Genomic DNA, 288358 nt, shown 5'->3' on the forward strand with positions numbered 1-288358 from the left:
TCCTAAATGGAAAGTGAAATTAAAATATATACGAAATGCATACGAAAAAAAAAAAACGAGGACTATTTACACGGGACAAGACAAACACACGTCCGACTGCTACGCCTTCAGGATGTTGGATGGATGGATGTTTGCACTCCATCTTCACATTTATATTAATCACAATAACACAAGGAGAAAAAACCTAACACCTTCTGTGCCCATGACTGACAGCTGTGGCTCGTCCAGAGAGCCCCAGAGCCCTGTCACACAACGCATGCCCAGCATGTCTACGTCCATCTGGGGTACAACCCTTCCAACTGCTGTCGCCCCACTCCCACCCGGCAGAAAGACCAAGGGACAAGAGGAGGCAGAGGGTGTGAAGTCAGGCCTGTCAGGGGCAAGAAGGAAAGCATCCAAAGCCAGCTGGTCTGGCTTTGAAGAACAAGAGAGAAGACGTGATAAAAAGAAGAGAGAGAGTCAGATAAAGAGAGGAAACAAGAGATACAGAAAGTGAATCCTTGCAGGAAAAAACCCGAAGACCCTTTACAGCAGGTTCTGTTAAGGTATTTGTGCAACAACTCAAACAGGTGAGACACACAGCGACATAGGCTTGGTGTTACACAAAGTGTGGGGGTGTCATGAGTAGCGTCTCTGTCTTGACTCATGGAAGAGGAGGGTTGTATATGAAGGAGTGTTACCCAGGCAAGGAGCATTCATGTGGTGAGAAATGGCTCATTCTACTGAGATGTCAAAGTATTATGCATTATTATCAAGGTGGTGATGTATAGGAATATAACTATTTCCCAATCGTATCACAGGTGACTGGGTATATGCTGAGGTCTTCAGTGGTATATGGTGAGGTTTTTCAGGGGTATATAGAGAGGGTTTCAGGGGTATATTAGGCTGAGGTTACAGGGTTCCAGAGCTTACAAGTGTTTGTGGAATGGATCTACAGAATCTGCCTCACCCTGGCAGGACTATTTTTGTAGAGGGCCTGGGTTTTGCTTGGACTGAAGTCTAGCTACGAGAGGGATAAATAAACCCACTAAAATCAATGATAGTCGAACCGTAGGAACAATCTAATGAGGGATTTTAACAGTGGAGAGCTTCATTTGAGGAATTCATTATTCAGACACCTGATGTGGTTTGGAGATCTGGGATGTAACTCTGTGTCTGTATACACCCTGTTTCCATCCACAGGTGCTGGTCCTTTCTACTCTAACATTCACAAGCTCTGACACAAATGCCATGTACATTAGTATGAAAAGGGCAATGTATACCTTACTCCCTGATCTTTAATGGGGGTATAGAATAAACTTAGCTAGAATGTGATACCCCAAGGGTAAAACTTTAACTTTCATGAGTAATCATTAATAAATTATGTATAAACTGTTAAAGAATAAGTATTTAATTATTTGTAAGCATGTATAACAAATAATGCATTTATACACATATATGAACATTTCATCCTTGATAATGCTTTATGAAAGTTATGACCCAGGTCATAACAGAGTGTGTAGACAGTGCACCAAAGTTACTATAGTAAACTAAAATGAAAACTAATCATCAAAAAACTATTTAGTAAATTCAAATACAATAATTAACAAAACCGTTTGAAAAACTAAAACTATTCTGGAACTATTATATTTGACTCCAAAATGAACTAAAATAAAATAAAAACATAATGTTTTGATTAGGACAAGGCAGAGCCAACATGAAATATGGCTCAGAAACATACTTAAATACAGGAATAGCATTGTACTCCAAAGTTTCTCATTATCCAAAAAGCTACATTGAGGCGATTGAAATACTGCTATTTTGTTTAATTAAACTGCCTTTGTCATCCTCATGCTAGGTAGCAGCAGCCACAGCAGCCATTTGGAATGCATGTTGCATTGAACAACAAGGGGCTTGTGTCACGCGGGACTAGGTGTGTGAGGAAGAATCAGGCGCAGAGAGCAGAGAGTTCCACAGGGAAAAGTACACTTTAATACGGCACAAAAGCAAGCCCACAACACAGGGCGCGGAAATAAATGGACCACCCAAAACACAGGGTACCAGGTCTAGAACACGAACACACCTAAATAACGCACACACGTAACACAAGAATAATCACGCACAAAACAAGGGCGGGTAAACGTATTTTAAATAAGGAAGCCCATCAAGCACACAAATAGACACAGGTGCAACTAATAAGACAAAACAAACAGACAACGAAAAAGGGATCGGTGGCGGCTAGTAGGCCGGTGACGACGACCGCCGAGCTCCGCCCGAACAGGCAGGGGAGCCAACTTCGGCTGAAGTCGTGACAGTACCCCCCCCTGACGCGCGGCTCCTGCAGCGCGCCGCCACCTGTCTCGAGGGCGACCCGGAGGGCGAGGTGCCGGGCGATCCGGGTGGAGGCGGTGGAAGTCTCTCAGGAGGGAAGGATCCAAAATGTCCCCCACCGGTACCCAGCACCTCTCCTCCGGACCGTACCCCTCCCAGTCCACGAGGTACTGTAGGCCCCTCACCCGGTGTCTAGAGTCCAGAATGCCACGTACTGTGTACGCCGGGGACCCCTCGATGTCCAGAGGGGGCGGAGGGACCTCAGGTACCTAACCTTCCTGAAGGGGACCAGCCACCACCGGCCTGAGGAGAGACACATGAAACGAGGGGTTAATACGATAATACCTAGGAAGTTGTAACCTGTAACACACCTCGTTTATTCTCCTTAGGACTTTAAATGGCCCCACACACTGCGGCCCCAGCTTCCGGCAGGGCAGGCGGAGGGGCAGGTTTCGGGTCGAGAGCCAGACCCGGTCCCCCAGTGCGAACACGGGGGCCTCACTGCGGTGCTGGTCAGCGCTCCTCTTCTGCCGTTCACCCGCCAGTCTCAGCGACTCCTGGACTGCTTTCCAGGTGTCCTTTGAGCGCTGTACCCATGCCTCTACCGCAGGAGCCTCGGTCTGGCTCTGATGCCATGGGGCCAGGACCGGCTGGTAACCCAACACACACTGAAAAGGGGACATGTTCGTTGAGGAGTGGCGGAGGGAGTTCTGAGCGAGCTCAGCCCAAGGAACATACCTCGCCCACTCACCTGGCCGGTCCCGGCAATATGACCCCAGAAACCTGCCCACATCCTGGTTTACGCGCTCCACCTGCCCATTACTCTCGGGGTGGAAACCCGAGGTCAAGCTGACCGAGACCCCCAGTCTCTCCATAAACGCCCTCCAAACTCTGGACGTGAATTGGGGGCCCCGATCAGAAACGATGTCCTCAGGCACCCCATAGTGCCGGAAGACATGGGTAAACAGGGCCTCCGCAGTCTGCAGGGCCGTAGGGAGATCGGGCAATGGGATGAGACGGCAGGACTTAGAAAACCGATCCACAACGACCAGGATCGTAGTACTTCCCTGGGACGGGGGAAGGTCGGTAAGAAAGTCCACCAATAAGTGTTGTCCACGGCCGCTGTGGAACGGGGAGGGGCTGTAACTTCCCTCTAGGCAAGTGTCGAGGAGCCTTGCTCTGAGCGCACACCGAGCAGGAGGAGACATAAAATCTCACGTCCTTAGCCAACGTGGGCCACCAGTATCTCCCCCTAAGACTCCGCACTGTCCTCTCAATGCCAGGATGACCCGAGGAGGGTAGAGTATGAGCCCAACGGATTAGTTTGTCACGGACCCCCCTCGGCACGTACTGAGCCCCTGCTGGGCACTGAGGGGGGGGCGGCTCTAACCGTGATGCCCTCTCTATCTCCGCGTCCACCTCCCATACTACCGGTGCCACGAGACATGAAGGTGGAATGATGGGGGTCGGCTCAACAGACCGCTCCTCGGTATCATAGAGGCGGGACAGCGCATCGGCTTTGGTGTTTTGGGAGCCTGGCAGATACGAGATGGTGAAACGAAACCGGGTAAAAAACATGGCCCATCTAGCCTGACGCGGATTTAGTCTCCTCGCTGCCCGGATATACTCGAGATTACGATGGTCAGTCCTGATGAGAAAAGGGTGCTTAGCCCCCTCAAGCCAATGTCTCCACACCTTCAGAGCCTTGAAGAGCCTACAGCTAACAACTCCCGGTCCACCACGTCATAGTTTCGCTCCGCCGGACCGAGCTTCCTCGAAAAGAAGGCACAAGGGCGGAGCTTTGGTGGCACGCCCGAGCGCTGGGAAAGCACGGCCCCGACACCAGCCTCGGACGCGTCCACCTCCACCATGAACGCTAAAGAGGGGTCCGGATGCGCCAACACGGGCGAATTGGTGAACAGCTCCTTCAGACGACTGAAAGCTCTGCCCGCCTCTGCTGACCAACGCAAGCGCACCGGTCCTCCCTTCAGCAGTGAGGTAATGGGAGCAGCCACCTGACCAAAACCCCGGATAAACCTCCGGTAGTAATTGGCAAACCCTAAAAAAAACGCTGCACCTCTTTCACCGTGGTCGGAGTCGGCCAATTACGCACGGCTGTAACGCGGTCACACTCCATCACCACCCCGGAGGTGGAAATACGATAACCCAGGAAGGAAACGGCCTGTTTGAAGAACTCACATTTCTCGGCCTTGCAATACAGGTCATGCTCCAGCAGTCGCCCAAGTACCTTACGCACCAGAGACACGTGCGCCGCGCGTGTGGCAGAATAGATCAAGATGTCATCGATGTACACTACCACTCCCTGCCCGAGCAGGTCTTGGAGAATCTTGTCTACGAAGGATTGGAAGACGGCTGGAGCATTCTTCAACCCATATGGCATGACGCGGTACTCATAATGGCCAGATGTAGTACTAAATGCGGTTTTCCACTCATCTCCTCCCCGGATACGCACCAGATTATACGCACTCCTCAGGTCCAGTTTTGTGAAGAAGCGCGCCCCATGAAATGATTCCATCGCCGTAGCGATGAGAGGTAGTGTAACGGTTTTCTTCCGTTGGTGAAGGAGAGGACCAAAATGCAGCGCGGCTAGTGTTCAACATGTTTAATAAACAAAAAGACGATAACGTGAACACTATACAAAATACAAAATAACAAACGTGAAAACCGAGACAGTCCTATCTGGTGCAGAACACAAAGACAGAAGACAACCACCCACAAACCCCAACACAAAACAAGCCACCTAAATATGATTCCCAATCAGAGACAACACAAAACACCTGCCTCTGATTGAGAACCATATTAGGCCAAACATAGAAACAGACAAACTAGACACACAACATAGAATGCCCACCCAGCTCACGTCCTGACCAACACTAAAACAAGTAAAACACACAAGAACTATGGTCAGAACGTGACAGGTAGTGGGTAACTAAACCCCACTGTGATAGAATTTAGACCTTGATAATCAATGAACGGACGCAGACCTCCCTCCTTCTTCTTCACAAAAAAGAAGCTCGAGGAGACGGGTGATGCGGAGGGCCGAATGTACCCCTGTCCCAGAGATTCAGCAACATATGTCTCCATAGCTACTGTCTCCTCCTGGGACAATGGGTACACGTGACTCCTAGGAAGTGCAGCGTTCTCCAGGAGGTCTATCGCGCAGTCCCCTCGACGATGGGGTGGTAATTGGGTCGCCTTCTTTTTACTGAAGGCGATAGTCAAATCGGCATATTCAGAGGGAATGCGCACGGTGGAAACCTGGTCTGGACTCTCCACCGTAGTCGCACCAACGGCAACTCCTATACACCTGCCTGAACACTCCTCTGACCACCCTCTAAGAGCCCCCTGTCGCCAGGAAATCACCGGGTTGTGCTGAGCTAGCCAGGGAATTCCCAACACCACTGGAAACGCAGGTGAATCGATAAGGAACAGACTAATCCGCACCTTATGTCCCCCCTGCGTTACCATGTCCAGTGGCACTGTGGCCTCCCTGACCACTCCTGACCCTAATGGTCGGCTATCTAAGGAGTGCACGGGGAAAGGTAGGTCTAACGACACCAGGGGAATCCCTAGCCTTAACGCGAGCCCACGATCCATGAAGTTCCCAGCTGCGCCTGAATCGACTAGCGCCTTATGCTGTAGAGAGGGTGAAAACCCAGGAAAAGAGGTTAACACAAACATATGACCGACAGGAAGCTCTGGGTGAGTCTGGTGCTGACTCACCTGGGGTGACTGAGTAGTGCTCCGCCTGCCCTCCCAACTCCCAGACGAGTTCCTCCAGCACCGGTCGGCCGTGTGTCCTCGCCGACCACAACTGGTGCAGGAGGAAACTCCTCCTCCGGTCCTCCTCGATGCAGCCCCCCCCTAACTCCATGGGGATGGGAGCAGGAGGGCCTGGAGGTGGAAACGACAGGGCCTGTTCCGAACGCCCGCGGGCAGCCAGCAGGCTGTCAAGACGAATGGACATGTCTATAAGTTCATCCAACGTGAGGGTGGTGTCCCGACACGCCAGCTCCCTGCGGACGTCCTCCCTGAGGCTACATCGGTAATGGTCTATCAAAGCCCTGTCGTTCCACCCTGCTCCTGCGGCCAAGGTCCTGAACTCCAGGGCAAAGTCCTGCGCACTCCTCGTCTCCTGTCGCAGGTGGAACAGCCGTTCACCCGCCGCACGACCCTCTGGTGGGTGATCGAACACAGCTCGGAATCGGCGGGTGAACTCGGGGTAGTGATCCCTCGCCAAGTCTGGGCCATTCCACACTGCGTTTGCCCATTCCAGGGCTCGTCCCGTCAGACAGGAGACGAGGACGCTCACGCTCTCCTCCCCTGAGGGAGTAGACAGGACGATCGCCAGGTATAGTTCTAGTTGGAGGAGGAACCCCTGACACCCAGCCGCCGTCCCATCATACTCCCTAGGGAGCGCCAGCCGCAGAGCCCCGGAACCGGATGCTGTAGTAGGGGTAGGAGGTGCTGGTGGAGGGGGTGCTGGAGATGAGGTGGGAAGGCCACTCCTCTCCCATCGGTCCATCCTCTCTGTCATCAAATCCATCGCCGATCCTATACGGTGGAGAATGCTGGTGTGATGGAGGACACTTTCCTCCATCGACGGGAGAGGAGGTGCGGCTGCTCCTGCTGATTCCATTTGGTGCGAGATTCTGTCACGCGGGACTAGGTGTGTGAGGAAGAATCAGGGGCAGAGAGCAGAGAGTTCCACAGGGAAAAGTTCACTTTAATACGGCACAAAAGCAAGCCCACAACACAGGGTACCAGGTCTAGAACACGAACACACCTAAATAACGCACACACGTAACACAAGAATAATCCCGCACAAAACAAGGGCGGGTAAACGTACTTTAAATAAGGAAGCCCATCAAGCACACAAATAGACACAGGTGCAACTAATAAGACAAAACAAACAGACAACGAAAAAGGGATCGTGGCGGCTAGTAGGCTGGTGACGACGACCGCCGAGCACCGCCCGAACAGGCAGGGGAGCCAACTTCGGCTGAAGTCGTGACAGCCTGATTGGCTGACTATTCTTTGTTGTTCAATGCAACATACAGTGGGGCAAAAAAGTATTTAGTCAGCCACCAATTGTGCAAGTTCTCCCACTTAAAAAGATGAGAGAGGCCTGTAATTTTCATCATAGGTACACTTCAACTATGACAGACAAAATGAGAAAAAAAATCCAGAAAATCACAAAAGTATTTGGTCACCTACAAACAAGCAAGATTTCTGGCTCTCACAGACCTGTAACTTCTTCTTTAAGAGGCTCCTCTGTCTTCCACTCGTTACCTGTATTAATGGCATCTGTTTGAACTTGTTATCAGTATAAAATACACCTGTCCACAACCTCAAACAGTCACACTCCAAACTCCACTATGGCCAAGACCAAAGAGCTGTCAAAGGACACCAGAAACAAAATTGTAGACCTGCACCAGGCTGGGAAGACTGAATCTGCAATAGGTAAGCAGCTTGGTTTGAAGAAATCAACTGTGGGAGCAATTATTAGGAAATGGAAGACATACAAGACCACTGATAATCTCCCTCGATCTGGGGCTCCACGCAAGATCTCACCCCGTGGGGTCAAAATGATCACAAGAACGGTGAGCAAAAATCCCAGAACCACACGGGGGGACCTAGTGAATGATCTGCAGAGAGCTGGGACCAAAGTAACAAAGCCTACCATCAGTAACACACTACGCCGCCAGGGACTCAAATCCTGCAGTGCCAGACGTGTCCCCCTGCTTAAGCCAGTACATGTCCAGGCCCGTCTGAAGTTTGCTAGAGAGCATTTGGATGATCCAGAAGAAGATTGGGAGAATGTCATATGGTCAGATGAAACCAAAATATAACTTTTTGGTAAAAACTCAACTCGTCGTGTTTGGAGGACAAAGAATGCTGAGTTGCATCCAAAGAACACCATACCTACTGTGAAGCATGGGGGTGGAAACATCATGCTTTGGGGCTGTTTTTCTGCAAAGGGACCAGGACGACTGATCCGTGTAAAGGAAAGAATGAATGGGGCCATGTATCGTGAGATTTTGAGTGAAAACCTCCTTCCATCAGCAAGGGCATTGAAGATGAAACGTGGCTGGGTCTTTCAGCATGACAATGATCCCAAACACACCGCCCGGGCAACGAAGGAGTGGCTTCGTAAGAAGCATTTCAAGGTCCTGGAGTGGCCTAGCCAGTCTCCAGATCTCAACCCCATAGAAAATCTTTGGAGGGAGTTGAAAGTCTGTGTTGCCCAGCAACAGCCCCAAAACATCACTGCTCTAGAGGAGATCTGCATGGAGGAATGGGCCAAAATACCAGCAACAGTGTGTGAAAACCTTGTGAAGACTTACAGAAAATGTTTGACCTCTGTTATTGCCAACAAAGGGTATATAACAAAGTATTGAGATAAACTTTTGTTATTGACCAAATACTTATTTTCCACCATAATTTGCTAATAAATTCATTAAAAATCCTACAGTGTGATTTTCTGGATTTTTTCCCCCTCATTTTGTCTGTCATAGTTGAAGTGTACCTATGATGAAAATTACAGGCCTCTCATCTTTTTAAGTGGGAGAACTTGCACAATTGGTGGCTGACTAAATACTTTTTTGCCCCATTGTACATTCCAAAATGTAGCTTTTTGGATAATGGGTACATTTATAGTATTCCTGGATTGAGGTACGTTTTATGACTGGCGGCTCTGCTGTGTCCTAATCAAAACAGAAGCCATGTCCTACCTTATAGGGTAAGGTGTACTTAGAACAATTGGGGCGGCAGGTAGCCTAGTGGATAGAGCTTTGGGCAGTCGTTCTGCCCCTGAACAAGGCAGTTAACCCACTGTTCCTAGGCCATCATTGTAAATAAGAATTTGTTCTTAACTTACTTGCCTAGTTAAATAAAGGTTAAATAAAATAAAGAAGATATAAAAATGAGCGTATGGTTGGAATCTAGTCTGGCTAACAGTTAACCATACTTGAACAATGTGGCTATAGCTAATAGTGATGGGGGGTAAAAATGTATACAGTTAAATATTGCAAGATTATTTTGGACTATATTATATTGATACTTTAAATCCCAAGTATCGATTTGTAGGTAGCATTAGCTAGTGCTAGTCGGCTGTACCTGCGCCAAATCTCTGGTATTTTTCATTCTATAGCTTGTTCTCCATTTTCTTTTTAAATAGTGAGCCAACATGTTTTCAGTACTTATATTTCCATGACTGATCAAAACTAATGTTCTCATGCTCTCTCTTGTCTCTGCAGCAGATATATAGTGAGTAATATGTCTGGAACATCAAATTGGAATAAAATTACAGTATCAAATCGCAATACATATAGAATTGTGAAAATCGCAATACATATCACCTCGAGACCTAAGTATTGTGATAATATCGTATCGTGAGGTCCCTGGCAATTCCCAGCCCTAATATCTAACTTAATTCTTACATGCACTACAGTTAAAAAGCATTTGATTGGTGTAAAAATGGGCGAGGGAGTTTCCTTTTAACATATTTTTTTTGCACCAGTCTCGCATGATTCCTTTTAAATCCAAGTCATATTGAGATTGACATTATAATGTAAATCGAACCTTTGACCTGACCCATCACCTTATGTATTATAATTTAAAAAACTATACAACACAAATGGCTCCTAGCCTCCCACGCAACACTAAAACTGAAACTAAATATTGTTATACAACTAGGTCTAAAACTAAATAAACACTAACAAATCAGGTATGAAAACTAACTGAAACTAAACTGAATTTCAAATTAAACGAATATAAATAAAAATGAATATGAAAACACAACTATATGAACCTTCCCGTGCTTACTGTGCACATTGATGGATATATGGTGCAAGATCATTTACTTGTTTCTAGATGCTTCCAAAACCCATTCTAGTAAGGTGCCTATGCAAAATATTATTTAAAAAATAAATAAATTGAAACTAGAATTCTTTCACATGCACATGTTCCTTTAAATCCCGGTAAAAACAATCTGAGATCAGGATCTGCACCACACCTCTTCCTCAGATCCTGCACTTACACGTGACTTTGTCACATTCGAGTTATACAGGTCCCACCTCCCTTCTGTAATTGGTTCTGACCAGCCGCTGAGGATTTCTATTGGATCAGAAACACGTCCTTTCAAAATTAATCGTCCTATGCTGCTGTTGTCTTTTAGAGATATGACGTCAATCGTATCTAAGTGGTGTGAGGTGGCTGGGGCCAACAATCATAATTAACACCAGAAAAAAAAACTTGTCGCTGAGATTTCATACTGTAGTTTCAATTAATTTGACTGTAGTTTCTGCCACAAGTAAACTCTGTCAATCACTTACAATGTAAGATCATTTGTTGCGTTACACTACCCACGTGTCAACCACTTGACTGTAGCTGCCTACCTAAGTGAGGATCAGTAACAAACGTAGCCGAGTTTGAACATTTAAAGGAGTGTTATTTTGACACTAAGATTTCAAAGAATGAAATTATAATGCTAATATCATTGAACATGTATTACAAACCACAGATATCCCGCTCGGGAAGTGTCCTTTCCACATACTTTTTCACTTTTTAGAGTCAGCTTTTGGAAATCCAGATGATATAGGTGGCCTACAATGTAGGCTAAGCTACAAACCTACGTTTTTTGTAGTGACGATGAGACGAGTGGGAGGAGGTTGATTTCTACCTCGTCTGGTATTAGTCAGATAAGGGGAGGAGTCTCTCACTGACAAGAGACTGGCTCTTCTGAGTTTGTCTGCTCACTAAAATAGCAGTTCGTGTGTAAATGTGACTGAAATTACGTGTATGTCTATTGGAGCCTCTGATATAGAGTGTCTATATACAACGAGGAACTTGGGAGACAAGGTGAGTAGCAAAAATAGCAACAATATTGCACAGAGGGGCACTAGTGAGAGAGAGAGAGAAAGCGCAAGAGGAAGACGTAGAGTGAATGTGGGATCGAAAAGCCATCCCATACTGTAGCCTACATGTAGCGCTATGTGATTATGCCATGCCAGTTTCTGTGTCTATATTCTGGATGAATATAGTATGAACTATTGTTTATTAGTATGCCTAATAATAGGCGACACTTATTTTAGATATACATTGATTTTACCCTAGATGCCCGTGCGTCTTTGCTCTTATAGCTCCAATAAGTAAACAGTTATGCTTTATCTTATTTGGTAGCCTACAGTAATTCGATCAACTTTATCGTAGTCTGTCAATTTCAGGATATTTCTTAGAATAATAGATTATATCAATCGTCTTGAATTACCTAGCTATGACTTTACTATAACTTGTTTACTGATTATGTTTGTGAGCGCGCAATATCGTAGAGTTAACAGTGTCGTGGACTTCTCAGACAACGGGAGGAATGCGTTTGCTTGCAATTTTACTTGGTTTTGTATTACCTACGTTTAAATATATATATTTTTTACGTTCACATCAATGCCATCATATCACAATAGATTAGGGTTAGGGTCAGATAATTTTTCGGCTTTTTACTTTGGTTGCTCTGAAATCCTTTATAATTGTCTGTGTAGACACTAGGCTAATTAATATAGCCGTCTATGGGCACTATAGCTGTATGAACAACTAAAACTTGACTTCATCCATTCCATTGCATACCACTGTAAAATCGAATGCATTTTCTTAGTTGTGGACTAGAATATTTCCTTATTTTAATAGGTTCACAATAATAAGTTAGTACCCTAAACATGTGATTACTTTGTTATAAACAAATAATAGTAGTATTTACAGTGTCAGTTTATTGGTAAAGATACTTTGCATTGTTAGTCCTGAAATCAAAATTTTGCTGGTCAGCTGGTGGTGGTCATTTGTCCATTTAGAACTAGGCTACTCCAACTTCTATTGTTGCTTTGCTTTTATCACTGCTATTTGCTTGAGTTAGAGCAAGCAATGGAGCAATGTATGTTTGCCACCAATAAGATGTGACGTATGTCTATTTTTGAAGCAATTTTGTTTTCTTATAGTAGGCCTATGTCTTGATCTCAGTTATAAGGGACTATTTTGATGATTTATTATATTTATAGTTTGAATCTGATGTTTTTTTTAGCCTGGGGCATATCTCCAGTAAGGATTCATCCCACAGTCAGGAACTCCATCAAACTCAGTAAAGGATTAATACAGCAATGCTTCAATCTTTTGAATGGAAGAGTCATTGCACCTGTTTTGTATGGTTTTATTTCTAATTACAAGCCTGATGAGAGGCAGTCTGGTCATAGTGAATAGTTAGGAGAATGACCTCAACACCAGGCTTTTTCTGCACTAATGCCTGGATGGATTGAACAGATTTACAGCTACAATATTATGAAGGAGCCATGGGGGTATTGACTGTATTGATTTGTTGTGATCATTTATCTGCTATTTAAAATTAACATACATCATTAAATGAAGGTTCAACATTATAACAAATTACACTTTTCTGATTCAGCATATTTGTTTTGGAAGTCCACAAGCCATATTGTACGTGTCAGTGTAAAGAGTTATGTACAATCACTCAAGAGCTCGTAAACTCACACAAGATGGTAAAATAATAAACCTCAGGACCTTAGTTTGTTGTAGATGATTTACTGGCACAGTGAACTTCAGTATGAGGACAAAAGTTTATGGCATCTCCATTTGATTTGACCCCATTGTATATAATTCCAGACAGATAACAGTAGAGAGTGTTTGGTTGACTGATAAATGTCTAACGTTCCCCCCGGTTTCCCCAACCATGAGGTATTCCTAGCTTGTTGATAATGAAAATATCATCGTTTTTTAAGGGACGGCAGTCTTGGCAGCAATATAAAGGTATATCTGTGTGTATTTTTATTGAGTGTCTGTTTTGGTCCCATCTGGATTCATTTTTCCCCCAGCCGATTACTGCCCTAGCTTATAGAAAGGTGTTTTGCTGCAGTACAGTTAACTTCTTTAAGAACATATAGTAAAATTGGTCATATGGCACTCATAGTATGATAGTATCCTGATCTGTAATATACATCCTTGTCTGTAATATATTTATGTGTGGCCTTATTAACAAAAGAGCAATGCAATGTTTTGTTTGTTTCTCTAGTGTTATGTCAGGGTGCAGTAGATACAGTTATTCATTTAATATTGTCTTTCTCAGTACCATATTACATAATGTGTGTGTGTTTGTGTGTTCAGGCCTAAATGTCTCTCTGTAAATTGATAGATGTGTAAATACAGTATTTGTTGTGAGTGGAGAAAGTTGACCCAGGTAAAAGGGAGAAGTTCTGAGGTGGTGATTGGTGTGAGGAGTGGGGGTCTGGAGTGTCTCCCACCTCGCTTCTCTTCATAGCACCAGAATATCACAGCTTGGATTCAGCTCCTTCCAGGAGACACACAGGAGAAACGTTGAGTGTGTGGGCAAGTCGGATATGCAATTAACGCTGGTTGTCAGAAAGAGAATGCTGGCGTTTACACCATGCCTCTGAATTAATGAGCGAAACACTTTCTCAACTCTCCTCTCCCCCTCCCAGGACATTTTTCCCAAGGAGGAAAACGCAGCAGGAAGCTTAACGCAAGCGAGGGAAGCATTGAAGGGAAAGGAAGAGACAGACAGGAGCTGGATATTCCCATAAAGAGGATATCACTGCTTTGATAGTTGGGTAAGCCACTTGTTCTTAAAAATCTTGGTATTGTTGTTGTTTACCTGTTTATTTACTCTCCTGTTTTTTTAAGAGTCACTTAACTTACTTAATTGTATATGCCATGGATCTCCATAGGGTTGGATGATGTCAACTTTTGTCCTATGGTGATTAGGTACTCATAAAACATTGTGATATAAGATGGCATCGCCCCCTATTGGCCAACCCCCAAAATTGTTTTTGTGAAAAAAACTCTGTTAAAACAACTGTTGGGCTATAGCCAGAAATCGCATGCTACAACTTGACAAAAGATACGTTTGGTGAAAGCCTGGACAAAAGCCTAAGTGGAGCAAAATCTTTGATAATATTTCGGGTGGAGCTTCAGTATGGCCAGGTCAGTGTGTGTGTGTGTGTGTGTGGCATGCACATGATGGAGTGACAGTCAACTGATGAGGAATGGGCTGTTTTACCATAGTGAGTTAGGTTATAAATCATGGGCTTGATAGAAGCAAAGCGTACCGTCTTCAGAACTATAATTGTTTGTTATATTTCTCATAAAGCTGTGATTGAGAATAGCATATGCCTAGGCCTATAGATTCCATCTTTCATTCTTGTAATTTTTGATAGCGGCACATTATAGACAACTCCTTCTTAAGCTATTTGAATATTTAGGAAATAGGTTACTGTTCATAACTTCATAGCTATTTGAATATTTAGGAAATAACTTGTCTTGAAGCTTTTATGATAGACCTAGTAGGAGGATAGGTTATAGGCTATTTGGTTTTCAACCTCACATGGGGGGATTTTTCCTGGCACGCACAGAAAATGTATTTCTTAATCAGCTTAAACTTGATTGAACTTGTCATTTTATTTTTCTGTAGGCTATTTATATTGTTTGTTCTCTCTCATTATTAGTCCCCTAGCTAAGTTACGTTTTTAGAGAATTTAAATAATATTTTGCTCTCTCCGACTCCATTCTTTACTGCACGGTGCAAGTCAAGTTCAAATAGGCTAAACCATCGTCTGTCACATCACGATGTCGTCAACATCGACGATGGCTGTCAGTCATTGTTGATAGATGATGCTGTTGTAATATCGCCCAACCCTAGATCTCCAGTAATGTTTTATGCTTTCTTTGGTCCTTTTGGTTATTCTCTTTATCTGAAGTGGGAAACATCATTAAGACCATCTGGTTTCATGAGAGTGTCAGCTGTACATGGATTTTGTAGTGTTCACCATGTTACACCATTGTACTGTGGCACAGCACTTCCCCTACAGTACACTTGAGAGCTGAACTAGTGTCAACTGCAGCTGACTCATCAGGCACAGTTTTATAGCAAATTACATTGCCTTTTTTGAGAGTTCTACAAGGCTACTTGTTTTGAGAGAACCAGTAGCTAACACAATTAACCTTTACACTTCTTTAGATAGATACAATAACAAAGAAGAGAAGCAAAGAAGACAGGTTGTGTATCACACAACCTCCCCACAATCAACAAGTATCAGCAAAGGTCATGATATTACATTTTTTCATCAAAGTACTGAATGTGTTTATACATTGAGGTGTAAATTAGTAGTTGTTTCACTGTTACTCTCTCTTTATTCACTAGTGTGACTGCGACCCTATGTAGGAAGTCCTCTCTTATTCTCAGAGTTAGGTGTGAAGGTACTTTGGCAATTATGTTCAAGATATTTGTCAGAGCAACAACAGGAAAAACACTATGCTTCTTCTCTATGTCCACTTTGCTTAATTTTTTTGTTACAAAGCCCTCTGCACATGCTCTCAGCAACATGATTCATTGTTTAATGGAGCTCCATCATCAAACTGGAGATTCCAGCATTCTCCCGTGAGACCTGGAGGCAGGATGCAGAATTTTGAGCCCAGCAGATAATGACAATTGTGTACGCTCTAGACTATTTATTCTAAAGGAACGCTTCCTGAGTACTTTAATAAATAAAATGGGTATAAATGTAGTTATTCTATTCCAGAAAGGGCGAACCATGAATATGGATGTTCTTTCTTGTGTTTATACACTGCATTAAATCAACTCTGACTTCCCCTTCTATCGTGTGTGGCTACTGCAATGGCTGTGTAACACAGAGGAATGCACAGTGTCCTAGCAGTGTCACCCAACCCCACAATCCAACCCAACAGAGAGCTGAGTTCCAAACCCAGAACCCCCTGGCTGCCTCCTGTCTGACCACCAGGTCACAGAGCCTCACCTTTGATGCTAAATGGGTTAGTTACCCCAGGATACCAGCCAGTTTGACAAACACACAAAATCATCATTTAAAATGTGTATCAAAATATTAGCTCCTTGTTCGTTTTTTCTCTCTCCTCCAGTCTCACAAAACTGAGTCTGTGTTATTGTGCAAATACGTTGTGGAGTGTGCCAAATCAAACCGTCTATCATGTTGTGAGGCTGCACAGTTGGAACTTTATTAGGCACGCCCTTAATGTGCTGTGATGATGACTTCCAAACCATTAGCCTGTGGATCAGGGACCAGCCCTGGCACAGGCTAATATACCACATATACACTTTATAAATACGGCTTAATATCCTACATGGCGGTGCGGTTTCAAAGTTAATATAATAAAAATATTTTGAAATCATATTCAAAAACGTATTATGCAGTTCTTAATTATTATTATTTTTTAAAGAAAAGCCACACTCAAATATATAATTAGACATGATTTTAAATCTGAAATTAAGAAAGATTTATACTAATAACGTACAGGGGTGCGGCCGATTGTCACTGTATACTTGGAAAAGCAAATGTAAAAAGCACCAATTTTTCCTATAGACCTATTTATAATTCTCATCACATCTGCCTGCTATGTAGTATGTCAACAAAGCAACTCTGTTGACAATTAGCCCCCTATCATTCTGACCTAAATATCAATATCCTAAACTACAGTGGCTTATAAACATCTGATAGCCTGAAAACTGTTTCTAACAAAAGCATGAGTGAACCACTCACTAATGCACTGTTGTCTAAGGGAGCACCTAACAGTGACCTTTCAACTGCCCTGCCCTTGGCTGTGACCTCTGGTAGTAAGCCACCCCATACGGCCCACTCAGCACATGTGCTGCTGAGCAGGGCAGAGCGGCTTAAAGATAGACAGCTTCTTCCTGTCTTCTTTGCCTTTCCCCTTCGAGCCCTCAGTCAGACAGAGTTGTCCTTACCCCCTCAGCTCTCTCTGGTCATACTGAAGAATCAGCCGAACCAAAGCGGCAGCCTCAATCTGCAGTTAATCCTCTTTCACTACTATCATCCCTGTCTCTCTCTCCCCTCCACTGTTTAAGTGGCCCACACAGGGTTAAGACTGCAAGTCAACTTTGAATGTAAAAATGTTTTACTTGTTGAAGTAAACAGTCTTGAGGAAGTTCATAGTGTAAGTTGAGTTATCAATGGTTTATGATAACCTTTCCTTTTTAAATCTATAATTCATCACAAGGATATTTTTTAAAGTTTCATAAGGACATTATGAACCATTTGTTACCAGGTATTATATGATCACAGCTGTCTTTCTATATGGCATTGATTTGGGCTATTGCCATTTGAATGTCTCCTGTAGGCTGGTTCAAAGCATTGACAGTAAAGCCTAGCTCTGATAAGAGCTCTTATATTTGCTTAATTTAGTCCTTTTCCATCAGATTTCCCTTTAAAAGGCTCAGCAGTAACAGAAAATAATGTATTCTACGAATCCAAATTGACACAGGTAGGGTTGTGGAAAAGGAATATTACTGGAAACTTTCTAGGTTTAACACTAAACTACCAGAATTTCAGTAGCTTTCAAGTTTTGGGGGGAATTTTATAAAATTACATCTAGTGGCCTTTTTGGATACTTCAGATTATCACAGATGTACCTCTGTGTGGCCTGATCACATAATACACAATAACATTGTATTTAAAAATGTTATGACAAAGCTGTAAAACATTATCCTAAATATAAACCATAAATTTAAACCATTTGGGTTTAATATGAGGGTTTCAACATGAAATTGTATTCAGTGCATGTGACAAATAAAATTGGATTTGATTTGAAATATCCTTTTACAAAGTGTTGTGTTGAAATGGTCTATGGGCGATTCCATGCCAGCATGTCCCGGAAATATCTTTGGTAATTCAGATTGTTCTGGCAATTCTCAAACAGAAACTTAATTAGGAGGAAGGATGTTTGATTTGCTTTCTAAATATGTATCACAAACAATTTTTTAGAAAATTAATGTTTAAAGTGGCCATTTTAGGCCCATTTTAGACCTACCGTGCCTTCAGAAAGTATTCACACCCAGGGACTTTTTTCATATTTTGTTGTGTTACAGCTGGAATTTAGAATTGTCACTGGCCTACACACAATACCCCATAATGTTTTTCAGAAATGTTACAAATTAATAAAAGTGAAAAGCTGAAATGTTTTAACTATTCAACCTCTTTCTTATGGCAAGCCTAAATAAATTCAGGAGTAAAAATTTGATTAACAATTCACAGAATAAGTTTCATGGACTCACTCTGTGTCACGTTCTGACCTTAGTTCCTTTTTTATGTCTTTATTTTAGTTGGTCAGGGCGTGAGTTGGGGTGGGCATTCTATGTTGTTTTTCTATGTTTTGTTCTGTTGTTATATTTCTATGTGTTTGGCCTAGTATGGTTCTCAATCAGAGGCAGGTGTCAGTCGTTGTCTCTGATTTGGGAGCCATATTTAGGTAGCCTGTTTTCTATTGTGTTTGGTGGGTGGTTGTTTCCTGTGTTAGTGTTTGCACCATATGGGACTGTTTTGGTTGTTTGTTTGTACTTTTGTTATTTTGTTCAGTGTTCTGTTGATTTATTAAATATCTCATTATGGACACTTACCACGCTGCACATTGGTCCGATCCTTGCTACTCCTCCTCAGACGAAGAGGAAATCTGTTATACTCTGTGTGCATTAATTGTATTTGACATCATTTTTAATGACTACCTCATCTCTGTTCCCCACATATACAATTATCTGTAAGGTCCCTCAGTCGAGCATTACATTTCAAACACATGTTCAACCACAACGACCAGGGAGGTTTTCCAATGCCTCGCAAAGAAGGGCACCTATTGGTAGATGGGTAAAAAATAAAATAAAAAGCAGACATTGAATATCCCTTTGAGCATGGTGAAGTTATTAATTACACTTTGGATGGTGTATCAATACACCCAGTCACTACAAAGATACAGGCGACCTTCCTAACTCAGTTGCCGCATCGGAAGGAAATCACTCAGAGATTTCAGCATGAGGCCAATGGTGACTTTAAAACAGTTAAATAGTTTAATGGCTGTGATAGGAGAAAATTGAGGATGGATCAGCAAAATTGTAGTTACTCCACAATACTAACCTAATTGACAGAACAAAAAGAAGTAAGCCTGTACAGAATAAAAATCATTCCAAAACATTAATCCTGTTTGCAACATTCATCCTGTTTGCAACAAGGCACAAAATTAATACTCCAAAACATGTGGCAAAGCAATTCACATTTTGTCCTGAATAGAAAGTGTTATGTTTGGGGAAAATCCAATACAACACATTACTGAGTATATTACTGAGTCCTACTCTCCATATTTTCAAGCATAGTCGTGGCTGCATCATGTTATGGATATGCTTGTTATCGTTAAGGACTGGGGAGTTTTTTAGGATAAAAAATAAACAGAATGGAGCTAAGCACCAGACTTTCCACCAGACACTGGGAGATGAATTCACCTTTCAGCAGGACAATAACCTAAAACATAAGGCCAAATCTACACTGGAGTTGCTTACCAAGAAGACAGGGAATGTTCTTAAGTGACCGAGTTACGTCAAGGGTTGTGAATACTTTCTGAAGGCATGGTACATGTAAGATTCTATGGCTGCGTTTAGAGGTAAGTCTAGGTTCTGAAAAAAATTCACATTGATTTATTCAACATTGAAAATAGTAAAATCAATATCTCAAAAGTACCCTTTTAGATGTCCGTATCCTGCACGGTTCACGTATCATATGCTGCATTTAGACAGGCAGCCCAATTCTGATATTTTTTTCACTAATTGCTTAAAAAAGATCTGATGTGAATAGATCTGACGTGATTAGTCAAAAGACCAATTAGTGGACAAAAATATCTGAATTTGTCTCCCTGTCTAAACGCGTATGATACGTGAACCGTGCAGGATACGGACATCTAAAAGGGTACTTTTGAGACATTGATATTACTATTTTCAATGTTGAATAAATCAATGTGAATTTTTCTCAGAACCTAGACTTACCTCATATTTTAGAGGACACTATAACGAGTATAATGACACCAAGATGTTGTCTGTATCATGTACGGTTCACAGATCAAAGGTTCTGACAAGAGGCATGTATAGGTCTCAAAATACAAATGTAAAAAACATGTCAAACATCCTTCCTTCCAATGAAGTTTCTATGTGAGAATTGACAGAAAAATATATATTTGGGCCATGCTGTCGTGGAATCGCCCCTAAGTGAAATTGACTAGAGCAGTTTTCATGTTGAGTCATGTTGGATCAACAGTGCACTCCAATCTTTAGATGTCTTTCTTTCTGAGTGCATTTCTGACAGGCTCTCTACAGATACAAATAAAGCAGTGCCACTATGGCATTTGAAGTGGTACACATCATTAAAACAAACAGAGGGCTAAACTGACACATTGTCATAACAAATGTGATGCAATTGTATTGCATGTGAACTTTAAGGTGTACTGCTATGTTACTTAATTGGAGTAGGACAAGAACAATACTTTTAGTTTGATATATTCACCTCTACCAAGTCAAGTTAAGTGACTTGAGTTATACTGAGGACTGACAAAAGATATAAACTGAGAAAAAATAAGTAGTAGATGCATGCTAGCTGCAGTGTGGCTTCTGAGGTTAGCGTGTTAAAGCTTCTGCTATGTGGTGGAGCAGAGGTGATGGCAACAAACAAAGTCACCATGCACCTGATGGACCTCTGGTCTCTCATTCTACAATATTAGTGTCACTATTGATACGTTAGCAAAACCACAAACATGTTGTGCATCATAAAAACAAGAGCCTTATGTATATAGTCAAGGAAGTCCATCCTGTGGTTGATTTGTTTGTTCTTTGTTTGCATGATACTATAGGTGTTAGAAATGGATCTCATTTTGTTGTTGAAGATTTGTTGCATCGTAATAGCAGATTTTTTAAAAAGCGGTAGCCTAACAGTTATCACTGAAATACATACAGTATCATAGATCAGAATTGTTTTAGGAATTTTCCCATTAATTTAAGGAAAACATCACTTTGCTGAGTTGCAGTTTGACTGAATTTCAATGAGACTTTGAAAAAACATTAAGGAATACATTATAATCTAATTTGTCAGATCAAAAGATTTCTTGTGGCCGCTAATATGCTCCCCTGTATCACATTTAAGACACATCCACTTAATCTTAACATAAAAAGTTTGGAGTCCCGATGGAGGACCTGAGTTGTCTTGCAGGGTCTATAGGTGTCACGCCCTGGCTATAGAGAGGTTTTTATTCTCTATTTTGGTTAGGCCAGTGTGTGACTAGGGTGTGCAGTCTATGTTCTTTTTTTAATGTTGTTGGTTTTCTATGTGTTTGGCCTGGTGTGGTTCCCAGTTAGAGGCAGCTGTCTATCGTTGTCTCTGATTGGGAGCCATACTTGGGTAGCCTGTTTTCCCATTTTGTGTTGTGGGTGATTAATTTCTGTTTAGTGTGTTGCACCTGACGGAGCTGTTTCGGTTGTCACTTTGTTGTTTTTGCTTTTTTAGTGTTCAGTTTCTATTAAACATGACGAACACTTACCACGCTGCGTTTTGGTCTTCACCTTCTTCCGACGACAGCCGTTACAATAGGGTTGCACATTTTGGGGAATATTCAGAAGTGGAAACTTTCCATGGGAATTAACGAGAATATATGCAAACTAATATTAATACCATTTAAATGTAGATGTTTTTTGCATTGGATATATTTACCATATCATATGGAAACAGAAACAGAAACCTTTTACCATATCATAAGTAGACATAATTGGGGCGGTAGGTAGCCTAGTGGTTAGAGCGTTGGACTTGTAACCGAAAGGCTGCAAGATCGAATCCCCGGGCTGACAAGGTAAAAATCTGCCGTTCTGCCCCTGAACAAGGCCCACTGTTCCTAGGCCGTCATTGAAAATAAGAAATTGTTCTTAACTGACTTGCCTAGTTAAATAAAGGTTAAAAAAATTCTAATGATTAAATCCTTCCAGTAGAAATAAAAAAAACGATTTAGTTACGAATTTAACTTTAATTAAATGAGTTGACTCTTTACATGGGATGATTTCACTGAACAACAAAACAAAGGGAATATTGAATGATATTGCATCTCCCAAAATGTGTAAAATGATTTAGTCTAGAAACTAAAGCTTTGGTTGTCTTCCTCTCAGGCTTCCATGTCTTCTCCCTGGACCTCCTCAATGTCCACCTCTTGAACATCAGACTCTGAGGCCTCATCTTCACTGTCACTTTCCAACATTGTTGAGGATGGCTCGTTGTCAGGCTCAAAAAGCCAAAAATTTCCTTGGATGGCCACCAATTTTTCAACCCTTGTTGGTCAGCCTGTTGCGTGCTTTGGTGTGTGTGTTTCCAAACAACGACCAGTTGCGCTCTGAGGCGCCTGATTTTGGTGGGATTTGGAGGATGATGGAGGCAACAGGGGAAAGAGCCTCAGATCCACAAAGTCCCTTCCACCAGGTGGCTGATGAGATATGTTGGCACGACTGCCATATTGCATCTCCATCCCATAGCCCTTGCTTGGAAGTGTACTTCGCCAGACTGCCAAGCACTGTAGTGAGACACTGAGACACTGTAGTGATGACACCATGAGCCTTGTTGATCTCTGCACTAGACAGGATGCTCTTGCCAGCATGCTTGGGGTCCAACATGTACGCAGCGGCGTGTATGGGCTTCAGGCAGAAGTCTTCACGCTTTTTGATGCATTTCAAAACTGCAGTTTCCTCTGCTTGGAGCAACAGTGAAGTGGGCAGGGCAGTACGAATGTCTTCTCTTACATCTGCAAGCAGAGTCTGAAAATCAGACAGGATGGCATCGTTTCGCTCAATCCGTGCAATGGCTACTGCTATAGGTTTCAGGAGTTTCAGGCTGCTTACCACTCTCTCCCAAAATACATAATCCTGGAGGATCCACTTGATGGGGCTGTCCATATCGGCAGACTGTGATATGGCCATTTCTTGGAGAGACTCCTTCCTGTCTAACATGATGACAACACCACCCCAACGAGTGTTGCTGGGCAGCTTCAATGTGGTGCTCTTATTCTTCTCACTTTGGTGAGGTAGATTGCTGCTATATCTTGATGACCCTTCGCATACCTAACCATTTCCTTGGCTCTCTTGTAGAGTGTATCCATTGTTTTCAGTGCCATGATGTCCTTGAGGAGCAGATTGAATGCATGAGCAGCACAGCCAATGGGTGTGATGTGAGGGTAGAACTCCTCCACTTTAGACCAAGCAGCCTTCATGTTCGCAGCATTGTCTGTCACCAGTGCAAATACCTTCTGTGGTCCAAGGTCATTGATGCCTGCCATCAGCTCATTTACAATGTAGAGACCAGTGTGTATGTTGTCCCTTGTGTCTGTGCTCTTGTAGAATACTGGTTGAGGGGTGGAGATGATGTAGTTAATTATTCCTTGACCACGAACATTCGACCACCCATCAGAGATGATTGCAATACAGTCTGCTTCCTCTATGATTTGCTTGACCTTCACTTGAGCTCTGTTAATCTCTGCATCCAGCAAATGAGTAGATAAAGCATGTCTGGTTGGAGGGGTGTATGCTGGGCGAAGAACATTCAGAAATCTCTTCCGAATACACATTGCCTGTGAGCATCAGAGGTGTACCAGTTGCATACACAGCTCGAGCAAGACATTCATCAGCATTTCTCTGACTATGTTCCTCCATTGAGTCAAAAAAACTTCTGATTCCAGGAGGACCATGAGCTGTTGCTATCGATAAGGTGTCTGATTCATCATTTTCACCTTGAATAGAAGTAGAGGGACTTTTGTCAGAGGTTGCTTGTTGTGAGCACTGAGGGAACTTTATGCACTTGGCCAGATGATTCTGTATCTTTGTTGCATTCTTCACATATGATTTGGCACAGTATTTGCAAATGTACACTGGTTTTCCTTCTACATTAGTTGCAGTGGCATTTTCCTGTAAAGATGAGAGAAAAAGAAAAAAAAATACAATTCCATGAACAGATAAATAGTTAAGCAGTTGGATTAAACAATTCCTTTGTAAGATAAATGTTTAAAAATGAAACATGTATGGAAATGAAGGTGAATTAACACTTCTCAGTTAGCAGGCTCAAGCAAGCTAAAACCCACATGGTAGCAAAAGCTAACTAGCAGAAATTGTTAACAAGTTACAAATTATTTCAACACACTTTGCTGTAGGCTACTATTTACTAGTTATGTATGTCATATAAAATATATTCACCCAACCCAGTATTGTAATCAAAACTTTAAAAAGCATGTAGTCCTTGGATCAGACAGTGTAGTAGTGTGGGCTCAATTGCATCTCATTAGTGTGCAAGATCTTGAGAATCAGCTGTACATGTGATGGAAGAGTGCACTGCACATGTGATGGAAGAATGCACTGTGCATGCAGAAGGTTGCAATTCCATTGAATTGGGGACAGTTTAACCAAAATATGCCAGGAGACCTCACTGTTATAATCAAACTTTTTTGATGAATTTAAGCAAAATTCCCGAAATACCCAGGCTTAACATCCCATGGAAAGTTTCCGGAAAAATTCCAGAGCTGTCATCAAGGCTAAGTAAGGGTGGCTACTTTGAAGATACTGAAATATAAAATATATTTGATTTGTTTAACACTTTTTGGTTACTACATGATTTCATAAATGTTATTTCATAATTTGATGTATTCGCTGTTATTCTACAATGTAGAAAATAGTAGAAATAAAGAACAACTATGGAATGATTAGGTGTGTCCAAACTTTTGACTGGTACTATACATACAAAAATATAGAACTGAATCCGATTAAGTGTGTCCTGAATAATAAACAGATTTGCAGGTGTATGGCTTGTATTTAGTCCCTAGTGTGACCCCATGCAGTCAGTAAGTACAGTTGCTGGTGGTGGGAAGAGTCAGGCCTCCTGCAGCTGGAGGGAGAGCGGCATTGTGGGCTGGAGGAAGAGTCAGGGGCCTGACTGTATCCCTGTTTTTCTGCCTGTCTCTGAAGCCGTCTGAACCTGGACAGCTGGAAGCATGTCATAATTCCCATTATCCTCCAGCACACGCCATGTTTATTGTCAGTGAAGGAAGTGACCTAACACCCTCTTCTGGTTTGAAAGCTGGTCGGGTCCACCTCTTTGAACTATAGTTCAAAGTCCCACCATCTCTCTGCTATGAGGGTCGTAGCAGTAGTTTTGTTTCAGTAGTTTTGTTTTCAAACTGAGCATTTTAAGTAATTAGGGACACTATGGGTAGGGGGTTTAAGTCCACTAGGTTGTTTTGTATTCAGCAAAACATGTAGAGTTGTGTAGGAGTGTGTGTGACGCTTACGAACTTGATCTTGATTTCAGAATGTCTTTACTCACCTTTGCTTTGACACTGTAAAATTATATCAGAAGTAGGTGCAGCCCAAAAACATTCTCCCCATCAATTTCCCCTATTATGCTCCTACACCAGTGTAAGAAAGGAGACTTGACCCTTGCCATATGAGGAGAAGTGGAAGGCGGGGCAGGGACGTGTCACTAATACTGGGCTGGGCATGACATCATTCCTTGGCCTTTACAGCCCTGGCAGCATCCAACCAGGGAAAACATTACACCACTCCTGTAGTAAAACATGTAGTCTCACAATAACAACTTAGTGCTGGGAGCGGTAATACATTACAGGTTATCACCTGGAATGGAAAAACATTTGTAGATGTCTGAAATGTTTGAGTTTGAAAGTGAGCTGTTTTGATATGGTGATTTATATTAGGGCACTCTTTGTCTTTCTTCATCCCCCCAAAATATATTTCATCCCTTTCCAGGCTGCAGTAGTTGTACCCTACTCTCCATCTCCAGAGCCCAGCTCTCTGAAGCCTCTGTGTGAGAGTGTGTTGAGGCTGCCAACTGTCTGTGCCCTCCCTCCCTCCTCTTCTCCTTCTCTTTACCAGTCCAGTCTCTCTCTGCCTGGGAGCAGACTGTGTGGCTTGCGTGAGCTGCTGATCCAGGTGAAATGGTAGACAAAACCCACTGGTCTATCAGCTGTTCTCTGGCTGTACTCGGCCAGTGTCACACTCAATGCTCCCCAGCTTGTTCCTAGTCCCCTCCCTCCCCTCGGCCCCCCTGTCACTGACCCAGCTGCCAACAGTGTTCAGACCATGTATGGGGGAGAGGCATCCTTCACCAGCAACTGGGCCACAGGCTATCACAGAACAGTTAGGCTGAAAAGATTCCTGGAGAGGCAGGCAGCAGGGCCAGTGAGTTTATCTCACTGTGTGTTGCGTGTGCGTGCGTGCGTATGTGTGTGTGTGTGGTTATGTATGGATGTGAGGGTATGTTTGTTTGATGACCTATCAAACTGTTTGATGACCTATCAAAGTGGTGATCACAATGTGTCTGTCCTATTGACTTTAAAAGGAATGGGTTTGATTTGGTATAATATCGAGTCAGAGGACATTTAGGGAATTCCAAAAGGCTGAGTTGTGCGTCTACAAAACATGTAAATTGTGTTAAAGATGGATTGTATCAGCTCTACTTTCTCCATCCATACACAATTCCTGTTGTTCCCCAGCACCGGTATGTTATGGAGGTACTGAATCATTATGCAAACTAAGTCAATTCTTCCTGGAAATATTCATAATATTGTTTATTTGATGTCGAGCCCTTTGCTTAAACAATACATTCTTGCATAATTTACAATACTTTTATTCTTGATCGTGAGACAGATTAGTTGGAGGAAAGTTTTCATGTTTTGTTCAGATTCAGTGTTCTGAGCAACAAACAACAAGTATAGAGAAAATACTTTAATCTGACTCATTTTCTGTCCTTTGTGTCCTGTAAGAACGTAGAGTTTCCAAGGATATGCCCCCATTCAAACCCGATTGCATAAACACCAGTCATGCACCAGGCAGACAATGTTTATATAAGAGCATATTTTTATTTCAAAGTGAAAATTGTTACTCAGCTTTGACTTGGTATTGAAGTAAAATTACCTTGCATCCCATGAACGTTCTCCCTGGTGCCTACATGATGTGGTTGTGTTTAATGTTATCTCTACTGTACATCTTTCCTCTTCTCCCTGTCGGTTTTAACAAGGACCCATTTACAATAAACGGAAGAGGTTTTATCATGCCAAAAACACTAAACAACAAATTGAAATCAGCAGACATAAAAATGAATTGTTGAAAATTAGGGCTTACGTTGTAATGGAAACAAATGGTTTCACCTTGCCAAAGTGACATGGATTTATTGGCTATATGTTGAAATCAGTCTATTAAACCAATTACAATTATGTTGCTTAGCATTAGAAAATCTTCCAACTGTTGTACTTTTACCTCAAGGGATTAGTGTTACATTAAGTCAGTTCAACAATCATCCATGTAGGCCTAGGTTTGTGTGGAGTCATATTTGTATTTTTTTTTATCTAATCAATGTTGAACCTTTCACAGTTATTCTTATGAGTCATAACCGTCCATGCTGCTTGGGTTGCATAAACATTTTATGTAATGGAACACTGAGCAACAGAGGGATGGAGAGCACAAGAAAAATGGGAAGAGAAAATCTAATTCCAAGCCATTTTTAAACTTCCATTAAAAGAAGCACCAGTGCTCTGTTGGTCAGGACAGGAAGAAACACACTACCAGCCAACAGAAACTAGACAGGATGTGTACAACACAATATGGTAAACTCAGAGCTGTTTAATTTGTTTGTATAGTTAAATCTGCCCGCTGTTGATCAAACAACATATTTGAAGGAGAATGAAATATCTAAACTGAATCGGAATGTCTCATCTGGATATTCAGTGAATTTAGAGAGGGGATGAGAGTGAGGAACTGTAGTGCTACCGATACACATTAATGCATGACGTCCCTAACATCCTTACACAGCGTATTCCCCCAGGAGGAAGATCTTGATTCATCTGTGCTGTTTACCATTTCAGTGTTGTGTTCTATGGAACATCAAAAGGCTGCCATGCCACTTAGCACAGCTTGCAGGGGGCCTGGGGGGTAGGGGGCTGTCGCACCCCTCTGCGTTGGCGGGATTATCTCTCCCTGGTGAGAAGTCCCTGTGATGATGGACAACCGTGCAAATGGACACATACCACCACATCACACAGACAACAGGTTAGGATTTAGAATGCGTGAATCTGGGTGTGGGTGCATGCATGTTTACAGAAGACTCTGAAAGTGGGCTTTTCCTGATATCCCTGAAAAGTTGAGGTTATGATTGATGAAGAAAATCTACAGCACTGTACAGAAAAACAGAGGAATGTGTAGTCTGTGAATTTCTTTTAGACCTGTGTCATCTGTGACTCTGATTTAGAAAAGGAGAACTTGGTGCGTTGTGACACTTGAAGTGCTCATACAGAGAGAATGTCAGATTCTGACGCCAACTCCTGACAGGAAATCCACTGGTAAAATTGGTGTACTGTCATAAGAGATGTTGGTGATAAAATGTTTTTGGAGAGAGATTTTTGGCTCTGAGACATTAAGTGGCTGTTACTGTTTATTTTTTAATTTAACTAGGCAAGTCAGTTAAGAACAAATTCTTATTTTACAATGACGGCCTACCCCGGCCAAACCAGACGACACTGGGCCAATTATGCACCACCCTTTGGGACTCCCAATCACAACCAGTTGTGATACACCCCAGGATCAAACCAGGGTCTGTAGTGATGCCTCTAGCACTGAAACTCTACGAGATGCAGTGCCTTAGACCGCTGCGCCACTCGGGAGCCCTAACATTTTATGTGAGTAGTTAATTTGATGTAAGTAGTTAGACACTTTAGTCAGTAAAAGTTTTGCAGTAGAATATTACATTTTGGTTGATTAGAAGTGATTACTGACTATCACATAACAAGGTATTAAGGATGATGGAACAATATTACATTTGGGGCTTCATCCAAGAACAGCAACATATTCAAGTGAATATACTTGCATATTGTTTGGGTTTAGCCTGTGGTTTGTTGACTATTGATGGAAAATTGCCAATGCCAGTATAATTTAGGATAGCATTAATGTACATCATGCATTTCTCAATTGCCAAAACCAGATCTTTTTAATCAAGAATAATCAAAGCTTGCATCCGTTTCTTCATGCTTAAACTTGTACAACAATTAGCATAACGAGATGAACCTTGAGAAGGAGAGTGGCCTCTGCACATGAAATGGATATACCCGTTAGGAGAGGGTCATCTGTTTATCCTTGAGAAACTGAGAATCCATTCATCGGCTAGGCTCGAAAACCTGATTGACACAAATGGATCATTGGGAATAGAATTGTCCCAGCAGTAATTATGTTACAACGCTGCGACTACTGCACACAACCAGAGTGCCGGGGCTGGGGGTGGGGAGAACTCTTCCTCAAATCCATCTCAAGGTTTTATCCCTGTTTCCTCTCTATTTCATTTAAGTTCACACAGAAACACATACTCACACACACAAACTCCAGCACAACAACATCTGTTTAGACTGTGAAGTTACAAAGTCTGAACTTCACTGCACTGTCAGTAGAAGTTACCTGAACAGTTCAGTGTAGCTGGCTCTGTCTGCTAGAGTGTACATGTTGGCAGTGATTACAGTACGCGGTATCTCCAGCTTGTTGCAGTTGTCTTACTGGCCTCAGATTCTTCTCACTACGCCTTCAAGCCAGAGGAAAATGTCTATTGGTTTTGTTCTTCCTGCTGGTTCCATCATACAGGTTTGTAGGACTCAATATGGTGATAAATGAGAAACAAATGCCATATTAAAGTCACTTCAATGGAATTCTCTCATGGACCCCAAGGCATTTTGTCAAAGTCACCTTGCATAGTCCTCTCATCCCCTGACATTACTGTGTGACTGAGAGTGAGGGTGTCTGTCTGCTAGCGCTCAGTTTCACTGTCAGCATCTGATGTCCTTTATGTTTCTGAATATGTAGCCTATTATCCAAACCTTACCACACCTTTGAAACCTGCTCAATTCAGCTGATTTCAGCATGCAATAGAGGAATACATTAAAAAGTAACAATAGGATACCTGTAGTGATTGGCAAGGGTGTATGTTCTGTTATTGTGCTCTCTCCTAAAGAGCTGAGTTTTTTGCATTTGTCTCCCAGGTTATTGATGGATGATGTATGATGTGGGGGTCTGAAGCTATTTTCCCCAAGAGAATATTCAGTTGATCCAGTGGGGTTTTCCTGATGATGTCATTGTGGAGGTGATACGTATCTTTGTCTCTGCGTGCCGCTGTCTGTAGCTCCATCGTCCCAGCCAGAGTTAGGTGCTAGCAGGATGGATCATGGTTTGAACTTGCGTTGATCCAATGAGGGATTACAGCTGGGTCAGTGGAGAGTTGGATTGAGGTAGCAGTCATCATTTGGAGAGATTAACCACTCGCAGCCAGGCCTGCTTTGGTTTGACTCCTCAACACAAACACTCAGAGCAAGATTCATGACGAAAAACGCTAACCTTTGCATCATTGTCCCCTACAAGTCACACACTCATACATGTCAATGGATTTCTTTTTTTATCAACTTGATCAAGGTAGGTCTAAAATGCATGCTAAAATAGTTAGGAAAGTGGAGAAGCATTGCCATGCCCCAGTAGCCATAAGCTCAATAAACCATTATTGTTTACTATGCAAGCTGTGCAGAACATGCTCTGGAATGTTTGTGAGTCACTGTCCAACCCTGGTTGAACTCTGACTTGAATTACCAATGTACAGTATGTCAGGGCTGGATCTACTAACATCATAACAAGCCCTACTTGAGTATAACTATTCATTGAAATAAACAAAGGAAAATACTTTCTATTGCCTGTTGGTATCTCAAGGTCATCTAAAAAAAACACATTCACCATTCATTCCGTCAGTGACATAAAGCCATTACTCAATGTAACATTTTCATTATGAGTTCTCACATAGCTTTTAGTGGTTCAACGTATCACAGCTATTTCTAAGGGTGTGGGTTTAAACTCATTGTTCACACAATGGTTCCTAGAAGTTATCATTTGGTGAGATTTGCAAGTCAAATGTTTTTTTCTTCACAACTAAAATAACAGTACATTGCAAACCTCTTCAGAGTATAGCCTTCACTCGTCTTTCCCATTCATGCTTTTAAAAAATCTAAATCTTAAGCCAAGCAATTCATTTTAAACTTACTGACCATATAGAAAATATCTACATATTTCAGTTCACCCCATAGGTTTATGTTTTGTGGAAATTACATTTCTTTATAACAGTGTCATGGTCCTCATATAGTTATTGTTTTAGCTTCTCAGTACTGTTTTTCAAGTCATTGTCTAGGAAGACAATGTCACCCCAATAAATGTTTTACAAATAAAGTTAACAGGCTGTAGAAAGTCCAATACGAGCACATATTTAAAGCATTTTATTTAACTCACAAGGCAAGCAGCTCTCCCTCTTTTTCTCAAAGCCTATTTCCCACTAATTTTTGTTCACACAGCCCTTTGGTAGATCTTATTAATATCTCATTAGTTGCCTTGGAAACAGAGGTGAGGGAATGTACAGAGTGAGAGAGCGAAAGAGAGAGATAAGAGGGAGATCGAGAGGGTGAGAGATGGGGGAGTGAGAGAAAGGGAGATAGATGAGAAGGAGACAGGGAGAGGGAAAAAGAAGGAGAAGGAGAGAGAGGAATGGAGAAAGTGGTTTGTGAAGGATCAGCCTTGTGTCAGATTAGCATCAGGAGACATTAACACTAGTGATGCTGCTTCTGGGTCCACAATCCTCCGTCTCCCTGCTGGAGTGGGAGATAAGCGTGCAATCACAAAGGGAAGTGTAGGAGCGGGAAAGAGAGGCTGGTTCGCCTCCACTCGCCCCCAGGCCAACAGCCCCATTTACAGGTACAGCACAGCCTGATGATAGGAAGAACAAAGAGTTGGGGTGTTCATTTCTTAATGCACTTATGTCAGGGTCTCATTGAAATTAAGCAGCAGAACCGTGAGGGTTTTCTTTGCTCTATGTCCCACTCTGTTTAATGCCTTGCAAACTGGAACTGAGCCATTTCCTTACACTTTCAAGTTTTGGAGTTGAATTTAATATTTATACTGTTTTACATGGCTGTTTTCTTGTTATGTATGAACTTGCATAACTCATCATTATGTAACTCAGGTTATGTTTCAAATCATTATCAGTATTGGCCAAAACAAGGAAAGGCCTATCGTCTAACTGAATAGAAAGTGGTTGTGTACTTGGTGTGGCAGCATGTGCCTGTCCAGCCTGTCTAATGGCCATGTACTGTAAACATAATAAAAACACGGAGAGAATCAACAGGAGATGGAGTAGTGTTGTTGTTTAGTCTCAGACTTACAGTCAGGAAGGTAACAAGCAGAGGGATCAGAGAGGAAGGGTGTCCCCAAGGCACACTCCTTCTCTTTTTTCTCTCCCTCCATTTTTCCCTCCCTCCCCTGCAGTGGGCATTTAGAGGGATCCTGAAAAACAGGAAGTAGAGAGGCAGGAGGTTGAGTCTTGTCTGCTCACGCCGTGGCCTGGCCCTGTGGTAGGATAGTCAAATGAGGTCATCACACACAGGAAGCACAACTGTCATGGCTATGCTCAGGACTTTGACTGATGTCCATCACAGTCAGAGGAATAAGGGAAATAGGGAAGGCTTTCCTCATATTAAACACTCAGACAGACAGCACAGTACACGTTTGAAAGTACAGAGTCTTAAGCAAGGAAGAGCTGAACATTCAAACCATTAGATGTTTTTCTTGGCTTTAAGTTTTTATAGATCATTGTAACCACATCATGCTCTGGATGTAGTTTTAGACTCTTGTGTTGTAGTTGATAACAGCATAATAACATGGTCAATAACAGGGTCCATAATAGCTCCTGTTCTCATCATTTTTATGAAATAAACCATGTAGGATGTCATATTTTGTGTTTGTCAGCATTGCAAGATGTATTGTAAGGTTAAGTAATGCTAGGCATACGTGCAGAGCTTATTCAGACTTACTGACTGAAAGCGAAAGAGTGAGCGAGGCGGATGTGCTGTGTTCAGTAATTACAGAGGTAGTGGACTATGTTTTATTGAGTGTGAAAGGGCCGACCCCGTCACCAACCCTGCCCGTGTTCCAGAGGCCTGTCTCACGGGAGGGAGGAGGGGACAGAGAGATGGAGAGTGGCTGCTACTGGGCTTGCCTCTCTGGGCCTGTCTCTCACACAAACAGTAACACACAACAAAAGTGGTCAAACATCACTCTGACTTAGATGAATACCAAGGATCTACAGGGGCTTTTTAAGCTAAACAATGCACAACATCGTTCCACTATTTTAACAGCTTCACTACACTCAGATGGTAGTCGTGAGTGAGGCTTGGTTTCATCTGGACATTCTGTGGGACATGTAGCTGGTATTGATTTTGATGTCAGCCTGATGTGGTCTCCGTAGAGACATTTTCACTGTACATTGATCTCTGTGGTGTAAATGTTTGGTAAGCAACCTTTCAGAATTGCTGGAGCGGTTTAAAGACAAAGTGGTGCAGGTGTACATTATCGAGGTCTTCTAAAGAGTACATGGTGAGATGTATATGTTTACATTCTTAAGCAAGGTTAAATGGACAGAATCATCCTATCAAACATCATTAGCATTGAGTAATGCTTTAAAGGGAGAGTTCAGTTTACCTCACCTTATGGATCAAATTGTTGTATTGGCCTGGAGTGCAAGGTTATAATAGTTGTATGTTTTTATATTCATTCTTTTTTCTTCTTCTTAGTTTTTCGATTTTTATTTGAAATTCTGTTTAGTTTCAGTTCATTTTCAGACCTGATTTGCTAGTTTTATTTAATTGTAGTTAGGATTGCAACGCTACCAGTAATTTACCAAAGTTACTGGAACCTTCAGTAATTTTGGTAATTAACAGAAAATCTAAGGCAATCTATTATAACTTTGGTAATTTATACTTGAATAAAAAAAGTATTCATAAATAAAATTCATTTTTTTTATATCTGTGTCCATATTGTCAATGAGTTTCTAGTAGATAGACCATATGGTTCAAGAGAAAATAGCCTATTTCATTTAAAAAAAGCATCTAATCAACAATGGCATTATGTTCAATTATATACTGGATGGTTTGAGGACTGAATGCTGATTGGCTGAAAGCCGTGGTATATCGTATGCCACGTGTATGACAAAAAAAGTATTTTTACTGTTTTTAATTACTTTAGTAACCAGTTTGTAATAGCATTAAGGCCCGAAGGGGTGTGGTATAGACAATATACTATGGCTAATGGCTGTACAACTGTGTTGCGTGATTGTGTTAGCTGTGTAGTTGGCTAGCTAGCCAGGGGGAAAGACAGCCTCCATTGCAACCATTTTTGTTTAGCATAGCAACCTGCAAAGTTCTTGAACTATCAACAAGTGCTTTGGTAGTTTTGCTTTACATGGCAGTCAATACGAATAGAACTAAAGACCAGAGAACACCTAAAATTACACTAAGCAACCAGTGTTAGTGAATGTAGCATCACGTTTTGTTGAAAAATGTATGGTTTGGGAAAGAATCTTACTTTTTAATGTTGGTAACCCGTTGTATAAAAGCAAAAATACATGCGAGTACATGTGTTATGACATTTTTGTCATGGCTGTGGTGGTCTACGCCATGCCCACGTTACAGCCATGTAATAAAACATTATTGCTTAAATTAACTTTGCAACTCTTCCAACTATTTACTTTTTTCACACACTACCACCAGTTTGACGACAAAACATTGACAAAATAAATACAAGTATTTAAAAATTGATGGAAAGGATATTTCATGCTGAAACCCTCATATCAAATCAAAATGTATTTGTCACATGCGCCGAATACAACAAGTGTAGACCTTACCGTGAAATGTTACTTGCAAGCCCTTAACCAACAGTGCAGTTCAAGAAGAAGAAAATATTTACCAAATAAAGTAAAGTAAAAAATTATGAAAACACATAACAATAACGAGGCTATATACAGGTGGTACCAGTACCGAGTCAGTGTGCGGGGGTACAGGTTAGTTGAAGTAATTTGTACATACTCATCTTCACATCACTCCAGTGTTAATTGCTATATTGTAATTACTTCACCACTATGGCTTATTTATTGCCTTACCTCCTTAATTTGCACACTGCATACAGATTTTCTATTGTGTTATTGACTGTACGTTTGTTTATCCATGTGTAACTTGTTTTTGTCACACTGCTGTGATAATCAGTATCACAGCAGTGATACACAGCAGTCACTGCTGTGACACCTGTGATAATCTGAAGTACCCAAAAGAGACACTAGATGTCTTGTGATAGATTACATAAAATCCTTGAACGATACCAAAGTTCTGGTAGTTTACTGGTAAACTTAAGTGCACAAATATTTATATTTAATTTTTTTCTATTTAGTTTTAGTGTTCGGGACAGAAAGGATGCGTGGGAGGCTAGGAGCCATTTGTGTTGTATAGTTTTTTAAATTATAATACATAAGGTGATGGGTCAGGTCAAAGGTTAGGTTTAAACTATAAAGTCACTGTCACGAACCGGCTCGAAGTCCATAACAAAAAGGGACACAATGTGGAGATTAGGAATAACAAAAATATAAATAACTGATGTAACGTAAATACAATTAACAATGGTGTGTGTAGTCAGTAATCAATAGTGTGAGTGAGTGGTTGCGTGCATAAATGTGATAATGAGGGGTGTTGAAAGGTGCCAATGCAAGCAAACACGCAAAACGGTCACAAAAACGCCACAACCAAAATCTAACAGTGCGTCTGCATGTACAAAGTCTCCTCAATGAATGGGGAAGAGGTGTATTTATCCCGGGACACACCCGGGCCCAGGTGTCCCATGTCGCTGACGACCCTCTCGGCTCCGCCCACCGGCATCCTAATAAGGAAAACAAGAGCAAAGAGAAAGAATACGGCAGACAGGGTGGGAGGGTCGTCACATTTCCAAGATGGCGTATCAGTCAGACGTCTTTGTCTCTGTCTTGTCTCGTCCCATGTATATATCTTTTATATATTTTTCTTCGCATTCTTTTTAATATTTTTCCTAAAGCTCAACTTCAAAATACTCTCCTGCAACCCGACTCACCCAATGTGGTGTGGATCTGTTTATTTAAATTTTTTCTAAAGTATTTCTATTTACCTCCGAACTGGAATACCTCAACTGAAGCTATCTAGCTAACTAGCTACCAGCTATCAATCAGCTAACCACTGCTAGCGGTCATCAGCTAACGTTTAGCTCAGAAAGCGCCAGTTCGTACAACGCGTTTCAAACCAGAGCATACCGGACCTATTTTTCTCTCCATATCCCCGGATTCCTACCGCAAACTCTGAACCTTTTCATCTGGATCATGGCAGCTAGCTAACCGCAACCCGGGTTGACTACTCCTGGCTAACGCTTCCGTCCCGGAGCAAGCACCAACTAGCCTGGAGCTAGCCCATGCTAGACCCATCTCCCGACTAGGGCTCTTGTGCTACTCCTGAAGCCTACTCCTCGGCTACAATATCCGGACCCATTCTACTGCCAGTACGGGGCACAGAACCCGCCAATCTTTCACGACTGGAATACCGACGTAATCTGCCCGAGGATCCCAACAGGCCCCTCAAGCGCGACGTCCCCTGAAGGCCCATTCTGCTAACCGTGGCCTGCTAGCTATCTATAGCATATTGGACTGTTGGACCCTCATATTGGACCCTCTGCTACTTGGAACCCTACTAATTCCACGACTGGTCTATCGATGTCACCACAAGAGGAGGCAAAAACAGACTTTCCCCCATCGCGACGTCCCTCTAAGGCCCTTATGCTAGCTTGCTAGCCCCGGCCTGCTAACTGCTAGCTTGCTAGCCCCGGCCTGCTAACTGTCTGAATCACCGTGTACCCAGCCAGCCCAACCACTCACTGGACCCATACGATCACTTGGCTACGCATGACTCTCCCTAATATCAATATGCCTTGTCCATTACTGTCCTGGTTAGTGATTACTGTCTTATTTCACTGTAGAGCTTCTAGCCATGCTCAATATGCCTTAACCAACCGTGTTTTATTAATTTTTTAAATAATTTTTTTTCTTTCTTCCCTTAACCAACCGTGTTGTACCACCTCCCACATATGCGATGACATCACCTGGTTTAAACGTCTCTAGTGACTATATCTCTCTCATCATTACTCAATGCCTAGGCTTACCTCCAATGTACTCTCTTCCCACCATACCTTTGTCTGTACATTATGCCTGGAATCTATGCTATCGTGCCCAGAAACCTGCTCCCTTTACTCTCTGTTCCGAACGTGCTAGACGGCCAGTTCTTATAGCCTTTAGCCGTACCCTTATCCTACTTCTCCTCTGTTCCTCTGGTGATGTAGAAGTTAATCCAGGACCTGCAATGCCTAGCTCCACTCCAACTCCCCAGGTGCTCTCATTTGTTGACTTCTGTAATCGTAAAAGCCTTGGTTTCATGCATGTTAACATTAGAAGCCTACTCCCTAAGTTTGCTTTATTCACTGCTTTAGCACATTCTGCCAACCCGGATGTCTTAGCCGTGTCTCAATCCTGGCTTAGGAAAACCACCAAAAACACTGACATTTCCATCCCCAACTATAACATTTTCTGCCAAGATAGAACTGCCAAAGGGGGCGGTGTTGCAATCTACTGCAGAGATAGCCTGCAGAGGTCTGTCTTACTATCCAGGTCTGTACCAAAACAATTCGAGCTTATACTTCTAAAAATTCACCTTTCCAAAAACAAGTCTCTCACCGTTGCCGCTTGCTATAGACCACCCTCTGCCCCCAGCTGTGCTCTGGACACCATATGCGAATTGATTGCCCCCCATCTATCTTCTGAGCTCGTGCTGCTAGGTGACCTAAACTGGGACATGCTTAACACCCCGGCCATCCTACAATCTAAGCTTGATGCCCTCAATCTCACACAAATTATCAATGAACCTACCAGGTACCACCCCAAATCCGTAAACACGGGCACCCTCATAGATATCATCCTAACTAACTCGCCCTCCAAATACACCTCTGCTGTTTTCAACCAAGATCTCAGTGATCACTGCCTCATTGCCGGCATCCGTAATGGGTCTGCGGTCAAACGACCACCCCTCATCACTGTCAAACGCTCCCTAAAACACTTCAGCGAAGAGGCCTTTCTAATCGACCAGGCCGGGGTTTCCTGGAATGACATTGACCTCATCCCGTCAGTAGAGGATGCCTGGTTATTCTTTAAAAGTGCCTTCCTCACCATCTTAAATAAGCATGCTCCATTCAAAAAATGTAGAACTAGGAATAGACATAGCCCTTGGTTCACTCCAGACCTGTCTGCCCTTGACCAGCACAAAAACATCCTGTGGCGTTCTGCATTAGCATCGAATAGCCCCCGAGATATGCAACTTTTCAGGGAAGTTAGGAACCAATATACACAGGCAGTTAGGAAAGCAAAGGCTAGCTTTTTCAAACAGAAATTTGCATCCTGTAGTACAAACTCAAAAAAGTTCTGGGACACTGTAATGTCCATGGACAATAAGAGCACCTCCTCCCAGCTGCCCACTGCACTGAGGCTAGGAAACACTGTCACTACCGATAAATCCACAATAATTGAGAATTTTAATAAGCATTTTTCTACGGCTGGCCATGCTTTCCACCTGGCTACCCCTACCCCGGTCAACAGCCCTGCGCTCCCCACAGTAACTCGCCCAAACCTCCCCCACTTCTCCTTCACCCAAATCCAGATAGCTGATGTTCTGAAAGAGCTGCAAAATCTGGACCCCTAAAATACACCCGGGCTAGACAATCTGGACCCTCTCTTTCTAAAACTATCTGCCGAAATTATTGCAACCCCTATTACTAGCCTGTTCAACCTCTCTTTCGTATCGTCTGAGATTCCCATAGATTGGAAAGCTGCCGCGGTCATCCCCTTCTTCAAAGGGGGAGACACTCTAGACCCTGCTACAGATCTATATCTATTCTACCCTGCCTTTCTAAGGTCTTTGAAAGCCAAGTTAACAAACAGATCACCGACCATTTCGAATCTAACCGTACCTTCTCCGCTATGCAATCTGGTTTCAGAGCTGGTCATGGGTGCACCTCAGCCACGCTCAAGGTCCTAAACGATATCATAACCGCCATCAATAAGAGACATTACTGTGCAGCCGTATTCATCGACCTGGCTAAGGCTTTCGACTCTGCCAATCACAACATTCTTATTGGCAGACTCAACAGCCTTGGTTTCTCAAATGATTGCCTCTCTTGGTTCACCAACTACTTCGCCGATAGAGTTCAGTATGTCAAATCGGAGGGCCTGTTGTCCGGACCTCTGGCAGTCTCTATGGGGGTGCTACAGGGTTCAATTCTCGGGCCGACTCTCTTCTCTGTATACATCAATGATGTCGCTCTCGCTGCTGGTGATTCTCTGATCCACCTCTACGCAGACGACACCATTCTGTATACCTCTGGCCCTTCTTTGGACACTGTGTTACCTAACCTCCAGATGAGCTTCAATGCCATACAACTCTCTTTCTGTGGCCTCCAACTGCTCTTAAATGCAAGTAAAACTAAATGCATGCTCTTCAACCGATCACTACCTGCACCTGCCCGCCCGTCCAGCATCACTAGGGTTCTGACTTAGAATATGTGGACAACTACAAATACCCAAGGTGACTGGTTAGACTGTAAACTCTCCTTCCAGACTCACATTAAACATCTCCAATCCAAAATTAAATCTAGAATCGTCTTCCTATTTCACAACAAAGCATCCTCCACTCATGCTGCCAAACATAAAACTGACCATCCTACTGATCCTTGACTTCGGAGATGTCATTTACAAAATAGCCTCCAACACTCTACTCAACAAACGGGATACAGTCTATCACAGTGCCATTAGTTTTGTCACCAAAGCCCCATATACTACCCTCCACTGCGACCTGTATGCTCTCGTTGGCTGGCCCTCGCTTCATACTCGTCGCCAAACCCACTGGTTCCAGGTTATCTACAAGTCTCTGCTAGGTAAAGCTCTGCCTTATCTCAGCTCACTGGTCACCATAGCAGCACCCACCCGTAGCACGCGCTCCAGCAGGTATATCTCACTGGTCACCCCCAAAGCCAATTCATCCTTTGGCCACCTATCCTTCCAGCTCTCTGCTGCCAATGACTGGAACGAAGCGTCCCACCGGCCAACATCCAATGAAAATGCAGAGCGCCAAATTCAAATAAATTACTATAAAAGTGTAACTTTCATGAAATCACACATGCAATACACCAAATTAAAGCTACACTTGTTGTGAATCCAGCCAACATGTCAGATTTCAAAAAGGCTTTACGGCGAAAGCAAACGATGCTATTATCTGAGGACAGCACCCCAGTAAACAAACACAGACAATCCTATTTCAACCCTCCAGGCGTGACACAAAACGCAGAAATAAAGATATAATTCATGCCTTACCTTTGACGAGCTTCTTCTGTTGGCACTTTAATATTTCCCATAAACATCACAAATGGTCCTTTTGTTCGATTAATTCCGTCGATATATATCCAAACTGTCCATTTATTTGGCGCGTTTGATCCAGAAAAACACCGGTTTCAACTTGCGCAACGTGACTACAAAATATCTCATAAGTTACCTGTAAGCTTTGTCCAAACATTTCAAACTACTTTTGTAATACAACTTTATGTATTTTTAACGTAAATATCATTACAATTGAAGAACTTATTTGTGTTCAATACCGGAGGAAAACAAAGTGTAGCTAGCTTTCAGGTCACGCGCCTGGAAAAAAAGAGTACACTTCCCTCGAGCCTCATTCTGAACAGTGGTACTTCTTCATTTCTCAAAGGAAGAACGTGAACCAATTTCTAAAGACGGTTGACAGCCAGTGGAAGTGATAGGAACTGCAAGAAGGTCCCTTAGAAATCTAGATTCCCAACGTAAACCCATTGAAAAGAGAGTGACCTCAAAAATAAAATTCTGATTGGTTTGTCCTCGGGGTTCTGCCTGCCAAATAAGTTCTGTTATACTCACAGACATGATTCAAACAGTTTTAGACACTTCAGAGTGTTTTCTGTGTAAATCTACTAATAATATGCATATCTTAGCTTCTGGGCCTGAGTAGCAGGCAGTTTACTTTGGACACGCTTTTCATCCGGACGTGAAAATACTGCCACCTATCCAAGAGAAGTTAGGCACCAGTTGTCAGAGCAGCTCACAGATCACTGCACCTGTACATAGCTCATCTGTAAATAGCCCATCCAATCTACCTCATCCCCATACTGTATTTATTTATTTATCTTGCTCTTTTGCACCCCAGTATCTCAACTTGCACATTCAGTATCTTCTGCACATCCTACCGTTCCAGTGTTTAATTGCTATATTGTAATTAATTTGCCACCATAGCCAATTTTTTTGCCTTACCTCTCTTATCCTACCTCATTTGCATATGCTGTATATAGATTTTTCTACTGTATTATTGATTGTATGTTTGTTTATTCCATGTGTAACTCTGTGTTGTTGTATGTGTCGAACTGCTTTGCTTTATCTTGGCCAGGTCGCAGTTGCAAATGAGAACTTGTTCTCAACTAGCCTACCTGGTTAAATAAAGGTGAAATAAAAAATAAAATAAATAAAACATCACTCAATGTGATTTTGATTTGAAAGGAATAATGCTGAGACTGGTGAAAACAAAATATGTTGTTAAGAAACTCTCTCGCCCATGTTTACAACCAATCCAATGCTTTTTAACTGTAGTTAATTAAGTTACAGTAGAAGTCGGAAGTTTACATACACCTTAGCCAAATACATTTAAACTCAGTTTTTCACAACTCCTGACATTTAATCCTAGTAAAAATTCCCTGTCTTGGGTCAGTTAGGATTACCACTTTATTTTAAGAATGTGAAATATCAGAATAGTAGAGAAGAGAGAATGATTTATTTCAGCTTTTATTTCTTTCATCACATTCCCAGTGGGTCAGAAGTTTACATACACTCAATTAGTATTTGGTAGCATTGCCTTTAAATTGTTTAACTTGGGTCAAATGTTTCGGGTAGCCTTCCACAAGCTTCCCACAATAAGTTGGGTGAATTTTGGCCCATTCCTCCTGACAGAGCTGGTGTAACTGAGTCAGGTTTGTAGTCCTCCTTGCTCCCACATGCTTTTTCAGTTCTGCCCACACATTTTCTATATGATTGAGGTCAGGGATTTGTGATGGTCACTCCAATACCTTGACTTTGTTGTCCTTAAGCCATTTTGACACAACTTTGGAAGTATTCTTGTGGTCATTGTCCATTTGGAAGACCCATTTGCGACCCAGCTTTAACTTCCTGACTGATGTCTTGAGATGTTGCTTCAAAATATTTTCCTCCCTCATGATTCCATCTATTTTGTGAAGTGCACCAGTCCCTTCTGCAGCAAAGCACCCCCACAACATGATACTGCCACCCCCGTGCTTCACGGTTGGGATGATGTTTGGGATGATGGCTTTTTATGGCGGTTTTGGAGCAGTGGCTTCTTCCTTGCTGAGCGGCCTTTCAGATTATGTCGATATAGGACTCGTTTTACTGTGGATATAGATACTTTTGTACCTGTTTCCTCCAGTATCTTCACAAGGTCCTTTGCTGTTGTTCTCGGATTGATTTGCACTTTCCACACCAAAGTACGTTCATCTCTAGGAGATAGAATGTGTCTCCTTCCTGAGCGGTATGACGGCTGTGTGGTTCCATGGTGTTTATACTTGCGTACTATTGTTTGTACAGATGAACGCCGTACCTTCAGGCATTTGGAAATTGCTCCCAAGGATGAACCAGACTTGTGGAGGTCTACAATTTTTTTTATGGGGTCTTGGCTGATTTCTTTTGATTTTCCCATGATGTCAAGCAAAGAGGACCTGAGTTTGAAGGTAGGCCTTGAAATACATCCATAGGTATGCCTCTAATTGACTCAAATTATGTAAATTAGCCTATCAGAAGCTTCTAAAGCCATGACATAATTTTCTGGAATTTTCCAAGCTGTTTAAAGGCACAGTCAACTTTGTGTATGTAAACTTCTGACCCACTGGAATTGTGATACAGTGAATTATAAGGTAAATAATCTGTCTGTAAACAATTGTTGGAAAAAGGACTTGTGTCATTCACAAAGTAGATGTCCTAATCGACTTGCCAAAACTATAGTTTGTTAACAAGAAATTTGTTGGGTTGAAAAACGAGTTTTAATGACTCCAACCTAAGTGTAATTAAACTTCCGACTTCAACTGTAGATAGTAGGGCTGGGAATTGCCAGAGACCTTAGGTGCCAAGATGATATGTATTGCGATTCTCACAATTCTATGTATATTGCGATTCGAGACTGCAATTTTATTCCGATTTGATGTTCCAAACATATTTCTCACTATACAGTATGTCTTCTGCAGAGAGACAAAAGAGAACATGAGAAAATGAGTTTTGATCAGTGATGGAAATTAAAGTGCTGAAAACATGGTGGCTCAATATTTAAAAAGAGGATGGAGAACAAGATTTAGGATGGAAAATGCAGAAGTTTTGGTGCAGGTACAGCCGACTAGCGCTAGCCAATGGTGTAGTGGTGCCTGGAGAAGTGGGTATACTCTAATTTTCCAATTTTTTCCCCAAATGGCCCCCTTGGCAAAGGAAAGGCACCCTGTGTGAAAAAGTATATGAGAAACAGTGACATACACTTCGAATTAACTAAAATGATGAATCCCGTATTGGTCTTTCACAGTCAGGCCACCCCAAGCTGTTCTGTGCAGTAGGCTCATTCTGTAGTAGGCCTACTATTGAAACAGATAAACTGAGTCATAAATTTCATATTTTCCCACATTTTTCAGGTTTCACACTTTCTTTCTTTTTTTTACAGAAAAACAACAAAATTATGTATGTATGTTCTAAGTCCATAACAATGCTTAAACCTGTCACGATCGTCTTTAGGTGAAAGAGAGGACCAAGGCGCAGCGTGATATAAATACATCCTCACTTTATTTGAAGATGAAACGAACACTAACACAAACTAGACAAAACAACAACCGTGACGCTACAAAACGAAAGTGCAGACACACGCTACTAACGTCAAACATAGACAATTACCCACAACCTACCTAATGCCTATGGCTGCCTAAATATGGCTCTCAATCAGAGACAACTAATGACAGCTGTCTCTAATTGAGAACCAATCCAGGCAACCATAGACATACATAAACACCTACACTGAACACAACCCCATGAAATCTAAAAAAAAAACCTATACAATACAAACACCCTATACGAGACAAAAACACACAAACATCCCCCATGTCACACCCTGACCTAAAATAAGAAAGGAAACAAAGATAACTAAGGCCAGGGCGTGACAAAACCACATTTGAGGGTAGTTACTATTTTATTCCAGTGTGCTGGCACATAGTACTATTGTTGATTAGCAGTGTTTCTTTAGCTCAAAATATCATTATTATTTAACATTTAACTGAGAAGGTTTTTGGGAAAGTCTTTCCATCTACCAGAAGATGGTTAGGCCTATCATTAGCATTGCTATATTTTTCCTGTTCCTTAAAACTTCTCTAGGATAGGGGGCAGCATTTTCACGTTTGGATGAAAAGCATACCCAAATTCAACTGCCAGCTACTCATCCCCAGAAGATAAGATATGCATATTGTTAGTGGATATGGATGGAAAACACTCTGAAGTTTGTAAAACTGTTTGAATCATGTCTGTGAGTATAACAGAACTTATTTGGCAGGCGAAACCCCGAGGACAAACCATTCAGATTTTTCTTTTTGGAGTTCACTCTCTTTTCAATGGATTTTCATTGGGAATACAGATTTCTAATTGACCTTCTTGCAGTTCCTACCGCTTCCACTGGATGTCAACAGTCTTTAGAAATTGGTTGATGGTTTTTCCTTTGTGTAATGAAGAAGTACGGCCATTTTGAATCATGGTCACTTGTTGTGTCCTGTTTGTTAGAGGCGCATGACCAGAAGGCTAGCTACAGTTTGTTTTAATCCTGTATTGAACACAGATCATCCCGTCTTCAATTTTATCGATTATTTACATTAAAAAATACCTAAAGTTGTATTACAAAAGTAGTTTGAAATGTTTTGGCAAAGTTTACACGTAACTTTAGAAATATTTTGTAGTCACGTTTCACAAGTTGGAACCGGTGTTTTTCTGGATCAAACGCGCCAAATAAATGGACATTTTGGATATATATCGACGGAATTAATCGAACAAAAGGACCATTTGTGATGTTTATGGGACATATTGGAGTGCCAACAACAGAAGCTCGTCAAAGGTACGGCATTAATTATATTTTTATTTCTGCGTTTTGTGTCGCGCCTGGAGGGTTGAAATATGCTTCTCTCTCTGTTTACTATGGTACTATCCTCAGATAATAGCATCGTTTGCTTTCGCCGAAAAGCTTATTTGAATTCTTACATGTTGGCTGGATTCACAACCAGTGTAGCTTTAATTTGGTATCTTTCATGTGTGATTTAATGAAAGTTTGATTTTATAGTAATTTATTTGAATATGGCGCTCTGCATTTTCTCTGGCTTTTGGCCAAGTGAGACATTAGCGTCCCGCCTAAACTCAGATTTTTGGATATAAATATGAACTTTACCGAACAAAACATACATGTATTGTGTAACATGAAGTCCTATGAGTGTCATCTGATGAAGGATGTCATCTCATCAAAGGATAGTGATACATTTTATCTCTATTTCTGCTTTTTGTTACTCCTCTCTTTGGCTGGAAAAATGGCTGTGTTTTTCTGTGGCTATGTACTGACCTAACATAATCGTTTGGTGTGCTTTCGCCGTAAATACTTTTTGAAATCAGACATGTTGGCTGGATTCACAACAAGTGTAGCTTTAATTTGGTGTCTTTCATGTGTGATTTCATGAAGGTTTGATTTTTATAGTAATTTATTTGAATTTGGCCCTCTGCATTTTTACTGGCTTTTGGCCAAGTGGGACGTTAGCGTCCCACATATCCCAGAGAAGTTAACCACCTGGCTATCTGCTGCCCCAAAAGAGAAACCAGATGGGAGACAGACAATCAACACCTTTACTGTTTAAATGTACTGTTTTAAACCTTTTCACATAACTGCCTACACAATAACATTCAAAGTAAAAATTAAGTTAAACTTCATCCATAACGAAACTAAAAGAAATGCTTTTGGGTTGGTTAACTGCTTGATGGATGTGAAGTGAACTTGTTCACAGGTGTAAGAGTTAGGTAGGTAGAGAGCAGAGTTATAGTCTTGGCTGTGAGACCTGTCCTAATCTTGTTGGGTGACAGAGCAGAGCAGGGCAGGGCCGGGGCAGCAGAGGGGATGAAAGTAGTGTAGTGGAGGTATGCGGCCTATCAATTAATAGAGCTGATGGAACAGATCGGAAAGTTTGGCTTAAAATGTTGATAAACTGTCATTTTTTCACATTTTAGGCACAGCAATGCAATGTACACACGGCAGTAGGCCTACGCGTGAATGGTCCAAAATGCAATTTGCAGGAAAACACTGTTCTAAAATGTGCACCGCACATGCAAGTGGTTTCATGGACAGAGATGGAAATATCCGTTAGAAAGAGGGGGGACTTAAAGATGCAACTATCATGGGTTGCCAATTTGATTAGGATAATGTCTTTGGCTGCTAGACAATGAAAGAAAGAAATTATAAAAATAATTGCCTCCACGTTTCTACGGTGGGATTTTGTCTATATGCTATTTTGAAGCAATGTAAGACATGCCTCATAATGAGGTAAAACATTCAGGTTTCAGACAATTAGAGCGTTGGGCCAGTAACCGAAAGGTTGCTGGATCGAATCCCTGAGCTATCAATGTACAAATCTCTTGTTCTGCACTTGACCAAGGCAGTTAATCCACTGTTCCCCGGTAGGCCATCATTGTAAATAAGAATTTATTGTAAATAAGAATTTAAAAAAAGTATGCCTGAACATTCACCAGTTATTATGTGTAAATTTTACATTGGGATTCACAACACCTTTTATTAGGATAAAATTGGTCTGCATTTTTGTAATGGCAAACAACTTGTACTGTGTTAATTATTACTCTCATTCAAGTAAAATGATGCAAGTAAATCTAGGTTTACAGATAGAATAAGGAAATATATTTCTTCAGAGTGGCTGTACCAAGCGGAGTGCAGCACACCTGGTGTCTGAGGGGCCTCAGCTTGTCATCTCATATTTATGTAACAGAAATGTCATGACACAAGGCATTACACCACAAGAACCTGCACTGTCCTGCACTGCTATGACAGATCCTCTCACAGTTTAGAGACGTGGTGGAATGTGTGTGTTTTACTAGCAATAGATTCAGGCCTACTGTACAATTGTAGAATACAGTGTCAAGACAAGCAAGATAACTTATTTTCAAAGTAAGAGACAGACAGACAAACACACTCATATAGACACACCAGTAGAAAGTGTCAGTATGAGTATTTGGAAACGGTGAATGAAAAAGTACACTGTCGTTCTCACTGGTGTGTTGTGATGTGGTTTAGGGAAATTCTTAATGGGTTTTTACGTGGTTAGTTTCCTTACTGTGGACAGCCATGCGTGGGTTGTTGGCTAGGTGAACTCATGTTGAGTTTGCCTAACAGTGGAGGTTAGATTCAGACAGCCAGACACTATAATGCCAGTGTCACAAATCCCCAAATTACTGTATGCCACTGGAACTGGCCATTTCTGGTCCCATGATGTTAGTCAGCTCTCAAGTGTAACCACACAGTAGTCTGTAATGCTAACTGTATCTCTGGACGTGGGCTGAATACTCTAACGTTAACTTCATTCAGAGGTTCAGCTCTATGGTGAAATGTAGTTGTATATGCATTTTTTTGTGTCAGTGATGAATGCTCCTCCAGGGAGAGGTATATACTGTGCCTTCGGAAAGTATTCAGACCCATTCAAATTTTCCACATTTTGTTAGGTTATAGTCTTATTCCAAAATGTATTAAATCGTTTTTTTCCCCTCATCAATCTACACACAACAGCCCATAATGACAAAGCAAAAACATTTTTTCTAATTTATTACAGCATCGATTCTTCTTGGGTACGACGCTACAAGCTTGGCACACATGTATTTGGGGAGTTTCTCCCATTCTTCTCTGCAGATCCTCTCAAGCTCTGTCAGGTTGGATAGAGAGTGTTGCTGCACAGCTATTTTCAGGTCTCTACAGAGATGTTCGATCGGGTTCAAGTCCAGGCTCTTGGCTGGGCCACTCAAGGACATTCAGAGACTTGTCCCGAAGCCACTCCTGCATTGTCTTGGCTGTGTGCTTAGGGTCGTTGTCCTGTTGGAAGGTGAACCTTCGCCCCAGTCTGATGTCCTGAGCGCTCTGGAGCAGGTTTTCATCAAGGATCTTTCTGTACTTTGCTCCGTTCATCTTTGCCTCGATCCTGACTAGTCTTCCAGTCCCTGCTGCTGAAAAACATCCCAACAAAATGATGCTGCCACCACCATGCTTCACCGTAGGGATGGTGCCAGGTTTCCTCCAGACGTGACTCTTGGCATTCAGGCTAAAAAGTTCAATCTTGGTTTCATCAGGTCTGAGAAGGTTTGGTGCTAAAGAGTTAAATCCTGGTTTTTCTCATGGTCTGAGAATCTTTGTGCCTTTTGGCTTCTGTCTGGCCACTCTACCATAAAGGCCTGATTGATGGAATGCTGCTGAGATGGTTGTCGTTCTGGAAGGTTCTCCCATCTCCACAGAGGAACTCTAGAGTTTTGTCAGACTGACCATCGGGTTTTGGTCACCTCCCTGACCAAAGCCCTTCTCCTCCAATAGCTCATTTGGCAGGGCAGCCAGCTCTAGGAAGAGTCTTGGTGGTTCCAAAAAACGTACATTTAAGAATGATGGAGGCCACTGTGTTCTTGGGGACCTTCAATGCTGCAGAAATACTTTGGTACCCTTCCACAGATCTGTGCCTCGAGACAATCCTGTTTCGGAGCTCTACGGACAATTCCTTTGACCTCATGGCTTGGTTTTTGCACTAACAAGCACTGTCAACTGTGGGGCCATATATAGACAGGTGTGTGCCTTTCCAAATCATGTCCAATCAATTGAATCTACCACAGGTGGACTCCAATCAAGTTGTAGAAACATCTCAAGGATGATCAATTGAAACAGGATGCACCTGAGCAAAATGTTGAGTCCCCAAGCAACGGGTCTGAATACTTATGTAAATGTGATATCCGTTTATTTTATTTTATACATTTGCCAACATTTGTAAAAACCTGTGTCATTGTGAGTATTGTGTGTAGATTGCTGAGTTTAAAGGCACTGTATTTCCCTTAGAGCAGAGGAGCAGCGTTCATAAGGCCTGCTGAAGTCTGAACCAGTCGCCAGGTTGGCAGGTTACAGAGCACCTCACGTGGAAACCACCTCATCCACCTCAGAGGATTTAAACCTGAGGATGTCAACCTGAGACGAGGTGCACTCTTAATCATCTTAAGAGCAAAGCTGGGAGCAGCCTGGGTCAGATAAGGAAGAGTGAAGCTCTGTCATCAAGGCATCTTATAGAGACTTTCTACTGACTCCAGGTAGAGAGAGAGAGAGAGAGAGAGAGAGAGAGAGAGAGAGAGAGAGAGAGAGAGAGAGAGAGAGAGAGAGAGAGAGAGAGAGAGAGAGAGAGAGAGAGAGAGAGAGAGAGAGAGAGAGAGAGAGAGAGAGAGAGAGAGAGAGAGAGAGAGAGATTAGTTAAAGCTCTGTGATTCTGTCATCCTGTTACTGGTTATTAGGCTTTAAGATCGAAGAAAGATAAACCCAGTAGAAATGTACTTGGTTGGGAGTCATCACCAGCAGCTCTAAATGGCATGGTTCACTTCAATAACAGCTCAATGCAGTAGTTTCTCACTTCAAATGGAAAACATAATTTCACAATTAAGTTAAAAATGCTTTTGAAAGTCTTTTCATTGGTTCTGAATCAGGCCTATTCAACACTAAGGACATAGCAATTGCGTTTCGCATTTTCTAAACAGTTTCCACCTTAAAGTCTGAAGTATTCTGCAAGTGGCTCCAGCTGCTGTGGAAGTGCATGTGGGGAGATACGGAGACATCATGTTCTCCGGTCGTTCTCAGATCCTCTCTGTATGTGTCAGGGAATGGAATACAGAGTCCTTGGCTGCTTTGATGTGTCTGAGAAGAGATCACTCAGTGTTATGTTGCATATGAGTGCTACAGGCGTCACTAAAGACCCTGGTTCGATCCTGGCCTGTATCACAACCGGCCGTGATCAGGAGTCCCATAGGACGGCGCACAATTGGCCCAGCGTTGTCTGGGGTAGGCCGTCATTGTAAAAATAAGAATTTGTTCTGTACTGACTTGCCTGGTTAAATAAAACAAATATGTTGTTCTTTCCTCTTTCTATCTCTCTCTCTCTTTCTCTCCTGCAGATTGTGGTGTGGTCACAAGAAGGAGAGAGTAAAACCGAGTAGAGTGTTGTACAATGTGCTAGGAGTGAAGGAAAGAAGACGAGCTCTGTTGTTTTTCTGATATTCTTGAGGTGTCAGAGAGACCGAACAGGACGTAGAGATGGGACGGAAGAAGATACAGATCACGAGGATCATGGATGAGAGGAACAGGCAGGTCAGTGTCATCCCCCTACCCTCCACTCAACATAAAGAAGCCTCTCTCTCTCTCTTGCCACACACAGGCTAATGGCGGTAGGCTACTGTTGCCCTGTATGGAGTTGAAAACAGGAGTTAACTTCTCAACACTTAACCACCTGTTTTGAAATCTTGACAGGGACTCAGAGTGCCCACTGACTACACAGGACCAGGCATGTGCACAGATAGGGCTATACCATTGCAGAGCACATGCCCCTTTGCAATACCACTCACCAAGTGCCCTTTTGGGTGGGAGTATACCATTTTTTTGTAAACAGTTTTTGTTGTTGTTGTTCTGAACCCACTGCCCGCAAGTCGTTGTGACATTGTGAAGTTCGCCACGAAATGCATCAGTGATTCGTATTTCCAGAAACTTTCTGAAACGGCACGTATGTCTACACTTTGTGTAGCCGTTAGCGATGAAGCAAATTATAACAATCTTCTGGTAGAGATGGAAAGGCTTTCCCAAAAACCTTTTCAATTAAAATGTTAACTACAATGTAGCCTATGCCTACCTGACAGAATGATATTATGATCATTTAAATCAATCCAGTGGCCATTTGTTTTGCAAACTCTGAAATCACATGAGTCTACAGAAACACCACTAACCAAACAACGGTCTCTTCCTGGTTCGCATTAAAGGGTAACTACACACAAAACATTAAATGTTTCATTTTTCCCAGACCTCAAAAGTGGTCTCCTGTTGTGGTGTAAACATTTTTTGGGACTTAGAACATTCAATTTGGTTTTTGTGAACGGAACTGGGAAAAATGGAAAACGGAATTGATTTATTATGCTAATTTGATTTTCGCGGGGGCGCGGACATCGACCTTAAAGGGTTAACATGCTTTTTTTAATGACATCTCTGTACCCAGCACATACAATTATCTGTAAGGTCCCTCAGTCGAGCAGTGAATTTCAAACACAGATTCAACCACAAATGCCAGGGAGGTATTCCAATGCCTCGCAAAGATATGCCTCCTTCCGTGGCCTCCAACTGCTCTTAAACGCTAGTAAAACTAAATGCATGCTCTTCAATCGATTGCTGCCCGCACCCGCCTGCCTAGCATCACTACTCTGGACGGTTCTGACTTAGAATATGTGGACAACTATAAATACCTAGGTGTCTGGCTAGACTGTAAACTCTCCTTCCAGACTCATATTAAGCATCTACAATCCAAAATTACATCTAGAATTGGCTTCCTATTTCGCAAACAAAGCCTCCTTCACTCATGCTGCCAAACATACCCTCGTAAAACTGACAATCCTGCCGATCCTTGACTTCGGCGATGTCATTTACAAAATAGCCTTGCAACACTCTACTCAGCAAATTGGATGCAGTCTATCACAGTGCATCAGTTTTGTCACCAAAGCCCCATATACTACCCACCACTGCGACCTGTATGCTCTCATCGGCTGGCCCTCGCTACATATTCGTCGCCAAACCCACTGGCTCCAGGTCATCTATAAGTCTTTCCTAGGTAAAGTTCCGCCTTATCTCAGCTCACTGGTCACCATAACAACAACACCCGTAGCACGTGCTCCAGCAGGTATATTTCACTGGTCATCCCCAAAGTCAATCCTCGTTTGGCCGCCTTTCCTTCCAGTTCTCTGCTGCCAATGACTGGAACGAATTGCAAAAATCACTGAAGTTGGAAACTTATCTCCCTCACTAACTTCAAGCATCGGCTGTCAGAGCAGCTTACCGATCGCTGCAGCTGTACACAGCCCATCTGTAAATAGCCCATCCAACCAACTACCTACCTCATCCCCATATTTGTTTTTGTTTTTTTCTGCTCTTTTGCACATCAGTATCTCTTTTTGCACATCCTCATCTGCACATCTATCGCTCCAGTGTTAATTGCTTAAAATTGTAACTACCTCGCCACTGTGGCCTATTTATTGCCTTACCTCCTTACTTCATTTGCACACACTGTATACAGATTTTATGCTGTGTTATTGACTGTACGTTTGTTTATCCCATGTGTAACTCTGTGTTGTTGTTTTTGTCGCATTGCTTTGCTTTATCTTGGCCAGGTCGCAGTTGTAAATGAGAACTTGTTCTCAACTGGCCTACCTGGTTAAATAAAGGTGATTATTATTTATTTATTTTAAAGAAGAGCACCTATAGGTAGATGGGTCAAAAAACAAAAACATTGACATTGAATATCACTTTGAGTATGGTGAATTTATTAGTTACACTTGGATGATGTATCAATACACCCAGTCACTACAAAGATACAGGCTTCCTTCCTAATTCAGTTGCCGGAAAGGAAGGAAACCGCTCATGGATTTCACCATTAGGCCAATGGCAACTTTAAAGAGTTGCAGAGTTTATAGCTGTGATAGAAAACAGGATTGATCAACAAATTGTAGTTACTCCACAATACTAACCTAATTGACAGAGTAAAAAGAAGGACGCCTGTACAGAATAAAAATATTCCAAAACATTCATCCTGTTTGCAACAAGGCAGTGAAGTAATACTGAAAAAGAATTTGTCAAAGCAATTCACATCTTATGTCAAGTGTAATTGAAGTGTTGTGGTTTCAGGTTCACCTGGCACATCTAAAGCCTTTTATTTTGGTGTGTTGCTATAGGCCACCAAATGCTAACAGTCTGTGTCTAAATAATATGGGTGAAATGCTTGATAGTGTATGTGAAGTAAACAGAGAGGTCTACTCATCAAACTGTCTGCTCAAGAGGAAGCTTTTCACTGTAACCAGTGCCTGTAATCTGGTGCAGGTTATTAATCAACCTACCAGGGTGTTTACAAACACTACAGGAACAAGATCATCCACATGTATTGATCACATTTTTACTTATACTGCAGAACTTTGTTCTTAAGCTGTATCCGTACCCATTGGATGCAGTGATCACAATAAAGTGTCTGTATCCAGGAAAGCCAAAGTTTCAAAAGCTGGGCCTTAAACATTGAATAAGAGATCATACAACATATTTTGCTGTGACTCTTATGTGGAAACTGTTTTAAATTATTTGTTGGTCTGATGTGATTAATGAGGAGCATCCAGATGCTGCACTTGTTGAATTCATGAAATTGCTTCTTCCAATTATTGATAAACATGGACCTGTTAAGAAACGTACTGTTAGAACTGTTAAGGCTCAATGGATTGATGAGGACTTGCAGAACTGTATGGCTGAAAGAGATGGGGCAAAAGGAGTGGCTAATAAGTTTGGCTGTACATCTGACTGTCTGACTTACTGCAAATTGAGTAATCATGTGACAAAACTCAACAAAAAGAAGAACAAACTGTATTATGAAGCCAAGATCAATGATATAAAGAATGATGGGGTTAAAACATTGCAGCACTTTAAATTAAATGATGGGCAGAAAGACTAATTCAACTCCTTCTTTCATCGAATTAGATGGCTTATTCATCACAAAACCATTTGATGTTGCCAATTATTTAATGATTACTTTATTGGCAAAGTGGGAAAACTTACGCAGGAAATGCCAACAACAAACAGTGAGCCATCGTACTCAGGTATAAAAAACTAATAATGAAAGAAAGGCATTGCAAGTTTGAATTTTGTAAAGTTAGTGTGGGAGAGGTGGCAAAATTATTGTTATCGATCAATAATGACAAACCTCCTGGCATTGACATCTTAGATGGAAAGCTACTGCGGATGATATCTGACTCTATAGCCACTCCTATCTGTCATATCTTTAATCTGAGCCTAGAGGAACGTTTTTGTCCTCAGGCCTGGAGGGAAACCAAAGTTATTCCGCTACCGAAGAGTGGTATGTGGCCTTTACGGGTTCTAACAGCAGACCTATCAGCTTGCTGCCAGCTCTTAGCAAACTGTTGGAAAAAAATGTGTTTGACCAAATACATTGCTACTTCTCTGTAAACAAATTAACAACATACTTTCAGCATGCTTATAGAGAAGGGCACTCAACATGTACTGAACAATGACTGATGATTGGTTGAAAGAAATTGATATAAGAAGATTGTGGCAGCTGTACTGTTAGATTTCAGTGCAGCCTTTGATATTATTGACCATAACCAGTTGTTGAGCAAATTTCTGTGTCATGGCTTTTCAACCACTGCCATATTGTGGATTCAGAGCTATCTATCTAATAGAACTCAGAAGGCTTTCTTTAATGGAAGCTTCTCTAATGTCAAACATGTAAAGTGTGGTGTACCGCAGGACAGCTCTCTAGGCCCTGTACTCTTTTCTATTTTTCCTTCCTTTCACTCTGTCAATTAGGTTAGTATTGTGGAGTAACTACAATGTTGTTGATCCATCCTCAGTTTTCTCCTATCACAACCAATAAAATCTCTAACTGTTTTAAAGTCACCTTTGGCACAGTGGCGGCACTGTGCCATGAGGGAGGAAGAATTAAAAAAATTATGAGCATGGCCTTATTTCTATTACCGGATGTTGGATGACTGACATTCATATTCCATTCACCCAGTTCAATGTAGCATCGATAGGTTTAGGCTACTACATTATATTTTTATTTTTACAAATTTTCCCCATACCCATCTTGAGGTTGCTACAACCAAACCTATGGATGAAAGTTTACACTGTAGGTGCACACAGGTCGAGAGAAAAATATGAGGTGACAGACAGTGACCGATGGATAGACTGTGACACATTCAGTACTGCCTTGCACACTCTTGCCTGCATCTAGCTTATCTAGGGTGTAATCATTAGTTCAACAGTTGCAAACGAGAGTTTCTATTGGACAAATTCTGGTGTTTTTATCCCCATTTTGTTTTCTTCCATTTAATAAAAGTTTTTCAACAGAATCTTCGGACAGGAATACACCCCTGATCGCGCCTAAACATAGTTCACTTTCATAGCTGCCACGTTGTATTCCTTGTAGCCTCTATGCACTCTCCTCCTCTCACATTTTACATTTGTTTGTAGACTTCAATGCACAACACATCAGCTGTATGTGACCAGGCAAAAAAAACATTCCAATGCAAACCATGTCATAACCCCCTCACACATCCTACATCGTTGTCCCGATAGCTAACATAGTATCCCTCTGTTGAGTAGGCTAAACAAGCCATCTGCATTTGCTAGCTAAGTAAGTGAAACTGAAAGTGAAAAAATGACAATCTCTCTCTTGCTTCACCTTTATTTTTGAAGAAATTAATTTGTTGAACTGTTCAACTATTGTCTTTCTCTCTCTATGAGTCAACTACTCACCACCTTTTATGCACTGCAGTGCTAGCTAGCTGTAGCTTATGCTTTCAGTACTTTTCTTTTGGGGTGTTGCTACAGGCCACCAAGTGCGAACAGTCAGTATCTAAATAATATGTGTGAAATGCTTGATAGTGTATGTAATGTAAACAGAGAGAGAAAATTGATAATTAGAAGATTGTGGGAGCTGTACTGTTAGATTTCAGTGCAGTCTTTAATATTATTGACCATAACCTGCTGTTGGAAAAACGGTTTGTGTTATGGCTTTTCAACCTCTGCCATATCGTGGATTCAGAGCTATATATCTAATAAAACTCAAATGGTTTTCTTTAATGGAAGCTTCTCTAATGTCAAACAAGTAAAGTGTGGTGTACCGCAGAGCAGCTCTCTAGGTCCTGTACTCTTTTCTATTTTTACCAATGACCTGCCACTAGCATTAAAGAAAGCATGTGAGTCCATGTATGCTGATGATTCAGCCGTATACGCATCAGCAGCCACAGCTAATGAGGTCACTGAAACCCTTAATTGCAGTCTGTTTTGGATTGGGTGGGCAGTAATACACAGGTCCTGAAACTCTCTAAAACTCAGAGCATTGTATTTGGTACAAATCATTCCCTAAGTTCTAGTCCTTAGCTGAATCTGGTAATGAATGGTGTGGCTATTGAACAAGTTCAGGAGACTAAATTACTTGGCGTTACCTTAGATTGTAAACTGTCATGGTCATAATGTTCGTAATGGCTGCTCAGTGAAACAACCGGTCCTGATTTTGTCATAGATGCTTGCTAAAAAACTTTAATGAGCAAGCCTTCCTTCATGACCTGGCCTCTGTAAATTGGTACAGAATCAGTTTGATCCCCTCTGTTGACGACGCTTGGACCTTCTTTTTTTATATTTTCAGTGATATTGTTAACAAACACACCCCATAAAGAAAATTTGTATTAAAAACAGGTTCAGCCCCTGGTTCAACCGTGAAAGAATTTGGCGAAAGGCTCGGCACACGCATACTCAGGCTGACTGGCTCTCGTTCAGGCAAATTAGAAATAAGTGTAATCGGGCTATCTGGACGGCCATAGTTAGATACTTTAAGGAACAGTTCTCTCTCTGTGGGTCTAACCCCAAGAAGTTCTGGAAAAATGACCTGGAGAATAAACCCTCCTCCTCACAGCTGCCCATGTTCCTTAAAGTTGATGATGTGGTTGTTACTGACAAGAAGCATATGGCTGAGCTTTTTAAATCACCAATTCATTAATCCAGCCGCAGTGTCAGATTTCAAAAAGGCTTTACTGCGAAAGCAAACCATGCTATTATCTGAGGACAGCACCCCATCAAACAAAGACAGAAAATCATAATTCAACCCGCCAGGCGCGACACGAAACTCAGAAATAAAGATATAATTCATGCCTTACCTTTGACGAGCTTCTTCTGTTGGCACTCCAATATGTCCCATAAACATCACAAATGGTCCTTTTGTTCAATTAATTCCATCGTTATATATCCAAAATGTTCATTTATTTGGCGCGTTTGATCCAGAAAAACACTGGTTCCAACTCGCACAACATGACTACAAAATATCTCATAAGTTACCTGTAATCTTTGTCCAAACATTTCAAACAACTTTCCTAATATAACTTTAGGTATTTTTTAACGTAAATAATTGATCAAATTTAAGACGGGATAAACTGCGTTCAATACCGGAGGAAAACAAAGTGGAGCGTGCTTTTCAGGTCACGCGCCTCTATCAAACAGTACACTTCACTCGACCCTCGTTCTGGACAGCCCTACTTCTTCATTACACAAAGGAAAAACATCAAGCAATTTCTAAAGATTGTTGACATCCAGTGAAAGCGATAGGAACTGCAAGCAACTGCCTTAGAATTCTAGAATTCCAATGAAAAGTCATTGAAAAGAGAGTGACCTCAATTTTTTTTCCCCTGGATGGTTTGTCCTCGCTGTTTCGCCTGCCAAATAAGTTCTGTTATACTTACAGACATCATTCAAACAGTTTTATAAACTTCAGATTGTTTTCTATCCACATCTATTAATACTATGCATATCCTAGCTTCTGGGCCTGAGTAGCAGGCAGTTTACTTTGGGCACGCTTTTCATCGGGACGTGAGAATACCGCCCCCTAGCCTTAAGAAGTTTTAAGTCAGGATTCCTATTTGACTCAGCCTTGTCTCCTTGCCCATCCAACATTTCTTCATCTCCCACCCCTTCTAATGCGACTAGCCCCGATGCTCCTCCCTCTTTTTCCCCTGCCCCGCTACAAAGTTTCTCCCTGTAGGGGGTCACTGAGTCCGAGGTGCTAAAGGAGGTCCTTAAACTTGACGCCAAAAAACATCTGGGTTAGATGGTTTAGACCCTTTCTTCTTTAAGGTTTCTGTCCCTATCGCCGCTAAGCCTATCTCTGACCTTTTTAACCTGCCTCTCCTCTCTGGGGAGGTTCCCACTGCTTGGAAGGCAGCCACGGTTCATCCTTTATTTAAAGGGGGAGATCAAGCTGATCCTAACTGTTATAGGCCTGTTTCTATTTTGCCCTGTTATCAAAAATGTTGGAAAAACTTGTCAATAATCAACTGACTGGCTTTCTTGATGTCTATAGTATTCTCTCTGGTATGCAATCTGGTTTCCACGCAGGTTATGGATGTGTCACTGCAACCTTAAAGGTCCTCAATGATGTCGTCGTTGTCCTTGATTCTAAGCAATGTTGTGCTGCTATTTTTATTGACTTGGCCAAAGCTATTGATACGGTAGATCATTCCATTATTGTGGGCCGGCTAAGGAGTATTGGTGTCTCTGCGGGGTCTTTGGCCTGGTTTGCTAACTACCTCTCTCAAAGAGTGCAGTGTATAAAGTCAGAACATCTGCTGTCTCAGCCACTGCCTGTCACCAAGGGTGTACCCGAAGGCTCGATCCTATGCCCCACGCTCTTCTCAATTTACATCAACAACATAGCTCAGGCAGTAGGAAGCTCTCTCACCCATTTAAATGCAGATGATACAGTCTTATACTCAGCTGGCCCCTCCCCGGATTTTGTGTTACACAAAGCTTTTTTAGTGTCCAACAAGCTTTCTCTGCCCTTAACCTTGCTCTGAACACCTCCAAAACAAAGGTAATGTGGTTTGGTAAGAAGAATGCCCCTCTCCCCGCAGGTGTGATTACTACCTCTGAGGGTTTAGAGCTTGAGGTAGTCACCTCATACAAGTATTTGGGAGTATGGCTAGACATACTCTGTTCTTCTCTCAGCACATATCAAAGTTAAATCTAGACTTGGTTTCCTCTATAGTAATTGCTCTTCTTCCATCCCAGCTGCCAAAATAACCCTTATTCAGATGACCATTCTACCCATGCTAGATTACGAAGATGTAATTTATAGATCGGCACGTAAGGGTGCTAGATGTTCTTTGCCATTCGGCCATCAGATTTGCCACCGATGCTCCTTATAGGACACATCACTGCACTCTATACTCTTCTGTAAACTGGTCATCTCTGTATACCCGTCGCAAGACCCACTGGTTGATGCTTATTTATAAAACCCTCTTAGGCCTCACTCCGCACTATCTGAGATATCTACTGCAGCCCTCATCCTCCACATACAATACCCATTCTGCCAGTCACACTCTATTAAAGGTCCCCAAAGCACACATCCCTGGGTCGCTCGTCTTTTCAGTTCGCTGCAGCTAGCGACTGGAACGATCTGCAACGAACACTCAAACTGGACAGTTTTATCTCAATCTCTTCATTCAAAGACTCTACCTTCTTGCCCTTTGTGCTGTTGTCTGTGCCCAGTAACGTTTGTACTACACTGTTTGAGCCAAGGACTACATGCTTTTTAAAGTTTTGATTACAATACTGGGTGGGGTGAATATATTTTAGATGACATACATGATTTTTTGTTAACTAGTAAATAGTAGCCTACAGCAAAGTGTGTTGAAATAATTTATAACTTGTTAACAATTTCTGCTAGTTAGGTTTTGCTACCATGTGGGTTTTAGCTTGCTTGAGCCTGCTAACTGAGGAGGCTCCATACATGTTTCATTTTAAAACATTTATCTTACAAAGGAGTTGTTTAATCTAACTGCTTAATAACTTCTTGGTGCTACGGATCCCGTTACCGGGATCATTTTCCGAAACAACCACTGAATTGCAGAGCGCCAAATTCAAAAATAATCCTAAAAATATTTATAATCATGGAATCACAAGTGAAATATACCAAAACACAGCTTAGGTTGTTGTTAATCCACCTATCGTGTCAGATTTTGAAAATATGCTTTACAGCGAAAGCAATCCAAGCGTTTGTGAGTGTATCAGTCAATGCTAGAACAGTTAGCCTTATATTAGCTTGGTCACGAAAGTCAGAAAAGCAATAAGATTAATCGCTTACCTTTGATAATCTTCGGATGTTTGCACTCACGAGACTCCCAGTTACACAATAAATGTTATTTTTGTTCGATAAATATTAGTTTTATAACAAAAAAAACGCCATTTGGGTTGCGCGTTATGGTCAGAAAACCAAAGCATCGTTCCGTTCCTGAAAGTCAGACAAATTCCAAAAAGTATCCGTAATGTTCGTAGAAACATGTCAAACGTTTTTTATAATCAATCCTCAGGTTGTTTTTAACATACATAATCAATAATATTTCAACCGGACGATAACCTACTCAATAAAAGAGAGAAAGAAAATGTCGAGCTACCCCTCTCGCACGCAGGAACTAATCAAAGGACACCTGACTCGTTTTGAAAAATCTCGCTCATTTTTCAAAATAAAAGCCTGAAACTATGTCTAAAGCCTGGTCACAGCCTGAGGAAGCCATTGGAAAAGGAATCTGGTTGATACGCCTTTAAATGGAGGAGGGGCAGGCAACAGAACAGGGATAAAAAAAAGTAAAAAAGCACTTCCGGGTTGGATTTCCTCAGCTTTTCGCCTGCAGAATCAGTTTTGTTATACTCACAGACAATATTTTGACAGTTTTGGAAACTTTGGAGTGTTTTCTATCCTAATCTGTAAATTATATGCATATTCTACGACCTGGGCCTGAGAAATAGTCCGTTTACGTTGGGAACGTTATAAAAAAAATAAAAAAAATCTGGCCCCTAGCGTCAAGAAGTTAACTCTTTATCTTTACATGGAATTTTATTTTTATTTTTTTAATCTTTACAGGAAAATGGCACGGGCAGTATCTGATGTGTGGAGACATTTTACTGCAGCAGTGTACATTTGCAAATACTGTGTCAAATCATATGTGAAGAATTCAACAAAGATGCAGAATTATCTAGCCAAGTGCATAAAGTTCCCTCAGTGCTCACAACAAGCAACCTCTGACAAAAGTCCCTCTACTTCTATTCAGGGTGAAAATGATAAATCAGACACCTTATCGATAGCAACAGCTCATGGTCCTCCTGGAATCAGACGTTTTTTTGACTCAATGGAGGAACGTAGTCAGAGAAATGCTGATGAATGTCTTGCTCGAGCTGCGTGTGCAACTGGTTCACTTCTGATGCTCACAGGCAATGTGTATTGTAAGAGATTTCTGAATGGTGTTTGCCAGCATTCACCCCTCCAACCAGACATGCTTTATCTACTCATTTGCTGGGTGCAGAAATTAACAGATTTCAAGTGAAGGTCAAGCAAATCATAGAGAAAGCATTGTATTGCAATCATCTCTGATGTGTGGTCGAATGTTCGTGGTCAAGGAATAATTAACTACATCATCTCCACCCCTCAACCGGTATTCTACAAGAGCACAGACACAAAGGACAACAGACACACTGGTCTCTACATTGGAGATAAGCTGAAGGTAGTCATCAATGACCTTGGACCACAGAAGGTATTTGCACTGGTGACAGACAATGCTGCAAACATGAAGGCTGCTTGGTCTAAAGTGGAGGAGTTCTACCCTCACATCACACCCATTGGCTGTGCTGTTCATGCATTGAATCTGCTCCTCAAGGACATCATGGCACTGAAAACAATGCATACACTCTACAAGAGAGCCAAGGAAATGGTTAGGTATGTGAAGGGTCATCAAGTTACAGCAGCAATCTACCACACCAAGCAAAGTGAGAAGAATAAGAGCACCACATTGAAGCTGCCCAGCAACACCCATTGGGGTGGTGTTGTCATCATGTTTGACAGTCTCCTGGAGGGGAAGGAGTCTCTCCAAGAAATGGCCATATCACAGTCTGCCGATATGGACATCCCCATCAAGTGGATCCTCCTGGATGATGTATTTTGGGAGAGAGTGGTAAGCAGCCTGAAACTCCCAAAACCTATAGCAGTAGCCATTGCACGGATTGAGGGAGACAATGCCATCATGTCTGTTGTTCGGACACTGCTTGCAGATGTAAGAGATGAAATCTGTACTGCCCTGCCCTGCCCTGCCCACTTCACTCAACAGGCTGACCAATACAAGGGTTGAAAGATTGGTGGTTTCCGGGCAAATTTGAGGCTCTTTGAGCCTGACAACAAGCCATCCTCAACAAGTTTGGAAAGTGACAGTGAAGATGAGTTCTCGGAGTCTGATGTTCAAGAGGTGGACATTTAGGAGGTCCAGGGAGAAGACATGAAAGCCTGAGAGGAAGACAACCAAAGCTTTAGTTTCTAGACTATCATTTTACAGATGTATGTTATAAACGTTTTTGGGAGATGCGATGGATCATTGGGGATTATTCAATATTCCATTTGTTTTGTTGTTCAGTGTAATCATCACATGTGAAGAGTCAACTCATTTAATTAAAGTTAAATTCGTAACTATTTTTATTTATTTTTTCTATTGGAAGGATTTAATCATTTGCAATTATGTCTACTCAAGATAAGATCAAATGTTTATGTTTCTTTCTCCGTATGATATAGTAAATATATCCAATGCAAAAAACATCTATATTTAAATGGTATTAATATTAATTTGCATATATTTCCATTAATTCCCATATATTTCCGTTAATTCCCACAGAAAGTTTCCACCTCTGAATATTCCCCAAAATGTGCAACCCTAGCTGCTGCCATGTTGTGTTGCTACCATGTTGTTGTCATGTTGTGTTGCTACCGTGCTGTGTTGTCATGTGTTGCTGTCATGCTATGTTGTTGTCTTAGGTCTCTCTTTATGTAGTGTTGTGTTGTCTCTCTTGTCATGATGTGTGTTTTGTCCTATATTTGTTATTTCATTTATTTGTATTTTTAATCCCAGCCCCCGTCCCCGCAGGAGGCCTTTCGCCTTTTGGTAGGCCGTCATTGTAAATAAGAATTTGTTCTTAACTGTCTTGCCCAGTTAAATTTAAGGTTAAATTAAAGGGAAAAACAATACATATATATTCAATGGTTGTAAAGATGGGGAGAGGTCTAAAGGGATGCTCTGCTTTTTGACAACACAAGTTCTGCAGGCTCTAGTTTGGTCTAATCTTGATTATTGTCCAGTCGTGTGGTCCAGTGCTGCAAGGAAAGACCTAGTTAAGCTGCAGCTGGTCCAGAACAGCGCGGCACGTCTCGCTCTTCATTGTAATCAGAGTGCTGATATAAATACTGTGCAAGCCAGTCTCTCTTGGCTAAGAGTTGAGGAGAGACTGACTGCATCACTTCTTTTTTTATAAGAAACATGAATGTGTTGAAATCACAAATTGTTTGCATAGTTAACTTTCACACAGCTCTGACACACACTTACCCCACTAGACATGCCACCAGGGGTCTTTTCACAGTACCCAAATCCAGAACAAATTCAAGAAAGCGTACAGTATTATAAAGAACCATTATTGCATGGAACTCCGTTCCATCTCATATTGCTCAAATAAGCAGCAAACCTGGTTTCAAAAAACAGATAAAGCAACACTTCACGCCACAACGCCTCTCCCCTATTTGACCTAGATAGTTTGTGTGTGCATTGATATATAGACTACGTGTGCCTTTAAAAAAAATGTATGTAGTTCTGTCCTTGAGCTGTTCTTGTCTATTCATTTTCTGTATTATGTCATGTTTTGTGTGGACCCCAGGAAGAGTAGCTGCTGCTTTTGCAACAGCTAATGGAGATCCTAATAAAATACCAAATACATCAATCATCAACGTCAATGATCAGCTGATAGCCCACTCTTATTTCCCAATGTCAATCATATCTTAGGAGGCACTGTAAATTAATAGCTTGCTTACAATTTGTGTTTTGTTGCAGAAATAAATAAAAAATTCGCTAAAGAGGCAATTGGTATGTTATGAATTCCTAGATATTGATTATGAAAGGGGGATGTGCACCCTTTTTTCATTTCGAGCACCTGCCCCCTGAAAGGTCTGTGCACGGCCCTGCACAGGACTGTATGTTTTCATGTTAGCAACCATTTCTATTTGAGGTAGCAATGTTCTCTGGTATTCAAGTGTGCTTCAAGTATTTTCAATCCAACAGATGTAATTTATTGTTTGTAATACATTACCATTATCCAGTACTGTAAGATAAAGTGTATCTATCCAGTGTAGGGGTTAGCTGTAAAATGATATACCTTCAATGTTGAGAAAAGATGGGATGAGCTGGCATGAAATATGTTTATATTCCATATAAAGATAGATTTTCTAGGTATAAACTGGTGTTATGAAACAAAGTAATGTAATCATGTAATTTAAACTGAGTTTATAAATTAAGCCTAATCTCAACAGCATTTATTATCAGAAAAGATTAGATGCAGAAATAATGCAAAACATATCTAAACCATTATATTGACTGTCAACTGAAATACTGTTCACAAGAGAGGCCATTTCTATATTGGGTAGTGTTTTGGATAGGTTACCTGTTTTATGGAACTGCAGCTCGGCTGCTGTCACTGACAATATGAATGTCCCCAAAGTCCCAGCCGGATAAACAGGCACCATGGCATTTTTTGTCAGTGCAGTCATATTTACAGACACGATTCCCCCGCCACCCTGCAATTTCAGCCAGAGAAGTTGATGAGGCAGCAGCAGTATAGCAGGCTGCAGCAGGGGCTTCTTGGCGTGGGAGTGAACCCAGAGCACTGAGCAGTGAGTGAGCAGGGCGAAGTGGGGTGACTGCGGCCTCTCCACACTGGAGGACTTGTCCCTTGGCCTGACAGGGCCCCTCGCTGTGCTCCGCGCGGCTCCATACGGTTGCAGCTACTTGGTAGTAATTAGGAGCAGCCACTGCACCACAGCACCCTGTCATTAGCAGGGTGGGTCAGTCAGCCGGACACACAGCACCCTTCTGTCCCTCGACTCTATCTGCCATGGCTCTGGTACTGGCCAGCCACAGAGTAGAGAGGCCTGCCCTGGAATTCAGTCTGTCTGCCTGCTCACGCTAAATATAAACCCTAAATAGCACAACACATCCCAGTCCTGTCTACTCAACCACTGTCTCAGAGGCCTACTGTATAGCCGTGGAGAACAGGGATCCCTAGAGTTTGCATTACACTTTTGATAAAGTATGGAGAAGTGGTCTTTTGATCCCGATCCAATAGGATATATCCTTTTTTGGGGGTAAGATATATATATATATATATATATATTTAACAATACAAAACATACATGTACAAATGACAGCATACTGTCGCACATCAATGACATCAGACCTACCCAGACCCACCTGCTCACACCCTCTCTCCAGCGCCCGCATCACTCTCCGCCACTTGGCCTCAAACTGCACCATTTTGTTTCTCTCCGTTGCCCACGCACTTTCAACATTTAGGTAATAAAGCATTTGACCTTTCCATTATGTTAACAAGGGACGATTGGTTTATTTCCAGTTTTTAAGTATACGTTTTTACAAGATGATTGACAAGAAAAGTACCGTCCAACCCATCGGGTATCTCACTGCACCCTCATATGCCATGTCTTGAAATATGTAGACAGACGGATTAAAAGTACCCTACTGTTCAAAAGTTTGGGGTCACTTAGAAGTGTCCTTGTTTTTTAAAGAAAGCACATTTTTTGGTCCATTAAAATAACATCGAATTGATCAGAAATACAGTGTAAACATTGTTAATGTTGTAAATGACTATTATAGCTGGAAAATGTTGATTTTTAATGGAATGTCTACATAGGCGTACAGGGGCCCATTGGTCAGTCCAAACTGCTTTTTAATTCTGTCATCGAAATAAATGTATTTCCTATTACCAAGTCATTTACGCTTTCTATGTTTTTAGTTTTCCATTTGGACCAATTTATCGGGGAATTCTGAAAAGCTATCTAAGGATTGTTCCATAGGGTTGTGTTTTTAGAATTGGATATTGGTTCTTGTAGAATACGTTTAATTTTCTTCCAAATATACTTTTATGACCGAGTATAGTTTTTCAAAGAATGTCTTCGGTGGTGTAATTGGTATTACTGAGAATAAATATAAAAATAGGATGTATCCTATTCGCACCCTCTCAAAATATCATTTGCACTCTCTAGCAGGTGAAACAACTTTCATGCCATGCGCACAGAAAGTTAATTGGGGTTTTGCTCACCCTCCTGAGGGTGATAACATGAGACCTCGTGACCCTGCCCCTCAGCTGCTCTGCTCGAGCTCCACCATGTCTCTGACAGTTACTGTGTGGGATGCAGCTCAGTCAAGTGAGATACCAAAATCTACACAATGGGCCAATTATCAGCATAACACCTGCTTCTGGGTGGGATCTAAATAGCAATCCAGGGGTGAACAGACTCATGCCAGAGCATTAGTATCTGCACCATCTGCACTGACCTGTGACATCAGCATAAAAGGAAAAGGAAGGAAGCAAGAACGTACATTCAAGAACGTTGTTTCTGATTGCTGAATTGACAAGCTGGGAACCCTCTGAAAACTTGCGTCTTGTAGAGTAAAGTGTAGAAGGGAAATACACTTACAGTACTGTATTGTTTTACAGAAAAGTACAGGCGCGGAGACACACACTGCTTAGTCATTTATGTGTGTGTTGTCTTTCCATACGATTCTGAAATGTCACACTTCATCTCCCATAATGGTTATCAGTAGTGCCCAGGCGCTACCATTACTGTGGTTTCGCTGGCTCAGCAACAGAGACTCTTCTATGAGAATAGGGCACACTGTGAATACACTGGGAGTGCTGCTAAAATGAAGCTTCACCATGGTAATGTGATGTGTGTGTATCTTCTCTCCATGGACCTTGAAACACACAGTGGCCTGTCCCTGGGGTGTGCTCCTAACCAAGGGGAAACGACCATTAGCATACGAGCTCATTGTCGGAAGACAATTAGAATCGTTATCCGTGTGGCTTCACTGCCAGCAATCCGTATTCATAGCGTTAAAGTGAACGAATGCCTTAAGTAGGCTAATTAAATAGCGTGGTAATACAGGACGCTGCGCGGGGGGGGGGGTCGTCTTCTCATATCATCACTGGAAGTGCTCTGGAACGGCTGTTGACCTTTCACGATTTATGGCAGCGAGTGTGGCATGGGCTGGGAGGTCTGTAATTGCACTATCTATCAAAACAAATGGATTAGACTCAAGAGCCCATGCAGAAATGAGCTCAGGCAGAGCACGTAAAGTGTGTCATTTCTAGGATGTTTCTTTGATTACCTTTGCAGTGACTCGCCTATGAATTCTCTAAAATGTAATAAAAGCCAACGTTTTAGCCAAATCACTTTTTTATGAATAGATGTATATTTCATAACCATAGCATTATTTTATGATGCTCACCCTAGATCCCCTTGGTTCTACTGTTCTCTTCATCCTCTAGGTGTATGAAAGATGGAGGCTGAGGTCCTGTCATGAGTACAGTACGCTGGTACAGAGAGCCCACCCCGTTCTAGACACCAGTCCCTGAGTGTGGCCCTTAGTGCAGGCAAAGGGAGGGAGAGAGAAGCTTCAGCTCAGCCAGCCTCACAGAGCAGAGCAGCCTGCCTGACATGCTAATTGAAAACCTGTGTAAGGGATGAATGCTATAATGGAGCTGGACAACAGGATCACTGTGGATAGATCCATCCTCAGCTCAGCACCACCCTACAATTACAACTCCTAATGATAACACTCACCTGTCTCATTTAGACAGTCTGGCTGGATAATTGAAGAGTAGGGGAATGTTCTGAGATGAATCCCTGAGGGCGAATCTGGCTCAAGTACGCTCACATGGCCTGATGAGAAGTGCCTTGCAAACAGAGAAGCTCTCTGTTGTGGCTTGACTGTGTTGTGACGGTCCTTGCCTCATGAATAGTACAACATAACAACGTGAGAGCCCATGGAAGAGCCGAGAAGGAGTTTTTAGCAGCAGCATGTGTGGGGTCTCCCTCCCAGTGAAAGGTACAGATTGGCCTTGTTTGGTAGTGGAGTGGAGTGAGGCTGGCTGTGGCTGGCCTAGAGAGCTCTGCGTAGCTAGCTCCTCATGTCTAACGACGTCCTCTGGATGCCATTAAGCAGGCTCACCGGGGGTAATTGCCCAAGTCATTAAAAGTTTGATGATTTTCCTGCTGGGTGGAGGGTTGCCTGCCCTTGCTGTGGCTCACTTTGGATTTGGCTTTGGCACGTCACATGCTCGTGGGCACAGTGCTGCTCTCTCCTTCTCTCTCTCTCTCTCTCTCGCTCTCTCCCCATCTCTCCCTCTCTCACCGGGGAAGCATCGGAGCACATCTCTATTTTTCATCCCTTTCTCTCCCCGCTCTGAAACTCTGAAAGCTCTCAGGCCAACTCCGTTCTTTTTTGAACAGGTAAAATCCGTGGTGATAGAGAATGGAGAGAGAGACAACAGGGAAAACGGGGGATGCTAGATGGAGTGTACTGCCTATGACACATGTTTGAAAAGTAGAATCTTTAACTGCCTTACAAATGAGAGGGTAGCAGCTGTATGTGAAACAGATACTATTATGTTTTGTTTTCCCATATTTAAGTATTAGCAAGAGGTTAGTGAGGGAAGTTTAGTGGTCTGCTCCTGTTGTCAGGTTAAAAAGCAGAGACAATGTGCCCATCAGGAGCAGAAAAACTGGAATGACTGTAGTGATTCAAATGACGTCCAATACTGAACAATAATTACATCATTTTTCTAGTAGCAGTCCTCTCACCAGCTCAGACGAGTTGAATAGTGAAATTGTTCAACTAAACTCTATACATACACTATCAATGTAGACCTAGCAGAAGAGCTTGAGCGGTGGGCTCATTTCATGAAGTTTAATGGGAAGAATCTTACAGTTAGGTTTCAAGGTCAAGCGCAGCTGGCTGGCCAGACCTCTGGGTGCTACAGTGATCCATTGGAATGGGGGACTTGTGGATGTCCGTTCCCCTCGTCAGAGCTGATCCAGCCAGACAGGACATGAAGGAAGGCCCTGTGCCTAGTACTGTACTCTAGTGCTGCACAGCCAGGGGGCCCGGGTCACTCTCTCAGCTGGTGCCAGGGCGCACAGATGGACAGTGATAGATTACTGTTGATAGTTAGAATAGTAGAATACGCAAAGTACAATTTCGAAATTTGGTTGTGCATCAGCACCCACTATGCTGTTTACTTTCTTTGTCTACGTCATGTCAATGAGTCTACCTTTAACATGTCATAAGTCATGGCACAATGTGTAGAATTGCAGGAAATTAACTTTTAAACTTAAATTCTTCTCTCCGCCGTTAAGACAGGGGCCAGTAAAATGTTTTGCCCGCGAGGTGGGGGGGCCCCCAACAAAATCTTGATTAGGCCCCCAGAAGGCTAGGGCCGGCCCTGGCTACTGGTATAATGCATTGTTAAGAGAGTTAAGTAATTTCACTGCACAAATAGATTGATTGCACAAATCAGTTGAATGAATGTGTGGGTATGGACATAGACCCGTGAGCAACTGCGGCCCCTCATGATGAGTTCAGATTTATTGTGGCTCCACCTCCATCAAAGTTGCCCATCCCTAGTCTACATGCCTGTACTTTAGCATATTGGATTTCCTGTTATCAACCTATTGCCTGATCTCCCGTATGACATTACTAGCCTTTTCCCTGCCTGTACTGATGCCTTTTTGGACCCCTGTGTAAGACTGCCCCTGCCCCTGCCCCTGGACCCATCTACCTGCCTCCTCCTGTGGTCCTTTACAATAAACACCTGCTGCGCACCGCGCTTGAAACCAGCTCTCTGTTTCCCATCGTGTTCATTACACATGAGAGACAGTTTCATCATTGAAATTCTTCCGTATTGACTGACCTTCATGTCTTAAAGTAATGATGGACTGTCGTTTCTCTTTGCTTATTTGACCTGTTCTCGTCATAATATGGACATGTTTTTTAACCAAATAGGTCTATCTTCTGTATACCCCCCTACCTTGTCACAACACAACTGATTGGCTCAAATGCATTAAGAAGGAAAGAAATTCCCCAAATAATTTTTTAACAAGGCACACCTGTTAATTGAAATGTCTTCCAGCTGACTACATTATGAAGCTGGTTGAATTAATGCCAAGAGTGCGCAAAACTGTCAAGGCAATTATTATTTTTGGGGGGTGGCTACTTTGAAGATTCTCAAATATAACATATATTTTGATTTGTTTAACACTTTTTTGGTTACTACATGATTCCATATGTGTTATTTCATAGTTTTGATGTTTTCACTATTATTCTACAATGTAGAAAATAATAAAAATAAAGAAAAACCCTTGAATGAGTAGGTGTGTCCATAGAATTTTGGAACAGCAATGCCTGAGACGTGCACTTCATAGGATGAGTGGTGGAGTCATGAAGGAAAAGTAGTTGGAGAAAGTTTTCTATGAGAGCAGAATTAGCACCCCCAGCTCGTCACTAGCAATGAGAGAGAATCTGAAAAGGTCAAGGTTTTCATCCAGGCTCATAGTCAGGTGAAAAATCCTAATATAATTACTGTCTGTCTGGTAGGCATTGTGTGGGTTATTATAATAACCTTATCAAAGGCTGCAAAAATATGGAGAAATAGATGCATTTTAAGTTCAGAGTTTAGAATAGTTTAGTCATTTTCTGTTTCCATATTTGCAGTTGAATGTTTGGTAGAGAGTAATAGTAACACACTAGTAACTTGTGGTACTCAAAAGAAGTTTGTTTCACATGATTTACAGTGGATAGCACTTTTGCTGTCACCGTGAATTGCATGAATTAGACAGTGCATTAACTGAACATAATCATTACACCACCGAAATCCTTGAGGAACCCATAGAATGGTGTCTGTGTGTGGGGGTTTCTTTGCGAGCCATAGGAAAACACTACCTATAGACTAGCCCACGTGAACTCAAAGGTGCTTGTGGTTTTCCACTGAGAGGGGTGTCAACCCAAAGGCCCACGCCTTAGCAAGGTCTCAACTCTGCGGTGTAGGCTACTGACAGTCATGACACAAGCAGCTTGTTCTCGCTGCATCTAAGATATTAGTCGATGATCAAAATGTCGCTCATTGTACATTAGTATGAAGCACAGTATGTGGGCATGTTGTTTGACATGGTCTGTATTTTATTCTCTGATAAGAGAATACAGTACAGAAACCATTTCTGACATCCTACAGTATCTCCAGTCAGTGAAAGGATACAGACAGTATACTAGAATAGGGAACACTCCTCTTTAAGAGCAGCTGGCTCTGCTGGGGCGATGCGGGCTGATCCAGGTCTCTGTGCTCCTCTGGGTGAAATGAAGCAGGAGCCTGGGTCAGCACAGCGCTGTGGCCCTGCTACTCCACTCAGCACACTGAGGGCCAGCCCAGCCAGGTGGAACAAAGTTCACCAGTTCAGTTCACTCACCCAGGGTTAGCTGCCTGCTTCCTGCTAAAAGGTGACTTCTCCCTCCCTCCGTGGCTTAGCTTAGCAGACACACTCATCTGCTAAAAGGCTGTCAATTTGTTAATTATTTTCCCACATGACAGTCAGTGCTTTCCAGACGGTTAAACAAACAAACAAGTAAACAAGCAAGCAGCTCTGAGGAGGAGAGTGAGTCAAGGGAGGTCAATGTCAGGTGGTTTGACTTGTCATATGCCGGCCCATTAACCTGCACCAGGAGCTACTGTAGCCTACTGTACTATACATTGTTATAGTCAGGTCTGATGAGAACAGAATGAGGACTGGTCCTCTGTGGACCAAGGATACAGAGATGGCACATACCCTTGTCTGCCCTCATGAAGCGTATTGCCTCCACAGCACAAATAAACACTATGACATGCACAAAAGCAATGGACAGAGAAACTGCTCTCCAGCAGGACTCGTATATATCCATATGTCAAAGGTCATTAACTTAACATGTTCTAAAACTTGCAACTCGTGCATTTAAACTGTGTCATTTTAGGAAATGTTATTCTGGTGTTTGGTTTTGTCACCATGTCCAAACCTGACATGTGGAAAGGGCCTGTGTAATTACCTGTAGTGTGGAACATTTGAAATTCATTTTTCACAGTTGAAGTGACCCCACTGGCTCAGTTGAGACAGAGAAGCTATACAACTCATAGGATTATGTTGCATTATGCCATTTTAAATGAGGGTAGGCACAAGCTGTGACCAATTAAATTTGAACAAAGCTAGCTCATCTGCCTAGCTCCTCTTAGTAGGTCAGTGAAATTGGTGGAAGTGAATACAGACACATTCACTCTGCTTTGGCCTAAAGCACAGCTTTCACTGGCATATCCATAGAATAGCTCTCACTGTACTGTAACTGAATGCACTTTACATGGTGCACACACTGTGAGGATGATAAGCTTGCATAAATGCTATCGAGGAGGTGTTTCACATAAACAACATTACAGAACCGCTTGTACAGTCTCAAAGTACACTGCCTGTAAAATATACCAATGGAAGAACATCTGCATTCCTTGTTTCCCTGTTTGTCTGGATGAGGTTTTACAATAATAGAGGGTCATAGCATACATTACTGCATAGGCAATAAAGCAGTGCTACATAATGACGTGTGTATCGGGTACAGGCAACCACAGATACAGAGCTGAAGAGGTGCAGGACAGAAAGTCTGCAGAGAGGGTTAGGTTTCAGCACCCCTGGAGTGATGCATGACCTACAGTCCCGTCTGTGGGATCGTGTTACAGGCAGAGTGATGCAGGGGCAGGGAGGGACCGCTGTCCATACCGTACATGGAGTCAGGAGCTAATGTAATGTATGGATTCCTGTTCCCAACATCCTAATTCAGCTTACCTAGCCACTACATGACTTTACACTGCCTGACCTCTGGCCTGCTAACCAATCACACCAGCCTCATATCCTCACTGTAGTTTTCCTAAAGGGATACACTTATGACTTGTGTATTATGAGAGATGGAGATAGGAAAGTGTCTTATTATTAGTTCTGAAACTGTGCTGCTGCAGACTGACCCCTATCCAACCAGTAAGAACACCCCCAGGCTGCTGCTCAACATCATTTCCAATTCTGTTTAATCACCCTCTTTTATACATGCATACTAAATATGTGTGGATGTATCTATGCATATTTTCTGAATTTGAATAGTAATTTTTTTATCTGATTTTGTTCTGTGTGTAACTGATGATGATGGTCACTGTCTCCTCAGGTTACCTTCACGAAGAGGAAGTTTGGGCTAATGAAGAAGGCCTATGAGCTCAGCGTTCTATGTGACTGTGAGATAGCCCTGATCATATTCAACAGCTCAAACAAACTCTTTCAGTATGCAAGCACAGATATGGACAAGGTCCTGCTCAAATACACTGAGTACAACGAGCCCCACGAGAGCAGAACCAACTCCGACATTGTCGAGGTGAGTTGGCTTTACATTTTCACTGTATCAGGGCAGGAAACCATGCATATGCTTATACAGGGAAAAAATACAATGTTTGGGCATTGGAGACTGAAGGGCTTGTAACAGTTTCCTTCTAGCTACCAGACAGATAGGGCAGGGGACATCTGCAGCCTATGATAAGTTGAGCTTCAGTTCAGTCCAGCAACCGACAATAAAAATCTACCGCTGCACAGGCCTTCACTCAGTAGCTGTCCAAACAGCATGGAAACTCTGTTTCCCCCAGATACTGACTGTACTGTCTATACCTGCATGGATGAATCCCAGAATCATTATACCACTGTTTAAGACAAAAAGCCTATACTTTACTCAGATGTTAGGTTTAATTACATAGCATTATGTAATGAACATACTTTCGAGATTCCTATTGGCTCTGAGAGTGTTGGAGAGAATTCCAGCAGCACTTGGTCTCCCTGGCAGCTAGTATCCCTCTACATGCCCAAACACTCACAGAAGAAGAAGAAGCCACTTGTTATGCCAGCCTATCAAATTTGTCGGCCAAGAGCATCACTGCAAAGAAAATGGGGGAGATTGTGGATCCATCGGGATCCAAATCCCTCCCACTGACGCACTTATCGTTTTTCAACCTATTCAGAATCTGTTTTCTGAAGCTAGTGTCTTCACTCTTGACTAAATGAAAAACAAACACATTTATGCCCAGTTTAAAATTCATGATAATAACAATAAAAGTGCTTTATTTGTTTTGCAAGCCAATATTTAAAGTAGACACAGACTAGGTCTTGTGTTTCAAGTTTGACTGATGTGTTTTCATTAAACAGGACAGACATTGCCCTGGTTTCTGCACTGCTAGCTGCATCGTAATACACTTGTGTTTTCACTGGCAGACTTCACTCAAACATACCTTATTATTAATCTGTCCAACAGAGAGACTTCATGAGTTTAAAGAGCATGATGAATACACAAATTCCAAGAATCCCACATTTTTTAAAATAAATTTCACTTAAAGAAATTAGTAAAATTGCATAAAAGGAGTCAGCTGTGCCGGGTATATTTTGTTCATGTTACTGCTGCTATTGAATTACCTGCTTGGCAGAGCTGCAAAACAGTGCTCTGGCATCCAGCAGTCTCAGTCCTCTATCAGAGGTCCTATGCTCTCTCCCTCTGAGCTGAGATGGGTCTCACCTGCATTAAAAATAAATGGACACACTCCACCCTTATGTAACAGTGACACCATGTTTGTTTTCTGTTGTGACTTGGGAGTCCTTGTATTTATCAAGTACAAAAACTGTTTCTCATAGATGGAATCATTCATTGATTCATTGTTTGCTATTTGTTCCTTGTTTCCTTTTTGTAGAGATACCCATAGAGATTCTACAGTATGGTAGTGTATGTGTCTATTGCTACAGTATTGTATATTATTGATGTACGTGTCAGCTGTATCTTGTAATTGGCATGTACTATACTCAGTACGGCACACAGTGTCATCTCTAGGGAGCACTGCCAATGGTCCATCACTAACTCAAGTGTAGTACATGCTGGTGGGGATCTGTTCATTTCCCACGTAGCCCCTCTAGCCATCTGCAAGGATACTGCCCTGCTCTTGCTGCACGAACGAAAGGCGAGAACAATGCAGCGTTGTCCCTGCTCACTCGGCCAGCATCTGTGCAGATATGTGCAAATCCCTCTAGCCCTGCTGGCTATGTGGCCAAGGTTCAGAAGTGAAGAAGCAGAGCAGAAGTAACCAGGCCTGTCCAGGCTCCACTTTTGAACATTTCCACACAAGCCACCATTCACTGGTCCAAAAAGTGCATGCGGCACAAGAGCAAACGTCAGAGCCGTTAGACTGAGCTCAGTGTCTGCTGTGGGCTTATCAGATATAGCCCAGGCTGTTGGCTGCATCTTGTTGTGGAGTGTTCTTATAGAGAAAGCCAGACGGCCTCTTCAATAATAGACAAAGGATGTCCTTTTATTCTCACAGAGCACAGAGATTGCCGATAGATGTCTGCACTTTTAAGCATGATCTTTATCATTAGAACACGGACTACCCTTTCGAAAAGACAAAAACAGAAATTGTATTTGTGCCATGATATGAATGTCTATCTGGTTGGCTGGCTGCTGCTTTCCTATCGGTGTAGTCAGTGTCATTGGGATATAGGATGACTGCACTCCTAATGAGCCACCTCTCTCTCTCTCCCTCTCTCTCTCTGTGTTGATGTGTCTCACATGGAGACACTTACCCTGACACTTATCTAAATGTATAAATTGCATTAAACTGATAATTGCCACACAAACAGTTACCTGCTCATCTGCCTTGCTTGAGAGACCAAGCAAATCCTTTCTGAGTTTTCATTGGGCAGCATACGGTCCAATTCCATGTGCGAAGCCAAATCAAAGGTCACATTCCTGCTCAGTAGTACCATCTATAGATAAAGGCTGGGCCTTGCAGTGTGGGAGAGCATTTGCCATGTTTCCCACAGATGGATGTATGCCTGGGGCACCGTTTGATAGCCCAGCGGAGAGCTATGGACTTTGTCTTAAACTTGGCTCTGCTGTCGATACCAGAACAGCAGGCTCAGAGCGCTGTGCTTGAGCGTGAATGTGTGTCTGTGCATGTGTGTATGCGTGCGTGAATCAAATCAAACTTTATTTGTCACATGCGCCGAATAGAAGTGTAGACCTTACCGTGAAATGTTACTTGCAAGCCCTTAACCAACAGTGCAGTTCAAGAAGAGTTAAGAAACTATTTACCAAATAAACTAAAGTAAAAAATAAAAAATAATAAAAAGTTAGACAATCACATAACAATAACGAGGCCATATACAGGGGCTACCGGTACCAAGTCAGTGTGCGGGGGTGCAGGTTAGAGGTAATTTATACATGTAGGTAGGGGTGAAGTGACTATGCATAGATAATAAACAGCAAGAAGCAGCAGTATACAAAACAAATGGAGGGGGGGTCAATGTAAATAGTCCGGTGGCCATTTGATTAATTGTTCAGCAGTCTTATGGCTTGGGGGTAGGAGCTGTTAAGAAGCCTTGACTTGGTCCTAGACTTGGCGCTCCGGTAGCGCTTGCCGTGCGGTAGTAGAGAAAACAGTCTATGACTTGGTTGACTGGAGTCTCTGACAATTTTATGGGCTTTCCTCTGACACTGGATTGCAGGAAGCTTGGCCCCAGTGATGTACTGGGCCGTACACACTACCCCCTTACGGTCAGATGCCGAGCAGTTGCCATATCAGGCGGTGATGCAATTGGTCAGGATGCTCATAAATGGTGCAGCTGTAGAACTTTTTGAGCATCTCGGGACCATGCCAAATCTTTTCAGTCTCCTGTGGGGGAAAAAGGTTTTGTCGTGCCCTATTCACGACTGTCTTGGTGTGTTTGGACCATGACAGATCGTTGGTGATGTGGACACCAAGGAACTTGAAACTCTCGAGCCGCTCCACTACAGCCCTAGTGATGTTAATGGGGGCCGGTTCGGCCCGCCTTTTCCTGTAGTCCACGATCAGCTCCTTTGTCTTGCTCACATTGAGGGAGAGGTTGTTGTCCTGGCACCACACTGCCAGTTCTCTGACCTCCTCCCTATAGGCCGTCTCATCGTTGATGGTGATCAGGCCTACCCACGCAATCATGGGTGAACAGGGAGAACAGGAGGGGACTAAGTACACACCGCTGAGGGGCCCGAGTGTTGAGGATCAGCGTGGCGGATGTGTTGTTGCCTACCCTTACCACCTGTGGGCGGCCGGTCAGGAGGTCCAGGATCCAGTTGCAGAGGGGGGTGTTTAGTCCCAGGGTCCTTAGCTTAGTGATGAGCATCGTGGGCACTATGGTGTTGAACGCTGAGCTGTTAGTCAATGAACAGCATTCTCACATAGGTGTTCTTTTTGTCCAGTTGGGAAAGTGCAGTGTGGAGTGCGAATGAGATTGCGTCATCTGTGGATCTGTTGGTGGGGTATGTAAATTGGAGTGGGTCTAGGGTATCTGGGAGGATGCTGTTGATGTGAGCCAGCCTTTCAAAGCACTTCATGGCAACCAACGAAAATCCCTCCAGCTCTATATTGTCCGTGTCGTCGTTCAGCCACGACTCGGTGAAACATAGGATATTTCAGTTCTTATTTTTTTTAAATGTTACATTTACATTTTATCCCATTTTCTCCCCAATTTTCGTGGTATCCAATCGCTAGTAATTACTATCTTGTCTCATCGCTACAACTGCCGTATGGGCTCGGGAGAGACGAAGGTCGAAAGCCATGCGTCCTCCGAAGCACAACCCAACCAAGCCGCACTGCTTCTTAACACAGCGCGCCTCCAACCCGGAAGCCAGCCGCACCAATGTGTCGGAGGAAACACCGTGTACCTGGCCCCCTTGGTTAGCGCGCACTGCGCCCGGCCCGCCACAGGAGTCGCTGGAGCGCGATGAGACAAGGATATCCCTAGCGGCCAAACCCTCCCTAACCCGGACGACGCTATGCCAATTGTGCGTCGCCCCACGGACCTCCCGGTCGTGGCCGGCTGCGACAGAGCCTGGGCGCGAACCCAGAGACTCTGGTGGCGCAGCTAGCACTGCGATGCAGTGCCCTAGACCACTGCGCCACCCGGGAGGCCCCGGATATTTCAGTTCTTAATGTCCCGTTGGTAGGATGATCGTAATCGTAGGTCATACATTTTATTTTTCAATGATTGCATGTTAGCAAGTAGAATAGATGGCAATGGGAGTTTACTCGCTCGCCTACGGATTCCCAAAATACAGCCCGATCTGCGTCATCTTTTCCTCCGTCTTTTCTTCACCCAAATGACGGGGATCTGGGCCTGTTCCCGGGAGAGCAGTATATCTTTCTCGTCGGACTCGTTAAAGGAAAGAACTTCTTCCAGTCCGTGGTGAGTAATCCCAATTCTGATGTCCAGAAGTTATTTTCGGTCATAAGACACGGTAGCAGCAACATTATGTACAAAATAAGTTAAAAAATAAGTTACAAACAAAAAAAACGAACAAAATAGCACAATTGGTTATGGGCATGTAAAACGTCAGCCATCCTCTTCGGCGCCATCTTAATATGTATGTGTGGGTGTGTGTGTGGTGGTCTGAACTCCAGCAACACTCCGGACGACAGGTGAACTATTGCATGAAATCTCCCTTTGTGGATCACGTCCACTTCTCCGTTTGATTAGAAGTGTCCCCGCTTCAATCTGATCCCATCTGCGTCTCGCCTTTTAAAGACCCGGCCTACAGAGCAGCCTTTTATTTACTGAGTAGCTATGCTGGATAGATTGATTCACCGTTTCCTTTCCTCAGAGGTTAGGTCAAGCTTGTCTGGGTCTGTAAGGGCTTTATAGCAAATATCTTGCCAGAGCAAACTTCATTTGATGCAATGTCGTTTTCCTGTGCTGAGTGAACATGGGAACAAGTAGAGAATACAATTTAGCTCATTTTATTTTCTTTACAAACAATTTGCAGTGGGCAACCTGTGAACCTTTTATCTGACTGATGTACAGAATATACATCAAACCTTTTATCTGACTGATGTACAGAGGATACATCAAATGCAGGTCAACTTGAGCAAGATCACTGCGATAAAGAAACAGCTAGACTCCAGCTTGCACACTGTATGTCAGACTACCCTGTATAGGTAGACCATTGCTGTTCGTGTTGGGTGCTGTGGCAAAAGTCCTACAGTATAGTAGCTGTTGTTGCTTCTCTTATTGAATTTCATTTGTACCATAAATGAAAATGCTGCTGTAGGTAATTAAAATAATCAAATCATCCCTTCTCCTCTTCCTTCCCAACGGGAGATAATGAAATCTTCCTTTAGCTGTTCTATAACCTTCTACCGTTATTCTGAGTACAGACAGCTCACTGTCTAGCTGAGAATCCTTAAAATCAGATATCAACTTCACAGGAACGATTTGGCTTCCATCTGTGCTTTTCTTTAAAACATTTCAACACAATTACTGTTTGCAGCTATGCTTGGATTAATCAAGTTTGCATTTAAATGAAATTGACATGGACTGAACACATTTAAAGTAATCTCATAAAATAGGGGATGTGGATATAATTGAATGGGATTATACAGCTGTAATAGTTTAAACACGAGTGGTAGGCTACACTTTAGTCCATTGGTATTTATTAGGATCCCCATTAGTCCATGATGGGAATAATGGCTTTAATCAAATTTGGAGCTGCAGTTTTACTCAAATACCATGCCTGGGCTTGTAAAGAGCTGGACTACAATGGATATAAAAAGTTGACATTTTGCTTCTTCTTTTTTTGGTTTTTCTCATGCCCATCTTCTGGAGTAAACAAAGCTAGAGCAGTCATACGCAAATTCACGTTTATCTCCGACATTAAAGAGGCCGTATTTGTTAAATGTGGTTTTGGAAATAGAGCAATGTTCCTCATTGTTGAGTGTTCTATAGATAAAGAGCTCATTCAGTGAACGAAAATTAGCGTAAATAATACTTGCATCATCTCCATAGATTTATCAGTATTGTTACTTTCAATGATCATCTATTATTATGAATGGCACTCACTATTCAGAATGATAATCCAATAAGATATGTAAATCCTGACCATTTCATAATGTCAGGTCTATTGGGTCTGCTTTTCTCTCTTTACTCCACTACTTTCCATTTGAATCATTCCACTCTTTCACCACAAAGCTTGCTTATAGTAACCGCATTGGCAGTGGATCATGAAATAAATGCCTCTGACATATAGAAACGACCGTATTTTCTTTTTAGAAAAGAGTGAGTGTATCCAGGATTTGCGACAGGAGGTGTTTATGTTGTCAATCAAAGCCAGTACAGTGATTAAGACTCATCTCTGTCTTAATGAATGCAAATTGGCACATCTGCTATGGTGGGCTAACTGTCCAGACTGTTCAATTAGCCTGATTGATCAATTATCTTCCTCCCGGTGCTTCTGCGGAGGACGTGACAGGGAAGAAAATTGTCAGCACAGAAAGATCGACAGGAGGAGAGGGAAAGGAAGCCCTCTGTTCGAAACCCTTCACTCTACCGATCAAAATACGGATGCTTTATTTGATTAGGCAAAAATGATGATGGAATTTCTTTCATTTTATTATAGTGGAGCATTCAATTTAATGATGTACTCCTCAAATAGATGTTGAATTGTGGAATTGAAAATCATGGAAATGTTCTGAGTACATTTCTGTATAATGATATTAGATTTAAAAAGAGGAAGAATCAAAAGACTTCTGTCTTGAGCACTTTGCCACTCATAAGAGGTGGACCAGAGATCAGAGGATGGTTATCACCACGTAATAGATGCATTATATTACACATAAGTGGACTTGATAGGTTAATGGATGTCACTTTCAATCAAGATGAAGGGGTCATGATGTGTAATTACTTAAGTGAGTAATGAGTCAAATTTCAGGTCAGGTTGACACCGTGCGACAAAACAATTAGCAATCTCATTTACATGTTTATTGCTGGTGTTTTCTCCAATTTTCAATTGCTTGAGGAACAGCAGGAGGATATTTTTTGTCATATTTAAGTTGCTCAATCTGAGTCTTGGCACATTACCTGATGAATTCCTTTCATTTGGACCAATGAATCATGTTTCTCAGGCAGTGGACACCAGATCTCTTGCAACAACGTGACATGCTGTGTATTTATGCACAACACAACTGCACTTCAGTGGCCCACATAATGCAGTAATTATATGATGGAAACCATTGTCCTTTAATTTTAGTGTCTTACTCCAGTTTGAAGTGACCCCACCAAGGCTTCCCACTAGTTCATACTCGTATAAACAACTCTTCCTCAAGTATAGGAATTAATCATCGAAATGATTTGCCTTCTAGTGTGTTATCTTCCTGGAATATTATGAACATAGTCATGTTGGCTTAGTGAGTAAGCAGATTTAATAAACATCATAGCCCAGTGGTGAAGGCTCCCTCTGTGGAGTATCAGACACAGATTCAGGCCTGAGTGCTGTGTATCTCTAATTGTGACATTCCAAGATAATGGGGACAGTCACATGAGGCTCTGGCTGGCACAGAGAGAAGCTTTCACCACTGAATCCTCTCAAACATACCACTCCTCTAGAGGGGCTCTCTGGAACAGATAGAATGTAGTGCATACTATGAAGTCTGCTGTAAACATGCACCTTACAGTATTTGTCTCAGTAAAACAAGAAAACTGTGATAAAATTACAAGCTTCAGTCTCAAATTGAATACTTAGTTTAAATTTCAAAGACATTTTGTGCGAGTTGTGAACAGTCAGCAATCACCATACTGTATGATAATGTGACAAAGTGTTGTATCGTAGGAGAACATGGAGCTGCCGTGTGCTGAGGAGATTCTTCTGCCTTAAAGTTACTGGCATCACACATGGATTATGGCACTTACCTCACGCTCCAGTGATGTTACTGACTCTCCCAATCCTGGATGATTAACCAAGTTTGAAAGATTAATCTAAAAGGGGTCAGGGGCCTAATTTATGTTTGATATGCACAGATGACAACACAAATGAAAATATTACATTTTAATTGGCAAGTGCTTAACTTAGCGACTTGACTTTGGGTTGGCCAGAAGCCAGAATCCCTCTGATCCACTAAAGCCTAGTTTGACATTTGAGATGGCTGAAGGGTACACATGGTTAGCTGCACTGGCTCGCCTGCGTAAGGTCGCTCTGAGGGAGAATCTAAACGCCCACTTCCCCTGATTAAAGCATGTTTTTGCTATACTTATTCTTATACCACTAAAAAAAACTCTCTTTAACAGAGTAGCCATACAATGTCCACACTATACATCAGGGTTACATACCACTGCCTGCAAAGTGATATAATCTGGCAAGATTTCAAAACCCATTGGGCATTTCAAAACCCATTGGGCAATACTCTCTTCCTCAATTTAAATCTATCTATCTAACAAAGTCATTTACACAGTCTCAGCAGCCTTTTTATCTTTATAGTGCCATGATTTAATTGTATATTTACCCATAAATTGTACTTTAACATATTTCGGGATTAGTTTGCATCATGGTCTCATTTAATTTCCCTGATCATTGGCACCACTTGGTATTTTATTCATCTGTTTTCTTCAGCAGTACCTTCTCATTCTTACTGCTATGTCGCTATAGCTCTCTCTGAGCACCCACAATATTAGAAATAGATCAAGCTAAGACTAATGTCAGTTCTATTGACATATAATTATTGAATTAAAGTAGATTTAGGGCATTTATGATTTATGAACTGCTGATCCCAATGTTAATATTCCAGCAGAAAACCAAAGGTGTACCTTTTGGTCTCTCAAGCTTTATTAAAATGACATTCATTTGCTTTTCCCTTCTTTTTCATAACCTATGAAACATCAAATAGTTTCTACCTATGCCTGGTTTGTATGTTTATTCCAATAGAGGTGGTTTGGTTTAGTGGAGTACTATTCATGGTGAGATAGTGTATTGTAACTAATGCTCAGCTGAGTATCTGATAAGGTGTATTGGCACATTATCTTTGAAGCCGTCTCTGTATTGATATATTTGTTGCAACCGGATTCTCTATGGAATTGGTCTGTAATGAGTAGGATATGAATAGAAGTGTCCATTTATCCATGCATTCATACTATAAAGACTGAGGCTGTCAGTGTCTGGGAATGTGCTCTTCATTTGTCACTGGAAATGGAACTGCACTGAGTGCAAGGGTCAGTCCTGAACATGTTTGCTTGGGCTTATCTGTAATCATGTAATACAGAAAACAACTTTTGATTTTGTTCTAGTGCTCATATTAAAGTCATGGATTTGTTTTGAAAAACAAAGCAAATGGCTAGTTTCCTATTACTGTGCTGTGTGTATCCAGTTCAGTGCAGGTGTTGCTGTGGATTCTAGAAAGGTCAGTTAAATTAACCTGTACTGTCAGTCAGCACTGTCAAAACAAACACATTATTCTGAGCAGGCCAATGAGGCCATGGATATATCTGTGGGAAAGTGTAGTGATGAGCCACCTAAAAATAATCAAGGAATCACTAATGTATACATTGAAAGCAGAAAAATAAGTGTTTTTATTTAGTCATTGAGAGCAGGGTCTCATTTCTATGGTGCCCTGGGGACCTGCAGGTTACAATAAAAAAAAACGACCATTTCAACACCATAATAAATGTTTACATTTAATCAAAACAAATACAATTCTCATTTAACAAATTCAACATTAGACTTCTACACTGGCCTAGCAATAATAGCTCTAACCTCGTAGCTGATGATTATGTCGTGAGTGTTACTAGTGGCATATGTCTGTACATTCTGTCAAGTGTATAAAAGACAAGATAAAACACTGATCTACTTTTGTTGATTGTGGTTTTAGGAAATATGCTTGACACTGCAATTCTCTTCCACCCGAGGCATTTCATCTGCTTCCACGTGTGAATAGGGAGGAATACTGATATGTTGAGTCTGATTTCTAGTAACACACACTGTACTTTATTACTACATGATGAAAAAATGTCACACATACACACATAAAAACAAGTCAAGTTGTTAGTCAGGCTTTGTTGAACAAATGTTTCCGTCATTCTCAGAAGAGAAGCTAAAATCCACTTTTCACATGTTTTGATATTGCTGGATACACTTTTCAGAATTGTCTTTGTAGTTCTAGATGACAGAACGTACCTTTTCCCATGTACTGAGGTGCAGTACGTATTCTGGTTGAAAGCCATAATTTGCCATGCTGAGTGTAGGAGTACTAATGGTATTGTAGCCAGTCTCCTGCTGGGTTTCAAAGTTTATAGGACAAGGACTCCCTTTCCTCTGGGCTTTTCACTAGAAAAAAGGTCACCACTCTCTTTGGAGTTTTTTGCCTTCTATGAAAGCAACACTTGTGATCATTTTTATGCAAGTCTTTCATAGAACATCCTATTTCACACCACATTTATGAAACAAGCCGTGAATGGACTATAATTGTCTCTTTTTCCTCATGTTCACTATGGCTTGGTTGCTGTGGAAACCCATGTTAATGTTTCAGAAAAACAGGACACGGACAGTGAACAAATAAATCTTCCTCAGTTTATCACAACCAGAAGAGTCCCATTAAAGTGTGTGCATGTGTGTTAGCCCTTTGCCCCTGTTCTTCAACAAAGCCCCTGCACTCTTCACTGCGATGGTTGTTACCAGGTTACAGTCAAGAGTTTTTTGTTTTCAAGCTTCATTGACGTCAGAGTTTCTTTTCATCCTTCACTCTCAAGTGTGATATGTATTTTTCATTTCAAAACTAGGTCTTCTTGGAGAGGCTGAAAATAAAAGGAGAGAGAACAACAAAAGACCCCCAGCCATTGCAGTCCCCTGTAAACATTACTCTCCAATGACACTAATGAGCCATGCTCTAATCTCAAGTGCTGGAGCACTGCACTGGCGGCTTTGTACAAAAAACACTAGCACTCATTCAGAAAGGAAACGAGAGATGACACGAGTACATGTTTTTTAAACTGAATGACAAATTACACTAGCATTCTGGCTCTTTTTTTGTGAAATATATATTTCCCTCCGCTGTTCATCTGAGTAGAATTTGTATTATGTTGCTTCTTTCTCATGTACAGTGTCCTTATGTTAGAAAAAGGCTCCATATGAATGAAATGTATTACTAGTGTTTCAGTGGTTTATGTTCTTAGGTGTCTACAGATGTGGGATATTCCCACTGATGGTTTTTGCTGTTAATTAGTTAACACAAACACTCTTGTGTTAGATTAGAACTGGTTGGTGACGGTGTAGTTCTCTTCTGGTTTCTTGCTGAACCCGGTCTTGAGATGAGAGAGACAGATCCTAACCTGTCCGTAGGTCACCTGTCTCCTGGCAGGGGGACAGACCCTACTGGGCTGGATTACCTGGCTCATCATGGCCTGAGTCTGAGCAGCAGCATGAGTAGCAGCATCCCACACAACCAACACTATACTTAAATACACCAAAATATGACAGGGTTATTATTCTAAACATTCATGTGTGTTTCCCAAATAATGAGCTATCTGGGGCATTTCTTAACCTATTAGAACCCTTTAACTTTGTGCTACACGCCACAGTGACCTACGCACAGCAAAAGCCATCCTTTTGATCTCGTGCTGTCCTATGGTTTGATAACTTGGAAACTATTGATGTGTGTGTTTCTGACCATCTCAGTATTGTTTTAAAAATGCTTTCTCCTCCTCTTAAAAACGTCTGTCCCCACTCTCTGGCATCATTAACTCCACAACTGCTAGTACATTTACAGATGCTTTTAAATGCTCTACTACTGATCATGTTCTTTGTCATCACACTCATGATTTGCCGAACATTTTCAATGACATGTGTCAGGCTGCTTTAGACTCAGTGGCACCAGTTAAAACCAAGAATAAACTGTATGCCAGTCTCACCTTGGTTAAAGTGAATTTAGAAAGCCTTAACGTAAATGGAAGGCCTGCAAACTTCAAGTATTCTATGAGATAATGAAACGTCTCCAACACTCAAATACATGGTTTAATGTTATTCAATAACACCAGGAATGAAGACCTTTACAGTAATATAATTATTTGCTTTCTAAAGCATCTCATTGTTCTGGCAAATGTTTTCATATCTCGACTATGAATTACATGTTGCTGACATCATCCCATAAACACTTGAATGATTTCAACATTGCCATGATATATGATTCCTCACTGTTTTACTTGATTCAAATGTCTTAAGTGATGTATTCTTTAGTTTCTAGAGGCATGCCACTGATTAACTGGCACAGGCCTACCATGGCTTATGGTAAAACTCTTTGTAAAAGAAGGCCTAACTTGTAATAAAAAGTAATGCATTACATGTCGCTCAGCAGCAACATGCAACACCATGTTCATTTCATAGCCACTTTATTATGCGTTTATGTTCATGTAGGAAGAGCTACACATGTCAGTCAGAATACATCAGAATACATAAAATAGGTCAGACATGAGCTGCCCTAATTTGGTTTGAACTACACTACATTACCAAAAGTATGTGGACACCTGCTCGTCAAACGTCTCATTCTAAAATCATGGGCATTAATATGGAGTTGTTCCCCACTTTGCTGCTCTAACAGCCTACACTCTTTTGGGAAGGCTTTCCACTAGATGTTGGAACGTTGCTGCGGGGACTTGCTTTCATTCAGCCACAAGAGCATTAGTGAGGTCGGGCACTGATGTTGGGCGATTAGGCCTGGCTCGCAGTCGGCATTCCAATTCATCCCAAAGGTCTTCGATGGGGTTGAGGTCAGGGGTTCTGCAGGTCAGTCAAGTTCTTCCACACCGATCTCGACAAACCATTTCTATATGCACCTTGCTTTGTGCACGGGGGCATTGTCATGTGGAAACAGGAAAAGGCCTTCCCCAAACTGATGCCAAAAACTTGGAAGCACAGAATTGTCTAGAATGTCATTGTATGCTGTAGTGTTAAGATTTCCCTTCACTGGAACTAAGGGGCCTAGCCCAAACCATAAAAAACAGCCCCAGACCATTATTCCTCCTCCACCAAACTTTACAGTTGGCACAATGCATTTGGGCAGGTAGCATTCTCCTGGCATCCGCCAAACCCAGATTTGTGCGTCAGACTGCCAGATGGTGAAACGTGATTCATCACTCAAGAGAACGCGTTTCCACTGCTCCAGAGTCCAATGGCGGCGAGCTTTACACCACTCCAACCGATACTTGGCATTGCGCCCGGTGATCTTAGGCCTGTGTGCAGCTGCTAAGCCATGGAAACCCATTTCATGAAGCTCCCAACGAACAGTTCTTCTGCTTGTGTTGCTTCCAGAGGCAGTTTGGAACTCAGTAGTGAGTGTTACAACAGACAATTTTTATGGTTTATGGTTCAGCACTCGGTGGTCCCGTTCTGTGAGCTTGTGTGACCTACCACTTCACAGCTGAGCCGTTGTTTCTCCGAATCCACTAATTTGAAGGGGTGTCCACATTATTTTGTATATAAACTCAGCAAAAAAAGAAACGTCCCTTTTTCAGGACCCTGTCTTTCAAAGATAATTCATAAAAAATCTAAATAACTTCAGAGATCTTAAATGTAAAGGGTTTAAACACTGTTTCCCATGCTTGTTCATTGAACCATAAACAATTAATGAACATGCACCTGTGGAACGGTTGTTAAGACACTAACAGCTTACAGACGGTAGGCAATTAAGGTCACAGTTATGAAAACTTAGAGGCCTTTCTACTGACTCTGAAAGACAGGAGAAGAAAGAAAGAAAGAAAGATGCCCAGGATCCCTGCTCATCTGCGTGAACGTGCCTTAGGCATGCTGCAAGGAGACATGAGGACTGCAGATGTGGCCAGGGCAATAAATTGCAATGTCTGTACTGTGAGACGCCTAAGACAGCGCTACAGGGAGACAGGACGGACAGCTGATAGCCCTCGCAATGGCAGACCACGTGTAACAACATCAGCACAGGATCGGTACATCCGAACATCACACCTGCGGGACAGGTACAGGGTGGCAACAACAACTTCCAAAGTTACACCAGGAATGTACAATCCCTCCATCAGTGCTCAGACTGTCCGCAATAGGCTGAGAGAGGATGGACTGAGGGCTTGTAGGCCTGTTGTAAGGCAGGTCCTCACCAGACGTCACCGGCAACAACGCCGCCTATGGGCACAAACCCACCGTCGCTGGACCAGACAGGACTGGAAAAAAGTGCTCTTTTACTGACAAGTGGCAGTTTTGTTTCACCAGGGGTGATGGTCGGATTCGCGTTTATTGTCGAAGGAATGAGCGTTACACCGAGGCCTGTACTCTGGAGCGGGATCGATTTGGAGGTGGAGGGTCCGTCATGGTCTGGGGCAGTGTGTCACAGCATCATCGGACTGAGCTTGTTGTCATTGCAGGCAATCTCAATGCTGTGCGTTACAGGGAAGACATCCTCCTCCCTCATGTGGTACCCTTCCTGCAGGCTCATCCTGACATGACCCTCCAGCATGACAATGCCACCAGTCATACTGCTCGTTCCGTGTGTGATTTCCTGCAAGACAGGAATGTCCGTGTTCTGCCATGGCCAGCGAAGAGCCCGGATCTCAATCCCATTGAGCGCGTCTGGGACCTGTTGGATCAGAGGGCTAGCGCCATTCCCCCCAGAAATGTCCGGTAACTTGCAGGTGCCTCGGTGGAAGAGTGGGGTAACATCTCACAGCAAGAACTGGTAAATCTGGTGCAGTCCATGAAAAGAAGAGCAACTGCAGTACTTAATGCAGCTGGTGGCCACACCAGATACTGACTGTTACTTTTGATTTTGACCCCCCCTCTGTAACAGAAATGTGACCCTTATTTCACATAGAACGGCTTCTGTATGTTAGCTCCGTTGGGCAACAATCAGCTTGCCCTCCTCCCCGTCTCACCATGGGCAGTGTGAGACCTCCCTCCTCTACCCAGGGGTGAGGACAAAGCAGAGCACAGCCAGTTGGGAGGAGAAGGAGGGGGGTTAGCTGGCATCATGCCACCCTCCCCTGCCTTGCCTGACTGAGTGAGTGAGGAGGTGGGTGGGAAGGGAGGGAGGGAGGGGTGCTGTGGCTCAGATTGATGAGGCCAGGTCTGTGGTCTGGGTATAGAGTGTTGCAGAACATACTTCCTGCTGGCATATCCTGCCCTCTCCCTCCGCTGTGCGCCCCAGCCCTCCACACCTGCCCCAGCTCTCTACACCCGCCTTTTTGGAACTCCTAATTGTCCTTATGAATATTTTAAAGGCGAGCAAGTATGGGAGTTGAGGGCGGGGGTTTGGTTTCAAGGGCTCTGACAGCTAATGATCCACTCTGTGGGCGCAGGGAGAGGGAGACAGGGAGAGAGAGAGAGGTTGAGAATTAGAGAGCGGGGGAGGGAGGTGGGAGCGGGGAAAAAGATGTTAAGTGAACTTCTTGTAATAGTTTGTTTTGTGAATGGTTGTTTATACCTTTTTATCTTTAATGTAATTTCTTCTCATCTAAAATATATCCACATGGCGCTCTATAGCTGTCTAGAGCTAGTTGGATGTAATGGAACGTGTTCGTCTCATTTGTTCCCAATCTTTTAAAGATGTAGATAATGATGACATTGAGATGCCTTTATCCTCAATTTGGACTTCAATTCCCAGTTGACTAAATTGTCTGAAAATATCCAAGCCACTGATTGAAAGTGTGTTCTCTTTGACTGTGGCAACTAATATCTTTGCCACGTCCGTTATTCAAGAAAGTCTCTGAGCAGCTGCCTGTTTCTCGGAGGGAATGGTATTGCTCTCTGCTGTGCAATTTATTCTTACTCAATAATATAGCGGCTATATTTATCAAAGTGACAATCTAGCCAGTCAACCACAATAATTTTCTGCTCTAATGTAAATTGAGCTGACCTGAGACAGAGGCTTTCTCCTTCCTGTCTGTCCTTTAGGGACACGCAGACCACAGCTCAGTCAGGATTACTCTACTTTTATATGTTTGCATGTCTTACTCTGTTTGGTGTATCAGCTCAGAGCTAACCGTGGTCTCACCATTGTCCTGTTTTTGGAGAGGATTGGATCAGACTTTAGGATATATTGTTTTCCAAACAGCTGCAGTCCGGTCATAATAACCTAACAAAACACAGTCTGTCCTGTACAACTGAGAAGGAGCACCTCCTGCTGTATTTCCTGTCAGACAATGGGCTGAAGGAGAGGAAGGACATGCATGGGGTCATATCCTGATATCAGTTAGATCATTGATGATGTGGAATGGTCATGAGATTAAACCAGATATGTCTGGGAATCAAAACCAATTTCCTTATCTAGCCCTCCCTACTCCCATACTCCCAGACCAGTAATATGACCATTACCAGTGTGTAGAGAGGAGAAGCTGTTAGGGCCCTCTGTAATGGCATACAGTACATACAGCCACTAGCTGGAGACTTCACGAGAACAACCAACATACCCTTTTCCCCCTCAAGTGAAATCTACATCACCAAAGGAAAAATGGCAACATACTCACAGTGAAAGACTTGTCTCTTAAGATGTTATATAAAAGCAAAAATATTTGTGAGCAGATAAAAGCCTTGCTATCAGCCGCCTCCCCATGCTGATTTTCAACTGTGTTCACACTCAAAGAGGCCCTTTGATAACCACATTAGATGGAACGGGCCGGACACAATGGTGATGTCATGAGGATTAGCACGCTACCTTGCTTAGTGCGGCAACGGGCACAACAGCGAATTCACAACACTGCAGGGGGAGCAAGGTGGGGACACAGTTGAAATGAGGTGAGGAACACTACAGAAGCAAAAAATAGTTAAAATATACATTATTTATATAGACTATAATCAAATTATAATGGCTCTTAAAGCATTATTTTGGTGTGTGTTCTATATAGCTACCACTGGAAGACACTGACAGTTCAGCCACAACCTGCCTTCTCCCCACATTTGAGAAGTTTGGCTTTTTTAACGACATTTACTGTCTACTTCCAAACTCCCTTTTATTCACATTCAGTACATGAATAAGTGAAATGTAAAAAGCTCTTGACACAAGCGGGGGGCATTGGAGTGTAATGGTGTTCCATCTAAGGCAGACTGTGCAGAAATTGCTTAGGCCCATTTCAGTGAAAGTGCTTCACAAGGAGCAGGTATGGTAGGTGGCTTACGCAACAGCTTTGGCTCCACTTTATCTTTAACTCATTAAATAAAGTTTTCTTAAAAGTTCAATGTAAATGGGGCTATGATATAAACTCTGCGGTTGTGGTTAAATCATCCAATCCCCCCAAAAAAGTTGAGTCTTTTGAGTGTAACAGTCATGTTTATTTTCTGTGACATAAATATAGATCTAAATGGAACACTATATTTGGCTAAGATGGCGTCGACAGCGGGCACCTTGCTTCGTCTCGAGCAAGATGGCGCCGACAGAGAAGGTCGCCTCGCTTCTAGTCCTTTGGAAACTTTGGAGTATTTAGTTTTTTATGTATTATTTCTTACATCATATGTACACTACCGTTCAAAAGTTTGGGGTCACTTAAAAATGTCCTTGTTTTTGAAAGAAAAGCAAATTTCTTTGTGCATTAAAATAACATCAAATTGATCAGAAATCAGTGTAGACATTCTTAACGTTGTAAATTACTATTTTAGCTGGAAACGGCTGATTTTTTATGGAATATCTAAATAGGCGTACAGAGGCCAATTATAAGCAAACATCACTCCTGTGTTCAAATGGCACGTTGTGTTAGCTAATCCAAGTTTATCATTTTAAAAAGGGTATTTGATCATTAGAAAACCTTTTTGCAATTATGTTAGCACAGCTGAAAACTGTTGTCCTGATTAAAGAAGCAATACAACTGGCCTTCTTTAGACTATTAGTTTCTGGAGCATCAGCATTTGTGGGTTTGATTACCGACTCAAAATGACCAGAAACAAATAACTTCCTTCTGAAACTCCTCAGTCTATTCTTGTTCTGAGAAATGAAGGCTATTCCATGAGAGAAATTGCCAAAAAACTGAAGATCTCGTACAACGCTGGGTACTACAATGCCTTCACAGAACAGCACAAACTGGCCCTAACCAGAATAGAAAGAGGAGTGGGAGGCCCCAGTGCACAACTGAGCAAGAGGACAAGTACATCAGAGTGTCTAGTTTGAGAAACAGATGCCTCACATGTCCTCCAATGGCAGCCTCATTAAATAGTAACCGCAAAACACCAGTCTCAACGTCAACAGTGAAGAGGCGACTCTGGAATGCTGGCCTTCTAGGCAGAGTTCCTCTGTCCAGTGTCTGTGTTCTTTTGCCCATCTTAATCTTTTATTTTTATTGGCCAGTCTGAGATATGGCTTTTTCTTTGCAACTCTGCCTAGAAGGCCAGCATCCCGGAGTTGCATCTTCACGTAAAACTAGACACTCTAATGTACTTGTCCTCTTGCTCAGGCCTTATACCCTCGACACGGGTATAAGGCCCTCTCCCATCCTCCTTTCGGCAAATCCGACTATGACTCCATCTTGCTTCTCCACGCCTACAAATAAAGACTCAAGAGGGAAGTTCCGGTGGTCAAGGAAGGCAACAATACCTACTCGACACTGATTCTCAACATGGGGGCCCCACAAGGGTGCGTCCTCAGTCCCCTCCTGTATTCCCTGTATACCCGAGACTGCGTGGCCTCAAAATTAGCAAAACAAAGGAGCTGATTGTGGACTTCAGGAGGACCCAGGCTCGACACGTCCCCATCCTCATCAATGGGGACGCCGTGGAGACGGTCAATAACAATTCCCATGCGTACACATCTCAGAGGAGCTGAAATGGTCTAACCACACGGACACCGTGGTGAAAGCACGATAGCGACTCTTCAACCTCAGGATACTGAAGAAATTTGGCCTGTCCTCGAGGGCCTTCACAGTGTTCTACAGGAGCACCAACGAGAGCATACTGTCGGGCTGCATCACAACTCCACCGCCGCGGACAGACGGGCGCTTCAGAGGGTGATACGTGCAGCTGCCCCTGTGCACATTGCAGGACACCTACAGGACACCTACAATACCAGGTGTTGCAGGAAGGCCAAGAAGATCATCCAGGACCCCAGCCACTCAAGCCATGCCCTGTTCTCCCCGCTTCAATCACTCAGGCAGTACAGGAGCATCATGGCAACCCCCCCCCTACCCACAACAGTCACTTACCTTACCTGACATAGAGATAGAATTGATAGCTCCATTCTAACATAATATGAAAACAATTATTTTCTATATAACGTACAATTGACACACTGCTTCAATAGCTCATACTCTTGCGTTTGTAAGTTTAATCTAAATGAACAACAGGTGCTCTGGAGGAGATGAGTGATACTGTAGATGTTATCATCAGTGTGGGGTTGGGCATACAGCACTATGAGTGAAGAGACACATTTCAAGGCCTCTCTCACTTTCGGAATATCAGAAAAAAGCCTGTTCTTTTAACATTACACTCACACACTCACTATGATGCCCCGCTGGTTTGACGTCAGACACCCAGATTTTAATATTTGGTGTATAGAGCCAAATTTCTAGCAATCCAGGTCTGGATGGCTGTGAGAGAATATCTGCTGGCCTGGTTCCCACTGCTCTTTATGAGCCTCCATGGCCCTTGTGAACAGATTACACAAGTTCAATCATCACTACTCTCCATCTGCAGCCCCGTATACAGACAGACTCACCACCCACCCTCCATTATAAATGTTGTTGTTGAAAAGCCCTATAAGTTCTACTGTATTCACACCCCTCCAGCTTTGCTGTCTTAAAGGACTTTTGGTATTTCTTTCATTAGTCCACTATTGATACAGTCCCTAAATGTTTTTCATGTCAGCAATCAAGTTTTCAAGATATTGAACTTTCAAAATACATAAAATGTCACAGTATGATATGACCTTTGAAAGTGAATTTCTGAACTATAGAAGGAATAGGAATAGAAAGGAAGAAATGGAATAGAACGAACACAGCTTTAATTTTGAATTCTGTTTACCATAATTCAGCGTTGGTTGGTTTTGTTTTGTTTATCTCACAAGAGTGTTTTTATGTAAACGTTTGTATGTATTACTGAACCAATAGTATAGAGTAAAAACCTTGGGTTGAGTGATGTCTGATGGCCTTCAGGGTTCCATGTGGTACCTTCTAAGGCCATGTCAGTGTGAGGCTGTGTGTGATTGGCCGGGCCGGGGAGCCAGGGCCTGACAGGTGTTTGGGAGAGAGACACCTGTTTGGCCATGTGCTGATTTAGTGATCCATTTACTGGGAGCTGCGGGCAGCGTCTGTGGGACACCAGAAACATGCCAAGTCATTTAAGGAGGAATTACTGCCGTGCTGTCCCAGACCTTCACTCCTTAACGTGCTCAGCTAGGAGTACCTCGGAGAGGAAATCTGTCACTCTTCACTCTTTCTTAGGCATGAATACATTATATGCTGTCATAATGTTTAATTTCAATTCATCTTAGATCACAGAGATCAATATTAACTTATGAATTAAATTACCTAGATATGAGCACTTGCTGTTGGGCTTTGTGTTGTTTAGTCTCAGTGCAATATGTTCCATGGTTTGTTCTGAATGCTGAGTGTCCCTGGCACTGGATGTTTCCACTCTGGCCCCTCCCTGAGTGGCTAGCAGGGCACGGGGCCAGGGGCAGAGGGTGCGGCTGGATGGAAGTGCTGCCTGCGGATCTGCCCATCTCACATAGCCATGGCCGGCCAGCCCAACCCAGCTATTCCCATAATGAGCAGGTTTGGACTTTAATTTGCAGGTCCTGATCAGATCTGTGGCAGTCTGGCGGAGAAAGTGCATAGTTTCCCTGGTAAACATAGCCTTAACAGGAGCCTAACTGAAGAGCAGCCTCAGTAAACAGGAAATGAACCAGGAAGGCGTTTTCTTCGAATGAGAAGAATGCCCCGGCTCTGTAACACACCAAACACTAGTGGATCTAAATGCACATTTACACATGTTGTGTATCATTCATCTCTCTCTCCCCAGTGACATTATCAGACAGATATGACTGATATGATTTAGGTGCTTTTCAGAGTTCCCCTGCTTCAGATTTGAGCTCATACACTGTTTCATCAAGTGTTTAAGCTAGAGTAGAGTGTATAGTTTGTATTTGTATTATTAAGGCAGCAGCTACTCTTACTGGGGTCCAAACACATTAAGGCACTTACATCAGACATAAAACAAAAGGTAAAACAGTACATCATATAACATTATTTCACCACTACATATCTACAATACAAAATGTATAGTACCACCATACAACAATATTACGTGTGTGCTAGTGTGTGTGCTTATGCGTGTGTCTATACCTGTGTGTGTGCCTCTTCACAGTCCCTGCTGTTCCGTAAGGTGTATTTTAATATTTTTATTCTTCTAATTCTACTGCTTGCATCATTTACCTGATGTGGAATAGAGTTCCATGTAGCCATGGCTCTATGTAGCAGTGTGCGCCCCCCATAGTCTGTTCTGGAGTTGGGGATTGTGAAGAGACCTCTGGTGGCATGTCTTGTGGGGTATGCATGGCTGTGTGCAAGTAGTTTAAACAGACAGCTCGGTGCATTCAGCTTGTCAACACTTCTTACAAAAACAAGTCAATCTCTCCTCCACTTTGGGCCATGAGAGATTGACATGCATATTATTAATGTTAGCTCTCCATGTACATTTAAGGGCCAGCCGTGCTGCCCTGTTCTGAGAACGACTGAACAGTGAACGACTGAACAGTGGTCCAGGTGGGACAAAACTAAGGCATTTGTTGATAGTGTTGTTAAGAAGGCAGAGCAGCGCTTTATTGTGGACAGACTCCTCCCCATCTTAGCTACTGTTGTATGTTTTGACCATGACAGTTTACAATCCAGGGTTACTCCAAGCAGTTTAGTCACCTCAACTTGCTCAATTTCCACAGTATTTATTACAAGATTTAGTTGAGGTTGAGGGTTTAGTGAATGGTTTGTCCCAAATACAATGCTTTTAGTTTTTTAAATATTTAGGTCTAACTTATTGTTTGCCACCCAGTCTGAAACTAACTGCAGCTCTTTGTTAAGTGTTGCAGTCATTTTAATTCGCTGTAGTAGCTGACGTGTATAGTGTTGTGTCATCCGCATACATACAGTAGATACACTGGCTTTACTAAAAAAAAAAAAAAAAGTAAGGGGCCTAGATAGCTGCCCTGGGGATTTCCTGATTCTACCTACCTTGGAGAGGCTTCCATTAAAGAACACCCTCTGTGTTATGTTAGACAGGTAACTCTTTATCCACAATATAGCATGGGGTGTAAAGCCATAACACATACGTTTTTCCAGCAGCAGACTATGATCAATAATGTCAAAAGCCTCACTGAAAAGCCTCACTGAAGTCAACAAAACAGCCCCCACAATCTTTTGATCACCATTTTCTCTCAGCCAATCATCAGTCATTTGTGTAAGTGATGTGCTTGTTGAATGTCCTTTCCTATAAGTGCGCTGAAAGTCTGTTGTCAATTTGTTTACTGTAAAATAGCATTGTATCTGGTCAAACACAATTTTATCCAAAAGTTTATTAAGGGTTGGAAACAGGCTGATTGGTCGGCTATTCGAGCCAGTAAAGGGGGGTTTACTATTCTTGGGTAGCGGAATGACTTTTGCTTCCCTCTAGGCCTGAGGGCACACACTTTCTATTAGGCTTAGATTGAAGATATGGCAAATAGGAGTGGCAATATCGTCTGCTATTATCCTCAGTAATTTTCCATACAAGTTGTCAGAGCCTGGTGGCTTGTCATTGTTGATAGACAACAATTATTTTCACCTCTTCCACACTCACTTTATGGAATTCAAATTTACAATGCTTGTCTTTCATAATTTGGTCAGTTATACTTTCATGTGAAGTGTCAGTGTTTGTTGATGGCATGTCATGCCTAAGTTTGCTAATCTTGAAAATGAAAAAATCATGAACTTCTTACGGCTGAAATCCCGTTAACGGGATCGATATGACAACAGCCAGTGAAAGTGCAGGGCGCCAATCTCATAATTAAAATTCCTCAAACATACAAGTATTATACACCATTTTAAAGATAAACTTGTTGTTAATCCCACCACAGTGTCCGATTTCAAAAAGACTTTACGACGAAAGCATACCATGCGATTATGTTAGGTCAGCACCTAGTCACAGAAAAACACAGCCATTTTTCCAGCCAAAGAGAGGAGTCACAAAAAGCAAAAATAGAGAGAAAATGTATCACTAACCTTTGATGATCTTCATCAGATGACACTCATAGGACTTCATGTTACACAATACATGTATGTTTTGTTCGATAAAGTTCATATTTATATCCAAAAATCTCAGTTTACATTGGTGTGTTATGTTCAGTAATGTTTTGCTTCCAAAACATCCAGTGATTTTGCAGAGCGCCACATCAATTTACAGACATACTCATAATAAACATTGAAAAAAGATACAAGTGTTATGCATGGAATTATAGATAAACTTCTCCTTAATGCAACCGCTGTGTCAGATTTCAAAAAAGCTTTACGGAAAAAGCACACCATGCAATAATCTACAGCGCTCAGTGCAGCGCTCAGAGACCAAAACAAGCCATACCCGCCATGTTGTGGAGTCAACAGAAGTCAGAAATAGCGTTATAAATATTCACTTACCTTTGATGATCTTCATCAGAATGCACTCCCAGGAATCCCAGTTCCACAATAAATTTTTGTTTTGTTCGATAAAGTCCATCATTTATGTCCAAATACCTCCTTTTTGTTCACGCGTTTAGTTCACAAATCCAAATTCACGAGGCGCAGGCCAGACGAAAAGTCAAAGTTCCATTACAGTTCGTAGAAACATGTCAAACGATGTATAGAATCAATCTTTAGGATGTTTTTATCATAAATCTTCAATAATATTCCAACCGGACTATTCCTTTGTCTTTAGAAATGAAAAAGAACGCAGCTACCTCTCATGGGCGCGCGCCTAACTGAGCTCTTGGCCTTCTGCCAGACCCCTTAGTCAAACAGCTTATTCTCTCCCCCTTCACAGTAGAAACCTGAAACAAGGTTCTAAAGACGGTTGACATCTAGTGGACGCCGTAGGAAGTGCAATATGACCCCATAGACACTGTATATTGGATAGGCAAAGACTTGAAAACCTACAAACCTCAGATTTCCCACTTCCTGGTTGGATTTTTTCTCAGGTTTTGCCTGCCATATAAGTTCTGTTATACTCACAGACATCATTCAAACAGTTTTAGAAACTTGAGAGTGTCTTCTATCCAAATATACTAATACTATGCATATCTTAGCTTCTAGGCCTGAGTAGCAGGCAGTTTACTCTGGGCACCTTATTCATCCATGCTACTCAATACTGCCCCCAGCCATAAGAAGTTAAAGTAGTTGGCAATATCAGTGTTTTATTTTATTTATGAGCCATCTGATTCAATGAATGATGGAGCTGAGTTTGCCATTTTCCCCAAAATGTCATTGAAGGTGTTCCAAAGCTCGCTGTTGATATCACGTACATTATCAAGCTTTTCACGCATATTATTCAGATACTGATTGTTAACACTTGGTGGTCTATAGCAGGTTCCCACAAGGCTTTAGGTGAGGCAGATGAACCTTTAGCCATATTACTTCAACAGTATTTAACATGAGATCCTCTCTAAGCTTTACAGTAATGTGGTTCTGAATATAGACCCGCATCATGTTATAACCATGTATTGCTACCACTGTATCATCAAAGGTATTATATAAGTGAGTTTCAGATATAGTCCGAATATGAATGTCATCTGTTACTAGCAAGTTATTGATTTCATGAACCTTGTTTCTTAGCCTACATATTTTAATATGGGCTATTTTTAGCAATTTTATGGGATGCTTAATTGTTTTTATTGCTTTACTGGGAAGCTTATCAGATGTAGACATGCTTATGTTATTTATGTTTGATCAGGGTGAGCTTCACACAGTGGACTTCCTACTAGGGCACACCACCTCAGTGCTAACAGTATAACTCTGGTTCATAGGCACATGATTACTGCATACAATAGCTGTAGTTTGATTCAGTACTGGTACATTTGTAAAAGTTAGAGTAAACTGTGCCTTGGTAGACACGTACATTGTATAGTAGGAAATCATTGAAAACCAGTAAAGTTTCATATTTCAATCCTAGGAAATCCGACAGTAATGTGTCATACCCGGCTTGTCAGCATGCTGGGATCTGGGTCCTTCCACCAAATCGGCACCTTTTAAGAAGTGTAACTTGGTCATAAAAAACTTTAGATTTCACAAAATGTTAACATTCTGTCATAAATAGCACATGTTCAACTTCATAGAAAAAACATGTTTTCCCATCTCAAATTACTATAGTAAGTGTCTATTAAGTGCCAAATAAAGTAACAGGGTTGACCATATTAGGGTTGAAGATTTCATCTTAAATGCCTTTATTCATATAAAAAAATCACATTTATTGAATTCATCATGTGGTTTATATTAAAGGGCACTTAATTTAATATAACAGGCTTTAAAAATGCAATATTCAATATTGGTGCACAATACTTAAAATATAAAAGTGTTCTCAAAAGGCACTATTTTCGTGGAACGACCCAGTTACTGTAAGCAGGGCTGGGTAAGACATGTTGTTAGATAGAGATCAGCTCAAACACCACTGTACTGTCAGAGAGCTGTCAGCAGATGCCAGCTGCTGCTGCAACGCCCATGAACACCCACACACACACCAGCGTTACCTCCTGCACCTCTAGGATAATGGAGATGGAGGCAGAGACGAAGGGCTCATTAGTGCCTTTGAGTCCTACTCCTCTCCCTCACACAGTGACCCCTCCATCCAGAGGAGTCAGTGACTGCTGTAGACATCCGGCTCAGAGGCAGCCCAGAGACAGGGTAGGTCACCGCTCTGGGCCTGCACCAGCCTGATAGGGGAACCTGAACAGCACATATATAAATCAAACTTGATGTTCTCTGACTGGCTTGATATCACATGCTGTCACGTGCTGTCATGGGTTCTCGTTACCACCATCATTCACAGTTTTAACAAAGCGGAGAGAACCGCTCCTTTGATAGAAAGTTATAACAAGCACAACACAGTTTTCACTCTTTTTATTTAGTTAATTTGATAGTGTGCAGTCCTGTTAAGAGGTAAATTAAAGCTCATTGGACGTCTATATCACACCATACTGTGTGCTCTTTACTCTTTACTCTTATAATCACTCCATTTCATGCTCTAATAAGCGTATTTGACCACATACAGTATAGTAATCCATTTTATTTCCTACATTACTTAACATTGATAAAATCCCATGAGTGGCAGCCATGCTGTATTAAAGTCTGCAATGTTTTAAACTGCTGCTCTGTGGGATCCTCTTATACCGGGGTGTCTTCCAGCCGGGTGGCTTATGATAACTGAAAGATAATGAAATATGCATTGAAACACACACATGCAGCAAGAGAGGGGGAAGATAGAGAGAGAAGGGGGGTTGGGTAGAGGTTGAGAGGCGTAAGAGAGAGAGTGCAGGGAGAGGAGTGCAGAGAAATATTTAGTTTATTCTGTGATGGTCTCTAAAGGATGAAAGGATAAGGTTTGACATTTCAATTTGCCTATCATTGTTAACCATTGCATAGGAAGACAGTATTCATCCCATTCCCTGCTCATACCAGCACACTGGCAAGCCCAAAAATAACAAATGAATTCAAATATGTTTGGATTATTTATAAATGTACATTTGAAGTCAGGTGTATTATAATTGATGTATTACAAGTCATTTAATATCTGTCATATGTATTCAATTAATTAGTGTCTTGACTTGAATGATGCCTTTTATTTATGTTAGTATTTTTGATCATGTTTTGTTATGGGAACAGGTTTGTAGAGGTGTATTATAATCTACCTAGACAGAGAGTGATGTGGTAGTAGACTGAGTATCCTGCAGTATATATTGTATGTGTGAATTGTGCAATTTTATTTCAGAAATTAAGAAACAAAGGCCATAATGACCTGTGTGCCAGTCCTGATCCAGATGACTGTTTTGGGCACAGCCCCCTCATGGACGACCGTTTCGGCAAACTAAGCGAAGAGAGTGATTTAATGTACAAGCGCTGTGGTGTAAGTACTTTTTTCCCTCTCCTGCCATTTTGTGTTGATTCCTGTTTTTATGTTGATGTTCACTACAGGCGCTAAACAAGAAAGAACACAGAGGCTGTGATAGCCCGGACCCTGATGCCTCATATGTCCTCACCCCTCACACAGAAGAAAAGTATAAAAAAATTAATGAGGAGTTTGATAATATGATGAGAAATCATAAAATCGTAAGTAAATGCAATGATTTTGCTGCTTGGCTTTGTGGCACAAAGGATTTTGACCATCTTTTGGTTTTACTTTTTCTTCTTTTTTTAATTATCCCCCCTGCAACCTCTGTCAACTACTATAAGCAAACATGGACTATTCAAGCATAACCTTTTTTCTGTTCATTGGAAGTGTATTTGTTTATTTTGTTGATTTGTTCTGCAACTTATATTTTGGCACACCCTGATAAGATCACATTGTTATGACAGGTTGAACCTTTTTAAAGCTCTATTAGGAAGATCATATTGAAAACTATAAGAAAAGGAAAGTGCATTTTTGTTATTGTGGAGAAGCTTCTTTATTATAAAAGACACATTTCCCCCTGAAAAAAAAGGGCACGATTCCTCCACTGGCTTAAATATTGACTGGTTCTGTAGCTTTGGTGATTTATGTGTTTTTTCCCAAAACCCAATTTTCACCCCCAAGCAGATCGAGAAATTGAATCTCTTTCAGTGCCTGGATCATTTGGCGAGGGGGAGGATAATTTTTTATTCGTTTTTTTATCTTCCCCCCCTTTGCTCATTGTATGATCTCTCCTGGTTTCTCATCTTGGTGGGTCCTCCATTCACGTGGGCAATTCAATAAATATTCGCCAAATCACAACATCAGTGGACTATCACTGTTTATTTTCCACTCTTTCATCAAGCTACTATCAGACTGGAGGTTACCAAAGTACCCTGGAATTACACAGAGCTTTACCTTAAGACAATAGTGATCTTATTGCGGGTGGCAATCATAGAATCCTGCATAAAGTATAGTGCTTCAACTGTTTTCTCTCTAATTCTGACATGGAGAGCACCATTGTTTGCAATTAACACACTAATAATATCACTAACTGACTGCCTCACTGGACTATGCTGTGAATGGAGTGGTCTCACTGTCACCAGTTACTCTCACAAACTATTTGGATTGTCAGCACTGCACTGCACTGACATGGAGTTTTGATCCAAAATGCAAGTCGGAAGTTTACATACACCTTAGCCAAATACATTTAAACTCAGTTTTTCACAATTCCTGACATGTAATCCTCGTAAAAATTCTCTGTTTTAGGTCAGTTAGGATCACCACTTTATTTTAAGAATGTGAAATGTCAGAATAATAGTAGAGAGAATGATTTATTTCAGCTTTTATTTATTTCATCACATTCCCAGTGGGTCAGAAGTTTACATACACTTAATTAGTATTTGGTAGCATTACCTTTAAATTGTTTAACTTGAGTCAAACGTTTCGGGTAGCCTTCCACAAGCTTCCCACAATAAGTTGGGTGAATTCCTCCTGACAGAACTGGTGTAACTGAGTCAGGTTTGATTACATTGTGTATCCTTGCTCGCATACACTTTTTCAGTTCTGCCCATAACTTTTCTATAGGATTGAGGTCAGGGCTTTGTGATGGCCACTCCAATACCTTGACTTTGTTGTCCTTAAGCCATTTTACCACAACTTTGGAAGTATGCTTGGAGTCATTGTCCATTTGGAAGACTCATTTGCGACCAAGCTTTAACTTCCTGACTGATGCCTTGAGATGTTTCTTCAATAGCTCCACATCATTTTTCTTCCTCATGATGCCATCTATTTTGTGAAGTCCACCAGTCCCTCCTGCAGCAAAGCACCCCCACAACATGATGCTGCCATCCCCGTGCTTCGCGCTTGGGATAGTGTTCTTCGGCTTGCAAGCATCCCCCTATTTCCTCCAAACATAACAATGGTCTTTATGGCCATTATGGCCATTTTTGTTTCATCAGACCAGAGGAAATTTCTCGAAAAAGTATGATCTTTGTGCCCATGTGCAGTTGCAAACCGGTCTGGCTTTTTTTATGGCGGTTTTGGAGCAGTGGCTTCTTCCTTGCTGAGCGGCCTTTCAGGTTATGTCGATATAGGATTAGTTTTACTGTGGATATAGATACTTTTGTACCTGTTTCCTCCAGCATCTTCACAAGGTCCTTTGCTGTTGTTCAGTGATTGATTTGCACTTTTCGCACCAAAGTACGCTCATCTCTAGGAGACAGAATGCTTCTCCTTCCTGAGCGGTATGATGGCTGCGTGGTCCCATGGTGTTTATACTTGCGTACTATTGCTTGTACAGATGAACGTGGTACCGTCAGGCGTTTGGAAATTGCTCCCAAGGATGAACCAGACTTGTGAAGGTCAACAATTTTTTGGCTGATTTCTTTTGATTTTCCCATGATGTCAAGCAATGAGGCACTGAGTTTGAAGGTAGGCCTTTAAATAAATCCACAGATACACCTCCAATTGACTCAAATTATGTCAATTAGCCTATCAGAAGCTTCTAAAGCCATTTCTGGAATTTTCCAAGCTGTTTAAAGGCACAGTCAACGTAGTGTATGTAAACTTCTGACCCACTGGAATTGTGATACGGTGAATTATAAGTTAAATAATCTGTCTGTAAACAATTGTTGGAAAAATTACTTGTGTCATGCACAAAGTAGACGTCCTAACCAACTTGTGAAAACTATATCCGGAGTGGTTGAAAAACGAGTTTTAATGACTCCAACCTAAGTGTATGTAAACTTCCGACTTCAACTGTATATTTTGGGAAATAACACAATTAGACTACCTACAATAAAAGAAGAAACGTTGATGATCTGCAGTGCTGACTATTACAATGCAAGTCTGAACACCTGGTACAAGACACTTGCTATTGTGCATGTTTTGATCTGTAATGTTTTTTAAATAGCAAAATTATTGTTTTGTGCATTTACAGAAATATAGTTGTCATCTGTACATTTTATACATTAGTATTTATAAATTATACAGGCTCATGACAGCATCCAATCAACCTAGATTTGGAACATTGCCATCAGTTAATATGACTGCTCTGTTAACCATACCAATGTGATTGATGTGGCACCATCACAGATGCCATCTCTGCCGTCTCCTTCCCCGTGTGACCCTCAGCCCAGCGCCAGGTCTTTGATTCTCTTCATGTCTCTGTGTTTCCCTCCTGTAGCCCACAGCGCTGCCCCAGCAGAACTTCCCCATGCATGTGGCAGTGCCAGTCTCCAACCAGAATACTATGTCCTACAACCCAGGAGGATCCATGAGCAGCCAGGCCCTGGCTCAGGCCGCAGCCTCTCTGAGTGACAGCGGGATGCTCTCCCCCCCTCAGGCCTCCTTACACAGGAGCGGGGGTCAGCAGAGGCCCCCCACTCAAGGCAATGCGGGTCAGTACCACTACACCTCACTGTTGTTTTCACTACACCTGACAATAGTACGTACATGGTAGTAACTATGAACTAGACTTCTCCTATGAAAGTCACATATGAACACATTTATTTTAGGTTATATAAAGAACAGCTATGCATGATTTAATGAAAAGCAGCAAACAGACACAACATTGTTTCACATTTTTTAATAAACAGAAACAGGCAATAGGCTATATAGCTGGCTTCACAGTTTCCCCACCAAATAGGCCTACAAGGAAACTCGACATATATCGATGATGTTGAGTATGCGAGGTGGTCTGTGGGCTACTTATTACCTTCCACAAAAGGTTTTGCTTGACAAAAAGATGAGTAAGAATTCTACATTCCATGTATTCTGGAGCATGAGTCCAGCTTCTTTGGAAGGATTGAGTGCTGTATCCAGGCTGATCCCTGGCTCCCAGCTGAAGGATGCAGATGGTTAATCATATAATTTCATGCATCTTATTAGCTGGCATGCTGGGAAGGACAGACCTGGCATGGGCCCCAGCCCAGCCGGAAAAGTATGTCCTCAGGAGGTACTGATTAGTTCACTGTTGCTCTGCCCGACAGGCCCTCAGCTCAACCGGCTGCATACATTTTCCTACGACATGGTCAAAGGCCTCTCTTGTCAGTTTCAATTGGTCATTCCATGCTTCTTGGCACACTTCATTGCATGCGAGGGGACTGTATTTGTTGTCTGTATGTGAGTATTGGGAACATTAAAGCTGCAATATGTAACTTTTTGGCTGACCTGACCAAATTCCCATAGAAATGTTAAGTTATAGATCTGTCATTCTCATTGAAAGCAAGTCTAAGACGTGGTATATCTTTTCTATATGCGCTATTTCTATTCTTCCATTCTTAAGTTTAGTTTTTGTGTCTTTTACTTTCGGTTTTGTACTCCAGCTTCATTTCGCTGAAAATACAATATTTTTTGTTATTTAAAAAAATTATCTTAGCAGTTTAGATGGTAAAATGATTCTCTACACTATACATTGCTTGTTTTGCCACAAACTGAAATTAGTCAAACTATTAGAATTTTAGCAACCAGGAAATAGTGGAGCGTTTTCGACCGGCTCAAATCAGTCTTATGTAGCAAAATCTGAAATTGTGTGTTTTATATTGGGTAAAAGTAGAGACTCAAAATGGTATATCATACACTACAGTCGTGGCCAGAAGTTTTGAGAATGACACAAATATTAATTTTCACAAGGTCTGCTGCCTCAGTTTGTATGATGGCAATTTGCATATACTCCAGAATGTTATGAAGAGTGATCAGATGAATTGCAATTTATTGCAGTGACTCTTTGCCATGCAAATAAACTGAATCTCCCAAAAACATTTCCACTCCATTTCAACCCTGCCACAAAAGGACCAGCTGACATCATGTCAGTGATTCTCTCGTTAACACAGGTGTGAGTGTTGACGAGGACACGGCTGGAGATCACTCTGTCATGCTGATTGAGTTCGAATAACAGACTGGAAGCTTCAAAAGGAGGGTGTTGCTTGGAATCATTGTTCTTCCTCTGTCAACCATGTTTACCTGCAAGGAAACACGTGCCGTCATCATTGCTTTGCACAAAAAGGTATTCACAGGCAAGGATATTGCTGCCAGTAAGATTATACCTAAATCAACCATTTATCGAATCATCAAGATCTTCAACGAGAGTGGTTCAATTGTTGTGAAGAAGGCTTCAGGGCGCCCAAGAAAGGCCAGCAAGCGCCAGGACAGCCTCCTAAAGTTGATTCAGCTGCGGGATCGGGGCACCACCAGTACAGAGCTTGCTCAGGAATGGTAGCAGGCAGGTGTGAGTGCATCTGCACGCACAGTGAGGCAAATACTTTTGGAGGATGGCCTGGTGTCAAGAAGGGCAGCAAAGAAGCCACTTCTCTCCAGGAAAAACATCAGGGACAGACTGATATTCTGCAAAAGGTACAGGGATTGTACTGCTGAGGACTGGGGTAAAGTCATTTTCTCTGATGAATCCCCTTTCCGATTGTTTGGGGCATCCGGAAAAAAGCTTGTCCGGAGAAGACAAGGTGAGCGCTACCATCAGTCCTGTGTCATGCAAACAGTAAAGCATCCTGAGACCATTCATGTGTGGGGTTGCTTCTCAGCCAAGTGAGTGGGCTCACTCACAATTTTGCCTAAGAACACAGCCATGAATAAAGAATGGTACCAACACATCCTCCGAGAGCAACTTCTCCCAACCATCCAGGAACAGTTTGGTGACGAACAATGCCTTTTCTAGCATGATGGAGCACCTTGCCATAAGGCAAAAGTGATAACTAAGTGGCTTGGAGAACAAGACATCGATATTTTGGGTCCATGGCCAGGAAACTCCCCAGGCCTTAATCACATTGAGAACTTGTGGTCAATCCTCAAGAGGTGGGTTGACAAACAAAAACCCACAAATTCTGACAAACTCCAAGCATTGATTATTTAAGAATGGGCTGCAATCAGTCAGGACGTGGCCCTGAAGTTAATTGACAGCATGCCAGGGCGGATTGCAGAGGTCTTGAAAAAGAAGGGTCAACACTGCAAATATTGACTCTTTGCATCAACTTCATCTAATTGTCAATAAAAGCCGTTGACACTTATGAAATGCTTGTAATTATACTTCAGTATTCCAAAGTAACATCTGACAAAAATATCTAAAGACACTGAAGCAGCAAACTTTGTGGAAATTAATATTTGTGGCATTCTCAAAACTTTTGGCCACGACTGTACAGTTGAGGAACAATGGGAAAGTCATTCTGCTTTGAAAGTTGATAAACTTGTAAACTCACTTTTGAGAAAATGGCCTTTGAATGATTTGGTACTATTTAACCATGGCAATGTGACTGGGAATATGGCAGAATACAAACAGAGTAGTCATTCCCTCCGCAAGGCAATCAAACAGGCAAAACATCAGTATAGAGGCAAAGTGGAGTCGTAATTCAACGGCTCAGACACGAGACATATGTGGCAGGGTCTACAGACAATCACGGACTACAAAAGGAAAACCAGCCAAGTCGCGGACACCAATGTCTTGCATCCGGACAGGCTAAACACGTTATTTGCCCGCTTTGAGGATAACAAAGTGGCACCGACGCAGCCAGCTACCAAGGACTGTGGGCTCTCCTTCTCCGTGGCTGGCCCAGACGGCATCCCTAGCCGCGTCCTCAGAGCAAGTGCAGACCAGCTGACTGGTGTGTTTACAGACATATTCCCTATCCCAGTCTGCTGTCCCCACTTACTTCCAGATGGCCACCATTGTTCCTGTACTCAAGAATGCAAAAGAAACTGAACTAAATGACTATCGCCCCGTAGCACTCACTTCTGTCATCATGAAGTACTTTGAGAGACTAGTCAAGGATCATATCACCTCCACCTTACCTGTCACACTAGACCCACTTCAATTTGCTTACCGCCCCAATAGTTCCACAGACGATGCAATCGCCATCATACTACACACTGGCCTATGCCATCTGCACAAGAGGGAAACCTATGTAAGAATGCTGTTCTTTGACTATAGCTCAGCATTCAACAACATAGTACCCTCCAAGCTCATCATTAAGCTCGCGGCCCTGGGTCTGAACCCCGCCCTGTGCATTTGGGTCCTGGACTTCCTAACGGGCCGCTCCCAGGTGGTGATGGTAGGAAACATCATCTCCACTTTGCTGATCCTCAACACTGGGGCCCCACAAGGGTGAGTGCTCAGCCCCCTCCTGTACTCCCTGTTCATCCATGACTGCGTGACAATGCACGACACAACAGTATTAGGCTGGATTACCAACAATAACGAGACAACCTACAGGGAGGAGGTGAGGGCTCTGGGAGTGTGGTGTCAGGAAAATAACTGCTCACTCAACGTCAACAAAACAAATGAGATGATCGTGGACTTCAGGAAACAGCAGAGGGAGCACCCCCCTATCGACGGGACAGCAGTGAAGAAGGTGGAAAGATTTTAAGTTCCTCGGCGTACATATCACTGACAAACTGAAATGGTCCACCCAGACAGTGTGGTGACGAAGGCGCAACAGCTCCTCTTCAACCTCAGGAGGCTGAAGAAATTTGGCGTGTCACCTAAAACCCTCACAAACTTTTACAGAAGTACAGTTGAGAGCATCCTGTATCATCGCCTGCTACGGCAACTGCACCGCCCACAACCGCAGGGCTCTCCAGAGAGTGGTGCGGTCTGCACAACGCTTCACGGGGGGCAAACTACTTGCCCTCCAGGACACCTACAGCATCCGATGTCACAGGAAGGCCAACAAGATAATCAAAACCAACCACCCAAGCCACTGCCTATTCACCCTGCTGTCATCCAGAAGGCGAGGTCAGTGCAGATGCATCAAATTTGGGACCGATAGACTGAAAAACAGCTTCTATCTCAAGGCCATCAGACTGTTAAATAGCCATCACTAGCACAGAGAGGCTGCTGCCTACATACACAGACTTGAAATCATTGGTCACTTTAATAAATGGAACACTAGTCTCTTACATTTTTTCTTTTTTATTTATTTCAACTTTATTTAACCAGGTAGGCTAGTTGAGAACAAGTTCTCATTTACAACTGCGACCCGACCAAGATAAAGCAAAGCAGTTCGACACATACAACAACACAGAGTTACACATGGAATAAACAAACATACAGTCAATAATACAGTAGAAAAGGTCTATATACAGTGTGTGCAAATGAGGTAGGATAAGGGAGCAAGGGCAATAAACAGGCCATGGTGGCGAAGTAATTACAATATAGCAATTAAACACTGGAATGGTAGATGTGCAGAAGATGAATGTGCAAGTAGAAATACTGGGGTGCAAAAGAGCAAGATAAATAAATACCTACAGTATGGGGATGAGGTAGTTGGATGGGCTATTTACAGATGGGCTATGTACAGGTGCAGTGATCTGTGAGCTGCTCTGACAGCTGCTGCTTAAAGCTAGTGAGGGAGATAGGAGTCTCCAGCTTCAGTGATTTTTGCAGTTCGTTCCAGTCATTGGCAGCAGAGAACTGGAAGGAAAGGCGGCCAAAGGAAGAATTGGCTTTGGGGGTGACCAGTGAGATATACCTGCTGGAGCGCGTGCTACGGGTGGGTGCTGCTATGGTGACCAGTGAGCCGAGATAAGGTGGGGCTTTACCTAGCAGAGACTTGTAGATGACCTGGAGCCAGTGGGTTTGGCGACGAGTATGAAGCGAGGGCCAGCCAACGAGAGCATACAGGTCGCAGTGGAGGGTAGTATATGGGGCTTTGGTGACAAAACTAATGGCACTGTGATAGACTGCATCCAGTTTGTTGAGTAGAGTGTTGGAGGCTATTTTGTAAATGACATCGCCGAAGTCGAGGATCAGTAGGATGGTCAGTTTTACGAGGGTTTGTTTGGCAGCATGAGGGGAGGATGCTTTGTTACGAAATAGGAAGCCGATTCTTGATGTAATTTTGGATTGGAGATGCTTAATGTGAGTCTGTAAGGAGAGTTTACAGTCTAACCAGACACCTAGGTATTTGTAGTTGTCCACATATTCTAAGTCAGAACCGTCCAGAGTAGTGATGCTGGATGGGCGGGCAGGTGCGGGCAGCGATCGGTTGAAGAGCATGCATTTAGTTTTACTTGCATTTAAGAGCAGTTGGAGGCCACGGAAGGAGAGTTGTATGGCATTGAAGCTCATCTGGAGGTTAGTGTCTAAAGAAGGTACAGTGTCTAAAGAGGTACAGTGTCTAAAGAAGGGCCAGAGGTATACAGAATGGTGTCGTCTGCGTAGAGGTGGATCAGAGAATCACCAGCAGCAAAAGCGACATCATTGATGTATACAGAGAAAAGAGTCGGCCCGAGAATTGAACCCTGTGACACCCACATAGAGACTGCCAGAGGTCCGGACAACAGGCCCTCCGATTTGACACACTGAACTCTATCAGAGAAGTAGTTGGTGAACCAGGCGAAGCAGTCATTTGAGAAACCAAGGCTGTTGAGTCTGCCGATAAGAATGTTGTGATTGGCAGAGTCGAAAGCCTTAGCCAGGTCGATGAATACGGCTGCACATTAATGTCTCTTATCGATGGCGGTTTTGATATCATTTAGGACCTTGAGCGTGGCTGAGGTGCACCCATGACCAGCTCTGAAACCAGATTGCATAGCGGAGAAGGTACGGTGGGATTCGAAATGGTCGGTGACCTGTTTGTTAACTTGGCTTTCGAAAACCTTAGAAAGGCAGGGTAGGATAGATATCGGTCTGTAGCAGTTTGGGTCTAGAGTGTCTCCCTCTTTGAAGAGGGGGATGACCGCGGCAGCTTTCCAATCTATGGGAATCTCAGACAATACGAAAGAGAGGTTGAACAGGCTAGTAATAGGGGTTGCAAAAATTTCGGCAGATAATTTTAGAAAGAGAGGGTCCAGATTGTCTAGCCTGGCTGATTTGTAATAATAATGTTACTTTAATAGTACATATCTTGCATTACTCATCTCATATGGATATACTGTGCTCTATACTATCTACTGTATTTAGTCTATGCCGCTCTGACATTGCTCATCCATATATTCTTAATTCCATTCCTTTACTTAGATTTGTGTGTATTAGGTATTTGTTGTGAAATTGTGAGATACTACTTGTTACTGTAGATATTGCTGCACTGTCGGAACTGGAAGCACAAGCCTTTTGAAACACCCACAATAACATCTGCTAAACACGTGTATGTGACCAATAAAATGTGTATTTGATTTGATTTGATTTTTACTATTGGAGAGCCCTTTTTTGTCTACACCCATCGTTCACACCCTCTTAAGCTTTATCCCCACCCATCTCTTTAACGAGATGTACTAACAACAGCCGTCAAGCACCCAAGCTAACTTGCTGTCTACTTCCAGACACAAATGAGGGAACAGCTCACTGAACATTACTCGCCCTAGCAGAGCTGGTTAGGCTGTTATGTTATCCAGAGCGTTGGTGACTGTAACTGTGCTGCTGGCAATAATTTAATTATCCTTTTTTGCCGATATTCAACAGGTTTTGAGGGTTCGGACATTCATCAGCTATTCTGCTCTCTGACACACTCAGACGAGAGTGCTCTGAAATCTGAGTAGATGACCAGACTGAATTTACGAACTCACCCGAAGTGGTTACTTGCATAGTGGAGTCTTTTGTTAAGACATGTAGCTAGCTAGCTAGGTAAACAGTGAACCATAATCCCAACTCATGACATTACTACCCTGCATGAATCTGCAGGCACCAAACTGAACCAAACAGGTTCAATGTTAGCTAGCTAACATTAGGATATAGCTAGTCAAGCAAATGGCTCTGAGATATGAATAATTAGATCATACACGTAACGTTAGCTAGCGAGCCAGCCAGCTAATGTTAGCTAGCTAGCTAACAGTACACTTTAACTTTAAATGAAACTACTTTCTGTCAAAATTAGAAACGTGTAATATCTGAAAATGTAGCTAGCTAGACTATCTTACCCATATACATCATTCATGGATGGATCTCCTGTCGGATGCCATGGTTGCCCTTAATTTGAAGATGTAATCCGGAGACAGGTGTTTTCTCCATCTCCTTAGCTATCATACTCAAATTCAACTGATTTCAAAACACTTATGCAGTTTTACTACATGATACATTTTTAAAAAGGTGCGTTAGACAGAATTACCTAGACATACTGACCAGCTCAAATAGACAGAAGCGTGCTATATGGCAGACCAATCCAAACTCATCTCTCGGCATGTCCAGCCCACTCATTATCTCAGCCAATCATAGCTAGCGGGAAGGTTGTGTCTTTTCTGTGGCTAAACCAACTAGGCTCGTAATTTAAAAATGTAATTCGTATTTAAAGATTGGCATACAAGTTTGTTATTAACGCACATGAAAGTTCACATGTACGAGAAGGCATTTCTGTCCAAAAACATATTTTGATTATAATTTTTTTTTAAAGTTCACATTCAAATGGCTCTCCTGTGAAGTAGTGATCCGGGACATACGGCTAGTTTCCTGAAAGAGTTCACATATGCAGGTTCGAGTGATGGGACACTGTCCTTACTGTATAGCAAGACAACCAAGCAGAATGTCAGCATGTTCTTTTCTATCCTCAACACCCTGACAGTGTTCAGTATGTTATTCAGACTGCAGCTAGACATGTTGGAGTAATGATGCATCCAAGGCTCCAAGACCATAGGGACAGGTCTTTATTTTGCAATTTTTTCCAAAGAAGAGGAATAGATGGTTGAGTACAGTAACCGAGGAAAATGGCGACAGCTGTTAATGTCTGGCCCGCCGCTATAGTAACACACAATCAAACCACCAAGGACACCAGGAAGGTCACACATCCAACTGTTCCTTCTGGATAGTAACAGAACATGACTGTCTCTTGTTCTCAATGGACTGCTCACTTTGTGTTGCTCCAAACATGTTTTGTTAAGGGTTTAGAGATGACAACAGTCACTATATTTTCTTAGGGGCTATTCCTTCATTAGGAACTTGTCTGTGCCTGAAAGAGTTAACATACTAAAGGGTAGTGTTGAGGCGGCTGATTCTCTTTACAACCTTTCCTTTAAAACTGACACCTCCATACCACCATCCCTCCTCCAGTTTCCTTCCTCCTATTGACAGGTGCATCTGTTTTTCCCAGTAAGTAACAAGGCAGCCCTTATATGGCTGGAGAGAGCCTGCAAGATGCCAAGGCCAGCAGAACCCTGGAGCTATTCCGGCCATGACATCCCTCTAAGTCTTTTGTACACAATGACCGGACAGCCTGTCATGGCTGCTATGTGCTCTGTGAGAGGCAGAGGCAGGTGGACATTAACCACTTTCCTTGCCAGGCAGACCACTGTGTCTCATATGATACAATATTAGGGAAAGTGAAAGTGAATACCTAGTCAGAAACACAAGCACCTGCGATACAATCTGTAAATCTGTGTACGCGACCAATAAACTTTGTTTTTTATATTGCTTTATATATATATACAGTGCATTCGGAAAGTATTCAGACCCCTTGACTTTTACCACATTTTGTTACGTTACGGCCTTATTCTAAAATGTATTCAATAATTTTTTCCCTCAACAATCTACATACAATACCCCATAATGACAAAGCAAAAACACGTTTTTAGAAATGTTTGCAAATGTATTAAAAATAAAAACGGAAATATCACATTTACATAAGTATTCAGAACCTTTACTCAGTACTTTGTTGAAGCACCTTTGGCAGTGATTACAGCCTCGAGTCTTCTTGGGTATGACGCTACAAGCTTGACACACCTGTATTTAGGGAGTTTTTTCCATTCTTCTTCTCAGGTTGGATGGGGAGCGTCACTGCAGAGCTATTTTTACGTCTCTCCAGTGATGTTAGATTGGGTTCAGGTCCGGGCTCTAGCTGGGCCACTCAAGGACATTCAGAGACTTGTCCCGAAGCCACTCCTGCGTTGTCTTGGCTGTGTGCTTAGGGTCGTTGTCCTGTTGGAAAGTGAACCTTCGCCCCAGTCTGAGGTCCTGAGCGCTCTGGAGCATCTCTCTGTACTTTGCTCCGTTCATCTTTCCCTCGAGCCTGACTAGTCTCCCAGTCCCTGCCGCTGAAAAACATCCCAACAGTATGATGCTGCCACCACCATGCTTCACTGTAGGAATGGTGCCAGGCTTCCTCCAGACGTGACGCTTGCCATTCAGGCAAAAGAGTTCAATCTTGGTTTCATCAGAGCAGAGAATCTTGTTTCTCATGGTCTGAGAGTCCTTTAGGTGCCTTTTGGCAAACTCCAAGTGGGCTGTCATGTGCCTTTTACTGAGGAGTGGCTTCTGTCTGGCCACTCTACCATAAAGGCCTGATTAGTGGTGCTGCAGAGATGGTTGTCCTTCTAGAAGGTTCTCCCATCTCCACAGAGAAACTCTGGAGCTCTGTCAGAGTGACCATCGGGTTCTTGGTCACCTCCCTGACCAAGGCCCTTCTCCCCCAATTGCTCAGTTTGGCCGGGCGGGCCAGCTCTAGGAAGAGTCTTGGTGGTTCCAAACTTCTTCCATTTAAGAATGATGGAGGCCACTGTGTTCTTTGGGAACTTCAATGCTGAGAAAAAATGTTGGTACCCTTTGCTAGATCTGTGCCTCAACACAATCCTGTTTCGGAGCTTTACGGACAATTTCTTTGACCTCATGGCTTGGTTTTTGCTCTGACATGCACGGTCAACTGTGGGACCTTATTTATACACAGGTGTGTCCCTTTCCAAAAAATGTCCAATGAATTTAATATAGCACAGGTGGACTCCAATCAAGTTGTAGAAACATCTCAAGGATGATCAATGGAAACAGGATGCACCTGAGCTCAATGTTGAGTCTCATAGCAAAGGGCCTGTTTTTGCTTTGTCATTATGGGGTATTGTGTGTAGATTAATGAGGAAATTGTTTTATTTAATCAATTTTAGAATATGGCTGTCACGTAACAAAATATGGAAAAAGACAAGGGATCTGAATACATTCCAAATGCACTGAATACTAGAGACAGACCACTTGACTTTTTCCACATTTTGTTACTCTGAAATTGATTTTAAAAAACAATTTCCTCATCAATATACACACAATAGCCCATAATGACTAAGCAAAAACATGTTTTTAGAAATGTTTTTGAAATACCTTATTTACAAAAGTATTCAGACCCTTTGCTATGAGACTCAAAAAAAAAAAATATTTTATATTTCACTTTTGTAATGGCTGTCAAAGTCGTTCTCCTCCTCAGACGAGGAGGAGCATGGATCGGACCAAGATGCGGATTGATAATTGTACATGTTTAATGTAAATAACAAGAAAACACTACAAACTACAAAACAACAAACGTGACATACCTCAAAACAGTCCTGTGTGGTCCAAACACTGACACAGGAAACAAACACCCACAAAAGCCTACTGCCTATGGCTACCTTAAATATGGCTCCCAATCAGAGACAAATGAATGACAGCTGTCTCTGATTGAGACCCAATCTAGGCAGCCATAGACATAACTAGACAACCTAACAAACACTATCCCATACACATACAACACCCATAGACTAACCAAACACACACAACATACAATGCCCACCCCAACTCACGCCCTGACCAACTAAACATAATCAAAATAACATAAAAATAGGTCAGGAACGTGACATAACCCCCCCCTCAAGGTGCGTACTCCGAACGCACCACCAAAAGTCTAGGGGAGGGTCTGGGTGGGCATCTGTCCACGGTGGTGGCTCCGGCTCTGGACGCTGTCCCCACACCACCATAGTCACTCCCCGCTTCCGTATCCCTCACCCAATGACCACCCTCCAACTAAACCCACCTAACTGAAGGGGCAGCATCGGGATAAGGGGCAGCACCGGGATAAGGGGCAGCACCGGGATGAGGGACGGCAGCTCCGGGCTGAGGGACGGCAGCTCCGGGCTGAGGGACGGCAGCTCCGGGCTGAGGGACGGCAGCTCCGGGCTGAGGGACGGCAGCTCCGGACTGGCTGGCGGATCCTGGCTGGCTGGCGGATCCTGGCTGGCTGACGGCTCTGGCTGGTCATGGCTGGCTGACGGCTCTGGCTGGTCATGGCTGGCTGACGGCTCTGGCTGGTCATGGCTGGCTGACGGCTCTGGCTGGTCAGATCTGGCGGAAGGCTCTGGCTGATCCGGTCTGGCGGAAGGCTCTGGCTGATCCGGTCTGGCGGAAGGCTCTGGCTGATCCGGTCTGGCGGAAGGCTCTGGCTGATCCGGTCTGGCGGAAGGCTCTGGCTGATCCGGTCTGGCGGAAGGCTCTGGCTGATCCGGTCTGGCGGAAGGCTCTGGCTGATCCTGTCTGGCGGACGGCTCTAGCGGCTCCTGTCTGGCGGACGGCTCTAGCGGCTCCTGTCTGGCGGACGGCTCTGTAGGCTCATGGCAGACGGGCGGCTTTGCAGGCTCATGGCAGACGGGCGGCTTTGCAGGCTCATGGCAGACGGACAGTTCAGACGGCGTTGGGCAGACGGGCAGTTCAGGCGCCGCTGGGCAGACGGGCAGTTCAGGCGCCGCTGGGCAGACGGGCAGTTCAGGCGCCGCTGGGCAGACGGGCAGTTCAGGCGCCGCTGGGCAGACGGGCAGTTCAGGCGCCGCTGGGCAGACGGCAGACTCTGGCCGGCTGAGACGCACTGTAGGCCTGGTGCGTGGTACCGGAACTGGAGGTACCGGGCTAAGGACACGCACCTTCAGGCTAGTGCGGGGAACAACAACAGGGCACACTGGACTCTCGTGGCGCACTCTAGGCCTGGTGCGTGGTACCGGAACTGGAGGTACCGGGCTGAGGGCACGCACCTTAGGGCGAGTGCGGGGAGAAGGAACAGTGCGTACCGGGCTCTGGAGACGCACAGGAGGCTTGGTGCGTGGTGCCGGAACTGGAGGCACTGGGCTGGAGACACGCACCATAGGGAGAGTGCGTGGAGGAGGAACAGGGCTCTGGAGATGCACTGGAAGCCTGGTGCGTGGTGTAGGCACTGATGGTACTGAGCTGGGGTGGGAAGGTGGCGCCGGATATACCGGACCGTGAAGGAGGACACGTGCTCTTGAGCACCGAGCCTCCCCAACCTTACCAGGTTGAATGGTCCCCGTAGCCCTGCCAGTGCGGCGAGGTGGAATAGCCCGCACTGGGCTATGCAGGCGAACCGGGGACACCACCTGTAAGGCTGGTGCCATGTACGCCGGCCCGAGGAGACGTACTGGAGGCCAGATACGTTGGGCCGGCTTCATGGCATCCGGCTCGATGCCCAACCTAGCCCTCCCAGTGCGGCAAGGTGGAATAGCCCGCACTGGGCTAAGCACGCGTACTGGGGACACCGTGCGCTTTACCGCATAACACGGTGTCTGACCAGTACGACGCCCTCTCACTCCACGGCAAGCCCGGGGAGTTGGCTCAGGTATCCTACCCGGCTTCGCCACACTCCCCTTTAGCCTCCCCCCAAGAAATTTTTGGGTGAGCCTCTCGGGCTTCCAGCCTCTCATACGTGCTGCCTCCTCATACCAGCGCTCCTGGGCTGTGGCTGCCTCCTTCTCCTCCCGAGAGCGGCGATTCTCTCCCACCTTAGCCCAGGGTCCTTCTCCATTGAAAATTTGCTCCCAACTCCATTCCTCCTCTCTCCATTGCTTTAGTTCTTGCCCTCCTTCCTCAATCCGCTTGGTCCTGTTGTGGTGGGTGTTTCTGTAATGGCTCTCAAAGTCGTTCTCCTCCTCAGACGAGGAGGAGCATGGATCGGACCAAGATGCGGATTGATAATTGTACATGTTTAATGTAAATAACAAGAAAACACTACAAACTACAAAACAACAAACGTGACATACCTCAAAACAGTCCTGTGTGGTCCAAACACTGACACAGGAAACAAACACCCACAAAAGCCTACTGCCTATGGCTACCTTAAATATGGCTCCCAATCAGAGACAAATGAATGACAGCTGTCTCTGATTGAGACCCAATCTAGGCAGCCATAGACATAACTAGACAACCTAACAAACACTATCCCATACACATACAACACCCATAGACTAACCAAACACACACAACATACAATGCCCACCCCAACTCACGCCCTGACCAACTAAACATAATCAAAATAACATAAAAATAGGTCAGGAACGTGACATAACCCCCCCCTCAAGGTGCGTACTCCGAACGCACCACCAAAAGTCTAGGGGAGGGTCTGGGTGGGCATCTGTCCACGGTGGTGGCTCCGGCTCTGGACGCTGTCCCCACACCACCATAGTCACTCCCCGCTTCCGTATCCCCCACCCAATGACCACCCTCCAACTAAACCCACCTAACTGAAGGGGCAGCATCGGGATAAGGGGCAGCACCGGGATAAGGGGCAGCACCGGGATGAGGGACGGCAGCTCCGGGCTGAGGGACGGCAGCTCCGGGCTGAGGGACGGCAGCTCCGGGCTGAGGGACGGCAGCTCCGGACTGGCTGGCGGATCCTGGCTGGCTGGCGGATCCTGGCTGGCTGACGGCTCTGGCTGGTCATGGCTGGCTGACGGCTCTGGCTGGTCATGGCTGGCTGACGGCTCTGGCTGGTCATGGCTGGCTGACGGCTCTGGCTGGTCAGATCTGGCGGAAGGCTCTGGCTGATCCGGTCTGGCAGAAGGCTCTGGCTGATCCGGTCTGGCGGAAGGCTCTGGCTGATCCGGTCTGGCGGAAGGCTCTGGCTGATCCGGTCTGGCGGAAGGCTCTGGCTGATCCGGTCTGGCGGAAGGCTCTGGCTGATCCGGTCTGGCGGAAGGCTCTGGCTGATCCGGTCTGGCGGAAGGCTCTGGCTGATCCTGTCTGGCGGACGGCTCTAGCGGCTCCTGTCTGGCGGACGGCTCTAGCGGCTCCTGTCTGGCGGACGGCTCTGTAGGCTCATGGCAGACGGGCGGCTTTGCAGGCTCATGGCAGACGGGCGGCTTTGCAGGCTCATGGCAGACGGACAGTTCAGACGGCGTTGGGCAGACGGGCAGTTCAGGCGCCGCTGGGCAGACGGGCAGTTCAGGCGCCGCTGGGCAGACGGGCAGTTCAGGCGCCGCTGGGCAGACGGGCAGTTCAGGCGCTGCTGGGCAGACGGGCAGTTCAGGCGCCGCTGGGCAGACGGCAGACTCTGGCCGGCTGAGACGCACTGTAGGCCTGGTGCGTGGTACCGGAACTGGAGGTACCGGGCTAAGGACACGCACCTTCAGGCTAGTGCGGGGAACAACAACAGGGCACACTGGACTCTCGTGGCGCACTCTAGGCCTGGTGCGTGGTACCGGAACTGGAGGTACCGGGCTGAGGGCACGCACCTTAGGGCGAGTGCGGGGAGAAGGAACAGGGCGTACCGGGCTCTGGAGACGCACAGGAGGCTTGGTGCGTGGTGCCGGAACTGGAGGCACTGGGCTGGAGACACGCACCATAGGGAGAGTGCGTGGAGGAGGAACAGGGCTCTGGAGATGCACTGGAAGCCTGGTGCGTGGTGTAGGCACTGATGGTACTGAGCTGGGGTGGGAAGGTGGCGCCGGATATACCGGACCGTGAAGGAGGACACGTGCTCTTGAGCACCGAGCCTCCCCAATCTTACCATGTTGAATGGTCCCCGTAGCCCTGCCAGTGCGGTGAGGTGGAATAGCCCGCACTGGGCTATGCAGGCGAACCGGGGACACCACCTGTAAGGCTGGTGCCATGTACGCCGGCCCGAGGAGACGTACTGGAGGCCAGATACGTTGGGCCGGCTTCATGGCATCCGGCTCGATGCCCAACCTAGCCCTCCCAGTGCGGCAAGGTGGAATAGCCCGCACTGGGCTAAGCACGCGTACTGGGGACACCGTGCGCTTTACCGCATAACACGGTGTCTGACCAGTACGACGCCCTCTCACTCCACGGCAAGCCCGGGGAGTTGGCTCAGGTATCCTACCCGGCTTCGCCACACTCCCCTTTAGCCTCCCCCCAAGAAATTTTTGGGTGAGCCTCTCGGGCTTCCAGCCTCTCATACGTGCTGCCTCCTCATACCAGCGCTCCTGGGCTGTGGCTGCCTCCTTCTCCTCCCGAGAGCGGCGATTCTCTCCCACCTTAGCCCAGGGTCCTTCTCCATTGAAAATTTGCTCCCAACTCCATTCCTCCTCTCTCCATTGCTTTAGTTCTTGCCCTCCTTCCTCAATCCGCTTGGTCCTGTTGTGGTGGGTGTTTCTGTAATGGCTGTCAAAGTCGTTCTCCTCCTCAGACGAGGAGGAGCATGGATCGGACCAAGATGCGGATTGATAATTGTACATGTTTAATGTAAATAACAAGAAAACACTACAAACTACAAAACAACAAACGTGACATACCTCAAAACAGTCCTGTGTGGTCCAAACACTGACACAGGAAACAAACACCCACAAAAGCCTACTGCCTATGGCTACCTTAAATATGGCTCCCAATCAGAGACAAATGAATGACAGCTGTCTCTGATTGAGACCCAATCTAGGCAGCCATAGACATAACTAGACAACCTAACAAACACTATCCCATACACATACAACACCCATAGACTAACCAAACACACACAACATACAATGCCCACCCCAACTCACGCCCTGACCAACTAAACATAATCAAAATAACATAAAAATAGGTCAGGAACGTGACATAACCCCCCCCTCAAGGTGCGTACTCCGAACGCACCACCAAAAGTCTAGGGGAGGGTCTGGGTGGGCATCTGTCCACGGTGGTGGCTCCGGCTCTGGACGCTGTCCCCACACCACCATAGTCACTCCCCGCTTCCGTATCCCTCACCCAATGACCACCCTCCAACTAAACCCACCTAACTGAAGGGGCAGCATCGGGATAAGGGGCAGCACCGGGATAAGGGGCAGCACCGGGATGAGGGACGGCAGCTCCGGGCTGAGGGACGGCAGCTCCGGGCTGAGGGACGGCAGCTCCGGGCTGAGGGACGGCAGCTCCGGACTGGCTGGCGGATCCTGGCTGGCTGGCGGATCCTGGCTGGCTGACGGCTCTGGCTGGTCATGGCTGGCTGACGGCTCTGGCTGGTCATGGCTGGCTGACGGCTCTGGCTGGTCATGGCTGGCTGACGGCTCTGGCTGGTCAGATCTGGCGGAAGGCTCTGGCTGATCCGGTCTGGCAGAAGGCTCTGGCTGATCCGGTCTGGCGGAAGGCTCTGGCTGATCCGGTCTGGCGGAAGGCTCTGGCTGATCCGGTCTGGCGGAAGGCTCTGGCTGATCCGGTCTGGCGGAAGGCTCTGGCTGATCCGGTCTGGCGGAAGGCTCTGGCTGATCCTGTCTGGCGGACGGCTCTAGCGGCTCCTGTCTGGCGGACGGCTCTAGCGGCTCCTGTCTGGCGGACGGCTCTGTAGGCTCATGGCAGACGGGCGGCTTTGCAGGCTCATGGCAGACGGGCGGCTTTGCAGGCTCATGGCAGACGGACAGTTCAGACGGCGTTGGGCAGACGGGCAGTTCAGGCGCCGCTGGGCAGACGGGCAGTTCAGGCGCCGCTGGGCAGACGGGCAGTTCAGGCGCCGCTGGGCAGACGGGCAGTTCAGGCGCCGCTGGGCAGACGGGCAGTTCAGGCGCCGCTGGGCAGACGGCAGACTCTGGCCGGCTGAGACGCACTGTAGGCCTGGTGCGTGGTACCGGAACTGGAGGTACCGGGCTAAGGACACGCACCTTCAGGCTAGTGCGGGGAACAACAACAGGGCACACTGGACTCTCGTGGCGCACTCTAGGCCTGGTGCGTGGTACCGGAACTGGAGGTACCGGGCTGAGGGCACGCACCTTAGGGCGAGTGCGGGGAGAAGGAACAGGGCGTACCGGGCTCTGGAGACGCACAGGAGGCTTGGTGCGTGGTGCCGGAACTGGAGGCACTGGGCTGGAGACACACACCATAGGGAGAGTGCGTGGAGGAGGAACAGGGCTCTGGAGATGCACTGGAAGCCTGGTGCGTGGTGTAGGCACTGATGGTACTGAGCTGGGGTGGGAAGGTGGCGCCGGATATACCGGACCGTGAAGGAGGACACGTGCTCTTGAGCACCGAGCCTCCCCAACCTTACCAGGTTGAATGGTCCCCGTAGCCCTGCCAGTGCGGCGAGGTGGAATAGCTGCACTGGGCTATGCAGGCGAACCGGGGACACCACCTGTAAGGCTGGTGCCATGTACGCCGGCCCGAGGAGACGTACTGGAGGCCAGATACGTTGGGCCGGCTTCATGGCATCCGGCTCGATGCCCAACCTAGCCCTCCCAGTGCGGCAAGGTGGAATAGCCCGCACTGGGCTAAGCACGCGTACTGGGGACACCGTGCGCTTTACCGCATAACACGGTGTCTGACCAGTACGACGCCCTCTCACTCCACGGCAAGCCCGGGGAGTTGGCTCAGGTATCCTACCCGGCTTCGCCACACTCCCCTTTAGCCTCCCCCCAAGAAATTTTTGGGTGAGCCTCTCGGGCTTCCAGCCTCTCATACGTGCTGCCTCCTCATACCAGCGCTCCTGGGCTGTGGCTGCCTCCTTCTCCTCCCGAGAGCGGCGATTCTCTCCCACCTTAGCCCAGGGTCCTTCTCCATTGAAAATTTGCTCCCAACTCCATTCCTCCTCTCTCCATTGCTTTAGTTCTTGCCCTCCTTCCTCAATCCGCTTGGTCCTGTTGTGGTGGGTGTTTCTGTAATGGCTGTCAAAGTCGTTCTCCTCCTCAGACGAGGAGGAGCATGGATCGGACCAAGATGCGGATTGATAATTGTACATGTTTAATGTAAATAACAAGAAAACACTACAAACTACAAAACAACAAACGTGACATACCTCAAAACAGTCCTGTGTGGTCCAAACACTGACACAGGAAACAAACACCCACAAAAGCCTACTGCCTATGGCTACCTTAAATATGGCTCCCAATCAGAGACAAATGAATGACAGCTGTCTCTGATTGAGACCCAATCTAGGCAGCCATAGACATAACTAGACAACCTAACAAACACTATCCCATACACATACAACACCCATAGACTAACCAAACACACACAACATACAATGCCCACCCCAACTCACGCCCTGACCAACTAAACATAATCAAAATAACATAAAAATAGGTCAGGAACGTGACAACTTTAATTTAACCAGGTAGGCCAGTCGAGAACAAGTTCTCATGTACAACTGCGACCTGGCCAAGATAAAGCAACACATTGCAACAAAAAACAACAACACAGAGTTACACGTGGGATAAACAAAAGTACAGTCAATAACAATAGAAAAATCTATATACAGTGTGTGCAAATGGAGTAAGGAGGTAAGGCAATAAATAGGCCATTGTAGCGAAGTAATTACAATTTAGCAAATTAACACTGGAGTGATAGATGTGCAGATGGTGATGTGCAAGTAGAAATACTGGAGTGCAAAAGAGCAAAAAAAAAGTAAATAAAAACAATATGGGGATGAGGTATGTAGTTTGATGGGATATTTACAGATGGGCTGTGTACAGCTGCAGCAATCGGTAAGCTGCTCAGATAGCCGATGCTTAAAGTTAGTGAGGGAAATATTAATCTCCAACTTCAGCAATTTCTGCAATTCGTTCCAGTCATTGGCAGCAGAGAACGATAAGGAAAGGCGGCCGAAGGAGGAATTGGCTTTGGCGGTGACCAGTGAAATATACCTGCTGGAGCGCGTGCTGTGGGTGGGTGTTGTTAAGGTGACCAGTGAGCTGAGATAAGGCGGAGCTTTACCTAGCAAGGACTTATAGATGACCTGGAGCCAGTGGGTCTGGCAACGAATATGTAGCGAGGGCCAGCCGACGAGTGCATACAGGTCGCAGTGGTGGGTGGTACATGGGGCTTTGGTGACAAAACGGATTGCACTGTGATAGAATGCATTCAGTTTGCTGAGTAGAGTGTTGGAGGCTATTTTGTAAATGACATCGCCGAAGTTGAGGATTGGTAGGATAGTCAGTTTTACAAGGGTATGTTTGGCAGCGTGAGTGAAGGAGGCTTTGTTGCGAAATAGGAAGCCGATTCTAGATTTCATTTTGGATTGTAGATGCTTAATATGAGTCTGGAAGGAGAGTTTACAGTCTAGCCAGACACCTAGGTATTTGTAGTTGTCCACATATTCTAAGTCAGAACCGTCCAGAGTAGTGATGCTAGAAGAGCATGCATTTAGTTTTACTAGCATTTAAGAGCAGTTGGAGGCCACGGAAAGAGTGTTGTATGGCATTGAAGCTCATTTGGAGGTTTGTTAACACAGTGTCCAAAGAAGGGCCAGATGTATCCAGAATGGTGTTGTCTTAGTAGAGGTGTATCAAGGAATCACCCGCAGCAAGAGCGCCATCGTTGATATATACAGAGAAAAGAGTGGGCCCGAGTATTGAACCCTGTGGTTCCTCCATAGAGACTGCCAGAGGTCCTGAAAACAGGCCCTCCGATTTGAGACACTGAACTCTATCTGAGAAGTAGTTGGTGAACCAGGCGAGGCAGTCATTTGAGAAACCAAGGCTGTTGAGTCTGTAAGAATACGGTGATTGACAGAGTCGAAAGCCTTGGCCAGGTCGATGAAGACGGCTGCACAGTACTGTCTTTTATCGATGGCGGTTATGATATCGTTTAGTACCTTGAGCGTGGCTGAGGTGCACCCATGACCAGCTCGGAAACCGGATTGCACAGCAGAGAAGGTACGGTGGTTTTCGAAATGGTCAGTGATCTGTTTGTTAACTTGGCTTTCGAAGCCTTTGGAAAGGCAGGGCAGGATGGATATAGGTCTGTAACAGTTTGGGTCTAGAGTATCATCTGCTTTGAAGAGGGGGATGACCACGGCAGCTTTCCAATCTTTAGGAGTCTCGGACGATATGAAAGAGAGGTTGAACAGACTAGTAATCGGGTTTGCAACAATGACGGCGGATAATTTTAGAAAGAGAGGGTCCAGATTGTCTAGCCCAGCTGTACGGGTCCAGGTTTTGCAGCTCTTTCAGAAAATCTGCTATATGGATTTGGGTGAAGGAGAAGCTGGGGAGGCTTGGGCAAGTAGCTGTGGGGGGTGCGGAGCTGTTGGCCGGGGTTGGGATAGCCAGGCCAGCCGCAGAGAAATGCTTATTGAAATTCTCGATTATCGTGGATTTATCAGTGGTGACAGTTATTCCTAGCCTCAGTGCAGTGGGCAGCTGGGAGGAGGAGCTCTTATTCTCCATGGACTTTACAGTGTCCCATCTTTTTGGAGTTAGAGCTACAGGATGCAATTGAGTTTCTTGTGCCTTGAATTCTAAATAAATCACAGACTGTCACCAGCAAAGCACCCCCACAACATCACACCTCCTCCATGGTTCTCGGTGGGAACCACACATGCGGTGATCATCCCCTGAACAAGGCAGTTAACCCACTGTTCCTAGGCCATCATTGAAAATAAGTTTTGTTCTTAACTGACTTGTCTAGTTAAATAAAGGTAAAATAAAAAATGTAAAAATCTTGCATCACTTGAGGTGTCACTGCAGACCTGGGTTCGATCCCAGGCAGGCGACGCACAATTGTCCAGGTTAGGGAAGGGTTTGGCCGGCCGGGATTTCCTTGTCCCATCACTCTCTTGCGACTTCTTGTGGCTGGTTGCCAGCTGGACGGTGTTTCCTCCGACACATTGGTGCGGCTGGCTTCTGGGTTAAGCTAGTAGCAGTGCGGCCTGGCAGGGTCGTGTTTCGGAGGACGCATGGCTTTCGATCTTTGCCTCTCCCGAGTCCGAAGTGAAGTTGGGACAAGACTGTAAACTACCAATTGAATATCACGAAATTGTGGAGAAAAAGGGGTAAAAAAACAAAAATGTAAGCCCTTTATCTACTTTGCCAGATGATCTTGTGGATACCATTTTTATGTCTCTCTGTGGAGTTTGAAGGAAGTTTCTTATTATCATTAGCGGAATTGCTAACTAGCGTTAGCGCAATGACTGGAAGTCTATGGTAACCAACGCTAGTTAGCGTCAGCTTGCGAAACTACCTCTAACTTCCTTCCAACAGGATGCAGAGACATACAAATGGTATCCATGAATTCATCTGACTCTGGGGAAGTAGATAGAGGGGTTAATTGCCAAAATCCCGAAGTATCCCTTTAAAGCTATAGATCTTAAATGTAATTCTGTCCTGAATCGTGACAGAAGCCTAGACATGCTGGGTATAAGTTTGAGTCAGAGGTTGGTGAGGTGATTGAATACTCTGAGTCAGTGCTGTGTGAAATGTTTGGTCTGTCTGTATTTGGTCTTTGGCAGTGCTCGGAGCCCTGACCCTGTGCTGGGTAAGCGTTAAGGTTGTGGGGTTGTATGTACCAAACTGGGTGGAACAGCAGAGACAGACTGCTTGGGAGAGAAACCTCTCTCTTCAATGCTGCTGTCAGATGGCCATTTCTTACATAGCTCAGATTTTTCACAAGCTGCAGCTATTGGGAGAAGAGAGGCCTTTTGGACAAAGCAGACGGAATGCTCCTGTCTTGTACTGGTTGCTCTCTTTTCTCCCTCGGTGGTGTGGCTTGATATCTCTACTAAGAAGAGCTTACAAGCATGGAGAATGTCCTGGGAAATGCTCAGGATCAATGATTAAGCCTCGGGAATGGTGGCCCTGATCCGAACACTAATCCTACCTGTCATGCCAGCTCTTGTCCTTGGAAAGAAACCTCTCTTAATATTGACATGCACAGACAAAGTGCAAAATAATCATTTTGTCCATGGACATGACATCTCATTGCACCTTAGCATTTCTCTCTTCCACATTGTGGAAGCATAAGTACTGCAGCTGGAAAGCTGTAGCTTTTTGGAGCCGTTGTCATAGTTTCCTTTCTGCAGCAGTGTGAAGGAAATACATTAGAGGTCTTTGTCATTTGATTGGAATTGAGTATGTATTGATTCAGAATGAACATGAGCCTGTTTTCAATCCGAGAACATAATAATATTAAAAGAAAAACATGAAAGTGTGTTTCTGTTAATGCACCACATCTTACGTTAAGCCACAATGGGATTTTCTATTTTCATACATTCATTTCACCCTTAGAACATTACAGGCAGTGCTAAATGTACACAGTGTTTAACTTGGGTAAATGATGCTCGGCAGAGAGGGTAATCGAGCACATGAGGAGCACAAAAGCCAGTGTTTAAATAAGGGGGAAAAAGGGCTCCAATATTCCTCCTGGAGAGGTCTCGCAGTGGCTCAGTCCCAGTGCTCTGCAGACATGAATCATGATAGATAAGGAGATTGGACTGAGATTATGTTTGAGCCCCGGGGGGGGCTCCATAAAGTAGCCTGGGTCTTGGTGACCATGACAAAAGGCGAGTCAGGGTCTGAATATTCACTCACAAAGTACAGTATTTTGGTTTTGCAGGCAAATTGTTCTAGCTATTTTTAAATATATATTAAGTACATATTTTCATAGAGAGGTTTTTGATAGAAATTAATTTAAAATTGTTCTGTCTGGAATGAGCCATCTGTATTGGCTCTCGTTCAAATACCTAGACCTTGGCTCACAAGAATATGAACTTCTCATGCTTTGCTCAAACATATATGATATGGATGTAATTAAAGCAACTGTGATATATACAGTTGAAGTCGGAAGTTTACATACACTTGGTTTTTCAACCACTCCACAAATTTCTTGTTAACAAACTATAGTTTTGGCAAGTCGGTTAGGACATCTACTTTGTGCATGACACAATTCATTTTTCCAACAATTGTTTACAGACAGATTATTTAACTTATAATTCACTGTATCACAATTCCAGTGGGTCAGAAGTTTACACACACTAAGTTGACTGTGCCTTTAAACAGCTTGGAAAATTCCAGAAAATTATGTCATGGCTTTAGAAGTTTCTGAAAGGCTAATTGATATCATTTGAGTCAAATGGTGTGGATGTATTTCAAGGCCTACCTTCAAACTCAGTGCCTCTTTGCTTGACATCATGGGAAAATCAAAAGAAATCAGCCAGGACCTCAAAAATTGTAGACCACCACAAGTCTGGTTCATCCTTGAGAGCAATTTCCAAACACCTGAAAACTCAGTGCCTCTTTGCTTGACATCATGGGAAAATCAAAAGAAATCAGCCAGGACCTCAAAAATTGTAGACCACCACAAGTCTGGTTCATCCTTGAGAGCAATTTCCAAACACAAACAATAGTACGCAAGTATAAACACCATGGGACCACGCAGCCGTCATACCGCTCAGGAAGGAAACACATTCTGTCTCCTAGAGATGAATGTACTTTGGTGCCAAAAAGTGCAAATCAATCCCAGAACAACAGCAAAGGACATTGTGAAGATGCTGGAGGAAACAGGTACAAAGGTATCTATATCCACAGTAAAACGAGTACTATATCGACATAACCTGAAAGGCCGCTCAGCAAGGAAGAAGCCACTGCTCCAAAACCGCCATAGAAAAGCCAGACTACGGTTTGCAACTGCACATGGAGACAAAGATTTGAAAAAATGTCCTCTGGTCTGATGAAACAAAAATATAACTGTTTGGTCATAATGACCATCGATATGTTTGGAGGGAAAAGGGGGAGGCTTGCAAGCCGAAGAACACCATCCCAACCGTGAAGAACGGGGGTGGCAGCATCATGTTGTGGGGGTGCTTTGCTGCAGGAGTGACTGGTGCACTTCACAAAATAGATGGCATCATGAGGAAGACAAATGATGTGGATATATTGAAGCAATATCTCAAGACATCAGTCAGGAAGTTAAAGCTTGGTCGCAAATGGGTCTTCCAAATGGACAATGACCACAAGCATACTTCCAAAGTTGTGGTAAAATGGCTTAAGGACAACAAAGTCAAGGTATTGGAATGGCCATCACAAAGCCCTGACCTCAATCCTATAGAAAATTTGAAGGCAGAACTGAAAAAGTGTGTGCCAGCAAGGAGGCCTACAAACCTGACTCAGTTACACCAGCTCGTCAGGAGGAATGGGCCAAAATTCACCCAACTTATTGTGGGAAGCTTGTGGAAGGCTACCCGAAACGTTTGAGCCAAGTTAAACAATTTAAAGGCAATGCTACCAAATACTAATTGAGTGTATGTAAACTTCTGACCCACTGGGAATGTGATGAAATAAATAAAAGCTGAAATAAATCATTCTCTCTACTATTATTCTGACATTTCACATTCTTAAAATAAAGTGGTGATCCTAACTGATCTAAGACAAGGGAATTTTACTAGGATTAAATGTCAGGAATTGTGAAAAACTGAGTTTAAATGTATTTGGCTAAGGTGTATGTAAACTTCGGACTTCAACTGTATACACTACCGGTCAAAAGTTTTAGAACACCTACTCATTCAAGGGTTTTTCTTTATTTTTGCTATTTTCTACATTGTAGAATAATAGTGAAGGCATCAAAACTATGAAATAACACATATGGAATTATGTAGTAGCCAAAAACAAATCAAAATATTTTTTATATTTGACATTCTTCAAATTGCCACCTTTTGCCTTGATGACAGCTTTGCACACTCTTGACATTCTCTCAACCAGCTTCACCTGGAATACTTTTCCAACAGTCTTGAAGGAGTTCCGTCATATGCTGAGCACTTGTTGGCTGCTTTGCGGCCCGACTCATCCCAAACCATCTCAATTTGATTGAGGTTTGGGGGTTATGGAGGCCAGGTCATCTGATGTGGAACGCCATCACTCTCATTCTTGGTAAAATAGCCCTTACACAGCCTGGAGGTGTGTTGGGTCATTGTTCTGTTGAATAACAAATGATAGTCCCACTAAGCCCAAACCAGGTGGGATGGCGTATTGCTGCAGAATGCTGTGATAGCCATGCTGGTTAAGTGTGCCTTGAATTCTAAATAAATCACTGACAGTGTCACGAGCAAAGCACCCCCACACCACACCATAACCTCCTCCTCCATGCTTCATGGTGGGATATACACATGCGGAGATCATCCGTTCACCCACACTGCATCTCAAAAAAACACGGCAGTTGGAACCAAAAATCTCCAATTTGAACTCCAGACCAAAGGACACATTTCCACTAGTCTAATGTCCATTGCTCGTGTTTCTTGGCCCAAGTAAGTCTCTTCTTCTTATTGGTGTCTGAACAGTTGATGTTCAACTGAACAGTTGATGTTGATATGTGTCTGTTACTTGAACTCTGTGAAGCATTTATTTGGGCTGCAATTTCTGAGGCTCTAATGAATTTATCCTCTGCAGCAGAGGTAACTCTGGATCATTCCTGTGGCGGTCCTTATGACTGTACAGTTTTATCATAGCGCTTGATGGTTTTTGCGACTGCACTTGAAGAAACCTTCTTGAAATTTCCCGTATTGACTGACCTTCATGTCTTAAAGTAATGATGTACTGTCGTTTCTCTTTGATTATTTGAGCTGTTCTTGCCATAATATGGACTTGGTCTTTTACCAAATAGGGCTATGTTCTGTATACCCCCCTACCTTGTTACAACAAAACTGATTGGCTCAAATGCATTAAGAAGGAAAGAAATTCCACAAATTAACTTTTAAGAAGTCATACCTGTTAGTTGAATTGCATTCCAGGTGACTACCTCATGAAGCTGGCCGAGAGAATGCCAAGAGAGTGCAAAGCTGTCATCAAGGCAAAGGGGGGCTATTTAAGATTACCACTTCCAATGTGTATGTTTTTTCCTTTAAAAAGCATTCTAAACTGTATTTGTTTTATGTTAAGGGGACCTCCAAGTGAAATATGGATTGGCGTTCTTGGAACAACTACCGAGTGAGTGACTGTACTGTAATCTGTCACATACTGTGGCCCTGCTCTCTGTTTCCTGAGTCAAATCAATACCAGAGCACCCGCTAAAGAGTTTTTGTCCAGGCTCATTAATTATAATTTGCTCTCCTTTCCACTTAATCTATTAGAGGCTCTTGATTCACACCCATTAATCTTTTCTCATTAATGTGTATTCTCTTCCCTCACTGAGACTCATGTTCCTCTGGTGTTTGCTTAATGACAGTCAGGTCTGGTCAGATCTGCCTCACTTGCTCTACGGTTCATTCTAGTGAAAGCACAAGTTTATTTTGTCTTACGTTCAAATGAAAGCTAAATGTTTGAGTGGTACAGACAACCTCTTATGTAACTTTGCTCCCACAGTGGGCGGTGTTAATTACTTACAACAAAAAGTATATTTATTTACCCAAACAGAAACTAAACATAATTGTACATGTCCTGGGGTCATTCACTGAGGATTTGATGGCAGAAGAACCATTCTGGTTCAGAAAACAAATCCACAAATATGTTTCTGCCAAAAGGCTTGGCTCCACTCTTGTGATCATTTTCTCATTTTAAAATTAACTGTGAGGTAAAAATAGTTGTTTCTGTCTTGTAACAGTGCCCCATTTAGAAACCATTTAAAGGTCTAAAAGGGATGCTGGCACTAATTACATTTAAGTATTTTCTTCATCGGCAATTTTTAGGCATGGTCATCTGTACCAATGTACACTACAGTTATTCTGCATGCTGCTTTTGTGCACAACTGGCTTTAGTCCATGTCAAATTAGCTTCAAGGAGCATGTTTCTCGTCCGTTAGGCCCTAGTTACTGCCTACACATCCACGTTTACGATGATGTCATAGCCTCTGATCATTATCAGAGAGCTGTGTTGCTGCACCTTTTACAGTCATATCAAGCAAGATAGGACCCTCCCCCTCCCAAACTCCAGCCCAGATATTGCCTCACTCGATTTGCCCGCCCACTCCCACAATGGTTTCTGAGTAGAGCCGAGAAGAGAAGAAACCTCTGTGTGGAAATCCACAACCAGAGTTTGCCTTTCAGAAAATAATTTATCTTTCTTAGAAATAAAGAATTCTGATTTGCACTGACTTATCAAATTTCCGATAGTGAAGATACTTTCTTTGCAATGGTTGTTGACCCAGATGGTACTCGTCCTCCAATGAACCTATGCTTATGTTAACGTATTGGATGTTTTGCCATAAGCAATAGCAGTGTCTGCTATTTTTAGGGTTTGGGTCATTTACATGGCTAATTATATGCGTGCACCTTGGATTTTGCAGCAGTCACTTCCAGTATAAGATGAAAGCGAGTGCTGGGAGCTATAGTAGTTTGCATTGCGTATGCTGTTGATTCAGCTGTGAGATACCATTGTATGTTTCATAACTGTTTATTTGGCCATGTATTGTGGTGTTTCTTATCTGTAGCTAGAGAGGTGATTGTTCCATTATTTCACAGAGCGAGGTCCTGCTTATTCTGCAGCTGGCTTGTGTTTCACTGGGCTCAATACAACACAATGGAGTACTCAGTTACTTGTTGAAGTGTGTCACTGATCTGTTGATGAAATAATAGATAGCATAGATTCTTTCATCCCTCTGTTTCAAATATATATGTTTACTATCTGTAATCTTAAAAAAAAAAGCTGAATAATGGATCAAAACAAGTTAGAAACTGCTATTGAATGTGCTTATACTCTCACGTTGATACCATAGCATTTCATTGATTTCATTGCATATATACCTCACATCAGTTCCATTCCATATATGCATGGTGTGACATGCATTGTAATGGTCCTTCTCCTGATCAGCTCTGAGATGGTGTCATTGCCCTGTGCTTTCTTTCACTTTGTTTTAGAGCTGCTGCCACAGGAAATGACTCTGGGTGGGGGGTAAACCAGCCTTATGACTCATTCTTATGACTCAAACCAGCCTTATGACTCGTTCACACAAATGTATATAGTACCACGAATACAGTACTATGAGTACATCGTTTTGTGTAGCCAGACATAGTATTCCCATATTGTCACTTTAAAAAAAGTAACAATCTTTTAGCAAAGTGTTTTACCCAACTGTAATGGCTTGCTATTCCCACCTTCAACAGCAGTCACAGTACATTTGTTAAGTGAATTGCTCCTCATCCCAGGATACAAGGAGTTGACTTTGATATCGTCACTCACAGCAAGAATGAAAGGCTCATCAATTCTGAAATGGACATTTTATTTTGGTAAATGTGCAGGATAATTATCAGAGTCTATTAAAACTTCCCAGAGGGTTGGGAACACTTAACGTTGCGTGCCGTGGCAAGCTATGCAGCTTTAAATGGTTGGAGATTTGGCAGATGCCTGTTGTTGTGGTGGCTCACAGTCCCGTGATGGCGTTTGTCTCTGTGTGTCTCCAGGGAGTGGCTTTGTCAACTCCAGGGGCTCTCCGGGACTCCTGGGCACACCCAGCGGGAACGGCCTGGGGAAAGTCATGCCCACCAAGTCTCCACCGCCCCCTGGAGTGAACATGGGGATGGGAAATCGCAAGCCAGACCTGAGAGTGGTGATCCCCCCGTCCAGCAAAGGCATGATGCCCCCACTGGTGAGTAGCCTACAGTCCCCACTCCTCACTGCACATGAGCAGACTGTAGGAACACTATGTATCTCTCAGTCTTAGGGCTGGCTCAGATTCTGGCTTAGAAGCATTCTCCTTTCCCCTCACATGTGTGCATCAGAGGGAGTTTTATTTTCCCTACACAGGATCGTGACGGTATCATTGTGGTATAGCGTGCCATGCTGGTAATGTTTTGGCGCAGGAGACAATGTCCTGAGGATATCAGTGCTGTCTGAGGACCCCTTTCTTCCTGGTGGGACTGGTTTACGTGCAGCTTAGATTCACTTCCATCAACAGCAATCAGCAAGTGGCATTCGTTCTCATGCTGCATTTTTATTTGATTACCTACAGGAGCAAGATTCTGGACAGTGCCAAGAACACAAACAGCACTATAGCTAGTTGGTCTATATTTCTGACGCCCAGTCACTCAATTATTCATATTGAAATGATAGGCCCTCTCTAATTATTATAATGAAGGTGCAGAGCACCGGAGGCTGCACTAGACTGTCTCATCAATCTAAATGAGAAGAAAGAGAAAGAGGAAAAAAAGTGTTCAGAAATTGGCCAGTAATAGACTCTTTCCAACCTGCATGTTGCTGGAGCTCTCAGCAACGGGAGTTCCTCCAAGACACAGAGGCGTTGTTTGGATCAGGGGTGCCCGTGGCGTGGGCACCCTGATCCATCCACCAGCCTGGAGCAGGGGATCAACATGTGTATGGTACTGTTACCATGCCAGCATCTGGAAGTGGTAGAGCTCCATACGTCACAAAGACAAAGCATTATTTTAGATCTAACTGGTAGAATGGTTCAGACAGAGAGAATTTAGAAGTCCTGAATGTGCCAGTAGTATTGAGACGAAAGGGAGGGCCTGCTCTGCTCTGTCAGTGTAAACGCAACATTCCAGATAGGTTAAGGCTTTGGGGGCTGGCAGGTCTGCAGACAGCCTGTCATTAGGCCATAATGGTATTAAATTAATCACATCTCAGTGTGACAGAGTGGGGATGAAGGCTTAATCAGGGGCCCAGTGTGAGCCAGATAATATCTTGTCGCCCTTGTCGTGTCTTCCTGATGCTATTGATTGAGTGTGGTATTAAGACAGTCCTGGCCAGGGCACAGGGAAGTTGGAAGAGGGGCTTCCAGTTAGTTTCTTGTGTAGCAGAACAGTAGGCCTCAGATACAGAGAGACCCCAGTAATCCCTAGGTGAAACAAAAATGCACAATATGCAGGCTTAGTAGTACTGTATCAATATTACATTGACTGGTACCTCGTTGACTACTTTACATGAGCTACAATGATGTTGTTACTTTACAGTTTTTCATTGAGTTGACCTAACTAGTCAATTTTAGTTTCTTGAACACAGTTTATTTGAAAGTGGAGAGCCTTCCAAATGAGTCACGTTTGAGCCTCAGGATTGATGAAGTAATTAGATTGACATAGTTATGTATTGATGCATGAGAGGTTAAGAACTTATTCAATGTGAGGTTAAGTCCAAGTCAAAGTGTGTTTGCTGACTTAAACTCTTCCCCTTAGAGTTTATCCATTTTGGTTTTACATCATTAACCTTCTGAGTAGCGAATAGTGGTGGATCCAAAATCATAGGTCAAACTCTGAAATGGTCACAAACACAATGCTAAAGTGTTATAACATGGTCATTTAGCAGACTCTTCTATCCAAAGTATTTCAGGGAAGTTCATGAGTCCACAAAGAAATTGATTGACATTGCATTTGACAAAGAGGGTTTCGCAAGGTAACATGAATAGCAGAGGACAGAGTGAATTTGTAAGTCTAGAGGTCAGGCACGTCTAGATGACTTTTAGTTGTGGAATACAATCAGGCAATTAGGACTTTGGATTTCAAAAGGGTGACTGTGGAAGCCATCCTGACCTTCTCTTGTAACCCTGCCTCTTCTTCTCTTCTGTTGAGAGCAGTCAGAGGAAGAGGAAATGGATTTGGTGAGTTTTAAGAAATGGCTGAATGAGCACGCTTTAAATCGTAACAACAACAGAAAGAGGCATATAGATCAGTAATACGTGGTCAGGAGTGACAGCTGTACTTGAACTGTAGATTTGAATAACTTGAACTGGGTTTATTGAATTTATTTGATTTGATTGAATGCATTTTATTTTTATAAAGACTAAATTGAGAAATGAACAGCAGCATCAGTGTGTCACTGCATGTTTTAGGCCTGACCTGTTAAAGATGCCTCAACCTGTCTAATGTGCTGTGCACCGCCACTCCCATGTGTTGTTCAGGGAATGCCAGACATCCTGCTGGGGTTTGTGTGTGTGTGTTTGTTTGTTTGCGAGTGAGCACACGATGCACATGTTCACAAGAACTATCAGACAGGTCCTACATCAATCTTGTGTCTGGTTACTTCAAGATAGTAGTTTGGACAGACATCAAATATTATTTAGTCAAAACGAAAGGTTTCGTAATGTCACAAAAATTCCAAAGTAACTTCCCAAGAAGAGATTTCAGATCTTGGATTTATTTTCCTAATGGGGAGCGGCAGATTACTTCATTGTGGATTAAGTCTCTGAAGAAGTTTGTTTTTGATGATGTCACCTCGTTGGAGAGAATAGGAGCTGCGGATATTTATCATACTGTCATGATGCAATATTGCCTCAAATGTAACCCTCAGCTGCACAATATTACAAGTAACCATATCATATCATAAGGATATGCCTTATGTGTTTGCTACACTGATTGAGTAAAGGTGTCTCTTGATGTAATTCCCACCCAGATCCCAAACATGCTGCTCCTGCTAAATGTCATTTTGCCTCTATCAGGTGCTAACAAATACAGTGCATTCAGAAAGTATTCAGACCCTTGACTTTTTCTACATGTTGTTATGTTACAGCCTTATTCTACATTTTATGAAATAGTTTTTTTTCTTAATAACTGTACACACAATACCCTATAATGACAAAGCAAAAATAGGTTTTTAGGAATGTTTGCAAATGTATAAAACATGTAAAACAGAAATATCACATTTACATAAGTATTCAGACCCTTTAGTCAGTACTTTGTTGAAGCACCTTTGACAGTGATTACAGCCTCGAGTCTTCTTGGGTATGACGCTGCAAGCTTGGCACAGCTGTATTTGGGGAGTTTCTCCCATTCTTCTCTACAGATCCTCTCAAGCTCAGTCAGGTTGGATGGGGAGCATCGCTGCACAGCTATTTTCAGGTCTCTCCAGAGATGTTTGATCGGGTTCAAGTCTGGGCTCTGGCTGGGACACTCAAGGACATTCAGAGACTTGTCCAGAAGTCACTGTGTTGTCTTGGCTGTGTGCCTAGGGTTGTTGTCCTGTTGGAAGGTGAACCTTTGCCCCAGTCTGAGGTCCTGAGCGCTCTGGAGCAGGTTTTCATCAAGGATCTCGCTGTACTTTGCTCCATTAATCTATCCCTCAATCCTGATTAGTCTCCCAGTCCCTGCCTCTGAAAAACATCCCCACAGTATGATGCTACAACCACCATGCTTTACCGTATGGATGGTACCAGGTTTCCTCCAGACATGACGCTTGTCATTCAGGCCAAAGAGTTCAATCTTGGTTTCATCAGAGCAGAGAATCTTGTCCTTTAGGTGCCTTTTGGCAAACTCCAAGGGGGTTGTCATGTGCCTTTTACTGAGGAGTGGCTTCTGTCTGGCAACTATATGATGGAGGCCACTGTGTTCTTGGGGACCTTCATTACTATAGACATTTTTTGGTACCCTTCCCCAGATCTGTGTCTCGACACAATCCTGTCTCAGAGCTCTACGGACAATTCCTTCGACCTCATCGCTAGGTTTTTGCTCTGACATGCACTGTTACCTGTGGGACCTTATGTAGACAGGTGTGTGCCTTTCCAAATCATGTCCAATCAATTTAATATTGTACAGGTGGACTCCAATCAAGTTGTTGAAACATCTCACGGATGAACAATGGAAACAGGATGCACCTGAGCTCAATTTTGAGTCTCATAGCAAAGGTTCTTAAAAAAAAATATATACATTTGCAAAAATGTCAAAAACCTGTTTTCGCTTTGTCATTATGGGGTAGTGTGTGTAGATTGATTAAACATTTTTATTCAATCCATTTAAGAATATGGCTGTAACGTAACAAAATGTGGAAAAAGGGAAGTCGTCTGAATACTTTCCGAATGCACTGTATGTCTCACTTTTAGATCAGAACAAACAAGTGAGGCATTCAAAGTTGATAGAGGTACATAATGGACAGAATGTTATATCCTCAGAAGATTTGAATAAAGCATGCATAGATCTATAAATTGTGGGAAATGAGTTCAGTGTGAGTGTGTGGGCCTGGTGAGTGTAGTAGGCTGCCTCAGAGCTTGTGTGGTCCTGTTGCTGCTGCATGAAGGCACTGCGTTGTGTGTGACTGTGCTTGGGACAGCATGCCAGCCACTGCAGCCAGGATTGCGGTTTTAAAGGAGTTAGTAGTAGCTACTGTATATTATCCAAATGTAGGACCCGTCTCTTTTTGTATTAGGCTTAAGAAATCTGCCATCTGTAAACAACTTGAGTGCTGAAGAGCATTTGCCTTAGCTTGTAAGGAAAATTGAATATGAAAAAGGTTGCATATCAGCACCAATCCCACTATTGTATATGGTAAAACGATATCATATTTCACAACTATATTCCCTTATCCATAATCCCTACATTGAATATCTGTTAAGAGATTCATCCACAAACAACAGCCCTCTTCTCAATATTGGACAAAAACATGCAATGTCTTTCCTTAATGGGATTGAGTTTTATGCTTATTGCGCATATTGTCAAGCCGTTGTCATATAACAAGCCTCAATATGTTATCTGGATTGTAGCTACATGTGACATGAAGCTACAATGCCACCTCTTGGTGAAAAGTAGTATCACAACACATTTGTTCATTGTCACAATAATAATGGTCTTTATCAAGTTACTACTTAAAAACATATCAAATGTAATCTATAACAACTGACATTTTGTATAATTTGGGTTCACTACAGTAAGTCCTATAGGGCCACACTGTTGCTTTGTTCATTACATCTGTGTTTTCCTGGTTCTGTTTGCAGAACACCCAAAGGCTAAGCAGCTCCCAGACACTGGCCACCCCAGTAGTGTCTGTCACCACCCCCAGCCTGCCCCCTCAAGGCCTGGTCTACTCAGGCATGCCCAGCGCTTACAACACTGGTGAGTCTACCCCTCTGTCCCCTGCCACGGCTGCCTCAGCCCTGCCTGCCTGGCTGTTACTGATTGGCCTGGTCTCCTGTGGTGAGAGGTGTTGCTGCAGTAGCAGTTGGAGGGGGATTGTGTGTAACTCACTGTTCTCTGGTGCTGTTGTTGTTGCAGAGTACTCCCTGAGCAGTGCAGAGATCTCCTCCCTACAGGGCTTCGGCTCTCCAGGGCTCTCTCTGGGCTCCATGTCGGCATGGCAACAACATCAACTGGGCCAGGCAGCTCTCAGCTCTTTGGTGTGAGTAACACACTAGCAAACACACGCACATACACATTAAGAAACCCACACACGAACACACATTATATACACATTCAAAGTACATAGCTTGTACTCCTTCAAATATCCCTTTTCCAACCACCACTCCAAGAACCTGATCTATGTCACTTTCCAAATGGCCACTGAGCCCGTGCTGTTTCTCTCACAGGGGTGGTGGTCAACTACCTCAGGGCTCCAACCTCTCTATCAACACCAGCCAAAACATCAATATCAAGTCAGAACCCATCTCCCCTCCACGGGAGCGCGTCACCCCCTCTGGCTTCCACCAGCAGCAGCAACAGCAGCGGCATCAGCAGCAGCAGCAGCAGCACCAGCAGCAGCAGCAGCAGCAGCAGCAGCAGGCGTCCAGCCGGCAGGACCTGGGCCGCTCACCAGTGGACAGCCTCAGCTCCTCCTGCAGCTCATACGATGGCAGCGACCGCGAGGACCACCGGCCAGACTTCCACTCCTCCTCCATGGGGCTGGGCAGACCCCCAACCGGCACCGACGACAACAGGGCGAGCCCTTCTGTCAAGCGCATGCGCATGGACACCTGGGTGACATAGAGCCACCTGGTCAAGCCTCCATTCACCAGCTAGTCAGAGGGAGGGAGGGAGGGGGTAGACTTGGGGGAGAGATGGATGGGGTAGGAAAGGTCCTTATAGTTATCATTATAATATTATTATTTAACTCCATTTCATTTTGTAAGAAGGAGAATGGCAAATACAATTAAAGGACATATCTAAATGAAATACGTCTCACATGAATAAGAAGAGTATTCAAGTAGTTGGACTGATTTATGTACACAAACAGACGTTATCAGGTACTGGGTGCAATCAGATTATGTTTGCAGGAGTCCGATGTTCAAAGAAAAAGAAAATGAAACAATCTAGTTTATTGTAGTCACTGGTCTAGTCTGGCACTTACTTGTAGTTGCTGTTTTTGCTGTTGTGGTTGCAAGTTGCAAACAATCAAAAGAAATTCAGAGTGTTGCCTACTGGCTGAGGGCCCCTGCTTGTGGCGTCCACTGTTAGAGCTCAAGTTTCACAACATGATGGTGTAACCGCATACACCTTTAAGCTCATACAATGTTGACTCAATTTGTCTCTTCTATTAAGTTATTAAATCAAATCGATGTGAAATCTAATTTTAAAACAAAATCGACCTCAGAGACACTACAACATAGTTGTTTTTAATTTGAAAGAGGTAGAATTTCTCTCGTGGGGTTTGAGACAGGAAAAACTATCATGTATGGGAAGGACATGGCTCAGAGTCATGTGATTAGTTCTAAAAGAGAGGAAAAGTATATTGCAATAATAACATATTCATTTTATAATCTGATATGGGAAATTAAGATAATGGGAAATCGTCCAGTTGAACTGGTAGCATAGTAATAGTAAGAAATATTCTCATTGCTCCAACAATTCATTGGTAATGTAAGCCAAAGCTGTACTGTATGTTTATTTCTGTTATTTTGTAGCTATGTTTTCCTAGCAATTTTCTCAAAAACAATTGTTTTTCTTAGCTATGTTTTTACTGTGCTCTGTTACAACCAATATGAAGACATGCAAGCCAGATCTTGAATCAATATCTAAAGCCATGAACAGTTGCTGTTCTGTTTGTAAAATTCTAAATTTGAGCCAAATGTTTTCTTTTGTTATGTAAATAGCAACTTTAATATTTATCACCTTGGTGTAGCTAAGTACGTATGTATTGTACCATCACCAGATTCAAGAAAAAGGTATATTTTTGTGGATTACTGCCATGTTTACCCAGCGAGATCCTTATTAAGTAGAGTATTCACTGGTTAATATTTACTATTTTGTTAATTATACTGTGCTTTCTTAAAAATTTTGTTATTACCGTTTTAAATCAGTGGATTTATTTCCAGAGTCGTTTTTTGGGTCATTTTCCCTTTAATAGTGGTGAATGTCTGTCCCTAGGAAATTGTAATAACAGTGCTGTGAGGTTAAAGTTCCTGTATACCGTATGTTGTGAAGGAAAATCGCAATGCGAAGGATAACATGGTTCCTTCTATTGTGTTAACTATTTACCTGCAGCTGCTGGATACTCTGCCAACTTTCAAACCCAAGGTCCCATCTCAGCATTGAAAAACCGCCCATTGTGATTGTGCTTAGCTCAATCGAAAGACATGCCATTTCATGAACCATGCCAATAAACCTATTTATGGTTAATTAAATTGTCCATTGATAGATCACACTGGTGAATTTTTTCACACTGAGTAAACTAAGTTACAAACGTTGTAAATATCATAGCCTAAATGTACATCTCAGTCATGATTATGTATAAAATGTATCCATTTTATAAATTGGCACAGTAAAATATCCTTTGTAAATGCCCCATCACTAGTAGGAAATGAATAATCCAGAAATCATGATGACATAAACAGGGTGTGGTACTGGTGAGGGGAAACAGCCATTTGCTGTTTCACTGTTGTATGTTTGCCTGTGTGAGCATATCAGACCATGCAGAGGCATTTAGGTCATTGTCTGTTACAGGTGGCCCTGGTTTCATTAGAACCAATCCTCACAGTGGCAAAGTGGCAGAGAATTCAGCAGCTTAAACATAGTAGAGACAATGCAACTGAATTGACTTGATCTCACACTGCCGGATTGCACACATTTGTATGAGAATTGTGTTGTACAAAAGGAGTCTCTCTTTATATTTGCTATATTTTCCCTTGTGTGTTTCTTCTCCATGCCTACCTCCACCCCTTTCATCTGATCCATAGCAGTTGGCTATAAGCCAATAGTGATATATGTAGTTTACAACTCATACTCTGTCCAGATGGGACCCCAACAAAATGTGACTTAAAGGGTCCAGTCTACTATTAGATGTTATTGCAAGTCCCATATAGTCACCCTCAGTACTAGAATGAAGATTTGCGGATATGATGAAGTAGGAACTATGTGCTTAGGGCCGACAGGGCCTGAGCAGATGAAAATATGACTGTTAACCTTTAGTCCTTAAGTGCCACTGTGTGAGGGAGCTTGATAGGCAGTTGCACATCAATTTGAAATCATGTAAACCTTTTTGAACACACATTGTTTTCCTCAGTCTCGATCAATTCAGAAATATTTAGAAACACAACATAACTTATTAATATCAAATTTAACATTTCAGGTTACAGAATAGCAATAATACCATTACACTCTTCTTAAAAGGCAGTAGCAGTCTTTTTTTATAACTTCATCACACAATTACATGCACACTTTAGCACTTGATAGGATATCAGGGAATTTTTCTAGGTTCACTCTTTATATGCACGGTTAGAAAATAGCCTTATCCCAAAGAATTACTCATGTTATACATCAAGAAAAGCCTCACAAAGCTCCAAACGTGCACTCCTACAGCTAAAGAAGCTGACATACATTACAGTACATAGACTGGATAATCTTGCCCACCCTGCACTCCCCTGAAATCAGATTCACACAAGGAATGTATTGAGAATGTAAAGGGATAGACTTGCTCTTTTGGTCCATGTGCTGTGTAAAAACATGCACAACTATTGAATGTGAAAGAACAGGATTTAAGGAGACAACAGAACTTTGTTTGAAGTACTTTCTTCACTTTGCTTTGCAAGAGTAAGCCTACACTGCTTTGCTTTATGGCTTTTACAAAACAGAACTATGTGTTTGGTAATTGTTGTAGTTAATAGTTCACTTAAAGAAGCTGTTTGCGGTTTGGATGCTCAAACCGTTTGGCGGCACAAGCTGGACTTTGTTGCCATGAATGAAACAAACTGTTTCAAAATCAAGAGAGAATTTTAAGTTCATCTGCATTTTATTTCCCTTGAATGTGTTGTTTTATCTTCATTATACAATAAATATTCTAGTGAACTTTTTATTGAATGACTAAGATACCAAGCTAGAGATTGTTGTACACATTTGTATTCTACATTCACTAAAAGTAAAACTATTGGCTTTTACTGTGTATTTTAGGTTCTCTCACTCATCCTGTATGAAATGAAGTGAACAACTCCCTTACCTAGATTTTGTCCACCTGTGAAGTCCCAAACAATAGAGACTGTCAGCTTTATTAAACACCTAAATGTATGCTTGAACACTAACTCTATGTGCCTTCATATGGGAGTGATGGAGAGGAAAGTGTCCTAATTATTTACATGCATCATTTTATGTTCACAAAAGGTCAGCACAAGTTGGCTCTCATAATACAGAAGTGCAGGAAGTGCGTTTTCAAACCGAATAGTTCACAATGTCATTGATCTTTTTGGAAAACCTTCATGCAGACACTACAGGCTATTATACATTGAGTATACAACACCTTAAAAACACCTGCTCTTTCCATGACATAGACTGACCAGGTGACAGCTATGATTCCTTATTGATGTCACTTGTTAAATCCACTTCAAGGGGAGGAGACGGGTTAAAGAAGGATTTGAGACAATTGAGAAATGGATTGTGCGTGTTTGCCATTCAGAGGGTGAATGGGCAAGACAAAATATTTAAGTGCCTTTGAACTGGGTAGGGTAGCAGGTGCCAGGCGTACTGGTTTGTGACAAGAACTGCAAACATTGTAGTCAACATGGGCCAGCATCCCTGTGGAACGCTCAACACCTTGTACAGTCCATGCCCCGACAAATTGAGGCTGTTCTGAGGGCAAAGGTGGGGGTTCAACTCAATATTAAGAAAGGTGTTCCTAATGTTTCGTATACTCACTGTACACACAGGCAGGAATGTTGAACTACAGTTGTGCAGTACCAATGCTTACTGGCAGGTGAATGTGAAAAATATTCTGGAACTCCTGCATAGCCTGACCATAATCGATACATTTATTAGCCATCATATGCTAACTTTAATACTACCAGTAAAATAGGAGGACCCTACTGTCAGGGTGTGTGAAGCATAAATAGTCAGATGGAATCAGGTGCAACATGCTGTTGTATATTTACAGGTTTTGGGCTAGAAGGTAAGCTGGATCCACAAGTATTTACAAGACATTGATGAACTCTGTCCTACGTAGACTTTCAAAATAACAAAGAATAATCGAAATAGCCAATAACTGAAACGATGACTGGCTTCTGCAGAGTGCCTCCAAACTAGGCAGATCGCCTATAACTGAACAGGTAGGCTATTTCATCAATAATATGTAATCCTATAATCAATATTTCTCTAAAGCCAATATACCAAATAGCCAATACATTTCACAATATCAGGATATACCCTGTAAAATCACAAGCATTCAATGGATAAAGATATTAGGAAAACACCCCACAACATAGCTCAAAGGCCGGCAGATGGCGATATTGAGTCGTTTCATCTTACCATACAAAGTTAATGTTAGTAACTGGCTATAGACTCATATCCCCCGTGAACTGGTTTGCAAATTCAGCATTCTCCATTCAGGCTGCAAAGGCGTCGATGTCCTCCTTAATTCGATTTAATGGCGAGAAGGCAGAAGAAAACTTGGAAAATATGCATACATTTTTATGAAACACCATTTTCCACCACAGAGTACGAGTGTATAGGCAGCTGCATAAATTCCTTTTCTACGATAAGATGAAATGACTCAATATCACCATCTGCCAGCCTTTGGGCTAGAAAGTGAGTTGGCAGCAGGTCGGTGATACAATGCAGTGGTGTAAAGTTAAGTAAAAATACTTTAAAGTACTACTTAAGTATTTTTGGGGGGTATCTGTACTTTACTATTTATATTTTTGACAACTTTTACTTCACTACATTCCTATAGAAAATATTGTACTTTTTACTCCATACATTTTCCCTGACAACCAAAAGTAATTGTTACATTTTGAATGCTTAGCAAGACCGGAAAATTGTGAAATTCACGCACTTATCAAGAGAACACATGGTCATCCCTACTGCTTATGGTCTGGCGGATACACCAAACACAAATGCATATTTTGTAAATAATGTCTGAGTGTTGGAGTGTGCCCCTGGCTATCCGTACATTTTGTAAATGAGAAAATTATGCCGTCTGCTTTGCTTAATATATGGATTTTTACTTTTGATACTTAAGTATATTTTAGCAATTACATTTACTTTTAATAGTTAAGTATATTTAAAACCAAATACTTTTAGACTTTTTCTCAAGTAGTATTTTACTGGGTGACTTTCACTTTTACTTGAGTAACTTTCTATTAAGGTATCTATAAGTATGACAATTGGGTACTTTTTCCACCACTGATTAATAAAATAAATGTATTCACATGCCATTGTGTAATAACTGTGGGACATATCAACAGGAATATGTGCTTGTAATCGTTGGAAATATGAAACATTTTCAATCTTAAAAAACTACACACACTATATCAGGGGTACGCAACCCTGTCCTGGAGTGCCGCAGGTACTGCAGGATTTTGTTCAAACTAGGCACAACACCGGACCGACTGAGCTAATTGATTAGTTCAGTTATTGCCTAAATTCAACACACCTGGTCTTCCAGGTTGGTTAAATCAAAAACATGAAGCGCCTGCAGCACTTCAGGACCAGGGTTACCTACCCCTGCACTAAATATACTAAAGTAAAGTATGTGGACACCCCTTCAAAGTAATGGATTCAGCTATTTGTGTTGTTGACAGGTGTATAACATCAAGCACACCGCCATGCAATCTCCATAGACAAACATTGGTAGTAGAATGGCATTATTGAAGAGCTCAGCAACTTTCAACGTGGCACCGTCATAGGATGCCACCTTTTCAACAAGTCAGTTCATCAAATTTCTGCCCTGCTACTTCTGCCCTGGTCAACTGTAAGTGATGTTATTGTGAAGTGGAAACGTCTAGGAGCAATAACAGCTCAGCCGCGAAGTGGTAGGCCTCACAAGCTCACAGAACAGGACCGCCGAGTGCTGAAGTGCGTAAAAATCGTCTGTCCTCGGTTGCAACACTCACTACCAAGTTCCAAACTGCTTCTGGAAGCAACATCAGCTGTCCGTCGGGAGAACTGTCCGTCGGGAGCTTCATGAAATGGGGTTCCATGGCCGAGCAGCCACACACAAGCCTAAGGTCCCAATGCGCAGTGCCAAGCGTCGACTGGAATGGTGTAAAGATTGCCACCATTGGACTCTGGAGCAAAAAAACAATAAGCCCTAAGACCTAAGTAAAGGGCTTTCCAGACAAGAAGTGGCAGCAGAGTTTCCCATTCATTCTCAATTAAGATAGGCGGAGGCGGAATTCTACCCAGACGGAGAGGTCAGCGGTGCTCAGTCAGTGGACTGCCATCAGACAATAATATGGTGTAAATAAGGATGTCCTTTGTGAAGGTACTTAGAAATACATGCTCTTGCTTCCAGACAGGTTTGACGAATGGTGGAGAGCAACCACAGGGTCAAACAGGCCACACCAGTCCCAGGTTTCCATATAGCGATAAGAGTGTTTTAATGATGCATATTTCCCATGCATTGAAGATGATGCACTTAGCGACCGTTCTTGCTATGTTACGTTGGAGCATATGTCTATACGCCCCATTATCTGTGTATTAGAGATGTCGACGTAGATTATTTGTAGTTTTTTTATGGAATCTTTATTTAACTAGGCAAGTCAGTTAAGAACACATTCTTAATTACAATGACGGCCTACCAAAAGGCAAAAGGCCTCCTGCGGGGACGGGGGCTTGGATTAAAAATAGAATAAAAAATATATATAAATATAGGACAAAACACACATCACGACGAGAGACAACACTACATAAAGAGAGACCTAAGACAACATAACAAGGCAGCAACACAACATAACAACAACATGGTAGCAACACATAATGGTAGCGGCACAAAACATAGTACAAACATTATTGGGCACAGACAACAGCAAGAAGATAGAGACAACAATACATCACTGAAGTAACTGGCTATAGACTCCAGAACACTGAACTCTAGTGCTCCACTAGTGCATGTTTTTGGGGTTCAGTGTTCTGGGCCACCTGTGCATGGTACTGGAAGAGGTCCAGTGTGCATGTGTAAAGTAACCAGGCAGGATTTTGGACTGTTTGAGATAGAGGGCAACAGGCCACCTGCAACAGGGGCTTGCCCACTCTGGGCCCCAAGTCCTCGCTTTTAACTGGTTGCCAAGCTGGGGCTTCTTTCATGTGTGCCTGAGCTCTAAGACATTGGCAAATATTGAACAAGGCTTGGTCCAGACTCAAATGCATCGGTTGTCACAGAGTCACCACTGTTATGCAGAGAAGATCAGTGTGTGAGCATCGCTAGGCCTGTTATATTAACATCCGTGTGTGGACAAAGCTATTGTTGATTCTCAGCAAACATAAATGCTCACTTTTGATGAGCTTAGGCTTTACCATGTTGCACTGTAAACAAATGGAGATGAATGAAAGAAACAGAGCCTGGATATGTTTTCTACAGACAAGTGATGCAGTGATTGGATGTTAGTGCTGGAGATCAGTAGTACTAGATCACAGCCATAGCCAGCATTCTTTACTCAGACTCCATGACTCAGAATCCATCTGTATCATATTGTTTGCCCAATAATAATATGTACATCAAAGCATTCCTGTGTATGTACTTTCCTTTTAATTTCTGTGGCTACAGAATGTACAAATGTTAGACATACTGTACAGTAACTCATCTTTTGGGTCCATTAGTGACCTGCTGTTCCTTTGTTTTGAAGCACTTCCATAACTTGAGGATTTCCGTGTCCACACTGTAGGCCTGTTTGTTTGCTCAACAAATGATCTCTATTTATTTAAAGTGGCGAATGATCGTCATTGTGCCTTTACTTTACCTTTGTAAATGGTCTGTGAAGAATAGTAACGACTAGCCCAACAATTTACTCTTAAGGAGTGTAGGCGAGCCTACCGTTACGTCTTAAGATTGTTACGTTCCCCAATAAGAAACCCAAAATATCACTCCTCAACAGCAAAAGGTAACTAACAAATGAGCCACTGACAACCAGAAGGAAACAGGTGGGTTTATAAAATGTGTTCCGAAAGGCATCCATGGGGGTTCCTCCTGACTGGGTGCTGGCAAAGCAACCTCGAGTAGGATCTTAAACACCATGGACGCCCACTCGCTTTATCAGACAAACTAAAGGAAAAGAAAACCCACAACAGGTAAGGGAGTGCAAATAAAACAGGTGAGACAAGATAAAAGGCTTGGTTTCACAACTTAGAGAGAGTGCTAAACAGCAGTCGTTCAACAGCTCTCATGCCAACTAGAGCATTGGGTCTGCAGCTCTTAAATATCACCTGTTGTAACGATCGTTGTTGGAAGGATGGTCGGACCAAGATGCAGCGTGGGGTAGGTTAATCATTTTTATTTATGATAACCGGCACAAAACAAGAAAGAGTAACAAACTAAACGTACAGCTTTGTAGGGCGAAAAAGCAACAATACAAAATCAAGATCCCACAACCACAGTGGGGAAAAGGCTGCCTAAATATGATCCCCACTCAGAGACAACGATGGACAGCTGCCTCTGATTGGGAACCATACCAGGCCAACATAGAAATACAAAAACTAGAGTACCCACCCTAGTCACACCCTGACCTAACCAAAATAGAGAATAAAAAGTCTCTCTAAGGTCAGGGCGTGAAAGTACTACCCCCCCCCCCCCCCCCAAAGGTGCGGACTCCAGCCGCAAAATCTGACTCTATGGGGGAGGGTCCGGGTGGGCATCTAGCCTCGGTTGCGGCTCCGGTTCGGGACGTAGACCCCGCTCCGCTCCCGCTTCCGTGGAACTGGACCGTGGATCGTCGCCGGAGGCTCCGGACCGTGGATCGTCGCCGAAGGCTCTGGACCGTGGATCATCGCCGGAGGAACCGTACCGTGGATCGTCGCCGGAGACTCCGGACCGTGGATCGTCGCCGGAGACTCCGGAACGTGGATCGTCGCCAAAGGCTCCGGACCGTGGATCATCACCGGAGGAACCGTACCGTGGATCGTCGCCGGGGAATCCGGACCGTAGATTGTCGCCGGAGGCTCCGGACCGTGGATCATCGCCAGAGGAACCGGACCGTGGATCATCGCCGGGGACTCCGGACCGTAGATCGTCGCCGGAGGCTCCGGACTGGGAACCCTCGCTGAAGGCTAGGGACTGGGAACCCTCGCAGGAGGCTCCATACTAGGAACCCTCGCAGGAGGCTCTGGACTGGGAACCCTCACTGGAGGCTCTGGACTGGGAACCCTCGCAGGAGGCTCCGGACCATGGATCATCACTGGAGGCTCCGGGCCATGGATCATCACTGGAGGCTCCGGGCCATGGATCATCACTGGAGGAACCATACCAGGCCAACATAGAAATACAAAAACTAGAGTACCCACCCTAGTCACACCCTGACCTAACCAAAATAGAGAATAAAAAGGCTCTCTAAGGTGAGGGTCTGACACCTGTGCCAGCACCGGTGAAACTAACAACTGACTAACGAGGGGCCAGGTGCAACACATCCTGACCAACGAAAATGACTCCAGTCAGTGCAAGTCCACACCCAAATATAACCAACCTCGAAATTGAAAACCAAAGCCTGTAACAATGTTATTATGTTATTTTATTATGTTATTTTCAGAGGTAGACTTGCTCTGGCAGCCAAAGCAGCCATCAAACGTGATTCGATTATCAATTGCAATATGGTTCTAGAAACATAAAGCCCTTTACTTTCATATCACTTCAAAATCATTTCACAAATGCAAAACATGCACTTCCTGTACACTAGTGGATGCTCCTCAGAGGAGGAAGAGATGACCATCCTAGTCAGTGAATTTAAGAAGAAAAATAAATAGTGAAACATTAAAAAACTTTTTATGAAACTATACTAAATCTATTCACGTCACCAAAAAAACAGATTAAAACACACTGTTTTGCAATAAAGGTCTATAGTAGCTCAACAGCACTCTCTAGGTTAGCTCCATGGTGTAGCCAAAGGACAGCTATTTTCTGTCCTCTGGGTACATAAACTTCAATACAGTACCTAGGAGGCTCATGGTTCTCACTCCCTTCTATAGACTTACACAGTAATTGAGACGACTTCCGAAGGACGTCCTCCAACCCATCAGAGCTCTTGCAGCATAAACTGACATGTTGTCCATCCAATCAAAGGATCAGACAATGAATCTAGTATAATTATAAGTATAAGCTACCGCTAGCTAGCACTGCAGTGCATAAAGTGTTTTGAGTAGTTAACTCAAAGAGAGAAACACAATAGTTGAACAGTTTTGAACAAATACATTTCTTACATTTTTTGGGAGAAGCAGCAGAGATAGCTAGCTATATTTTGTTGTATTCTTTTCTTCTTCGTTTACCTTTCACTTGCTAGTGCAGCTAATTTAGTCTACTCAATAACCGGACACAAACAGAGATTAATGCTATTTTGTGTGCTCGAACAGCCGAAAGAACCCTCACCGAAGTCCAAAACTAACAAATTATTCTGAACTGTTTTGGCTCGGAAGAATGCGGATGCTTTTAGCAGTACAATCTTCACTAGCATACAGATTATGGCTAAAGAACTAGTGGAGGAATGTACATAAGCACATACCTTAAAGGTTATAGAAATCATACCTTGTGGTAAATAAGAACTCATGTGTAAGCAGTTACAACAAATTACAAATCTCTATATATATACAAATTGCTGGACATGAGGCCGCCACGTGCAAATCAATTGGCTAGCAAAAATACCAAGTCGGTGTGTTAAAGTAAAAAACGACATAACACAATATGCATTATGATAAGGTACACACACAATAGTTGAACAGTTTTGAACAAATACATTTCTTAAATTTTTTGGGAGAAGCAGCAGAGATAGCTAGCTATATTTTGTTGTATTTTTTTCTTCTTCGTTTACCTTTCACTTGCTAGTGCAGCTAATTTAGTCTACTTTGTTGCATGAACACAAACGTGTACAAAGTTATTGTAAGTAAGGAAATAACAAAGGCAATGTTGGCACCAGGGTAAAATTCCCTGCTGCTTTCAACAAGTTAGGGCAGGTTCTGCCGCAGAATATGCACATTTCTGCATATGCAGAAACAGGTGAGTGACGTAGCACCCAAAATGGCAGGGAATATTGTACGCTAACCCTAACCCTATAAAGATGTGTAATAATTTAACCTTTTGTTTTTTGAAAACGATGCCTCCCTGGTATGAAAGATACATTCCTTATGTTTCCAAAACCGTACCACAGGAACACACAATGTGTGTTCAGATCGACTGTCGGAGCTCTTAACAAAAATTCCCCGGTAAGAAGATACCTTCATCAATATGCGCTAAAGGTAGTTTGCATCTATGAATGGGGTAAGTAAAGACATACAAGCTAGTTCACCACTTAAACCTGCTGTTGGTGGACAGGAAGCATTACCTTGTGATGAAACTCACCTGGTTGGGCCATGAACATTAAAAGGGTGGAACTGGTGTGGCCTGTTTGGCGTTGTTGTTTCTCTCCACCAATCGTCAAACCTGTCTTGAAGCAAGAGCATGTATTTATAAGTTCCTTCACAAGTGACTTCCTCATTTTCACCATACTGTTGTCTGATGACTGTCAACTCACTAGCTCTCTGGAAGATTCAAACAACATACTTGGAACATATTTATATTTCCTTTCTGTAAGGTCGTGAAGCAGCGGTGTACTGTCTAAACAGGTATGTGGATGTTTTTTCATATTTAATTATGTAATATGATGATAATTTGTTAAAGGCCCAATGCAGCCGGTTTTATATAAATATCAAATTATTTCTGAGTAACAAGTACATTTCTGTACATTTTAACATTAAAATTGTAAAAAGAAACAAAAGCAAAAAAGTATTTATCAAGCCAGAATTTTGCTAGGAGTGATCTGAGTGGGGAGGGGAAACCTGAAAACTAGCTGTTATTGGCAGAGAGGTTTGGAACTCGCTTTGTTATTGGTCTATTAACTTATTTACCGCCTGGTGATGTCACCAGGCAAGCCGAAAGTCCACCCATGCAAAACCTGCTGATTAGAAGGTCCTGTGTAGATTGTATTTTCAACCAGCAACTATCAGGAAAAGAAACTGATGAAATTGTTTCACACTTTTACAGTGTTGTTTCATGAACAGTTGTACAATAGGATACAAAAAAATGAATTTTGACTGCACTGGGCCTTTAACAATCTCTATAGGATACGCTATGAACGGCACTTCTTTGATGAGAACCCAGAAATGTGCGTACACACTAAGCTAACATATGGAATTGTCTTAAGATGGTCATACCATGATTCTATTTGATTTTGCATTTTAGGACCCCTTTAGGTTAAAAATATATATATTTCAAAATTATTTGATAAAATATAGCATTTGGTCTTTACAACTATAGACCATAGAAACACATTCAATAACACATTCATAAATGTCAAAAAAGACAGTTAGAAAATTAATCACAAGGAATAATGTTTTGAAGTGTCTGTCCTATATCTAGGACATATAATAAAGCCCAGGAAATATATATATATTTACACATATTTAACCCCTTATTTTTGTTGGCACAAACTATCTCCATACTTCCATTAATTTGTATGGGTTACCTTCAGACGACTCCCGTGACACTTGTGGGGGGCGTAAAGCAAAACGGAGAACACCATCGTGAGAGTGAGAGTCTCCCCTTTTCACAGTGTAGCCCAGACCATTCGGACAATACATATGTTTTCGTGAGAAAACGGAGTTTCCGGATGTCTCATGGTCTGACAAACATCGCTGTAGCTCAGCCATCTTCCACCACAGATGCGGAAGGCTGACAGGCGGATGCGGCGGATTGAGAGACAGTCCATACAAAAAATATCTCTAGCTTAAACTGATGGATTTTGATGGCGATTTTTGTTATTATATTACTTAGATTGACCAACGGGTGGGTCAATATACTGTCAAGGATGAACCAATAATGCTGTAATTTTATCTTGTCTTTGCAGTCTCTGTGTGAAAGGGTGTAGCCTGTCTTCTGCATCACTCAGCATGGGCCCCAAGAAGAAAACTGTCTGGGAGAACCTGCGTGAGAAGACCAAGACCCAGTTTAACAACATAAAGAAGAAGACAACCCCGGGGAAGCTGGAGAAGAAAAAGCCCAAGCCCCTGCATTATAGACGCAGTATGTCAGTGCCGGACCTGAGGTTTGTTCAGGAAGCTGAATCCTCTGCAGTAGAAAGTGCATTCTCCACAGCCTCGGACGCCATCTTATTTGGCAGCTCCTCAGGTTCAAGTGATAACGCCTCTTTTATCTCAGTCCCTCTATTCATGGACAGGCTGACTGCAACTGATGCAGGCCCCTCAGGTAGAAAGACTGTGTATGATTTGGCTTTCAAAGATAACATGAATGTGTCTGTTTCTAGAATGAGTGCACCTGTGGAGACACAAACTCTCTATGATGAATCAGAAGAGGAGGACATGGCAACCTTTATGGGCAGAATCCACATGCCATCAGACAAATGGAACACACCTGCAGAGAGATCAACTTCTTCTGCTTCTTCTACTTCAGCAGAAAGAGTAAAAACACCAGCGGACAGAGGGAACCCACCCATACCTACCCCGAGATCAAATGCTCCAAATATACATGTGTGCACAACAAGATTGACTTCATCAGTGGAGGAAATTAATGTTTCTACAGAAAGATTGCTCATCTCTGAAGACAGAGTGGCCGCTAGGGACCGAGTGAGTACATCTGCTGAAAGATTTGCTTCTTCTGTCTCTGACCAAACAAACCTAGTTACAGAGAGACTGTCTGCTTCCAGGGAGGGAGGGAAACAACCAGCAGAAGTGAAATGGTCTGTTCCTCCAAATCCACAGGACAGATTGAACATCCCTCCAGATAGATGGTCTCTGCCAGTGAACAGGGCGGACAGGATGGGCACCCCGGACAGGATGTGCACCCCTGCTGACAGTGTGGACGGTTCTGCGTGTGGAACCCCATTAGAGAAAGAACCCTACACGTTCTGGCCCACTGACTCTGAGGACCTGGATATGCCAGAGCCCCCCGTATCCACAGACATCAGAGACATCTTCTGCAGGGAGCTTCAGGAAGGCATTGAGGTCAGATGACACACTAATATTGAACTTTATCATACCCTCCACAGATATAGTTATAGGCCTAGTGCATACAGTGTAAAGTCAAAATACGGGCTAAAAGACAGTTTTCACACACGTTTAGATATAAAATAAATGTATCTATGTCACAGTAAACTTTAGTGACCATAAGACAGTATGTTTGACGTAGTGTATTTTCACTGTGGTCTCATTAGCATGAACATTTGCAAGCTCTCTTTTCACATTCAAATGATGTGGACTGGTTCTTCACACTCTTGAGCTGTTATGCCTGCTCTCTGCCTCAAGGTTTTCTATGATCAGTCTCTAGATCCATTACAATAGAATTGCTTAAAGTCATGGATTGTGCTTAAGATAATGCTTCAGTGGTTCTTTGTCAGAAATGTAACCTTTATTTAACTAGGCAAGTCAGTTAAGAACAAATTCTTATTTACAATGACGGCCTACCCAGGACAAACCCGGACGACGCTGGGCAAAATTGTGTGCCGCACTATGGGACTCCCAATCACGGTTGGATGTGATACAGCCTGGATTCGAACCAGGGACTGTAGTAACACCTCTAGCACTGAGATGCAGTGCCTTAGACCGCTGTGCCGCTTGGGAGCCCGATATGATGTCAAATAGAAGCAAACATTTTTTCAAAGCTTTTGTGTAGACCTGAAGTCACTTCCAAGGTGTTATCTGTGGATCTGTCTAATTGATGTTTGCTATGCATGGCCGGAAACTTGCTGATCTAACTAGTTGCAGTCACAATTATAGTAAGTTCAACATTGGTCAAGAATGACGACCGAACATTATAACACGTAACTTTGTTCCATACTTTGTAGATGTCTTTTTGATATGCTTTCTTTCTTGTCTTTTTGATATGCTTTCTCCCGTAGTTACCCAACGAGCACAATGACTTCTATGCCCAGCCCTTGCAGGATCAAGCCGGCAACAATGTGAGTACTGGACTTGGACATCCAGACCTTGTTAATGATAATGGACAACACTAAGGCTGTAGACTATAGAGCATCATATTAATGTGATTCCTTTCATTGACAGGCTATGGCAGCAGGAAGCCTACCTGGTCCTATTCAGAAGTACCTCCTCACTGTCAACCTGAAGGAGGGCAGGAACCTGGTCATCAGAGACCGCAACGGTAAGTGGAAGGAAAGTAACTGGAACTTCTGGAGGTCTACATATGGATGAATGTAATCTCTGAGGCATGCTGGGTATATTGATATATACAGTTCAAGTCAGAAGTTTACATACACCTTAGCCAAATACATTTAAACTCCGTTTTTCACAATCCCTGACATTTAATCCTAGTAAACATTTTCTGTCTTAGGTCAGTTAGGATAACCAATTTGTTTTAAGAATAATAGAAGAGAGAATAATTTATTTCAGCTTTTATTTCTTTCATCACATTCCCAGTAGGTCAGAAGTTTACACACGATCAACTAGTATTTGGTAGCGTTGCCTTTAAATTGTTTAACTTGGGTCAAACGTTTCGTTTAGCCTTCCACAAGCTTCCCACAATAAGTTGGGTGAATTTTGGCCCAGTCCTCCTGACAGAGTTGCTGTAACTGAGTCAGGTTTGTAGGCCTCCTTGCTCGCAAAGCTTTTTCAGTTCAGCCCACAAATTTTCTATAGGATTGAGGTCAGGGCTTTGTGATGGCCACTCCAATACCTTGACTTTGTTGTCCTTAAGCCATTTTGCCACAACTTTGGAAGTATACTTGGGGTCATTGTCCATTTGGAAGACCCATTTGCGACCAAGCTCTAACTTCCTGACGGATGTCTTGAGATGTTGCTTCGATATAGCCACAACATTTTCCATCCTCATGATGCCATCTATTTTGTGAAGTACACCAGTCACTCCTGCAGCAAGGCACCCCCTCAACATGATGCTACAACCCCCGTGCTTCACGGTTGAGATGGTGTTCTTCGGCTTGCAAGACTCCCCCTTTTTCCTCCAAACATAACGATGGTCTTTATGGCCATTATGGCCATTTTTGCTTCATCAGACCAGAGGACATTTCTCCAAAAAGTATGATCTTTGTTCCCATGTGCAGTTGCAAACTGTAGTCTGGCTTTTTTATGGCGGTTTTGCAGCAGTGGCTTCTTCCTTGCTGAGCGGCCTTTCAGATTATGTCGATATAGGACTCGTTTTACTGTGGATATAGATACCTTTGTACCTGTTTCCTCCAGCATCTTCACAAGGTCCTTTGCTGTTGTTCTGGGATTGATTTGCACTTGTCATACTAAAGTACGCTCATCTCTAGGAGACAGAACGCGTCTCCTTCCTGAGCGGTATGATGGCTGCGTGGTCCCCTGGTGTTTATACTTGCGTACTATTATTTGTACAGATGAACGTGGCACCTTCAGGCATTTGGAAATTGCTCCCAATGATGAACCAGACATTGTGGAGGTTTACAATTTTTTGGGGTTTTGGCTGATTTCTTTTGATTTTCCCATGATGTCAAGCAAAGAGGCACTGGGTTTAAAGGTAGGCCTTGAAATATATCCACAGGTACACCTCCAATTGACTCAAATGATTGCAATTAGCCTATCAGAAGCTTCTACAGCCATGACATCATTTTCTGGAATTTTCCGAGCTGTTTAAAGGCACAGTCAATTTAGTGTACGGTATGTAAACTTCTGATCGACTGGAATTGTGATACAGTGAAATAATCTGTCTAAACAATGGTTGGAAAAATGACTTGTGTCATGCACAAAGTAGATGTCCTAACCAACTTGCAAAAACTACAGTTTGTTAACAAGACATTTGTGGAGTCGTTGAAAAACAAGTTTTAATGACTCCAACATAAGTGTATGTAAACTTCCGACTTCAACTGTACATACTTACAATTTGAGGAGGAGGATATTATGCTGAGTCAGATGATGACAAAGCAGTTAATCATATTTACTTTGCTGATCTTAAAAAACTATTGTGGAAGCACATACTGTACAAAGGGCACCTACCTGTGTCGAATGTATTTTTGACAGTGATTACTGCATGCTGTTCTTGTTCATCGTTATTTTCACCTGCGTAAAGACATATGTTCATTCACATTAGCTTCCCTAAACAGTATGTTTTCACTGTTTTAGACAAACTGAAGCAGAGCAATTGAGATTATACACTACCGTTCAAAAGTTTGGGGTCACTTAGAAATGTCCTTGTTTTTGATAGAAAAGCATATTTTTGACCATTTAAAAGAACATCAGATTGACCTGAAATACAGTGTAGACATTGTTAATGTTGTAAATGAATATTATAGCTGGAAATGACAGATTTTCTTATGGAATATCTACATAGTGTAACGATTGTCGTCGGGAGAAGGAGAGGAGAACCAAAGTGCAGCGTGGTACGTATCCATAACTTTTAATCAAGATGAATACACAAACCAAAACGACCAACGAACAGTTCTGACAGGAGCAACAAACACTAACCAGAAAATAACCACCCACAAACACAAGTGGGAAAACAGGCTACCTAAGTATGGCTCTCAATCAGAGACAACAATAGACAGCTGCCTCTGATTGAGAACCATACCAGGCCAAACACATAGAAACAGAAAACCTAGACCTACAACATAGAATACCCACCCACATCACACCCTGACCAAACTAAAAATAGAAACATACAAAGCAATCTACGGTCAGGGCGTGACACATAGGCATACAGAGGACTTGTGAGCCATCTGTTTCTCAAACTAGACACTCTAATGTACTTGTCCTCTTGCTCAGTTGTGCACCGGGGTCTCCCACTCCTCTTTCTATTCTGGTTAGAGCCAGTTTGCGCTGTTCTGTGAAGGGAGTTGTACACAGCATTGTACGAGATCTTCAGTTTCTTGGCAATTTCACGCATGGAATACCCTTAATTTCTCATAACAAGAATAGACTGATGAGTTTCAGAAGAAAGTCTTTGCTTCTGGCCATTTTGAGCCTGTAATCGAACCCACAAATGCTGATGCTCCAGATACTCAACTAGTTTAAAAAGGCCAGTTTTATTGCTTCTTTAATCAAGCACAACAGTTTTCAGCTGTGCTAACAAAATTGCAAACGTTTTTTTTAATCAATGGGCCTCTGTACGCCTATGTAGATATTCCATTAGAAATCAGTCGTTTCCAGCTACAATATTCATTTACAACATTAATAATGTCTACACTTTATTTCTGATCAATTTTATGTTATTTTAATGGACCAAAAATGTGCTTCTCTTTAAAAAAATAAAATAATTCGAAGTGACCCCTAACTTTTGAACGGTAGTGTATATTTGGTGAAACTGTCCCTCAAATAGTTTGCTTTACTATGCTAATTTCCAATAGAAACTGTGTTCCACTTTCACTCAACACTAATCCCGCCCTGACTTTCAGGGTGTGTCTCATACACACAGAAGTCACACAGAGGGAAATGTTGTGGTCTACAGTATGTGTAGGCCTAATGACAATGCTTTTGATCAATGCTACTGTTTACAAGTGAAGGTCCCTGTTAAATGTTGTCGGTGAAGAGCAGGGAGACACCAGAAATGCATGCAGTCAGACCAGATTTGGTCTCTGTTGCCAAAACACACCTGGGAGCCTTTCCTTATGGAAGCACACACTGCTCCACTACATATTAGTAGTTACACTAGAGGTTACATGGGTCTGGTATCTTAGATATGTTTCTGTCACTTTGGAAAAGATGGATCATCTTCATATAATGCAGAAGTTTATTTTGCCAGCCAAGCTCCACCACAGTATTCCTAGTGGTGTGCTGAATAGATTGCGAAGCACTGTGGCGGTTTCTATGTAAGCAAACATGTGTGGAGAAACAAATTATGTGGTGTGGTTTTAATAACCAATGCAAATTTTAGAGGCCTAGTTGTTAAGTCAGTTGGAGAGTGCATGCAATGTTTTGCAGCTGCCTGCAAACTATTTTCCTGCCACAAATGACAAACTGCCACCTGCTGGAGATTCCCTAAAATACATCCTAAGAAGTTCTGCACTTTTTGTGTGTTCTGAACCCGTGAAAGGAAATCCCTGATCTTACATCATTATAGTTTGAAATGTTTGTTTACTTTGTCATACTTATGAGTTCAGTCTGTATAGGACAGTAGATGTTGACTTGTTGGAATGTCATTATATAGCATTCTGTCATATTCTACACAGATTAGATCAGGGATGGGCAACTGTTTTTGGAACTCAGTCAGGGTCTCAATGTACTTTTGAGAGTTAGAATAGTAGAATACACAAGGTGCAATTTAGAAACTTGGTTGTGCATCAGCAGTTTTTCTCTTGTTTTATCAGTCACTGACAGTCACTCAATTAGCCATGTCAGCTAACAATTTTTAGACTTGTAAATTAGTCTAGTCAGCTATCTAAACTTATAGTAATTATGTCCGAATCCCGACCGTTCATGCATGGCACGTGCCCAGGGGCCCTGACCTCCAAGGGGCCTCCATTGATTTTGTTAGTCACTCTCACTCAGATATCACATTAACATGGCATAAGTCATGGCAAAATGTGTAGAATTGCAGGAAATGTACTTTAAAACTGCAAACATTTCTCTGCACCCCATGGCAAAATGGATTGAATTGCAGGAAATTAACTGGCTAAATAGATATCTGTCCCATGGCAAAATTTGTGGAATTGCATGAAATGTGTTATACAATTGCTCAATTCTCTCTGCCCCATGGCAAAAATTTGTAAAATTGCAGGTAATTAACTTTAAAACCAACTTTTCTCTCTGCCGCCAAGACAGGGGCCAGTACAATGTTTTGCCCGCAAGGTGGGGGAGCCCCCCAACCAAATCTCGCTTAATGGCCCTACACACCTACACGACAGAGCGTAGTTTTCACACGTAGTTCTAAATACTTTTGTTTGGCTCAAATTGTGGAACGGAACATATACGACGCTCCGTCGCTCTGTTTGCGTGAAGTGTGTAGCGGCCTTTAGTGCCCCCAAAAGACTAGGGCCGGATCCATCAAAGTTGCCCATCCCTGAATTATACTCAACGACTGTGGAATACAAACTGACTGTTTGGGGTCTGGATCCAAAAAAGGATTGATTGTTAGACATAACATTTTCTGAATATGAATGATCTAATCTCACCTCCAAAATATAACTCAAATGCATACCTCCATTTTTTTTATTTCCTCAGTCATCTGTCAATTGTCATTGTGGACTTGTAGGGATGCAAAGGGGTTTTGTTTGGGGAAGCAGCAACCTCAAGTGTCAATAGACTGAATTGCTGTTTGAAAGTAACTTGTGGCCTTCATTCATTTCTCCTCTGCTATTGAAAACCAAACATCACTGCAACATTTTGTTTGTTTGATTTTATGAACAGTTTAGATCTCCAATCTTAAGTTTCACCTCATCGCCTGACTGACCATCGCTGCGATATGTAGGCTTTTTATTTTCTCCGTTTCAAATCAAATGTTATTTGTCAAACACATCAATTTTATTTTTTAAACTAGGCCAGTCAGTTAAGAACAATTTCTTATTTTCAACAACAGCACAGGAACGAACAGTGGGTTAACAGCCCCTCAGGGGCAGAATGACAGAGTTTTACCTTGTCAGCTCAGGAATTTGATCTTGCAACCTTTTGGTTACTAGTCCAACACTCTAACCGCTAGGCTACCTGCTGCCCCAATACAACAGGTGTTACTGTAGACCTTACTGTGAAATGCTTACTTACAAGCCCTTAATCAACAATGCAGTTTTAAGAATAATAAGAGTTTAGAAAAATATTTACTAAATAAACTAAAGTAAAAAATTAAAGAGCAACAATAAAATAACAATAACGAGACTATATACAGGCGGTACCGGTACGGAGTCAATGTGCGGGAGTACAGTTTCGTCGAGGTAGTTGAGGTAATATGTACAGTACCAGTCAACATTTTGGACACACCTAATCAGTCAAAGGTGTGTCTTAACGTTTTATTATTATCTACATTGTAGAATAATAGTGAAGACATCACAATATGAAATTGCACATATGGAATCATGTTGTAACCAGAAAAGTGTTAAACAAATCAAAATATATTTTGTATTTTAGATTCTTCAAAGTAGCCACCCTTTGCCTTGATGACAGCTTTGCACACTCTTGGCATTCTCTCAACCAGCTTCATGAGGAATGCTTTTCCAACAGTATTGAAAGAGTTCCCACATATGCTGAGCACTTGTTGGCTGCTTTTCCTTCACTCTGCGGTCCAACTCATTCCAAACCATCTCAATTGGGTTGAGGTCGGGTGATTGTGGAGGCTAGGTCATCTGATGCAGCACTCCATCATTCTCCTTCTTCTGTGGATCTGTTGGGGCGGTATGCAAATTGTAGTGGGATGATGGTGTTGATGTGAGCCATGACCAGCCTTTCAAAGCACTTCATGGCTACAGACGTGAGTGCTATGGGTCGGTAGTCATTTAGGCAGTTTCTTGGGCACAGGGACTATGGTGGGCTGCTTGAAATATTTAGGTATTACAGACTCGGCCAGGGACAGGTTGAAAATGTCATTGAAGACACTTGCCAGTGGGTCAGCGCATGCTTGGAGTACATGTCCTGGTAATCCGTCTGGCCCTTCAGCCTTGTGAATGTTAACCTGTTTCAAGGTCTTAATCACATTGACTACGGCTAGCATGGTCACACAGTCATCTGGAACAGCTGGTGCTCTCATGCATGCTTCAGTGTTGCTTGCCTCGAAGCACGCATAGAAGTAATTTAGCTTGTTTGGTAGGCTTGTCACTGGACAGCTCGCGGCTGGGCCTCGCGAGCATCGGAGCCGGTGTAGTAGGATTCAATCTTAGTCCTGTATTTAAGCTTTGCCTGTTTGATGGTTCGTTTGAAGGCATTGCGGGATTTCTTATAAGTGTCCAGGTTAGAGTCCCACTCCTTGAAAGCGGCAGCTCTACCCTTTAGCTCAGTGCAGATGTTGCCTGTAGTCCATGGCTTCTGGTTGGGGTATGTACGTACGGTTACTGTGGGGATAACGTCATCGATACACTTATTGTTGAAGCCAGTAACTGATGTGGCATACTCCTGAATGCCATCGGATGAGTCCTGGAACATATTCCAGTCTCTGCTAGCAAAACAGTCCTGTAGCTTAGCATCTGCATTATCTGACCACTTCCGTATTAAGCGAGGCACTGGTCCTTGCTGCTTTAGTTTTTTCTTGTAAGCAGGAATCAGGAGGATAGAATGATGTAGCCCTCCGCTTGTGCTGAGGTTTCCTGTGTAACTGTGGCCATGGCTTCCCTGGCCTTGTTGTCTCGAGCTACAGCTCCCTGCTAGTTGAGACCTTACTTTTCCTGACAGGATGTCACCATGATGATGATGCAATCCCCACACGCCCGCTGCCTCTCCACCGTTTTCCCAACAATCAACATGGTGCCAGAGACCCACCAACACCATCCACTGTCATTACATATTCTAAAAGGACCCTTGCCACCAGCCCCCACTTACATGTTTTTGTTCTCCCTTTTTTTCACCGTTAATTTCCATCGTCACCGTTCTCAGTCATGCCAGAGCTTTTCTTCTCACTGGCTGCCACATTCTCCTCCTGTCAAGTTGCCTGGAGGTTTCCCTGTCACAGACTGGCAGGGTGGAGCTGCTGTGGGTCCTGCCTGCCTTTGGGAGATGTTCATTTGGAGTGGGGAGCTGACAGGCCTGACAGCCCATCCCCGCAGGGCTTTGTCATGTGATTCAAGCCTCCCTGCAGGCTCTCTCAAGCACCCCTTTATTCCTCCATACAAATGAAGGCATGGGACTGGCTTTCATTTTTCAGCCAATCTGCATGCAATGGCTGAAACAAAGACACCCCGTCCCCCCCACCCCACCCCACCACCAGGCAGACTTTCTTAACAGGCTTGGGAGATTAACACCGGTTGCTCCTGGTTTCTGGACTTTATTTGCTGGTTCTCTCATGCTGGCGAGAGTTTCTACTCTTTCACAATTAAACAGCTACATCCCTCTGTTTTCTGAAATAAATGTGGGGTGCACCTCCTCCCTGCATATCTCAGTTTCTCACACAACCGCTCTTTGATTTATCTAGCTGGGGGGAGGGTGCGGATCTGTCTTGTCATATATATAAAAAAATATATATGTGATATATTTTTTTTATGCCATTTTTGTAAATTATGATACACACCCCTTAGCAAGTATGAATTTGTGTCATGATTGATTTTGTTGATAATGTTGTTATCTTATAATGGTTTTTATCTGCTATTATCTGAACATTCCATTTTCCTTAATTTTCTCTAGGTACAAGTGATCCTTATGTCAAGTTCAAACTGGAAGGAAAGACGTTTTACAAAAGCAAAGTTGTGTATAAGAACCTGAATCCAAAATGGAGTGAGTCCTTCTCTTTCCCCCTGCAGGATTGGGAGCAGGTTGTCGACGTGAGGGTGAGTATCCCATTAATCTGTTGTTTTGACTTACGTTGTCTAAGTAACACCTACACATGCACGACAATGTACTTATATTGTCTTAAAAGTGTCATAGCTATGGCCTGCATAGGATACACAACTGGCATACAATAAGAGTTAATTGTGCCAAAGCCTGATTGACATACAAAAACCATATTTTATACTGAGTATGGTGTTTCTAATTGCTGTAGGTCTATGATAAGGACCGTACCACTGATGAATTCATGGGTTCCAGCACAATTGTGATCAAAAACCTTGAATTAGACAAGTGAGTAATACACACACTACTAATCACTCAGCCTGTATATCATCTAGTAAACTGCAGAACTTCTTGTGTAGGCTCAATCTGGTAAATTATTGTATGTGTCTGTATCTCTCTCTGTCCAGGACCAGTGAGATGGTGCTAAGTCTGGAGGACCCCAGCAGTCTGGAGGATGACATGGGCGTAATCGTCATTGACACATGCCTAACTTTCAGAGGTTCTACGATCAAAAGACCAGTAAGCCTCATTTGATTGGAGTCTCTAAATAATGTTGCATCTCAGATTTTCAATCTCGATATTTTCAAGTTCGTCCATAAATGTTTATATCCATTACAGAAACGGCACCAGAAAAATATAAGAAGATTTAGGGTAGGACATTGAATTTTCTACTTTCTACTTGCATATTTTTGTTGTGTAATTGTAATTCTAGAAAGTGTTCAATGCCAATATCTGGCAATGTGTCTATTGCTAGAATAGATATTCACAATACTAGTTATACTAACAGTATACTCCTCATTACTCGTCAGATGAGAAATCCAAATATGGCTGATATTGTGCCTAATTTCCAGCAGCAGGGGGCAGTATATCACTGCATTATAAACGATGATCATGACAAAGAATGAAGTCAAGTCCTAGGATTTTTGTTTTTGTGCATGCGTTTTCAATCTTTATTGTGTGAAATAATGTATTTCTTAGTTAATGGGGTTAACTTCCTTGTCACATTGCCAACGACAAGTTTTGTTTTTGGAATTGTATTGTGTGAACAATGTCAGACTAAACCAAACATTAGAATGATCTAAACATTTTAACTTCATATTTACATGTTAAATAAGCACATTTAGGAGTAGAGCCTCTTTGGGATTTAATATACAGCTCTATCTCTTTTGAAGCATTGCGATTTAGGCTGAAATTGGAGGCAGTTAAAGTGTTTTGTTTTTTAGACTGACGCTTCTCTCATTACGGTGATTGTGGGTTTATTCTCACACCTATTCACTCGCTACGTCTGCCACAGTTTTATCTCCTGATAGGCCAGTAGACAATCTCCATTTGATGTTAAATAGATAAGAAATAAAACACATTTCATATACACATTGTATGCTCTGCAGATGGACAAATGAACAGACAAAGAGACAAAAATGTGTGATCCGACTCTCCCGATGTTCCTCTGCTCAAATTATGGTACAAATGTAGACTTCTGCAGAGGCAGACGGCAGTGCCAAGATTTGTCTGTAGCAGTATGACTATGTTAATTTTGTGACACGATTGAATTAATATTTTTGATAAATACAATATAAAATCCTGTTCCATTTAACACCTATCCTGGTGTCTGGGACTGAGCACTAAGCTCTTAGTCATTCTGCATCTCCCAGTGCTACTCCTCACTCCTGTTCACTCTCAGTACAACTACCACAGAGACAGTGAATAGAAAATGCCACAGTAAAACTCTGTCTCTGTGCGTTGTGTGATAGTGTTTCTGTCTGGAGGGGACTGTGTGGGAGAGCGGGGGCTCTGCTGTTTGAGGCACGTTGCCAGTGTGAGATGCCGAAGATTCGTGACGCTGATAATTCCCAGGCATAGTGGGCAATAACCCAGATGTTAGGATGTAATATCACAGCTGTGGATGGACAGAGCCGAGTTACCAGCCAAATGGACGTAGGTCTGAGCCCATCCTGCTCGTCCCCATGCTGTCCTAGCATATGGAAGCAATCGCAGACCCTTTAAGGACCAGGAATAGGGATAGACTCTCTTTAGGGGCCACTTACAGTTAAGTGGAATTGTTTTGTTGGCCGCTGAGATAGAAATGTGTCCAAGATAAACACTTGGCGGGCACTGCTTCATGTCGCTCCTCCACTCCGCTGTGTTCCCCCTCTTTAAAGAGGAGATGAGGGATATTTATAGGGCCGAGCAACACTATGCCGTGGTATTCCATGTTAATACAGATCCCTGAGACATACAGGCTTTGATCCCCAGTGGCCTGGGCACTGGGTGACGGTGTGGGCAGGGACCCCGGAGAGGAGGGAAGGGACAGGGTGGCAGGGGGGCCATATCTGGGGCTGGGCTGGGCCGTTTGAAGCCGTGCCGGCCAGGGCAGCAGAGGGAGACAGAGTATCAAAGAGGTCGGAGCAGATTACAGTCCTGCTCTTTAATTACAGTCAGCCCCACACATCCCCTCTCTCTCTGCTGTTTGTTTTGAAAGAGATGGCCTATCACTGCACAGGCTCAAGGGAACTTTGAACACATAGATGCGTATCAAGGCCTGTTTCTCCCACTCTGTAGAGCCTCAGATCTATCTCTTTTTAAGCATTGTGATTTAGGCTGAAATTGGAGGCAGTTAAATTGTTTTGTTTTTTAGACTGACGCCGCTCTCATTATGGTGATTGTGGGTTTATTCTCACGCCTATTCAGTCGCAACATCTGCCACAGTTTAATCTCCCGATAGGCCAGTAGACAATCTCCTTTTGATGTTAAATAGATCCTCCCCGTCTTCCCCTGTGGCCCGGAAGGACGGTTAGATTTGGGAAAGGCTGTCCTTGATGTCTCTGTGTTCTGACATCCTGGACATCTTGTTCCTCTCATCCCCTTCTAGCTGATTTTAGAGATTTGATTGGATAATTGAGATTTAGTGAAGAATAGCCCAATGTGTACAATGCTGTATATGTCATTGCCAGGCTTTATGTACATCCATGCATAATTTGCTGATGAGAGGGCTGTGTGGTTGGTTTGCATCATTACTCACTGCGGCCGGCTGTCTCCTGTGCAGTATGCCAAGTGTCCTGCCTCCCCACACTCTGTCTCTAGGTCTGTGATGAGTGGGACTGTCACAGCCAGGGACATCTGGCGGCTCTGCTCACTGACACCCCCCTCTCTCCAGGAACCTCTCCTCTCCCCACTGACGTGGCTCTGCTACATTCACTGGAGAAAGGCTAATGTGCTCAAACAGATAGAGGCTGTAGCCCATGCAGTCCATGCAGATGAGGTGCCAGACTTGAGGCGCCGGTGAATAGTGGGGTAGCCACTCAGAGGGTTTTGTCATGGAGGGTGTCCTAATGCAGCTGTGTGTCCATGTTTGTGTCTCCCAGGGAGGCCAGAACCATAAGGGGTACCAGTCCCAGCCCCAGGATAAGGACCAGACCCAGGGTTCAGCTGAGGCCACCAATATGAGCCAGCTGTGGGGTGGCGTGTTTGGTATCACCCTGTTAGAGGGACAGGACATGCCTGAATACGGCCAGGGGGACGTCTATGTGCGTTACAGACTGGGAGAGCAGAAGTACAAGAGCAAGGTGAGCTTATTTCTCAATCTATTAGTCCTTTTGCCTCCTCCCTTCCTTTTGTCTCTTCCCTTCCCATTTGCACATGCTCTCCACCCTCCTTTCTGCTGCTAATTTCTTCTCTCTCCCCTTTCTCTCCTTCTCACCCTCACTTTCTTTCTCTCTCCCTATCTTTCTCTGTCCCTCCCTTTCTCTGTCCCTCCCTTTCTCTCAGCAGGTGTGTGTCAGTGTTTTTCCTCCACCTTGGTTCACTGGAGCATGGCAGAGCAGCTCATTAGACTGGGCATCTCTCTGCACCATGCTCTCCTTCAGGTGGAGGGCTTCACTATGCTTCACTTGATTTGCATACCCAGCAGGCCCTGCTCGTCTACCTCTACTTGTTGGCCTCCCTCCTGATGATTCTGCAGCGCGCCAGTCTTGTGTTCTCATGTAATTTCTTTGTAAACCTCTCTGGTTTTGTTTCGGCTTGTTTGTTTGTTGAACAAAGCTAATTCTAACTGGATGCTGTCAGTAGTTACAATCCTAGAGAGGAGGCTGAGGAGCGCTCACACAAAAACCCCTTCTCTCCTTCCCTCTCCTCTCCCCCACCCCGTCCTGGTCGCACTGAATGAAAACTAAATCCACCTGTCATGTAATGTCTGCTCACTGTTTAAACCTGACACCGCTTTGCATCAGGCCGTGTGTGTTCCAGTGCCCACCCACACTACAGTACTGTATCAGCACTATGCTCTATCGCTCTCTCCCTCAGAACCTGTGCGTTCAGGCCAACCCTCGGTGGAGGGAGAAGTTTGACTTCAACAAGTATGAGAACTGGCTGGAGCCACTGAAGGTGGAGGTGTTTGTTAAGAGAGGCAGGAAGAGTAAGGAATCCTGGGGAATGTTAGTATGGCCTTGATTGTCTGATTGTTTGTTATCTTGACTGTTCTTTTAAATGGACATTGTTCAGCCGTGATATTGAAGGCTGATACCGTCTTGTGTGCAGGTTTGAGGTGGACCTGTCCAAGCTGCCAGTAAACACACAGCAGCTCTACACACAAGCCCTGGACCCAGGCAAAGGCAGGCTGATATTACTGGCCACCTTCAATCCCTGCAGTGAGGTCTCCATATCAGACATTAACAAACCTCCCCTGGAACAGCCAGACGAGAGGGACCAAATACTGGAGAAATATGTTAGTATCTTTAGGGAAATATTACTACTTATTCATGTCACTGTTGACATTTTACATGCTTGAATTAGTAAGTACAAGCAGACAAGTAAATACATTTCAAAAGCTATCTATACTAACTTGTGGAATACTAACTTGCGTTTATACATTTAACTAAGACTGATGGTATCATTTTACCTTTGCAGAGTTTGAAGAACTCTCACAAAAGTGTGAGGGAGGTTGGCTTCCTTCAAGTCAAGGTTTTCAATGCAACAGATCTCACATCAACTGATCTCAATGGTGATATATCACTCCACTTTTAACCATTCCCCTTTGAACTGGTGACTTTCTATGGCTGAGTCCATCTACAATTGCACACACAGTGTAACACAGCTTTGTTCTTTCTTTGCAGGGAAAAGTGATCCATTCTGTGTACTGGAGCTGGGGAACAGCAGGCTACAGACTCACACCATCTACAAAACACTCAGCCCTGAGTGGAACAAAGTCTTTACATTGTACATGCGTTTTTCCTTGGTCTTATAGTGTACTTTGTAAACATTAATGCAAATGAATGTATTCATTCAGATCTGGACTAACTAGTTATCTGTTGACAGCCCAATAAAGGACATCCATGATGTGTTGGAGCTGAAGGTCTTTGATGAAGATGGAGATAAAGCCCCAGACTTTTTGGGCAGAGTTGCCATTCCACTACTCTCTGTAAGTTGGGGATCCTTTGATTCATAATAGTTTATTCATTGACATTGACAAGTTGTAAAACATATCATGGGTCAGAGAGGAAGGAGCATCTTCACTAAATACTAATGTGGTGCAATTGATTGACATGCATTTTCTAACGCTGCAGGTTCAGAATGGACAGCAGGTCACCCGGGGGTTGAAGAATGAGAACTTGAGGGGTCCAGCCAAAGGTACCATCTCACTGGTGATGGAGGTCCACTATAACCCAGTAAGAACTCACTGGCTGATTCTAGCCAAGCTCATGCTCTTTGACAATTGACCCAATCATTTAACTTACTGATTCTATAATGATTTCTCCCATTGCATTGAGTTTCCTTTTCATTGGATATGTCTTTGACAATTTGTAATATCTTTCTCAGGTTAGAGCCGGCATCAAAACCTTCAAACCAAAAGAGGAGAAATTCACGGAGGACAATCAAAAATTCTCCAAAAAGGTTTGCCTTCGCAATGAATGTTAGGCATATAGAATGTAAAATTAATGATTTATACACATAGATACAGGTAGATACAGTTTGTTGGATGAAGGAGTACTGGAACATGCTGCTTAAATCACAGAAACAAAGCTTCCATAGGCAAGCAGCATATTAGCTTTGATTGGTCATAGTCTAACTATTTGGCTCAAGACAACAAACCCGAAAAGCCACACAGCAGCAAATAAGGCCTTGAATAATCCTGATTTTGAATCATACACATGAAGCTTTTATCAAATCATGCTAGCTGCCATTTTGTTTGGATTATTTCCCATTAGGTCCTTGCCCAGAATATCTACAGAGTTCGAAAAATCACCATGGCAGTGCTGCATACGTTACAGTACATTAAAAGCTGTTTTCAGTGGGAGAGCACACAGCGGAGTATAATAGCCTTCCTGGTAAGTCATTGCCCCATGTTAATGAACTAGTTCCAAGCCTTGGGCTCTGCAATTGGTGTATCCTATTTCACTGCAGCACTATTTCAACACCTTTCTTCTGTTCATCTGCGGTAGATGAGAGACCAGTACAATATGTTCAGGTATAGGCCTACTTAGATTCTTGTTACTGTTTCTCAGTCACATGCTCCCAAGAATTGACACGGCTAGTCTTTATCTCCATTCTGAATTTGAAAGTAAAGTACAAGCTGTGCTATATCCTTTAATTCAAACCCCACTTGGCTTCCTTCAGTGTTCTTCTGGCACTAGGGCTTTATGTGAAGGCCTTGGGTCTGGCTGTTTGGTCATCTGACTTCTTAGCTAAGCTCTCTCCTCCTGGGGACGGTGTCCTCTGTGTGGAGGAGTAGTGACAGTTGGCCTGGGAGATTTGAACCTTGTTTAAATGTCTCTGTCTAGCTGTTTTAATGAGGCATTGTGATCTAATACCCTAAACTGAAATAATCTTCATTTCACCCTGTGAATCTCTCAACTTAAAGCACATGTAATGTCATCATGAATAAGAGCATCCTCGTGCCATAAAGCCCTGGCAGCATCAAGTCAGGGTGAGGAAGCGGTCACAGACAGGGTGTGTGAAGATTCCTTTCTTCACAGCCTTCATTCCTCTCTATGTTCTGTTTCGGGGGCGACGTGTATTTCATACCTGGTGTATTCTATAAGCTCTGCTCACTGATCCTCAAGTGGATATCCCCTCAGGCAATGGCCAGTCTCACGGTATCAGTACAGGTATGGACACAGACAGACAAGGAGACAGACTGGCAGACTGGCAGACTGGCAGATAGACAGAGACTGGGAGGGAGAAAGGCAGGTAGTCAGCAATGCGGGCAGGCAGGAGGGTAGGCGGGCTGACGGGTGACAGGTCAGCGGGATAGGGCCATCTCCTGGCCCCCACCTATAATTAGATGCTCTGCAGGCCACCAGAGTGTGTGGTGGCACACTCTAATCTTTCATTTCCACTTCCACTACACCTGCTGTTCAAGACCAGCCCACAAATAAGAGATCTGAGAAGGGAAAAACAAGGCTTACTCTCTGGCATACTGTGACCAAAAAGATGTACTTTTTTGTTGTTGCGTATTTGTACCTAAAGATTAACAGTTTGAAATGTTTTGTTGAATTTGTGTAAGAGCTGAGTGCTTCTCTTGCAGGGATGAAATGGTGTGTAGTTTTAAAATGTGTTATCTTGATTGTGAGTAAGATGGACAGTTTGTGGACAGCACAGCTGTACCCATGCAGTTCTATTTAGAGACAGACACACTGCAATAGAGCAGTCTGGCTGTCTGCAGTCCACTGAGCCCTATGCTTTCCTCTGGAAAATGCTTTCCTCTTTCCTCTGGAAAGCATAGCGCTTGTGTTAAAGGTGTCTGCCAAGACTTGCCTGAGGAGAGAGTGAATCAGCCTGCTGATAAATATGCAGTGTTTATCACCCACTCACCAGCAGAAAGGAGTTAGACTGGAGAAAAGTTCTGATTTCTAATCAGGCATCGCATCCTCAACACCTCACTACATGAAGAGCAGCAACAATCAAAACCTGAATATGGCCTTTGGAGCGACAGTCAAAGAGAACTATTGAGTATCAACACAAACAGACAAAAGCCTTGCCATGTGAGACAAGTGTGCAGCCAAGGGGCCTTTACAGCCATTGCAAGCCCAGTGGCGTACCATTACACACGCCATTGCCCTGGCCCTCTGTGGGGTCAGCCACAGCACAGCTACACGAGGACCACTCCTCCTCCCAATTTGCAATTAAGTTTGTGTTTGGAGCTGTCTGAAGCAGCATGCCACCGTGTGCCTTAATGAAACGAGCTACCTCTCCTATATTTATATCTTTAGGCCCTGCTAATAGGTAACTGATTCAGACACTGACAGATGGCCTCCGCTTGCCTCTAAGATGTGCATAATTAGAGGATTGTCTTCTCTTTTCTACAGCAGCACTCTGCCTCTGCTGCTTCTCAGAATATGCTGCTAGGAACGGCTGCAGTGTTGGCTCAGCCTTTAATATACATTACAATACATTATTTATCAGCCTTTAATATACATTACAATACATTATTTATCAGCCAGACAGACCATTGCTGCCGTTTTACACCACATGCATCCTGTAATGCATTACCGCTGATGTGGTTTCATCTCTGGACTGTGGGATCCTCCGCTAGTGCCTTACCAGAAAGCCTTAGCCGCCAAGCCGCTGTAAGTCCCATAGGCTAATGCTCTGACCTGCTCAAAACATGCAGTCAATTCAGGGAATGTGGATCTTCGTGTGTGCATTATGAAATACCTTTTGGTATATGTGAAGTATTTTTTGTTTGTATGAGAGATTTGTCTCACAAAAGGAACAGCGCAATCTAGTCTCCCATGAGCTGTATTGGCAATGTTTCGACCCTTAGGTCTGCATCAGGTCTGATCCATGTTAACAGAGGGAATTATGGAGAATATAATTTAAAACAAAAACGTCTCAGTCACATAACTTTTCCCTTCAATTGGCCAGCAGCATATCACCCTGCATCTCACTGCTGGCTTGCCTCTGAAGCTAAGCAGCGTTGGTCCCTGGATGGGAGACCAGATTCTGCTGGAAGGGGTGTTGAAGGGCCAATAGGAGGCACACTTTCCTCTTATCCCCACCCCAAAAAAAAGAAATACCCCAGGGCAGTGATAGGGTGCCGTCTTTCGGATGGGACGTTAAATGGGTGTCCTGACTCTCTGTGGTCGCTAAAGATCCCATGGCACTTATCATAAGAGTAGGGGTGTTAACCCCGGTGTCCTGGCTAAATTCCCAATCTGTCACTCATACCATGATGTCCACCTAATCATCCCCAGCTTCCAATTAGCTCATTCATCCCCTCTCCACTGTAACTATTCCCCAGGTTGTTGCTATAAATTAGAGTGTGTTCTCAGTCACTTACCTGGTATAATAATGGTTAAATAAAAATTCCCTCATGTTTGGCAATCAGAAAAGTGAGTATTCTGAGTAGACTATTTAAACTGTTTTAAAATCAAGATGGCTCATCTTATAATTATAATGCGAAGAGGAAGCCTGTTAAGAATGCAAACTTCTGCAGCACTGTCATTGTTTGCAGGGCTTGAGGTTACTGATTCTGATTGCGTAATCTCCTTTGTAAGTGGAGTCTATACTATTTGAAGTTATACCTTGGATTTTCCACCCATAGGTTTCAGTTTCAAAATAGCAACTTTCTAATTAGGTAATGTTCAAATAATATTTTGCAAGCATTTAAAAAAACTTCTGGCAAAGCCTCATAAACGTCTTCATCGGTAAACAGAAATACAAAGAACAAATTTGGATTTCTTTCAGCGCTTGTTTATGCTACAGTAATGAGCCTAGGATGTGCCTTTTTCTAAAGTTTGTCAATGACCTGTTCCCTTCTTCTGGGAGAGAGAGAGAGTGTGACAGCTAAAATCTTCATCAAATAACTCCATTTTGAATGTGCTCCTCCCCAATACTGAGCTAGATGAATGTGCCATACATCAGCAGCAACTGCAGAGAGAGGGGTCACCCAGAGTTCTTTCCTGTAGATATTTCCAGTGCCTGTAGATGGAGGTATAGCACTGCTGAACTATGTAGTGGAGAGCCTGATGGGAGATAACTCTTCTCCCAGCTAGAATTCTTCATGGGAAAAACTGTAAAAGTGAAAGCCTCCATTCTGTGGATCTGCTGGACCAACAGAACAGAAGTTTCTCAAACATACTATGTATTAGCATGTATTAGCCAGACATATTAATCTGTTTCAGAGGTTTAGAGTTGAGAACAATTTAGATTTAGATGAAATGGATGGAGGTCCTCAAAAAAATAAAAGGGATTATTTACACATGAAAGCTGATTTTGAGCTTTTCTGTCATTAGAGCGCTTTAAGTATTTAAGTATAATTAATATTTTAACATATTAGGTGGTCTCGTCTGTTAGGAATTCTGATTAGAAAGAAACCTGTATACCTTATGTGAGTATTTGAACAGCTTTCTTTTTGACACTGCCAGGTAGCAACTGGTTTAGACATCATTTGACAGCCTGTGAAATGCTGATTGCCTCACATCACAGACTGTAAAGATGGCTGTTGATGAATGTTTGATGCGGTGCAGCTGAAAAACTGTTGGCAACTGCCACGGCTGCTTTTTTTGGCTGATAGAATCCTCATCTCCCAGATGAGAGCAGGATAGGGTCAGATCTGGATCCAGAGGTCCCAAGGGACCACCTGTGAGGTGTCGCGCACCACGCCCGCTTGCCCCCCAGCCGGGCCCATTACCCAGAATACCAGGACGGCCAGGATCAAAGCCATAGTCAGTGCTGTCATAATTATTCTATTTAACACCGTCCCCAAAAATGGCATGTTTGGTGAGCACTGATCTGTCCCTTTTTGGTTTACTGCGATGCAGTAATGCAGTATGTATGACCAGAAGAGTGTGATAGGAGTGTAAAGTCAAATTGTATACATGCCTGTGAAACCTCTCGTTCCTTTCTCTGCATCTGTTTTCTTTCTGTTGAAACAGTTGGAGGACTGTGTGTGGCTCGGCTGGCCTTAAAAGACTGGGTTCTTGCGTCTCGGGGGTTACACTCTTAAACTCTATGGCTGTGGGAGTTCTCACAGAGTTTGCAGTGGGAATATGGCAGGGAGGGAGAGGGAGACAGCCCTTCATGGTGATGTGTGCATGATTTTGAAAATAGTCTAAGATGTATTAATTATTAAAGAATGGGATATCAGTATCCACAATTATTGAGAGCCGCCTTCCTATTTTAAATAGTCGGTACTGCTATTGAGGTGCCACATTGGATGGCAGTGTGTCAGTTGACAGCTCTAGAGGCTAGCTGGTAACCGTAACCTTGAGACACGTCCTCTTATTATACAGAGAGCCTTTCTCTGGCAGACAGTTGTCCTCTCTCAATTAGAACGTTAAATAACATATTTTCTGCAAAATAATACACTTGTTATTTTCAAATTTATTTTAATAATTAATTGTCTTGTATTGTATAATATATTCATTTTCATTACAAATATAAAGCAGTATGAAATGATAATTTCAGAGGATGAACAAGATGATGTTGCTATGAATAACACTGCAGCCCTCTGTGTTGGTGCATCCGCCATGGTGCTTTGTCTGTCCCTCCGTAGCGCTTTAATATTGTGCTTATTTTGGCCCCAGATGAAGTGTGCTCTGTGTTTAACCCTGTGGTGTGTGCCGTATCGTAATGACTGCCTCTAACATGCTCACCGCCTCCCCAGTCACAGAGGACACCTCTCCCTAGAGCCTGTGACCTGACCGTGTCTGTGTGTGGCTGTAACGGGGCAGACCTCGGCCCGTGTGCGCTAACATGTCTGTGAGCCGAGCTGACAGGGAGGGAAGGGAGCGAGAGTAAACGCTACTCCCTCCCTCCCCACCTCCTCGGGGGAAAAGGCTCTCATGAAGGATCTGTCACCCAGGAGGTCGTTCAGTGTTAACGCTCCCGACACAGATTAAACACTTGTGGCCAGTGCTGGAGCTTGGGGTTGGAGTGGTCACTACTGACAGGCACCACGGGGCCCCTACTGACCGCCCTGGTACAACCCTGGTCCAGCCCCGCTCCACCCTGACTCCAGACCTGCTTCAGCATTGGCATGTGTCAGACAGGCAGGGAGACAACGGCCAGCACCGGTCTTGCAAAGAAATGCTAATGCCCTGCCTAGCGCTGCTGATCTTCTCTTGTCTTCCCTTCCCTTTGATAAGGAGCCCGCTATCGCTATACTGTACTAGTACTGGCATCCTTACTAGCAGCCACTGAATTTACTTAACATTCCTTGAGTTGTAAGCTTTCAATTTCCTTATTTATGAATCATTATTGAATTAAACTCAATTAGATTCATAACTGGATGTGAAATTAATTTCCAGATTCATTGTTCGAATTAAATTAAATTGATGGAGTTTACATTGAAATGTATTGCCTTGTTTCATGGCATACTTAAAAGCCATTGCAGTAAGTAAAACTCAGATTCATATTGTTTTATTTTTTAGATATGGCTTGGATTATCAGAAACTTGTCTATACCAATGGTTTATTTGTGTGTACTGTGCATACATTCTTTAGTGGTCCGAGCTGCTACAGATGATACATTCATTCTCAAGAGGGATATGAGATTTCCCCTCTCTCTCTTTCTCTCTCTCTCTCGCTCTCCCTAGTCAATATGACTTGAGCTGAGCGTATGTGAAATATTTATTTAGCGTTAGCTCTGAGCACCATGGCTGCCCACACCATCTCTACCTGCCCTGCAGAGAAATCTCATCTGTGCTTCCTCTCTGCCTCCGACACCCCCTGAAAGCCTGTCCCCTTATTGGCCCGAGCTCACCACAAATTACATGTCTAATTTCTCTGCGTTTACAGATGCTTTAAAGCCTGCCGCCGACTAGCGTCTCCAACATCAGCCCTCAGCTAGACTCTCTGTTCCAGCCTGGCTGAAAAAAAGGCCTGCGTGAGCCGAGCATCCACTGGTGCCTTTGATTCATTATTAATCTCTTTTTTTTGTATTTTAATTTGAGGAAGCAATGCAGATTACTCCCACTGCCCTTGATTTCACCCAGAAAATGTACATCTATATCAGAGTGGCGATTATGCAAGGTTTTTACCCCTCTTTACATTACACACACACACACACACACACACACACACACACACACACACACACACACACACACACACACACACACACACACACACACACACACACACACACACACACACACACACACACACACACACACACACACACACACACACACACACACACACACACACAGGAAGAGAGAGACAGATACCCCTGGAGCCTGTAGTCAGCCTTGTTAAACTTATTCAGCTACGTTCATGTAATCTGGCATCCATCCACAGCCCCACTGACTGACCCCCATAATGCTAGTTGGCTCTATCCTCTCTCTGCTCTGTTTTTCTCTTAGTTTACAGTAGCTTTCCAAGCTCAACCAAAGATAGACACAGAAGAGATAAGAATTGCCCCTTTTTATAGATTTCCTATAGTTACAGTATTAGAGCTGCTTAGTATTGTATTTGTAATTACGGTGTCCTCTTTAATGCAAGCTTAATGTCAGGGTAATAATGAGTGATACACTATTGGTAATAATTGCTATAATTGTAGGATTAAATACATTCAATGATATGATTCTCCATAACATCACATTTCATTAGTTTGGCACATACAGTATATGTTTACATGGAGCTGTGTATATGTGCAGGATTTGGCAGCCCTCCTGTCTAGTGTTTAGTCAGTCAGTCAGTCGTCTGGTTGGTAGAGTGGGCCCTCTCTCTCCCATTAATCAATTTGCAGGATGGTAGAAACTCTTGGAGAAGGCGTCTTCGACCTTTTGTTCCTACTGCGGTCCCCTCTCCCCCTCCTGGGAGAGTGTGGGTGGTGTGAGCTGCCATGCTTGCTCAGCTTTAAGAGTTATTTTATTCACACTTTTAATCGCTGAGTGCTTTATTATTAGGTGCTGGATTGTGCTGGCCAGGGGATCTGCATGAGAAGACGCAGAATGCATTTACTGAAATCATATTAATGGCACTATAAAACAAATCTGTCAGCCTGTTGTTAACCCCGCTGGCAGAGTGGCGCTGCCCAGGGTCGGTCCTTCTCCAGGCGCTTACAGGTGGCTAAGGAGAGTACATCTCCATCACCTAATCCACTGCGCGCTAATATTTTTTATTCATTCATTGTTAGACACCCCATGCATAATCATGTAGGCATTTTTCAGTAAAATGGTGTTTGTCAAGGGAGGTTTCCTACATTAAAGACACTCCTCCCAGACACACATACTAACACTTGTTCAATTACAAGTCGTTCATTATCCAATTCTGCTGTGTGTAAATGTACCGTTCAGGTAGATCATTCATTATTAGCTCCCCTGCTTTCTGTTTGTTGCTTTCTGTCCTTTTAGTGAAATAAATGACTGCTTTACTGCCAATGTAACATATCAGTGTTGTAGTGTTTTGGACTTTAAGGTTCCCGTTGTCATGTGTAATTTGTAGTGGGATAAAAAAAACTACGATAGGACTGAAATGAAATGGAGCCCAACTTTGAGGCCCATTAAAAGGTGGATTATTTTCAATATAAATGTACACTTAAGCCTGACAGGTTGCACTTTGTCCACCCCGTCCTTTAATCACTCACGCTCGGCACTAATAAAACATAAACCACTTAGCGAGGAATTAGTTCTGTCTCCATTTCACAGAAGCCTCAGAGAATGTGAGGAGACGGGGGAAAAGATATACCTTTGCCTCTGCTCATTAATGAGAAATATCTGATGGTGAAGAAGCAGCTCTGTGAGCCTGAGTGAAGGAATTCCAGCGGCTTTCCCAGATGTTCACAGTTACATTTTTATTCGTGTTTTTTTTTAAAGCATGTAAATTCTCTAAACACGAACTGACACACCGCGAGGGAGGAATTGTGGAGATATTTCTGACAGTTTTGGTTTATACCCTCATTTAGGTGCTCAGTTTAGACACAAGGCATTGTATTTCTCTAGCCTTTTATCTTGTCCACCAAGCCAGAGCGTGGTGAGCAGAAATTTGCATTAGTGGGCGATTATGAATACCTGTGACAGATTCTCTCTACTGACTCCCTGGGAGGAAATGAATTGGCTCCCATTGTTGACTTGCACAGGAAGACAGAGACCAGGCAATTAGACTTTAGTGGTTAATGTAGCAGCTTTTGCAGGGAGGGCAAGGGGGTTCAACATTCCTGCTGGGCTCATGTCAGTTTCCAGGCATTTCTTTTTGCGGGAATACTCTCAATATGACAAGCTACCTGTCCAGTAGCCTGCTGAATTCCTCTGGGGTGAAAATTGTGTTGGTTTAGAATAGCCTCATGGGAATAGAGGTGACAACATATGACGTAGGTTATTCATAAATAGAAGCAGACATGCTGAAGCTACTTCCGCACATCATGCAAATTCATAGTTTACCTTTAGGTTTTCCCACCAGCGTTAGTTGTGGATGCGTAATTCAAATAATTTGTTATGGAGAAATTGCAGTAACATATTGTTCATATTGTGTCCTAACATCTTGGTCATCCCACAGTGTTGTTCCTACACTTCTCATTACCCAGATATTATTGAACGATAGTAAACCTATGTGATGGGGAAGCCTAGGGCTGGGAGAGACCAGTGTTTGGAGCATTACTCATGGTTCACATTTCCCTGGAGGCAGTTTGAATCCATTGAACCCAGGCCTGGCGTGGAAGTAGGTAGACTGCCCCAGAGCCAGTAGGGCTGGAAACAGGCTGATATGACAGGACCAGTCTGCTGTTTACAGGGCTCAAATGGAGGCCTGAAGGCCCAAGCGGTTCACATCCTGTCTAAGGTCTAAGTCAAACATATTGTTTCTACTGTAACAAGCCCCCAGCAGTCCACACTCAAATGGCACAGCATGCTATTGTAGAGAGCTAGTGTAGTGTTCTGAGAAACCATCCCACTCCTCATTCCATTGGGTGTTGTAGGTTACTAGGTTTGTTTTCTTCTAGCCTTATTGTTAAGTTCCTCCTCTCATGAAAACAAAGTTGAAGAAAGAGGGGAGTTTTTGTACCTTTCAAAGAGTAAATCATATTTTATGATATGGAAGGGAGAACTTATATCCATTACAAAAGAAAATGGCCTCCTCAGAAACGGGTAAAATGTATGTCTAGGCAGAGTGTTACACAGTAATAGATATAAAATAATACTAACTTTGAGGACTTCATTTCTTCATTGTCAACTTGCTGGTGTGCTCCTCCTCACACAGTGGATCATTTCAGCTAGAGCCAAACTCATTAGGCTGTCACTAAATGGGTTTAAATGCAGCCGTCCAATTAGTGCTCTGCTGTGAAGTGCAGTGGGTGTTGTGTGCTGTGCTTACCACCGCTTCTTTACAGAATTATGAGGGATTACTCATTCAGTGTGATCCATCTTATTTCTACCAGGGGTCTTGGCTTTTCTCACTATCATCACTGTGGAGGGGTAAACGTTGCAAATGCTTCTCCAGTTGCCATATGTTCCTAGTCACAGTCAGTCAGACAGCCCAAATTCTTCCCAGTCTAAGAGGGTTTGATATGCTGTATAAAATACAGGATTCCATGCATACCCTTGTCAGACTTTCCCTTCTGCATAAAGGCACACTGCCAGCACTGTTATTGCTGTAAATAAATGGGATTTTGGAATATAAAAAATTATCCCCAAATGCCTCTCTTACCTCCCAGCCACTAAGAGGGGAAACTGATGCTGTGTAGTGTAGTGGCGTAGCTTTGCATTCTGCTGTGCTCTTCATGGGGCTTGGGCGGTAGGTAAACCCATTATGTTTATTTGGAGAGGTGCATGCTGGGATGTGTGGGGTGAACAGGACATTGTGTCTGGGCTTGGGTTCTAGCCCATGTTGTATGACGGCGATGCCACCCTTCGTGCTGTATCCGTGCTGTTTGTGAGTCTCACACCCCACTTTCTCCCACACTATGCCTCTCCCCGACCTCCCCCTGTCCTTCCAGACCTTCATGGTGATGGTGTGGACCTGGGAGCTCTTCATGATGCCCATCTTCCTGCTGCTGCTTATCGGCTGGAACTACTTCCAGGTCACCCCGGGGAGGTTCAGCAACAATCAGGATCTGGTGAGTGTCTCCTCCTACTGTACTGTACTCTATACAGCTCTGGTCTATCCTACACACGTCATAGCAGCTCTTCATGTCCCCCTCGCCCACTCACTGGTCAGAAGCATACAGAGCAGAGCAGCCTCTCGCTGTCAGGACATAGATTGGCACTCCCACTAGAATTTGGCTGTGTCGAACTGCCCACAATGCTCTATAATAGTGAATGAAGAGTATGCCGTTAACATAATTTTTTTCTAAATATTAGCAAAATGCATTTTTCATTTATTTACTTTGTTGAGGCATATACAGTATTATTTGAGCATACAACATTGCATTGATGCTGTGTTGATACTGTTCTAGACACAGGGTATTGATTACATTCTCAAGATGGTAGGGCTATCTCCTCTGTATCAAAGTTGAGGTTATGGAAATCAAGTCTCCCCTAGCCATGTCTGTAAAGGTTAATGCTGTTTCCACTTCTCAATGTCCCCCAATTTCACTGTGTTGTAAGCTATCTTGATGGCCAGGGCCCTGGCCTGCAAACATCCCTAACACCAACCCACTGATTGTGTTTGTGGCTGCTGGCAAAGATGCAGTCCCTGGGCAATGTTAAAGCCCGGGTTCACCCTCATATCAAGCGTGGAGCCTCTTTCACCTCTCTGTGACCCTGTGCCCAACAGTAACACAGCCTTGTTCACAGGCAATGACACAGTGTGCACCATGTAGGCGTCAGGGATGAGTTGACGTAAAGTAAACTAGGCAACGGCATCCAAATTAAATGTTTGTTTTTTCCTCTTTCTGTTTTTCTGTTGTGAAGAAATGAGATTGCTTTGCTGTGACAGTGCTCTTGTGAGGAAGGCCCTCTTTCACCTCTCCTTTTGTGTGAGGTCACCCCTGTGATGCAGTCTCTATGAAACAGGCCTCTCCCAATAGAAGTATATGTACTAGAGCAGAATTTCATTACTAGGTGTTTGTTCAAAATGCTCCAGTGCCCGCGTGTGTCCCTGTCCATTTGAAAACACACTCTACCTCTCTCCATTCTCTTGTAGACGAACATGAACATGACCGATGATGAGGAGGAAGATGAGAAGGTATTATTCTGTATGCCAGTTATACAAGTTTAAGTTGTGACTTTTGCATAGTTCCACTGGAAATGGTCTCGCAGAAACTAACATTTAATGCATTCAAAATTAGGGCAGAATGTAGGAAACAGTAATGCCATGTGAACATACACGTCTCTTTCAGCACTTACTACATTCTATTCCATTGGGTATTCAGTATCACTACAAATGTGCTTTGCCGCAGTATCCCAGTCCTTTGAAATTCAAAATCTACGTTAAACTGCATCATTAATTGAAGTTTGTCTGCCATTGGGGATATTAGTAGCGAGTGAAGATGTATTCACTTTTCTAAATGGGATGGTTACTATGAGATTTACCTTTTCCCTACCCTAACAAATTAGACTAAGCGCAACGGTACAGCAGTATACATATTTACAGACATCTGTACAGTATGTACTTATCTATTCTATAAAGATTATCACTCACTTAAACAATTGGACCTCTGTATTCATAATTATGTCATATTTCTAATTGTTAATCTGAATGTGATTTTTATCTCTTGACACCCAATACCAAAACAATTATTTTAATGCACGCCAACACCAAAAGGAGAAGACAAAATAGTCATGGTCTTTATTCCTTATTCCTCCTATCTAGACATTTCCTTTCATTTTAGTCAGGAGAGCGAAGAGTTAATGGGATGTGCATTATTGCTTTATGGTGGGGAAGTGTGGATCTGCTGCAAAGCCTCCAAGCAATGATCCCTCTGCAGTACGTCTAGACCCAGGAATCATACCCATAATATGCTCAATATATTCTGTTGTGATGACCAGGGGCTACCTTCATATGGAGAGGAATACCCTCCGCTAAAAAACAGGCCCGTCCTCCAAATCCTGTCTGAAAGCAAAGGCTAATTCATGGATGAAACTCTCATGATATGTGTGGATACACATAACGCAGCGTACGCTTAGCTGCACTGCATTTGTAATAAGAGCTTAGAAGAGACAATCCTGCGGCCAAATATATATAGCAATGATATGACAATTGTGTGTTTGTATGAATAGTGAATGAGGATGTGCCGCTTTTATGGTGTTCCTTTTAATAACGCCACTACTGAAATAGGGTCATTAGAAGCAGGTCTTTATCATCTCAATGATTTGACCGTTTTTGGTTTCCTTTCACCTTAGTTTTTTTCTTTAAGAGTAAAAAAGAAATATGATTTTCAAAAAGCAGGGAGGAGATTTTTCAAAATACATTTCAAAATAAATACTTCCTGTTCCTTGAAGTCCTCTCTGAAAGGTTTAACATGAGCCAGCTAAGTCCATTCACACTCTCTTCTTTAATTTACTAATGAAGCAGTTGCCTGTGTTTGTTTTAAGGTGTCAGATTTAATTTAAAGTGGATTATTTCTGTCGTATTATGGTTTTGCTGTCACTTAAATGTGATATCATGCAGGCAGATCAAGCAGTGTAGCTTTACACTTCATATCAAAGTCTTTCAAACTATTTGGGGTTAAAGAGTGGTCAGTGTTAAAAATGTGATGACTTCAAAGGCACTACTTTTTTCCCTAGTCCTTTTGAGAAGATGTGAATGAAGGCTATCCCCTCTGAGAAGGTTACCATTAACACTCAAATATGTGTTTCCCCTGTTTTCCCCTGGAGGAAGGAAATATGTAAACCTCCGCTAGAGCACTAGGAATGTGAAGGCATGACGTTAAGGAGAGACGAAAGGCCCGGCTACGTTACAGCAGGATAATACACAACAGATCTCTCTCTCTCTCTGTCAGGTTTTGGCCAGGACTGTTCAGGTTTTGTTCACTAGATGTCCCCCTTGCACCTTTTTTGTACCTTTTGTTTTTCTTGCCCTAATTATTGTTTGCACCTGTAAGTCATTCCCTTGTTAGTACTTAAACCCTGTGTGTTCCTCAGTTCCTTGCTCAGTGTTTGTATGTTAGCACCCAGCCCCAGCCTTTGTGATCATTTTTCTCTTGTTGGATTTTCCAGAGGTTCTCTGGTTTTGTTCTCGTGTATTTTTGGATTGGTCTTTTGAGGTTTGTTTTTTCCCTTGCTGTTTTTACCACTTTGTGGATTTTCTTTGTATTTTGGAAGATATCTATTTTTTATTAAACCACCATCTCTAGTACTGCTGTGTCTGCCTCATCTTCTGGGTTCTGCCCATTATTAGTGACTGTTTCTCGCACCGGGTCCTGACAGAAACACTGAGCCATTAATATGAACCCAGAGGCAGCCAGTACCCAGGACTTTTTTCCCATGCTGTCCCACCACGAGGGGACTGTCCAACGTCACGAAGCTGCTCTGGTTCAGCAAGAGGCCTTACTGGCTGGACATTCTCAACTTCTGTCGGAGATGATGACTTCCATAAAGCAGATTTCTGATCAACTTTCTCCTGCAACCGCTTCTGCTCCAGTTCATCAGATTCAAGTGCCCGTGGCAGTTAAACCCCTGGCTGAACCTCGTCTGCCGCCTCCCCAACGGTTCTCAGGTGATCCGAGTGTTTGTAAGGGGTTTTTCACCCAATGTTCTCTCTCCTTCGAGCTGCAACCCTCGTCGTTTCCCACCGACCGGTCCAAGATAGCATATATCATCACCCTGCTGTCGGAAAAAGCCCTAGCCTGGGCTACTGCTGTGTGGGATGCCCAAAGTCCCTGCTGTGCCAGCTACTCTACCTTTGCTGAAGAATTCAAGCGAGTGTTTCAAGGTCCTACCAGCGGTCCTGACTCAGCCAAACAGCTCCTGACTCTCCGCCAAGGTCGGCGCAGCGTGATGGACTATGCCATCCAGTTCCACACGGTGGCAGCAGCGAGTGGCTGGAACGACGAGGCGCTCACAGTGTGCTTTTTGAAGGGTCTTTCCGACACCATCCAAGATGAACTGGCCACTCGGGAACCACCAGACAACCTCGAGTCCCTGATCAAGTTGGCTTCACGCATAGACCAGCGTCTGAGAGAGAGAGACCTCAACCGTAGATCTCTCACCCTAGCTCCTATCGGTTCCAGCTCCGAGTCTCCGCCCTTATCCTCGCTGACTCCACCGGAACCCATGCAGGTTGGACGCATCTCCCAGGCTGAGAGAGACCGCCGGATGAGGGAGCGATGCTGTCTATATTGCGGCAAACCGGGCCATTTCCTCTCCACGTGTCCCGGGCTCTAGGGAAAACGCACTCTCCCGTGCAGGCCTGGGAGGACTGTAACGGGAAACATAACCTCCTCCCATCCATCCAACTCCCGCCTGCTCATTCCAGTTACCCTTTCCTGGGACAACCACGAGCTTCCCCTTCAAGCCTTGGTAGACTCTGGAGCCGCAGGTAACTTCATGGATGGTGTCTGGGCGAAGGAGAATGGCGTTCCCTCTGAACCTCTAAGTGACCCCATAAGGGTTACTACGTTGGATGGAAGCCCTTTGGGATCTGGACTTGTCACTCGTGTCACTACCCCCTTGCGACTTTCAGTTTCCCAACACCAGGAAGTGATGAACTTTCATCTGACCTCGTGTTCCGAATTCCCTCTCGTCCTTGGATACCCCTGGCTTCACAGCCATAACATTTACATTTACATTTAAGTCATTTAGCAGACGCTCTTATCCAGAGCGACTTACAAATTGGTGCATTCACCTTATGATATCCAGTGGAACAACCACTTTACAATAGTGCATCTAACTCTTTTAAGGGGGGGGGGTTAGAAGGATTACTTTATCCTATCCTAGGTATTCCTTAAAGAGGTGGGGTTTCAGGTGTCTCCGGAAGGTGGTGATTGACTCGCTGACCTGGCGTCGTGAGGGAGTTTGTTCCACCATTGGGGTGCCAGAGCAGCGAACAGTTTTGACTGGGCTGAGCGGGAACTGTACTTCCTCAGAGGTAGGGAGGCGAGCAGGCCAGAGGTGGATGAACGCAGTGCCCTTGTTTGGGTGTAGGGCCTGATCAGAGCCTGAAGGTACGGAGGTGCCGTTCCCCTCACAGCTCCGTAGGCAAGCACCATGGTCTTGTAGCGGATAACCCTCACATCGACTGGTCTGTGGGCACTATCAAGCAGTGGGGTCCTACGTGCCAAGCCACTTGTATCTTCCCAAGTTCCCCGAGTTCCCCTCCCGAGTCTCTAGAATCCATCGACCTGTCCCGAGTTCCCGAGTGTTACCATGACCTCAAACTGGTATTTAGCAAACAGAGGGCCACCAAACTACCACCCCATAGACCTTACGATTGCCCCATCGACCTGTTTCCGGGCACCTGCCCCCCCAGGGGTCGGATCTTTTCCCTATCTCCTCCCGAACGAGCTGCTATGGATACCTACATCAAGGACGCTCTGGCAGCAGGCCTCATGCGTCCATCCACCTCGCCGGCGGGAGCAGGGTTTTTCTTTGTGGCCAAAAAAGACGGGGGATTACGTCCTTGCATCGACTACCGGGGACTTAATGCCATAACCGTCCGTAACCGCTACCCGCTACCCCTTATGGCCACAGCCTTTGAGCTGCTCCAGGAAGCAGTTGTCTTCACTAATCTTGACCTGCGGAACGCATACCATCTTGTGCGGATCAAACCCGGTGACGAGTGGAAGACCGCTTTCAACACGCCTACTGGTCACTACGAATACTTGGTGATGCCCTTCGGCCTGACCAACGCTCCGGCTGTGTTCCAAGCGCTCATAAACGATGTGCTTAGGGATATGCTTAACATCTTCGTGTTTGTTTACTTGGATGACATCCTCATCTTTTCGAGCTCCCTTCAAGAACACACTAAGCATGTCAGACAAGTACTCAAACGCCTCCTTGACAGCCATTTGTACGTTAAGCCGGAAAAATGTGAATTCCATTCCTCCCGAGTACAATTCCTGGGATTTGTAGTGGAACCCGGTCGAGTCCAGATGGACCCCAAGAAGGTAGGGGCGGTAGCGGATTGGCCCACCCCCAAGTCCGTTAAGGAAGTTCAGCGTTTCCTGGGCTTCACCAACTTTTACCGCAAGTTCATCAAGAACTTCAGCTCGGTGGCAGCCCCTCTCTCAGCTGTAACCAAGGGTGGCAACACAAGGTTTCTGTGGGGAAGAGAAGCTGAGACGGCCTTCCAAGGACTCAAGCAGCGCATCCTCTCTGCTCCCATTCTGACACTACCAACGGCGGATGAACCTTTTGTGGTGGAGGTAGACGCATCAGAGGTTGGGGTTGGAGCTGTCCTGTCTCAGAGGGGTGAAGACAAGAAGCTTCATCCTTGCGCCTTTTTCTCTCACCGGCTTACCCCGGCCGAGAGGAATTACGATGTGGGGGATCGTGAACTCCTAGCGGTTAAGATGGCATTGAAGGAATGGAGACACTGGCTCGAGGGGGCTTCTCAACCGTTTCAAGTGCTTACGGACCACAAAAATCTGGAGTATATCCAGCAGGCGAAGCGGTTGAACTCCAGACAAGCTCGATGGTCTCTTTTCTTCAGCCGATTTCAGTTTATCCTCACCTATAGACCCGGGTCGAAGAATCTCAAACCGGACGCCTTGTCACGAATCTACTCTCCTGCCATTCGAGAAGATACTGACATGACTGTCCTTCCGGCCGCTAAGATCGTGGCTCCGATCTCGTGGCAAGTGGAGGATACCGTGAAACAAGCCCAAGCCATCGAACCGGGCCCTGGAGGAGGTCCTGCCAATCGGTTGTTTGTTCCCAAGGCAGCAAGGTCCCAAGTCCTTCTGTGGGGGCACTCCTCTCGCCTCACCTGTCACCCGGGCGTAGGTCGCACCTCGGAGTTCATTCAGCGTAAGTTCTGGTGGCCCACCATAAAAGAAGACGTTGCCACTTTCGTCAAGGCCTGTTCCGTGTGCTGCCAGGGCAAATCTTCTCAACCCGCACTCAAGGACTCCTTCACCCTCTATCTATTCCCCACCGACCCTGGTCCCATATCTCATTGGACTTTATTACTGGCCTTCCTCCGTCCCATGGTAATACTACTATCCTAGTCATCATCGACAGGTTTTCTAAGGCGGCCAGGTTCGTTCCCTTGACTAAGTTACCTTCTGCCAAGGAAACGGCTGAGTTGGTGATTAACCATGTGTTCCGAGTCTTCGGCATTCCGCAAGATATGGTTTCCGACAGAGGTCCCCAGTTCGCCTCAAGGTTTTGGAAGGCCTTCTGCCAACTCATAGGGGCCACTGCCAGTCTATCTTCAGGGTACCATCCGGAGTCCAATGGCCAAACCGAGAGGATGAATCAAGAGCTGGAAACCACCCTCAGATGTATGGTCTCCAACAACCCGTCCACATGGTCGTCCTTCATGGTTTGGGCCGAGTACGCGCACAACACCTTGTGCTCCTCCTCCACTGGTATGTCCCCGCACGAGTGTCAGTTTGGCTATGCTCCTCCATTGTTCCCGGACCAGGAGGCAGAAGTCAGTGTGCCTTCAGCCTCGAGGTTCATCAGACGCTGTCGGCTTACGTGGAAGAAGGCCCGTCTTAATCTTCTGCGTTCCTCACAGAGGTACCAACAACAAGCCAACAGACGTCGCCGTCCCGGGCCTACCCTGCGCCTCAGCCAGAGAGTATGGCTCTCAACCAAGAATTTACCGCTACGGGTGGAGTCTCGCAAACTGTCCCAGAAATTCATCGGTCCCTTTAAGGTTGCCAGAAGAGTGAACCCCGTTACTTTTCGCCTGCACTTACCCAGATCCCTTAAAATTAATCCCACGTTTCACATTTCTTTATTAAAACCTGTTGTTTTTTCTCCCCTTATCCCGGCAGGCAGACCTCCCCCTCCGCCCCGTATCATCGGAGGCCAGTCGGCTTATACCGTCCATCGGATACTGGATTCCCGCCGGGTGCAGCGGTCCTGGCAGTATCTGGTGGACTGGGAAGGCTACGGTCCCGAGGAGCGCTCCTGGGTTCCTGCCAAGGACATACTGGACCCTGACCTCATTCGTCAGTTCAGGGTCCTCCACCCTGAGAAGGCTGGTAGGAACGTCAGGAGCCGTTCCTAGGGGGGGGATTCTGTCAGGTTTTGGCCAGGACTGTTCAGGTTTTGTTCACTAGATGTCCCCCTTGCACCTTTTTTGTACCTTTTGTTTTTCTTGCCCTAATTATTGTTTGCACCTGTAAGTCATTCCCTTGTTAGTATTTAAACCCTGTGTGTTCCTCAGTTCCTTGCTCAGTGTTTATATGTTAGCACCCAGCCCCAGCCTTTGTGATCATTTTTCTCTTGTTGGATTTTCCAGAGGTTCTCTGGTTTTGTTCTCGTGTATTTTTGGATTGGTCTTTTGAGGTTTGTTTTTTCCCTTGCTGTTTTTACCACTTTGTGGATTTTCTTTGTATTTTGGAAGATATCTATTTTTTATTAAACCACCATCTCTAGTACTGCTGTGTCTGCCTCATCTTCTGGGTTCTGCCCATTATTAGTGACTGTTTCTCGCACCGGGTCCTGACACTCTCTGTGAACAAATCTGTCCTCAGGGAAAGAGACAGCTTACAAATTATGTGTGGCCAAAGTGACTTCCTTTTAGCCTTAGGTATCAATTGTGCAGATAGACAATATTTAATCATAACATAAAAAATACAAAGCAAAACAAGCCCATAGATCTCCATCATAATGAACAGAGAAGATAAAACAGGTCTCCTATGGCCTTTGGCTGGTATGGCTGGTCTGGGGGAGGGAGAGGGGGAGCGTTGTTCCTCAAGCACTGTCCAGGGGAGCAGGGGGTTGGATTCGGGGGGTTGAGGAGGTGGCAGATTGAGCTGGAGGGGTGCTTTCGCTTACCCCCTCAGACCGTAGTCACCACTGGGTCACCTTCAGCACACCGGCCAGACCGACTGCAGACTGTGATCAGTTATGTGCATTATGGTAGGTATGTACCCTCTAAAACGTACTGCTTCTGGGAGCTGCTCACACGTTTGTTTGTGTATCCATTTGTTTGTTAGCTTGTTTTAACACCATACCAGAACCCATGCCAAAATCACAGGTGTTTTTCATTAAGATGTGCATTTTCGCGCCTTTGTGGAATAAGTCACTAGAAAATATTCAGTCAAGCTTTGAATGAATATTCAAATTTCATGCCATTTATTCAAATTAAAGCAATGTTAAATGAGCTTTCTTAAGCGTTTGATTATGCCCAACATGCCTGTGAAACCACATTTGCTATTTACCTTTGTGCAGGAGATCAAATCTGTTCCCATTACGGCGCCTTAAAAGGTAGCGTTTACCATTTTGTCTGAAATGAGAATATGATTTGACACATGTTTTCTAATCAGTACACATTTACGATTTATGTGGTCCACCCCCCTCAGTATACCCATCCCTTTCCAAGCTGTTTTATTTTTTTGTTTGCCAGGAGCACAGAACAGTTTTGTAAGGGGCTAAAAAGGGAAATGAACAAAGATAAATAATATCATCAAATGAGTGATGTAGTAAAGGACTTCCAATTTTCATCACTATGGAGATGGAGTACTTCAAGGGTCTTAAGGAAGATGAATGGTGATAATCAGGAGAGCTTGTTGATGCGTACTTTATAGTACATATCTTTGGACTTTTTTTTATTCAAATGAAAGCTTAATAATGTTATCTTTGGATAATCTTTGTCTACATTTACCTTGTGCACACAGGCCTATCTGTTACAGTTAAATAAGAGTTCATATCTCTTATCAGGTTTGAATCCTAATTCATGTTTACGGGGCCTTAAACAAGTTTAGATAGAGATATGAAAGGGAATCTGAGCCTAACTGATGAGGCTCCATATCCAGTGAGCTCTAATTTCCCTGTGCGCAGCTCTCTCAGTCCATCAGGAGCACACAGACATGGATCTTAATGGCTTTTAGCAGGCAAAAATCTGCTTTGAATGAGAGCTCAGGAGAAAGAGCTCAATTAACATCTAATGTGAAGTAAAGGATCTGCATTCACATTAGACTGAGGTTGGAGGTTTTCTTTATGCCTTGCTGCAGACAGTGCCGTGCCTCTTCTATAGGATGATAGGCTACAGTACTATCCCTCCGTCTCTATTGTATGACACTATGGGATAATAATCTCTTCACGGATCTCTCAGAGAAAGCATATTTGAGATATTTCCAGCGGCCTGGTTGGGGAGGCTCTCTACAGGGGTGGGAATTACTCTCTTCCTGTGTTTGTTGTGGAGGAGACTTGGGACTGACAGTGGGGAGTCTATCTGTGCTGGGCTGGCGGACAGCGTGTTTTCCCAGGGGCTGCCTCATGAGACTCTGATAAAGGCATTCTGTCTGGACGCTGTCACTGAGCCCAGGCTGGGGCTGGAACTGCCTTCTAACACAAACATATAGACATCCTCAAGCCTCCTGTTAGACTCCATCAGATATCTTCCTCCCCCTCTCTCTCGCGCTTCTCTGTCATCATTTCTGTCATTATTTCCTCCTTTTGATGTCTTCTCAGCTCTCTTTAGCTCACATTACTGGTGTTATCATCTGCAGCCTCTCCTCTCCCTCTGGAAAGCTTCACAGTGCTGCTTCTTCTCTGCCGTTACCAGCACTCATCTGATCATGTCTATTTCAACTGAAGAATATCCATTTTTTTCCCCACACTGAAATTGGCAGACACCTTACCATGTCCATCTGGTCTATATAGGATGTCTGTATCATATCACAGCTTTTGCGCCATGATATTAATTTAGCAATACAAAATGAACAATATAACACTATTAACACTACCTTGGTGATGAAAGTGGACATAGCCGAAGCCGATTCACATGAAATGTGAGTCTTATATGAGTGAAAATATATCCAATGATTACAACCCTGTGATCTGGGATGGCTGAGCCACTCCTCTCTCACACACAGAGGTGTGAGGACAGAGCGCCAAACAGAGTATAGAGGTGGGTGGGATAGAACTGGCAAAACAAGTCTAAACCCGCCCCCTGGATTGGTTGCACCATGTAGCCTCTTTCTACTCTTCCTGTCTGGGTCATCTGGGATGCTGCCTGATTGCTGATGGCCATTTTATGTCCGTCTCATCCTCCAGTTAATCTGTGATTTAGATGTAGAGCACTTCCATTGTTTGTGGCGGACAAAAGCAGAAATCATGACAGCTTTCCAACGTTGAATCTGCCTCATTTTCACAAGCATAGTCTGAAGAGACATTATAGGCCATTCAATAGATGAATTACTCATGATAGTACGGCAGAGATGAACTGGGCTTTGTTTGCTTCCTCAAACAATTGACATTCAGTACAGTAGATCTCATCAGTGCCTGTGTACTTTTAGGAATCTGGGAAAAAGGGACTGATGGAGAAAATCCATATGGTCCAAGAGATTATCATCACTGTCCAAAACATTTTGGATGAAATCGCATGCATCGGGGAAAGAGTCAAGAAGTAAGTGTGACATTTTATGTTTACAGTATACTGGTGAGTTCAATGTTCTCTTTAGCAGTGGGTGTATAATGCTTTGGCTAGCAACTACATTATTGATTGTGCAGTATCTTGTAACATCCTAGTCATAATGATATTCTGACTTTATTTGATGTAATATTTCATCCACAGCACATTCAACTGGTCTGTGCCCTTCCTGTCCTGCCTGGCCTGCTTGGTTCTCTTTGTGGCAACAGCAGCATTATACTACATCCCACTGCGCTACATTATCTTCATATGGGGTAAGTCAAATATACACCATTATTTTTATTATAAATACTGTCATTTGTAATGAATAGCTCCCCTTCGGCAAAACGTTGTTGAAATAAGACAATTACAGTAAATAGCGCTTACACCCATTATATAACAGTCATTTGAACACTCACACCTCTTGAATGCCCAGAGCTCAGGCTGCTAGCTCCAGAGGCCCATTGTGCTCAGAGCTCTGCTCAGTGTGAGATGTAAGCAGGCCAGTCTAAGGCTAGGCCCAGGGTCTGTGAGAAAACAAAGCCGAGCAGCGAGGCAGGGAGAACATCATGCTGTATATAAAACAGGATGTCCTTGGGCAGTGTAGGCTACTGGTGTAAACCCTCATTATCAGCTCCAGTCCTACAGAGATAGACAGTTGCCTCAGCGGTCAGAGGGAAACAGACACTTCTCCTCCAGCTGTTAGCCAACAACAAACTCTACTTCTACACTGCCTCCAACACAATCGATACCAAAATCATATCAAACAACAGCACTGATACACTCTCCTGACTCCACAGTTAACCCCCATGTATGGTTGCAAGGCAAGCCTTTCATGTAGTCTGCACACATTTAGGTCCTTAGGTTCTTTGTGTACACATCGAGGTAAGCGCTATAGCTAGCAGTGAGTATATGGTCCCATTGTGGTCTGTTTTCTTTCCAGAACTACTGTGGAATGGAACCAAATGGGGAGAAATAACAGTATTGAGCAAAGAATAAACTTATTTGATTGAGTGATATGGAAAGGTAGTTGGGAGTGGGGTGGTGATAGGGGGAGGGGAGGTTGGTGGTAATCTCTGCTCTGGGCTATTGTACTGAATGTGTACTCAGAGGACCTGAGTCGCCTTTGGATACAGACTAAAGTGTATGTTCTGCAGTCAACTATCAGGCTCTGTTCAAAAGCTGTCAGGGATGTGTGTGTGTCTGCCTGCATTATGGCATCCTCTGTACGGTTGTGCTGACAACTTCTACGTTTGGGATGATACATATCCATTGCACTGTCCATACAACCCTTCCACCTTATTGATGTACTGATTCAATTTAGTTCCTGGGGATCAATTCAAATAGCATCACAGGGTGCAATTTCATACAGTGGTGAACATAGCCGTGGGAAGTAGGGGTGCTGAGGGTGCTGCATCAGGGGGAAAAAATAAAATCATACAAAAATAATTACAAATATACAGTATTTTTTTTTCTCACAAAAGTAGTGCACTGGGCCTTTACTAGTATTAGCGGACCGATATAGACGTCTGTTTCTTTGCTTTGGCGAGAAAGGTAGTTGCATAATTAAGAACAGTATCTTGCAAGATTCAATAATTGGAATTGTAAGAGTAGTTGCCCTGTCATGTACATCGAAACGTGCAAAGTTATGGGCAAAGACACAAAACATCCATATCAAATTAAATATTTGTCTTGATCAAATAACATGGAAAACAACCACTTTTTGTATTATTTTACCATCCTTACAAACCACTTAAAGCAAATGTACATTACTGTGTTGTACATAGGCTGGTCCTCTAGGTTTGTACCTGCAGACTTTCCATCAGCCTGAAGAAAAACAATGCACAATACTGTAATTGAGTACATTGATACATCAAGTGGTTTGTGATGATGTGGCTCAGTCGGCAGAGCATGGAGCTTACAATGCTAGGGTTGTCGGTTTGATTCCCACAGTGCTAAAAGGTATGAAAATGTATGCATTCACTACTGGAAGTTGTTCTGGAAGAGCGTCTACTAAAATGGAAAAGGAATGAATAGACCATTTCAGTTTTCACATAGAAATACATTGTAAGTTCCATTTACAAAGTATTTCAAGGAACTGGAAAACATATCAAGTATTTTTATATTTCACAAATATTATCAGATTAATTGTTTTGTACAGATAATTATCACACTCAAGTTACAAATGCTGGTAAACACTCAAATACATTTAGTAGAAAATGTTTCACAAAGGCTTTACTAATGTAGTCCTGTATTAGTGGACAGATATAAATGTAGCTATGGAGGTGAAAGAGCTAGCGATGGGGTCGCAATATTTTTTTATCCTTATAAAAATATGCAGGTCTGGATGACACCTTTATTTATTAATGTGTTCTTGTTTTCACAGGCGTTAACAAATTTACCAAGAAGCTGCGCAATCCGCATGCCATTGACAATAATGAAATACTGGATTTCATCAAGAGGGTGCCTTCTGATGTTCAAAAGGTAAGGGTCCAATTTTCCATACAGACAGAGGGAGGGAATTCCCTGAAGATATCTGCATTATTTGCTCTAACAGAATTCCCAAGTGTTGGGGAAATATATCCTCTGGCTTTGTTTGATTATTAATGGACTCACGCCTTTAAAGCACCCATGGCCCAATTATTTCTGGCAGTGGTTTGATGCAGTCGCCCCGGTGCCTGGATGTGTTCTACTCTGATCTGTCCTCTGCCATATCGCTCCAGCCTCGTTCCTGATTAGCAGTTTTGTCTCTCTGTGATAAAAGTGCTGTGGCATCCGGGCCTATGATTGGCCAGGGGATGGTGGAGGGCCCCTGATGGCTGTAGTTGTGTGTGGCTGGTGTGCCCAGCTCTGAGTCAGTTGAGACACTCTGACGTGGCCCCTGTCACATCAGGGTGGGGGAGTCAATGAATGTAGTCGTGAGCCCCTGCCGTCCTGCTGGCTGCCATATGTGATCATATATTAGCCATGGCTGATATGTCATTTGTGGTTACATCACAGGGCTGATAGTAAATAGCTGCCAGGGCAGGGTGCTGTACTTTAAGTGGAGCTGGGTGTTCATCCTGTTCACTCTCTGTTCTGTTGTCTGACTGAGAGAGAGGCTGGGTGTGGGCAGGAAATAGAGCAGCACTGCTCCTTCCTCTCCCAGGTACTTTACAGACAGTATTCAGCCAGGATATGTGACTGTCTGGATCTGGAAAGACACTCTGAACCCCAGTCTCTTTCTCTGCTGTCCCCTTGATGTCCCTCTAAGAGTTATTGCCAAATATTCAGTGATGTTGTTGGAGAGAAGCCTATGTGATTTTTCAGCTGAGCAAGTTGGCAAAACAACATGAATACATTTAGTTTCACAATCTTTTATATGTCTCACATCTTTTATATGTCTCACATCTTTTATATGTCTCACATCTTTTATATGTCTCACATCTTTTATATGTCTCACATCTTTTATATGTCTCACATCTTTTATATGTCTCACATCTTTTATATGTCTCACATCTTTTATATGTCGCACATCTTTTATATGTCTCACATCTTTTATATGTCTCACATCTTTTATATGTCTCACATCTTTTATATGTCTCACATCTTTTATATGTCGCACATCTTTTATATGTCTCACATCTTTTATATGTCTCACATCTTTTATATGTCTCACATCTTTTATATGTCTCACATCTTTTATATGTCTCACATCTTTTATATGTCTCACATCTTTTATATGTCTCACATCTTTTATATGTCTCACATCTTTTATATGTCTCACATCTTTTATATGTCGCACATCTTTTATATGTCTCACATCTTTTATATGTCTCACATCTTTTATATGTCTCACATCTTTTATATGTCTCACATCTTTTATATGTCTCACATCTTTTATATGTCTCACATCTTTTATATGTCTCACATCTTTTATATGTCTCACATCTTTTATATGTCTCACATCTTTTATATGTCTCACATCTTTTATATGTCTCACATCTTTTATATGTCTCACATCTTTTATATGTCTCACATCTTTTATATGTGACACATTTGTTCAAGTTTTGAAAATGACCATGGGGACAATACTTTTTAGTTTATGGTTCAGCTATGTCCTGGATGATGTCTACAAATCATTCATGATGACTCACCACTACATAAACCTCTGTGAACAATAACGTTGCTGAATAATACCAACACAATAACCATAACAATACACCACAGATTGCTGTTGTTACCTTACAACTTCAGCCCTTAGAAAGGCCTAGGTATGGACACAGTCGAGCCATATTACAAAGGCTGGAAATGGACTCCTTTCTCACAGCAAAATGACTTGGCAATTAGAGCCTGTGCAAATCTACAAAGCCCCCCTCAAACCGGGACTGAAATAAGACGCATCTGTCAGTTCTGAGAACAGTTTCATGTTCTGATGCAGACGGCAGTCACTTTGTTCCCTCATTCATTCCATCTCCCATTCTAATAATCAGGGTTTGGTAATTAGTATGGGGTCTCTACCTTGATTCAACAGAATCATGTTATTGCTGTAGCAAAAAACAAATGCTTTTGAAAGCAAATGTTCTTAAAACTTCATCTTGTTGAGTTTCTAAATCTTTTTCAAACTAATGTTTCACATAGTTTTTCTTTTATTTCATGTTTTTTGGCCTGTTACTTTCACTACACACATTACAAAAATTACACAATGACACCAGATATTTTAGATACTTATGTTATTTAAACCATTGGCCATAGTAAGTTCCAATTTGGAAGTTTAATTCTAGATTTTCCACCTTAATTCCCGTTACAAATATTTTTGGACGTATAGGAATCTGTGTTAAAGAATGATTTCCAAAACATTGAAATGACACAATCGTTGATGTTGAGCCTCATAATTCTACAGTGCAAACATACTGTAGCTGAAAGGAAAAAGGGGTTTAAGTTCAAATGCCAAAGTGGCAGGTCTCTTTTTTCGTATTAAATCTGTCATCTTTGAGTTCCCATTGAAGCATGTCAAAGTCGACATCCCATCGATGCTAGTTGCTACTTTAGTCAAGAAACCTGGCTGAGGCTATTCTTTGCTACGTATAAAGTTTTCTCAGACAGGACACAATTTGCACGAGTGATTATGCAGTTTACTCCCTCACTGGCAGGTTGTCTCAAAAGTTGATGACAGCTTCTAATATTGCGATTGTGGCAGAGGAGGGGGGCGTACACTGGTACGGAACCCTTGACTTCTCAAATCCTTCCTCTCTGTGATTAATCCCCTCTGCTCCTGTGTTTATAAAATGATTCATTACAGGCGAGCCCGCCTCGCTTTCCCCTGCACCAGCTTTCCTCGGGGGAGCCATTACCGTGCGCTCTACTGAGCTCAGATTACCTGTCTCCAACCAAACTCCTGTTTGTTTTTACAGGTGCAGTACAGCGAGCTGAGAGCGCCCAGTGTCCAGAGCCCACCACGAAGGAGAAGGTAAACCCCTTGGACGTGCTGGATGAAAGGACCAGGCTCCTTCTGAGAATGGCACAGCCCAGTCTGCTACGATGACAACGCTCCGGTGCCAGCAGAACCTGCGACCCCTTATCCCCCTGCTCCCCCCTCTCCCGTGCCCCGTGCTGCGGGGGTGCCATCAGCCGCTCTCCCGCTTGTGTGTCTGCCACCCCCCTGACAGGGGCTGTGCACTGCACCGGGCTAGGAGGGCAGCACATGGAGCTGTCAATCACAGAGTCAGAGACGCAGTCCGCCCACTCCAGCCCAGCTTGCATCCATTCATGCATTTTATAAAAAGAATGAGAGGTAGAGTTTGGTTTAACTCAAACCACTGCTGTTTTACTTTTATGGATTTGAGTAGTAACACCTTGATCTGACTTGACAGGCTCATTCCATCAAGGCTGTGTAAAATATTCTGCAGTCAAACTCTTTTCATTATGTAATCCAATATTTGTGCTGGATGTGTGTGCAACATAAGTTAAACATTCCCCTTTTGCTACTATTTCTGTCAAGTCTATGCATACAATTTGATGTTTACGTTGGATTTATTCAACATATGCACCACACGAAACACACTGCAACTGCCTCTGCAACGCAATGCTGCAAGTCAAACACAGCGTTCCATTGGAAATTAATGTACTTCTGGCATACAAAATGCACCTTCGGTCAGATCAAGGCGTTCAACTGAACTGCTGCAATGCTTTGACTCATTTACATTTTAATTTCATATAAGGGCAAATGGGTAAATCCAATACTGTAACTGTGCTAAATCCAGTTATTACTTTGTAGTCACATTTATTTATTATTATATATTTTTTTTTATTAACCCCCCTCTTCGGAGGACACATCTTGTTTGTTTTTTTTACAGCGTTTCTGCTACATATGATCAAATCAAATCAAACTGTATTTGTCACATGCGCCGAATACAACAAGTGTAGACCTTACTGTGAAATAATTACTTACAAGCCCTTAACCAACAGTGCAGTTCAAGAAGAGTTAAGAAAATATTTACCAAATAAGCTAAAGTAAAAAATAATAAAAAGTAACACAATAAAATAACAATATCGAGGCTATATACAGGGGGTACCGGTACCTGGTCAATGTGCGGGGGTACAGGTTAGTCAAGGTAATTTATACATATAGGTAGGGGTGAAGTGACTATGCATAGATAATAGCAGCCGTGTACAAAACAAATGGAGTACCAGTCTTTATTTTTACTATTTTCTACATTGTAGAATAGTAGTAAAGACATCAAAATTATAATATCACACATATGGAATCATGTAGTAACCAAAACAGTGTTAAAAAAATCAAAATATATTGTACATTCTTCAAAGTAGGCATCCTTTGCCTTGATGACAGCTTTGCACACTCTTGGCATTCTCTCAACCAGCTTTACCTGGAATGCTTTTCCAACAGTCTTGAAGGAGTTCCCACATATGCTGAGCACTTGTTGGCTGCTTTTCCTTCACTCTGCGGTCCAACTCATCCCAAACCATCTAATTTTGGTTGAGGTCGGGTGATTGTGGAGGCAGGGTGATCTGAGGCAGCACTCTATCACTCTCCTTCCTGGACAAATAGCCCCTACACAGCCTGGTGGTGTGTTGGGGGATTGTCCTGTTGAAAAACAAATGATAGTCCCACTAAGCCCAAACCAGATGGGATGTGCCTTGAATTCTAAATAAATCGGTGTCACCAGCAAAGCACCCCCACCACATAACACCTCCTCCTCCGTGCTTTACAGTGGGAAATACACATGCGGAGATCATCCGTTCACTCACACTGCGTCTCACAATGGCACAGCGTTTGGAACCAAAAATCTCAAATTTTGACTCCAGACCAAAGCACACATTTCCACTGGTCTAATGTCCATTGCTCGTGTTTCTTGGCCCAAGCAAGTCTCTTCTTATTATTGGTGTCCTTTAGTAGTGGTTTCTTTGCAGCAATTTGACCATGAAGGCCTGATTCACACAGTCTCCTCTGAACATTTGATGTTGAGATGTGTCTGTTACTTGAACTCTGTGAAGCATTTATTTGGGCTGCAATTTCTGAGGCTGGTAACTCTAATGAACTTATCCTCTGCAGCAGAGTTAATTCTGGGTCTTCCATTCCTGTGGCGGTCCTCATGAGAGTCAGTTTCATCATAGTGCTTGATGCTTTCTGCAACTGCACTTGAACAAACTTTCTAAATTCTTAAAATTTTCTGTATTGACTGACCTTCATGTCTTAAAATAATGATGCACTGTCATTTCTCTTTACTTATTTGAGCTGTTCTTGCCATAATATGGACTTGGTATCTTCTGTATACCCCCCTACCTTGTCACAACACAACTGATTGGCTCAAACGCATTAAGAAGGAAATAAATTCCACAAATTAACTTTAAAGAAGGCACACCTGTTAATTGAATTGCTTTTCAGGTGACTATCTCATGAAGCTGGTTAAGAGAATGCCAAGAGTGTGCAAAGCTGTCATCAAGGCAAAGGGTGGCTATTTGAAGAATCTCAAATATAAAATATATTTGGATTTGTGTAACACTGTTTAATTTTCTACATGTTTCCATATGTGTTATTTCATAGCTTTGATGTCTTCACTATTATTCTACAATTTAGAAAATAGTAAAAATAAAGAAAAACTAAAACCTTTGACCGGTAGTGTATATCATTATTTTAATTCAAATGTCAATTCACTGTACAATCATTTGTATAAATGACCAGAATATTTTTTATAATGAAGAATACATTTTCGGAATCGAGCCAAAGGAAAGTTTGATACATGTAACTTTGAGTTTCCAGTCTACTGTGCAACTTCTCAGGTTTCCTGTTTTGGTATGTTCTTCTTTGTATATCCTCAAATCCATTTTGTTATGAATTGTAAAATATAGAAACAATCCCATCTCAGACTGGAGTTGTTGCAGACTGATTTTGTCCCTAACTACACTGTACTGGGGATGGATTAGGCCACTTCTATCCCTGTATACACAGTAAACACATCTGATTGCACAACACACCCATTGGATCAGAGCTCATGCATTGGCCACCACTGTGCCTTGGTTACTGAGCTCACATCAAAGCACTGTACGTCGGTCCAGTGCGGTGGCTAATGCAACGCTTTGTTGCCTTCTCACAATAACAGGGTCCACATGAGAGAGAGCTCATCTCTCACAGAGAGTACTCCCCATCCTCAGCACTTAGTGCTTCACATTTCCATTAAAATCACCTCCACTGCCTAATGGTGGCTACACAGACACACACGCACACACACAACTCCATGATAGTCTTTCTCTCCATGATGGAGTTCTTGGAAGAGTAACATATGGTTTCTTTTCCATCAGACATAATCCTCAATCAGAGGGTATTTTACGGTTTGCTTCCAGGCATCTTCAAGTTATTCACAATGATTAGCCTCAAGCACTGATGTGATGTTACTTAGAGATGATTATTGGTGTGTTTGGAAGATTGTTTTAGATCTTATATGTATTAGATTTGAGTGTGATGATTTTCAAACAGTTTTATCCTTGATGGGCCTACATTAACTGGCTCTTTCATTGCCTTTGAGAAATTACTATCTCTTTTCAATGGGAAATAAATGATTCTCATGACATTTATAGACTAAGAACATATTGCTTGATGGATCAAATCCATGTGGAATACTTTTTTCGCACATATAACAGTGGAACTTTAATCATATAACATGTTATCAGAGTTCTTAGAGATTGGCCTTTTTTATCATTGGCTCTCCAAACAGTAGGCCATTCAAATAACTTCTTGTTAAGTTGGTGTGTTTTCTCAGTTAAATAAATAAATAAATAAATAAGTAAGCAACACTTAAAAATAGCCCTAGTTTAAGAAGAGTTTGGGCTACGGTGAGCCCTGGACCTCAGCACTGGGAATTTGTTCCTACTGATTGGTGTGCTGAGCATCCCAGTCGGGCTGCGGGCGCTCCCCCTCCTCTGCAGTAGCAAGCTGGTGAAAGAGCATCCATCTGTGCTTTGTGAAGAGTTTGATTGGCTCAGGGGGACCCGGTGGAGCCCCGGGCTATCTCTTTTGACAGCCTGATAGAGACATCACTGGGCTCTCCCAGGAGCTGCCACCAGGGGTCCATTTCAAAGTGAGGGGGAGTCGAGGTGACCCTGAGCTTCTGACGAGCTAAATCCCACACACAAGCTGAAGCCCTGCTGCATTCTGGGCTCCACTGGGGGCGGGTGGGGCTGGCATGGAGAATGAGGAGGGGTGGGGTTCCCACAGACCACTAAGGAGACCCAATGAGGTGTCCCTGAGAGGTGAAACCAATTAAGCTTCGCTCCCAGGGTACTGTTAATCATCATATTTTAACACTCCAAAAACGCCACACCAGAACGTCTGTATCTCACACATACAGTTAGATGTGTTCTGCAGTATCTTTCATCCTACAGACTCTTGTTTGGATTCAATGCAGAACTTCTGAAAATACAAAACAGAACTTTCCAAAGAGAAATACTGCAATTGCTTACTGATGATAAATTTTTTCTGAAAGAAAGGACCAAATTACTATAAAAGGTGACATTTTGTCTTGACGTTAAAACCACTTCATGTACCATAATGTATGACATGAGCATTGTTGGCCAATATTGATGAATTGAGCCTGGCTCTGGGGACTTCTGGGAACTAAGAGGTTGGAGCGTTCATCAGTAAAGATATTATCGAGGCAAATTACATCATTGGCATTGAGAGGTCATGGTGAATAGGCTGTCTGCTTCGCAGATGTCAAGTCAATAGCTGAGCTTTTGGGCTTGGACACTCTGTGTAATTTTGAGTCATTCGAAGTCAACAAAATAAAGAGAATAAATAGAGAGGATTAGAACTGCCATTGCATTCTCACAGACCATACTTTCTCTCTCCTTTTTATAGAGGTAATCATATTTAATAAATTATTTATACATTTATTTCCTCCAGGGAAAAGCCCATATCTCATCAGAGGAAGCCACCATGCAATCTGGTCCCTGAATGCATTAGAAACTCCCTGGATATTTTACAAGCTCGCTAATGAACATTTGAGCCAGTTAACATTGCCTGGATCATATTTTTTCCACTAGTTGTTGTTGTTGTTGTGCACTGCGTGGCAGTGATGTCTTCATCAGCCTGTCAAAAAAAGTGCCTGCAGCTGTGGTAGATCCCTCCCCAGAGCCTGTCACACTCCTTGTTTCCATGGTAGTCCTTCAGGCAGCACCACAGGCAGGCTGTGCGCAAGGACCCCTACAACCTGTTTTTTCAGCAGTCGCTTCTGTGATGTGTAGCTCCGAAGCGGGCGTCTAACTAGCAAGCGCAAGCGCAAACACATAGAACACTGATCCCTTCTGTCCTTCACAGGTGTACCACCCTGCCTTTCAGAGGATGCCAGCAAGGGCTTCATTTTAATACTCCACTACACTCCGCACCTCTTTTTACTCATTGTTATATGAGGGATTTCATGATGGTTCTCTGACCTCCCATCATGGAGACACTGTATTACCACAGTGCAGCAGAGTAACAGAGGCACTACGCTTGGTTATACTTAAAGGTGTCAAATCTATTTGGTTCTAGTCATTTGTTCTAGTTGTACCATTTGAAAAACGGGCCAAAGAGATTAGCACTAAGGCCCTGAGTCTGGGCTGCCATGAATTAAAACGCCAGAGGTCAGGGCCTATCCTAAGAGGACCTTGACACCAATAAAGTGGCAGGCTTTCCTGGAATCAACTCAGTAACGAGATCCAAATGAAGGCCAGATTGTGTTGCTACAGTCCCAGATTGTTCAGCCTCCATAAGCATGTGCCTGAGGAGACTGCATGGAGAGCTTTTAAAAAGACGTCCAGGGCTTTATTCAGGTACCAGTTTGCATTGTAGGAGTCGGTTTATCCTCAAAGTCAACTAGAAAAAAGCCAATCAAACAGTTTTTATACTGTCAGTGTCACTCTTTATTCAAGAACCAGCTCTGATGACAGGGATACTAGAAAGTGCAAGAACAGGGACTGATATGGTCTCTAGGATTAGGGTTGAAAATATGACTATGTTAACAACAAAGAGAAACATGACTGTTAATGGTGGCTGTTTCCAAAAGTCACAGTTTGCTAATAATTTATACCGTGGTCCACTGTACTCTGTGGTGTAAAGACATTTCAAAAGCCATAATTCTTTGTAACATATCAAGAATAGATGGTAGCCTTTAACATATTAAATGAAATCATTGGCCTTTAAAAGCATCTCTCCGGGAGCAGCCTGCATTAATAAATTCAACTGATACTGCTTTAATATTATTCAGAGTGCATTAAAATGAAGCGAACAGCTGGGTTCATGGCCGGTCTCTGGAGCATTGCCTGGGTCGTGAGTGGTGGTTGAATGCAAAGCATGTCTGATGCAGTGCGGCGGCCCTGTGCGCTGGATGCAGGGCCACAAGGTCTCTGTGTTACAGGTGCAGTCCTGACAGGCGCTGCTCTTGGATCAGGGGGTCCTGGGTACTGACATGGGCCTCAGGGCAGCGACCGTTCTGCCTATCTCGGAACAATGTCACACGTGAACAGAAACCAGGGCCTTGCAGCCAATCAGGACAGCCTTGCTGTTATTACTGTGCTACTGGTACTGAGAGAATAAAGTGTTGACAAAAACTATTTCAAAATACTGTCTGTACTTTAATTAAGCTAGCTAGGGCAATGTCATTCAGAGGCATTTGCACTGGTTTCAACCTTACTTTCTTATTCTTCAAAATACCTATCCCAAGACTCCCTGAAAAACAGTGGCAAATGTTACTGTGTTTATCCTGGTAAAATAAAAAAAATAAAAAATGAAGCTAAACAACCTTGACAAAGAAGCTTTAACATATTTGTAGGAAAAACACAGGGCTGACTTTAAAAAAAAGAAAAGCAACAGATCTGTAAAGCCTTTGTTAACTTCTTGTGTTACCTCGGTGCTCTGTACTTAGTGTGAGCGTCAGGCAACAATACACAGAATAATCTAACTGCATATTTTATTTTAATTAACAGTGATATAACACATTGTGACTCTAAGCCTCCTGAGGAAAGAGCACAATATTTGGTTTGATGAATCTGCTAAAGCCACCGATAGTCTCGCCCGTTGCTAACCCCAGGGGAATCCGTATCATTATAGATAAGGACAGATCTCCTTTTTGTCTCACTGAAAGAGAGGGAGGGAAAAACACATTTCCACAGTGGCTGGCACATGTGTGACTGCAAAAATGTTCAATATTAATAGCCTTTCATCAAGGACACAATTAGGACACCTCTATTTGACACATTCTATAGCATCAGAATGAATATGTATATGCAGTCCCTAGGAAGGAGACATAGCATAATTACAAAGTGAAATCACAGTGGACAAACCTAGTAAAATGAAGAAGCCCACAACATGACAATCAGGAGCTGATATATTTTGATCTGCTGTGAATTTAAAAGAACCAAGAGACTAAAAGTATATTATAAGCTCTATTCATAATTCACAGCCTAGGACAAGTTGTATATTTACACAAATTAGCATACATTTATACAGCTACACATTTGAAATATCAACAGCCACACAATCACACACTATACAAACATAACATGGCCATACTACTTTCATCTTATAGAGAAACCAACGGTATTGCAGGAACTACCTCTCGTATATCTTCAATCAATGTTTTTATTCAAAGCTACTTGTGTTTTTTCATTCCTCTCCTTCTTCCCCAGCACAATGCATATTGCATTTGGCCATGTATATTTTCAATAGGTGTCACGACTTCCGCCGGCTCCTCTTCTTGTTCGGGTGGCGTTCGGCGATCGATGTCACCGGCTTTCTAGCCATCGCCGCTCCATTTTTCATATTTCCATTTGTCTTGTCTTGTTTTCATACACCTGGTTTTCATTTCCCCAATCAATCTACTTGTATTTAACCCTCTGTTTCCCATCATGTTTTGTGTGTAATTGTCTTCATGTCAAGTGATGTTCGTTAAGCGCTTTACTTAATTGTTCCGTTTTTTGAGCGTGTTTGTTTTGTTGTGCTCCCGGTTTGGAACTATAATAAAGTGCGCTTTATTTAATATTACTCTGCTCTCCTGCACCTGACTTCACCTTCATTCACATCTTGACAATAGGTTTATCCTCTTGCTTATTAATTTGATGCTTGAATTAAAGTGGGAAATCCTAATAAACATAGCTTTATAGATGATGTATCACTCTTCTAAATCTGATCAACAGTGGTCCTTTTAAGTTTCTGAAATGACTGCAGTTAGGCTACACATGACTGTGAAGGTTCTGTGGCAAAACCCTTTGTTGCTGAGTTTTAACTGTGAGTGAAGTAATGTTTAAGCCTGGACAGTGTGTGTTTGTTTGGCTGGGCAGTTGAGTGAAGAGAATAACCCCATGGAGTTCACCTCCAACACAGCAGCAGCCTTCTCCTCAGTAGTAGTGTCAGAGTGACACCAGACCAGTGTGCCAGGCAGCAGCAGATACCATCAGGCCCACTAACCAGGCCTGCTAATTACTGTCTCCTAACAGGTCCTCCAGTGCTGAGGCAATGTATGCTCTCATTTCAGATTAAAAAATAAATGCATATGGAAAAAAGGATCAATTACAGGAAGGGACAGAAAAAAATCCATCCTCTAGCAGAGTAATTAGACGTAGACTTTCATTGGAAGCGCTTGCTCTCTGATGAAGGTTTAAAGAGTCCAGTGGCAGAGACACTAAAACTGTGTTTTATTTACGACGCTGCCGTGTCACCCACCGGGGCCCAATTAGGCTGTGACTGATGCCTCTGAAAGCTCCTTGCTGCTCCTCTTTGACAGGAAATGAAAGCTCCAATTGCTCACGTCCTTCCACTGACCCGCAGGCTCCAGACTCTGGCTTCAACCTGTTTCACTGCAGTCTAGGCTGATGGGGAGCAATGACTTCAACACGCCGCCACGAGAACAGCGTTTAGTTCCTCTGTGTCAACAGAACAGCGCGTCGTGATGATGAACGTTTAAGGAATACAATTCTTCAAGGCAAGTTCATAAGACACAAATTGTCTTGTAGGCTTAACCTGGACTCAGGGGTAGATGTAACATATTAAATGTAAATCTGTCTCCCTCCATATAGTATGATACAGTATGTTACGTTTCATATGGTATATTTTAGTTTGTGGATGTCCATCATCCATTTCATATTCCGTCTCTCACAGTTGAAGTGTACCTATGATAAAAAATGACAGACCTCTACATGCTTTGTAAGTAGGAAAACCTGCAAAATCGTCAGTGTATCAAATACTTGTTCTCCCCACTGTATGTTATGAATTGCAATTCATACAATATGTTACGAATTTGCAGTAAGTATGATATGTTACGAATTCCAATTTCTTGTGCCTAAAGTTAGCTAGGTGGCAAATGTTAACTAGGCTAGGGGTTAAGGTTAGGATTAGGAGTTAGGGTTAGAGGTTAATGTTAGGGTTAGAGGTTAATGTTAGGGGAAAGGTTATCTAACATGCTAAGTAGTTGCAAAGTAGATAAAAAGTAGCAAGTAGTGGCAAAGTTTCAAATTAGCTAAAAGTCCATGATGTGATTAGGGGAACCACATGTCCCGGATTGTGCAGATCAGTCACGCATTTTAGCCCTTTGTCACACATTTTATCAAAAAAATTTAAAACCACTAATTTGCAAAAAAAGTTGATTTGTCCCTTGTTTCAGTCAGACATTCCAACCTGTCTCTTTTGCAGTAAAGTTATGCTTTTGACAATATATACAGTATATCATAAGGATGTGGTACTGATGATGTTAAACACGTTTCTAATCGTTCTTGAGATCTGATATTCTGCTCAACGGAAGATGCGAGGTAAGCCAATGTCATATCATCAACCAATCACTTTTATCAAATCCTTTCGGTCAAAATTCCAGCTAAACTTGGAGAAGACAGCTAACTAAAGCGTGCGTCTGACAAAGAGCTAAAAAAGTAAGTAAATAGCTGTATTAGAGTGAAAATATATAAGGTGATTTTGTTAAACTTGTGAGGCTCTCCATGCTCATTAGTTGCTCATTCAACATATTTTCTGCTACTTTACTCAATGCAGTTTTCAATGTCTCCCTTCAATGTCTCCTTGAGACCAACCAGAAATGTTTCCATGGCCAAATATTCCCAAATGTTCATAAAACAGCCACACATTTTTTCTCTCCTTTCTGCTTTACCAAATTTTGCATGGGGCAAAAGAGTAGGCTTCAATTAGCTAGTTCGGTGCAGCGGGCATTCTGTGCAGCAGGACGAGGATTTTTGCGACAATACCCAAATTGTCCTGCATTTGGGTATTGGAAATGTGGTCACCCTATATGTGATTCTAACACGCAACCTTTGGGTTGCTAGACGTGTGTGTTTTATATGCCCACCCATTCACCCTGACTAACTATCCTCCTTCGTTTTTGCCTTAAGTAAGCTTCTGTCTTATGTAACCATACCAAACGTAACATATACAAATTTGAGTGTCACAGTTTTACATTTACTATGCTACGTCTTTGAGGCTAGGCTGGTAGGCTATACATTTACTATCATGCATGGCTACCTCCTGTACTGTTTCTTAGATTGAGATGTTAAACAACATCTACTGTACAGTGCTGCAGCATAATGAATGAGCGGGTCTCTTACCTACATGAGGGAGCTGTGTGGCTGTTCCACAAGAAAAGGTCCTGATTGCCATGTTGGATTGCATTCTTATATCAGCTTCAGACAGTTTGTCAGAGTAATTTTCTTAATTAACTGTGATGTGCTCTGATTAAACTGATATTTACCAATTTACATCCTTTTAGGCCGTGTTGAGCTTTGAATTGCCTTTCATTGTAACGGCTTTCTTCTGTGGACGAAGGAGAGCACCAAAGCGCAGCGTGGTTAGTGTTCATCATGTTTAATAAAGACAATAAACGTGAACACTACAAAATACAAAACAACAAATGTGAAAAACCGAAACAGTTCTGTCTGGTGCAGACACACGAAGACAGAAGACAACCACCCACAAAACCCAACACAAAACAGGATACCTAAATATGGTTCCCAATCAGAGACAATGACTAACACCTGCTTCTGATTGAGAACCATCAGGCCAAACATAGAAACGGGAAAACTAGACACACAACATAGAATCACTCAGCTCACGTCCTGACCAACACTAAAACAAAGAAAACACAAAATAACTATGGTCAGAACGTGGTCTGGGTGGGCATCTGTCCGCGGTGGCGGCACTGGCGCAGGACGTGGACCCCACTCCACCATAGTCTTTGTCCGCTTTAGTGTCCTCCTAGGAACGGAGACGCACAGCCTCCTGTGCGTCTCCAGAGCCCTGTACGCACTGATCCTTCTCCCCGCACTCGTCCTGAGGTGCGTGCCCTCAGCCCGGTACCACCAGTTCCGGTACCACGCACCAGTCCTATAGTGCGCCTTGAGAACTCAGTGTGCCCTGTCCCTGCTCCCCGCACTAGCCTTGAGGTGCGTGTCTCCAGTCCGGTACCACCAGTTCCGGTACCACGCACCAAGCCTCATGTGCGTCTCCAGAGCCCTGTACGCACTGTTCCTTCTCCCCGTACTCGCCCTGTTGTGCGTGCCCTCAGCCCGGTACCACCAGTGCCGGTACCACACATCAGGCCTATAGTACGCCTTGAGAGTCCAGTGTGCCCTGTTGTTGTTCCCCGCACTAGCCTGAGGGTGCGTGTCCTTAGCCCGGTACCTCCAGTTCCGACACCATGCACCAGGCCTACAGTGCGTCTCAGCCGGCCAGAGTCTGCCGTCTGCCCAACGGCGCCTGAACTGCCCGTCTGCCCAACGGCGCCTGAACTGCCCGTCTGCCAAGCGGCGCCTGAACTGCCCGTCTGCCAAGCGGCGCCTGAACTGCCCGTCTGCCAAACGGCGCCTGAACTGCCCGTCTGCCCAACGCCGTCTGAACTGTCCGTCTGCCAAGCGCCGCATGAACTGCCCGTCTGTATTGAGCCTTCAAAGCCGCCCGTCTGCCATGAGCCTGCAAAGCCGCCCGTCTGCCATGAGCCTACAGAGCCGTCCGCCAGACAGGAGCCGCTAGAGCCTTCCGCCAGACAGGAGCCGCTAGAGCCTTCCGCCAGACAGGAGCAGCCAGAGCCTTCCGCCAGACAGGAGCAGCCAGAGCCTTCCGCCAGACAGGATCAGCCAGAGCCTTCCGCCAGACCGGATCAGCCAGAGCCTTCCGCCAGACCGGATCAGCCAGAGCCTTCCGCCAGACCGGATCAGCCAGAGCCTTCCGCCAGACCGGATCAGCCAGAGCCTTCCGCCAGACCGGATCAGCCAGAGCCTTCCGCCAGACCGGATCAGCCAGAGCCTTCCGCCAGACCGGATCAGCCAGAGCCTTCCGCCAGAACGGATCAGCCAGAGCCTTCCGCCAGCCATGACCAGCCAGAGCCGTCAGCGAGCCATGACCAGCCAGAGCCGTCAGCGAGCCATGACCAGCCAGAGCCGTCAGCGAGCCATGACCAGCCAGAGCCGTCAGCGAGCCATGACCAGCCAGAGCCGTCAGCGAGCCATGACCAGCCAGAGCCGCCAACCAGACAGGATCTGCCAGAGCCGCCAACCAGACAGGATCTGCCAGAGCCGCCAACCAGACAGGATCTGCCAGAGCCGCCAGCCAGCCATGAGCGTCCAGAGCCGTCAGCCAGCCATGAGCAGCCAGATCCGTCAGCCAGCCATGAGCAGCCAGATCCGTCAGCCAGCCATGAGCAGCCAGATCCGTCAGCCAGCCATGAGCCGTCCGGCCAGGATCCGCCAGAGCCGTCCAGCCAGGATCCGCCAGAGCCGTCATCCAGCCAGGATCCGTCCCTCAGTCCGGAGCTGCCGTCCCTCAGTCCGGAGCTGCCCCTTATCCTGGTGCTGCCCCTTATCCTGGTGCTGCCCCTTATCCTGGTGCTGCCCCTTATCCTGGTGCTGCCCCTTAGTCTGGTGCTGCCCCTTAGTCCGGTGCTGCCCCTTAGTCCGGTGCTGCCCCTTAGTCCGGTGCTGCCCCTTAGTCCGGTGCTGCCCCTTAGTCCGGTGCTGCCCCTTAATCCAGTGGGGTTAATGTGGAGGGTGGCCATTTGGAGGAGGCTACGAAAGCGGGTAGTGACTATGGTGGGGTGGGGACCACGACCAGTGCCGGAGCCGCCGCCGTGGACGGACGCCCACCCAGACCCTCCCCGAGACTTTGTGCTGGTGCGCCCGGAGTTCGCACCTTAAGGGGGGGGTTATGTCACGCCCTGGCCTTAGTATTCTTTGTTTTCTTAATTATTTTGGTTAGGTCAGAGTGTGACATGGGGAATGTATGTGGTTTTTGTAGTGTCTAGGGTGGTTGTAAGGTTTAGGGGGTTTATTAGAGTAGTTGGGTTTATGTTTAGTATAGTAGTCTAGCTGTGTCTATGGTTGAGTGTAGGTATCTAGGAAAGTCTATGGTTGCCTGAATTGGGTCTCAATTAGAGACAGCTGGTTATTGTTGTCTCTGATTGGGAGCCATATTTAAGGCAACCATAGGCTTTAGCTGGTTGTGGGGAATTGTCTATGTTGAACGTTTGTAGCATGTGTGTGTGTGTGTGTGTGTGTGTGTGTGTGTGTGTGTGTGTGTGTGTGTGTGTGTGTGTGTGTGTGTGTGTGTGTGTGTGTGTGGTGTGTGTGTGTGTGTGTGTGTGTGTGTGTGTGTGTGTGTGTGTGTGTGTGTGTGTGTGTGTGTGTGTGTGTGTGTGTGTGTGTGTGTACTACGTTTATAGCTTCACGGTCGTTTGTTGTTTTTGTATAGTTTGTAATAGTGTTTCGTTTCATGTTCATCTTCGTAGAAAAAATAAAAGAAGATGGCTTATTTTCCACATGCTGCGTTTTGGTCCGTCTTTCCTCCACACGATCGTGACAGACTGGCTACGCAGACGCTCATTGACGTGCACGAGCAGTGTGGGTGAAATTATTGAATAATATGTATGTGTACATTTATTTTTATTTATTATGTTAGCCTCATGGTGAAATCCCTGAGTGGTTTTCTTCCTCTCCAGCAACTGAGTTGTAGTGGTTGGGTGTATTGATTCACCATCCAAAGTGTAATTAATAACTTCACCATGCTCAAACGGATATGTCGGCTTTTAATTTTTTGTTGTTGTTGCAGTCTACCAATTGGAAAACCTCCCTGGTTTTTGTGGTTGAATCTGTGATTGAAAATCACTGCTCGACTGAGGGACCTTACAGATAATTGTATGTGTGGTGTACAGAGATGAGGTAGTCATTCACAAATCACGTTTAATACTGTTTGGCCTAGTATGGTTCTCAATCAGTCGATCGTTGTCTCTGATTGAGAATCATACTTAGGTAGCCTGTTTTCCCACTATGGGTTGTGGGTAGTTATTTTCCATTTCAGTGTTTGCACCATACGGGACTGTGTCGGTTTTCATTTATTCTCTTGTTCTTTTTTTGTATTCATTCTCGATTAAACGATATTATGGATACGTACCACACTGCATTTTGGTCCTCCTCTCCTTCCACCAACGAAAGCCGTTACAGCCAGGGGGGAAGTGCGGGAGCAGGCATGACAATAACGAAGGGGTTGAATACTTATTGACTCAAGACTTTTCAGCTTTAAATGTTTTATTAATTTGTAAAAATTTCCACTTTGACATTATGGGGTATTGTGTTTAGGCCAGTGACAAAACATATTCAATTTAAAAAAAGAAATTTACTCAGGCTGTAACACAACAAAATGTGGATAAAGTAAAGGGGTGTGAATACTTTCTGAAAGCACTGTAGACTAATTAATAACTTCACTACCAGTCTTTCACACATGCCACTGTGCACTATAACAATACATTATACGTTTATGTAATTCTTGAATTACCATACACAAAGTATATGTCATTTACTAGTTTCAATAGACATACAACCCCTAGAAAACCCCTGAATGCCTATGGATCTTTAAGCATGCAGCAGGAGAGAACCAATTAGCAACTATCTCTTTTATATTCCTCCCTATCTGCAGTAAGTGAGTGTGAGCGTGAGAGGGAGAGGTATGGGGGGAGGAGTTTGAGCAGCACAGACAGACAGAGAGAGAAAACAAAGCCATCATCTCCCAGTGCTTGCCCTCCTCTCCCCTCTCCTCTGTAGCTCCAATTACTGCCTCCTCTCCCTAGCATCAGTATGCAGCAGGGCTGCTCCTCTCCACCACTCGCCCCAGGCCATTGAATATGTTACCTCAGCTATGGGGCTAGGGGCTCAGGGGCACCGCACCCCCTAACCCCTTGGATAATTTGGGATTCCTGCTCCTGCCTTGGAGAGACGAAAACAAATATAACACCCAAATAAATAAAGAAATAATGCTGCCTCTCAAATATCCAGAGATCTACTGATTTATTGATTTGGTCATTCTTTTGTTTATTGTTCTTTGTAAATAATTACAGAGCTGCGACCAACCGGCCCTCCATCATCATCCAATGAGTGTGGGTAACTGGGGTATAGTACACAGCAAAAGTTATGTGAACCCAGTTTGTGTTTTGTTGAATTTTGTTGTGTGGACACCAATAATACATGTTGATATGGTGGCTATGGGGGAAAATATGCATAATGCTTCATAATTCAATATAATTCAATATTCAACAATATTATATTTTCATATTTTCCGTAATGAACTATTTAAGCAAAAAGGCCCAAGGGGGTGTGGTATATTGACAATATACCATGGCTAAGGGCTGTTCTTAAGCATGACGCAACGGGGAGTGCCTGGATATAGCCCTTAGCCATGTTATATTGGCAATATGCCACAAACCCCAGAGTTGCCTTATTGCTATTATAAACTGGTTACCAACATAATTAGAGCAGTGAAAATACATGTTTTGTCATACCTGTGGTATATGATCTGATATTGTAAACCACTGCTTTCGGCCAATCAACATTCAGGGCTTGAACCACCCAGTTTATAAATATCCTTATGGACTGATGAGGATGCATAGATACTAAACTGGTCCAATACTATTGCACCAACCATTACTAGATAAGTATAATTATTATGTCCTGTTAAACCACAAGGGTGTACAATGTACTCGAGGCAAGCCTAAAAAGCTGTTCAAGCTGTTGGATTTGGAAAGCCATAGTCAATCAATTAACAATATACAGTAAAAATACGCTTAGCAAAAATTTTAATCTTTAATTTACAATCTGTGGATACTATGAGATCAGAAAGGTTCAGAATTCATGTAAAACATCACAGCACAGTTGAAAAATATGTGGGACATGGAAATCAAGAGAGGGTGGTCTGAGGAGATAGGTGAGATGGGCTAAGAGTATCTGAGGAGGTGATTAAAGCTCATGATCTGTAATAGTTAGGAACGAAAACACTAAATATCATGTATATCAGATACTGTATGTCTGAGTACCATTTAATGTATATCGAACTGTATTTCTGACATGTAATACAGTGTATAAAAGTACCATGTATTTAAAGTGTATATGTAACAAAATAGCTGTAAAAAAAAAAAACGAAATGTAAAACAAAGTTACCTTTGTCCTTCATAAAGGACGGGTGGTGGGTGGGCCAATAATACAAACAATTATTATTATTAAAAAAATTCAGATTTCGGTTCCATCTCTGTGTCTTTGGGCTAGGTTTCAGGTATAGCTGTGAAGACCATACAGTTCTTATTAAAGAACTTAAGGTGAACCCGTCGTCCGGGTTAGGGGAGGGTTTGGCTGGCTGTGATGTCCTTCGTGCTCGAGCGAGTCCTTGTAGCGGCCAGGCGCATGTGGTGTTTCCTCCGACACATTGGTGCGGCTGACTTCCGGGTTAAGTGAGCAGTGTGTCAAGAATCAGTGCGGCTTGTCGGGGTCGTGTTTCGGAGGACGCATGGCTCTCGACCTTCGCCTCTCCTGAGTCCGTACGGGAGTTGCAGTGATGTGAAAAGACTAACTACCAAATGGATATCACGAAATTGGGGAGAAAAAAGGGTTAAAAAGTGCCCCAAAAAATAAATAAATAATATAACAAAGGCATATTTGTGTTTCAATTCTGTGATAATAGTCCTGAAGCTACTGCATAACTACCTTGTCTAACTATGTAGTACAAAAATATATATATATAGCATTCTAGTAAAGTGGATGGGGAATATAATAGTGTACAACAACAATGAAACCATCTTTTTTGTGACCTATATCCCATCGAAAATCTTGAATAACAAAGCTGTGTTCCAGTTCCACACTGTATTCTGTAAAAGTGTGTTATAGCACTGTCTCCGCCTTTCATCTCTGAGTTACTCCTACACTGTGATCCTCACACTGTCTTCTTTGTCCACAGCTGCTCATCCCACTCGCCGGTGAGAGCAGATGCAGGCTCACTTACTGGGTAACCTCACCACTGAATTGTTTTGAAGATGTGATAACAATAGTGGGGGATTCGATGAAATGGGATAGAAATGGTAGCGTGAAAAAGAGACCTTCCACTTCACTGTGCTGCTCGGGTTACCGACTGAGCAGGGGCTCCGAGAGCTCCCAGTCAGATACAGCTCACATTGCAACCAAACCATTTTATTCCTCCAATAGTGACATTAATGCCTCTTTAATATGCTTCTGTTTTCCCCCCAAAAAAACACTTTGAGTAATTGATTACTACATTACTTAATGTAGCGATGAATCAATTCTCCAAAATGTCAGTCCCTGCTATGGTAGCAGGGGGAAAGAAGCCATGTGAGACATTGAATGTGATGGAGCCATAGGGGGAATTAGGAGACGATTAGGAGACGCTGTTGTTACTCTTGGCTTCTCCCAGGATTTTGTCACTGGATGTATCTCCCTGTTAATAGTTGACAGTGGGCGGTCAGGGGATGTTAAATCAGCTGGCCAAGGGGTTTTATATTGTGATATCTTTAAATAATGTGTTCACAAATTAGAGGATGAGGTAATGTGAGCTGAGGTAATCCACTTACTATGATTAAATGGGACACTGCTTTTCCACCACAGTGCACTGGTCAAATTCTAGTTCAACATTCACCACAGCCATTGTTTTCTTCAACGTGATATAGCACATCTGATGCAGTACCTCCAAATGAGAAATACTGAACAAGATCTAGTGCAACTACTGAGTAGTATGTTAAATTGAAACTATCCTCTGCGTAGATATCCTATGGCAATGTTAGACTAACGACATTCCATTCAGTTAAGCAGCGGTGCGTATGACACAGCAGTAGAAGAGGCACCTGCTCCTCAAAGACCAGCTATAATCACTCTCATCTGCCCCCACTGACACACTAACCTGGTGTTACTTAGGAAAGGAGATCTGCCTCCGAGATCCTCAAACACTTTTTCATGGCCCAACGTATTACCTTCCTAATTCAGGCCAGATGTGACGTTCCTGGTCCGCCACCCTGTTTTTCCCTCTCTTCTCCATCTCATTCCCACCTGCTAGCTGACCCGGAGACCCAGCGCTCCAGACTTTCATTTGGTCTGCCTCTCCTGAAGTAAAGTTCTTTGGCTCACTGCAATCCTTCTTTCTCTGGCATGCCACTGCCTGGAGGGTCTGCTCTCCAGTGAAGTGCATGTAGAAAAGCACTGGCATCTTCCCTCTGTCACAGCCCCCATCTCCTTTGTTTCATCCATCAACGTCTTAATCCGAATCCCCATGTCCATGACCCTGAGTGACCAACCTCCCATGTAGATGGCTGAGAACCAGGGCTTCTAATATACAGGCTACATACAGGCTCATACAGGAACCTTTCTTTACCAGCCACTCACAGCCATACTGAACCTTATGCAGACAACCTTCATGGATACTGTACTCATACTTAACCTTGGATAAACATAATGTAATCATATGTGTTTTAATGTATTGTAAGGATTGCTTTATCAATGCAAACTATTGCTGTTGCGCAATCTTGGACTGAATAGAACCCTTTTGTCTTGAGAACACATTGGATTTAAATGAAAAACCAAAGGAATGTCATTGTTGGATGATGAACACCGTTGGCTAGTGCTGAGCGGCTGAAAGATCTGAGATTTAATTGGATTGGTTGGCCATCCCATCCCATGCTGACGGACATGTCCGTATCCCAGAAGCGCCCAGCGTCTGTCTCCTCTGAATAGACCCCAGTTAATAATCTGTCTACCCTAAACACTTTACTGTTAATTGTGTTTCTTTTTTTCTAGGGATAATTAAGACAGCGCCTTTGCGCTTCGCTTTGGAACGCAGATTCCACCAGGACTGAGGCAGGTGCCTCTTACTAAGAGACACTTACTGAGAAGAGCTGTCAATCAAACCTAAACAGCTCTCAATTTCCTTCAGCTCTCTGAAGCTCTATTCCCTTTAGTGAGTTCATTCCAAACACAATTTTAAAGAGTCAGGGATTAGGCAGGTAGCAAGCAGAGGGAATCAGAGGGAATCATTGCTCCCCAGCCTAGAGTCTAGTCTACCCTGCCTCACTCCATCCGTAGGCTACTGGGATGGTGGACAGCTTTCCCTCACAGATGATAAGTGCTCGTGCATAAGGGACTTGCAATCATATTATCATCATGAAACTTATCACAGTTATTATGGCTACAGACATATTTCATTAGGCATTTAGAGGTAACTGACTGGACTTTTACATAGGCTTTCAAAAACTTGCATGCTTTGTCTCTGCATCATTGTGAGGCCAATTTTTGTTTCATTCCCATTGCATACATTCCTTACATCCATCCCTGTTTGCCAGTCCTTTGTATAAATGATGGTCAAAGGGATGCATTTGATGCACGTCTTTCTGAAAAGAAATCTAAAGGCCTATATCTCTGTCTGTGTTCTCTCATATTCCTTATTCATGCAGAACGTTAGCAGGGAGAGAATGAAGCATGCTAATGGAACAATACAGAGTCTTTGAGGAACATAGAAGGAGACGCCTATTGTTAGTCTTATACCTGACCTGGAGGGCATTGTCAAGCAGCGCAGAAACAGGCCGACATAAAGAAGCGTATAGTAAAATAACACAATCAAAGACTATCCACAGTGCGTGGTAATGGTGCCCATTCTATGTGTTCAGACTGTGTCCTGATCTGGGAGACAGGCCACAGAGAGGCGCCAGCAGCTATTCACGCAGGAGTTGCCACAGCAGAGCGGGAAAGCAGGTCACAGAGTCACGGCTACTAAGAGCAGCCGTGCTATAGAGTACCACTGACAGGCTGGGCCAAGGCTGGGGCAGCAGCTGGGTGGGTGGCTGAGTGAGGAGCAGAATTTGCATGTATTTTGCCTGCTCTCAAAAATAGAGAGAGGATTAATACTACTTGTCTGGATGAGAGAAAAGATAATACATCGCTCTGAGGTAAAATGTATTAGCTATTGTACAGTTGGTTGAAGGAAGAATGGTGTTTATACTATAATACTATATTCAATCACACTTGGTGCTGCACTATTTTGTAGTCATTGAAGGTTAAAATATTATATTTTGAGCATTGCAACAACAAAAATGGATCAGTTAAGTTTCTAATCTTTATATTTGAAATATGTGCTGTCACGTTTTGTAAGTGTGTAAAATGCATTGAAAGACAGAGTGAATCTGAGCTTCTCCCAGCAGCCTCGCTGCTCGTCGCACACAGACAGGAAATGGACAGGCACTTTGGGGGAATTCAATTCACTTGTCGTCCACTGTGAAAAAGATTGAATCAATAAGACATTTGAGGTGATTTAATGGTGTTAACATACCCACAGCACGGCACAATGACTTAAGCAAAACCGGCTTCATGGATTATTGAGTTCAGTGTAAAATCAGTCACTTCTCTTAAGTCTCTCAGTCCATTTCACTGAGAGCAATAGATGGCATTAACTGTACATTTGAAGGTGATATTTTCTGTGAACAGTCTGGTGATGGATTCTGAAACAGATAACATTATAACCACTGCTATACAATTCACTGTCATTTTTCAGATGTGCTTTGAGAATTGTGAAAGTAGGGTAGCTAAAGGCTAGTTTTCATAATTCTCAGAATCCTGGCAAGGGAAATGTGTTGTGCCACTGCTCTACAAACACGAGCAAAAAGGCTTAAAGAACAAATTATACAGCTAATAATAATAATATTTCATTATACTTTTCACATGGACTATCCTCTAAATGAGTGGGTGTACAGCATGCTGTGGTATGTTAGTACAGTGATACTGTCTGTCTGTCTGTCTGTCTGTCTGTCTGTCTGTCTGTCTGTCTGTCTGTCTGTCTGTCTGTCTGTCTGTCTGTCTGTCTGTCTGTCTGTCTGTCTGTCTGTCTGTCTGTCTGTCTGTCTGTCTGTCTGTCTGTCTGTCTGTCTGTCTGTCTGTCTGTCTGTCTGTCTGTCTGTCTGTCTGTCTGTCTGTCTGTCTGTCTGTCTGTCTGTCTATCACTGCTGTCTTAAACAGCTGAATAAAGTTTGAGAGTTGACCACTAAAGTCTTGCTACAGCTCACCAGCTGAGATGTGAGATGCATACAGTAGGTGGTGAGTCCAAGACTTCCTCACAACCACTGCATGAACCGTGGGAGGATCGGGGATCTGGAAACACACGTTTGCCTTTCTTCACTAACTACAATAACATCCTCTTCTTATTGCCTCATGCACATGTCCTCTCTCTGTGTGCATTATGACCCTGATGAGCTGACCACATCCTTGGAACACTTCACAAGATAAATAATTGAACTCTCAATAGCCCTTGATGGACAAAAATTGCTCCTCCAGCTGCCTCTTCTTCTCCTTTGTTCTCAGGAGGAGCAAACAACAAATGTGGCTTCACAAAACCTCACACTAAGAAAACACATTTCACTCTCATATCATAGCAGATAAGGAGGTGAAGTTGCATTATCCCCTGTTCTGATGATTAGTGTTATTACAGGTGTATGTTGTACAAATAGTGATGAAGGAAGCATCAAAAGAAGTATGTGATCTTAAAAAGAATGTTTTATCTTACCAGCTGACTGATGAAACTGGCATCAGGTATCTGTCACTACCTAACCTCCTCAGTAATCTGAAAGTAGACAGACAGACAAAGGTTTGTGGTTATGAGGAGTATTGTGGTTTGAGCTGTAGGTGGCAGTGTGCTACCACAAAAACCAATAGCAGCATACTCAGCAGTGCTGAGGATCCAGCTCTAGGCAGAAGCAGGTCTGAGACTGCTCTCCGTATTTAATTAGACAGAAACCGATACTTACATGTTCATTTCTCAGCTGCCTCCCATCCAGTCTGATCGGGGAAAACGCTTTATGGTCCTATTGTAAGTTTAACTGCAACCACAAAAAAATAACCACACTTTCATTGCAAAAAGCAAAGAGTTAAGACCTTGTTTCACACCTCCTACGAGTAATCATTATAGCAGGTAGCTCTGTCAAAATCATAGTAGAGCTGTGAAAATCCTGAATTGAGAGTACTGAGGCAATTACATTGAACAAAGAAACCAGTTGGAAAAATGCCTCAGGTAAATCTTTGTCTTATGCCCATGTCTCAAAGCCATGAATCTGAAATAATATAGCACCATATCCAACTTTTAGTCACCTGCTGTTACAAATACTATATGGCTGTGAATGTCCTAAACATAGGACAATGATGTGAAGAATAGATTGAATGATACTGAAGTTGGCTAGATCTTGGGTAACCCTTTTGCCCCAAGAAAGCCATACGGCTTAAGGCTGATGCAGGACTATGCAGGAGGTAGCAGTAGGATTGAGAAAAAAAGGCAATGGTTCCTCTATGACATGAAGCATGTGGGCTGAGAAATGCAGTGAGGAAGATGAGAGGAAGCAGGATCTGATGGTGTGAGAGAGAGGGGGAAATAGAGAGGAGTTGGACGTCAAACGGGGGTCTGAAGATTGGCTTACCACTAACCCATGTATCCTTATTAAAGGCATACTAAGGCGATTGCATGTAAAGCACTGTTAATGAACCCAGATGTTGGGCGTGTATATAGCAGTGCCTGCCTTTAGACAGGTGTTCCATACATACTGTAGTCCATTTGGCAGAGTGCCAGAGCGAGGGGCTAAGGCAGAGTTACTAACAGTAGGATAGGGCCTTTATTATGTTATGACGGAGGGAGGAGACCATCAGACAGGATAGAGATATGGGCTTTCCTTTCCAGATTAATTAAAGGAAGGATCAATTAACAGTGATGAAAACCACAGCGGCATACTGACTAGCTGATAGTCCAATCAAGCCTTGAAATGCAGAGCAGTTGGCATGTTTTATCTCTCCCAACTTAATTGCAATTTTCCAGAGAGAATGACGTGATCAAAATGACAGGGTGTAATTAGCATCATATGAATAAAGTATTTACACCGTCTTGCACCAAACAGTTGCATTTGTTCATCTGTGGTTTCTGGATGAAGTGTGTCCAGCTCCTCTCCATATACATACAGGAGAAAAGATTGTGCCGTGCAAACAGAGGCTCTTCATTTTGCAATTTATTCACCTCTTCCTCTCTCTTTATGCTCACCTTTATCATGGAGATTCTGAACAGAGCTGTGCTATTAAGAAGAACAGCATTAGCTTTTGCTCTCAGTCGCAAAACGTCTTGGCAGAGGACAATTTGTCCCTCTCTACCCAATCATACCAGTTGCATTTGGTTATACAATATGGAGAATACATTTAGATTCAGAATCCTCACTACTGAAATTATGACCTTGCAATGGTCAAAAAGATTAAACAGATTTTAACTGGACTGGTTAAACGTGTGTGGGAGGAAAGATTAATAAACGTTGCTATCTAAGTATAAAAAAGGAACTGCTCACTTATGATATGATTTACAATAAATTGCTCTCTAGTAATGTTTATTTATTTTATAAACCTAAAGAATAACAAATAGCGAAGATGGGCTTTGCAAAGTAACCATGACCTTCGACCCCAGCAAACTAAGGTTGTGTTCTAGTTCCTTAGAGACCATGGCCCCCATTCTGTGGTACATCAAATCAAATCAAATTTGAGCTAGCTACATCCACGGTAACATTTGATCAACGTAGGCACTGTCTGACCCTGCTCTCCAAATGATCATAATTATATTACCTCACAACCAAGCTTCACTGTACTGATAGAACTAGTAGGCTAATGCAGAATCTACGGATCCCTCTCACATTGGTGGTCTTTAGAATGTAGCTATTTGCTTGTTTTCTTATAATTAATTCAGTTATTATAACAATATTAGCTAAGATTAAACACACACACATTGCTCATTACCTTGGGAACACAGCCCACCAAAAGCTAATTTCCTGTTGAGGAAGACTGAGTAACCCCGATTGACCTCTAGATATTCCCATTACCATGGCCTAACGTTGAAGAGGAGAGCAGACTTATTGAGCTAGCTACCTCAGCCTCAGCTGGAGCTGCAGCCATAACAGCCAACCACTGATTCATGAGCCAAACATACCTCCTCTTTTAATTATTAAGGAATTTATTTCCCTAACAAATCATGTAAATCAACAAGGTTATGGGAAACATTTAGACATTAAAATGTATATCAAGTGTGATTCAAAGTAATGGTGCCTTCTGCTTAGTGGGAAGATTCTTTGACAGATGGAGGAAAACAAGTTTAGGTCAAAATCCTTTTTTGTGCATTTGAACAGGATATTTTGAAGTCAGTTCCTTTTTGGATGAGTACTATCATCTGGGGCTTTGTCACCAACCTGTTTTTATAAACTTTGGATACAGTAAAGGTTTTCAAAGGAACGTCAAAATGGTCGCCTGACTTTGGAGTATGTGACTAATTTATCTAATCCCTTTCCTTCTTAAAAGCTGTCCCAGTGGAATACTATTCACCTGTCATTATACAAAGTTAGTTTCCTTTCCACACTGTACATATCCAGCCATTATGTGGTGGACTGTCTGTAAGGCTCTCTCTCCCCACCACAAAGATGCTGAGATATATCCATGTCGATAATGCAGCTGGATGGAAGAGCAGCCTAAGTGAGTCTGTCATAGTAATTATGGAGGACGGTCAGGTCTTCAGCTAGCTCTGAGGTACACTGATCTATATACTGGATGTAAAGAGTCTCCTGAGCACTGGAATATTGAAAATACATACAGTACTTTATCTACCTAAAAGCACTGGCTGAGTGGCTGAGGAAAACCACGCATTGTATGCAATGAAAATAATGTATTACAAACACACTATCAGTGTGCCCAATGGTCAAATGTAGTTTCCATATTAGATCATCTAGTTGGTTTATGTCAGAGCTGGAATAAAGGTTACCAGCTCAGTGGTTAATAAGGCAGATGTATTGTTACAGGATTGTCATTCATTCGAGGCTATGTTAGCTGACAATCCAGTGAGTTCTTGACAGGGAGAAGATGTGAAAGCTGCAGCCAATATCCATCAGGACTCTTATGAAGCATCCAGACTTCTTTTATTTTCTAATTTCCGTGCCTCTGTTGACAGATTTTGCAGCAGAATAATGCTTACAAAAAATACAGCACATATTATAGTGAAATGCATAAATAGCACCTGTCACTTATGACTTATGACTGTGAGGGAAGAATTAGACTTGTTTGAAATCCTTTGATTTCTAGTTTAAATGGTATAAAAATGTCTAACTATGTCACTGTTAATAATCTTTAGTAATGGACTTGACAGGTAGGGAGATGATATTCCAACACAGTCCATTATCTAGAGTTGGTGAGTTAGCTGACACAGACAGTTGGACTCAATGAAACAGGAGTCAGGCAGCAGTAATTGTAATGTGTTTGTGCATGGACTTCTCCGATGAAGCGGAGCCAGTTCACAGTCATTTGGTTCAAAATGGTAACATAATGCAATAATGTTTTGGAGGCAGTTGTTTTGATTGGGAAGGGATACCCACTAAAACCACAGTTACAAAGTGAGAACATAATATTAGTGTCCATCATTCGAGGTAGCTAACAGGGTCTCAGTTTCAGCTTTTCGGAAATCAAATTAGTCCACCAGACATCCAATTTGCGTTTTTGTTTAGTCAAATGTACTGCTGCTGCTTTGACTGCTGTAGGGCAGAGAGAGAGAGAGAGAGAGAGAGAGAGAGAGAGAGAGAGAGAGAGAGAGAGAGAGAGAGAGAGAGAGAGAGAGAGAGAGAGAGAGAGAGAGAGAGAGAGAGAGAGAGAGAGAGAGAGAGAGAGAGAGAGAGAGAGAGAGAGAGAGAGAGAGAGAGAGAGAGAGAGAGAGAGAGAGAGAGAGAGAGAGAAGCAATTCAATCCCATATCCATTCTCCAGATTATTACAAGGTGGTGATCAGGCAGGCATAAGGATCACATAAGGAAAGATGCTCTATGAGACTAATGTAAATAATATATTTGAATTTAATTTCCTTGTAAAAAAATCTTTGTTTAAGGTCAATAAATCAGTCATAGTACATGATGGTTTACCAATAGTGATTGGGATTGTGAAGCCACTAGGCGCTGTCTAGACTTGACAGTTCATGCAGCTTTAGTATTGGGATCATGGAGTTCTAATCATGTCGTGATCATAATCGTGTCCACCATGTCCACATTGTGTCCGGATTCCCTTTTCTCGCCGTATATTCAAATGCCAGTATGCATTCTGCAAACGGTGGAATAGGCTAAATCTTATAATAACACAACAACAACTTGATGGCATGAGCTATCTACTGTTACTAACTAGCCCGCTAACCTCTGTAGCTAGCTAGCAAGCAAAGCTAAAAGGATTGCAAACGGGTTACCATAATATTTTTCGAAATAACAGTTAGCTGGCTAGCATTTATGCGGCCAGCAAACATGTTTCTCACAAGCTAGTAACGTATTTCCTCCAATGTTATAATGAAAAGATGTCTCTCGCTCCCAAAACACACGTTTTCTGGAGACTTGTGGGCAGAGTGCTTACGTCGCCCATTGTATGCGCTTTTGGTAGCCTGACTGCGTCCAGACTGAGGAGAAATCCGTACACAAGGCATCCCTGACCACCTCCTGAAGCGGTCAGCCAGATCTGAACACAATCAGACCACAATGCGACTTTCGTGCGTCTAGACCTGTCTTTTCAATGCGATCTTTGTATTCTGATGGCAGAAGTCGCATGTAAGTGTCAAGTGTAGACACAGCCTAAGGTGAGCAGCTAGTTCCTCCACAGTTAAATCATATCAAATGGGCTATTGACAGCATCCTGTCAATGACTGAGCCCTTGGAGGGTTGGCTATTTGCACATTGACTGATTGACTGTTTCTTAATAGACACATAATTGGTTTCAAAGACCTTCCAATGGAGTGTCATTTGCCAGAGCATTTGTGATAATTCACAGCCTGTCTAATTTTCTGTTGGACACAATCCCAAATTAAATGCTACGATGAGAAATACGAACGCCCGGCGAGTGTTATATTGGCTAGAGAAAATACATTTTTAGCTCCACAAAATATCTTAATTGTGATTGAATCCAAATAAACATTTCAAAGTAACTACTTCCTCGCCAAATGCATGCCTGTAACTATCAAAGTTTTGAACATAAACAAAACACATTCAATGGGTTAGCAATTACAGAGGAGGTGTTTGGGTTGGGTACCTACGTATACATTCTATACGTGGAAAAGAAAAATGTGGGGAGTGCAATTTTCTGCATCTTGAACTCTAACCCCCAGTAACATTATTCATGAGCAGTAATATTACAAGCTGTTTTTCTTCATTCCAGGCCTTGGACAATGTTGATGGATAGTCATTTTCACATGGCGGTTTTGTTTGCTTTATTTATCTGCTCTCCTGTCTGACATATTGCACATGCACCCATCATCGCCTCCATCAGTGAGAGAGAGAGAGAGGGAGAGAGAGAGAGAGAGAGCACTTGCAGGAGGCTGTAGTGATAATAGCAGAGACATTTAAAGAAGAAGGGTAAAAAAACGACCCCATGATCCACAAGCATTTCATAAAGGCTCTGCTTTTCAAACCAGCTGCTCCAAGGATTTTTTAACATCTATTAATGCAGAATTACTCCAATTACAAGCCTTCTTTGCACCAAGGCACCCACCGCTGCCTGCGTGAGATGGTGCACACCTCTGGGAACCAATCACAGCCCTCCCAGCCACCGGCAGCAGATGTAAGCAATTTACTTGTGATTTCTTCATATTCAGTGTGAGACGAGCTCCTGATGACCCTCGACCCTGGAGCCTGCAGGATTCTAACCCTATCAAATTAAAGCTCTCTGCTCACTTATTCCCTAGCGCTCCGCCGGTGCTAAGCAGCCATCTCGCTGCATAGCAACGCCGGTCGGGCGTGCTCGCTCATACGCCCTGCCTCATCAGCCGCTATTAGAGAAAATATACAGTGCTCTAATTGGATGAGATTCAGCTAAGGAAGTGCAGTTAAAGGTCATTTGCCACCGTGTGTCTCCTGCTCTTCAGAATCATTTCTGTGTCCTCTGTCTTTGGGAGCTGTTAAACAATAGGCCAAAGTTACAATCCTTTCTCTCTCCTCCTGACAGAGAGTGGCAGCGGCCGTGATGAAAGGAGAGTCCTAGGAATCATGTCAACAACATGGCGAGGCCCTGACTGTTGGTGCTCTGTGCCGACTGCAGATTTCCTCCTCTGTACTGCTCAGTGTCCTGGAGCCCACGGCCACAACCTTGTCGTTAGCCAATTTCATACATTCGCAAATGGTTTGTCTCCTATTCTAATCAGCAGTCCTTTTGTTGTAATCTTTGGTCACAGTGTCAATTTCCAAAGGATGCACTTTGGTGTATTTTCACACACATATTCTAAATCACAGAATTATAGGCCAAGCCTTCTAGGAACTACATGCTAACAAGATGCTACCAAATATCAACATTATGAAAAGCTAATGGTTGTGTTTGCTTTCACATAGACACCATCATGACAGGCTGAGAGACTGTTATAATAGCTAGCTAGAAGACAGAATCTACTGGGACATTACCATTGATTTTTCTTTCCTCTTCATTCTGTTAATAGGCTATCCCTATGGTTTCAGAGATAAATATTTTCATTCTGCACTGATAAAAAATGGAAATCAATATGTTTGCAATGTGTTGTCCAGGGAAATGTGTATCACTCATTTTTGGTCCTGTAGACACATTTCCTCAATTAGTGTGATTTCATTTTCTCTGATTATCTAAAATCGATCTTTATAAAACTTAATGGAAGCTTATCATTCATTGCTAATGTATATATATTTTTGTTATATTATCATAAACTATGTAACAGTGGATAGCTTTAGTTAAAATGCCACTATGATTCTAATCATGATCATCATAACATTTGCCAAAACAGCCCATGAAGTAATGTTTAATTTTCAGTCGTTACCTGGGTGAAATATCATCCTGATGAAAAGCTTGGTTGCTTCAGGACTCAATCGGCCTGAGTAAATGCTGCAGTTTGTGTGGATTCATCTATGAGTGGGGGGCTTTAGAGGCTCCCTGTCAGCCAATTTTACAGCTGGAAGGGCAAAGGCCTTTTGAGCTCCACTGGAGAACTGAGGAGCATTCAGCGAATGAGAGGGCTGGGCCGTGCAGTCCCACGGCTTCTCCCACCTTTTGTCCTGGCTGAAAGGCCTTGCCGCCTGAAACGCTTCACTTGACGGTCCACTGTTTGCTTTTGGAAAGCCTGATTAAAGCAGGCGATACACACACACACACACACTAAGCCTATCAATGACTCCCACCACCCCCCAAGATACTGTATTTGCCCTTGCGACTCGGGCGCTCTGAGAGAATGCAGGCGCCCATTGATCTGTGCCTGATAAAGCCCTTGGCATGGTGTGCATGGTGCCTTATGTGCTTCATTCCGCTCAGGCGAGTCCATTTCAGAGAGCTGTGGCTGAGCTAATGTGGGCCACGCTGCGCCAGTCACGGCCTTTGGGACTGGGCCTAAGTGCTGTGAGTCCTGACGCTTTGCTCTGAAATTCTCTTGCACGGTCAGAAGCGCAGCACTTTCACACTTCCTTTGGCAATTCCTTCAAGCTATTCCTACTGAATGTCTAGACAGGTAGGTAGGTATAAGAATGAAACACTAGATACATGACATGGAAATTTGTAAGTTGAAACTTTAGCGTCAGAATAAAGGAGAGTTTGAAAGATCTCCCAAGCTTTATGGGAGAAAAGTAAACAACAAAGTAACATGGAACGTAGTAAAAGGTTAAACAAAACTCAGTGCTAGACAATAGTAACACCTGTCCATCCATACAATATCCATGTCTCTTTTAAAGAGTGCTTTGTGATTGTTGAGCACACACTTCGGTCTGTGACATATAACAGATGCTCTTTAAGGTCTATTGGCTGAGATCCTGCTGTCTGTCACCTCTCACCCAGAGGTGACTCTGTTGCCACTGAGCTCCATACGTTATCGGCCCTAACACAATCGAATGCACGTTCAGCGAAAGGGGGTCGAAGAGGAGGCAGGCACAGAGGCACCCTCACGCACATAGAGGGCCAACCCCTGTGACCTCTAGCACCTGAACCATGACCCTCATTTACAAGCAGGTCAACTTTGCAACAACTGCATTTACACAGGGTCAGCTAAGATCTCTGTCCTCGAAAAAGCTCTAAAAAGCAGAGGGATCTTAATCATATAGTGTTCCCTGAGACCTGGGACATTGGTGCACACCGGCAGCATATGCGAGAACGGTCATGACCCCGGTCTAGCAGGAAATACAGTGCATTATTTGGACAACCCCACACACAGACACACGGCAGTAAATCTACACACAACTTTCATCTCAGCCTATTAGATGATGCATTGTCGCAAGCCTCTGAACGATTAGCAGTAGCAGTATCTCTGTAAGTGGGAAAAATAAATAGTTTCTCAGTTTCTCACAAACTCTCCAAAACAAAGAGCCTAAAAAAAGGAAAACATTAACAAAAATGTCTAGCCTTAAAATGTAAGTCATGTTTTCATTTACCCGCCAAAACACTGTATACAGCATACTCCTGACATTTAATCCTAGTAAAAATTCCCTGTCTTAGGTCAGTTAGAATCACCACTTTATTTTAAGAATGTGAAATGTCTGAATAATAGTAGAGAGAATGATGTATTTCAGCTTTTATTTCTTTCATCACATTTCCAGTGGGTGAGTTGTTTACATACACTCAATTAGTATTTGGTAGCATTGCCTTTAAATTGTTTAACTTGTCTCAAACGTTTCGGGTAGCCTTCCACAAGCTTCCCACAATAAGTTGGGTGAATTTTGGCCCATTCCCCATGACAGAGCTGGTGTAACTGAGTCAGGTTTGTAGGCCTCCTTGCTCTCACATGCTTTTTCAGTTCTGCCCACAACGTTCTATAGGATTGAGGTCAGGGCTTTGTGATGGCCACTCCAATACCTTGACTTTGTTGTCCTTAAGCCATTTTGTCACAACTTTGGAAGTATGCTTGAAGTCATTGTCCATTTGGAAGACTCATTTGCAACCAAGCTCTAACTTCCTGACGGATGTCTTGAGATGTTGCTTCAATATATCCACATAATTTTCCATCCTCATGATGCCATCTATTTTGTGAAGTGCACCAGTCACTCCTGCAGCAAAGCACCCCCACAACATGATGCTGCCACCCCCGTGCTTCACGGTTGGGATGGCAGCATCATGTTGTGGGGGTGCTTTGCTGTTGTGGGGGTGCATCATGTTGTGGGGGTGCTTTTGATTTTGCCATGATGTCAAGCAAAGAGGCACTGAGTTTGAAGGTAGGCCTTGAAATATATCCACAGGTACACCTCCAATTGACTCAAATGTTGTCAATTAGTCTATCGGAAGCTTCTAAAGCCATGACATCATTTTCTGGAATTTTCCAAGCTGTTTAAAGGCACAGTCAACTTAGTGTATGTAAACTTCTGACCCACTGGAATTGTGAATTATAAGTGAATTATAAGTGAAATAATTTGTCTGTAAACAATTGTTGGACAAATTACTTGTGTCATGCACAAAGTAGATGTCTTAACCGACTTGCCAAAGCTATAGTTTATTAAAAATAAATTTGTGGAGTGGTTGAAAAATTAGTTTTAATGACTCCAACCTAAGTGTATGTAAACTTACGACTTCAACTGTACATGATGAACCCAAATTAATTGATAATCATGTTACTCAAACTAAACATCATTTATTTGATATTTGGAACTGGCAACATGGGCCAGCATTCCTTTTTATAAAAATAAATAATAATAATAATACACATCACATATTCTTTTGGACAGTTAAATGTCTTTAAATGTGATGTCACAGAGGAGTTCATTGTAGTTGATTGTGCCTTCTTTGCATACAGCTGTACTGAAATAGTACCCTTATTGCTGAGACATCTCAATAAAACTGAAAAAGCTGTCTTTTTTGATCTGACCTTCTGGCAATACTAAATGCCCCTAATAGGGGTGACATAATGTACCATTTTATGGTTAATCAAATTCCCACGGAGCTCAAGAGCTGGCAAATCAGCCCTACAGTTGAAACTTGACAGATGTTGGGTAATGTTCATCTGCTTCACATTAAATGGATATTGACTTTTTATGCCAAAAATGTAACATTTTCATTTAAAATTTCCTTACCACACCCTCACAGTGAAACCAATTTCTGCATTTCTATAATATTAGTATGAACTGACGTTAGTATGAAGAGCCAACTAAAAATTATAAATGCTTTATAATATTGAACAGTTCTGAGCACACGCTGGGATCTCTTGTACAAAGACCAGTTAAATTCCAGAGGCAGAGACATCAATATTCTTGCAACATATTATTTCACCTCACATATTTCAGCTGCACATTACACAGCACACACTACACCTGTCAACTGACAACTCTGCTCTCATAATACATTGATATGGAAAACGAAGGAGAGAGAGAGGGAGAGAGAGGGGGGGAGAGGAAGAGAGAGAGAGAGTGAGTGAGTGAGTGAGTGAGTGAGTGAGTGAGTGAGTGAGTGAGTGAGTGAGTGAGTGAGTGAGTGAGTGAGTGAGTGAGTGAGTGAGTAGAGAGGGAGAGGCAGGGAGAGAAGGAGAGGTCACAGCAACCGCGTGATGGTCGCTGACACAGGAGTTCAGCCGGCGGTCGGGGAAGCAGTTGAAGATGAAGCAGCCACACAGGCCAGGCTCTGTGTGCAGGTGCCCCCTTGCTGCCTCGCATGCTTTCATCCCCCATCCACTCCCATTGCCCCGCTAGCCCCGCCTGCCATCCACCAATCAGGGAACAGGGGGGCGGCGGCCCAGCGGGGCCACATCAAAGCCTTCTCAGGGCTGATGCTGGCACAACACAGAGGAGCACAGAAGAAAGCAAGGACGGCCAGTTAAAAAAAGGGAGTCCAAATGGACCCTTTCTTGAAGAAGGGCACCACCAGAACAAAACATTTCATTCTCTTCACAAACCAGCATTATGCCAACCTTACATCCCAAAACCCAGACACATTTTTCTCCATGCCTTGAGCCAATGTCCTCCTTGAGTGTGTGAACAAGAAGGATAATTTAATAAAGAAAATCCAATCTTCCAGTTTGGGGAACAAAGTTAGATTTGAATAAGTGCAATATGTCCCTTACTTTTTAAAATTATAATTTCATAGCTGAAATTAAAGCATCTCTGGAGAGAAGGCTTTTCATTGGGGGCATGCAGACACTCAGAATTACATATCCCTTCAAAACCTATTAAACATAGTATTTCCATAAAACAGAGACAACAATTATAGGACTTCAGTTTCAAACATGTTGCTTAAAGTGTGTGGTGGGGGATTCAACATATCATGATGATGAACAATAAATGAATATAACAATACTTTAAAAAAAGAAAGAACAATTATTAATTAACCTCATGCTATGAAAATCTAAAATGTTCAAGTCACTGTAAAGTTCTTGTTGATTAACAGTAGTGAGCTCAAACTCTGATCAGCTGTGCTCTTTAGTACTTTAAATGAAGAGGGTCAAAAAATTACTAAAATGTTTTGTATTGTGCAATATGTTCTATGTTAGAACTGATTATGTGACTCCAAATTAAATAGATGGAAACTCAATGTGCCATGAAACTAGTGAGAGAAAATCACCACCTAGGGAGTATCCAACTAGCTAAAAATATAGGGATCATGCTGAAGTACTGTACAAAATGCATGGTTTCAGGTAAAGCTAACAGCTACAGCCTACAAGCCATTGCACACTTCAACAATTAGCAAATTAATAGGTGACAGGTGCAAACAAGATCTAATATTTTCATCAAGTTATAGTTTCTTTAACATTTAGGAAAATCAAGCCCATGCTTCAAATGAGGTATCCCTGCCATTTTGCCTTCATTCTATAACCCTTCATGCTCTCGCCAAACTTAGTGTGACTTTCAATATGAACACTTTCACATTGAGTAGGTCTTTCAGAATGAGAATCACTTCTACGATAGACATGAGAAAACTGTACACAAGCATAAGCTCTACAAAACAAGTGTGTCAAGTCCCTCAGAGAGTATGATGCACAATCCAGCGAGCTCTTGCATACGTAAAGGATATTAATGGGTTCCTATGGGAGAAGACGCGGATGCCCATGAGTGAGCGTGACTAAAGTAGGACTATGAAAGTGTTCCTCACCACACTGTAGAGTACATGAGGCAGGCCATGATAAACAAAACAACAGATATCCAATTATGTGCTACAACAGGGAAATAAAGAAAAATATGTCTGTACAATAACAATCGTTTAAGTTCTTCCCTGCCCCTATGGTGCAGTAGCTATGTAAATTGAGCAAAATGTAACCAAAAAATAAAAATATCCTTGCCTGAAGAGTCTCTTTTGATTTAGCTAAATGCACTCTTTTCTCATTCTTTCCCCCAATGAAAGCAAACACAAGCTTGTGATCAATACTGAACACAACAACAGCAACAAAACAAGTAACTGAGTGCTAGGGTGAACTAGAGAAAAGGTTTCACAGACTGCATTCATGATCCACTCATGTTTTGGGTCATATCAATAGGCTAACCTACAAAAACTGCTAGGGAGTTTTTCCTAGCCACTGTGCTTCTACATCTGCATTGCTTGCTCTTTGGGGTTTTAGGCTGGGTTTCTGTACAAGACTTTGTGACAACTGCTGATGAAAAAAAGGTATTTGTAAAACATATTTGATTGAATATCATTGAATATATTTTCAAGTCAAGATGTTTGAATTCAAGCTATCTCGAGCATGTCATAAGGCAACAAAACATGACATTCACTCAGGGCTCTGTGTACATTACAGTTAAGTCATATCTGGAGAGAAAGAACAAAGACAGTTTCCATTCTCTTTTTCCCCAGGAAGTCACACTTGTATTGACTGATACATAGCCCTTGTTGAGCATTACTCATGTGGTGAAGACATACACCAATTCCGTCTGTCAAAGTATCACTGGAGAAGCGAAGCTTACGAGGGAGTGAAAGTAAAGCCTTATTGGTGGACATATCAGAAACAGACAGGTGCTGCTGACCCTCAAGTGGAGTTGGTCCAACACTCTGCCGTTGGGCGCTGTGTGATGATATAGACATATAGCTCACCATAATGAAGACTTATTGATGACTTGTGTTGCTGTAATGATGATATTGATTGAATGTGCTGAGCTATTATTTGTATTATTCAAACGGTTTGACATGTGTCAATGTCTGTTTGCTGAGGAAAGTTCTATATGACTGGTGTCAGAAAGAACTTGTATATAGGCAATTTACAACATCTTGTCAATTTTATTACATGTGCTAATAATATATATTTATTAACAGAACAACACATGTCTGGACTTACTGTAACACTGAACAACAAAGAGCTACTCTGCAGTAAGTGGGAACATTGGAACACATGTTACTGGTTCCGGAATCTTGTGTAAAGACATGGCTGACATTTTGGCATCATCCTCCATTCTGTTTTCGCTCTGTTCTCTGCTCCTGTGCCAGCTCATCCTGTGTGTGTTATTTGCTGTGACTTGGCACTCTGCTTCCCCTGCTCACATTACTACAGCATCAGAGACTGATTTTATCTATCTACAGAACCTAAACAACCAACTCCGGAGGTTGGGAGGACAATCTTGACAACATGGGAAAAAGTTGCATCTGAAAGAGGCGGGCGTTTATCAATGCACTGTGTGACTGTAGGAGTCAGTATGATGCTGTTGCAGTGGCTTTCTGCAGCATGTGTTCGGGATGACCTTCCCTTTGTTCCTGAGAAGAGGCCTTGTTGCCCCCAGTCTGTCCCTGCTCTTCTCCTGGTCTGGGATGTGTCTGTGCCTGGGGCCACACTCATCAGTAGCTCGGCACCACCTATCCATCTTCCCTCATTGTGCACAGAGGTGACAGCTGGCATTCAGCAGTTTGTAAAAGGCCTTTAAAAAACACGCAGGGCCTCCATCCTCGGCTACATTAAAGTAATTAGCTGCCAAGCTAGTAGAAAGCACCCCCCACCAAGTGCCAGCAAGACTGTGGATTGAAGTCAGCATCCTGTTTGACACATCTGGGCAAGGGAGAGTAATGAAAACAGCTGCTTCTGCCCATATGGCATCCAAAGGCTGGCAGCGCGGCGGTGTGCTGTGCCAACCTTAGGCAAATTATCCATCATTAATCCGGGGATCTGACCAGCATACGAGTCGCTGCTAATCAAAACATCTGGGGGTGGTGGCAGAAAAAGGGGGGAGGGCTCACTTGAAAGGACCATATTTTGCAAGTAGAGGGAATGCAAGGCGACTGTTCAATAAAGGGCCTGGCTAAATTAAAGGTGTGAGATCTGATGCACCCGATGTCACAGGAAGGCCAAAAAGATGAAGGACATCAACGACCTGAGCCACGGCCTGTTTACCCCGCTATCATGCAGAAGGCGAGGTCAGTACAGGTGCATCAAAGCTGGAATCGGGAGACTGAAAAACAGCTTCTATCTCAAGGCCATCATACTGTTAAATAGCCATCACTAGCCGGCTACCACCCGGTTGCTCAACCCTGCACCTTAGAGGCTACTGCCCTATATACATAGACATCTAATCACTGGTCACTTTAATAATGTTTACATACTGCTTTACTCATTTCATATGTACATACTGTATTCTATTCTACTGTATTTTAGTCAGTGCCACTCCGACATTGCTCGTCCTAATATTTACACTACTGTTCAAAAGTTTGGGGTCACTTAGAAATGTCCTTGTTGTTGAAAGAAAAGCACATTTTTTGTCCATTAAAATAACATCAAATTGATCAGAAATACAGTGTAGACATTGTTAATGTTGTAAATGACTATTGTAGCTGGAAACAGCAGATTTTTTATGGAATATCTACATAGGCGTAGAGGCCCATTATCAGCAACCACCACTCCTGTGTTCCAATGGCACATTGTGTTTTGGGGGTACTATTTAATGAAGCTGCCAGTTGAGGACTCTGTTTCTCAAACTATACACTCTAATGTACTTGTCCTCTTGCTTTTGAATGGTAGTGTATATATTTCTTAATTCCATTATTTTACTTTTAGATTAGTGTGTATTGTTGTGAATTGTTAGATACTACTGCACTGTTGGAGCTAGGAACACAATCATTTCGCTACACCCGCAATAATATCTGCTAAATATGTGTATGTGACCAAAAAAACGTAGTTTTTTTTGCAACCACACAAAGCCTGAAGACATGAATGTGCTGATGGAACAATATCTGATAGAAGACAGTTGTCATAAACAATGGGCCTCATAAAAAAATGATATCCTCAATCCATTATTTTACAGGTCTCTCCCACAATATAATAACTGTATACTGTATCTTTCTCTGTGAATAGCAATACACCATTTCACAGTAGCCACTCACAGTTTAAATGATTAACCATGGGAACACAGCATTCACTGCTGCCAACTTTTGAAATCCATGCACGATAAACATTTACTTCGAAAATCAATGCTCAGATACAATTTGATTAGCTGCAAATTGCCCTCACATTTGTTTCTGCGTTTGTCTATTGTGTGTCCTTTTCACTCATAGGCTAGCCTGTTCAAACCCGGCCTTCAAATTCCCTCAGAAAGTCAGTGACATTAAAATGTCCTTTGATGTGCCTTTGCCAAGCAGGGAGTATTAACAGTAATAGTGATTCTGTCACTTAATGCTTTTCCGGCGATCAATAGCTCTTAAATGCTACAGTGGGACAATTAAAAATAAATAGGAGGTTGCTCCAGTCTAAATCAGATTATACATAACTGCCCCTAGCTGGCTCTCAAAAGCACAGTATGGCTTCACCACCAGTCATCCTCACAGCATCCTGGTTCAGGAGTGAGGCTGAATTTAAAATACATAGCTTTTATTCCTCTCTACAGCGACCACAGCTTCTTGCTTCAATCTACCCTACAAACACAATGACATATTTAAAAAATGGAAATAAATGTAAGGATCTAAAGCTAAAATGTAAACACTGAATTAATCACAACATTACACATTTAAAGAATACTTCGATATCAGTGGTCTTTTGGAAGCCTGTCTGTCTGACATGGCAGTGTGGTCGCAGGTTACCCAGAACCCCCCTGTGGCTGCTGCTGTAATGTCAACGCTGGTAATAATACAGATGTAACTGGAGGCAGAGCATGATGGGAGCCCAGGCTGACAGACATGACCAAACTCAACACAATTAGCCGGTGACAGCAGGTGCTGCCTGACTCCGCCGCGTTAACACATCTCAGGTTTCCCTGTAATGGTCACAAAGTGATCCTAACTTTCAATTAACACATCCCCTGCCTCCACACACAGCCCCAGCCAGCCAGTCATTTCCGCATCGCAGCCATTAAGCGTGTGGGCAGGAGTGCTTTGGCAATTGGCACACCACCCATCTCTATGCCGGCTGACTGAGAGAGAGAGTGAGATAGGCATTTCTTATTGCCACAAGGCGACTTCAACAGACACACACACACACACACACACACACACACACACACACACACACACACACACACACACACACACACACACACACACACACACACACACACACACACACACACACACACACACACACACACACACACACACACTTGCGCACACACACACCCTCCAGAGTTTCACACCACCGACTCGAGTCATTTGCCACACCATTGTTTAAAATAATATCTATCAGAGTCAGTTTCTGTCCAGCCTCAAAGAGAAGTACTGATGTTAGCGCTCCAGTCTAAATCAGGATAAATGGGAAGAGAAACCCTCCTGGAATGAAGAAGGAGGAGGTGACACTGTAGAGTGGAAACACACACACACACACGTGCGCATGAACGCACACACACCACACACACGCACTGTACACTCTCACACACAGGAAGAGGGTGATCTTCTTTCAATACCCCACCATCCATCATGTTGTGACTCCCCAACAACAGTTCTACGGCTGTCTTCAGAGCTGCACTCTGATACCAGGGGAATTACAGGCCACAAAAGAGTGCACAGATAAGGAGCCCTGCTGTACACTACAGCTATGTATTTTAACCTGCAGTCCTGTCTCCATCAGACCAGGATGAGCTACTGTTACGGCCTGTCAATGGAGTCTATTGACCTTTAATGATTCACTGACTGTCTGTACCTGAGACAACAGCCAGGCCAGGGGATGAAGGGGTTGGGCCAGACCAATACACCAGCACTCAGAATCAGCCCGATGAGAACCACTGCCCTGCTCCATTGAGTGCAATTTACCAAGTCACTGAGCAGCCTCACCATCCATATGGATGATCAAGTTCTCATCTCGGTCATCCATGCCACGCATGCAGAAGTAATGTAATACCCACATGAACAAATACTGTAGTATACTATGGTATAAATACTGTAGTATTACTATATTTATAAAGTATACTATAGTATTTACTGTAGTGTTTTTGCGGACATGACTGTAGTATAATGTATTTGCACTGTTATAATGGTATGTATCATCATCTGAAATAGCATTTTTGTGTTGAAATAATATCACTACACCACCAATAGATTTACTGCTGTAAACTGCTGAATAATGGTAAACTACAATGACAGTCATGCAATAAAGTCCTCAGGCAAAGTGCACATTTAGAATCCCTTATATAATTATTGGTAATGGTAGCCAAAACTGTTGCTGTGCATTTATAATTTTCATTAAGTAAATTGTGTAGGCCTACAACATGATGTAAGCCGCTGGGCATTGCAAGAAGCAGTTATTATATACTTAGTCATTGATTACGAGGAACAGTACGAACAACATTTGCAGCAAATTATGCAAAACATATATTTATATTCATAACGTATTATATATTCGTAACATATTTTAAAGCTATTCTAGGAAAAGTAAATATGTGCATACCCCTAATAGCATCAACTTTTGGACTATACCCTCCATATCATATGGATGACGAGCAGGCCTCAGCAAAGACCTTTGTGATGACATGTTGATTTTCATGTTTTCCTTTAGGTATACTGTACAAAATGACTGTAACTGAGGCCAAGATTCAATCAGATCAAGCATTAACCTGCGATAGCCGACACCTGCATAGCTGATGTATTGGTAGTGTTGGAGGTGTGGGCAGTGTTACCCGTTAGCCTAGTGGTTAGAGTGTTGGGCCAGTAACCAAAAAGTCACTGGTTTGAATCCCCGAGCTGACAAGGTGAAAAATTTGTCGACGTGCACTTGAGAATGGCACTCAACCCTAAGGTGTAGATTACATCTCACATTACAGTGTTTGAAAGTGTAAATAAAGCTGCATGGGTTTTCTCTTAATGCGACCCCCTGCAGCCAATGGCAATGTCTGCTTTAGGTATAATGCCGGGAGCTGCTTGTGGATTTGACACCTGTAACACAGTTCCACCTCCGCCCTGTTTTCCCATGTCCGGATACTTTGTATGTAACATTAGAATTATGGTGTATAACACTGTGAAAGAAGTCTGTCCTCGGGGGAACCTAACCCAGTTGCACATGTTATCCAGGCTCTATCATCGTTTTGACCTTGTTTGAGGTGCAATGAAGGTCGTTGTGCGTGCTCTTATCTTCCTGGGAACTGGATAAAAATGACAGGTCCCTCCAGAGCCAAGATAAACATGTGCTTTAATGGAAGTTGTGTGTAATTTGCTCTTTGCCATCTTAACTGTAGTTGTTACTATTTGAAATGGATACATCTGTCTGTGTGAAGTCTTTCATTACCTCTACTCATTACCAGTGCATCACAGGGCTCCCTGTGGACACGCCTTTTACGCGCTCCATCCGCTGAAATGCACTTTAACGTTGCCGAATTTGACGCTTGTCTCAAAACAAATTTGTCTGAAGCAATTCAAAAATATCACTACACAAACAGCCAGTGCAACATAAACTGTGTGGTTTACATTCCTCATTCTCTCTTTGTGTCTGGAAAACCATTGCAGCATCATTGTGTCACATTATAAACAGTATATTTGGCTACAAGCATATATCAAGCATGACGCTGAAAACTTTGGAGTGTCGTGTTTAATATTAATATTACTTTCACAATTCCACTGGCTATACTGCACTGGTGTGTTTATGTAAGAGGCCAACGTTCCCTAATCAGGGTGTTAAACATAACCTATGCTCTGCAAGATCACAATATTTGCATTTATTAGAATACAGTAATCCACAAGGTTCCATGGTTCCTTGAGATGTGTATAGGCTGTGGGCTCTGCCCTGGTCACTCCCTAGCCACACCCATAGTCACTTACTGTGGCGTAATCAGAAGGACACAATGCTTTGGCACGTTCAGATATAAATATGTTATGTAGAACAAACATGCCACTCCGACATGTAGAACAATTAATCATGTCAGCTCTATTGATGGAATTTCTATCTGCACCGTTCCACTACGTTTGGCAACTAAACGTGGCCCTGGGGTATATTCATTACGCTGATTCTGTTGCAAAACGATCTGTTGCAAAACATTTACTCTAACCGGAACAAATTATGCAACAAAAACAAGCACTTCTATTGGACAAATTCAGGTAGGTCCCTCCCTGTATCTTTCCATTTGCTCTGTTTGCTTTCGTTGGGTTCTTAAAACGGTAAACGATTTCCATGCCAAGACGTAATGAATAAACCCCTGATTTAAGTGTCAGGAACATGGTCAGAAGGGGAAATAAGCTATCTTGACGGCAAGACATTTGATCAGAAATGTTTGTAATTAGAAAACTCTTTATAATTTTAAAACCTAGTTTTCTGACTCGATACAAGTGAGATATTGTCAGGGATATTGTATTGGTCAAGAGAAGGTTCCTTTGTGTAGTGTGTGGACTATTGACTTCAAATAACCAAAGTGGAAGGCCTTTTCTTAGGCCTACTTACATATATGTTGGTATTTCTCTGTGGATTATTTTTCCTTCAGGTTATTACATAGACTAACAATTGAACTGGTAAGATCATCCTATACATTTGAGTTTACTTGGGCGATTTCTGGTTTGATTCAAATGTGAATACACATCTTTACAATACATTTCTGCCCACCTTGTTTTTTTATTAGCAGCGTTGAGTGTAGCTCTAATTAACCCTTACAACAGTAACATTAAAGATTCCATACTTTCAATCCATCATACAGTAAGTATGTCATGAAATGTACAGGTAACTACCAAAATAGAGGAAACACCAACATAAAGTGTCTTGATTGGGCTTTGGTGCACCACGAGCCAGAACAGCTTCAATGCACCTTGGCATATATTCTACAAGTGTCTGGAACTCTATTGGAGGGATGGGAGTATTTGGTGTTTTGTTGATGGTGGTGGAAAACGGGCGCCACTCCAGAATCTCCCATAAGTGTTTAACTGGGTTGAGATCTGGTGACTGAGAAAGCCATGGCATATGGTTTACATCATTTTCATGCTCATCAAACTTTTCTGTGGATGGGGGCATTGTCATCCTATGGGGCATAGCTATGGTAGCCAAAATAATGGCCTGCCTAGCATTTTTAAACGATACGATATACTTTATAGTCCATTTACATGGAAATTCATTCTGTGACGTCAGCATAAAAATACACAAAAACAACATATGACATGCTGTATGGAAAACTGGAAGGTTAGTACAAGTCATACATTTACATTTTCACCTACTGTCTGACTGTGTATTAGGACTACATCTGTCCTATGTCCCACTGTTCAGCAGCCCGATGGCTGATGGAATGAAACTTGCCTTGCTCCGTACTGAACAGTGGGAACCTGAATCCATTATTTTGGCAGTTACCTGTATGTACAATTCTGTTCCATTTCTGTTCCAATTCCATTCATGACATACGGCGAGGCATTATGAAGAGGTACCATTTGTAGTACAGCCACAGTGTTAACCACTAAGACTGACTGACTGACTGACTGCCAGTGTTGTGTCATGCTGGGTGGAGGTCAGGAGGCCTGGGAGAGGGAAGTCTCTGCTGATTGGAGGGTATCTGAGAAGGCATTCCACTGTGACTGCTGAGGCTATACTCCCCTTCACTTCTGATCACAGCTAAAGGTCCTGTACCCCGAAGAACACTCCATTTTGTCAGCCAGATGAACACTCTCATGTGTGCTGCTGGCCTTAAACACACTGCCATGCTCAATGAAGGCCAGTGGAGCATTATGACGTTTGATACTGCAGGGAGAGGTAAGGTGTCCTGACTCGTACAAGAGGCAGGGACAAGCAGAGCTTCTTATGAATTAAACTATTTTAGAAGTTAAACAATTGCAGCTGATGCTGATGATGTCAGTTTGCTCCTGACCTCGTTTAGTGGTCAGAGTTGACTGAAATGTTGATTCTACAGAATAGGTCTGTGCCTGCACTTACCATAATTACATAATGTTCGCCTTTTGGTCCGTGTTTATATTTGAAAGAGCCACATGAGCACAGGCTGAGCCAATGGCACTAAATCACCTCGTTTGAACCTTGGAAAACATACTGGAAATGATCTAGGGCAGAAGGTGGAAGAGGGCAGGGGAGAGAGAGAAGGCTTTACCTTTCCCTCGATCTTTACGGCGAATGATTTGCTTCCTTTTGAGTTATTATATATTAGTTATATAACGTTTGCACAGCTGTGTTCCTCAGCTGGACACATCTCCTGACACACCATAGTTTCCCTTCTCCTCTAATCTACAGAATCATGAAAGCCATTGGCCTTGACATGGCTTAGATCTGAGCCCCGGGACTGATATACTGTATGCTGTAGACCCTGGAAGAGGAGGGAGGTAGGGGGAATGGGGGAAGAGGAAAGAGAGAGTGGAGAGGAGAGAGGAGAGAAGGATAGGGAGGAGAGAGGGGGGAGGCGGGAGGGGGGAGGAGGGAGGGGGGGGAAGGGAGGTGGGAGGAGCGAGAGCGGACTGAGCACTTGCCTTATTGTAGTCAGGATGCTAGGTAGGAGGCTAGGCAGCCTACTGCAAGTCAGTGACATCATTCATATGATGTACTGTACATTATGTTATACTCTCTCCAATGTGATTGGGGTCTAAAACAAGCTAAAACTGAGCACTTTTACTGTAATGGACGTTTAGACTATTACTACTTTCACATTCAGATTCTGCAGTGTGGTGTCTACCCTGCTTTCACAATGGCTGTTCTATCTTATCCTTTTTCTTTCTTTCTTTTGAGTTTTCACATTTTCATTAGACAGCTTAATTCTGATCTATGCAGAATGGATTAAAGTGTCTGAAGGGACTGCTGTGACGTATCCGCCAGCAATCTCATGCTGTCAGGCGACTGTACCTCATTGGAGAAAGCCTGATGAAATAAATGCTGGCTGCTGACTCCTCCAATTTCACGGCTCTCCTCAGTGTCACCCCGAGTGCCTTCTCCCAGATTGAGATATTTGCAAACTGTCATCTCCGATAAATAGCTGTCTGGAGTGATGCTGCTTATGGCCCCTTAGGTCCGATTTTAAGGAGGTTTTGTGAACATTTCCCCATCTCCTCTGTTGTGCTGGTTAGAAATCCAGAGTGCTACAAAGCACTGTGACAATGGAGGCCTCCCCTCTTAAAATTAAACAACACACACACACACACATACACACCCTCAACACCCGTCTCTGTCCTGTCTCTCACTTCCCATGACTCCTTATGGTTATTAGTTATCTGACATGCTGCAATCATTGAACTCCATTAGTGGAGGCAAATCCCTCTCCCTGTCCGCCGGATGAAATAGGCTTTGGCATAGTTTCGTGCTCAAATTAAAATGTGTCATGTCTTGTGCAGCCACAGAGACGGGACATGTCGGGATGGTCCCTCCGAATGATATCTGGCAGCTCGTTATTCCATGTACATTTTCATTAGTATCAGATTTACAAGTAAAGTTTTCTTATTTAGATAACATAAGCTACACACTTTGAAATATTCCTTAATAAATCTCAGCCAGTTATAATGATTACATCTGTTCATTATGCTCTTGCCGTACCTTACCCCTCTAAACATAATTCAAATTGCCTTATTCCAATGCAAAATCTCTTCCCGTTAGCCAATCCTGATGGGGCTCTGATAAGGTCATTGGTAAGTTTGAGGACCCTGTCGTTGGCTGAACATAAAAACCCTATGGTGATGAACGTAGATCAATGAGTGAGACCAGGTATAGGTTAAAAATAACCCCATACTATTGCCACTTTATATACAGGAGTTATACACTTACATGTGTACCTTAACTTATTGACAGCTGCCCTTGGCATTATGAAGCATATGGCATTAATGAAAAGGAAATGGCAAGGTAAATGTACAGGCTAATGAACATGCTCAATTTGCGATAGGAATCTGTACAAATAGTTTGAGGCTATTTGAACATTTCAAATAGCTTGTATAAGATTGTGAACCCTAAAAGACGTTCATATCGGACACACACTTTACTGCTGGCCTCATTAGCACTGGCACCATTGAAATTGAGCAGAAATACTGTATCAAAAGTTAAAGAGGGGGTTAATGAGAGGTTTAACAGAGCACCATGGAGCCATGAAAAATAAACCATAAAATGTTGCTTCTGCATCCATTAAAACGGCTGTTCTTTCCTACTTTTCCAGCAGTCCTCTGTCAGTTACAACAGGAAATGCAGGCAGGCTGTTCGACAGCGTCACAGGCCTTTATGAGCTTAGTTATTACCACTGCTGTCCCACATTTAATAGCCATCTGATACACCCTGCGTACAATGGGCTGCTCCTGATAATATCATAACCAAGTATTTACCATAGATGTTTAGGATTTCCCAGATAACGCTGAAACACTAGAGCTGCAAATTTGTTAATATCATTAAATTATGTTACCAGGAACTGAAGCTGACAGAATATGATCCCACAAGGCCCCAGTCTGTGGAAATAATTTATAATGTAACAGCGATAAAACATGTACAAGTTATCAGGTTCAAGACCTCTCCCAGTATCTCAGGGCTCCAGTTACACATCTGTCTTTAGTACACATGTTCAAACAATTAAGGAAAATGGCTCTTTCACTGGCTGCAAATAGGAAATCAGTTGCCTAATGTCAATTTTTAGCACCGATCGTTCACTATTATATGATCGTAAATATCTAAAGAATCTGACCAACAAATGAAAAATATGTAAAATGTCATTAAACCATTCTTTAAAAATGTGTTAGTGTGGTCAAACGGTGTACATAGTCTAGATGTTTATCTGTTAAACATGAGACAATGCTCCCAAAAGTAGATGCCCTGTGGAATCTGGGCAGTAGTTCTGCTGCTCCTCGCAAGCAATTGATGCTGAACTTTGTGCAGCACAGTACTCATTTTGTGATACTATCAAAGAAATTCATTTCATAATATCACTATGGCACCTAAGACACCAGGATGCTTGTTACCATCAGCACCAATTACTCAAGTCATGATATGAATTGATTGCTTATCTGGCATCAACATGGTTCAAATCTGTCTTAATCTGTGTTTGTGTGTGTGTTTTGTGTGTGTCAACGTCTATATTCCAAGGTGACAGTTGGAATCAACATATCAGCTCTAGTAAATGGGACGTAATGGCCCGGCGGGAGAGAGAAGAGATGGCTCGTCTTTAAAGCTGCCATAGTGTTTATTATCTCCTTTATTATATTCACAGTGGTAATGTGATATGTCACACTGTTGCTAATACACTTCTGTACGCTGTCATCTGGCTGTAATGCTTATCAGGCCTGTGCTGATGACTTGCCCTCTTGTCAGGGGTAATTATCCCTGAATGTGGCAGGGTGGCGGGCTCGCCAGGCTGGGGACTGCTATTAATGGTGGAGAGGGATGACGTGAGGCTGGCTGTGTCCTCTCCACCTAGCCCTGGGTTAGCAGGTGCTACAGTATACTGAAGCTCCTCTAGTCTGGGGTCAATGAAGGGCAAGTGAAGGACCCATTTGAGGCTAAACTTAGCATGAATTGTTGAAAGTGTATAGTGTTTTTCCTGCTCTTCATGCATGCAATTGGCTAACCTGTTCTCTGGGTTTGTAATGCACAAGTCCATTAAAGGGACATGGTGATACCGTAGGAACAGGGGAACAAGCTATACTGTATCTTGAAGAGAGGCTGTTTTACATGCATGTCATGAACATTTTATTTTATGCATTTCATCAAACTTACAATTGATCCTTTTTGAAAATAAGCCTTGCTGCTGACCTTGAAAGGCTGAAGCAGGGCACAGACATTATAATATTTAACATGTGACTGAACTATTCAGTGGTGCTTGATTGAAGTGAAACAGGTTTGAAACATTTCCTCAGAGCTCTGATTACTCAACTTCAAAGCGTCTATAAAATGTCATACATATGCAATTTTGCCAAGTACTAGCCCACATTACTGTAGGATATTTTAAAGTAAAATCCCACCATGTGACATTCCATACTATAGTCAGGGTGAGGGTAGTCTCCACAGCTGTCAAATCTTTTTCTATGCCGTTGTATTTCCGATGGACAACCACAGCCCTTCCCGGTCCAAGGCTTGTAGTGTCTCCCTTCAAGCTTTGTTTGGTTCAGAAACAAGACAGTTTCCCAAAATAAAACTCCTCTCATTGACCTTCCTGTTCCACTGAGGAGTGAAAATCCCTGTTCTCTGTGCCAACACAGACTCATTACTCCCCTTTTAAAAGAGAGCTCTGTGGTCCTGGAGGCCTCATTACAGCTGGAAAAGACACCCATGGGACATGGTAGGAAAACAGTGAAGACCGCCACCCCTCCCCTCCCCCTTGAGTAATAAGCCCGCTAAACTTCCACAAAAGAGTGAAGAACGTACAGTGCATACTGTAAAGTCTGCTGCAGCCCCCCGCTGTCCCATAAGTAAGACGTCTTTGAGGTGTGAAGACTTAATGACTCTATAACTAATGGATGTTTTATAAGCTTGCCAACTGATTAAAGCATTTTACATGCACAATAGTACATGGCAGAGAATAAGTAGACCCGTTTAAATCACTGCTGCAGTACAGCTGACAGAATGATGCACTGTGAAGTTTCTCATTTCCACTATATGTCATCATGAGTTCAATGTTCAGACAGCAATACTAGTTCAACACCAACTCTGGGGAAATCTTTCAAAAAGACAGAACAGAACTTAAACATCATACTCAGAATCTTTGACTAATGATATTGACAATGACAAAGCCACAGTTAGATTCAAATACAAAACATGTATTGGGGTGCATTGACTTCAAAGTGAATTGGTATTAAAATATTAGTTTAGTTATTTTTAGTGATAAATGTATGTTGGACGACCTTGTGGAAAGGACTGAAACACAGATGCTCTTTCTTCGGACTAAAATGTTATCTGAACTAACAAACTTTACGATATAGCCAATTTTGCCTTTGCAGCTGGCCCATCTAGCGGAAATCGCTCAGACCTGCCTCCAGGGCAAGATTCATGACAATAAACTTCAACCTGCGAAACAGACAGGGACCCAAAAACCTCACAATTAAATGTTCCCACAAAATCCTGCAGACGGTTTTGTTTTAAAATTGCTGCAAGCTGTGATTCCCATGTGAAAGACATCAGCAAGCTGCCTCCTCCTGTCAGTCACTTCTAAGGACGGAGGGCCTGGTATGTCAAAGTCACGACCTCAAGCTCCAGGCAAGTGTTTCCACTCACAATTATCTCCACAGCTTCTATTACACAGGCTGTTTCTGATGCCTATGATAAACTTAACCCACCTACATTGCATCACTGTGCAAAACAAATAAATACATGTAAACAACAGTGGTCAGTTAATGTAAATGGAGGAGACATGTGGTTGTACTCAGCTATACTCTGTCTTGGCTAATAGTGGTGTAACATGCAGAAAAGAGCACTTTGCTATTTTAAGTTATTACAATATTATTATTTGTGTATATTTACACATTTGTATAACGTTCATATTTAGAACATTCCATTACGAATATTTGTATAGAAAAAAACTGTTAGAATGCACCATTAGTTTAGCCTGTGTGACATCATATCTCTGACATAATTGCTTAGCTCATTAGGCAAGAAGAAGTCTATGGAGCAATACATTTTTTGACAGTGTTAAATAAAAAAAATTGTAAACTTTTCATTACTATATAAAAGTTAAAACAGAGCTTTTAAATGTTTTTATTCGCATCAGACTCACTGCTTTTTACATAGACTACTGCGGTTGCATTTTCTGAGAAGGCTGCGCCACTAAATTTAGTCAAAAACTATGCTCACGTTGCAAGCCTTGAAATTGAGGACCTCAGACACACTGTGTAGCCCCACGAAAGAAAAGGACAGTATTTTCACGCCTCATTAACGACAGAAAATTCTGCGATTGGAACGTGAAAATGATACAGTGCCGGTTGTTGTTGAAAGAGATTTACATAGTTATCAAAACGTCATGCCAGGGTTAGCCTACACGAAACACAGCCCTTATTTTAAGTGTTTCTAAAATCCCCATGGGAAAAATGAATGGTGGAAAAACGATTGGAACCATTTCCCTGTTTGACCGCTAGGTTTTATGGGTATTATGACACCTCCACTGTGGGGCTCTTTATGGAGAGTTTAAAACTTAATGAAGAAGTACTACTGTAGCTCTCTTACCTGAAGATGAGAAGAAAGCTGATCAACTTAACTGGTTTAAACCTAAATCAGCAAGCATCAACAAGTTTGTCCGACATACTGAGAAATAGACCACAAAAGTACACAAATGTACAGGTGGAAAAAAGGATGAAGATAATGATGATGATGTTGATCCAGGTGACAGTTTTTCAGAAGTTTCAGTGCTGCGGCGCAAGAACAAAGGCAAACATGGCTCTGTTACTGGACGCAGATTAATAGCTTCCTCCACCAGCTCCTCAGGTTCAGCACGCTTAAAAGAAGAGTCAGAACATGCAGCACTGGTAGCATGTGCAGCATCTCTAAAGAAGAAGCTAGCTTTAGAACTTGAAAAAGCACAGCTGAATGCTAAGAAGGAGCAGCTGATGCTAGAGACAGTTATTGCAGCATCCAATGCTAAGCTGAAAGTGTTTGAAGTCAATGATGACACTGGATGACATGGATGGATTTTCCAAGGCCAAGATAGAATCCAGAGGAGCCTCAAGACATAGCGAGGAGTACAGAGTCCATCCCTATGCACCACCATATAGAAGAAGGCATGGAGGCATGGAGGTTGGCCCAGGTACAGAACGCTGCAGACCAGATCCCAGTGAAGAGCACCAAAGGCCTTTGATGCACGTACAGGATTAACCAAGATATGAGACAGATCTCGATCAATTCATGCAGCGTCATAAGGAGATTATAGAGATGCTCGTAAAGCAGCAAGATTTGTCTAATTTCCAGCAGAGAGAAATACCTGTGTTCAAAGGTGACCCGCTCGTCTACATGTCCTCCATCAGAGCATTCGAGCATTCCATCGACAGCAAGACAGAACGCAGCCGAGACAAGTTGTACTACCTGAAACAGTACACCAGCGGAGAACCTCAAGGTCTTGTCTGCAGCTGTGAACTCGAGACCTAAAAGCTGCTATCAAGAAGACAGGAAGCTACTTAAAAAGCATTATGGTGATGAGCTGACGATAGCCATTGCCTACATGGATAAAGCTTTGAAGTGGCCACAGATCAAGACAGAAGATGGGAAATCATTGCACATGTATGCGCTACTCCTGACTGGATGTCGGAACACCATGAAAAACATTGAGTACATGGACGTAATGGATAATCCCACAAGCATACGTGTTGTCATCTCGAAGCTTCCGTACAAAATGAGAGAGCGGTGGAGAGGGACAACCTTCGATGATCAGGAATGACAGAGGAGAAGAGCCGGGTTTACAGACTTGGTGAACTTCATTGACATGCAAGCTAAAGTTGCTATAGACATCCTGTTTGGAGACACGGTACCTTCAGAAAGTATTCATACCCCTAGACTTATTTCAAATTTTACAGCCTGAATTCAAAATGGATTAAATATATGTTTTTTTCCCTCACCCATCTACACACAATACCCCATAATGACAAAGTGAAAACATGTTTTTACAATTTTTTTCAAATGTTTTTAAAATGAAATACAGATATCTCATTTACATAAGTATTCACACCCCTGAGTCACTACTTTGTAGAAGCACCTTTGGCAGCAATTACAGCATTGGGCATGTCTGAATCAGCTTTATACATCTGGATTTGGGGATTTTTTCCCATTCCTCCTTGCAGATTTTCTCAAAATCTGTTAAGTTAGATGGGGAGTGGAGGTGAACCACATATTTTGGGGGCTTTGGCTGGGCCACTGAAGGACTTTCACATTCTTGCTCTGAAGCCATTCTAGCATTGCTTTGGCTGTATGCTTGAGGTCATTACATTCCTGTTGGAATGTAAATCTTACATTTACATTTACATTTAAGTCATTTAGCAGACGCTCTTATCCAGAGCGACTTACAAATTGGTGCATTCACCTTATGATATCCAGTGGAACAACCACTTTACAATAGTGCATCTAACTCTTTTAAGGGGGGGGGGTTAGAAGGATTACTTCATCCTATCCTAGGTATTCCTTAAAGAGGTGGGGTTTCAGGTGTCTCCGGAAGGTGGTGATTGACTCCGCTGACCTGGCGTCGTGAGGGAGTTTGTTCCACCATTGGGGTGCCAGAGCAGCGAACAGTTTTGACTGGGCTGAGCGGGAACTGTACTTCCTCAGAGGTAGGGAGGCGAGCAGGCCAGAGGTGGATGAACGCAGTGCCCTTGTTTGGGTGTAGGGCCTGATCAGAGCCTGAAGGTACGGAGGTGCCGTTCCCCTCACAGCTCCGTAGGCAAGCACCATGGTCTTGTAGCGGATGCGAGCTTCAACTGGAAGCCAGTGGAGAGAGCGGAGGAGCGGGGTGACGTGAGAGAACTTGGGAAAGTTGAACACCAGACGGGCTGCGGCGTTCTGGATGAGTTGTAGGGGTTTAATGGCACAGGCAGGGAGCCCAGCCAACAGCGAGTTGCAGTAATCCAGACGGGAGATGACAAGTGCCTGGATTAGGACCTGCGCCGCTTCCTGCGTGAGGCAGGGTCGTACTCTGCGAATGTTGTAGAGCATAAACCTACAGGAACGGGTCACCGCCTTGATGTTAGTTGAGAACGACAGGGTGTTGTCCAGGATCACGCCAAGGTTCTTAGCACTCTGGGAGGAGGACACAATGGAGTTGTCAACCGTGATGGCGAGATCATGGAACGGGCAGTCCTTCCCCGGGAGGAAGAGCAGCTCCGTCTTGCCGAGGTTCAGCTTGAGGTGGTGATCCGTCATCCACACTGATATGTCTGCCAGACATGCAGAGATGCGATTCACCACCTGGTTATCAGAGGGGGGAAAGTCTTCACCTGGAGTAGCTGAGTAAATCTTCACCCCGGTCTAAGGTCGTTTGCAATCTGAAGCAGGTTATCATCAAGAATTTGCCTGTATTTTACTCCATTCATTGTTCCCTCTATCCTTACCAGTCTCCCAGTCCCTGCTGCTGAAAAGCATCCCTATAGCATGATGCTGCCACCACCATGCATCATGGTAGGGATGGTGTTAGACGGGTGATGAGCTGTGCCTGGTTTTCTCCAGACATAGCGCTTTGCATTCAGCCCACAGAGGAACATTTTTGTCTCATCAGACCACATAAATCTTTTACCTTATGCTCTCAGAGTCTTTCACATGCCTTTTTTCAAACTCCAGGCATGCTGTTATGTGCCTTTCTCTCAGGAGTGGCTTCCGTCTGGCCACTATCCCATAAAACCCAGATTGGTGAAGTGCTGTGGAGACTGTTGTCCTTCTGGCAGGACCGAGAATATGGAAGAATGTGGTATATTCCTCACCATGGGGTGTACCACCCAAAGAAAAAGAAGATCTGAGTAGTCTTTGACTGCACTGCGACTTACCAGGGAACCTCACTGAACGAGCAGCTACTCCAGGGACCCGACCTCACCAACTAACTCATTGGTGTCCTGACAAGATTCAGAGAAGAGCCTGTGGATACGATGTCAGACATTGGGTTGATATCTTACCAGGTCAGAGTTCCAGAGGAAGATGCTGATCTACTAAGTTACCTGTGGTTGCCAGATGGCGTTCTGAGTGAAGCCATAGTGGAGTCCCGAATGGTTGTGCACCTATTCGGTGCCACATCATCCCCAGTTGTGCATTATATCCACTGAAAAGAACAGCTGAAGATGGAAAAGACAAGACAACACCAGATGTGGTTGGCACAGTCTTCAGAAACGTCCATGATTGCTTGAAGTCTGTGTCACCAGAAAACCACGCCGTTTCTCTGTCAAGGGATTGCTGAACTCTGTATTCCAGTGGAGGATTCTGCTTGACAAAGTGGGTGAGCAACAACAGAGTTGTCCTATCATCAATCCCAGAAGAAGAAAGAGTCACTGAAGTCAAAGACCTGCGCTTCATGGAGAGAGGACAGTGTCTATTCATTCCCTCTCGGGCACGTTTAAGTTCCAGATGCACGTACAGGATAAACCAATCACAAGACGAGGTATCCTCTCTGTGGTCAGCTCTGTCTACGACCCTCTTGGTTTCTGGCAGTGTTCATTCTAACAGTGAATCTGCTACTGAGAGACCTGTGTAGAATGAAGCAAGGCTGGAAAGAATAAATCCAATATGGGCAGGCTCAGAAGTGGCAGAAATGGTTGACAGACCTGCAGCAGCTTTCTAGCTTTAATGTAAGCAGATGTACCAAGCCTGCAAGTTTTGGACCTCTGAAGACAGCACAGCTTCACTACTTTTCCAAAGCAAGTCAGGACGGCTATGTCACAGCGACAAACCTCCTGCTGACAAACAAAGAAGGCAAGAAACATGGTTCTTTCCTGATGGGAAAATCCAGAGTATCACCACTGAAACAGATCACTATCCCCAGGATATAGCAGCTGTCATCGCAGTTAAAGTTGACAAGATGATGAGGCAAGAACTTCGAGTTCCGCTTGAAGAGTTTATCTTCTGGACAGATAGTACTACAGAGCTGAAGTACATACAGTAGGTTTCAAGACCTTCATTGCCAACAGAATCGCTACTATCTGCGAGTCTACAGAACCAACCCAATGGAAGTATGTCAACACCTTAGTGAACCCAGTGGATCAGGCTTCAAGAGACTTGAAACATGAAAACGAATAATCAAGAGTCAAGATTGGATTCATGGACCGAAATGAATGGCCAGACGACCAGATCAAACGAGTCAAGTTCGAGTATGACGTCGAGATTAAAAAATCTGTCACAGTCAACCTTATCAGTGCAGAAAATAACTCTGACACGGTGAACAAACTCATCAATCACTACTCAGGTTGGCATCAGCTTAAGAAAGCAGTATGGTATCTGCTGCACCTAATCATGCTGCACCTGAGTGGTAAAATAAAATAGTTTCAAGCTTCAATCAGTCAGCCTGAGAGTAACCCTTTACAAACAGAAGACGCTTCTAGAGCAGCACATGAATAAATACAAAGCAACACTGGATAAGAAAGCACTTACAGTGGAAGACTTGGCCCAAATTAAGATTGAGCTAATCCGCTTCAGCCAGAGACAGAAGTATCCAGAGGAAATCAAAGCATTGCAGAAAGTCCAGTACACTAGAGCAACCTATCACTCAGCTCTGCCTGCCACAAGAACCAGAATGAGAGCTCACTGGGGAAAAAAGTGACAAAAAAAACAATTCAACAAGTGACAAAAGAGAAAACCAAGAACACTCAAGTATTAGTTCACAATTCAGGAAACTAGGCGTATGTCGTAAGTCACGACTTCACAGGAGAAATGCGTTTTTGGGCAGAAATGCCTTCTTGAACATGTGAACTTTCATGTGCCTTAATAACAAACTTGTATGCCATCTGTAAATACGAATACCATTGTTAAATTACAAGCCTTGTTGGTTAAGCCACAGAAAAAGGTAGCAACCTTCCCACTAGCTATGATTGGCTGAGATAATGAGAGGACTGGACAGGCCGAGTAAGGAGTTCGGATTGGTCTGCAATAGAAGCTCATCAGTTTGTGTTGGTAGTCCTGTCGAACACGGCTTTTATTTATTTTTATTGTGTAGTGGAGCTGCATAATTGTGGCTCTCCGCTTTCTGGAGGATCACACATTCCTGACAGGGAGACGCGTCCATGCACAATGATGTATACAGGTAACATTACATTTTCAGATTTTACACGTTTTCAAATTTTTTAAGAAAGTGATTTCATTTCAAGCTAAAGTGTACTGTTAGCTAGCTAGCTAACGTTAGCTGGCTGGCTCCCTAGCTGATGTTATTATTCATTTCCAAGAGCCGTTTGCTGTTCTAGTTGGAGCCTAATGTTAGCTAGCTAACATTGAACATGGTTGGTTAGCTACCAGCACTGTGGCATTGTAGGCACTGTCCATTGTTGTTCAACTAGCTAACGTTAGCTGGCTGACTCAGTAGCTAACGTTATGTAACGTGTGTGAACTTACACTTTATTTTTTATTATGAACACAACAAATACAAAAAACAGTACATAAACCTAAAAGAAACATTAATAGTTGTTTCTTTTAAAATAAAATCTTCTAACTCACAACAAAATCTTCTGACATAAGAACAGTCCCAAAATAAATGGTCAAGAGTCTCTGGGTCACAACCACAAAATACACATTTGATATCAATAGCTATTTTAAATCTGTGTATAATAAAGGCCTTTACAGGGTAGATTCTATGAATGAGTTTGTATGCTACTTCTTTCACCTTATTAGATATACAATATTTACCACATAACAACAAAACTTTGTTCCAGTTCACTTGTCCTAGGGCTGCATTCCAGTACATTTTAGCAGAGGGAATAGTAACATATTGACATAGTTTCCTTATATACATGTTATTACATTTATAGTTTAAAATGTCAATTCCTTCTAATTGTATTGAGGCTACAAAATCCTCAACAGTTGCACTTGGAGTATTGTTATATTCTCCTAAAAGAAGAACAGCACCTTCAGGGACAGCTCTAACAAAAAATGTATACTCCTCAGGAGTGAATGTAACATTGTGTGTTCTAATACATTCTGGATAATCATATAGTTGTCCATCATTATTCAATAATTGTTTAACCCAAATAATGTTGTTGTTGGATACAAAACTATTTAAGAAATAAGGATTGCATTTGGAATATCATCCCTAATTTAATATTCCAACAGATTGGTGGTCTAGAATTCTTACTCAAATGCAACTTTAATATGGGTAAAATCCCTATTAAGCTTGCAAACTTTCATAAACAAGTACTTCTAACTTGGAACATCATGTACAAACACAATTTTTCCCCACATAGGTATACAATCTGGAATAATAAAGACATAAAATACAAAAACAAGTTTTGTTTTTCCAGAACTGGTATGACAACTTACACTTTGTTTACCTAGCTAGGTACATTGTTTACCTAGATAGCAAGCTAACATTATATGTCTTAAGCTAAAGTGTACTATTAGCTAACTAGCTAACGTTAGCTGGCTGGCTCCCTAGCTGATGTTATTATTAGTTTCCCATAGCCGTGTGTTGTTCTACTTAGAGCCTAATGTTAGCTAGCTAACATTGAACGTGGTTGGTTAGCTCCCAGAACTGTGACATTGTTTGCACTGTTTATTGTTTAACTAGCTAACGTTGGCTGGCTGGCTCATTAGCTAACATTACGTGACGTGTGTACAACACTCGTTGAATACGGCCGGTGTCAGTAAACGTCTGCAAAAAAGCATAATGAAATTGTTGCCTGCAGAGCTGGTTAGGCTGTTTCATGTTATTCAGAGGTAAAAAAAAATCAGTGGCCAGAGCGTCAAGTGTGCGCTTTGAGAGCGAAACGAGATGGGTGGGGCTAAAGCTTAGGGTGAGGTTGTGAACGATGCTTAATAATGGATGTAGATAGACAAAGAAGAGCCCTTTACTAGATAGCAAAACATTCAAAGGTGATTTTCTCAAAAGTTGATCAACTTTCAAAACAGAATTACTTTCCCATTGTTCCTCAAATGCAGTGAATGATATACCATTTTGAGTCTCTACTTTCATATCATGTAAAAAACACAATTTAAAATGTTGCTACATAAGATCAAATCCAGGTGGTGAGTCACATATTTGCTCATTTGTGAAATGTTAATATTTAGAACATTCCATTATGGACATTTGTATAGGAAACACCTCATTAGTTTAGCTTCAAAGCTTCATTAGTTTAGCCTGCCACCACAGTTTAGCCTGCCACCACCGTCATATCACACTGTGTATGCCCACGGAAGAAAATAACAGAATTGTCGGGATTTTCATGCCTTGTTAACGACTGAAAACTCTGCGATTGGAAGGAGAAAAAGGTACAGTGACAGTTGTCCTTATGGAAATGAAGTATTGAAGGATAGAAGATTTCTGTGAAGCTCAGGATTGCTAGCAACAGGCAATGACAAAACGAATAAGTTACCATTGAGGCCTACTAGCCACAAGCTAATGCAACTGTGTGATACATCTGTGTTCAGCATGTTTAGGTTGCAGGAGGTCATTGCTGTCCAGTCAATAGCAAGAAGCAACACCCTTAATTTACAATGAGCTGGAATTACCTGACATATTTGCTTCAGTAAGGAAGTTGTATACCGATCGAATGAGTTGAAGTCTCAAAATAGCAACATTAAGAAAGTATAAAACTTCCGTTTAGCATCCCTGAGGATTGTGAGTGTGCCACTCAGGATTTAATCAGTTCTGGATGACCTTATTGCCGGCAGAGGTCAGCATTCCCAGCAGTTAACACGGAGGCAGATGGCAGCTCTGAAAGATTTAGTAACACATGTCAAGTAAGGCTCCCTTAAGGGATCGGCCCATTTATAGCATCCACTTCCAACTCATCTCCCTACCACACTGATGTGAACGCAACTCCCGCTTCACTCCTAAAGTGGAGTAGATTGTTCCCTAATAAAATCAGGATTTGTATCAGTCTTTAATGATCTGTAGTGCAGTACAATAAGATTACTGTTTAATTAGATAAAACATCACATGGAAAATAAGCCAGAATAGACCAGTCAATAAGAAAACAACTATACTGTATGATATGAATTCCATAAACAATCGGCTGCCTTTTTAATGAGCTTCCATAGCCTACTGTAAAGGTGTGAACAGACTGAGGAGAGAAGAGCCCTTCCTGGAGACATGAAGACTGAAAGTAAATCAACATTTAGCTCCCATGTAATGGATCCCTGGCTGGGAATTTGCTTTGTTTATGACATTGAAGTCAATTGATTGGAAACAACTGACTCCTCAGATGCAAACCAAATGTAGGCAAGAACTGTTGAGCCAAACGGGACTGCTTATTGATTGGCCTGTAAATGATAAAGTTATTTTAATTGATCAGCCTTGGCGCTGGAGCGCTGTGAGTTGGAGGGGGGCAAAGGGGTCTGGGGCCAGGGAACTTAAGAGCCATTAAGCACAAGTGAGTGCACCGTTGTTGATGTGAACAGATTATTGTGGCTGGTCAAGCTGTAAAAGAACACTGATCGCAGTGATTATCTTTTCACTGGGAGCACTCTGAGAGCACTGACACAAGTCCAACGTTTAAGAGATGTTCAGCAGGGTGACATGTAACTGGAGAGCGTTCCTCTCACCACAGAGGATAAATGTGCTACTGCCTGCCTGGGCGTGTAAGTGGCTTGTTGTGCAGACAGCAGGTCAGCACATCTTCATTTTCTTAATACTTATTAACCCATGGGCTGTGACTCGGAGGCCAATGGCTTTCAAATGTCTAGGAGTAGCCCTTGCTTAACTGGACTGAAAATCATCATGGGTTGTTAATGTTGGCATTTAAACAAGCTTTTAGGAACTGTTGCCTACACCAAGACTGCTACTGAGGACCTCCTCCAAAATGGAGTGAAGGAGGAAGATTAACATTTCACCGCAATAAAATGCTTAAAAGACATAAGGAGGACTTGATATCTACCAGCTATTGGGCCTAGTTTGTAGAGTTGTTTTTCCCCTATACTGCCTCCATCTTTTTTAATCAGATTGTAGGGATAGAAAGCACTGTATGTTATTTCTGGAATAAAGACACTTTATGTTTTCTAGTCTATATTTTGTTCATTGATACCATAGCAAATCCTGCTTGAGTGACAGAACATTGAAAAATGCCAAAGTTGGAGAGAGCTTTCAAGTTTAGGGAAAATTGACTATGCAAGACTGACACTGACTGATTTAGCAAATGTCAAGCAGTTATCTTGAGCAACAAGAGCCTCAATCATAATCTGAGTGACTCACTTTCAAGTAGTTGTTGAAAGAGGGGATATTTTGAAAAAAGGAAAATATTTAATATAGTTTCCTGTTCTCGTCATGTCCATAATTCTGAAGCTTTCTGCAGTTATGTTTTCATAATGATGAGATAACCTTGATATTCCATCTCTGAATCACATGATGAGTAAAAAATACCTGCGTAAACTTTGGATGCTACAAAGATAAAAGTGCACAACAACATCTCTCAATGTATTTGAGCTGTCTCAGAGTTGTCAGAGTACAATGATGTTGACAATTGATTCATGTGCAAATGTCTCTATTCCCCGGATGGCAGTCAGGGTGTATAAAACTCACTTCTCCCTCTGTGAGAATGACAGGATGCAGCGAGTCAAGACAACAAAGCTTTCACAAACAGCTGTCTGCTCTGACAATTATCAGATGTATTTATTGACAATGATTTAGAGGATACACTTTGTGAAAAGCATAGCTGAAGTACTTGGACATATTTGCCAGTTAAAAATGAGGGACAATTATGACAATACACTGTACCATTTTCTGTGAGCGGATGTTGCCAATCATTCTCTCAGGTTAAAGTATAGCCATCTCAGCTAGATTGGGTAAAACAAACTCTCCTGACTGCAGGATGTTTATGGAAGTTTAGTGACAAAATGAAAAAGGTAAGATGTGTAGGCAGTGTCTAGCTATAACATACAAAGGTCGTGGCCTGTGGTTAATTTAATAATCTCTCTGTCTAAAGCCCTTCTAAAAGGTGAGAGTAATAACACTTGTAACCCTACTTGTGCTCCATAGACAGGGAACTGCATGGAGCTGCATGCTACTTGGCTGTGGGGGACATGTGATAATCCCAGTTGTGAGACAGCACTACCCTCCATCTAGAGGCAATGGGCCTGCGTGCTTCATAATAACACTGCCATGCCCCACTGCTATCCATTAGATAAGAACCCTGCTCAGTTTGTTCACTGCTATAAGCTATCATCAGTTTGCCGGACCTAGCCAAAGGAGTTCATTTGTATTAGGGGATACACACAGCATGTCCCACACTCCTGACTTATGGGGTGGATGTATACCAAGGACCAACAACTGATACGGGTAACAGGTTTTTCTAAGAGCAAATGTTTGACTTGAACTAGATGTAATGTATGGGCTTCAGGTTTGCTTGGCGATATTTAGGATTATGTTTTAGTGTTACATGAGCCTTTGGGAAGATTTGTTGATCAATATCAGGTGATATCAATGCTAGGCATGTGTCCTTCACAAAACAAAATGTACATGTAAATGTAAAACAAGCTTTCCATAAAATCATTATAATCATTTTGTTGTGGCCAATAAGGAAACAAACAAATTGCAATAAAAATGAATCACAATTCATCCACAGAACCATCCAAGGTTGCATAACCTACTAAATGTAAAACCTACTAATGTTTTTTTGTAGAGAGTGAAGGATGTTCTAGGAGACTGCACTCTCATTCTCTTCACGATGGCTCTAATTTGCTATCTGTTCTCAGCAATGCAGTGCAAATATTTTTTTTAAATTAGGGGTCATGTTCATATTCTGTCCCAGAGTAAGTGATAGTCAAACAATGAAGGCCGAGGAAGGAAAGAGACGTGATTTCATTTCCTTATTCAAATCAACCTAGAGTTGGCTTAACCGGTGATGAGGCTATTTATTGTCTGAATGTAAAATTCAGGACTGTAATGAGACATGATGAATGCAAGGAAAAAGACCAGTAGAAAACTAACACAAACCTGACATTCTTTGAAAGTAGAGAGTAAATTAAAGTTCATGTGAAATAGTTGGTCCATTGCTAGGATATAGTCTAGCTTTATTTGCATGCAATACTCTGGATTGCTGGGCAAATGTCAGAAATTGTGAAGACCTTAGGTTTGAATAACTCATCTCATATTTTGCACTGAAATACTCACGCAAGAGTGTACACCTATTTTCTGGATTTGACCAAGAAATATATTCAAACCCGGAGTCAGAAACCAGCCAATAGCCTCTGCATGCAGTCTCAGACTGACATCTCTGTTCTTCTGTAGCATTCTATAGGCCTATTGTTCCTCTGTCTTCTTCAACTTCCACAGACTCTAAAAACAGAAGCATCTCCCATTATCCATCCATCTTTATTATCAATCCATAACCTGTATATTGTCTCCTGTCACAACCTGACATTATCACCTATGTTTCATGGCAAACTACCAGCTGTTTCTTGGAACAGAGACTCTGAACATCTCTGACCTGTGTCTATGTGGCTCTAACATATGTTTACATAAACACTCCACCCACACAGATGACAAACTGCACACAGATAGAACATTTTGACTTACACAAATTGTCTCAATACACAAACAGCCAAATACATACCACCCATAAACAAACACAAATGGCTGAAACTGAAAAAAAAGAAGAAATGTAACGGCTTTCGTCCTCTTCGTCTGAGGAAGAGTAGGAAATGTCGGACCAATGTGCAGCGTGGTACGTATCCATAATAACGTTTAATGAGAATGAATACAAAATGAATAAGAGAATCAAAATAAAACTCAAACAGTCCCAAATGTTGCAAACACTGAAACGGAAAACAACTACCCGCAACCCATAGTGGGAAAACAGGCTACCTAAGTATGATTCTCAATCAGAGACAACGATCGACACCTGCCTCTGATTGAGAACCATACTAGGCCAAACACATAGAAATATAACGTATAGAACAAAACATAGAAAAACAACATAGAATGCCCACCCCAACTCACGCCCTGACCAAACTAAAATAAAGACATAAAAAAGGAACTAAGGTCAGAACGTGACAATAATAATTCTATGATATCTGAGCCAATACAATTGCAGTAGGTGGAATAGAAAACATCTGTTTTCAACATGCAGAATAGACACAAAAAACATTTCAATATAATATGAACCTAGAGAATGCTCTCAAACCCTTTCAATTCTAGGGTGCATTCATCAGTTTCATCAGTTTCATAATGATAAATCAGTACCATTTACAACTCTTGTGGTCGGACCTTGTGATCAAACTATGCAAACCACTACTGTGTCATCGTAGACAACAAGAACATCACCTTGCAAATACCTCATACCCCTTCACATTGATCTGGTACTGGTACACCCTATATACAGCTCCATTATTGTGTATTTTATTCATTGTGTTACTATTTTTCTTTTTATTATTATTTTTTTAACTGCATCGTTTGGCTGGCGTCGTAAGCACACAGTTCACAGTTAAGTTTACACCTGTTGTATATGGCACATGTGACAAATAACATTTTATTTGAGAACCACACTGGTGATAGATCATGCATTAGCACAGAGTGAGCTTACCTGCTATGTATTAACTGTTGAACACATGCAGGAGAGCAATTCAGGAAGTTTGTAATGGCTGAACGTAAGAACCAACTGCATTTAATAGATTGCACTTCAGTGACTTTCTTCTACGGCTGTATAGATTGGTAAACAAATCATTCTCAAATTATGCCGGGATGGCTCATTTTCTTATTGACTCCCAGGTGCCGCTATTTTAATCATTACCTAATTGTCCGGCTGCTCTATCGACATTATAGAGGCCCTCCCTCACTGATTCTGCTGACACTGCCAGGGGCCTCCTAGATCTGGGTTAACCTTTCGATGTCCATTGACACTCCAGGGGCTGATGATGATTGATCGAGGTGGCCCTTGCCGTTAGATAATACCTAATCAGCGTTCAGAGTAATTTGTGTAAATGAGACCTCATTATTGATGGTAGGCAACTTTAGGAGCTTTCATGCACACTGAATCTGTGTAGGGATTGGATCAGCAAAAAAACTTTGCTGGTTTAGGTCTACATATGTTGGATCTTAATTTGACCTAGAGTATATTGTCATAGCAAAATAAACCTGCAGCAACAGTATTTGTCCAGGGCTTTCAAACAAATATTGTCCTCCGAAACACGAACCTGCTAAGCTACACTGCTTCTTGACACACTGCTCGCTTAATCCGGAAAACAGCTGCACCCGTCGGAGGAAACACCTTACAACTGGCGACACGAGTCAGCGTGCATGCGCCCGGCCCACCACAAGGAGTCGCTAGAGAGCGATGGGACAAGGACATCCCGAGCAGCAAAACCCTCCCCTAACCAGGACGACGCAGGGCCAATTGTGCGCCACCTCATGGGTCTCCCGGTCACGGCCTGCTGCGACACAGCCCAGGATCAACCACGGATATGTGACGCCTCTAGCACTGCGATGCAGTGCCTTAGACGGCTGCGCAACTCGGGAGGCCCCAAAATGACACACATTAATTTCCTAGCTGTAAAACAGTATATTGGCAGATACAGTGCATTTGGAAAGTATTCAGACACCTTGACATTTTCCACATGATATTACGTTACAGCCTTATTCTAAAATGGATTAAATGAAAAAAAATCTAAATCAATCTACACGCAATACACCATAATGCAAAGCAAAAACAGGTTTTTAGATTATTTTGAAAATGTATTAAAAAAATTTAAAAAATACCTTATTTACATAACTATTCAGACCCTTTGCTATAAGACTCGAAATTGAGCACAGGTGTATCCTGTTTCCATTGATCATCCTTGAGATGTTTCTACAACTTGATTGGAGTCCACCTGTGGTAAATTCAATTGGACATGATTTGGAATGGCACACACCTGTCTATATAAGGTTCCACAGTTGACAGTGCATGTCAGAGAAAAAACCTAGCCATGAGGTCGAAGGAATTGTCCGGGTAGGGTACCAAAACATTTCTGCATCATTGAAGGTCCCCAAGAACACAGTGGCCTCCATCATTCTTAAATGGAAGAAGTGTGGAACCACCAAGACTCTTCCTAGAGCTGACCATCCTGCCAAACTGAGCAATCGGGGGAGAAGGGCCTTGGTCAGATGGGTGACCAAAAACCAGATGTTCACTCTGATGGAGCTCCAGAGTTCCTCTGTGGAGGTAGGAGAAATTTCCAGAAGGACAATCATCACTGCAGCACTCCACCAATCAGGCCGTTATGGTATATTGGCCAGACTTAAGCCACTCCTCAGTAAAAGGCACATGACAGTATGCTTGGAGTTTGCCAAAAAGGCACCGAAAGGACTCTCAGTCCATGAGAAACAAGATTCTCTGGTCTGATGAAACCAAGATTGAACTCTTGGGCCTGAATGCCAAGCATCACGTCTGGAGGAGACCTGGCACCATCCCTACTGTGAAGCATGGTGGTGGCAGCATCATGCTGTGGGGATGTTTTTCAGCGGCAGGGACTTGGACTAGTCAGGATCGAGGGAAAGATGAACGGAGCAAAGTACAGAGAGATCCTTGATGATAACCTGCTCCAGACCGTTCAGGACCTCAGACTAGGGAAAAGGTTCACCTTCCAACCGGACAACCACACTAAGCACACAGCCAAGACAACTCAGCAGTGGCTTTGGGTGGCCCAGCCAGACCCCGGATTTGAACACCGATCGAACATCTCTGGAGATACCTGAAATAAACTGTGCAGCGACACTCCCCATCCAACCTGACAGAGCTTGAGAGGATCTGCAGAAAAGAATGGGAGAAATCACTGCCAAAGGTACTTCAACAGTACTGAGTACAGGGTCTGAATACATATGTAAATGTTATGTTTCAGTTTTTTTTATACATTAGCAAAAATGTCTAAAAAACAGTTTTTGCTCGTCATTATGGCGTATTGTGTGTAGATTGATTAGGGGGGAAAAACGCTATAATCAATTTTAGAATAAGGCTGTAACTTAACAAAATGTGGAAGAATTCAAGGGATCTGAATACTTTCCAAATGCACTGTATATCGATATCGTTAAGTTTTGTCCCCCCAAAAAATCGGAATTGGTATCGGACTCCAAAAATTATTTGGGGTCGGGCTCCATTTGAAAGTATATGTTTATATAAAAATTAAACATTCTAATATATATATATATATATATATATATATATATATATCCACCCGCGGGACAGATTGGACCCCCTCGTGGTCCGGATCCAGCAGTGTGGGCCATATGTTTGACATCTCTGTGTAAGTTTCTGCTTTTCTTTTCTTAGTCAACCTTGTGTTCTTTTTCTTCGTGTTCTTGAACGTAGCCCTGTTTCTTTGTGTTCTGGAACGTAGCCCTGTCTTTCATTTTTGTTAATTGATTTCACCTGCGTTCATTTCTCACCTGGTCTTATCAGCTCCCTATTTAGTTCAGTTCTTTCTGTTTGTATGGTTGTGAGCTATTGTTTGTTTTTGTCTGCCTTCCTGTGTTTCACCATTGCCTGCGAACATGATTCATGCTTTCTGTGAAGGCTTAATAAACATCTGCCGTGCTCTGTGCATGAATCTACACCTTTTTCTCCCTGAGTGTTCATTACAGAATACATCACCTAAAAACGGAATGGATTCAGCGGAGTTACAGCGGCGCCTAACCCAGCAAGAGGAGCTTATGGAGGAAATTTCCCATCTTCTCCGCCAGCCTATCCCTACTCCTCCGATGCCAGGTATTGTAACCCATAGCCCTCCTTCGTTCATACCATGCCTGGAAAATATGACAGTTTGCCTGGGAAATGTCAGCAAATACATTGAGCACAACCCCACTAACTTCGCCACCGACAAGAGCAGGGTGGACTTTGTTGTCTCTACTCGCAGGCAAAGCCCTGGATTGGGCCAACTCGGATCCAAGACCCATTTCCACACCCTCTTCAAATAAGTATTCGATCACTCTTCCTCCGGTCGTCCTATAGGAGACCTCCTCATAGAACTTCAACAAGGACGCAATTCAGCTGCCAAGTATGCCCTAGCGTTCCGCACCATGGCTGCAGGGAGTGGATGGAATGAGGCTGCTTTACTTACCGTCTACCAAAGAGGGCTCAACAGGGAACTTCAGGTGGAGCTGGCCTGTAGAGGTGACCTTCAGGATTTAAATCAATACATTCGTATGTCCATCTCCATCGATCGCCTTCCGCCGACGAACTCTGCCACCCAGGAACCCGAAACCTTCTCTTTCCATGATCCCGTTCGAGTCTTCCAGAGCTCATGCCGTTGGGCCATGCTCCTCTCCTGCGTATCGAACGTCAAAAGCGGATCCAAGAAGGGCTCTGCCTATACTGTGGCGGGAAAGATCATTTACTCAGCCATTGCCCTGTTCGCCCCCACGAAGAGATGAGAAGGGTCCCCCTGCTGCCATACATTATTTTACAAGATGGCATAGCAGTCAGATGTCCTTGTCGTGTCCCGTGTGTGTGTGTGTGTGTGTGTGTGTGTGTGTATATATATAATTTTTTAATTTTTTTTTAATTGGTGAGGCGGGTTGCAGGAGAGTGTTTTGAAGTTGAGTTTTTAGAAGAAAAAAAATATATATATTTTCCAGGCATGGTATGAATGAAGGAGGGCTATATATATATATATATATATTCACCTCAAATCTGAAATCAACAACAGAAGCTAGCCAGTTCACTGGCTAATGTTAGTATTCAGCTAACCACGGTTGGCGGTCATCAGCTACAGTGAGGGAAAAAAGTATTTGATCCCCTGCTGATTTTGTACGTTTGCCCACTGACAAAGAAATGATCAGTCTGTAATTTTAATGGTAGGTTTATTTGAACAGTGAGAGACAGAATATCAACAAAAATATCCAGAAAAACGCATGTCAAAAATGTTATAAATTGATTTGCATTTTAATGAGGGAAATAAGTATTTGACCCCCTCTGCAAAACATTAATTAGTACGTGGTGGCAAAACCCTTGTTGGCAATCACAGAGGTCAGATGTTTCTTGTAGTTGGCCACCAGGTTTGCACACATCTCAGGAGGGATTTTGTCCCACTTCTCTTTGCAGATCTTCTTCAAGTCATTAAGGTTTCGAGGCTGACATTTGGCAACTCGAACCTTCAGCTCCCTCCACAGATTTTCTATGGGATTAAGGTCTGGAGACTGGCTAGGCCACTCCAGGACCTTAATGTGCTTTTTCTTGAGCCACTCCTTTGTTGCCTTGGCCGTGTGTTTTGGGTCATTGTCGTGCTGGAATACCCATCCACGACACATTTTCAATACCCTGGCTGAGGGAAGGAGGTTTTCACCCAAGATTTGACGGTACATGGCCCTGTCCATCGTCCCTTTGATGCGGTGAAGTTGTCCTGTCCCCTTAGCAGAAAAACACCCCCAAAGCATAATGTTTCCACCTCCATGTTTGACGGTGAGGATGGTTTCTTGGGGTCATAGGCAGCATTCCTCCTCCTCCAAACACGGCAAGTTGAGTTGATGCCAAAGAACTCCATTTTGGTCTCATCTGACCACAACACGTTCACCCAGTTGTCCTCTGAATCATTCAGATGTTCATTGGCAAACTTCAGACGGGCATGTATATGTGCTTTCTTGAGCAGGGGGACCTTGCGGACGCTGCAGGATTTCAGTCCTTCACGGCGTAGTGTGTTACCAATTGTTTTCTTGGTGACTATGGTCCCAGCTGCCTTGAGATCATTGACAAGATCCTCCTGTGTAGTTCTGGGCTGATTCCTCACCGTTCTCATGATCATTGCAACTCCACGAGGTGAGATCTTGCATGGAGTCCCAGGCCGAGGGAGTTTGACAGTTATTTTGTGTTTCTTCCATTTGCGAATAATCGCACCAACTGTTGTCACCTTCTCACCAAGCTGCTTGGCAATGGTCTTGTAGCCCATTCCAGCCTTGTGTAGATCTACAATCTTGTCCCTGACATCCTTGGAGAGCTCTTTGGTCTTGGCCATGGTGGAGAGTTTGGAATCTGATTGATTGATTGCTTCTGTGGACAGGTGTCTTTTATACAGGTAACAAACTGAGATTAGGAGCACTCCCTTTAACAGTGTGCTCCTAATCTCAGCTCGTTACCTGTATGAAAGACACCTGGGAGCCAGAAATCTTTCTGATTGAGAGGGGGTCAAATACTTATTTCCCTCATTAAAATGCAAATCAATTTATAACATTTTTGACATGCGTTTTTCTGGATATTTTTGTGGTTATTCTGTCTCTCACTGTTCAAATAAACCTACCATTAAAAGTATAGACTGATCAATTCTTTGTCAGTGGGTAAACGTACAAAATCAGCAGGGGATCAAATACTTCTTTCCCTCACTGTATCCTTTAGCTCGCAAAGCTATCGCCAGTTTTGTACAACGCGACTCAGACCAGAACATACCGGACCTATTTTTCTCTCCATATCCCCGGATTTCTACCGCAAGCTCTGGACATTTTACACCTGGATCTTGCAGCTAGCTAGCTGCTATCCGAGTGACTATTGGCTTACGTCGGTCCCGGAGCAAACATCAATTATTCCGGAGCTAGCCAGCTGAAGAGTTACATCAGCCACTCCTGGGCTACAATCACCTATCCGGACCCGTTTTACTGCCGATACGGAGTCCCACCGGGCCTTCACGACTGGACTACCGACGTTATCTGCCCGAGGGAGTTTTTCAACTTGCCCCTCCGTCGCAACGTAACCTGAACGCCCATCTGCGGCCCGCTAATCTTTAGCTGTCTTATCGGCTGCTATCTGAATAGGTCTATCGGACAATTTTCTTGGGTCACTATAATAATCTATTTTGTCAATTGGATTGGTCCTCTCTACCACACGGAACCCCACTAATCTACCGACGGAAATGCACGAGGTGGCTAAAAACAGAACTCCATCCTCTGCCAGCTTGCTACCCATGGCCCGGCCAGCTGTCTGAATCGCCGTGACCCCAACCAACCTCACTGGACCCTTATGATCACTTCGGCTAAGCATGCCTCTCCTTAATGTCAATGTGCCTTGTCCATTGCTGTTCTGGTTAGTGTTTATTAGCTTATTTCACTGTAGAGCCTCTAGGCCTGCTCATTATACCTTATCCAACCTTTCAGTTCCACCACCCACACATGACATCACCTGGTTTCAATGATGTTTCTAGAGACAATATCTCTCATCACTCAATGCTTAGGTTTACCTCCACTGTATTCACATCCTACCATACCTTTGTCTGTACATTATACCTTGAAGCTATTTTATCGCCCCCAGAAACCTGCTCCTTTTACTCTCTGTTCCAGACGTCCTAGACGACCAATTCTCATAGCTTTTAGCCGTACCCTTATCCTACTCCTCCTCTGTTCCTCTGGTGATGTAGAGGTGAATCCAGGCCCTGCAGTACCTAGCTCCACTCCTATTCCCCAGGCGCTCTCTTTTGATGACTTCTGTAACCGTAATAGCCTTGGTTTCATGCATGTTAACATTAGAAGCTTCCTCCCTAAGTTTGTTTTATTCACTGCTTTAGCACACTGCCAACCCGGATGTCCTAGCCGTGTCTGAATCCTGGCTTAGGAAGACCACCAAAAACTCTGAAATCTCCATCCCTAACTACAACATTTTCAGACAAGAGAGAACGACCGAGTTCTGTCCTACTATCCAGGTCTGTACCCAAACAATTTGAACTAATACTTTTTTTAAATCCACCTCTCTGAAAACAAGTGTCTCACCGTTGCCGCCTGCTATAGACCACCCTCTGCCCCCAGCTGTGCTCTGGACACCATATGTGAACTGATTGCCCCCCATCTATCTTCAGAGCTCGTGCTGCTAGGTGACCTAAACAGGGACATGCTTAACACCCCAGCCATCCTACAATCTAAGCTTGATGCCCTCAATCTCACACAAATTATCAATGAACCTACCAGGTACAACCCCAAAGCCGTAAACACGGGCACCCTCATATATCATCCTAACCAACTTGCCCTCTAAATACACCTCTGCTGTTTTCAACCAAGCTCTCAGCGATCACTGCCTCATTGGCTGCATCCGTAATGGGTCAGCGGTCAAACGACCACCCCTCATCACTGTCAAACGCTCCCTGAAACACTTCAGCGAGCAGGCCTTTCTAATCGACCTGGCTCGGGTATCCTGGAAGGATATTGACCTCATCCCATCAGTAGAGGATGCCTGGTTATTTTTTTTTAAATGCCTTCGTCACCATCTTAAATAAGCATGCCCCATTCAAGAAATTTAGAACCAGGAACAGATATAGCCCTTGGTTCTCTCCAGACCTGTCTGCCCTTAACCAACACAAAAACATCCTATGGCGTTCTGCATTAGCATCGACCAGACCCCGTGATATGCAACTTTTCAGGGAAGCTAGGAATCAATATACACAGGCAGTTAGAAAAAACCAAGGCTAGCTTTTTCAAGCAGAAATTTGCTTCCTGCAACACAAACTCAAAAAAGTTCTGGGACACTAAAGTCCATGGAGAAAAAGAACACCTCCTCCCAACTGCCCACTGCACTGAGGATAGGAAACACTGTCACCACTGATAAATCCACTATAATTGAGAATTTCAATAAGCATTTTTCTACGGCTGGCCATGCTTTCCACCTGGCTACCCCTACTCCGGTCAACAGCACTGTACCCCCCACAGCAACTCGCCCAAGCCTTCCCCATTTCTCCTTCTCCCAAATCCAGTCAGCTGATGTTCTGAAAGAGCTGCAAAATCTGGACCCCTACAAATCAGCCGGGCTAGACAATCTGGACCCTTTCTTTCTAAAATTATCTGCCGCAATTGTTGCAACCCCTATTACTAGCCTGTTCAACCTCTCTTTCGTGTCGTCTGAGATTCCCAAAGATTGGAAAGCAGCTGCGGTCATCCCCCTCGTCAAAGGGGGGGACACTCTAGACCCAAACTGCTACAGACCTATATCTATCCTACCCTGCCTTTCTAAGGTTTTCGAAAGCCAAGTCAACAAACAGATTACCAACCATTTCGAATCCCACCGTACCTTCTCTGCAATCTGGTTTCAGAGCTGGTCATGGGTGCACCTCAGCCACGCTCAAGGTCCTAAACGATATCTTAAACCGCCATCGATAAGAAACAATACTGTGCAGCCATATTCATTGACCTGGCCAAGGCTTTCGACTCTGTCAATCACCACATCCTCATCGGCAGACTCGATAGCCTTGGTTTCTCAAATGATTGCCTCGCCTGGTTCACCAACTACTGCTCTGATAGAGTTCAGTGTGTCAAATCGGAGGGACTGTTGTCCGGGCCTCTGGCAGTCTTTATGGGGGTGCCACAGGGTTCAATTCTTGGGCCGACTCTCTTCTCTGTATACATCAATGATGTTGCTCTTGCTGATGGTGATTCTCTGATCCACCTCTATGCAGACGACACCATTCTGTATACTTCTGGCCCTTCTTTGAACACTGTGTTAACTAACCTCCAGACGAGCTTCAATGCCATACAACTCTCCTTCCGTGGCCTCCAACAGCTCTTAAATACAAGTAAAACTAAATGCATGCTATTCAACCGATCGCTGCCTGCACCTGCCCGCCTGTCCAGCATCACTACTCTGGACGGTTCTGAGAATATGTGGACAACTACAAATACCTAGGTATGTGGTTAGACTGTAACTCTCCTTCCAGACTCACATCAAACATCTCCAATCCAAAGTTAAATCTAGAATTGGCATCCTATTTCGCAACAAAGCATCCTTCACTCATGCTGCCAAACATACCCTTGTAAAACTGACCATCCTACCGATCCTCGACTTCAGCGATGTCATTTACAAAGTAGCCTCCAATACCCTACTCATTAAATTGGATGCAGTCTATTACACTGCCATCAGTTTTGTCACCAGTCCCATATACTACCCACCACTGTGACCTGTATGCTCTCGTTGGCTGGCCCTCGCTTCATACTCGTCGCCAAACCCACTGGCTCCAGGTCATCTATAAGACCCAGCTAGGTAAAGTCCCCCCTTATCTCAGCTTGCTGGTCACCATAGCAGCACCCACCTGTAGCACGCGCTCCAGCAGGTATAACTCTCTGGTCACCCCCAAAACCAATTCCTCCTTTGGCTGCCTCTCCTTCCAGTTCTCTGCTGCCAATACTGGAACGAACTACAAAAACCTCTGAAACTGGAAACACTTATTTCCCTCACTAGCTTTAAGCACCAGCTTTCAGAGCAGCTCACAGATTACTGCACCTGTACATAGCCCATCTATAATTTAGCCCATACAACTACCTCTTCCCCTACTTAATTTTTTTTATTTAGCTCCTTTGCTCCCCGATATTTCTATTTCTACTTTGCAAATCTACCATTCCAGTGTTTTACTTGCTATATTGTATATACTTCGCCACCATTGGTTTTTTTGCCGTTACCTCCCTTATCTCACCTCATTTGTCACATTGTATATAGACTTATTTTTCTACTGTATTATTGAGTGTATGTTTGTTTTACTCCATGTGTTGTATGTGTCGAACTGCTTTGCTTTATCTTGGCCAGGTCGCAATTGTAAATGAGAACTTGTTCTCAACTTGCCTACCTGGTTAAATAAAGGTGTCACGCCCTGACCTTAGAGCCTTTTTATTTCTCTTTGGTTAGGTCAGGGTGTGATTTGGGTGGGCATTCTAGTTTTCTATTTCTTTGTTGGCTGGGTATGGTTCCCAATCAGAGGCAGCTGTCTATCGTTGTCTCTGATTGGGAATCATACTTAGGCAGCCTTTTCCCACCTGTGTTTGTGGGTAATTATTTATTTTCTGTGAGTGTTTGTGTGCGCCACGGTTGCGTCACATTCTGATTCTGTTTACCTGTTTTTTTTTTTGTGAAAGGTTTCACTTCGATTAAAGATGTGGAATTACATGCACACTGCGCCTTGGCTCATTTATGATAGGGAGTTGAAGACAGCGAACGTGACAAGGTGAAATAAAATAAATAAAAAGGTAGGCGTGTCCTTATTTCTAAATATCTCCCAGAAGCAATTCTCCGTACCAGTATTGATAACCGTTAAGGGGTTTACCAAGTACATAGAAGGCTTGATAGATTCAGGAGCAGCAGGTCATTTTATAGATCACCAGCTAGTACAAGAGCTTGACATTTATTTAACACCTGTCACCCCTCCCTTAAGGATTAACACCCTGGACGGGCAGCCATTGGGCACAGGCTTCATCGCGCACCTGACACAGCATCACCCTCCAGATTGGAGTCTTCCACACTGAAACCATTCAACTCATGGAACTCTCATCCCCCAAACAGCCACTCAGCCTCGGACACCCCTGGCTTTGTCGACACGACCCTGCCATCTCGTGGCAACAAGGTGAACTACTGTCCTGGTCTTCTACCTGCTTCTCCAGTTGTCTCAGCCTACCCTGCAGAGCCACCACCATTGAGGCCCAGTACAGCAATGTCTTCAGCAAAACCAAGGCCTCCACTCTGCCACCACATCGCCCAGGAGATTGTGCTATTGACTTACTCCCTGGAGTGTCCCCCCCGAAGGGCCGTGTTTACCCCCTATCTATCCCTGAAAATGAGGCAATGGAGAACTACATTGATTAATCACTCAAACGGTTTCATTCGTCCTTCATCCCCGGCTGCGTCCAGCTTCTTCGTTGGAAGAAAGGACAGTTGTCTCCGTCCATGTATTGATTATCATTCCCCAAATGTTGTCAAGAACCGTTTCCCTCTTATCCCAGCGTCCCTTGAACAAGTGGGCCGCGCCAACATCTATACTAAACTCGACCTGTGAAGTGCATATAACCTTGTCCGTATTCATGAAGGCGACGAATGGAAGACGGCCTTTATCAGCGCTCGAGGGCACTACGAATACCTGGTCATGCCTTACGAACGCCCCAGCATTCTTCCAATCCTTTATGAACAAGGTTTTCCAGGATATGATCAACCGCTGTCTCATTGATCACATTCTGATTTACTCCTACTCCCGGGAAGGAACACATACAGCATGTGCAAACGGTTCTTCAACAGCTCCTTGACCATAACCTTTATGTGAAGACTGAATAGTGCCTTCCATGTAACCTCTGTAAACTTCCACGGCTTCGTACTGACACCTGGAAGGGTCAGCATGGATGAGAATAAAGTCACTGCCATCAGTAACTGTCCCAAACCCACCACCGGTTAAGGAACTCCAACGTTTCATCGAGTTCTTCAACTTCTATCGCTGGTCATTTGGAACTTCAGTTCTACGGCCGCTCCCCTCACTGCCCTTTCCAGACAAAAGACCTGGACCCTTCAATGGACTGATACCGCCACGACTGCGTTCAACAACTTGAAACGCCTCTTCACCTTAGCTCCTGTCCTTTGCCAACCTGATCCAACCCTTTCACCCTGGAGGTGGATGCCTCGGACGTAGGAGTAGGAGCCATAGCGGGTGGGAACACCTCCCAAATCACATACCTGTGCCTTCTCCAGGAAGTTATCCCCCGCTGAGAGGAATTACAATTTGGTGAACAGACCTCCTCGCCGTCAAGCTGGCCCTCGAGCAGTGGCGCCACTGGTTGGAGGGCGCACCACAACATCCCTTTCTCATCCTCACAGATCATCGTAATCTGGAATATATCAGAGGGGCCAAGAGGTTAAACTCCAGACAAGCCCGCTGGGCTCTTCACACGCTTCCATTTTCATGTTACTTACATTACATCCCTGGAAAGAAAAACGTAAAAGATGCCGCTCTCTCCTGCCAGTTTGACCTTCCGACCAGTAACTCAGACCCTACACCCATTCTTTGTTCCTCTTGCATTATGGGACCGGTACAGTGGGAGGTTCACTCTGCCATACAAGAAGCTCTAACCTCAGATCCGGCTCCTCCTGAGACACCAGCTGGGAAGAGTCACGTACCAGCAGCTGTTAGACCCCAACTGACGCAATGGTGTCACACGTCCTTGAGGTCAGGACATCCAGGCATTACACGAACCACTGAACTTCTAGCCCGGAAGCTCTGGTGGTCTTCACTGGCATCCGACGTAAGGATTACGTACTCTCCTGTCCAGTCTGTGCCCAAACCAAAAGCCCTCTTCATTTCCCTTCTGGGAAGCTTCAACCTTTGCCAATCCCTCTCAGACCCTGGTCCCACATAGCTGTTGACTTCATCAGACCTTCCAGAATCCTTGAACCCCACCATCCTTGTCATAGTAGACCATTTTTCAAAAACGTGTCTGGTTCCTCTTCCTCATCCACCTAACGCCATGGAATTGGCGACGTGTATGTTCCAGCAGGTGTTCCGTCTGTATGGGATTCCAGAGGACATTGTCTCTGACCGCGGGCCCCAGTTTGTCTCCCGGGTGTGGCGATCCTGGGGGCAGCCCTCAGCCTCTCCTACAGGTACCAGACCAATGGGCAGACAGAACGCCTGAACCAAGAAATAGGGAAGTACCTCCGCCAACAATGTTCTGCCTCTCCACACGACTGGGGTCGGTATATGGCCTGGGCCGAATACGCTCAGAACTCTCATGCACTCATCCCTCAGCCTTACTTCATTTCAGTGTCCTTGGTTACCCCCCCCCCAGTCCCATGTTTCCCTGGGAGGTGGAGCCCGGTACTGTCCCAGCTGTTGACGACTGGTTCTGGCGTAGTGAGCGGGTATGGGAGACTGCTCACCGGCATCTGCAGGAAGCCTCTAATACCCAGAAATGCTTTGCAGACGCCGCCGACCTACGCCACTCTTTCACCCCAGACAGCATGTGTGGCTCTCTACCAGAGATATCCGCCTCCCCTGAAAAAGGTTCTGTCCTTGCTTCATTGGTCCCTTCAAGATAACCCTGTTACATACCGCCTACAGTTACTCCATCAGTTTAAAATCTCTTTGTCCTTCCATGTGTCTCTGTTAAACAACATGAGGTGAGCTCACCAAGATAATAGCAACGTAATACATTTTGTGTGTGAATGCGCACACAAACACACACACACACGAGGTTGGTGACACCTTCATTGGGGAGAACGGGCTCTGGGTAATGACTGGAGCGGAATCGGTGGAATGGTATCAAACATGGTTTCCAGGTGTTTGATTCCATTTGATCTGTTCATTCTTATGAGCCATCCTCCCCTCAGCAGCCTCCTGTGACACACACTTACTTTCTCTAGTCATCCTTCACATACTTCATCACATAATAGTTCCTAATCACCACAGGGATTACTTTTGTACATCTGCATATTCTCCTTAATATTACTTAAATTTGCTCTATTATGCGAGTCTCTTATCTTCATAAAGCTATCTACGACGAACCATGGGCGTAAATTACTTCCCTTTCCGTAAGACTACTTACTTTAGAAAACCATTTTGTCAGCAACTCAGATTGAAGTAAGTGCAGCAGGGTATTAGAATGATAATAGGTGGTGCAAGTGCTCTATTCTATAAAAGTGGGATTATAAAAAAGTAGCTATTCAATTCATCGTTTTCTTTCAAATTCAATTTCAACTCTGGCAATAATAAAGGCAATATCAAGAGCTTTTCTCCAAAACGTTTTGATTCATTATGAACATAAACGCATAGCAAATTCCATGGATTAGGATTTACTGATGAGCACTGACCCAAATTAATCCTGACTAAATCCTCCATACAATAATCTATCAAATACAATTACAGTATCTTCTACTGCAGTATGGGGCTGGTGAGTACAGTTAATGTCAGCTTTCCAAAGTTGCTGTGTCCCAGACAGTCAGAGGTTGATCATGGAGGATGGATGTGTGCCCCACAGACATGCTCCAGCCTGGCCCCTGTAAATAGAGCCCTACTCCCTGCCACACTAGGTTCCACCCTGTACAAGGCCTGGGCTCACACATGAGGGCCAGGGCCCTTGATGATGATTGATCATGTTGTTTTCTTCATTACTTTAAACCCAATCAGTGCTTGTTGTGATTTGAGTAATGATAGTTTATTATTAAGGCTTCTTAATTTTACTTCACCAGTGGACCCTTTGGGACAGCAATAAGGGATCAATGATTTTTCTCTCGTTACATACATACTGTCGGATTGGAATTCTTATCTCAACTGTGAAGTTCAAATGCACATATTCAGTCTAATAGATGCTGAGGACTACTTTACCTTTTAATACAACAGTGAGTTGTCCCTTTATCTTGAGTTCATGTGCATGACACATTGCAAAAAAACTATGCATAAAACGGACCAAATGTTATAATTATTTTTATGTGGCATGGTGACTCAATTTACCCCAGGGCCAGTTTGACTATATTAGCCCACACAGCTACAAAGATGCACTGACCTCATATTGTAGCTTATAGAGACGCCAACTGATACAGTGGGGCAAAAAAGTATTTAGTCAGCCACCAATTGTGCAAGTTCTCCCACTTAAAAAGATGAGAGAGGCCTGTAATTTTCATCATAGGTACACTTCAACTATGACAGACAAAATGAGAAAAAAAATCCAGAAAATCACATTGTAGGATTTTTTATGAATTTATTTGCAAATTATGGTGTAAAATAAGTATTTGGTCAATAACAAAAGTTTATCTCAATACTTTGTTATATACCCTTTGTTGGCAATGACAGAGGTCAAACGTTTTCTGTAAGTCTTCACAAGGTTTTCACACACTGTTGCTGGTATTTTGGCCCATTCCTCCATGCAGATCTCCTCTAGAGCAGTGATGTTTTGGGGCTGTTGCTGGGCAACACGGACTTTCAACTCCCTCCAAAGATTTTCTATGGGATTGAGATCTGGAGACTGGCTAGGCCACTCCAGGACCTTGAAATGCTTCTTACGAAGCCACTCCTTCGTTGCCCGGGCGGTGTGTTTGGGATCATTGTCATGCTGAAAGACCCAGCCACGTTTCATCTTCAATCCCCTTGCTGATGGAAGGAGGTTTTCACTCAAAATCTCACGATACATGGCCCCATTCATTCTTTCCTTTACACGGATCAGTCGTCCTGGTCCCTTTGCACAAAAACAGCCCCAAAGCATGATGTTTCCACCCCCATGCTTCACAGTAGGTATGGTGTTCTTTGGATGCAACTCAGCATTCTTTATCCTCCAAACACGACGAGTTGAGTTTTTACCAAAAAGTTCTATTTTGGTTTCATCTGACCATATGACATTCTCCCAATCTTCTTCTGGATCATCCAAATGCTCTCTAGCAAACTTCAGACGGGCCTGGACATGTACTGGCTTAAGCAGGGGGACACGTCTGGCACTGCAGGATTTGAGTCCCTGGCGGCGTAGTGTGTTACTGATGGTAGGCTTTGTTACTTTGGTCCCAGCTCTCTGCAGGTCATTCACTAGGTCCCCCCGTGTGGTTCTGGGATTTTTGCTCACCGTTCTTGTGATAATTTTGACCCCACGTGGTGAGATCTTGCGTGGAGCCCCAGATCGAGGGAGATTATCAGTGGTCTTGTATGTCTTCCATTTCCTAATAATTGCTCCCACAGTTGATTTCTTCAAACCAAGCTGCTTACCTATTGCAGATTCAGTCTTCCCAGCCTGGTGCAGGTCTACAATTTTGTTTCTGGTGTCCTTTGACAGCGCTTTGGTCTTGGCCACAGTGGAGTTTGGAGTGTGACTGTTTGAGGTTGTGGACAGGTGTCTTTTATACTGATAACAAGTTCAAACAGGTGCCATTAATACAGGTAACGAGTGGAGGACAGAGGAGCCTCTTAAAGAAGAAGTTACAGGTCTGTAAGAGCCAGAAATCTTGCTTGTTTGTAGGTGACCAAATACTTATTTTCCACCATAATTTGCAAATAAATTCATAAAAAATCCTACAATGTGATTTTCTGGATTTTTTTTCTCATTTTGTCTGTCATAGTTGAAGTGTACCTATGATGAAAATTACAGGCCTCTCTCATCTTTTTAAGTGGGAGAACTTGCACAATTGGTGGCAGACTAAATACTTTTTTGCCCCACTGTATATAAATCTAGCATCGAAAACAAGTGATAAACTATAAACAATAATTTGACAGTAACTGTTTGTTTGTTTATACAATATATTTTAAATATAATAATAGCTTCTTTAACTGACTTGAGACAACAATTATACAAACGAATTCTTGAAAAACAAACACTGACTTTAATAAATAAAGGTAAATGCATTGCTGATATGACTTTCAGGACTCATGGGCTATGTGTTTTTAAGCGTGGACTAAAAGTATAATTGATTTTTCAAAATGATATAGACTGGGATCAAGCATTCTGGGACGACAAAAGACCAACGCCTTTAGTAATGGATAGTCTGTAGTTGTTTAACAAAACAATCACAGAAGAGAGCTATTCCAATCTGTTTCTATGTCAACAATCAATCATAGAGGCAAAAATGAGACATTTCAATAAAGCCACTTGCAAAAGCATTAATGAGTCTTTCCACGGAGGAGAGGCTCAGATGCGTGGCAGGGAGAATTCTAAAGAGAGGTCATGCTAGAAATTTATGAGTATGATCAGAATCAATAGGACATTTGGAGATAGAATAGCACTAGTCCTCCAGGACTCAGTGCCAGATAGAGGTGATTCATCATTACTCTTAAGCTCAGAGCATTGGGGTAGACGCCAAAATCCCCCAGCTTAATCGCAGACAAAGTATTAGGTTAAAAATGGTACACAGGATTTTTTTGCATTTTCACATTGTAATTTCAGAAAATGTACATAATATATCTGCCACTAATAGTGGAATGATAGTGTTTCACAGTATTACTTAACCGCCAGTGCTGTGATTGGCTGTGATATTCACCTATTGATTTCTCCCGCCGGAGCGGCATCGTTGTCAAACTGGGAAAGCTGTTTTGACTTTGTGGATATGTATGGAAAACGCTCTGTCATTACCTGGTTGCCAAAATTCTACACTGTTCGCTCAATTTCAGTTTATGTGAAAAAACAAGCGCTGAATAGCATAGGGAATCATTGTACCATCTAAATCGATGTCAAATATATTTTTAATTACAAAAAATATCATTCTTACATCTGTTTGAAGCTGGTGGACCAAAACCGAAAGTTACTTTAGTTTTAGGGAAATATCACAGCCAATCAAAACACAAGTAATACTGTGAAACACAATCCTTATACTTTTAGCGCCAGACATATTATGGAAATATTTTGAAATTACAATGTAAAAATTCAACTAAAAAATTCTGTATAGCACCTTTAAGTTCAGGAAAGCAAATCATTATGTTTATAAATATGTCAGTTCTTCTGTAGAATATATCTAGAGTAAAATAAAGATCCATGTACAATATTCTGTATTACTGGTTGACAAAATACAGTGCGTCCTATTATGATCCTTTTCATAGTAATATTATTACAATCATACCACAACAATGAAAGCTACTGTACAGGATTGTACTGTGAGATCTACATGAAAGAATGTCATGGAACACATCTAAAAAACTACTGAAGTCTATAACAATTCTTGTTGGTAGCCTTGACAATGCTGATCCTACGATGCACTAATGCCCTGAATTACAGCAGATGAATGGGCCACTCTGTTGGTCATGACAGTATTTTCACTACCCATCTAGTCCTTCCCTTTTCATCTTATTCCCTTTGGTGAATCCCTGGTCCAAATGTTGTCCCCTTTCTTCTGGTCTCAATTTCTGTTCATCAAAAGCAAGGTGAATGTATGTCCAAATCCCATGGCCTCAACCACAACAGACTGTGTCATTAGAGCTCAAGATGGGTGGGTTTGGCTGTAAAGACACACAAACACAGATGTCTGTGGGTGAACACACACACACACAATCTCACACTCTCACAAACACACACACACTGCTGAAGTATTTGATGTTTTACTTGTTTGAAGCCAAAGTCTTGTTATCAGTGCTATATTCCAAGCTCCATTTCCCAGGTTTTTGATAGGAGTCCAGGTCTTTCATGCAAGAGCCACCGTTGATACAGAAGCCAACAGTGTTATGAGCAATGACATTGTGACTGATGGTTAACTTTTCAAAATGCCTGCCTTATGTTCAGACATGACAGGTACAACCAACTACCAAGTGACAGACAAGCCAAAAATACACACACTAAAATGAAAATAAATACTTTGACATGTGATGGACATTTTTGGGAGGGTAAATCTTACTGTGAACATTGCAGGCAGATTAATATAATACTTTCTGCCATTGTGGTAAGTTTAAACAATCATTATAATTCAACATTACTGAAGAATGTTATGAAATCAGACATTCATATCCTCCTAAACAAAGTGGAAAACATGAGCTCGTGGGTTGAATGTCTCGTGGGACAGTGTCACTTGATACATGTGTAAAATCAAAGCAGGCTTGCCAATGCTCGTTTGGGTGAATTCATTTGTTAAGGATTTCAACCCCCAGTGCTTGGGTCAATCCCGACATGTCTCTAAGTCATAATGAAAATTGGTAGAGCTATAACCCAGAAAAACATATAAAAACCAAAAAATAAGATACCAAGAACATAAGAGAAATTAGGGAACTATATTTACTTACTCAGCAGTGTTAGTCTATAGATGTCTTATGGTGGCTTTATGAAGTCATGCTGGCTCCCTGCCCCATAGACCCCACCACTAACACCCACTCCTCATGGTCCTGAATTCAACCAATTACAGGCAGTGTAAGCAGACATTACCAACAGTCATGATGCTGCCATTTCCTGTTTCAAATTAACCCAGCCAGCCTGGACCACTGGCAGCATGGGCCTGGGGAGGGGAGAAGAAGAGGAAGAGGAAGAGGAGGGGAGTGGAGGGGTGTGGTTGAACTCCCATAAAACAACTGACCTGAGCAGTAGGACTGGGAGTCATCGGTTTTAAAACTATGATATTAAGTTGTGTTGTAAAACAGTGTTGTACCGTTTATGAAGGAGAAACATATAGGCAAGGTTAATCTAAGCTACAGTAAGTAGTTACAAGGCTGAAAATCTTTCTCCATTGTTTATACCATAAAATAATTGGTGTTTAGGCCTATTTCACACTTGGAATCTGAACCATATGTGCTTGCAATAAGTCCCCAGGGAGTGTTCAGACAAAGAAGGGAAAAAAACAAGTTTCATGGATTGAATTTTCTCTTTGACTGTAATCACTTCTCTTGAGGCCCATTTGAGACCCTGGGCCAAAAGAGAAACCCAAAAAACTGTTAGCTACGATTAATAAGCAGTGATACAGCATGCCCAAATACTGATAGGATGGCAAGTATTTATTTTCTCTATCCAAGTTTTCCACCCCCTCTACTTGTCTCAAAACTTTGGGTTACAACTATAGGAATGAAATAAGAGAGGAAAAAGGCGGGAGAAAAGAAAACACAGGTCTCCTATGTCCCTTACACTGACTGCCTAAGGGATGTTTTTTCTTGTTAATAGCCACCCATCACCCCCTCAGTCTCTCCACCAAGATTTACAAGATAAGTGAAGGGCAAATTACCAATAAAGAATTTCATTTTTTCCACATAGTCAGGTGGTATCAGTGAGTGAAAAGTGAGTCTCTTCCCAGCAAACCGGGAACATTCCCAGAACATTAGCGAAGATTCCCATTAAGTTCTAGTTAGGGTTTCATCTAACATTAGGATAATAAAAACTTGAAATGAAATATCTTTGGATATATCCAGCATATCCAACAAAAACTGTTCAGTCGTGCTGATGATTAAACCATTTTTGTATAAAACATCCGCCTGAGGTTGTAAGAACATTCCCAGAACACATCGTCTGTTCTTTAAAAGGTTCCCAGAATATTTCATTAGGTTGTGGGAACAGTCTGGTGGAACATTATAGGGCCATCTAAAAAGATATGTTCCCAAAACACAAAAATGGTCCAGTTTTGCAGATGATTACATAATGTTTATTTTAGGGTGCAAAAAACATTCACCTGATGTTGCAAGAACATTTCCTGAACACATGTTCTTTAAACGTTCCTCAAATGTCTTTATTTTGTGGGAACATTGTGGGGATATGACAAGAGATAGGTTCCCAAAACACTATAACTGTCCATTTGTTTTTTTGGGGGGGGACTTGGGTGAGTCCACAGAACAGTGGTTTCCTCAACTCTGATAGTTGTTCCTGTGGTGCTACAGTCGGAGCCTTTGGCCACTGATCAGGGGGTAAGTGAAGGAATGGAGGGCCATGATTCCACCTGTGCGTAGCAGAAAACTCAGCCAGACGCTTTCCTCTGGTGATGTCATCTGCTATGTTGTTCTGTGTGTCAACATACCTCCAATCCTGTGGTGATGTGTGGTCCAGGAGTTCAGTCACACAGACTTTGTATCGGAAGGATTCCTAGAGAAACCAAGTCAACACTGTAGTGGAGTCTGACCACAGAACTGTCCTGTCCACAGGTAAGGTACTCGGTCTGTACCAGCTTGACCAGCTGGGCACCTGTAAGGGCTGCACACAGTTCAAGGCGGATAATTGAGAAATGATGTTTAGGAGCTACTCTTGAGTGAGCCATGACAAAGAAGACGTGGACTTGTGCCTGCTGGGTTTCCATCCTGAGGCATGTCACTGACCCATAAGCCTGCTCTCTGGAAAGTGACTCTGTGAGATGTTCACTGGGGCTATAGCATCTGGGAATCTGGATCTTGTCCAAGTCAGGGAGCTCACCTTCCCACTCAGTCCAGGGCTGCCAAGACTTTGTACACATTTGTCAGGGTAAGGCTCTTGTACTCAACTGGTCGTTGCTTGTAGCCCAATGCATCCGATGGACAGTGCCAACTCAGGCCGAGGGTACCCTCTCTTGGTTCTGTTCGGTGACTCAGAGTTCAGCCCTTTCAGATCGTGCTTCAGGAGGAAGGTGGTCAACTACAGATGTCTGGTTGCTGGCCAACTGCCGTATTTCGGAGCCCCCCTGAAGCTATCAGTTCTCGCATTCTGACCAGCAGTTGTTTGGCCTCCTGGATGGCGGGAAGGCTCTATAGACAGTTATCCACATAGAAGGAGTGCAGCACTGAGTTATGGATATCTTTGCTGTTCTCTCGGTTGTCGTGCACATGTTTCTGAAATGCATATGTGGCACAACATATGCAAGCACTGGTTGATGCTTATTTATAAAACCCTCTTAGGCCTCACTCCCCCCTATCTGAGATACCTACTGCAGCCCTCATCCTCCACATACAACACCCGTTCTGCCAGTCACATTCTGTTAATGGTCCCCAAAGCAAACACATCCCTGGGTCGCTCCTCTTTTCAGTTCGCTGACGCTAGCAACTGGAATGAGCTGCAAAAAAAAAACTCAAACTGGACCGTTTTCTCTCCATCTCTTCATTCAAAGACTCAATCATGGACACTCTTATTGACAGTAGTGGCTGCTTCGTGTGATGTATTGTTGTCTCTACCTTCTTGCCCTTTGTGCTGTTGTCTGTACCCAATAATGTTTGTACCATGTTTTTTGAAGCTACCATGTTGTTCTGCTGCCATGTTGTGTTGCTTGTCATGTTGTGTTGCTACCATGCTGTGTTTTCATGAGTTGCTGCTATGATATGTTGTTGTCTTAGGTCTCTGTTTATGTAGTGTTGTGGTGTCTCTCTTGTCGTGATGTGTGTTTTGTCCTATATTTATTTTTAATTTTTAATCCCAGCCCCCATCCCCGCAGGAGGCCTTGTGCCTTCTGGTAGGCCGTCATTGTAAATAAGAATATGTTCTTAACTGACTTGACTAGTTAAATAAAGGTTAAAAAAACTACGACATGGACTGCAGTTTGTTGCAAAGGGTAAGACTTGCCACTCATATACAGTGCATTCGGAAAGCATTCATACCACTTTACTTTTTCCACATTTTGTTATGTTACAGCCTTATTCTAAAATGGATTAAATAAATGATAAACCAGACAGAGATAGGAAGCCACTCCTCAGTAAAAGGCACATGACAGCCCGCTTGGAGTTTGCCAAAAAGCACCTAAAGGACTCTCAGACCATGAGAAACAAGATTCTCTGGTCTGATGAAACCAAGATTGAACTCTTTGGCCTGAATGCCAAGAGTCACGTCTGGAGGAAACCTGGCACCATCCCTACGGTGACGCATGGTAGTAGCAGCATCATGCTGTTGGGATGTTTTTCAGGGGCAGTGATTGAGAGAAAGATGAAAGGTGCAAAGTACAGAGAGATCCTTGATGAAAACCTGATCAAGAGCGCTCAGGACCACAGACTGGGGCAAGGTTCACCTTCCAACAGGACAATGACCCTAAGCACACAGCCAAGGCAATGCAAGAGTGGCTTTGAGACAAGTCTCTGAATGTCCTTGAGTGGCCCAGCCAGAGCCTGGACTTGAACACAATCGAACACCTCTGGAGAGAATTGAAAATAGCTGTGCAGTGACGTGCTCCATCCAACCTGACAGAGCTTGAGAGGATCTGCAGAGAAGAATGGGAGAAACTCCCCAAATACAGGTGTGCCAAGCTTGTAGTGTCATACCCAAGAAGACTCAAGGCTGTAATCGTTGCCAAAGGTGCTTCAACAAAGTACTGACTAAAGGGTCTGAATACTTATGTAAATGTGATATTTCCGTTTTTTTATGCATTTGCAAACATTTTTTAAAACCTGTTTTTGCTTTGTCATTATGAGGTATTGTGTAGAGATTGAACTTCAATCCATTTTAGAATTAGGCTGTAATGTAAAAAAATGTGGGAAAAAATCAAGAGGTCTGAATACTTTCCGAATTCACTTTACATCTGGGGTGTCTTCCTTTCTGAGTTTGAGAGGTGGTGACGCGTCGAGGTTGGTGTGCTGGGTAACAACGCTGACATGGTGCAGGAGTTGCTTAGGAAGTGGCAGGGTAAACCTCTGGGTGCCGGGGTGGAGGAGGCTGGTATTGGTTGGAATAGACTTGAGGCACTGCTTCTTATCCCTTGCACAAATAGCCTACACAGCTGTGTCTGTCCCAAGCTCACTGACAGGGAAACTCTAAGGCCCAGAATATTTTATATAAAGTTGCAAGTTCGCCAGTGCAAGCTTCAGGCTGGACCCAGTTAATACAGTGTTTCAAATTCGTTGCAGACAGGCCATGCCTAGCCAATGTGATTTATAGGATATTTATTTTTATCAGGATATTCTCTACCTGCAGGCTGCAGTTTTTATTTGCTGTCTTTATGTAGGCTATTTTTACTTAGTTGCCAATGGCAATAGAACTTACTTTTTAGGTTTGTATCATTTTCATTTAGATTTGGATAGAATTTGAGAAATGAAGACGTTATTAAAAATCGAATGAAACTATTGCACAAAAATGTGCATATGAAAACCATAACTGGCACGCAGATCGGTAGAAATGGTAAGATAAATTGACATTCTACATGAGAAAGTTTGCCGACTCCTCGTGCAGCCTATTCCCGGCAACTTCACAAGAGTAAAGGCAGAATCTGCGAAGGCCAGCAGGAGCGGGAGGAGAATGGTTGGGTCAGGTTAAGTTTTCTTTCTTCTGTTTATCTAGATCTCTGGCTCCCTCTTGTCATTTGTGTCTTATTTCATCAAACAGTAAGCATAAAGCATTAGACAAGGTCAATTCATATAGTTGATTTCATTAAAACACATAGGGTGTGTCTATATATGGAAAAATACATGTTTAAAAATGGTCAAAAGAACAGACGACTTACGGTCAACCCCCAATTTTCTTTTTATCGGGGATAGTCCTAGAACGGAGCAATAGACAACACCCACATCACCATAAAAGCACCATCCCAAAATGAGTCCAACTATGTGAACAGAAAAGACTTCCACTCTTAATGTGCAGGTGATGTGCAAAAAACTGTGCTGAATGTGGTGGCCAGGTGGCCAGGTGGAACGCATGACTCGTTCGTTCTGCAGAACAGCAATGTTGGCCTATATGCCTACAGGAGGGTGCTGTTGAGGATGGATGGCTTATTGGTGAGTGTTGCCTATTCAGTTGAAGTACAGTATATTTGCCATTGCTAAAGCAACTTCAATTCCTAATGGTTCTCTCTTTGTAGCTATGTTTTAATTTTTACTGGTCAAACCACAACTGAGCTAGCCAAATAAAACCTTTTGGTTGTACTTAATCTATGACACTAGAACCTCTATTTCATGCTCGAAAAAGTGTTTTATTCGTCGCTTTCTTTTGGTTGCGCCATTGTATGGCATTTAATGGTACAGATTTGTATATTCCCCACGTGGTTTAAAGGAATGATTTTGACTATATACTGTATGGTTAATTAGGGGCGTTTTGAAATGCAAATACCCAAGGTCGTACATGAGCACTGAAGCTGAGAACAATTGGTATTTATCAACGATTATCTCCTACCAGTGTGCATATGACGCTCGTAGGATTGTTTGATAAATCACACTTTTTCTATGCATACGAACATTGTAAATTCTGTTCATAAGTTATATTTTTGTATATTGTTTATGCAATATTTATAAAAGAGGCCCCAGGTGTTCTGTCAATATTCTTGCAACATGAAAGGAAATTTTTGTGCACCCTGATACAAACATCTGAATGTCAGCAAACTGGACAGTTTTAGTGTTTTGGGAACCTATCTCTTGATATATTCCCACAATGTTCCCACAATCTAAAGAAACATTCTGGGATCATTGTGAGATCTAGAGAGATGATTCTAAACTTGAAGTTACTGGTATTTAAAGTATGCTCTAAGAAATATGCTAAAATAATTCTTAGTTCTTAGAAATTGAGAGAATGAGAGAGAGAGAGGGGGAGAGAGACAGGGAGAGATAGAGAGAGTAGGAGGAAAGGGTTGTGAGCATTCTTTACTCCACTGTTCTAAAAATGCACTTCCTCTTTGAAAATAGATATTTGATTTACTATTTGGCTGGATTTCAACACACTTTCACCCTCAATTTCCATCTGAAGGGGATTTAGTTGACACTCCCATTCAAAACTAAACCCAAAGCTGAAGAGATCCCTCAGGAACCTCTCATTCATTCATTCAGCATTCACATGAGTGCATTAGATGGGCTATCAGCCTACAGTAACGCTTCCTGTTTCTCCAAGACACCTTTTTCTCATCTTCTGTCTAATTCAGTTGTGTTAACAATTTTCATACTAGAGGAAGAGGCATCGTATTACTTCAACTTGAGATTGATGTTCAATTTACCAACATAAAAGCTTGTACCAAGTCACAGACGAGGAAATGTACTTTTACTCCGGTTTTCCGGACACAGATTAAGTGTTCTCCTGGACAAAAAAAAAACCACAAAAAAAACTATGAAGAATCTGCATTGAAAATGCTTTTTAGTGCTAAACTTAATCTATGTCCAAGAAACCGGCCCTTTAAGTTTTAATTACATGTACTCGTTTTATTTCAAGCATTCAAGCAATTACGTTTTACAGTAAGGTTCTTTCAGTTGAAAATGACGAGCCATAAACCATAACACATTACAGTATTAATCAGATAAGTGTTTCAAGACACAGTGAGAGAGAGAAGTGAGAAAAGGGTCAGTGAGAGTAATTGGAGTTAACAGACGCCTACATTTCCACTGCCTCATTGAAAGCAATACATCAGTACACATAGCTAAGTTAGGTAAGCATTTCACCACTCTCATTAAAGTACCAAAGAAAGTGGAAAAGTATACAGATTCTGAAGCTGTTCACAATTCTTTTTGGATGATAGGGTAAGAAAGTAGTTGGATGCTAAGCTATTTCAAGTTACTACAGTATTTCGAAGCCTTATTTGAAAACCATGAGGAAATCAAAACCATCACTATATTGACATTGAGCATGTTAAATTGTCAAGGTTAAAATATCTTTGAAATATTATTACTCTGAATGTACTGTCCATGTGACGCAAATACAAAAGTAGCATATACTTATTTTGAATTTATTTCACCTTAATTTAACCAGGTAGGCCAGCTGAGAACAAGTTCTCATTTACAACTGCAACCTGGCCAAGATAACGCAAAGCAGTGTGACACAAACAACACAGAGTTACACATGGAATAAATAAACTTACAGTCAATAACATAATAGAAATAGTCTATATGTAGTGTGTGCAATAAATAGGCAATAAATAGGCCATAGTGGCGAAATAATTACAATTTAGCAATTAAACACTGGAGTGATAGATGTGCAGAAGATGAATGTGCAGGTAGAGATACTGGGGTGCAAAGGAGCAAAAAATTAAAAACTATATGGGGATGAGGTAGTTGGGTGGGATATTTACAGATGGCCTATGTACAGGTGCAGTGATCTGTGAGCTGCTCTGACAGCTGATGATTAAAGTTAGTGAGGGAGATATGAGTCTACAGCTTCAGTGATTTTTGCAAGTCATTCCAGTCATTGGCAGCAAAGACCTGGAAGGAAAGGTGGCCAAAGCAAGAGTTGGCTTTGGGGGTGATGAGTGAGATATACCTGCTGGAGCGCGTGCTATGGGTGGGTGCTGCTATGGTGACCAGTGAGCTGAGATAAGGCGGGGCTTTACCTAGCAAAGTATTATAGATGACCTGGAGCCAGTGGGTTTGGCAACGAATATGAAGCGAGGGCCAGCCAACGAGAGCATACAGGTCAGAGTGGTGGGTAGTATATGGGGCTTTGGTGACAAAACAGATGGCACTGTGATAGACTACATCCAGTTTGCTAAGTAGAGTGTTGGAGGCTATTTTGTAAATGACATCGCTGAATTCAAGGATCGGTAGGATAGTCAGTTTTACGAGGGTATGTTTGGCAGCATGAGTGAAGGATGCTTTGTTGCGATATAGGAAGCCAATTCTAGATTTAATTTTGGATTGGAGATGCTTAATGTGAGTCTGGAAGGAGAGTTTACAGTCTAGCCAGACACCTAGGTATTTGTAGTTGTTCACATATTCTAAGTCAAAACCGTCCTGAGTAGTGATGCTAGACAGGCGGGCAGGTGCGGGCAGCGCTCGGTTGAAGAGCATGCATTTAGTTTTACTTGCATTTAAGAGCAGTTGGAGGCCACGGAATGAGAGTTGTATGGCATTGAAGCTCGTCTGGAGGTTTGTTAACACAGTGTCCAAAGAAGGGCCAGAAGTATACAGAATGGTGTCATCTGCGTAGAGGTGGATCAGAGAATCACCAGCAGCAAGAGCGACGTCATTGATGTATACAGAGAAAAGAGTCGGTCCGAGAATTGAACCCTGTGTCACCCCCATAAAGACTGCCAGAGGTCCGGACAACAGGCCCTCCGATTTGACACACTGAACTCTGTCTGAGAAGTAGTTGGTGAACCAGGTGAGGCAATCATTTGAGAAACCAAGGCTGTTGCGTCTGCCGATAAGAATGCGGTGATTGACAGAGTCGAAAGCCTTGGCCAGGTTGATGAACACAGCTGCACAGTATTGTCTTTTATCGATGGCGATTATGATATCGTTTAGGACCTTGAGAGTGGCTGAGGTGCTCCCATGACAAGCTCGGAAGCCAAATTGCATAGCGGAGAAGGTACGGTGGGATTCGAAATGGTCGGTGATCTGTTTGTTAACTTGGCTTTCGAAGACCTTAGAAATGCAGGGTAGGATAGATATAGGTCTGTAACAGTTTGGGTCTAGAGTGTCTCCCCCTTTGACGAGGGGGATGACCGCGGCAGCTTTCCAATCTTTGGGGATCTCATACGATACTAAAGAGAGGTTGAACAGGCTAGTAATAGGGGTTGCAACAATTGCGGCAAATAATTTTAGAAAGAGAGGGTCCAGATTGTCTAGCCCAGCTGATTTGTAGGGGTCCAGATTTTGCAGCTCTTTCAGAACATCAGCTATCTGGATTTCGATGAAGGAAAAATGGGGGAGGCTTGGGCAAGTTGCTGAGGGGGGTGCAGAGCTGTTGACCGGGGTAGGGGTGTAACGGCTGTCATATTCGTTCTCCTCCTCAGACGAGGAGGAGCATGGATCGGACCAACACGCAGCGAGGTATGTAGACATAATGATTTATTAAATGAAGACGAAACACGAAGAACACTTGAATAAACTACAAAACAACAAACGACAACAAACGACGTTAAACAGACCTGAACTTGTGGACATAAAAAACAATGAACGCACGAACAGGAAAGAACGAACGAACGAGACGAGACAGTACCGTGTGGTGTAACAAACACAGACACAGCAACAATCACCCACAAACAAACAGTGTGAACAACCTACCTTAATATGGTTCTCAATCAGAGGAAACGTCAAACACCTGCCCCTAATTGAGAACCATATCAGGCAACACATTGAACCCAACATAGAAACACATAACATAGACTACCCACCCAGCTCACGTCCTGACCAACTAAACAAAGTTAAACAAAGGAAAATAAGGTCAGGAACGTGACAAGGGGTAGCCGTAGAAAAATGCTCATTGAAAGTCTCGATTATCGTAGATTTATCGGTGGTGACAGTGTTTCCTAGCCTCAGTGCAGTGGGCAGCTGGGAGGAGGTGCTCTTATTCTCCATTTACTTTACAGTGTCCCAGAACTTTTTTGAGTTTGTGCTACCGGATGCAAATTTATGTTTGAAAAAGCTAGCCTTTGCTATCCTAACTGCCTGTGTATATTTGTTCCTAAGTTCCCTGAAAAGAATAGCGGGGGCTATTCGATGCTAATGCAGTACGCTTCAGGATG

The 288358-nt window shown here is 43.1% G+C and overlaps 2 protein-coding genes and 1 long non-coding RNA gene across 15 annotated transcripts; 2 read left to right on the plus strand and 1 right to left on the minus strand.

The window, feature by feature from the left end:
* Positions 1-11035: 11035 nt before the first annotated feature.
* Positions 11036-142752, plus strand: LOC139539918 (myocyte-specific enhancer factor 2A-like). Of its 8 annotated transcripts, XM_071343318.1 has the most exons (13): positions 11036-11193; positions 13833-13961; positions 15368-15451; positions 50520-50712; positions 73308-73511; positions 100875-101009; positions 104218-104431; positions 130542-130589; positions 132998-133182; positions 135124-135147; positions 138250-138367; positions 138527-138650; positions 138838-142752. In XM_071343318.1, the coding sequence occupies exons 4-13, from the start codon at positions 50659-50661 to the stop codon at positions 139232-139234; spliced, it is 1503 nt and encodes a 500-aa protein (XP_071199419.1). In that variant the 5' UTR covers positions 11036-11193; positions 13833-13961; positions 15368-15451; positions 50520-50658; the 3' UTR covers positions 139235-142752. The 8 variants fall into 8 exon arrangements, with proteins under 8 accessions (XP_071199419.1, XP_071199417.1, XP_071199418.1 ...); XM_071343316.1 differs by lacking the exon at positions 15368-15451; XM_071343317.1 differs by lacking the exons at positions 15368-15451; positions 100875-101009 and adding an exon at positions 101078-101212.
* Positions 142753-151094: 8342 nt separating this feature from the next.
* Positions 151095-199736, plus strand: mctp2a (multiple C2 domains, transmembrane 2a). Of its 6 annotated transcripts, none has more exons than XM_071343309.1 (24): positions 151095-151246; positions 152527-153262; positions 153398-153640; positions 154534-154593; positions 154697-154793; positions 162875-163017; positions 163230-163306; positions 163426-163537; positions 163637-163669; positions 166381-166581; positions 167318-167448; positions 167552-167738; positions 167921-168014; positions 168127-168229; positions 168329-168431; positions 168577-168678; positions 168830-168904; positions 169219-169338; positions 179888-180007; positions 181036-181077; positions 191252-191361; positions 191530-191639; positions 193751-193848; positions 196758-199736. In XM_071343309.1, exons 2-24 carry the CDS (start codon positions 152570-152572, stop codon positions 196815-196817), a joined length of 3114 nt encoding a protein of 1037 aa, XP_071199410.1. In that variant the 5' UTR covers positions 151095-151246; positions 152527-152569; the 3' UTR covers positions 196818-199736. The 6 variants fall into 6 exon arrangements, with proteins under 6 accessions (XP_071199410.1, XP_071199411.1, XP_071199407.1 ...); XM_071343310.1 differs by having other exon boundaries at positions 152527-152724; positions 152944-153640; XM_071343306.1 differs by having other exon boundaries at positions 152527-153640.
* A 3001-nt stretch (positions 199737-202737) lies between these two features.
* LOC139539916 (uncharacterized) lies at positions 202738-226112 on the minus strand. Its single transcript, XR_011668035.1, has 4 exons — positions 225993-226112; positions 218937-219008; positions 218696-218752; positions 202738-203334 (listed from the first exon to the last, which is right to left on the minus strand). It is a non-coding gene; the product is annotated as an uncharacterized lncRNA (long non-coding RNA).
* Between the last annotated feature and the right edge of the window lie 62246 nt (positions 226113-288358).

This window comes from Salvelinus alpinus, chromosome 15, assembly GCF_045679555.1.
Source record: "Salvelinus alpinus chromosome 15, SLU_Salpinus.1, whole genome shotgun sequence".
Taxonomy (NCBI): domain Eukaryota; kingdom Metazoa; phylum Chordata; class Actinopteri; order Salmoniformes; family Salmonidae; genus Salvelinus; species Salvelinus alpinus.

What these genes read in the sequence shown, in the direction of transcription:
- LOC139539918 (XM_071343318.1), top strand. Translation starts at nt 50,659, where the DNA reads ATGGGACGGAAGAAGATACAGATCACGAGGATCATGGATGAGAGGAAC. An exon ending in CCCCACTCAAGGCAATGCGG is followed by an intron (nt 104,432 to 130,541) that starts GTCAGTACCACT and finishes TTTTATGTTAAG; the next exon opens with GGGACCTCCAAGTGAAATAT. An exon ending in GTTCTTGGAACAACTACCGA is followed by an intron (nt 130,590 to 132,997) that starts GTGAGTGACTGT and finishes GTGTGTCTCCAG; the next exon opens with GGAGTGGCTTTGTCAACTCC.
- mctp2a (XM_071343306.1), top strand. Translation starts at nt 152,570, where the DNA reads ATGGGCCCCAAGAAGAAAACTGTCTGGGAGAACCTGCGTGAGAAGACC. An exon ending in AGCAGGTTGTCGACGTGAGG is followed by an intron (nt 163,018 to 163,229) that starts GTGAGTATCCCA and finishes TAATTGCTGTAG; the next exon opens with GTCTATGATAAGGACCGTAC. An exon ending in TCAGCAACAATCAGGATCTG is followed by an intron (nt 180,008 to 181,035) that starts GTGAGTGTCTCC and finishes ATTCTCTTGTAG; the next exon opens with ACGAACATGAACATGACCGA.